General features: G+C 43.8%; 20 protein-coding genes across 40 annotated transcripts; 10 read left to right on the top strand and 10 right to left on the bottom strand.

Annotated features, from left to right (window-relative positions):
• Nucleotides 1-21,168: 21,168 nt before the first annotated feature.
• On the bottom strand, nt 21,169-50,800 carry LOC119563000 (trichohyalin). Of its 2 annotated transcripts, none has more exons than XM_037876187.1 (2): nt 50,674-50,800; nt 21,169-23,013 (listed from the first exon to the last, which is right to left on the bottom strand). In XM_037876187.1, the coding sequence occupies exon 2, from the start codon at nt 22,973-22,975 to the stop codon at nt 21,470-21,472; it is 1,506 nt and encodes a 501-aa protein (XP_037732115.1). In that variant the 5' UTR covers nt 22,976-23,013; nt 50,674-50,800; the 3' UTR covers nt 21,169-21,469. The 2 variants fall into 2 exon arrangements, with proteins under 2 accessions (XP_037732115.1, XP_037732114.1); XM_037876186.1 differs by lacking the exon at nt 50,674-50,800 and adding an exon at nt 23,259-23,374.
• LOC119563002 (peptidoglycan-recognition protein LB) lies at nt 29,667-35,221 on the top strand. Of its 2 annotated transcripts, none has more exons than XM_037876189.1 (3): nt 29,667-30,202; nt 34,276-34,644; nt 34,769-35,221. In XM_037876189.1, the coding sequence occupies exons 1-3, from the start codon at nt 30,166-30,168 to the stop codon at nt 35,050-35,052; spliced, it is 690 nt and encodes a 229-aa protein (XP_037732117.1). In that variant the 5' UTR covers nt 29,667-30,165; the 3' UTR covers nt 35,053-35,221. The 2 variants fall into 2 exon arrangements, with proteins under 2 accessions (XP_037732117.1, XP_037732119.1); XM_037876191.1 differs by lacking the exon at nt 29,667-30,202 and adding an exon at nt 33,709-33,826.
• LOC119562999 (FK506-binding protein 5) lies at nt 36,281-50,999 on the top strand. Of its 5 annotated transcripts, XM_037876182.1 has the most exons (9): nt 36,898-36,923; nt 39,849-41,103; nt 47,074-47,197; nt 47,342-47,431; nt 47,734-48,484; nt 49,893-50,000; nt 50,082-50,344; nt 50,413-50,635; nt 50,701-50,999. In XM_037876182.1, exons 2-9 carry the CDS (start codon nt 40,044-40,046, stop codon nt 50,899-50,901), a joined length of 2,820 nt encoding a protein of 939 aa, XP_037732110.1. In that variant the 5' UTR covers nt 36,898-36,923; nt 39,849-40,043; the 3' UTR covers nt 50,902-50,999. The 5 variants fall into 5 exon arrangements, with proteins under 5 accessions (XP_037732113.1, XP_037732110.1, XP_037732108.1 ...); XM_037876185.1 differs by lacking the exons at nt 36,898-36,923; nt 39,849-41,103 and adding an exon at nt 36,281-36,419; XM_037876180.1 differs by lacking the exon at nt 36,898-36,923 and having other exon boundaries at nt 39,581-41,103.
• A 360-nt stretch (nt 51,000-51,359) lies between these two features.
• Nucleotides 51,360-53,037, bottom strand: LOC119563001 (solute carrier family 35 member G1). The gene is made up of 2 exons (XM_037876188.1): nt 52,804-53,037; nt 51,360-52,742 (listed from the first exon to the last, which is right to left on the bottom strand). Exon 2 carries the CDS (start codon nt 52,689-52,691, stop codon nt 51,648-51,650), a length of 1,044 nt encoding a protein of 347 aa, XP_037732116.1. The 5' UTR covers nt 52,692-52,742; nt 52,804-53,037; the 3' UTR covers nt 51,360-51,647.
• Nucleotides 53,038-53,326: 289 nt separating this feature from the next.
• LOC119555783 (exonuclease 3'-5' domain-containing protein 2) lies at nt 53,327-55,430 on the top strand. The gene is made up of 3 exons (XM_037867424.1): nt 53,327-53,570; nt 53,629-54,744; nt 54,946-55,430. The coding sequence occupies exons 1-3, from the start codon at nt 53,356-53,358 to the stop codon at nt 55,352-55,354; spliced, it is 1,740 nt and encodes a 579-aa protein (XP_037723352.1). The 5' UTR covers nt 53,327-53,355; the 3' UTR covers nt 55,355-55,430.
• LOC119555799 (apyrase) lies at nt 55,364-57,191 on the bottom strand. 2 transcript variants are annotated; one of them, XR_005219941.1, is made up of 3 exons: nt 55,973-57,191; nt 55,558-55,918; nt 55,364-55,499 (listed from the first exon to the last, which is right to left on the bottom strand). XR_005219941.1 is itself a non-coding variant. In XM_037867425.1 (2 exons), the coding sequence occupies exons 1-2, from the start codon at nt 56,935-56,937 to the stop codon at nt 55,621-55,623; spliced, it is 1,263 nt and encodes a 420-aa protein (XP_037723353.1). In that variant the 5' UTR covers nt 56,938-57,190; the 3' UTR covers nt 55,364-55,620. The 2 variants fall into 2 exon arrangements, 1 of the variants encoding a protein (XP_037723353.1); XM_037867425.1 differs by having other exon boundaries at nt 55,364-55,918; nt 55,973-57,190.
• Nucleotides 57,192-57,440: 249 nt separating this feature from the next.
• Nucleotides 57,441-63,937, top strand: LOC119559945 (protein telomere ends associated). 4 transcript variants are annotated; one of them, XM_037873199.1, is made up of 16 exons: nt 57,441-57,581; nt 57,648-58,061; nt 58,118-58,429; nt 58,492-58,887; nt 58,954-59,082; nt 59,150-59,278; nt 59,344-59,463; nt 59,519-59,560; nt 59,621-60,151; nt 60,209-60,586; nt 60,641-60,865; nt 60,917-61,454; nt 61,514-62,039; nt 62,105-62,188; nt 62,247-63,094; nt 63,774-63,937. In XM_037873199.1, the coding sequence occupies exons 1-16, from the start codon at nt 57,544-57,546 to the stop codon at nt 63,789-63,791; spliced, it is 4,728 nt and encodes a 1,575-aa protein (XP_037729127.1). In that variant the 5' UTR covers nt 57,441-57,543; the 3' UTR covers nt 63,792-63,937. The 4 variants fall into 4 exon arrangements, with proteins under 4 accessions (XP_037729127.1, XP_037729120.1, XP_037729112.1 ...); XM_037873192.1 differs by lacking the exon at nt 63,774-63,937 and having other exon boundaries at nt 59,159-59,278; nt 62,247-63,716; XM_037873184.1 differs by lacking the exon at nt 63,774-63,937 and having other exon boundaries at nt 60,644-60,865; nt 62,247-63,716.
• Nucleotides 63,938-64,553: 616 nt separating this feature from the next.
• LOC119563366 (probable ribosome biogenesis protein RLP24) lies at nt 64,554-65,359 on the top strand. The gene is made up of 2 exons (XM_037876720.1): nt 64,554-64,715; nt 64,786-65,359. Exons 1-2 carry the CDS (start codon nt 64,635-64,637, stop codon nt 65,278-65,280), a joined length of 576 nt encoding a protein of 191 aa, XP_037732648.1. The 5' UTR covers nt 64,554-64,634; the 3' UTR covers nt 65,281-65,359.
• On the bottom strand, nt 65,356-66,108 carry LOC119563377 (D-aminoacyl-tRNA deacylase). Of its 3 annotated transcripts, none has more exons than XM_037876740.1 (4): nt 65,995-66,108; nt 65,844-65,938; nt 65,545-65,777; nt 65,356-65,492 (listed from the first exon to the last, which is right to left on the bottom strand). In XM_037876740.1, exons 2-4 carry the CDS (start codon nt 65,930-65,932, stop codon nt 65,383-65,385), a joined length of 432 nt encoding a protein of 143 aa, XP_037732668.1. In that variant the 5' UTR covers nt 65,933-65,938; nt 65,995-66,108; the 3' UTR covers nt 65,356-65,382. The 3 variants fall into 3 exon arrangements, with proteins under 3 accessions (XP_037732668.1, XP_037732660.1, XP_037732676.1); XM_037876732.1 differs by having other exon boundaries at nt 65,848-65,938; nt 65,995-66,107; XM_037876748.1 differs by lacking the exon at nt 65,356-65,492 and having other exon boundaries at nt 65,637-65,777; nt 65,995-66,107.
• A 37-nt stretch (nt 66,109-66,145) lies between these two features.
• LOC119563356 (zinc finger FYVE domain-containing protein 26 homolog) lies at nt 66,146-74,281 on the bottom strand. The gene is made up of 8 exons (XM_037876709.1): nt 73,849-74,281; nt 72,002-73,792; nt 70,464-71,742; nt 68,709-70,405; nt 68,391-68,649; nt 67,262-68,331; nt 67,073-67,200; nt 66,146-67,011 (listed from the first exon to the last, which is right to left on the bottom strand). The coding sequence occupies exons 1-8, from the start codon at nt 73,924-73,926 to the stop codon at nt 66,582-66,584; spliced, it is 6,732 nt and encodes a 2,243-aa protein (XP_037732637.1). The 5' UTR covers nt 73,927-74,281; the 3' UTR covers nt 66,146-66,581.
• A 479-nt stretch (nt 74,282-74,760) lies between these two features.
• LOC119551932 (neither inactivation nor afterpotential protein G) lies at nt 74,761-77,173 on the top strand. The gene is made up of 6 exons (XM_037861587.1): nt 74,761-74,844; nt 74,899-75,033; nt 75,148-76,415; nt 76,480-76,691; nt 76,743-76,783; nt 76,899-77,173. Exons 1-6 carry the CDS (start codon nt 74,826-74,828, stop codon nt 77,006-77,008), a joined length of 1,785 nt encoding a protein of 594 aa, XP_037717515.1. The 5' UTR covers nt 74,761-74,825; the 3' UTR covers nt 77,009-77,173.
• A 194-nt stretch (nt 77,174-77,367) lies between these two features.
• LOC119553102 lies at nt 77,368-77,558 on the bottom strand. Its single transcript, XM_037863264.1, is given in 2 exon segments — nt 77,368-77,444; nt 77,447-77,558. Coding segments are annotated over 2 exon segments (189 nt in total).
• Nucleotides 77,559-77,565: 7 nt separating this feature from the next.
• LOC119548039 (sodium-coupled monocarboxylate transporter 1) lies at nt 77,566-80,578 on the top strand. Its single transcript, XM_037855119.1, has 8 exons — nt 77,566-78,400; nt 78,458-78,523; nt 78,786-79,060; nt 79,115-79,364; nt 79,427-79,807; nt 79,915-80,099; nt 80,155-80,338; nt 80,397-80,578. The coding sequence occupies exons 1-8, from the start codon at nt 78,041-78,043 to the stop codon at nt 80,457-80,459; spliced, it is 1,764 nt and encodes a 587-aa protein (XP_037711047.1). The 5' UTR covers nt 77,566-78,040; the 3' UTR covers nt 80,460-80,578.
• Nucleotides 80,579-80,646: 68 nt separating this feature from the next.
• Nucleotides 80,647-84,279, bottom strand: LOC119548020 (importin-9). Its single transcript, XM_037855095.1, has 6 exons — nt 84,018-84,279; nt 83,292-83,936; nt 82,816-83,234; nt 82,209-82,760; nt 81,357-82,145; nt 80,647-81,284 (listed from the first exon to the last, which is right to left on the bottom strand). Exons 1-6 carry the CDS (start codon nt 84,154-84,156, stop codon nt 80,772-80,774), a joined length of 3,057 nt encoding a protein of 1,018 aa, XP_037711023.1. The 5' UTR covers nt 84,157-84,279; the 3' UTR covers nt 80,647-80,771.
• A 159-nt stretch (nt 84,280-84,438) lies between these two features.
• Nucleotides 84,439-86,897, bottom strand: LOC119548029 (ATP-dependent DNA helicase 2 subunit 1). Its single transcript, XM_037855107.1, has 2 exons — nt 86,154-86,897; nt 84,439-85,890 (listed from the first exon to the last, which is right to left on the bottom strand). The coding sequence occupies exons 1-2, from the start codon at nt 86,824-86,826 to the stop codon at nt 84,659-84,661; spliced, it is 1,905 nt and encodes a 634-aa protein (XP_037711035.1). The 5' UTR covers nt 86,827-86,897; the 3' UTR covers nt 84,439-84,658.
• A 232-nt stretch (nt 86,898-87,129) lies between these two features.
• On the top strand, nt 87,130-88,116 carry LOC119563386 (prefoldin subunit 3). The gene is made up of 3 exons (XM_037876738.1): nt 87,130-87,314; nt 87,392-87,786; nt 87,850-88,116. Exons 1-3 carry the CDS (start codon nt 87,228-87,230, stop codon nt 87,950-87,952), a joined length of 585 nt encoding a protein of 194 aa, XP_037732666.1. The 5' UTR covers nt 87,130-87,227; the 3' UTR covers nt 87,953-88,116.
• A 111-nt stretch (nt 88,117-88,227) lies between these two features.
• LOC119563385 (39S ribosomal protein L40, mitochondrial) lies at nt 88,228-89,075 on the bottom strand. Its single transcript, XM_037876737.1, has 3 exons — nt 88,971-89,075; nt 88,659-88,904; nt 88,228-88,599 (listed from the first exon to the last, which is right to left on the bottom strand). The coding sequence occupies exons 1-3, from the start codon at nt 88,994-88,996 to the stop codon at nt 88,281-88,283; spliced, it is 591 nt and encodes a 196-aa protein (XP_037732665.1). The 5' UTR covers nt 88,997-89,075; the 3' UTR covers nt 88,228-88,280.
• A 15,131-nt stretch (nt 89,076-104,206) lies between these two features.
• On the bottom strand, nt 104,207-161,666 carry LOC119550594 (homeobox protein prospero). Of its 9 annotated transcripts, none has more exons than XM_037859460.1 (8): nt 159,924-161,661; nt 149,312-149,360; nt 117,674-117,718; nt 112,047-116,679; nt 110,567-111,542; nt 109,673-109,855; nt 105,406-105,550; nt 104,207-105,167 (listed from the first exon to the last, which is right to left on the bottom strand). In XM_037859460.1, exons 4-8 carry the CDS (start codon nt 115,753-115,755, stop codon nt 104,988-104,990), a joined length of 5,193 nt encoding a protein of 1,730 aa, XP_037715388.1. In that variant the 5' UTR covers nt 115,756-116,679; nt 117,674-117,718; nt 149,312-149,360; nt 159,924-161,661; the 3' UTR covers nt 104,207-104,987. The 9 variants fall into 9 exon arrangements, with proteins under 9 accessions (XP_037715388.1, XP_037715397.1, XP_037715331.1 ...); XM_037859469.1 differs by having other exon boundaries at nt 109,673-109,827; nt 110,629-111,542; nt 159,924-161,657; XM_037859403.1 differs by having other exon boundaries at nt 110,567-116,679; nt 159,924-161,666.
• Nucleotides 138,275-140,526, top strand: LOC119550638 (MAP/microtubule affinity-regulating kinase 3-like). Its single transcript, XM_037859480.1, has one exon. The coding sequence runs from the start codon at nt 138,386-138,388 to the stop codon at nt 140,507-140,509; it is 2,124 nt and encodes a 707-aa protein (XP_037715408.1). The 5' UTR covers nt 138,275-138,385; the 3' UTR covers nt 140,510-140,526.
• On the top strand, nt 140,549-142,571 carry LOC119550647 (MAP/microtubule affinity-regulating kinase 3-like). Its single transcript, XM_037859490.1, has one exon. It carries the CDS (start codon nt 140,641-140,643, stop codon nt 142,468-142,470), a length of 1,830 nt encoding a protein of 609 aa, XP_037715418.1. The 5' UTR covers nt 140,549-140,640; the 3' UTR covers nt 142,471-142,571.
• Nucleotides 161,667-234,216: the final 72,550 nt, after the last annotated feature.

Here is a 234,216-nt window from a genome sequence, read left to right as displayed (position 1 = left end):
TAGATATGCTCGCATATTCCATATATTTTCCATATACATTTACATATTTTCCTAACCTATTTGAATGGAGCCGCACACACACACACACACTTGTGCACTGAGGTGTGTGTCTGTGTGAGCCACTGTTCATTATTTTAATTTTCTATCGCATAGATAATTGAAAGTGCCGGCAACATGTTGCTAAGTTGGTTAAATGTTGCAGGCACTTTCTCTCTCAAATGGAGAAAGGTCTGGACTTTCTCTTAACGCAACTCTCTCTTAACGCAACTCTCTCTCTCGCTCTCTTGGCCAAGTCAAGTCACTGGGCTAACACGGAACTCTGTCACCGAGTCACCGAGTCAGTGGGTCACCCAAAAACAGGCAAAGATGTTGGCTGTCTGCCTTTCGATGGTGGCTGAGCTTTCCCCATTGAAACTTTGTGGGCATAGAAAATATGGCGAGTTAATTAGCCCGAGCCACGTAAATTGCTTACAAATTGCCGAGTTGATACACGGCAACAAAGGGCATAAAGCGGCTCAGTTCAACTCAGTTCAGCTCAGCCGAGTCTCCTGGCTGACTGCCCCTGTTGCCTTGACTGCTGCTGCCTTTTGGCCACGTTAAATGCGTCGTCTGCATAATTGGCTAATGTGAGGCACACACATGCCACCCATGCCACACACCCCCCCCCCCCCCCTGCACAGCAAGAAAAGTTCCTGTTTTTAATTAATTACAGAAATAAGTAGATAAGCGTAATTGTATACCCGCCGCAGCTGCACCACAGCACAACATGTGTGTGTGTAGGAATCACCGCTGAAAAGCCATTAATACATGCATAGCATTGGTCAACCAGGAATGTTTATGCCATTTTCTAATTTCGTCGACAACTGATTTAATTAGAACAAAATGAATTCGATATGTTGAGTGTTGGCTTTGTTAAAAAACCATACATATGACCAGTAATGAGAAAATGATTTAATAAACTTTAAATTACAGAAATACCATAACTTTTTTAAGTTCACATATAAAGGTGAAAAGCTGCATTGGTGTCAAAGAGAATTCAAATCGAATTAGATCCTAGTAAGAAATTTTCTTTTCAGCTTTTGCTTTTGCTTTCCTTTCACCTTTACCTTTAATGATAAGCAGCAAGTTGAATGCCAGTGGTTTTCCTTCCTTCAAAGTCACCTGCTTAGTTTCGAATACCAAAGAGATTTCGACTGAAAAGAGAAAGATAGTTATTCCAAATTAGTAGCATTAGTACTTACTCATTTTCGCTGTGTGCAACGTTTCCATGACGAGGACCGTGTTTGTCTACTGCTAATTTTTGTTACAGTTCACAGTTGACAGGCTCCGTTCCTCTGACTTTGGCTAAGGATACGGCTTTGGCTTTGGCTTTGGCTTTGGCCGAGCGAAAACGATAACAATAACAAGAGCCGCAGCCAGAGGGAAGACCAAACAAAGCGCATGTAAATCACGCATACGCAACGTTTAACCTGCACAGAATGGCAACAAAAACAATGTGAGTGGGGCTTGCCAGGGGTGGGGTGATAGGGGGGATTTCTGAGCTCAAGTAGAGCATTTGACGCATAATTCCCAAGCACATCCGTGGCGAACGAAGGAGCGTAGCAGGTGACGAGATGAGATGAGTTGACTCGAGATGAGTTAAGTCGACTGGTTGGTCGGAGAACAAAGCCAGGGCTGGGGTTTTCTGGCAAACAAAGCATCATGGGGTTCCTTAACCCCTGAAAAGTCTGTACGAAAGGGGGAGAGGATTGGGATTGGGGAATGGATGCCTTTCTTTGGCTAGGAATGACCGAAACTGATAATCGATCGGTTTCGACTGCAAGGCGTTCCCCGACGCATTCAGCCATATAAGAAGATTGGGCTGGCTCTATTCATCCGGCTTAATGCTTAAATATTGAAAAGGCCAGTAACGTTAGAAATTGTTATCTGTTTATTAAATACGGGACTTATACGTATTTATTTACTAATACTTACATATTGAGTTAAGAGTAAAGATACATTTTAAAGCACTAACAATAGGCTGGCTAACTTTAAAGACTTTATAACGATGCTAATAAAATCCTATCTAATCATGACTGGAAATATTACTTGCTATCAAAAAGATGATGATTTATTCATAGAACACTTACAAAAACCCTTCTAATTTTATATTTATTAAACAATTCATTTAATTAAAATTAAGCTGCCCCTGGGATTGCTCTTACTGTTGAAACATTAAGAAGACCCCATCATAAAAACACCTCCATTCCTGAGCAGGATGTTCTTTTTATTGTATGGGGGACTACTGCACTTTTGCCTGCCTTGGCCCATACAAATTTCATACATTTCTTTTGAGATTGCTCCTGTCGCCCCCATTAACCGCCAAGTGCGCGCAATTACATGGAGGCTGTGGGGGATGGGTTGGGATTGGGGTTGGGGATTGGGGGGATTTCCTCCCCTTAGTGCCCCCCTTTACAGCTGATTTGCATTTTTGGCTGCGCTGCAAGGGGGACTGGAAGGCTTGGGGGGGAGAACACAAAGGAGGCGAACAGAAGCTTGGCTTCAGCTTTGCCAGCTTTTCCTCTTCACGTGCGAGCAGTGGGGCACTTGTGGCATCCGCCTGGGATTCCTCTGAAGGACCACCACCCGCCAAAACCTCCTTCAGAACCACCCATTCCTGCTCTCGAGACTCTGTCACATTGCCTTTATGCTCGAACCGTCTGCCGAGTGTTTCGCTTAATGCAGGTAAACGAGTTTTTTATGTTGCCTTCGCAGGAGTCCGCTTAATGAGGCGGCGGGAGTGCAGTTTATTGTATCGCCATCGTCGGTGGGCAGAGATGAGAGACCTTCAATTGTCCGGCGAAGGGCCATAAATCAGGCTGTGTGCGGTATTAAAATTAACCAGCTAGCAGGCCAATAAACATTATCTGCAGAAAGGATGGATGGTGGAATTGGTTGGGGGTATTCCGGGGGGTGTGTGGAATGAAAGGATGCTCTGATCCTGGGTTACCGGAATCCTGGCCAAGACGGCAATGACAGGCAAGTGATGGATTGAGCGCACGTTTGTCCCTCGAAAGAGCGGCAAAAGCTGTGCGGAGCAGCCCAAGACGGATGTTGATGGCGATGGTGATGGTCATGTGTGGATGCCACACATATATGTAGGTGCCACCTTCTCGGCAGCTCCTTGCCACCCCATCCTGTTGTTTTTGCAAAGCCTTTTGATGCAGCTACCATAACTCATCGGGCCGAAAAACACTCGAGTCGAGATGAGTCGAGTACCGGGGCCAGAGCGATAAAAACTATCATTTGCCAAAAGGTGAAGTGAGATGGACCGGGACAGCCCAGGATGTCAGTTTGGTTCAGGGATAAGAAGGAGGAGGAAAGTACGGCCTTTGCCAAATGCCTTTTCACACGTTTTTATCGCACGGCGACCTGAGACCATTTGTTTGCTGTTCGGAGGCGCCTGATGGCTAGATGACTAGATGACTTGCTAACTGCGAGGGCCCCAAGGACCTCGAGAAGAGCCAAGGACTCACATCCCCCCCATCCGCGATGACGCCATCGATGCCCCAGCCACCCACGCGGCACTTGTCACTCGTCTGTCAACTCTATTTGAATATACGCTCCTCGGCGAAACTCTTTGCATATGTTTTTGCCCATTTGTTTATTGTTTACCCCGCTGGGGGGGGGCGGTTGGGGGGTTAAGGGTTCAAGGGTACTGGGTAAAAACCCTCGGGATGCCGACGCTGTGGCGCAAATTATTCATGAAGCGAATGAGCTCAACAAATCTGGGCCCCGCCCTCGAGTGGCCGCCCCTGCCGCAGCCAAGTGGCCTAATACATATTTTTGGGGCCCACTCAAAGTGGCGTAGTTCGGGCATATTTTACATATTTTCTGCTGCTCGTTGTCTGCGGCCTTTGAGCCGGTTAAATCGTATTAACTTTTACCGCCAAAGCTCCAATTGACTGTCTGTCTGCCTGCCCCACTTGCCCCCTGTTTCCCCTTTTTTTACCCCCTTTTCCCACGCTCCGCACAGCACAATGTCGCCATCCAACTAAGTATATTAAAAATATATTGAGCCGCTTATGCTCGTACAATGCCAGCACTAAGCCGGAGTCTATTCCAATTTCAGCTTGGCAGGCAGTCAAAAAAATGGCACAGAGGTGGGGAAATGCATTCACATGTGGCATGCAACATTGGCAGCGCTTGCACCCCATTTCATTTAACCAGCATTACGCTTAGAAAAATATTGGGCTTGACGGCTTTGTAGGGATTTACAAGAGCTTAAAACATGATACTTTATAAAATATACCAATAAATAATTAAGAACTATTTATTCTATGCTCTTTATTAAAATATACATTTCTATGTGAAAAAAAGCATATCAATTTTCATAATTAAATCATTGTACTTATAAAGTAATTGAAACCTATTCCAAATAATTAAAAAAAAAAATACTTATTCCACGTTCTATATAATACAATTTGTGTGTTAAACAAAAAACATAATTTGATTCTTCTTATAATATTCAAATAACTGGTTAAAATGTTCTCTTATAACTAACCAAATAATTTAAGCAATTCAATTTAATAAGCACGTTTCCTGTATAATAATAAAATTATACGTTTCAATAGCTAATTGAATAAAAGTATCACCAACTAAAATGGTAGCCCGTTTCGGAAAATTTTCATACACGATCGAACTAAATTCGTTTGTGGTAGATGTTCCAATTAAAAATCGATTTTGTGGTATTTTTGCAGAGTGCAGGGAGTTCCCCGTGGCAGCCCGAACCCATTTCTTTTGCTGACTGTGCCCAAAAATGTTTATGGCAATCGTGGACCCGGTCTCAGTTTCCAGTTCCAGTTCCATTCTGCAGTCGAAGGGGTGGGGCCGAGCCGGCACATGCATGTAAGTAGGTTTAAACTGCAATTTATCTAACACAAGGGGACCGGGCCAAGAACCGCCCGCACTCCGTTCCCGAGAATTCCGAAAAGTGGCAGTGGAAGTGGCATACGGATCAGCATAAGTCGCACACCATTTGCCTTCGGCTTGAGTTGTGTGCGATGGTGGAATGGATTCGGAGGGCAGGAAAAACTTTGCATGTGCCTCACATCTGTGCATTTGGGTGGTGCGGTTCTAGATTCTAGATGTGGTGCGGTGCGGTGGCGGCTTCGAATCTATTATTTATGCTGGGACATATGTGTTATGGCATCGCTTCCATCAATAGAACTAATTGTTGTTGGCCTGGCTGTTTGTTATAAATTGTGTGTGTGTTTGTTTACCCAAGGGGCCAAGGGACCTTTCCTAACGAATAGCCATACCCTTGAAAAGAAGGACACCGGATGAAAATATAACAAAATGCCATGAATGCATGAATGAGGCTTTCATCGCATATTGATTATATGCATGTGTACATAGTGCATTTTCCGAACCAAAGACACTGCGAGGAGATTAAAGCTCCCAGTGAAACGGACTATATGCTGGGGAAATCTCCTTGACGTCCTCTTGAGTGGGAAACAAGATGGCTGCTACTGATTGGGTAAATCGATATGTTGGCGACACTCGAGCGAGAGAGTTGCAGTTCCCCAAGTTGCACATAGGAAGCTGATTGCCTCGACGTTATTAAATGGAACTAAGGCGAGTGAATGGCCTTTGAAAAAAATATGTTTTCCAATTGGAAATGAACTTTTACCTTTCTTATTGAGCATTTTCAGGTTCTTTATTACCTCCTGTGCCAAATGATTTTTCCGTATTTTCCAATTCCAAATGCACTTCTAACTTTCTTATTGCGAACTTTCGTATTTTTATTACAGCCTATGCAAAATGTTTGTCTTGTTCCCATGTTTTCAAATTCAAAATGAACTTCTGACATTGAGGTGCCTATATCCTAAGGTTACCCAGACTTTATAAACCCATTCATTTAGACAAAAATCAAGTAAGTGTCATGAGACCTTAACCATTTTGAGATCTGTTATTACTAGCTAAGCACATAAACCTGTTTTATTAAGCCTTCTGTTGCAATGGTAACAGAAAAGGAAATGCCAATTTAATTGAAAGACTGCTAAATTTCCTAGAGGCGTTCCCTGAATGTGGAAAATAATAGTTTCAATGCATTTAATAGGTACTGTAATTCGATAACTGATTTTCCTCCCCAAGCAACAGCGTAATTATTCATTTAATTGCACTTTCGTGGTCGTGGGTTTGAAAGCATCCAATGAGGCGCCTCGGATGTCCCGGGAGCCCCTAAGCCTCATCAATGCCACTGAACTTTTCCCGCGGGGGGTGGTCATTGTAAACAATGAAAGGACCCCCGACCACCTGGTCAATTGCCCCGCCCCCTGCCCCATTAAGAGGCACAAACATGCGTAAATTAATTTAATGTGCCTTATAAATATGTAAGCTGGTCCCGGCTCAATAAATTCTTTTTTGCCGCTGTTTGTTTTTCTGCCTTCTGCCAGGACTTGGGTCTGGGCCAGGCCAGGACCACGTGCCCGCTGGCTCCTATCCTATATTCTAGTTACTGACCCGGCCACGCCCCCACCACCCGCCGTCCGCCTTTCCCGCGGCTATTGTTGTTGTTCCCCGGCAAAGTTTGCTTTAGAATTTTTGAGCCCCAACTAATTGCTGCAAATTACAAATGATAATAGCCACAACACACGCTCAAGGTTAGATGCCGGCAATTTATTTCGTTCTCAACGAGCCTCCAGCTTTTGGGTGGTTGGGTGGTTCAGTGGTTCACTGGCTCAGTGGGTGGCATAAGTGGGTGGTTGAGTAAGGTCTGTTGGACCTTGCCTGGCTGCGTAAGAATTATTGGCTATTTATCAAGCGGCGCATTGCTGCCTTCTGACCATCCCAAGCCCCCACTTTTTCCAGTTAACCTTCTTTGAGTACTGAACGTTGACTTTGCTAATTAAATATGCATGTATGTATGAGGGTGTGTTTGCAGTGTGTGCCAGTGTGTGTGTGTGTGGGCCAACTGATTGCCGAGCTGACCAAAGTTGCCATTAAAGGCGCGTTAATTGCGCTCGATTAATGGCAGCAGGTTAAAAGTTAAGTGAAATTAAACAGGCGCCAGGGAGTCCGACGTGTTTTGTATACTTTCATACCCGGTAGGACAGGGGTCATTGGGCTTATGCCATATTTACATTGACTCATGTAACTGGCAGCGACATAACGCAATATATCACCGGTATGAATTAAACGATAGTGTTGTACATGCTCTTATGAATACCGAATTGCAGACGTTCAAATTGTGAATGGTCATGGGTCTGATGAAAATAAATGAGCTTCAAAAGATTTTAAAAAGTTTTCGCTTCAAGTAAGGGGAAATTAAAGAACAACTATACCTTCATCTGTAATAATTATTATAATTCTTATAAAACAACAAAAATGTATGCTATGAATTTTGGAAGTTGGTTATTCCTTTTTAATTTTATGTCCTACGTTTATTTAAAAAACTTTTCTAAATTGAGTTTTAATCAATGCCAAATGTTTAAAATTAAGAAGGCGTATTTTCTAAAAACATAACAATCATAAAATAGGTTATACAAATTAAATACAAGAAATAAAAAAAGTTATACAGACATTTTAAAATAATTTCTAAGATATAAGAACCACTCTTTTAATCCTTAAAATGTATACCTACCTAAAGGGTAAATCCAAGTCGAAAACCGCACTTCCTACTTTATCCACGTTTTATGCTGCTCCTTCGCTCCAATAAATCCTTGAAAAGGGAGAGGCTGGCCCAAAATGAGAGCTTTAACTTTAGTCAACTCGGCCGGGAGGGATGGTAAATTTATTTGGCTAATTAAAATATGCTGCATGCTAATGGAGCATTGTCTGCGGCAGCCAGCAGCAAGAGCCATAAGGACCCGGAACAGGACCAGGAACAGGATGTGGAACAGGACTACAGGCGGACACAGGCCCGCATGGCACGTGAACCTACAGTACAGTATAACACTGTGCAGTACAGTGAAGCTAACGAGCCGGAAATGCAGCACATTCTCAGACCCAAGAGAATACCGAATGCCGAGTGGAATGCAGCCAAGCAGCTGATGATAAAAGCGATTAAAGCCGGCTAAATGCAGCTGCCATGATGAGTTATTATGCAAGGTGCCGCGGGCTTGGGGCTGAAAGATATAAGATAGATTCTAATGAAATCATAATTCAGAGACGGCAAGTGTTTTCAACGAGCATCTGGAGAGGGGTAGCTCATCAATGAGCTCTTACCGGGATAATGGAATAGCCAGCCAGCCAACCAGCCAGCCAAGTTTCGTGTGTAATCAGCTCAGCAAACTTGTTCAACCCCAAGAACCCTGGGAACTCTGGGAACTCTGAGAACCCAGGCTGGCTAAGTGTTCTATCCATGGCCAAGGGTAACCGCTAACGCAGAACCCCACTAATTCATTAATTACGAAATCACTTGGAGCGAGCTTCCGATCGGAGTTGGCCTGGCGCTTAAATGGGGAAGTAATGGGGGAGGAGTTGGGGGCCAAGCCATCAGCAACTTCAATTAAGTTAAGTCAGTTTCCTCATTTCGAGACAGCGTTGCCCCCAAAACGGCTGTCGTTTGTTTCAGCTTTGGCAAAGCTTTTTACATCATTAGCATTTCAGTCTCTCTGAGTCAGTGACATCCTCGTCCTTAGAAGAAGCTGACTTCGATTCCATAGCCATTCCAGCCACCACCCATTTTGCCTGGCGCAAATTCGCAAATTTTCCCATCATTAGCATTCAGGGCAAATGAAACAAATACACTTAGAGAGGGGGCGACACTCGGCACTTTCCACGCCCACCCTGGGGCTGTTATATCAACCGAGAGTTGTTCCAAAGTTAACACAATATTTTTATTCATCCTTAGCACTGGCAGGCGTTTCGAGTTTCTCTGCTCTGAGAAGGATTCCAGCTCGAACCAGACAAACATTCGCACATAAGCCCTAATACGTTCACACAAGTTCAATTAGTGGCAGAGACAGAAGCGAGAACCTACCATCCCCCATCCTGTTTGTTTGGGTCTTTGGAACTCTGGGTCTGTGGGCTTCTGGGTCTCTGGAACTCTATTCCGCCCCCCCCTCGAAAATCCTATCTGTATCTTGATTTTATTATGCTTGCGCACTTCTAGCTCCAGCTGAAACCAAACCAGAAACGGAGACCAGAGCCTTGGAGCAACCGCAGCGAGGTCAGCACAGGACATCAAATAGAAATAGCCAGTGGGCACTGAATCAAATACAAACACACACAAGGACACCACCTACCGCCCCCTACCATTCAGCTAATCAGAAATGTTTTACTTACAAATCCTTTGGTATGCGAACTACGTATCTCATTTTGCTTCTCGCACAATTTACGATATAGACTCTCGTCTGGTCGCCCCCCATACCATCCCATCCATATTGGTTTGCCATTTAATGGGGCACAAAGTCGGGGAATTGCTGTTTAGCATTTGCTGTGATTCCAGCCCAGGGATAAACTTTTTCGGCTCAGCTGGGGAAACTTTTAATACCTTTTGTCAATTGATTCGGCGTGCGAAAATCCCCTTTTTTCCGGGATGCTTTTCTGGGACTGACGGAACTAATTGTTCGGGGAATTGGATTCGAAGCCCACCGATTGAAAGGGATTTTTAGCCAGGGTTTTTGGGCCAGGTCAAGGGTTCCAAAAAAAGAAGCTTGAGATTCGTTTCGTCTTCAGTTTTGGGGTTAGTTTTTATCACGGCAATCAGGCGTAGTTTTATTGTCTTATTTATGGCCAGCATTTGCTTTATATATTTAATTAGTGACTGGCCGTGGGCCCTTTGGTGGGATTTGTCACGTATGCGTTGTCAGTCGGATTTGCGCTGCTTATGTAATAAGCCATAAAAAGTTAATAACAATGACATTGACAACAAAAGCAACGACCAAACTGATATGGACAACAATGGACTGTAACTGTACTCGGGGCGGTACCAAATAAAAGAGGGGGAAAGGCTGCTCGTTTAGCTTCGATTCGGTTATGGTTAAACGTGCAGGATTTATACGTCCCCATTCACATCGCCATTCACATACGCTGGCACAGTTGGCTAACGAAGCTCGTTGCGTTGGCCAACGGCTGCTGCCACTTCCTCAGTCTTCCACGGCCACATCACGCATACGCCCGGTAGGCGTTGATGAACTGACAATTTGTGTCAACTGCCGCAGCCGCAGAGCAAAGGGCATACGAATGCCCACATCCACGCCCGTATTCACACCCCCACTCCCCTCGTAATCCCTGGCAACGCCCCCAAATAAATGTATTTTCGAACACAAACACCATTATTCGTTCGTTCCGAGCGGGGATTCCATGCGGATGCGGGTTTCTGCCCGCTGGATTTTGGATACTGAATGTTGGATGCGGGCTGCTGGACCCGGATGGTTGAAGCCCCGCCTGACGGACGAGGAAACTGGCCATCCGTGGGAGTGGGAATAATAAAAATTATTCGTTTCATGTGGCGCTTGGCCAAGGGGCAAAATATTTCAGCACCACGGTGGATGTGTGGCATATGCCACCAGGCTGGTGGCCCCCCCTCACAATCCATCCACACCTCCACCTCCACCGCCATGAATGCGTGTGCGATGCGAACATCTCGACAGATCGGCCCGGGAATTATTAACTTGTAATGTGCTCTGCATAGCGTTTTTAATAAAAGGCCGGGCGAAAACAGGACGTGACCAGCTGAGGCATTCACATATCAGGCTCAAGGGAGCTCCGCGGAGCAACCTGATGACGAGGACACCACGTGTGCGAGCCGCAGGGCAGCCAGGACAAACTTATACATTTTTATGTCGCCGATGAAGTGATGGAATAAAATTTTTTGTTTTGCATTGATTGCCTCGTCCGGTTGGGGAGGGAATCACACGAGCTGGGACACCGGAACACGAACCACGCACAAGGACACGCAAAAAAAGGGGAAACGGTTATATTACCAGATTACTAGATTACCAGATATTAGCATCATTATAAACCAGAAAGATAGCACATCTCTATACTTGAAATGTATTTATTTAATTTCTTTAAAAATATAAATAAATATTGTTTTCAGACTTTTACATAAATATCAGATATCATATATTGGCCGATTCAAAATATATGTCTCAAATATCTGTTGCTTAATGATATAATTATTATTATTATTTATTATTATTATTTAAAGAAAACCATCTCTTTAATTTAAAATGATCCTTAGAGGTACACTAAAAACAACTTTAAAATATTTTACAGTTAAAAATAGAGTTTAAATGCAATATTAGGATTGTTCAGTCAGTTTATTGTGGCAATGATAGGCCCTTTATAGACTCACAGGAAATGGTAAGTGGTTTTTTCTATCTGTACAAACACCAACATGGGCCCGGCAAGTAGTTGGCTGCGATTGAGCAAACGAGCGCCGGGGGAATCAGTACGCAGCAAGGCCAAAGGACAAACGACAGGATACACACGTAAACGCTTTAAGTTGAAGCTGAACAAACAGATTTTTTCCCAACGCAGCTGTGAGTTCGAGGTGCTTCCCCTTAACCCGCCGACGGGACAGCGTGGCTTAATGCGGCGTCATGGCACCACCGCCAGGGAAACTTTATCAATTAAACTTGGCCATTTTTTATGCAGGGCCACGCACCCACAGGCCTTGCCAAGCAAAAAGCCCAAAGCCCTGGCCCAGTGACAACTATCCTGGCTCATGAAAAACAATGACGAGAGATGCGGCTAAATGATAGAGCCACCCATCCGGCCACAGGGTTAACCTCAGGCTAACTGCTGCCATAACTTGTGCGAACTGAGCCGGATGTCTCACATGGAGATGGGGATCTGGCTTTCGCCTCGGATATGAATCTCGCAATGGAGTGGCAAGAACTGGGGAGCAGATCATCTCGCCGGTGCCAGGTGTGCTCCTCCCCTGGCGGCACTCTGTGAAATTGGGCCACCGAGACCATGGTTCTGATTTAGCAAATGCGAGATACCAGGCCAGTTGCCCCGTTTTGTTGTCGCTGTTTTTGAGTTTGACTCCCGGCTCGCCTTTTTGCAGCTGCATCTACGGCGGCCCGGCGAACCCGAACCCGCTAAGATGCCTCCAAGAACCCAGAGTCACTGGCAACCGCAACCGCATTTAGTACCCAGCTTTCTCTCCCACTTTCTCCTTGCCCAGCGCCTATTACAAAATGTAATGCACTCGAAGAAAACTTGCATTAAAAAAATAATAAGAATAATAAATATATGAAATAGTCCTGAAATGAAAGTTATTATTATAATATTTCCTTATAAATTTTATAATTAAAACAAACTTTCCTTTCTAAAAAGTTATTGTGGGGTACAAAAAAGGAAATATCTACAATATCTAGAAATAAAATATATATAAATAAGTATACCTATAGATATAAGGCAACTACACGCAAAAATGCTGTTGGATCAAACTGAACTGAATAGTCACAGCTTACTATTATATGGTAGTTTTACTATCCAAAGCAACCACAAAATACAAATTTCTGTTATGAATAGTTTTTTAGCTATCCTTATAGGCAAATGTCACACTTTAAAATTTGTTTGTGTGTAAAACCCCTTAATATACTATCTACGATTCAGATTTTTGTAAACAAGACTTTAACACAAAGAAATTCTTATGAATTGGAATGAAATGAACACAGATAATCGATTAACAAAAACAAGTAACAGCTTGTGTTGGACAAGTAAAAGTAGATAAAATGGTAAAGGATTTCGTATAAAATCGACACTGATTTTGACAGACTCTGGGGAATTTTGGCTGCTCTGCTGGATTTCCAACACTTGAAGAACGTTTTAGTTCTGAGTGTGCCGAGTGCGACCTGCCGCAACCCACTTGGCAAACGGCGAACCCAGGACCAAAAAAACCATTGTGCTCTCCTCCAAGCTTTGTTTGAGTGTGCTCGGCTTTGGCCCCTTCTGGAGTCCCTTCGGGCCAGCTGCACCCCCTTTCGCCTCGCCGTCCCTGTCCACCGCTGTGTCCTTTTGTTGGAGAGTAACTAAGAGGCAGCTGCTGGCCCCAAAAAACCCCTTCTACCGCCGCCACTGCAGCTGCAGCTTTTTGCATGAGTGCATTGTTGTCGCCGCTGCGCTGCCGCAGCTCAGCCGCTGCAGTGCGATGCTTTTAATTACAAAAGTTACGTATACGTCCTGTGCACCGCGTCCTTCGGCGCTGTCGTTTGTCTGCAGGTGTTGCAGCTGCGACTGCTCCTGCCAATGGACTGCGACTCCGACTTGGCCATAAGGGGGGGGGCGGGGGCGTTGTCCATGAAGTGACGGAGGCGTGGCACCTGTGTCAGGGCAACGCTTCAAGTCGTCGGTTCCGTTCGAGAACGTTAATTACCGTTGCAGGTGAGGTGGTTACAGGGGTTCCCCTTTGGGCCAAGTTGCAATGGGAGGCGACACTATATAGATGGCGACCTGCAGGATGCCGGGTGGCAGATAATGGCAAGCAGGAAGCGTGGCCAAAAATGTGGCAAGCCAGCGTCGCTTCAAGCCGCATATAACTGTATAACTGTATAATTAGTGCCATTTTCTGAATGCGAAATAACCGAATGAGAGGTTTTATATATGTGGGTGTGTTGCCATGTTTGCAGTCGCATTTGTTGCTGGCCAGTTTTATGTACTTTATGGTCTCTGTTTGGCTGTGTGTGTGTGTGTGTTTGCTCGCCACTTTCCCGGCCATTTCGAGTGCTGTGTCCCTGCAAATGAATTCTAATTTTTGCACAAACTTTAAAGCCGTAGTGTGGCAACAGTGGAAACAGCCTAAATGCAAACTCAGCCATGAGCGCGCAGATTAGCGCAGAGTGGCGAGCTCAACTTACAAGCCACAGTCAGTGGGCAGGGATTTAATCGGGATGACTACATTTAGTAGCTGCATCTTGCCCATTCGGTTGGGAATTTAAGTTTGAAATAGTAAATGTATTTAAATGTTTATTGTCATTATATACAGACCACACAAAGCAAATCGTGCATAATAATTGCTGTTTAATTAGGCAATTTGCACATTTGCTCAACATATTTTGTTTGCCTAGTACTTAACGAATGGCCCAGATAATTGTTTTATCTAACCTTCCATAGTTATGTAAAAAAGATTTGGGGTACTTAAAATTGTTTCATTTGAAAACAAATACATTTTAGATAATAGCTTTGTTGTCAAATATTTAAGTACAATTCCATAGAGATAACGACATTTGTGCTTTCATTTCGCTTGGTTTCCAGGGACTTTACCATAATGATTTAATCGCCCTTCGAGCCTAATCATGTGTGACTAATACGACTGCGGGTGACTTCTTCGTCAGAGGGTAACTCATTCATATTTCACTGAGAAAAATTACATAAATACAAATCAATAATATGATGAATAAATCATAAATCTTGATTCAAGACATACTTTACCGTTTCCAACTGTAGGTAATACACGAATCGCCATGGCCGAACCTGAACTTTGACATTGTTACTGTTGCATTCTCGTTGGCCTTTTGTGGCCGCGTGGAAGTTTGGCCGGCGAACAAACTTGCGACCTCTTCGCACGCGCATGAGCTGCCTTTCGAGGGCTTTTCATTTAGCTAATCTCCACTGTAGTCGCTCAGTCGGCGCTTCTGATTATCCCCACACTGCCACAGGGCTCTTCATCCTCTGTTTGTTTTGCTGTGGGCGGTTGAGTACACAGGGAAAATTGCAAAATTCAACAATATTTCGAAAGTAATAATAATATGGCCAATAGTTTGTTTAATTTTGCCTACATGTACAAAAAATGTGTATATTTTTACTGCACTTCAACATAATTTAAAATTTTAAATGTGACTTTAAACCTTGACTAAATTTACTTTTCAACTTTATAACCAATTGATTTGATTCAATATTTCATACTTAATTATTTAAGTAAATACTATCTGGATCAGTGGTTTCGTTAAACCACACAAAGTTGTATTTGATTAAATGATTAACACTGGAAATTCATTTAACCGAAACCATACGATAACCCCATGTATATATGAAAGTTTGCCCATCTAGAGAGTTGCAAATTGGATATTTAACATTTATAGCTCCATCCATAAATGTTTTTTGTACCGTGTGTTTGAGTGGGTGGTTTTATGGGTGGGTGCCTGGATCCATGGGTGGTTGGGTGGTTGACGCGAGGATTGCTTTGGTTTTGGGATCGCTCACTCAGTGGCTCACTCAGCTGTGGGACTGGTAGTTTGGGCGGTTCGGGGGCGGTGTGTACACAATTTTGTTTTATGGTTTTTTAGTTATGAAACTGAAACTGAATTACACATGTATATGTGTGTAATGGCAAGCATGTTACAACAACCAGCGATTTGAGCGTCGAAGTTGTTGCCGCTGTGGTTCACACGCCACCGCGGCTGCTGCTGCTGCTATTGTTGTGGCTGCTGCTGTTGTTTTTCTTTTTTCCCCTTTTTTTTATTTTTTTATTTTTTATTTTTTTGTTGGCATATTTACGCAGCATTTTTTGCATGCTTAAAAACAGGGAAACTGTAAAAGGGGGCGAATGGGGAGGTTTCGGGGGCCGGAGAGTAATGAAGCAAACTGTTGGCGGTTGGGATCGGGAGTGGCATTGAAGTGTGCCAGCCATGGCAACCGACCATATACCATATATGTATGTACAACCGACTCCTCGCACAGATAATACAAACGTTGTTTAAACTTTAAACGCAATCCCCCACCACGGCCATAAAGTGATACATGAAACGATGCCGGAGCTTGGCCATGGGTGAAATTGAACATTCCTGAGTTCTGAGTTCCTGAGCTGGCAGCTAAAGGCAGAAAGCCCTGCATATGTAAACGGGGGCCAGGAAAGCGCATTTTCCAACCATTTTGCCAGCTTCCCAGGCTTTTCCCCCGCCCCTACCCCACCCAATACTGCCCACTGCGAGGTCTCTTTGGTCGCTTATTTGAATGCAATTGACTGAAGGCTTAGCCAACATTATGTGTGGCCTGGCTGGGCTTAGTCTGTTGGCGACATGTTGGCTTTTGGCTCAGCCATCACTCGCACAGTGGGTCGAATAGACGGGCAGACAGACGGAATGACAGGCAGCAACTACAACAAGTTGCAGCAGCAACGGCAGCAGCAGCAACAGAGGCAACAGCAACATCACGCATACATGTATTTCCGCATCCGCTTCCGTTTCCGCTTTGTGCATTTCATAGTAGCAAAGGCAGCAGGGGTTAAGAGTGGGCGACGGCGGCGTCAGGGGCCTTTGGGTGTTAAGGACAGCGACTGCGGCAGTGACAACTGTCATGCTTTTATGGCCACATTTGCCAATTGTTTGCTGAATTGTTGACGTAAATGTCGCCCGGATGAAAAGGCCCCATACGTCTGGGTCTGAGTTTCTGAGCTTCTGAGTCTCCGGTTGTGTGGATGTGGCAGACGTGAGCACGCCTCGCCTTCATCGCATTATTGCTTGGTTCCCTGACATCGCCCAGATCCTTTTCCCCAGCCTCCGTTAATCTTGTTTAAAGGACAGTCGGCTGACAGATTATGCCACCCAAAGAGAGAAGTTGGAGGAGAAGCAGTTGGAGTGGGAGGAAGCGGTAGCCAGCCAATCCTCACCTGTTGTAATCATTCCGTAATCCGTTGACGGCAACACGTTGCCACAAATCCAGCGCACGCAAACTCTTTGATGCGGAAATTTGCCTCGAATTTCCACGCACATTTCAGCAGGGCGGGGAAATGGATGGGGCGTGGAGCCTGAAAGCCACCCAGTTCCCTAGTTGCCTAGTTCAAATACACTCGGCTGCCAAAGCAAATAACTTGATTGCACGAATTGCGATTCAGATGTAGTGGAGATGACAGGCCGGCTGACAGCGCAAATGAACAGCGACCGACAGGCGGTTTGACATCGCGACTGATGAAATTAATAAATGTCGGATTTCGGGCTTATTTATTTATGCCGACCCATACTGCGATTATTATTATGCTATGATAATTGCAGCAATGAAATAGGCCGCATTATAATCGAAACCCATTAAATTAACATGGAACATATTAAAAAGTTCGCAATTTAATTATTAATCCTCAATTAGCATCTTTTTTTTTAAGTAAGCATTTTGAGTTTTTGCTTGATTGCAAATATTATTGTTTATTTTCAGTGCTTTTCTGACATTCCTTAACTTTAATGAGGCTTTAATTGTTTGAAGGCCATAAAGAACTTCAATGGAAAATAGTTGCTTTGCATTAAATCTGATTTAAATTCGTTTCTTTTAATTAGCATTTTTGCATTACTTGAGTTATTGTATCCCGATATAGACGTGGACTACCTCTCTAAGTACATTCAAATATTTATTTTGAAAGACGTTCAAATTTTTAACCCTTTTTCGGTATTTTCCTAATTCCAAAGGACTACAGAATTGGAGCCCAAAACTGCACTTCCAAACTTCATAACTTAAGTTCTTGGATCCCGATTAAGACGAGGAATACCTCTATGAGTTTGTGGTAGAATTCTCTAATAATCTGCATTTAACTTTTTCTATTAAACGAGGGTCACAGTTTTAACCCATTTTCATTTTCGATTTTTTCGCTTAAAAAGGACTCAAGAATTGGACCCCAAAACTGGACTTCAATATTCCATAACTTGAGTTGTAGGATCCCGATTTAGACGTGGGATACCTCTATGAATTCGTGTTTAAATTCTCCAATAATCTACATTTAAATTAATCTTTTAGATGAGAGTCACATTTTTAACCCATTTTCATGTTGGATTTTTCCGTAATTCCACAGGACTTCAGAATTGGACTCCAAAACTGGACTTCTTGATTCCATAACTTGAGTTGTAGGATCCCGATTTAGACGTGGAATACTTCTATGAATTCGTGTTTAAATTCTCTAATAATCTACATTTAAATTTAGCTTTTAGATGAGGGTCACATTTTTAACCCATTTTCATGTTGGATTTTTCCTTAATTCCAAAGACCTTCAGAATTGGACCCCAAAACTGGACTTCTATATTCCATAACTTGAGTTGTAGGATCCCGATTTAGACGTGGGATACCTCTATGAATTCGGGTTTAATTCTCTAATAATCTACATTTACATTTAGCTTTTAGATGAGGGTCACATTTTTAACCCATTTTCATGTTGGATTTTTCCTTAATTCCAAAGACCTTCAGAATTGGACCCCAAAACTGGACTTCTATATTCCATAACTTGAGTTGTAGGATCCCGATTTAGAAGTGGGATACCTCTATGAATTCGTGTTTAAATTCTCTAATAATCTACATTTAAATTTAGCTTTTAGATGAGGGTCACATTTTTAACCCATTTTCATGTTGGATTTTTCCGTAATTCCAAAGAACTTCAGAATCGGACCCCAAAACTGGACTTCTATATTCCATAACTTGAGTTGTAGGATCCCGATTTAGACGTGGGATACCTCTATGAATTCGTGTTTAAATTCTCTAATAATCTACATTTAAATTTAGCTTTTAGATGAGGGTCACATTTTTAACCCATTTTCATGTTGGATTTTTCCGTAATTCCAAAGAACTTCAGAATCGGACCCCAAAACTGGACTTCTATATTCCATAACTTGAGTTGTAGGATCCCGATTTAGACGTGGAATACTTCTATGAATTCGTGTTTAAATTCTCTAATAATCTACATTTAAATTTAGCTTTTAGATGAGGGTCACATTTTTAACCCATTTTCATGTTGGATTTTTCCTTAATTCCAAAGACCTTCAGAATTGGACCCCAAAACTGGACTTCTATATTCCATAACTTGAGTTGTAGGATCCCGATTTAGACGTGGGATACCTCTATGAATTCGTGTTTAAATTCTCTAATAATCTACATTTACATTTAGCTTTTAGATGAGGGTCACATTTTTAACCCATTTTCATGTTGGATTTTTCCTTAATTCCAAAGACCTTCAGAATTGGACCCCAAAACTGGACTTCTATATTCCATAACTTGAGTTGTAGGATCCCGATTTAGACGTGGGATACCTCTATGAATTCGTGTTTAAATTCTCTAATAATCTACATTTAAATTTAGCTTTTAGATGAGGGTCACATTTTTAACCCATTTTCATGTTGGATTTTTCCTTAATTCCAAAGACCCTCAGAATTGGACCCCAAAACTGGACTTCTATATTTCATAACTTGAGTTGTAGGATCCCGACTTAGACATGGGATACCTCATTGAATTCGTGTTTAAATTCTCTAATAATCTACATTTAAATTTAGGTTTTAGTTGAGGGTCACATTTTTAAGCCATTTTCATGTTGGATTTTTCCTTAATTTCACAGGACTTTAGAATTGGACCCCAAAACTGGACTTCTAGATTCCATAACTTGAGTTGTAGGATCCTGATTTAGACGTGGGATACATCTGTGAATTTGTGGTTGAATTCTCTAGTAATCTACATTCAAATTTTTCTATTAACCGAGGGTCACATTACTAATCCATTTTCATGTTGAATTTTTTTAAAATTCCAATGGGTTTTAGAATGGAAACCCAAACTTAACCCATAACTTAAGATATTGTAGTCCGATTTTAACGTATGATACCTCTATGAGTTTGTGGATGAATTCTCTTGTATTCTACAATAAAATAATTCTTTTAAACGAGGGTCCATTTATAGCTAATTTTCATGTTCAATTTATTCGTATTTCCAGTGGCTTTCAGAATAAATATTGGATCCTAATGGAGTCTTGTGCTTTTTACTAATAAAGAATGTTTTGAATTTTTAAAGCTAAAGGTTATTCGTAGCCATTCACAACAATTTAGTTCTGAACTTTGCCATTATGATTTTTAAAGGGCTCTGCAAAAAATAATAGTTCCCGACAAACATTGTAATCTTTTGTGGGCTGCTCTCGAAGGGATGGTGGTGCAGCTGAACAAGCCTTCAAATTCCGTTTATTGCTTGAACAAACCTTGTGCAGATGGCCCAAAGAGTTGGTAATGGCCACCGTGGCAGTAACACCATTAAAGACGGATGCCAGCAGATGGGGTGGGTGGGGGTGAGGTGCTGCTGGGTTCTCCGGAGCGGCATGCAATTCTTCGCATCATGATATACCTTCCGCTTGGCCGCCGCTGGCAGCCAAGGCCCTCTTTACCACCCACTCGCTGCGCTGTTGGTTTTAATTCAATTTAACAATCTTTTTTTCGCTCGTTTTGTTGTTTTTTCGCTCTCCTTTGCAGTTTTTTGCCCAGTTTTCCTCTGCTGTGCCGCTGCATTGTTGCTGGCAGCGGAAGTGGAAATGCAGCCGGCAGAGGCAGCGACTGCGGCAGCGACGCCAGCCATTAGTGCAAATGAAATTGCATTTTGTGTGCCCCAAACACTCAAAGAAATTTAATCAAAGGCGCTGCGATGCGCTTGGCATATTTCGCTATATGTAGCGATATGTATGCTCTACCTTGCATATCATGCGCTTGCATACCTCTTTATACATGTGGCTTTATCGAGCGAATGCCTATCTGGTGTCTGCATGCTTTTATTACCACTAAATCGACTGCAACGTTTTTCAATGGTTCGACTTTCGTCCGTATAATTGCAGATAATAATTTCCAATATTTCATAAATGTTCACTGAATGGAGCAGTCTACCTGGATATCATTCCTGCTTCAGAGTCCTCGTTTCTGACTCTGATTCCGATGATGGAGAGTTCGAGTGGAGTAATTGAAACGTATTCATCATCATTTGTGAGCATTTTGGCCATTAGGAGCAGCTTACGGCTGATGGAATGAAATGGGCGTTGGAGGAGGCGGGCTGTCCGACATCCTATTCAAATAGATGATGAATAACATGCATTAAATAATATGCCTGCCAGTGTGTTGTATGTGTAACTTTATATCACTCTGGCTTCACTTGCTCATGAGCCTCATCACCGGAAACTGTCCAAAGATTTGCCAAGACTACAAATATTAATTTCGATTGAATACTAATCGCATCTGATGTCAGAGAATTGTGTCGGCCATAATTGAACAATATCAAATCCAAATACTTGACAGCCCCTCGCATATAAGTTATGTATTTACCTAAGCTGGTTGCAAGTTTGACTTGTGGTGTCCAAGGCCTATACTTTTAAAGCCACAATATTTGTACTCACCAGATACATTTATTATTTGATAACATACAAGCTGTAAAGGCTTGTAAGTAGTTTATATCACCCGCTGGCTAAAAGATCCGCTCCTGGCGCCACACTGCACTTGACAATAATTAAAGCCTTACTTCCTGCTGGCCCACAAATGGAGTGATTTATTGACCCCCTTTTGCGGGGAGCGCCTATCTATCAGCCTTATCAACTACAAGTGCACAGAGTGGTGTTCGTTAAGGTGAAGTGGAATTCATTGGAGTGGAGTGCATTGAAGTGTGGGGGGAGGGGATTTTACATATGTGTGTGTGTAGAGCGTGTTAAGGGTCACTCAAAAAGTTAAACTATGGCTAAACAGGGATTAAACTAGCCTAAGCACTAATAATACCATTCAAATTTAAGCTGGAACGACGACGATATAAGATTGTAATGTAATTGTTAGGTCCAGGCCACTCGCTTTCGGGCGAACTTTGGAGGAGCGGCTGTCTGCGATGTGACCACATTGAGGGAGCGAGATTTGTTCAGGCGCTGCAGGTCGCCTTCGCCATGAGCCGGCGGAAGATCCTGCCACACATCCAAGTTGAGATTGGAGAAGGAGTCGCTCACCTTGGGCTTGAGGTTCTCCTCCGACCTCGAATCCTCTGAAATGGCAGCTTGAGATTCCACTTCCTTGAGACTGGTGACCGATGGCACACCCATCTCCGCCTGCTCCTGGCTTAGTTGCTCCAGCTGCTTGTTGGCCTGCTCGATGCCATTCAGATGCTGGGTCCTCAACTCCACCAACGCCTGCTGCTGGCTCACATTCTCACGGAGTAAGCTGCCCAGGCAGTCCTTCTCCTGGTCGATTAACTTGCTCAACTCTCCGTAGCGCTGTAAGTGCTGTTCCCGCCAGTTCTCCTCGCAGCGCTGAAGATTGTACTTGGCCTCCGACTCGTACATGGTTTCTATTTGGGCGCAGGCCAATTCCTCGTTCTCCAGCTGGGAGCGGTACTTCTCGAGGAGGTTCTTCAGCTCCTCTGTCTTGACCACATACTTGGACATGCGCTGCAACATGTTGACGCACAGGGAGATCTGCTTGCGACTGGCTTCGCTACGTTGGCGGATGAACACTTTGATTTTCTTGAGGTTGAAAGCGTGTCCGGAGTCCACGTTCTTAAGCACCAGAGCACTGCTCTCCTCCAGCAGCTCACGTTCCTTGTCCAGCTCTCCCAGAAAGAGCTGGAAGTGCTGCTCCTCCTCCTTCAACTTGTCCGCTTCTTGCTGGCGCAGTCGAAGCTCTGACATGTGGGATTCCTGGAGGGCACGCAGTTCTCGCAACTGCTGCTCGCGTATCTGCTGGCGCTCCTTTTGGGCCTGCTCCGTGCGGCTGATCTCCTGCTGCAACAGGAGCTGCCTTTCCGCGGCCAGAGCCTGCTGTTCCTCGCGCTGCTGCTGATTCTCGATCTGGCGATCCAACCAATTGAGCTTGGCCAGCACTTCGTTGTCCGACTTGGATTGGTAGAGCAGCTTTTCATCATCGACGCCATGCCGCCAGCGACCGTAGAGCTTGGCCTCCATTTCCAGTTTGCGACGCAGCTGCTCCTGCTCCTTGAGAGATTGGTTTACTCGGCCCAGCATCTGGAGGTCACCACCACCGGGTTCCCGTGGCCGGCGACGTCGCTCCATCTCCTTGTCGTAAGCCTCGTTCTCCGAGGCCAAAAGCTGGCGAAGTCTATTCTGTCGTTCACTGAGGGCCGCCTGCTTCTCCTGGTGATCTCGGCGAGATTGGAGCTGCTGGTCCGCCTTCTCGTAGTACTCCTTGTTGGTCCAGTTCTCGAAGCGCGATGTGACCTTGCCCCAGTGGCTGTAGTAGCTGTTCACCGCCTGTGTGGCCTGCACCCGGTTGTTCTCCTGCTCCACGCGTTGCGCATACGCCGCGTGTTGCTGGTTGAGGCGCCCCGGCATCCTTGGTCCTTGGTCGATGGTCCTGCTCCTCCTTCCTCCTGTCAAAACACACAAAAAACGAGAATGATGGTGAGAGTCTGAGTGGAGGCGCCAGTTGGCTGACAAGTTCATAAACTTTTAAATTGGGGCCAAGGCAAGCCAAGGAGAATGAGAATGGATGGGTGTTCGGTGGGAACTTCCATTTGCAGTTGCCCTTCCGCAAGGGAAGAATCTCAGCTGGACACACAGACTTCATGGGGCAACTTCATTCAATTAGCTTAAGGATGTTCAACTCTGAACTTACCTCAGTAAAGCAGATATATGCAGGGAACTGTGAGATGAAAGTTTACAATACGAGTGGCATTTCCCTTTGCTGTTGACTGTCTTTTGTGTGCTACTACTGCCTACTCGGACCCTCCATTGAAAATTTGGGAAAACAGAAATTTGACATTTGGGCAAACAGCACCAAACGAATTCCATTCTTTTTGGCCAGTCAAAGGCTTTCGGTCCGAACGCAATTCTCATCCGCAGTTAGGGAATGCATGGCTGCCAACCGGACAAGCGTTATGGTTTCCCCGGCTCTCCATTTTTGGTTTTGGGCTTGGGTTTTTTACCCCCAAACTGCAGCCATCACCGCAGCTGTCACTAACTGCCAAAGCAGCAGCAGCAGCAGCAGCAAAAGCACCAGCAGCCACTGGAGCAGCCAAAACGCAGAAATATGGCAAAATCTGTTGGCAACGCCCCCTGTCCACACTCCCAACTAGCAGTCGCTGCTGACCCTGCTCCCCAGAAACAATTCCCGGCCAGAACCAGCCGCCAATCCATCACGAGGACAGCCCAGCAATCTGTCAGGGGGGCAGGCATGCAAATGACCACACTCGCCAAAAAATTACTATATACTATCAAATCCCAAAGGATTTGCGGTGCTTTAAAATATATAGCTAAAGAAATAACTGGCTGCCTCTCGGCCTACATTGGTACCAAATTAAAGGTCTGCCAAAAGATAATTTCACAAAGCTGAAATTTCAGACAGCCTCATAAGCCCTATTATCATGGTATTCTCGTTGAATTGTTATAAGACAAGTATTAGATCCTTCATAAACGCTTAGCTTTAAGCAATTGTATTTGGTCAGGCATTTTGTACGGCAGGTGAAATAGAAATTGGTATCAATTATATAACTACGTCTTTATAAATTACAATGAATCTTTAAAGCGTGTCTTTGAATTTATTGCCCCTTTTTTAAATATATTACCCACAAAACCATTAAACTTTATTTGTGCGAAACACTATCTTTTAATATTTTTAAGTGCAAAAGTTGGCGGCAAGAGGGGCGGGCTGACTGAGCTAATTTCCCAAAGATTTATGGGCAGCACGAAGCGCATTGATATATGCCAAATTGTTTACAAATTGATTGCATTATTAATAATGCCCACAGAGGAGCGACCAAAGCCTCTTTCGCCCTCATTGCGAATTCAATGGAAAATGTTAGCCGGCAAGGTGTTTGTGTGAGTGTTTCAGGGACTGGGGGGCGCGTAAAATGTAAAATATTCCAGCAAAGTACTCCTTATGTCATATGACAGACGACAAACTTTGGCAATAAATCAAACAACAGGCGACGATGCCGTTTGTAGGAGGGATGCCACCAGGATCTGTTCGGTTTGGTGCCGTTCGGTTTAAGCCCCCTCTCCTCTCGGCCAGGATATCCAAGTGGGCGGCAGCGGCAGTGGGGGCGTGGCAGTCGACGCACACGTGGAATACAGAAGCAGTGGAATGCCAAGATGCCACCGCTATATAGACTTAATACACTTTCGGCACACACAAATTCACTTCCTTAATTGAAATTTTAATTTGAATACTTTGGCAAAGTTTTGGCCGACAGCCAAGCGAGAGAGAGAGTGAGTCTCTGGCAGTTCAGGCAGCAATAGCAAACAGCCAAAAAGTCGCCGAAATCCATATATATACTATACTCCGGCACCCATTTTCCCCCTCTGGCAATCACCATCCTTTCCACAGGCAATCTCGCACAGGCTCAGCGAGTTTTCAATTTACGCGCCTCGCGAGTCGTTTGTCATTTTATGCGTCCTAATATATGGCATGTGCGTGCCGCTACAAGGATACCAGTTCCCAGGAATCGGTACCCCCCGCCTGCTGGTACTTCCCCCTCCGATATTGGGGACTCTCCCTGTCAACCAGCAGGGCGTAACTAATCAGCACAGACAATAATATGGCGACATCTGATGAATTGTTCGCCCTGCCAAAGATTTCAATTGGTGGTGCTGGCATATTTCTAAATGAGTGAAACACGCAGAAAAATCAAATGTCGATAATGTAAAAAGCTAAATTATTGATACTAATAACCGTAAATGAAAGGCATCCAAAACTATCATTTAAATTATTAAATTAAATGATATTTAATTATTCATAAGTGGGGGTCAAATTGGTGGGTTTTCCATTACTTATTAAGAGCATTTGGCATTGTAATGCTAGCTTTAGATTAAATAGACCGAAATAATAACAAACTCAAATAGTAGTAAGGTATAAAAATGATTCTTAGATTCTCAATGGAATATAAAATGTACAAACATAAAAATGATATATAAAATAGAAGTTATTATCTTATTGTGTATAAATGGTCCAAGAAATTTATTGCTCCATTGAGCTATATAAAAAAACCAAAAATTATATAAGGTCAGTTTTCTGCATGCTCGGTTAATCACTTGAAATTAAAAAACCCCCCACTATCTAGAGTGGCGCTTGTCTTTCATCGGACATTGAAAAACCCGCCCCTTGACTTCATATCAATAAATTACTACTTCACATTATTGGCTGATATTCATTTGGCCCGGGAACAATTTATAACGATTGAGATTAACCAACATTAACATTAAAATGAAATAGTGAAATCTGATATGGCCTGTAGAGTATCCAACTGAAATTATTCCGTTTTCCTCGCCGTGTAGATAGACTCTTGCATGGCTTACCCATCAAAGAGTTTTCATTGAGGCCCCGGGGAATCCCCGGCGAGTGCAATTACTTTTGTTAATTGTAATACACACAGCCGCAGAGACACCCGTTTATTTCTCTAATGTGCGAGAGTGTAGAGCTTCTGGCCCGATAATGTTTACCTTCGTGGGGTATTCACATTCAGGGGCGTCGGAGGAAGGGGGGTGAATAAAAGAAGGCCTGTGATTTTGCGTGTGATTTTTGCCCCACACTCGGCATTTTTGATCGCGAGAGCGTGCCAAGGCGTAGTTAGTGAGCGGCACTTAATACCCTGATAAGATGTACGATTATCGGGTAGCCAGTCGAATGGTAAATTATGAACAATGGTCAGCATTATTTGCCGCCGAAAGTCGAACGGGCAATGCTCTAACTGGGGGATTTGACACCAGAAATGCTTGGGGGATCCACCAAGATAATTATAACCCCCTGATGAACTCGCCTTTCCTGATTTTTATCGCATTTTAATTGCATTGTTATACCCCCGATTTGTTTGCAAATGTATTTTTAAAGCTTAATGGAAAATTTTAAAAATACAACTAAGCATTTTCATTCTACTCTATCAAAATTCTAAAAAGAAGAAAAAGAAATTGCAAACACTTTTTCTGCGTGTTTATCTGAATCGCACACCTGTGGTCATAAAATATCTTTAATTATTTGTGTTATATCCAGGTGTGGGGCAAGGAAAATACGTTTACCCCCGAACAATGGGGTAAAACAAATGTTCTCGAAAAGACAGAGACATGAGTACTTGTTCTTTTATTGCAAACGATTGGATTATGTGTCCATTAGAAGTTTCAGGGGGAGTACCCCCCAAAAAAAAAAGGAAGACCAAATCGAGATTAGAAGACCTAATCAATGGCACCTGTTGGCAGCAGCGATTCGAAATAGTTGAGTTCTGTTCGATGGTTTTGGACTTCGGTTCAGTTATCGTCAAAGACATTGGCACGAAACATGGGCGACAAGGCGTCTGGATCGGACTCCACATTCCCCGTCTCCAATCCCAATCCCCCAGCAATCCTCACGGATTCGGAGCTTTTCGAGCAACAACAGCTGGCCACAAGTTGCGGTAAGTACCGCCACAACTATTTTGCTGCTAAAACAATTCAACAATTTCGAGAAATTTCCCCTTTTTGAAGTGTAATAAATATTGGGTTTTGAGGGGGGCTGGGCAAGGGAGGAGGTGTGGTCTGCGTGTTTACCTTGCCGCAAGTATAAACAGCAAATAAAATAAAGCAGCAGAGGTAGAGAAAATGAGTCCGGTGATTTGGACTTCCTTTGGCCGAGGCGCCAGAACGCATCTGGCCACGGTGCTCCCCCTAAAATATTCGACCCGAAAAACCTGTGTGTGCACACTATCTCGCAGCCACGGAATAAAAACAAATAAAAAAAACAAATTCAGATTAAGCTCGAGATGAAGATGAGGATGGAATGTGCTCGTTCGCCATAAATCGACGACGGAAAATAAAATGCTGTTAATTTGTCTATCCATCCGATCTCGGCACTCCGACTAAAGCAATTTACTACCCACCGCATTTGCAGCGGACTTCCCCCAAAAACCAAATCGATCCCACCGAGGGGCATCCCCGATCCATAAAACAAATAATAAAATTAAATCACACGAATACAAATTAAAAAAAAGAGTATGTCCGGTGGTCAAAGAAAGCAAATGACACAGAGAACGACCAGAGGCAGAGATGCTGCCACTAAAGTCACTGCGAAAAATCACGGCTTTCAGTATAAGAACCGAATTAAGATCATATCTCAAGAATATGATGATTTTATAAGATCACACCTAATTAGAATAAGATAATAACTTTTATCAAGCGATAAGATCTCAAAATATCTAAATTATAATAAAGCATAAGACGAAAAACCAAAATTTAAGAAAGAAATTATTTAGAATTGTGATAATATGGACCAAACCACTTGTAATAATTCCTTTTGCAAATTTTGACCTTTAGTTCTCTATTTTTGAACTTAGAACCATTTCTGATTACTTACTCATGCAAAATTAAATCATAAGAAGTAGTTTTTCAAATTATTATAGTATAAGTAAAGAAAGTGGTGATGAATTCTATTACATATACAATTTCAATAGAAATTTAAATTTAACAGCTAATACTAAACATGATGAAACATCTAAAAAAATGCAAAAGCATAATAAAACGGAAGGAAAATTCAAAGACAACAATATTAGAAAATCATAAAATACGTGTCAGCTGAAACTGTAGAAATGGCTTAGTCATTTATCAAACCAAATTATTGCAGCAGCCAATTTAGTATCCAATAACGTTGACTAAATATTTTTTAAATACATCGATGACACGCGATATTTTCAATAACCAAAAATCACCTCAAGCTATAGAAATGGGCTCATTCATTTATCAAATCCATACATAAGAATAAAACCCCATCTGTGTCTTCAAAAATTGAATACAAATATTTTTGAAAGGGATGGTCAAGACAATAGATGAGTCATGGGATAGGAGTGCTTTTTTGATTCCGAAAATCTTTGGCACACGTGACAGTGTCAATAATAAATTAGCATTACAAATTTAAATCTTTGTTATTGTCTAGTGCCAAAAGCATTCTGCAACCGGCTGATCGCGAACTGTCCCACTAACAATGGTTCATACATCTATTGTTTGAAGAGATTGTCAACAAAGTTCCCCCCGGCTGATTTATGGGCTCGATAGGGAGCCCTTATCAGCGGCAACCTTCAAGACTGACCGATATTGAACTACTTGAATGTGTGGAGTGCCTCTCCAATCGAAATGATCATCCATCCGCATGAATCGTCACAAACCAAAGCAGTTATAATTGTTAATCACTCGCCCCTGTCGGAAGTTGTGATTACGAGGCGTGAATTTTGCCCTATAGCCTAGGCAACGTTTTCAATTTCAATGATTAACTCTAATTGCATATCAAAGTGATAGGGCAAAGTATACTCATTTCGTGCACGCAAAGAAAATTGCTGAATTTCAAATATATTAGTATATGAATAACAAATAGTAATTACGGATTCCAATCTACAATACAAACTAAACAAAAAGGTTTCTTAATATACCAAACCTTTTCCTTGATCAAATAAATCATTAAACTTTTGTATTAATACATTTTTATTATATTTTAATTATAAAAACCAGTTAAATGTAAATCTCATTTTAAGAAAAACTTTTGTAAATGAAGTAACAAATATTATTGTAGCTCCAAACATAGTACTGCCCTTTTCTCTCTATGTACCCATATCTATAAGGTGGAATGCCGATTCACGCTGACACGTGTGGCGGATCTCGTAATAGTAGTGTTAAAAAAAGAACCCTTCGGATGGGAAAAAGTACCGCCGATCGGAAGAGGTGAAATGCGGTTAAATGGGGCCAATGAATTCGCTATGGCCTGGGTAATTCACCGCAACAACCGATCGCTAGAGCGACGTATTAAATTTCCCTAAAGACCACAGAGTGACCTTAGCGAAACTTGCTGGCTGATAACAACTTTATCAAATTCAGCTTCGACGTCGACTGAGGCAGCGGCGGTAGTGCAGGCAGCGGCGGTAACCGAGGCAGAGGCGCCGGCAGCGACTGCGGAAAGCTCTTTCCGAGAGCGGTAGCGGTCGCAAATTTTGAAATCAAAATCGAAGAGCGAGCGGCGAGAGTGTTGGGGCCATAAGTTTCATGCGATTAACCATTTGTTTGGCATTGCTCCTACGGCAGTGGCGGCGGCAATAACAACTACCAGCGGGAGCGGAAGCAGCGACGCCAACAGCGACGCCAGCAGCGGCGGTACGAAATCGGTGTGAATTTTTCTATAAACTCGGGTCCGCCCTTATGCTGGCCAACATTCGCGATTGTGATACGGAGCATAAGGCCGCCATGCGAGCAGAAAGCTGCCAAACCAAAGTCTGACCTTCGAAATTTTGCACAACTCTTGCCACCGCCACAGTCATCCAATACCAAACACACGGCAAACAACCAACAAACAACGAAACAAACAACCAAACAAACAAGCAACGAAACAAACAACTAAAAGCGAGCAACAATCGACACAAAAGTTCCTAAATCAAAGTCACATTTTGTGCGCGCACACAAGTTCCTAAGTAGCTGAAAAGCTGAAAAGCCAGCAAAACAATTGCAACAGCAACATCAGAAGACAGCAGCAACATTAGCAAACAGCAGCAACACCAGCAACACCAGCAAACAGCAGCAACATGACAGCACTGGGATTAGTTTTGCTATCCATGATGGGTAAGTGCTGGGTGTTAGGGGATTCCTCCTTATCGACATGCCCCTGAGAACACAAAAATTAAATAGATACCAGCCGCCTTATCGCAGTAATGATTGGGTTTTTCTTTATTTTTTCAATTCTGCGCGCCCATCAACTGCAATCAGCGTCAGCTGAGCACTGATAGCACCATGATTATATATGCACCGCACTCTGATAGGTGTTCTATATATAATATATGCACAATTTGCACGCTGTCAGATATGTGATTTTTTGTTTCAATTAATTACTGACATTTAACAAAATTGTCATTTACTGCTTGACAGCCAGCGGGCGAGTGAAATGCTTTTTGATTTTAATATTCATAATTATACTCGCACCCTAACTGAAGCTCAGAGTCGCTTATCAAGTTCTCCGGCTTAAAGGCGCATTTCAGAGAGGAAATCAGCTTTCTCGCTCGCCAATAAAAATATCAATGAAACTTGATATCAGTATACGTTTTTGTATTGAATCAAAAGTAACCACAATAAAAATTACAATTCAAATGCTTTTTAACATATTAAAATAAACAAATTTAAAATATTCGAAGCGTTCTTCTTCGAAAAAGAAAAATAAGCACGTAACATGCTAATTTTTTGAGGGCGAATGCAAATAACTTAGTGCGTTTTGTGGAATATAATAATTTAGTCATAACAATGTTTGATGAACTGAATAATAGAGTAATAACAATATTCGTGGAATAGAATAATATAGACAGAAAAATTAATATTTGTGGAATTGAATAATATAATAGCGACGAGATAAATTCAAACATGACAGACAATCTCTTAAAGAAAATTATTTAAAAGATGATTTTCGGTTTTCAAGCCTAAATATGTTATCTTTCCGGTTCAGATTCAGGAAATCTTAAATTTGAAGGTCAGATGCAAAATGTGAATAGAACATGAATTTAAATTACCCAACGGTATTAAAATATATAGAGCATAGGGAATTAAATCTTCGGTTTTACGACCTTTCTTTTCTGGTTTTTTAGCTTTATCCCTCTTTTTTTGCTGATTTTATTGTGTTCTTTTTTCCGTTTGTTTGCTCCGGGTACTTTTTTGTTTTCCCGTTGTACGGGTATCGGTTGTTTTTTGCCTGTTGCCTTTTAATTTTTGTTGTAATCGAGCGTGACTTAATTTCGCACATTCCCACCGAAACAATGTACGGCTGCACGGATATTTGTTTAATGGCAGACTGACGGGGCTCTTCGGCATCGTCAACATACATAATAACATTGAAATGTCTCTATTATGTGCTTTGCCTGATTAAAAACAAACAATTACCTAAGGGACCACTCCACTATACTCTCGGTATGTGTGTGTATACTTCTGCCACTCTAATTATTCGCTGGTAATTTAAATACTTCAATTATGCGAGAATTTAATCAGCACGGCAGCTCCGGCTCGATAAACCGTCCCTGGGATTAATCGAAAATTATCAAAGAACTTTGCGCCTCTGCCTGTGAAATTACTTTTTGTAACAAAGTGTGTGCGGAGTGCAGGTGCAAAAGGTGTAAAAGCTCAGGTGAGGCGATAGTTTGGCATTCGAGGGTGTGAATTTGGGGGGGGGGGGGGGGGGGGGGTTTATGTGCGCCAATAGTCGCTCACACAAAGTTTGCAACATTGATTAGGCCGAGGGGTTTTAATGTTTACTTTATTAGGCCGCGCAATTAGGGTAACAATTAGGGGAGCGGGTTGATTTTGAGCCCTTCGTGCTTGGCTGTAAATATAAATGTAATTAACATGTAACACACACACTAGAGAAACTAAGCGGCATAAATTAAACAGCCAACGATTTGCCATTCCCCCACATCCTTTCATATCGCATATCCCTGTAGTACTCCCGCTTTTTCCTGCTCTGTTTATTATTCAAGCACGTGCCGTCCATGAAGTCCAGGATCCAGGATCCAGGATCCAGGATCCTGAATTCAGGATAGGTGCCAAACTGCGGGCGCGACACTCGCGAACAGATGGGGAGAAAGTGACAGCACTCGATATTCTTCAAAGCAGTTTCATAACATCCGAGTTTCAGTATTCAAAAGAATGCCCTATTTTCTGTTTAACCTACTATTGAAACATTTTTTTAATAGACACCATAGCACCTCAGATAAAATAGCTGGTTATATTTGGGTGTTAAAAGCTCACAAAGCATATAAAAGCATTTTTAATAGGTAACCAAATAAAAATACAAACAATACGACAATTGGGTTTTTAGCACAGTTTTTCCAGAGCTCAATTAATTTTATTGGCAATGACCTTCTGTTTTTTTTTCCATAAACAAATATAAAAAACTATTACTTTAATATCATGCCATTTGTGCAACTCAGCCGGATGTCAACACTGCTATTATGTTGACCTCGACTGTGTGCCCACGCAACTTTCGCTCTTCGCAAATTTTAATTAGAAACTGCCGCTATTAACTTAGTCAAGTGCTGCGTCTCCTGTTTCCGTCGCCCGTTTTCGCTTTTCCGGCTTTTCCATCGGCACCCGCACCAAGTTTTCCGTATGCATATAAATGCCGGGGGCGTATGCCCGCAGTGGGAGTGGCCTGTCCTGAAGTTTTTGGCAGACGCCGGCAAACATGCCAAGGCGATGAGCTCAAACTCCCCAAAACCTCACTTTCATGTTTGCCAACTCCGGCAGCATACATAAATACACAAAATTTGAATGAAATAGTTTTCGGATTGGAGTCTGAATTTGAATGTGAGTTTGCATTTGCATTTATGACTCACAGGGGAAGGAACCAGGGCCAAACGGAACTGAAACCGGGCCCCGGCCTTTTCTCCGGCCCGCAGAGTCAACGGCCAAACGCTCACGCCATTGATAGATAATACCCGACCCGTAGCACCTGTTGCGAATCGGCTTCCTCTGCCACTTGGCTTGGCTTTCAGGCATTTCGCATTGAGCACTTTAAGCTGACTCACGGTGATGTGGTCCAAGCCGAAGCGATTCGAGAATGCCCTACTGAATCAGCGAAATTGATACATCTATCTAGAGATAATCTACCAGTGGCATATCATCGATTTTCATCCCAAAAACACGAAAAACAGTGTTTTCTGTTAGCCAACGTAAATATTTACTTCCACTATAGAGGCTTTGTTAAATACTGCGCAAAAGATATAAAAACAATATACAATGCTAGCCCGAAATTGGCCAATATTTATTTTTGAAAAGTAAAAATACTTGCTTTAATGGAGAAAAGTCTGACTAATTGGTAAAAAGAGTATACAAGCTCCGTGATAAATAAAAGTATTTTATCTCTTCCTAAATATGCAACCAATAACCCTCTCTTTTACCCTGGAATATCGAATATATACATATCTGTAGTCGCGAAATCAAATAAAAATCACCCATCTCATTGGCAGTTTAACATATTTGATTCCCGCTCAGCTGGCAGCCGCTGATGACGATCGCTGTTGCCAATCGTTGCCGATCGGCAACTTGTTTCTTTCGGTTCGTAACGGGGATTTTCAGCGGAACCAGGGAGACGCGGAGTAGTCAAGTGTCAGTTGAAAATCGTGGGTCGTCGGAACCGCAGCCACCGCCGCTGAAATCCGCAGACAGCAGCGCCGCGTGGGGAACCCGGCTATCATTTATCAATGGAATGTGAGCGATGCACGGTAGCACTACCGCAGACCACACGCCCCCTTTTGCAATTAAGGCCGACATATTTTGACTGCCTTGAAAGTGCCAGAGTCTCTCGCGCCAGATATAACTCATGGCAAAAGTTAAATTTGAACTTGTTTACGCCACCTTAAATAATACACGAGAATAAATGTAAACAAACAGTTCACACCGAAAACAAAATTTGAAAACCAAACTTTCCATGTGGGGATGTACCTTAACAGTCATCGAAATACATACGATTTTGGAATATATAATAGATTTCTTTTAAGCTAGAATGCTTTAACAATGTAATATTTTATAATTATAAAGTGGTTTTATAAAGCTTATGATGATGCATAATAATTTGATAATAGCTTATTCCAACAATTTCTCATCTAGTACCATCCTAAATCCCACTAATCCAAGTTCCCTACATCTTTTTTTTGCAGGCTATAGCCAAAACATGCAGCCGGCGAATATCGGAGATGGAGTGGCCACCGCTCGACTTGTGTCCCGTTCCGACTGGGGCGCCCGCTTTCCCAAATCCGTGGAGCGCTTCGAGGGTCCCGCCCCCTACGTGATCATCCACCACTCCTATATGCCAGCGGTGTGCTACACCACTCCGGATTGCATGAAGAGCATGCGCGACATGCAGGACTTTCACCAACTGGAGCGCGGCTGGAACGATATCGGCTATAGCTTCGGGATCGGCGGCGATGGACTGATCTATACCGGAAGGGGATTCAATGTTATCGGAGCTCATGCCCCCAAATACAATGACAAGAGTGTGGGCATCGTGCTGATCGGAGATTGGAGAAGTGAGTACAAAGAATATGATTTTATAGTTTACAGAAGGATGTAGTTTTCTTAAAGATGAAATACCATTCTTCCTTAAACAAGAAAAAGCTCTTTACTAATGACCTCTTCCCCTTTTTCTTCTAGCTGAACTGCCACCCAAGCAGATGCTGGATGCGGCCAAGAACCTGATTGCCTTCGGGGTCTTCAAGGGTTACATTGACCCCGCCTACAAGCTGCTGGGTCACAGACAGGTGCGGGATACCGAGTGTCCCGGGGACAGGCTGTTCGCCGAGATCAATACTTGGTCGCACTTCACCCAACTAAACGCCACCGAGGCCAGCACTCCTGCCCCAGTTGAACCCCACGTTCACATGCCAGCCCATCCTCCGGCGGCACCAAAATCCCCGCCAGCTGCGCCCAAGGTCTAGTTAAGGTCTGGACACCCAGACCCTCATCCCTCGCAAAAGCAGTTTAAGAGAAGCCACAACGAGCTCGGCTCCCCGCACAACGCCAAGGAGTTCATTCAGTATTCATTAGATGTCTCTTCGAACATTTCACAAATAAAGCAATTTCTAGATGATAACACTTAAACATAAACCCCACACTGTGGCACTTTGTATCCAGCCACATAGTCGACTCGTATTCCCCGCCCCACATTCGCACTTGTCAAATCAAATAGCAATTAATTTGTGTCAAATTCGATTTCGATGGCACAAGTTTTTGGTCGACACGCGACGCTGAAAATGTCGGCGACCCCGCAATTCGAAAGGTTTTAGCCAACCATTTGACATTGGCTCGCCATGGGGGTCGTTGGGGGAGGGGGTTCCATAAACCCCAATCCAAACATGCGGAAAAAACGTTTCTAGGTCCCACTGATGAATTAATAAAGCCTCAGGGGATGTCGCATATTGAAATTCCAAACCAGAACGCAATCGCCTTTAAGCCGATTTTTAAATTCCACCAAACATATGCGGTGTATTTTATGAAATAAATAAATACGTAATTAATATTTGGGAAAATCTGTTAGATGGGTCGGTTGCTAGCAAAAAACATTTGACGTTGTTGGATGGCGAAAATTTCCACTGTCGTGGGGGCGTGGGAATATTTGCTGTTTAATTTGGCATGCTTTTCAGCTGATGCTGACAAGGCAAAAAAATTAGTGGCGTGCTTTCAGGCGAAGCTTTTTAAAAACATTTAAAAAACATACTATTGATAACGAACATTGCAAGTTAAACAAATATTTGTGGCAGTGACATTCGCTTTAACCATTTGTTTTCGCTCAGCTGGAGTTCATTGATTGAATTTAGCGAGATATGAGTTACTTTTTATCAGTATGTAACTCTTTGATTGATAGAGACTCCCAAAGGGTACAAACTTAATTAAGTTATGCGACCACTGGAAATTTAATCATATATTCACCTATAAATTAATATGAAACTTGTTTAATCAGTGTATTATGACAAAACACATCATATTAGGTACTCATATCTCATCTGTTGATTAACCAATCATTATGAAACTGACATGACAACTTAATCAGTCTAGCCCTAGTCCAATCGATATGCGATCATTGAGACCAATGCAGACCACGCACTGTGCGACCGATTGATCGATCGATTGCACCGCTCCCCCGAAATGTCAACCACAATTGAGTGAAACGCGGGAGCAACCACTTAGTAGACAATGTAAATATTGAAAGCGAATCGGAGAGAAGTTACGCATTGGGACCGGACAGACCGTCGAACAGAAGCACTAATGGGTTTGGACTTTCTAGACGAGTGGTTTTTATCACAGGGTAAGACGTCCCATCCACCCACTCCCCCTGAAATTAGCTGCGACGCCCACGCCGCTGGGGAAACTTGCGTAATTGTGCCCCATTAAATGTGAGGAGTCTGATAAGAGGCGCCTAATGAGCGGATAACGAGGGGGCTCTGAACAGAGGGGAAACCAAAGGGGAGCTGTATCCTTGAGGCGGGTTATTAATAATTCCATTGAACTGCACCTGTCGTAAGGTCAATCGTATCCGCTATATCACCCAACCCCATCCCCCGAGCCGCAAAATCGAAAAAAAGATGCTAAAAATATTCCTCTGTCGGTCAACAAAATTTTCATTTCACTTGATTTCGTTCTCCCCGAGATAATGAGAGGAATCCCAAGAGAGAGGTATATGTTCCGAGAGCGAGTGGGAAAATTTTAAAAATTTTCAGGCATTGCCGTGCCGTTGGAAAATGTATGAATTTAGTTTTTGAAACGCCGTCATAGGCGCTGCTGCCTCCGCTGCTGAAAATTCTATCTCTGTGTCCGCGTGTTTGTGTGTGGTGTTTGCGGTTGTGGTGGTGTGCGGGTGTTCGGGTGTCTGACCCAACCACCACACATATATATAGTTCAAATATATATAAAATATATATATATATCCAATATATAGTACAACTACGCGAACGTGCAACGCAAACTGCAGCGAGCGAATGAACCAATTAATACACATAATAAAATTCTGAAAAATCCGTGAAATATCCAAAAATACAGCACCGCCACATATTCGTGTACATTTGGTCGGCGAAATGCGCAGAACTTGCGAAAGCGCTCTTGTCACTGGCCAATCGATCTAATAAATCTCTCTGGAGGGGCGTTATAAATGGGCTATGCTGTTCCCAAAATATACCGGGCGATATTTTTAAACACTTTTGTTGACAGGCCATCTTAGGATGAAATATGGCCGGGCATTAGCTGTTAGTTGCCATTCCGAACACGATTCCTCTCAACTTTCGAGTCAAATTAGCCAGTCTCGTTAACAATTTTAATTGAAATTTCATTCTTTTTTCCTTGCCTCTGCTTTACTCTCTTCTGATGTCCTTTGCAATTTTTGGAATACAGTCTTACATACCTATACCATCTTTGTTTAGGGAGATAACCAATATTACACACTAGTCATTTGCTTAGGGTCTTTTAAAGTTTAACAAGTTAATTAATACTTAATTTAACAAAATGAAAATAGGTTTGATATAAATTCCCTAAGTTAGACAACCATTTGAAAAATTGGAAACCATGTATTTGTATTTCAATTTTATCGATTTTTAATTCGATACATATCTCTACAAACTTATAAGTGGAAACAGCTTAGAATGCATTAAAAGCAAAATTAAGGAATTCAATTTGAATTGAGTTCTGACAATACATTGTCTTATATTTCGGAAAATTCCTTTGACGGCGGTTTTTGCTACCAAAGTCTGACTGTACTTCTAAGTATAATTTTTATTTGCATGTCATGTTTAATTAACGCCTCCGTGCAGGAAAGACCGAGAAAGTGTTCGTCGCTCCGGCCAAAAAATTTGCAATCGCCCCGAACGAGAGGAATTGAAATGAATATGGGGGGTTCGGCCGGTGGGGTGGATGGTTTTTGGGACCGGCCATGGAATGGCAATGGAATGAAACGAATTTGGATATCATTCTGCCCCCTCGAGAGATCCTACACTCCAGCACCCCCTATTTTTTAGGCCTTTTTTTTTCCACCATACACCCAATTTTGTGTACGTTTTGCTGTCTACTTTGTGAAACGAGCCAGTTGAATAAAAACAAATGCAACAATAAAAACAAAACAAAATGGATGGATGGAATACAACAACAAAAAAAGGCGAAAGACGAAAGCACCAGAGATGTGTTTCCTTTCATTCTTTCGATTTGGTTCCGTTTTGTCTCTCCCACTTGGGCAGTTCTCTCGCCGCCTGTCTCTTTCACTTTTTTCCTCACTTTTTCCCCCACTTTTTTCCCACTTTTTTCCACTCTCGGCGGCACAAAGAACCTAAAATTAAATATTTTCGCCTTTTACATATCGCGCAGCCAGTGGCAGAGCAAATCGTTTCTGTTATTGTTTTTGTTGCTCTATTCCCGTACACTGGGGCATTGTTGTTGTTTGTGCTGTTTATTGGAGTGCATATGTACGGACGGACACACACATACGCAGGCGTTTAGCTGGACATTCACGCAGCACAGTTGCGGTCAAGATAGTAGTGGCCATCGTCGAGAGTCGCAGTGGTGTGCAAAGGGCATTTTCCGGCTTCCTTTTCCCCAATTAGGAAAGGAAAAGTTGCAAATTGTTTACATTTTCCTAGAAATGAGGTCTTTATAAATACGTAGCAAAAAACCGAGAAAAAGCAAATAATTGCATTTTCCTTTACTCTATTTGCATTCAAAATTAAAATCTTAGTGTTGCAGGCTACGACTAAATGAATTTAAATTTGTGTTCTATTCAAATTTAAATGTTAGCATCCACGAACTTGAATTTTTCATCTTTTTGGAGCACGCCAATTTAGTTTTTCCTTATAAAAAATCCATTAATGTTATTAAATATCTGATTTACAAAAATTATAAGTGTGTTTTCACCAGAAATAAATGCTCAAAAATTGCAAATAGGCTAGCAAATGGTACAATATGTTTGTTGAACAGTTTTCGATATTGTGTAGGATATTTATTTTCAGTAATGTAAATATTTAGTCATTAAAGTTTCTTAAATACATAAACATCTCAGCGAATGAAAATCATCTGATAGATATAGGCAGCTTTAGGTATAGAACATCGATTAATCTCGAAGATTGCTATGTAATTTGGGGTAATCTAAACCGTCCTACACATTTGACTGCAACTGTGGCTGTTTTTGCGAACGCCTGCAAAAGCATTCCACTCAGTTGGGATTTGTTGATGCATTTGTCCCGGCTTCCATTTCGAACCTCCCCGTATACCCCCTATATTCCTATATCTATCCTATTCGGTATCCATGGATGTCCCTGTCCATGACTATGACACAAAGGCCTACATTCTGTCGCTCAGTAGAAACGGCGACACAAACAGAAACAACAACAGCAGCTAGCAAAGCTAATGAGCGCATTCAGTTAAAAATAACATTGAAAATGAAACATACCCAAATATACACGAATTGAAATGAATTGAATCGGATTGAAAATATCTCAAACAGCTGTTGCTCATCGTCGGCAGCGGACCAAGAATAAAAATCCTAGCAACAAATTCGCGCAGAAAAAATACATAAAAATCTATTAGAAAAAAATACGCGTATAAAAAGAATTATCAAGGCGAGGCAACATAAAAAACAAAAAAAAAACAAATAGAAAAATAAACGAAAAAAAAACACGGAAAATCTGAATGAAAGAACTTTTTCGGACAACTTCCCTCGACGGTGCTAATGTGCAAAGTTTTGTGTTTTCATCAGCAGAAACGCCAAGAGAAACGGGAAAAACAAGCAAAGAATTCACGGCAAATTATTTAAAAAGAGTGTGCGAATAGACGGGCGACGACATCGGCCCCTGGAGAATTTAACAGCAATAACACCGGGAAAAAAATAAACCACCAGAGGAAATAGTCGAGAAAAGTCAAGAGGACCGCAAGCAGTGCCAACAGCGACGACGAAATGCCGTTTGTGACGCCCCGTGCGGGAACAAGCAGTGCAAGCAGTGCGCCCGGCGGACGCACCACATTCCGCCCACCATGGGTGAAGGACGACGGCGGAACCACTGCCACCACCAGCACCACAAAGCCCAGCACTACGCCATGGGCAAAGAAAACAGCCACGGCAACGGCCGCAACTCCGGCGACCAAGGAAAACGGGGAAAAATCCACTGCGACCAAGCCAAAGGCAGCAGCAACCACCACTGCAGCCGCGAAGAAAACCCCTGAGCCGACTAAAAAGGTTGCCGAGCCAGCCAAAAAGGTGACGGAGCCTGTGAAGAAATCTTCCCTGGCCACAACGGCGGCCAAGAAGACACCGGAACCCGTGAGCACCAAGAAAGCGCCAGAGCCTGTCAAAAAAGTGGCGCCCACCGTGGGGCTCAAAAAGCCTGTGGCCACCACCTCGGCACTAAAAAAGAAGAAGGAGCCGACACCACCACCTGAATCCTCATCCGAGGAGGAAGAGAGCGAGGAGGAGGAGGAGGAGACTGAAGAGGAATCCGAGTCCGAGGAGGAAAGCGAGGAGGAGAGCGAGTCCGAGGAGGAGGAGAGCGAGGAGGAAGAGGACACCACCGTGGACGAGAAGGTGCCCGAGCATGTGAAGAAGGCGGCCCAACTGCGCCCCACCACCGTCAACAAGAAGCCGGAACCGGAAAGTGAGTTGAGCCAACGTTTTACCATGGAGAAACCCAAGTTACGCAGCGTGGTGGTCAAGCGGGACAAGTCCTTGAAAAAGATGGCCACCGAGGACGACGACGAGGCCGAGGAGGGCGAAACGGAGGAGGAGCGCGACAAGCGGCGCCGCTTTAAAATGGAGAAGCCCAAGTTGCGGCACGTGAAGCGCGAGGAGAAGCCCCTGCCCAGCAAGAGCACCGACGATCTGGCCAAAATCCGGCCCGTGCTCAAGAAGGTACCCAAAATCGATGAGCTCCTCAAGGAGCCGAAAGAGGAGCCCAAGCCCGAGTTCACGACCAAGACCCTGCGCAAAGCGTCCATAAAGCGCGAGCCGAGCATCAAGTGCGGTAAGTCATCCGATCCGATTCGATCCGATCCGGAGCCAGCTCCTGTGATGGAACCTAACCCGATGCCCGACTGGATTAACCCGATTAACCTCTGCGAATGGATCGACTCAACAAGCGCTGTAATTTTTCGCCCCTGCTTCTTTAATGTCTAATGTCTAACCAGAAATGTTTGATTTACGTTCGGAGATGGCTGTGGGGATATACATATATTTTATATTTTATATTTTTCGCCTCTTCTGCCTCTGCGATTTTCATTGGCCCTGGCCAAAAGGCAAGGCCATTGGGAGCGCAGCAAACCAAACAAATAATGCGTCACCATGGCGTATGAGTGATATGGGCAAAAAATCTCTCATTGGGGATGGGAACGTGAGGATGGTTTTAAAGAGTTCAGATGTGTCACAGTCAATTTATTTTTGGTGAACAATTTGTTCATAAGCCTAATGTTTGTACAAGTATCGAGGGTAAACGTTTAACGGCGCGTATGAGTAATATATCATACATTTACCTTGAAAGTAGCAGGCAATTTTACTTAGATTTATTATTTCCCTACTACCTCACTCATTCGGTTTTGGTTGAGTTTATGCAACTAATAATTTGCTGAAAGTGTAATATTTCTTAATTAGGATACCATTTCAGACAGACTTCAGAACTCCTACTACTTTATGAGTGATGTGTGCAAGCTATCCATGTCCGATATAGGATTTCTGGATTGCTTAACTCGCCTCCCTTAATTTCCACTGCAAAATATATATCTTCACGCTGCCATCAATGTCTGTTACCTGTCGCTCACAGCCATCGCTGTCTGCTCATTTATAAAAACGCAGGGTGATGTGCGAAATGCAAGTGCCTGTATGCAGTGGGCACATATTCATATAGAAATATGGGAATTTATATACTTGAAATGAGTGTGTAAAAAATATTTCATCAAAATGTTTCGCCCAAACAAAAACCACAAAGCGCACACAGACATGGGATACGAGAACAACGATGGAACAGTGGGAAAAACAAGGCTATAAAGCAATATAAATATCATTTTTTATTTATTAAATTTTAGTGAGTGTTGTGCATTGAGCCGAAAGAGGCGCAAAGTGTTTTCCTGCCTGCCTGCCTGCAGTTGCGAGTGGGTTTTATTTGGGCTTCCATTTTCCGTTTCCGGGTAGGATCCATCTGCCTGCTCGAAAGGGCAAACAACGTAGCAGCACAAAGGTATATGCCGCAGCAAATGTTCTCTAATTCCGTATTTATTGCCACACACACTCGACTCGAGGAGCTTGTAATTTTGTAATGGACTTTTCTGCCGCGAGGCTGGGCTCAAAAAACAAAGAAACCTCGAGTTGCATAAGTACGCTGTCACCTGGCCTCAAAATTGAATTGCAGAATGCCGTCCGTGGGCCAGGCCTCGAGATACTTTCCCCCTGGGGGCAGGGCAGGCAACTAAAATGAAGTGAAAAGCTCGTTAGGACCTCCCGGCCAAAAAGTGGGCTGGGGATAAGGCTACGTGTGAGGCAGTTAACTTCCCTTTGTCCCCGTCCTAATCAGTGGGCAATAACGTGACCGCAAATGCCTCCTAATCTTGACCGACAAACAAAGGGATCGAAGAGGCGGAGACTGGCCAAGAGGTCACTAAATAAAATGACCAAAAAACGATGTCCGCTAAAAATAAAACAGAGCAACGTTTGTCCCTTTTAAAGCTGTCACCCTATCAAACAAAAAAAATAGAAAACAAAACAAAACAAAAAAGGGAGCAGCCGAGAAGGACACCAGGAAAGCAGGGCGAAACATTTATTTAATGTGTTCGGGTGAATTCTTGAGAGAAAGGGTCCTCAGTGGAGTGGAGTTTTCTTTTATGGCCCAAGACAAAATTCATGATTATTGCTCATTCTGTCAAAACTACAACATAAAATGGAATGTTTTAAAGCCAGATGAGGAATGGGCCGGCCAGCGTGGCCTGGTCTCTTAACTTTATTTTCCCCCGCAAAAAACTCACAACTATCGAATGATAAAAGGCCAACTCGGACTCGAATTGGAATTGAATCTTCGGGTGGAGGAGTTAAAACGAACCGAAAGCTGCCAAAGATATATGGGAATGAGCTTGATAGAGTCTAACTAAATGCGCCATTTATATTCAAATATCCGCCACTAAAAAACAAAACGAAATAAAAGACGGCGCTGGCCGCAAGTTCCCCGTCTCAAGAGGCTCGAATGTCTTCAAAGGACAAAAAGCGGCAGGACGGAAAAAAAAATATTTTCTTTTATTTAAATGAGCCTCATCTCTATGTATGCGTGTGTAGATGCGAGACATGTAACGGCTGCGCCCCAATTTTTTATTTGAGAAATTCTTTGCTTTCCTTTTTTGCCCTGTTTTCCAGGGTCAAGCGATGGGTGGTATATTGGGTAGGTCTGCCCGTCATTATAAATGTCGACTTTCAATAGGTGAGGGTGATTTTCTTTCTTGGTTTTCTCTGTGTGTGTCCCACCCAGCGGAGCATAAAAGATGATTAGGCTCTTTCAAATTTAGAAATAGCGTGGTCAAAATGACGTAAAAGGAAATGGTTCAAAGCTCACTTACACACATATACACCCTTGCTAATATTGGCCAATAGCTGTTGGCCATAATTATACTGGGCGACAATGAAATGGTTGACTGCATAATTGGATTAGTGTCTCCCGAACGATGGCAGAACAAATCCAAATTGAAATTGAATTTTCTAATTGGACTTAAGGCCCGTCACCTGAGGCACAAAGGGAATTAAATGAGGTCTACCGTCGAGCGGAAAAAGCAAAAATATTTGATAAACAAAGAGAACTTGAAGAAAACTAAGTTAGAAAGCATTTCCAACATATTTTATCCACATGGTGCCGAAAATAAGTATGTTTTAAAGCTGATATTTTGAAGAGGCCAAGTAAAAATGAACCAAAACCCTTAAGCGGATTCTGAAACCCAACAGTATTAAATATGCAATAGACAAAAATCCACTTGAAATAGTAGCTACCATAAAGGAAATTAAAATACCCTTCCGACAGTAAGGTCGTAGAGAAACGCTTACAGTTTTAGGGTGAAAGAACAACATCATTTCCGAGCTAATAGGGTTCCAAATAGTTACAAAAAGCTCCATGTAATCCCTGTTAGCCCCTTAGCACCGAATCCTGGCCAAGTCAGTAACGCTAATCATACGAAGGAGCAACGGGGGAACCCCACCACCCATTCCCCACTCGCCACGGTGAAATATATGGGCTGGCTGAGCGGTGCTTCATCATGCCCCGGCAGACAATGAATGAGCGGAGCCCCTGGAAGCTGGGAAGTCACTCATCGGGCGGCAGGCAGCAGTCCATGACCAGGACTCCCAGTAACCAGTAACCAGTACCAGTTCCCCTTTTCCCACTCCAGTTCTACCCGGGTTTCCCAGTTTTTGAAGACCCGGCACTTCATACTCCCGGTTGATTCAATGACAACGGCAACATTTGTGCATGCATAGAATATTCTGCTGATGATAACACAATGTGCCAGGAGGGTCCTCCCCCTATCCTCTTTATAGAGAGGGTGCTGCCATCACACCACCGAGAGTGAGCTCGCCAAATTTATGTTTACATACCCCGCTATTCATTCTGCGACGTCGTAAGTGCGGGCTTTGCGGTATATTAAGTGGGTAGCATCATCTCGGAGCTCCTAAAACCCCCTGCTACTGCGATTCTTCAGTCCTGGCAGTGCTTGCTTTTTATTTAAATAAGAAATAATTTTGTCGACATGAATGAATGAAGACTTTTATCTGCCCGGCCCCCTCCCTTCTTGCCATCTTTCCATCTTTCCTCATCGCCTGATGTTGTTTTGCTTTCCTTTGTTTTTCGCTCGCTTCCACTTTTGTTTGCCACTGATTTAGGATAACTGCCAGGGGGTTGGGGCCCGAAAAGGGGAAGGTTTTAGTGGTTAAAGGGAGAGCTTTTGTCCATAAATTACTAAACCGAATTAAGCGCAACTCACTAAATGCGTCCTCAATTGGCTGTCCAAAAGTTGACCACGTATTTTAATCAGAGTTCCCCGAAAGCAGTTCATTAACATGCAGACATGGGGGGATTGTATTGGGGTGGATAAAATTCATGAGCAGAACCGGTGGATCAGTAGCAATAGAGTAGTAGAGGTGGAGCACCTCTAGACAATAATCAAGTTGCTCGTTCGCTCTGATTTTATTCAACAAAGTAACACGAGTTCAGATTAGTTTCATTACCTCTATCCCACTCGCCTTGGCCATCCAGCTCAGCTCCTTTTTCAGGATCAAGTTGAGGGGCTTTTGGGGGGAGGTGTTTCGGATACTAATGCACCGCAAAAGGCAGCCAACTACTTAAAGATTAAGTGCAGATCCAGCCAGGCGCAACCGAGAAACCGAAAAACCGAAATGCGAAAAAGGAGAAGGTAGACTGAACTGGAGCTCAGACAAAGGATAAAGCCTGGGGTGGCCTTGGTTACACACCCACTTATAAGAAAGCACCCCAATTCTTCTCCCTCTCCTGTCAGCAGCGAGGGTTCCCCCAAACAAAGCTAATTAACAGATTTGTCAGCTTTTCATCACTTGGTGGTGCCTTCATTGTTGTTCTCCTCTTTTTTTCTCTTCTTGTTTGACTTTTACACTTTTTAACAACAAGCAGAAAGCAGAGAAAAGGCATAGGAAATGCAAAGTATTCGATAAGAAATTATAAAAGAAAAGAAAATTTTGATATACGCCTGTGTCTGTGAGTCTGGCAAGAATTGAAACTGGCCGACTTTTACAATTGTTAATTACGAGGCCAAGAAGGAAAGACGACCTCGAATTGCTGGGGAGCAGGACTGAAGATTGTTAGGCGAACAATTTAAGCGGAAATTTATTAGAAACAGCTGGCTGCAGGGGGCCACGAACCGAACCGAACCGAACGGAACACACTGCCAATCCTAATTGGCCTCGTTAACAGAACACCAAGACGAACACGAATAAGAAATAAAGTGGAGCCGGAAAAGGGAACCGGCCAGAAGAGTTTAAACTAACTTAAAACCCCTGCCATTGCGAGTGAGGCAGCCAGTCGGGCGAAACCCGTACAAAGTAAAAAATGCAATCAAAGTTTTGTGCCACCACTGCCCGCCCCCGCAGTCAGCCGAATTGAATGGTGTTAAGGCAATAAAACACCATCAAAGCCAGGTCCACGTTTCAGGACGAGGACGAGAACGAGGCCGCAGCGGAGGCAGGCACTAACTTTTCAATCTCTGCTGCAACTTCCGACAGAGACAGCCATGTGTCTGGCCTCCCAGGCCCCCTTAGGAACCTCTACGCTCAGCCAAACTTTAGATAAACGCACTATAAGCCTGTTCTATTCGACTTGTATTCCCCTAAATGGGAAATAACAAACTAAAATTAAAAAAAAAAAATCTTGACATTCTTCATAATAAACTTTATAACCTTGTTTTGGGAATAAGTTTATGTTTATGATCTTTTAGTTGGCAAATAAAAAGATTGCAGTCGAATTGTTAACACAAGACCACAGGTCTTATAAATAAATGTAGATACAATTTTCAAAATTGAATGAATTAAATTGTGCGCTTTTAAAGTACTGAAAGTATTTAAGGAATTCTAAAAAACATAAATAACCATTCACATTTTGAGTGTACCACCCATCTATTCCGTTCGCCCTGTATTGATATGTATGGAGCAACTTTGCCCGCAAAGCACAGCTAAATACTGGGGTGGCCTGGTCCTCTAGAGGGTGGAGTAAGGAACCCCGCGGGAGCCGAAAGAACAACAAACAACTGACACAAATTGCAAACTCATTAAATTAAAATTATATTTAATAACCGCGAGTGCACGCAGCGCCCGGCGATTTGCTCTAATGCCCAACGACCAAAACCTCGGCCCCACTTGCACCACTTGCAGCACTGAATGCTCCCCCACCATCCGGCAGAGAATAACCGCCACCCACTTGGGTGCATTCCGTATTTTATTGTTACAGTTCCCGCCCCACCGCCGTTGCCCTCGTTGGTGCCCAAGGCTCCGCCACCGCCGCCCCCGCCCCTCGCCCCCGGTGAGAAAAGAGTGCTCTCCAGCAACCAGAAGGAGACCCTCGACAAGCTCAGGTGAGTGCAAGTGACCCCTGACCTCTGGCCCCTGGCCCCTCGCCCCTGACCACCTTCATGCGCAAACCAAAATATCCAGCATACGGATAGCTTTCGCTTTTGAGGCGCAGGATGTCCATAATTTCGACTCGCTTCGATTCGCAGGACACGACCCCGAAGGCGCCCGGACTGGTCCGAGATGATGAAGGAGGTGGAGAGCGGCAAGAAGCTGCGCCATGTGGCCTGCAACGATAGGTAAGTAATGTCCGCATGCTGGGCAGTAATTACCGACTGCAACACTACCAATAATTAAAAAAAGAGATTAAAACGAAAGCAATTTAAGACAACAGCTGGGAAATCTTACTGTGACTGCGCCACTTTTAACAGTCGGTTGTTAATTCACTTCATTTAAACTTGATTAAAAATCTTCTCTATATATAAAGGTATTGTAATCATTTTAAGAATCCCAACAGAGTTGAAACGAGTGACCACAAACTGCTCCATAAAAAACCTATAAGTTGTATAATTATTATAACAATTCTCCACACCCTTTGCAGATCTCAGCCCATCCTGACGTGCAAGTCGATGACCAAAGTGGACGACAAGTTCATCTACGAGACGGAGAAGGGCAACTCGCACAACAAGCTGCTCCAGCAGATCCAGGGCGGCATAAAGTTGAAGCCCACCAAGACCAACGATCGCAGCAAGCCGGTACTAGACGGATTGCGCAAGTTCCGCCGCCAGATGACCATTGAGGAGCAGCTGCAGAAGTCCCAGTCAAAGGTCAACATGCTCAGCGAGGCGCCCAGCAGCCATGCCCTTGGACCGGGCAGTGCCACTGCCTTGGGAGCCGGCGGATCTCGGCCCAGCATCGTTTCGGCCATGTCCATTGACGAGGAGAGTCCCGATGAGCTGGACGACATCGACAAGATCCGCGACGATCTGCAGAGCACCAAGCAGATGTTGGCACTGGAGCTGCGCAACCGGGAGGCGCAGGAGCGCGAGAACAAGAAGCTGCTGGCCAAGATCCGCACCCTAGAGACCGAACTGGAGCGCGAAAAGTCGAGGGAAAAGAATCTCGAGTACGGATCCAATGTGATTGTGGCCACCATGGATCCCACGCCCACCGCCGAACAGACCTACGTCAACTCGCTAAAGCGCGAAGTGGAGGATGCACGCAAGGTGTCCAAGGAGGTGGAGCAGAACTACCAGAGCACCAGCGAGCAGCTGGTGGAGGCCAAGACGGAGATCGAGGAGCAGCGCCGCCAGATTCAGTTGCTCGAGCGCAAGCTGGCAGCGGCTCTACAGGTAAGTGAGGATAGCAGATTGGGGATCGGGTTCGGTATTATGGTTAGGGGATGTTGCTCAAAGTGTTGTCAGTTGAGACTGGGATTACAATGATTTCAATTATCTTTATAATGTAAATACTATTTCCGTATTAACTATATTTATTCTTCTCAATATAAGTAAAACTATATAACAAGGATTAAGTTGTTAAGCTATTTTAGTAAGATCACAGCTTAATTCCTCTATTTTACCCTTTTATGGTTACACACTGTATAAATTGTTATCTCCAAGGGTTTACCAAGCATTAGACCCCCAAGCTAGTCCTTCTTTCTTGTTTTTAGTCTCACCGGCGTCGCCTCGCTGCGTCCGCTAAGGGCGGCAAGTAAACGGGAGCAGCTAACGAAGCCAACGCAATTAGTAGACTCCTTCTTAGACCCTCGTTAGTCGTCCCTAGTAGCCACTGTAGCCAGAGAAACAGATCAGCTGACAACACTTGACACAAATATTAAATGGGTCTGGGAATGGATTGCCCAGGGACACCGCTTCATTTTCCCGAAACTTCCTTTTAAAGGTATAAAGCACCTGCTTATAAATTTAACTTCTGCACGCGAGACTCATGGACCAAGAAGTATATACTCTATATGTGAAGAAAAAACAGACAAGCAGAAAAATAAAATGAAATGCAAAACAAATGGAAATTCGAAACTGACCAGAAACAATTTTCCTCTTTACTTGGAAGCTTAATTTATAAAACATTTCGGAAGCCGTATATAACAAAATTAGAGAAACTGTACGTTTAGGAGTCCGGTTTCACTTTCTTCAACCACCACCTCTGTTTTCTGTTCGCTTTAACAACATTTTTGACCAACAAAATAAACTTTGTAGAAAATAAACCGAAAAAGTTAGGGACCCCAGTTGTTTTGCGTATTTAGTTGAGCATTTTAGTTAAAACAAATACTGGACACATGGCTGAATGCAAGGTAAATGTTTATGTTATCAAATTTCCATGGGCTGTCATAGTTTATCAACAGCTTAGCCATGGAATTTTGACAGGTATTCAACAAATTTTCCATAATGCGACTTTTTCATAATGAATATTTTAGTTGTGGTAAATTCGGTTTTAATGTTTTCGATATTGTACGATGTTAGTAAAAATACGTTCTTTCAACAAAATGTAGGGATCTGTAGTAAAAGTCTTGAGAATGACCCAAAGGTCTCGTGTGCAGAAGGCGTTAGACTACAACTGCTTCTTGCATGCTGCATGAAAGACTTGACCTTCCCGATTCCACCCAGACCCAAGCGGAGATATGACCCGTTGAGGAGACGTCCAGTCTCCCATCCTCAATCCTCCATACCCCGCCCCGGGACGCTTTGCTCTTGCACATCGCAGCAACTAACCGATTAACCCATTGACGCTCTCTTGCAAAAGGCGACACCAAGCACTAACAGACCGCACATTAGTAATTGCTTTGCTTACGACGACGACGACTACGACGATTGCTTCCACTACGACCACTACCATGCAGCACGGCACCAGGTAAAGCCAGGTTCTGCCAGAGGATGCCTTTTCTAATCCCTACTCTGTGTCCCTTCTTTCACATTCTCCATTCCGGATCAGGGCGGTGGTTCCCTGGACGGATCACGACGACCAAGCGATGCCAACTTCGGAAGGGACAGCTCGCCAGAACTGGAGCCCGAGGTCAGTGAAAGCGATCCCGACGAGCCGGAGGAGAAGAAGGTGGAGCGCAGGGAGCGGCGCTCTGGCAAGGAGCTGAAGATCCTGCGCAGCAAGCTCACCAAGCTAAAGGTCAAGGAGGAGGCGGCCAAGAAAGAGAAGGACGCCCTCAAGCAGGCCATGAAGAAGAACCATGTGATCTTGAAGTGAGTACGGGATTGGGACGGTTGAATATTACAATATGGATTGGTATTAACTGGGTTTTCTATTGCAGGGAGGAGAACAAGAAGTTCAAGAAGCTGGAAAAGGAGGTGCAGAAGATGGCCGCCTCGATGAAGTTGGACGAGGACGACGTAGATGGCGAGGAGAAAGACGAGGACGAAGAGGAGGCCGAGGAGGAGCATGCCAGCGAGGAGGAGGAGGAATCCGACGACGAGTCCGAGGAGTCGGATTCGGAGGAAAGTGAGGCGGAGACGGGCAGCGAGTCCGAGCCGGAGGTGAGTTATGATTATCCTTGATTTTTTTATCGACTCACCTGGACTTTCCCAATAATATCCCTCAGGACTCGCCGAACTCCGTGAAGAAGGCGAATGTGGAGCCGCGGGTGAAGAAGCACGAGAGCCGGTTTGCGGCGATGAAGAAGTGCAACGTGCTGCTCCAGGCAAACGTCGACAATTTGCAGGATCAAATTGTGCAGGTGCGGTCGCGCGCCACCAATCTGCAGGACGAACTAGACGCGGTTATCGCCGACCTGGGCTTCTAGTCCTAGTTCTAGCCTGCCTTCTGTTTCTGTTTCCGTTCCTTGCTCTGTTTTTCGAGTGTATGTGCTTCGAGAATATAATTTATTACCTATATTATAAATTTAATAATACAATCTGATTTGCAAAACAATAATAAACAAACGAAAATCTAGAGGTGGAAGTTAACTGCATACTGCAATCGATATATCGATTGTACCTTTCAGAATTTTTTTTACAAGCGGCTTCCACTGCCACATATTTCTGTGTTTCCACTGAATATCTGAAATTAAATTAAATTTTTTAAAAAGTTTTAAATGAAAAACAAAGAATAAAGTTATTTATATATTGAATTAACTGACACTTCAAGTCCATGGGTAGAAACAATGTAAAATGTAGAAGCATGTCACAGTGGACGCACGACACACGACCCGCGCGAAATTCAAAATGAATTTATTAACATGTTGCTCTATTTACTCATAAGTTGTATTTATTATCGTATTTTAAGCATGTATAACAATGTACAAAACAACAAATCGGCGAAATTGGCTAAACTAAACACGCACTACGAGTATTTACTTATGAGTGGAGTGGTTATCACGCGTCCATTCTGATTTCCTTTGATTAAACTACGATCTGAGCCTTGATATAAGTTAAGTCTACGATGAGTGAACTGGTTTGATGCCTGCCTCTGATGCTGGCAGGGATTGGGTGAGAACGATGGCAAGACGGGGGAGAAACCGCGAACTTCTTTGATTAGATTGCAATCTTTCTATTCCAGCAGGATGAGCCTGAATCGCTTCCTCAGCGAGGACTCGCGTGGCAGGGTGCCTGCCCACTTCTTGAGAGCCGTCAGGACCACGGATCCCATCACCATGACGGCACCCACCAGGGAGTAGGCAGTGGGTGCCTCGCCGAAGAAGAGCATCTGCCAGACGAAGGCGAAGACGATATCCGCGCAGCGTGCAATGGCCACCGGTCCGGCCTGCTCGATCTGCAGGGATAGCGTGAGCAGGATCTGTCCCAGGAAGCTAAACACACCGAGCACTACAACCAGCCAACGATCCCGTCCGCAGCTGGGCCAGCATACCGCTCCAATGGATCCACAAACGATCAGGGTGTAGACCAGAGCGACGGTTCCAAAGTTCGTCATGATAACGGAGAAGTGCAGGTTCTTAAGGGCACGCAGCAGGATGTACACATTGGCTCCGAACAGCGTGGATGAGATGGCTGCCACGGGTCCCCAGATGTCATACGTCTTTCCAGCGAGATCCTCCCTCTCTCCGGAGTCACCGAACACAAAGGGTGGCCGTGTGATCAGGACCACTCCAATTAGAGTCATGTTGATGGTCAGGACATTGAAGAGCGTGCACGGTTCCTTGAGGAAGGCCCGTGCGAAGATGGCCACAAAAACGGGCGTGGAAAAGATGATGACACTCGCATCGGCCAGTGGCATGTGCCGGAAGGCGTAGAAGCTGAGCATCAGACCCGTGGTGCCCATGAAGCATCGCAGCAGGAGGATCACCCTTTTGCCCTCCGGAAACACCGGCTGTCGGGTGTAAATCAGGATGGGAAGTGCCGGCAGCAGGACTCCCACGAAGCGGAACGAGGCCAGCTCCATGGGATTCACGTCCACCAGTCCCTTGACAATCACCGAGCACAGGGAGAAGAAAAGCGAAGAGAGCGTGGCCAGTAGGATGCCCAAATAGGGACAATCGGCGCCCAATCTCCGCTGCAGGCGCTCCAGCCAACGGGGGGCGGGATCTGGGGGCGGGGCGCCCTCCTGGAACTGCTGCAGCTCCAGGTTCTCCGGCATTTTGGGGGTTTCTTCTCTACAATTTCAAAGTCTATTCAGAATTTCAGCATCCTGTAAAGGGATTTTGCATAAGTGTGTGTACATGTGAGTGGGGTGTCTAACGGTGTCTCACCTGCACTGAAAAATCGATTTTCTCAACTGTCTTCCTTTATTTACGCTCTGTGTCTCTTTCTGCTGCCGTCTTTGCCGCAGTTTTCACTCGCACATCGTTTCCCCGCCGCCCGTTTCACAGGGTTTTATTCATTGTTTGTTCGTTTTACTCGCGTTTAATTAAACATTTTAAAACTTTTCGGTTAAACGGCGATTTCGGAAAAGCCTGCGGACCAGAGCTGCCACCCCGCTAACTCACAGCCCCGCCAATGCTGCCACCTTTTTTAACGGTCTTATTTTGGCTATAACAAAAATAATGCTAAAACTCATAAAGTTCTTAACTAGCTCTCAAATGCTGTCTAAAATGTATAACGTATATCAAATAATAATAATAATATATATAATATAATATATAATATATAATAATAAGTATTTATTTAACGTAATTTTAACTTTTTAAATTTCTTTACAGCAACATTTTCAAATTTCCGTTACGCCTTTCTAGCTAGTTTGTTCTGTAGAAAACCCAAGTTGGCAGTCCTTCAATCAGCTGTTTCTCTCCGAAAGGAAAACAATGAGCCAGGAATCAGGAGTCGCTAGCACCAGGAAATGGGCGATTGTGGCTGCCGGCCTGGGCCTGGTCTACGTTCTGGTGCGGCACAGGCAGAAGCTTCTAGGTCCCCTGCGTCGCGTGTGGTCCTCAAACTGCCTGGTGCCCCAGCGTCACATAGAAGTGATCAACTCCGTCCAGGATCCTGCCACGCGATGGGTTTTGAATGAACTAAAGATGTGGGTATTGCACTTAATCCTTATCCAACCAGGGATTTAATTAACCCCTACCCCTCAGCCACTGCGAGACTTTTAAAGTCCTAGGATTCGACTGCGAATGGATCACAGTGGGCGGCAGCCGGCGACCAGTGGCCCTCCTCCAGCTGAGCTCCCACCGAGGATTGTGTGCCCTTTTCCGGCTCTGTCACATGAAGCAGATACCCAAGGACCTGCGAGAGCTGCTCGAGGACGATGCCGTGATCAAAGTGGGCGTGGCACCGCAAGAAGATGCCAAGAAGCTCTCCCACGACTACGGAGTGGGCGTGGCGAGCACTCTGGATCTGCGCTTCCTGTGCGTCATGGCGAACCACAAGCCCGAGGGTCTAGGCAAGCTCTCCCAGACACATCTGAACTACAAACTGGACAAGCACTGGCGCTTGGCGTGCTCCAACTGGGAGGCCAAGCAACTGGAATCAAAGCAACTGGATTATGCTGCCAACGACGCCCTGGTGGCCGTGGCCATTTACCAGAAGTTGTGCAGGGATCTGCAGCCCAGACACTTCTGGCAGCGGTGTCCAGAGGACGACAAAAACCTGCGCACCTCATTCGAACCCTTTCTGGACGTCGACTTTACCAAGGGCTTCTCACTCAGCGGAGTTACGCGTTCAAAGGGTTTGGCACAAGGCAAAGGAAAGAATGGGCTGCACAGGAAGCAACCATACCGCCAAATGACCACCCGGTCCAAGGACTTCTACGACAACTGCCTGCTGCAGGCGCCCGATGGCGAACTCCTTTGCACCATTGACCGACGAAAGGCATCCTGGTATCTAAACCAAAATCTGGGCACCCAAATTAGCGAGGAGCCCTTCACCGTGCGCCTTAACTTCGAACCAGCGGGACGAGCTGTGGGCGATGTAGGTCGCTACTACCAAACGCCCAAGGAAAACCAGTGCGTGGTGTGCGGCGACCGGGATGCCTACATCCGGAAGAATGTGGTGCCACGGGAGTACAGAAAGCATTTTCCGATGGTCATGAAGTCGCACACCTCCCACGACGTGCTCCTCCTTTGTCCCACCTGCCACCAGCTGAGCAACATCTCCGATCTGAGGGTGCGCAACAAACTGGCTGCCCAGTGCGAAGCTCCTTTCAAGCACGAAGACGGATCCGTCAAGTACCGCGATGATCCGGAGCTTAAGTTAGTATTTATAAATTTTTGAATGTAAGGAACATTTGAGCAAGTATGATTTTGAGCTACATTTAGGGGAGTGTATATACATTCCGCGAAGTCTTATCTTTCGAGACGTATGTATGCTATCATACTTGTTCCACATTACTTCCGAAACATTATTTTTAAACTAGTTATGATAAAATACGTAATCATTTTTGTACTTTCCAGACGTGTTCAATCCGCTGGCAAGGCCCTACTCCATCATGGCGCCAAAATTCCCGCTGCCAAGGTGGCGGAAATGCAGCGAACACTCCTCGAATACTATACCGATCAAACGGAGGTCACGGAAGACCTGCTGCGCCAGGCGGCCAGCGTGGAATACCGATTGGAGAACGCTGACTACTGCCAGCACGGCGAACGGGTGGTTCAGCAGTATCGCGATAATTTCGGCGGCCTAGTGGAGCTGGAGCGGCTGTGGCGAGAGCACTTCCTGCACACCATGCAACCCCGCTTCCTTCCCGAACTCTGGAACGTCAACCACAACGCCGATCGACTAGAGGTGCGCGCCAGCGAGGGACGCGTGGATGAAGCCGATCTTCTGGTGGCCGGATTGGATGCCAAGGTTAAAGTCATGTGATCCAGGGGATTTCTGAGTTTGCCACCGGCTTTGTACGTTTTATATTTCAATTTCAATAAAAATAAACTAAATTGGATTTGTGCTATGGTACAAGACGGGATATGGAGTCACGGGTCACGAGGCAGATGAGCATCTCTGGACTAACTTAGCTGACTTTAAATATAAAGCTTACCGTATGGGACATTAATACATTATGTACACACTTAAAACTGGAGCACCTGGATCGAAGTCGAGTGGAGTGTGGTGGTATGGCGTGGGATGTCGAGCTAAATGAACTCGAATCCCTCGTACTTGTAATCCGTTTCGATCCGCACCTCGGGCAGCAGTGTCTTGCCCGTAATGTCAAAGGCTGTGATGAAGGTGGCCGTCTTGCCGTTCAGCTCCTCCGACTTGAGGGCCACTATAATGGAGTCATCGGTGCCGGGAAGGAACTTGAAGCTTGAGAAGCCGTGCGTGGGCGTTGTATTCTCAGGATCAAGGCGTACGGTTTCGATATTCGTGAAGCTTTCGTCGGCGGACACCAGGACATTGCAACCCATGTACTCGTCCTTGGTTTCGTTGTATCTGCGGGAAATAGGTGGGTTAGTATAAATTTAGCAGCCTGATAAGCATCCTTACTTTTCTTTAGAGCAGCGCCTGGGCAGGAAGAACCACCGATGCTTTTCGTCCGACCAGGTTCCACTTTCGTGGATCATGTAGCCTGGCCAGGCTATCTGTTGGGACTGCAGGCGCAGCTGCTTGAAGTTGTCCACCCAGTTGAGGGACCGCACCTCACCGGATGGCGAGATTGCCTTTACGTACATGGGGTTGTTGTTCTCAAAGTCGCCCGCACTCGTCGTCCACTCCTTGCCCATGGAGCCGACATATAGTGTTTGCTGCTTCACTGTGGCCCACTCGGACTTGAAGCCCTTGGCACTGTGCCCGTCGCCATCGAGCAGGATCACCCAGGGAATGGGCTTGTCGTTCACAATCTCGTATATCAGCCCCGTGCGATCGTCGAAGCTGAGGAGGCGCCCGTTAAATGTGACCAGCTCGGAGAGCTCCATACCTCGACCCTTCAGCGCAAATGCAGATTCCAGCGCCGTGGGCGCTCCATCATCCCAACTGATCTGGATCTCGGCCCTGGCCACCGTGTAGGTGAGGTAGCCCTTCTTCAGGTAGCTTCGCCACGTGATGCTGCCGTCGCTCTTGGTCACCTTGGAGTTGGTGTCCAGGTCGGCGATCATGGCTATCCGGTAGTTGATCACCCCGCCACGCAGCACCATGGGCGGTGTCAGCGGATATGTGGCATTGTAGACATGGACCACCGCACCATTGTCCAGACTCCGGGCATCCGTGAAGCTCCGGCGCAGCCAGTAGCCGTCCGAAGAGGAGGAAGAGTGCGAGCCCTGGCGCGAAAAGTAGAAGAGCAGGGCCAGAATGAGGGCGCAGGCGATGAGCAGGGCGAAGTGGTAGTTAAAGCGCACCGTCCGATTCCCAATCCGGTACGTGGGCGTCCGCAGGGCCGACCGCCAGTCGCGCATGTACATGGCGCGCGGCGAGTGATCTGCGTTTTCCCGGTACGCGAAGGCGGGGCTCTGCATCTGGTCGCACGTCAGCAAGATCTCGTTCGCGATCTCGGTGATGTGTCCACTTTTTGGGGGCTGCTCTGCCCTGCGGAATTGTTGTTTGGATGCTGGCGGTGTGACCAGAGCTGGCGCTGAAGAGCAGCTGGCGCAACAGCTGATGTTGTCGGTGTTATCGGAGAACAGGTGAAACCATTTTAACTAGTTGGAACATTAGAAACATACGAATTTAACACATATTAATGGGAATTGAAATTGAAATGAGGTACTTTCTGAAAGTTATAACTCAGAATTCTTATTGGACTTGGGTTTGGGGTGTAGACATTATATTTTTGAACGCTAAATTTTTTCCTAAGGTACATGTTTATTTCGTTATTTGTTATTAATTTATTTAATTATTTTTAAAATCGATTTAATCAAGAATCAGAACTCAATCCTTGTTTGCTTTGCCAGTGCTTTCGCTTAGTTATATATTGTTATCAAATACTCGATAACTATTGCTATTGGCCCATCCGGTGGTATTTTTAAGGATCATTTGCACGGTCACACAAATCCTAACTTTTGCAAATTTTACGCGGTTTAAGTTGCGTCTTTGATTTTTAATGGTTTTTGTTAATTATTGTGATGTCTGTGACAAATGAGAAGACCTCAATAGGGAAGCGGTAAGTTCATGGAAAATTCTCTCTCCACTAAACTGCAGCTTAAAAAGCGAATATATGTACTTTTAGAGATAGCAGCTTTCCCGTTTCCTTCAAGGAATTTCAGCGGTTGATTGTAAACTTGCAAGAAATAGCACTCCAGTTGAAGGCTGCCAATGATGGCAGTAAAACGCTAGACCACTGGACTCGGTGGTACTACGAAGAGTTCTACCGGAATCCCAGTATTCGGGAGCAGTATCCGTTTAAGGTCGGACCATGTCCCGGGCGGATTCGCTCGAAATTGCTCAAGATGCCCGAGCCTGCAAAGACGCCTGATAACATCATCAATGCATCACATTCCCGCCCAGAAGCTTCACCGCTCCCGCAACCAGAATCCGAGGCGATGGTTGTAGAAAGCCAGTTGCAACCCACGCCCAACGTTATAGTCAAATCAGAGAGCGATTCATCACCAGACTGCGACGGTGTTACGGTTAGAGTGGACAAGTGAGTAGCAACCTTTCTAAACTAAACGCGTTACCAACTTTCGAATCTCTCTTCAGAGCTGGCACCTTTGTCTTTCCGGTATCCTTTAAAATATTCGAAAAGAACCTCAACAAGATGGAGGTATTTAAAAGGATCGCCAAGAGCCAGGATTATCTAAAGCTTGCGGCCGATGACCATTACCGAATGCAGCTGCTTAGAAAGTTCTATAACCGCTTCTATATGCATCCGGAAAGGCGATCCTCTACGAATTTATTCAAGGAAGTTCCGGATATCCTTTTGGCTAGGTTGCTCAAATCTGGAAGACCGCATGACGCAATGGCCGTAAAGAGTATGGCAGAGTATGCTGCCAGAAAGACGCTTGAAAACAAGTGAGCATCGAAAATGTCTCACTACATGTATATCCCTAATTGTGTCTTTTAATATTCCAAAGATCCATCGTCACTTTTGTGTTGTTCAAGGAGAATTTGTCGAACTTATCTGACATTGTGGAGCAAATGAAGCAAAAGGACAATTATTATGAGAGCAAGGACTTCCAAGAGTGTGCTTTCGACTTCTACCTGGCATTTTACATAACTCCAGAGATCCGGGAGAAGTATGAGTATGAGCTGCGGCCAGGAACGTCGACCATGCAGGCTCGCATGCTAGCCGTTCTCAGCAAGAAGGTTGCCGAGGAACTAAGACAAAGCTTGCCGCAACTAGCCAATCCCTCACCAGCTCTTCAACTGCCCGTGTACAAGAGTCCCGAGAAGTCCACTGAAAAAGCTAAAGCTGGAAAAGAAAATGTAGCAAGATCTGAAGATGCCAAAAAGTCCGCTCAAGTCCCGGAGTAAGTATCAATAAATTATATTTTTTCCAAAAACTTTAAATAAATAAATTATATTTTCTCTCCAAGGATTATAAGTATGGAAGTTGCCGTCGAATTGCCGCAGTTAGCTATTCCTTTAGCAGGACTCGAACTGTCCAGGTCTAAGACTCCTGAGAGTTCCCCTGCCAAAGCTAATAATGAGGATCAATTTGTAGAGTATGTATCAATAAATTATATATTTTCCAAAATACTATAAATAAACAAATTATATTTTCTTTCCAAGCACCATTAGCAAGAAGGCTGTGGTCGAACTGCCTCAATTAGATATTCCTTCGGCAGGACTCGAACAGCTCAGGTCCAAGAGTCCCGAGAGGTCCCCAGCAAAAGCCAAAAATGTGAATCAAGTTGTAGAGTAAGTTTTTCTAAATTATGTTTTCCAAAAAATTGGAAATAAATAAAATATATATTCTTTCCAAGGATAATTAGCATGGTAAAACTGCCGCAGTTAGCTATTCCTTCGGCAGGACTCGAACAGCCCAGGTCGAAGACGCCTGAGAGGTCCCCTGCAAAAGCTAATAATGTGAATCAAATTGCAAAGTATGTATCCCTAAATTCGTCTTTCAAAAAGAAAACCTATAATCTACCATTTTAGGAGTCTTCCCTTTGAGACTGATGTTGAAGTGAGCATTGGAAAGTAAGGAAACATGAATGTAATTTTCTTGATTTTCGATTAACTGTTTCTTAATATTCCTAGGTGGGGTCGCTTTAGGTTTCCTGTTTCTTATAATACATTTCGAAACTACATTAATTACGACGAGATTATTCCTATTATTCTAAAGAAACATTACGCTCGAAATGAGGGTGTACTAAAAGAATTAATTGCTGATACGTCGAATCCACAGTGCGGAAAAATCTTTCGCCAGTCTTATAATAGATTCTATGTTCACAACGAGAAATTTCGCAAAAAAATTCCATATAAATTTAACTGCACGGATTCCAACATGCTGAACAAGTTTCTAGAAAGCGCAAAACCATTGGATGAGGCAGCCACAAAAACTATGTGTCTCTTTGCCTCAGAAGATAAGAAGGATGTTCCGAAGGCAATTGAAATCCAAGTGACTTGTCCTCCCGAGAAACCGGTAGAGCACCGACCACCGAGTGTTATGGAGGTTTGTCCAAATGAACCAGATTGCCAGGATGTTTGCACCACAAAGAACCCCTGCGAGGGAAGACGCGCCAGTCCCAACAATGTGATAGAGAAAAACGAAGATGTTACCGAGAACAGGTACTTAAAACGTGTGTTTATTTTCCGCATTTCCTTTTAACATTTTTTATATTGCAGCGGCCAAATACCTCCTCCAGTATCTTTGAAAACGTTCAAACACCATGTAAGCAATCTAAATGAAATTGCTACTGAAATGCTCTTGTGTCCCGAGTACAAAGAAAAATCCAAGGAGGATGTTATTCGGGAATATTACCAAGGCTTCTATTCCGGGCAGGAAATGCGGGAGAGATTCGTTTGCCGGTTTAAGCCGTGTCCCAGCAAAATGCTAGAAAAGTTATTATGTTTTCCGCCGAGTAATAGAGAGGTATTTCCAAAGGAACCAGATTGCCAGGATGTTTGTACCGCAGAGAAACCCAGCGAGGAAATTGAAGATAAGCCAAACAGCCAAGCGGTTTTTGCGGTACCTAGAAATGTTATACCAAAAAGAAAAGAAAGGTATATACCGTGTTTATTTTTTCATATCTCATAATAAAATGTTAATAATTGTAGCAGGCAAATAACAAAAAACGAAAAGAAAGCGACGCCTATAGCTAACCAACCGCTGTTAGAAAATCAATGCAAAACTACTTTGGTCGCCTCTGATGTTGTTACTCATCCCGAAATAAACCACTTTTTTCCAGTTGAGATAATGGAATCGCATAATGAACAAACAGTTGTAAAACCTTTGCACATTTCGGAAGATTGTAATGCAGCCAGGATGTTAGAATTAAATTGGTAAGTGAGCCAATTCCAAAATTTTCTGTAAATTGCTCATTTTTTGTTTAGCAAACCAGAGATCGATGCGGTTGAACTCGAGGCCCACAATATGTTTACCTACTTGTTTGATGGTAGCACCTGCCCGGAAATGCAAGATTCTCTTAAAATCCAATTCAATCACTACCGACTGGCTCAAAAGGAACCTTTACATTCAGATACCAATCCTGATGAAACTGCAACAACTGCATCAAAAGAAAATCAGCCGGTACCAACTTCAAATCCCATCGAGGTCGATAAAATCAGCGAAGATCATGATCCCATCAAGCTTATCACTGCCTCTAAAGAGAATGAGTTGGAGGAAAGTTCAAAGCAACCAGTAGATGAACTAGAACAGGCGAATAGAATGGAGATCCAGGTTGAAACGTCCAACAATCGAGGAACTAGTCCGAGCAGTCCAAAATGCGCATCAGAAAATATTTCCAGAGATGAAGGGGTATCGACGAAAACAGATGAAAATCCTTCAGTTGCACCGAGTTCACCCCGAAATACAGATGATGAAACACTTCTCGGCCAAGCTAAAGATATATTTTTCGCTGAAAATGACAAGGTAAAAATAATATTTTAAAAAAATATTTAAGAAAATCATTTTTATTCCACCCATAATAGGATCACAATATGAGGTACATGATCTGCACAAGCCAAGGCCTCATGAGGACCATTTGGCGTATACTATACCAACTAACTCTTCAGGAATTCTGTCAATACACGAGTATCCATGACGCGGAGGCCTTGTACAAACGCGATGAAGATTTACAGTGTTGCTTTCGCCACGTCGTGGGTCTTGGCAACTGGCCAATAAATCTATATGTCCGTTTGGGATTCTTAAAACAGCTTCTCCATAGTAAGGGAGTGCAGCTGGATAAGCTGGAACTGTCAAGTATATCGCCAAAAATACTGAGCCCTTGGGAGTTAGGTTCCTACTCGGATTTCGACAAGATCGTCGAAGAGGAGTACACCTATCACACCGGCGATATAATTGATGATGTAGTCCAGTTGTGCCAAGAGAGAGAGAAACTATATGCGGCTTGTTGGACACGTAACATGTGGATTTCACGGGTACCTCAGATCGCTGAAGAGGTACTGAATGCCGAAATTGGGGAAGTGGAGTCGTCTCTCGATGGGATTTCATTAAGTGAGCCCTATTTTGCGGAATAATTTCTGTACGGTTGGTTATTTATGTAATGATTTTATTTCTAGGGCCAATTTGTGGTGTGAAAAGCGAATATGAAAATAGTCCAACCGAAGTTGTTTCAATTGCCTCAAGTTCTGATACAGTGTGTGGTATGTAATCGACGCGAATTTGAAAAAACTTGTATTCTAATCATAACTTACCTTCCAGAGGAAACAACTTGTCCGCCCACTCAGCTCAACAGTTCAAACTTTGTAGACATAGAGTGTGTGGACCCAGCTTCCCAAGTGCCACAACTGGCAGACGATCCACTAACACCAGAGGAAACAGTTCCAGAAACTCCTCCTAATGATCATCTGCCAACGTCGTCGGTGTTGGTGACGGTCAAGAAGGAGCCTATAAGTTTGCCCAACAACCAACGTGCCACCCTTTCCAGCTCCGAAAATTGCCAATGGGAAGAAATCACGCCCCAGGAGCAAATAATAGACTTGGATGCCAGCCAAAATGAAGGATCGAGTTTGTCCTGCTTTGCCATCACAAAACCAAAAGAGATGGCAGCCGGCCAGAAGCTAAATTTGATCCTGTGTGAGAATGACAGCGAAACTGACGAGAACTTTAATATGTTGGAAGCCCCAACCTCTAAAGAATTGTCGGCTAATGTGGCTCCAACGCGCGATCAGTCCAAGCTCGCGCAGGTTCAGATTCCTGTGGTTCTGGGAAAGAGACGGTCACCATCCGTAGAATTGCCTAGTAAGCGAATTAAAGTGGTTAACGAAAAGGTGCCACAGTTGCGACATGAGTTCCAGCCGCTGCCGATTGGTATAATGGTGCGTGTTGAGTCTGGAGGGAATAATCGAAAAGATTGTCAAGCAACGGCGACGCATCAGCCAGAAGAGAAGAACATATTGGAGAAACCTCCTAATCTTCAAAATGCACCATCGCCGCAACCGGCAGAGGTCACCATCACTCCCTCGCAGGAGTTCGCCGCTGGAAACACACTTCTGGAATGCACCCAGCTGCAGCACCTGCTAGATTCCACGAACGTCAACACTCGCCAGGTAAATGAAGAACCTACTGATACTGTTTTGGTCGAGCCTCGTGCTCCAGAGCCCCTTGGTGCTTCTCCTCTTCAGCGCACCGTTGTATTCCGTGACCTGGATCGCTTCTGTTTTGTAAACCGACTAACTGTTCAGCAAATCATGAAGTATCGCATCGAACGACACCTACCCGGTGCGACTTATCAGGACGCATTGGTCAAGATCGACGAAAGGTTGTGCAACGTGCGTGGTCCTCTGCTGAGCTGCCTATTCCCCCATCTCTCATCCGAACTGCGATCTGATTTGGAGTATGTGCTCCGGGACTTGGGAGAGTTTTGGTACAAGTGGAACTGGCCAAGGCACAAAGATAGCACCGTTGATATTCGCACACGAGTTCTCACCGTGTTCGTAAATCTGAGCCCAAATTTTGGGCAATTTCGCGTACAGTTCGATAATGAATCCAGGGAATGGGGTACCTGCAGCGAAGTTGCCAAGGAGGAGCCGGATATCGTGGAGCAGGAGACAAGTTGCAACGTAGCCGAGTTCTTAAGCCCGCGCATCTTGAGTCGGATAAGGGAATTGAAGCAGCTGATAGATTGAAACTAATCCAAAAAAAATGTTTTGACTTTAACTTGTTATTTATTTATTTAATCGAATTAAAGAAATATTTATTTATGTTATCACTCTTGTATCTTTTCAGAGACTGCCGCGTTCTTAGGGCTATGCTTATATTATTAAAAGATTAATAATGTTTTTAAGAAATTTTAAGTTATTTATTTGTTGAATGAATAATTACATTTATTATTGCCTGTGATGAAATGTTTCGATTAAACAAAATACAGTTTTGTAAAATACTCCAGAACCTATGAGCATATAAAAACTAAATTATAAATTAATGGTTTGTGTTATTTCGAGCTTCTTCAAAACTCTTAAAACGTATCTATCCTGTCTAAGTCCTAAACCTTTCTACCTTTTATAGCAACATTCGTATTTTTCATGAGCCTTACACAAATCAGATGTACAAAACTGAAAAGAAAGGTGTGAAAATTTTATGAACTCAATTTTTTTTAACAATTTATCAAAAACTGAAAAGAAAGGTGTGAACATTTTATGAACTCAATATTTTTAAAAATTAATTAATCGGCAAGTTTATCAATCAGTTTTGTTTTTGAATCAAATCGCAACCACCTGATGCTGCGATTTAACTAACTAACTATAACAAATGAAGCCAGGGCCGAAGAACGATTATTTCCTGTAGCATCCACACTTGCACACTTCGCCTCAAAAACCTTTGGTAAACATTATATTTGAAAATGTAATAAGTTGGACATACTTGAGTTTGGAATCGTAGGGCGCAAAAGTACATGAAGCTACCAGATGATTTTATAAGCTAAGATAGCGTCACTTTTCAACCTCTGCAAAATAGCTAAATTGGCAGCTCTTGTCACGCTGCCCAACACCGATACCGATATACTTTCATCTCTCTTCTTCTTCAGCAGCACACGTGCTAGCTGTTGCGCTTTGTTTTTTTTTCGCAAATTATACGCCGTAATTTGCGAAAATGCGCATTGAAACGTGTTATTTTTGCTCCAGCAAGATATACCCAGGCCACGGGGTGAACTTTGTGCGAAATGACTGCAAGGTAGGATCGATTGGCTGTCCTGTTTACGTGTGCTGCGATGTTTATTTTGGTTCACTCCATTCCCTTGCAGATCTTCAAATTCTGTCGCGGCAAGTGCCACAAGGCCTTCAAGCGGAAGAAGAACCCCCGCAAGGTCGGCTGGACGAAGGCGCACCGCAAGGCCGCCGGCAAGGAGCTGGCCATCGATCCCAGCTTCGAGTTCGAGAAGCGCCGCAACGTGCCCATCAAATACAGCCGCGAGACCTGGCAGAAGGCTCTGGAGGCCATCAAGCGGGTGACGGAGATCAAGGAGAAGCGCACCAGCCAGTTCGTGATGGAGCGCCTGCGCAAGGGTCGCCAGATCGAGATCCAGATGGACGTCAAGGATGTGCAGCGCAACATGTCCCTGATCCGCTCTCCAGCCGCTGGGCTCAGGGAGCGCCGTGCCAAGGAGGCGGCGGAGGAGGCCGCCCTCATGGAGGAGGACCTGCCCGAGGAGAAGATCACCTACGTGGATGCGCGCGAGCTCGAGAAGAAGCTCGAGGAGGGCATGGGAATCGAGGATCTGGAGATGTTAGAAGCCTAAGGACTAGTACGCTGATTTTTGTAGGTTTAAGTTGCTGCTAAAAAAAATAACACTTAATAAAAACCCCGTGGTACATAAATGTGATCTTTGTATATTTGGTCTTCACTTGTCCACTTCCTCGTTGGCTTGCTTCTCCTCGGGACTCTCCAGGTTGATGGTCACGGGTCCATCGTTTTCTATGTGAACCTGCATGTAGGCTCCGAATTTGCCATCTGATGGAAGAGGGTTTTATTTATGGCCCACAGGTGCACTTCTTAGACCCACCTTTAATCTTGCTGCTATCGTAGGATTGACCTAGGCGCTCCAGGAAGTGATTGTACAGCTGTTGCGCCTCCTCGCCCTTCATGGCAGCCGAGAAATCCGGCTTGTTGCCCTTGAGCCGGTGGTATAAAGTGAACTGTGAGACGCAGAGCAGCTCTAGGTTGAGATCCTTGGCGGACTTTTGCCACCGCTTGCCGTCCTCCTCGAACAAGCGGAGGGCCAGGATTTTTCGGACCCTGAAAAGGTAATCAATATGCTCAGTGATCCTTCGCTAGGCTGGTTTTTACCTGACTGGAAATTACCTACAGGTACTCAACATCTTTCGTCGTATCGCTGGCCTTGATTCCCACCAGCACGCACAGGCCCGGTCCAATGGAGGACACCAGCTCATCCAGCACTATGAAAACAGGCTAAAGCTATATCAGGGATAGAAGCTTTTGAGTCGTAGCATACCCGTCACTTTGGCGGCCTTAACCCTCTGTATAACCGCCCGCATTGCTTGAAATTTCTATATATTTATACTATCAAAATATCATTCTGTAGTGCTGTTAAGTTCATCTTTATCAGTGTTAGCAATCCTACAAAAAATTCAAACATACGCGCCTTGGGAATAAACATATAACAGTATAATTAATATAAAAATAACATTGAGATAATACAGTACAATCAATAATAATATAATTTGGTTACTTGTTGGGAGAGTCTTTTTGAGCTCGAGGGTGGAATACTTGCTGGCCCTTTGGAAAGGTTAAAATTGATCTAAGTAAATGTTAAATTCTAAAAACAAATTCCTATTCTAGCCCAGATACAAAAAGTTAGGGTTCTCACTAGGTAAATGCTCAAATGATGATTTTAAAATGTTGTTAAATAGATACCTGATACACAATTTAATTGAGATTGAGCTTATTTGGATATGTGAAGATTCTTAAAGAATTCAACAAGGTACAAACCTTAAAAATCATCATTTTAGTATTTATCAAGCTATTGAAATCCCCTATATAAAATATTAACAAAGAGTTATTGCCCGAGGAGTAACGCTATCACACAGGCGGGGGCGGGGCGCTGAGCTGGAGCTTCATCTCGCACAGCCTCTTGATATGAACCTGGCCGGTGAGCTCCGCCTGCCGCAGGATACGCCGGATGTCACCCAATCGCTCGTGCTTGTTGGCCAGCAGATAGGCGGACTTTAGCTGCCCGATGTAGATGTAGGAGGAGACCCGCAGCTCCACGCTGCCGATGCGTTTGATCAACCGATCTAGCATCTGCCTAGTTTCCGGAGCACTGCTGTGCACGGCGGCATTGATGGCGATCGACAGGATCTCGTCGGACTCCGCGGAAATGCCCCCGCCGTTGTTGCTCGCTATGCAGTCCAGCAGACGTTCCACCTCGGCCAGGCGCTGATTCCTGGCCAGGTATTTGGCTGTGGCTCCAAACACCTTGATGGCCGCCAGCTTGTATTCCTGCATAATTCTGGTAATAAATAAAATATTAATAAGAAATAACACTTAAATTTAAATAATAATTTAATTACCCATAAGCCAGTCCGAAACCTTCGTCTATGTTTTTGCCGCACATTAGGATCAGGATGCAGATCTGGATGCGATCTGCGGCGCCTTCAAACAGAGTGGGCAGAGTTCCTCGACTAGACTCGAGTCGTATCTTCCAGAAAAGCAATTTGTAATATAAAGTAAGTTCAAATAAATGAGAATCATTTCTCTACCTGCTTCAGAATCTGCATAGTATTGAGCGGCTCCTCTGGTGCCTGTTCTCTCTCGCATTTCGCCAAAAACTTTGCCACTTCCAACTGTCGCCGGATGGTATTGATGTGCCCATTGAGAGCCCTGGCATCCATTTGCATGGCGAAGCAGGCACCTCGAACGCTGGCTCCACTGGCAACGCTGCTCCTTCTCCCCTGTTGCCGCTGCAGGTGCTCCCACTCGGAAAGATCCAGTTCCCCCTGGAGGTGCATGTGGGCCGACATCAAGTGCTGGGCGTTGGCATGCAGCTTCTGGAAGTTCTCACACTGCAGGGCGTAGAACTTCACACACGTCATGCTGGCCCGAATGGGATCCTTGAGCAGCAGCTGCAATTGGTACAGCGAACTAAGTTGCTGATTTTGCTCCAGGTGACGGCAGGTCTGCAGCAGCGGCAGGCGCCAGGCGCTGAGTTGAGCGTCATCCAGTTGTTGCAGTTCATCCATCAAAACGTTTAAACCACCGTTGGCCAGTTGCGGCTGGAAGATGTGTTGGATGAAAAGATCCGCGTCCAACTGCTGGTGCTGCCAGTAACGGAGTGCTGCCCGCAGCTCTTCACGCCACATCAGGAAGTTCAGAATGTCACTGTGGCTGCCGTAGGTAAGCACATAGTGCAGAGATTCCTCGAAGCCGCGTTCCTGCCGGCGACTCTCCTCGCTAGCCAGAATTTGGCCGCCATACTGTCCCTTTGCTATGTTCTTAAGTCCTGCCAATGCATTCATAACATTAAGAGCCGGTTCCTGAAGAGGACGCTGCTGGACGTAGGGCTCCCGACGTCGCGTGAAAAGCGATGCCAGCGAGGAATTGGAACTACGGATGAGTGACGCCCGGTGAAGGGTCTCCGGCTGGGGTTGCGACTGAGGCATTGCGGCTATCAACTGCAGGATTTCTTGAAGCAGGGCCGGACCGCGTTGTGGCCGCTTTCTTGGCAACAGAACCGCCTCTGCGGTAGCCACTCCAAACATGTTCTTGCATATGCTGCTATTTAGCTGCTCACTGGAAAGGCGGGTCATGCAATGGCCGAATTTCTCACGGGCTGAAATTAATTCGAGTTGATTATGAAAAAGTCCTGGGACTATAAAGACAGCAGCTTGCCTGCATCGTAGCAGCCGGCTCGGAGACATGCTAGTCCGTGGGCCGCCATCACACCCGTTGTGGCGAAACCGCACTTTAGATGCACTTCCAGAGCTAAGGACCAATGCTCCGCCTCCACCAAGGCGTCCGCCAGTCTGCGGAGATTGTGGTTGTTAAGAGGTCCAGTTGGGATCAGCGACTCACAGCCCTGCTGCACCACAGCCATAATGATCTCGGAGTGCTCACGAATGTTTTCCATCTCTCCTGGAGCACCGCGAACCTATAAATAGATGGGATATAATATAACTGCTAGTTTTTAGTTTTAAAAAGATAACTAACCTTTGCAGCGAAAGCTAGGCAATTAATCATCTTAGCCACCAGACCGTAGTCTACTTCTGGATTGGGCACGATCAGCTTTTCCAGCTTGCGGCAATGGAAGAGTAGCAAATCAACGCAGCTGCGCTGCTCGACATGATTGCGAAGAATGGACAAACTGAGGGCCACACTCGGGGCGTGTTCATAGGAGAACTCCTCGCGCAGTAGCTTGTCGTGGGTTATGATCCCACTCAACCGCCATTTACAGTAATCACTCTGTCCGGAAGACCTTGATCCTGATCCCGAGGTAGCACTACGCTCACTAGAGGCACCATCTCGTTGATCCCTGGCAGCCGTACTGCTGGCACAATCGTTGCAGATGCGCACCTCTAACTCGTCGTAGAGTTCCGGAATTCTTATCCGATGGGTGGAGCAGGCGTAGCACACCACTCGACCACATCGACGGCAATGGTGGCGTCGCATCAACATGGTGAAAGCTGCCCGCCGACAGCACATGCAGTGGCTAGCCTCCTCGTCTCGCGTCCACTGCTGTCGGTTTGGCGCCTGTTTTGGCATCACGAAGGCACCACAAAGGGAGTCCAGTGAGTTTTGGACATCGGTACCCAGGGAACCCGGCTCGGAGGCAGACCGTACATTTGCCACATGGTAGTCTAAAGCTTTGCTGGCATAAATTCGCAGGAGCAAGTCCAAGCACTCCTGGCCCACATAGTGATCCTGTTGGTAGGAGTTGAAGTTCAGTAGAATAAAGGCCTCTGACGTGGTTTGTCCCAGCTGAAACCGAATTTTGGCTGGCGTGCCTCCTGCTCCACTAACCGCAACTGAACTCCCGGCATCGTATACATGCCCCGTTTTCTCGAAGCAGTAAGGACACGGGCCCAGTGGTTTCTCTTTCTGCAACTTGGAGCGAGCCGCATCTAGTAGCTTTCCCAGTAGTTCGAAGCGGGCATTCATCACCAATTGCTCTACGATGAGCAGAGGATGTCGGAGTAATTTCCAAAACTGAGAACGCTCATTGGTATCCATTTGCCGTAGGAGCTCCAGGGAGAGCTGATAGTTCTTATATAGACGAGGTTCGCGAGCGTGGCCTTCAAGGTAATCAATCACCCACTGCAGCAGTGGCAATGACCTGAACTTATCCTTGTGTGTATCCAGGAAATTGACCAACGAAATGGGTGGAAACATTTCCACAATGCCCAAAAGGGATTCATCCAGCTCCTCACCATCGCGCAGTTCCAGAAGGGCATCCAATAGGGTAAGCAAGCACACCCGCTGCTGACCTGCTGATCCAGCCAGGAATACCACACGGCTCCACTCCAAGCACAAGCCAAACCTCCGACGTTGCAACAACTGCTCGAAGATCACATTCGGTGTCTGGCGTCCAAAGTCATAGGCTTGCGGCCAGCTCTCGAACTGAAGCAGAGCCGACACTCTGGCGTATATCGTAATGTCCGACAGCGTGTGTTCCAATTCAGAGCGCAAGAAAGGTGGAATAGCCTTGGCCGCTCGGCGGTGCTGTAGTGTTCGTTCTATCAGCTCCTTGGCCTGCTGACTGCTGGGAATGCGGGTGAAGTGCTCCTTCAGCAGGCGTGCACGCAGTCCGAGGTCGCTCATGTGCACCACGAGCTGTATGTTACGAGGATCCTTCTCAATGAGATCACCAATCAGCTTGTCGATGCGGGATTCTAGCCGCTTTGGAGAATCTAAGTGGAATTATTGTTTTGTGAGCCAAAAGGTCGATATAAAAAGTTATTCACTTACCTGATTGTCCACCAATTCCAAGGAGAAGAATCTGCAGTAACAGTTCCCGATCCGGCACCAAAAGGTCCAGGCTGACACTATCCAACTTGTAGGCATTCAAGGCGGCCAGCACACGATTTCCATCATGCATAGAGGTCAGGATCTCCACCTCAGGCAGATTAACCAACTGTCCCAGACAAGAGAAGTTTAAACCTGTCTCGCCATCCGGAAGGCTACCCAGCTGTATGGCCAGCAATAATTGAGCCAACAGCTGGTTGTGCTGCGAAATATAGTTGTGTATGGATTCCTGTTTTTGCGGAGCCACAATTCGTGGCAATTTTTTCGTGGGTTCCTCGCCCAACTGGGGGCAGATGTTTAGAGAAATCACGTGAACGAGATTGAGATGGAGAGCCGCTACACTAGCCTCGATTTCCAAGGGCGTTATGCCGCACTCGTAGATCAGTTCTCCAATAACTTCGTAGGGATCGTTGCGGAGGAGCTGAGTAGTGTGATACTCCAGGTTGGGATCTCTGAGCTGCAGCAGTCGGGCCAGTTGTTGGACATAGGTGCAGAAGCGGGCATAGTAGTTGTGCCGCGAGCGGAGCTGCTGGAACTGCCCTGCGTTGGAGCGCAGTTCCTGACCATGCGAGTAGTCGGATGGTTCCTTTTGATAGAGCGTCTGAAATGCAGCCTCCCGTTGGAGCTGTAAAGCCAAAACTGACGGCCTGAGTGGATAACTCTTCAGAGAGAGCAGCTCATTCAGCGCAGGCTGTTGACCAGATCGTTCCAACAGACGCATACACTCGCACAGATTCTGCAGGAGATTCATGGCCCCGAACTCACTGGAACCGGGGGAGGACGACGCCTCATCGTTGGTCATCTTCTGCTGCTGCTGGCGCCGAATGACCAATAACAAGTTGCTGGTTATCTCCCGGTTGAATCCCAGGTTCACAATAAGATCACATATGATCAAAGCATTCAGATTGCGCTCCTCGAACTGCTGAAGAAATCCCTGTTGTCCATTGGAACTGAGTCGCAAGATGAGGGCTTTTAACTCGGGGCTTTGTTGCAGACGCTGCGCCTGCGCAAAGTTGTCCACAACGCTGATGATCTTGGACAGCTCGAATCCCTTGGCCGCCACACCCTTGATCTGCTCCACGGTGGTCTCTCCACAGTTGGCCTGCTGCGCTTCTAATGCCTGATAATTGGCGTAGATGGTGGCCAGTTTCTGCTTCACCAGTTGCTGCTGCTCCATGAAGTGCAGCTCCCGGTTTAATTGGCTCTGCTCCAGATGGAAGGTCTGTGAACCGCGAAAGTGAAAAATAGTATTTTATTAGTAACAAAGTATTCTATCTTAAACTTTAAGGTATTCATTTTATTTTAAGTCTTTGTAAGCAAAATAGATTATAGTTTTTCCTGGCACTATTATCATTTTCAACAACCACTTATTCAATTGTTATTACATTTTGCATTAATGATGAATCTATAATATATAATCACTAATCTTTACTATATAAAAAACAAAGGAGACTGTTATCGGAAGATTTGTAGCCACTCACCTCAATGATCTGCTTGACATCGTTAAAATTCTTTAGGGCCAGCGCCATGATAGCCAGCTGCTCTGGCGTACTGAGCATTTTGGGGATGATGGACCTCTCACACGGAGAGGTGACGCAAGAATTTTTCCTGCTGCCACTACCACTGAGCAATTGCGCCCGTGCCCGAAGCTGCTCCATGGTGAGTCCTCCATCTATGGGTGATTTTGTAGTTACTGCTCCACTGAAGCTGGCTGCTCGTCGTTGCCTACGGGTCTTTCTCCGATTGAGGCTGGAGGCGTGGTTGCTGCGCTCCCGACTTTCGTCGTCGCTAGAGGCCTTCTCCTTGGCGGTGCTGTGGAGTTGGACCAATTGTAGTAGCTGTTCCGGCTCTAGAAGGCAGCTGATCGATGGCGCTGACTTGATGAGCGACTGTTCAATCTTCTGCAAAACTCCCAGCTTCCACAAAGCTTCGCTAATGGCGTCCACCAAGCGCTGGAATCTTTGTTGGTGCTCCGTGGCGCACTTGTAGTCTTGGGAATGCAACTTCTTGGTGACGAACGCCTTGAGGAACGTGAAAAGTGCCTGCAGCGAGGTCGAGCGGCAGATGAACCCGTAGCGAGTGCGCTGACTGTGGACAGTGGTCGGACGTGGGGCCGAGGCGACGTCATCATCGACGTACTGCTCATCATCATCTTCCTCGTCGTCCTCCTCATCTTCCCTTCTTTTCTGAGGATTCTGCTCTAGCTGCTCCCATCGAAGGAAAACCAAGAGGAATATGTCTTCCAGCAGAGAGCACAAGGTTCCCAACTGGTGCAGTTGCCTTAATTGTCCGGAAAGTTGCACCAGCTTGGCCTTGGTCGTCGTCTCGCCCTGATCCAGGATTACATTGTACACATGGCAGAGGGCAGTGTAGTAGCTCAGAATCTCTACCTCCTGCTGGTGGTGACACTTCAGCGCAGGAGTCTGCTTTTGCCACTTGTAGGTGTCCTCAAGAAGGCGCAGCAGCTCCTGGTGTTCACATCGAATTCCATTTTCGTGTATCACGGAGAGTACACCCGGCGCCCGCAGCAGGGCATCCACCTTAAGGGTTTTGCTTACCTCCCGCGGACGCAGGAAGTTGAGCAGCGTGGACAGGCGTTGAAAGTCGGCGTAGAAAAAACGATAAACTTCCTGCAAATCCTCCGGCACAGCGCTAACATCGAACTCCTCTAAGAATTTGTCCAGACAGCCGAGCTCGTCCAAAGTCTGCGCGCCCAAGGCAAACTCGTTGGCCAGTCGCAAGATAAGCAAGGTGTTCCTCAGCGTGGGGTCCTTGAAGCATTGAAAGTTCTTCAGTTGTTGGCACACACTGGCCACGAAGTGCTCTCTTTGGCTGAGGGCCAACCACAAAACCAGAAGTCTGGTGGGCGCCGACTCGCCGCATTGCGTTCGCAAGGCCACTTGCTGCTCCTGCAGCAGATCTTCCAGGAGCTGCCCCTCGCTGCGCGCCAACATGGCCAGCATTAAGTGCTCGCTGGTGACTGATTCACCCACTAGACGAGTCATTAGCTTTTGCCGAAGTGTGGGCGCCTCTATAATGCTCGCCGGAAAGTTGGCCAGCACACAAAGGGAACGCGGTGATGAGACATCGCCGTCTAGCAGCTGACGGAGTAGGGTGGCGATTATCTGGCCAATGTGCAACTTGGAGCGCTCGTGGAGCAACTGCAGAAGTTGCAGGGCGGGATAGGGCGACGCCTGGAGCACGGATTGCAGGGCGTTCTGGTGGGACTGAATGGGTCCTGAGGATTTACCATGGAGCCACTGGATGAAGGTCTGTCAAGAAGGTGAATGTGAAGGTAATTGGGACTTTACTGGATGCCAAAACCAACCTCAAAGACATGCCGCTGATCCTTGGGCAGCAAATCCAAGAGCTGCTGGATAGTCTCCTCCTCCTGCTGGTCGCCCATTGTGTGACACCTGTTGACACCTCGGCAGCCCAATGTTCTTCTGAGCTCTGCTGTTTCCTATATCGGCTAGTGCTAGTTCATTGTTCGGTCTTCTGACTTCTGAATGGGGGCTCTCCGCCGAGTGATCTTCCACTGCTGATTATCTGGATCTGGGCTATTGTTACAGCTCGCCTTTTGTTTTCGCTGCTGTCCGACTAGCAGCTGTTCTGGCCTCGCACTTCCACTGGCGAGTGATAACAGGGGCCCGCATATTATCGCGGCGAGCCTGGGAGTCGATCAAATAATGATCTTCGAGCCGAATAGCCGAATGCAATAACAAAGAATTTAGGTGGCTTACGGCTGCCAGTGATGAGTGCGCGTCGATATCGAAATAGGAATCGAAATGCAGCCAGCTGGATTTGGCGGGAAAAAGCTAAAAATAAAGCTGGGAGGAAGATTTGAACGAAGGCAGTGGGGTAAAAGCAACCCCTAACTAAAACTTTTCTAGTAATAAGGGATTAATTTAATTTTTAAAATATAGGATTGATTAATTACTTCTGAAAATGTATTAAACATAAAATTCAAGAGCCTTAAATTGGGTTGAAATAACATTTGTGACTTATTTGAGGTTGATTTTTTAATAAAGGAATAGCTTCTAAAATTAAACTTTTTATTTTAAATGTTTTTTTTTTTAATTTATTTTTAGTACACAAAATAGTAAAAAACATTCTTAGCTTTATGCATCACTAGCAAAATATCGTTCGCCAAAAGCTCATCTTCGGCCGATATGCGGTGCACTTGAATTCAAATTTAGCGCCCAATCCCACCCCTCGAAGGCTTTAATTGGATTAGACCAAGTCCACGGCAGTCAGTAGTTCTCGTATTCCAACTAGTTAGATTTCGTCATCGCACAGAACAGCATGGGCCTGAAATTTCAAAGTAAGCTCAAGAACCAAACATAAACAAATAGTTTTTAAGTCTATGTCGTTGCAGAGATCCTGGTTTTTGGTGGGATTATCATAGGATTCCTGTCTGTCATTGTGATCCTGGCAGGAACTTTGCTGAAGAATTCCATACCCAATGTTTTATCACCGGAGGAGCGACATTTTGCTTTCGACTATGTGATTGGTGAGTGGTTTAGAAAATTTTTGAATAAGTTACCTTTTATTTGTTACTATCGTGATAACATTATTCTATCCAATTAAATATACCATGATAAAAATCTTTACTTACCTTTTTTAGTCGGAGCGGGAACCGGAGGAAGCACACTCACTTCGCTGCTGGCCAAGCATAGCAATGGAAGTGTCCTGCTCGTAGAGGCTGGAGGTCAGTTTGGACTACTTAGTCGTATTCCCCTGCTGACCACTTTCCAGCAGAAGGGCATTAACGACTGGTCCTTCCTATCCGTTCCCCAGAAACACTCTTCCAAAGGTCTCATCGAACGGAGGCAGTGCCTCCCGAGAGGCAAGGGACTGGGTGGCTCCGCCAATCTTAACTATATGCTGCACTTTGATGGTCACGGACCTGACTTTGATTCCTGGCGGGATCTGCACAATCTTAGCGATTGGGGCTGGGCCCAAATGAGATCCTTTATGGCGGCTGCCAAGCCGAAGCCCCCGGATATGCTTGAAATCCCTATACGTTACTCCAAGTTAACTGAAGCCTTGAACGAGGCACAGGCTCAGTTCTCCCACAAGGATTGGATCTTTCGGCGGTCTACGTATAATATAAGGAATGGACTGCGTTATTCAGTGTTGCAGCAGTTCCTCAATCCAATGCTCCATCATTCCAATCTCCGTCTGCTGCCCGATGCTTTGGTAAAGCGGATTCAACTAGCTTCCAGTCCATTGCTCCATGCCACCTCCATTCTGGTGGGGATTAAGGATGAGGAGAACAGGGAGCAAGAATTTAGCATCGAGGTGAGGAGAGAGTTAATCCTCTGCGCTGGAGCTTACCAAACTCCTCAGCTTCTGTTGGCCTCTGGAATCGGAGACACATCCGTATTGAACAAAATGGGGATTCCCCTTCAGCATAGCCTACCTTTGGTGGGTCACAACCTGCACGATCACTTCAATGTACCACTTTTCGTTTCCATGGGAGTTACTGGTCCTACCCTAAACCAGAACACGCTCCTCAATCCCATGACCTTGATCAACTTCCTAAGCTCTGGAACCGGACCTTTGGGAAACTTCGGAGTGCTGGGAAATGTGGCTAGTTATGGAGGATCACCCTTCGGCATCACCTTCTTTGGAGCCGGTGCCATCGATGAATCTTCTCTGATGTCAATATCAAATTTTAAGGGACCAGCATTCCGGGCTCTCTTTCCACGCTATTATAACGCCTCCCAGGAGGGTTTCGTGGTTATTTCCAACTGCCTGCAGCCAAGGTCACGAGGGTCCGTGGGACTTCTTAACCGACACATGAGAAGAAATCCCCTGATAGATCCTAACTATCTCAGTAGCGAAGAGGATGTGTCCTGCACCATTGCGGCAATTCGAAGTGCAGTGGAGGTAAGTCATATATTACGACTTCCATTAGTTCGATCTAATGGTATAATGGTATCTTACATTTCAGCTGGTCACTTCGGCTGCCTTTGCTTCACTGCATCCCCGCATCCATTGGCCTCGTCTGCAGGAGTGCTCTAACTTCGGACCCTTCGAGCGGGATTTCTTGGACAACAAGCCTTCGGATCATTATCTGGAGTGTCTGATGCGGCACATTGGCTTGGGATCACATCATCCAGGAGGTACATGTGCTCTGGGCAGCGTCGTGGACACACAATTGAGGTAGAAATGTGGCCGATATCAAATGGTTTTTTCAAAAATATTTGTTTTCAGATTGCAGGGAGTGTCCAATGTGCGGGTGGTGGATGCCAGCGGTAGGCACTCTTTTTAATTCAAATCTATTTTTAACCATAATTGCATCATCAAAATATCTGCAAAAATTTGAAATATTTTGTGAACCCATTAATAATTATGACTATTTTTTCATAGTCCTGCCCCGCCCCATCTCGGGGAATCCCAACTCGGTGGTCGCGGCCATTGCGATGAGAGCGGCCTCTTGGATACTGAAGAGCGAACTGCAGGCCGGTGATTTGAAATGAATGAAATTCTCTGTGAGATTGTTGCTAATGATTTCAAGTTGAGGGACAACCTCACTGAAAAAAATTAAGTTTTGTAATGAGGTGTACCTATTTGTAAACGTTTCTTTAATTCTTTTTTATTTTTTAAACATTTTCTAAAATAAAATAAAACCTTTTCATTATGTATTTAAATTTTAAAACTTTTACAAATTGTTTTTAAAAAAGAACCATATTTAAGATCTAACTTAATATAAAAACCTTTAATGGGTTTCGGATTGTACATTATAATTATGTAACAGTCTAATTTACAATTTTATTAACATTTTTTATTCAAAATTTATAATTTTCGAAAAGAAGTTTTTGAAAATCGTTTGAATATTTTATACATTTTTTCCGAGTGCTCTGTTGATTGCTCCCGCCGATTCGCCGGTGATCTTGCACTTGATCCCACTCCTATCCCGCTGCAGTTCTCCTGGCTCTCTGCCAGGTGGTTCTGTGAATGACTATATACGTATTAAGCCTCGGGTGGCGCATGGCTCCCACTCAGTTCTTGTGCAACTACAATCGGCATCAGTAAAAATTCCGACAGCGTCAATTGGGCGTTACTTTTCGGGAAATGCCGATCCGTAGTGCAACCTCCGGGATTCGGTTGTGATTGGTGCCGAGATTAAGTTGCGGCGCCCGGCTCTTGGCGAATTTTCGAAAGATCAGTTTGCGTACTGGGTGACATAATTGCTTACAAGGGGGATCTGTGACGACCCCAGTGGGAATTGGGCCAGTGCTTGCGCTGAGGAGCGATGATCAATGGGACGTTCCCGGAACTGGAGACGGAGGTGTCGTAATTCCCCCGCCCGCCGGCTTAACTAAAGATAGACGCTACCCCGTGCCCCCGATACTAAATTACCCCACAATTGATAATTGAGCGGAATTGAATTAAATCACAGCAGCCTGGGCAGAGGCACCCAAATCTGGGCAGCTCATGGGCTCAGTGAGCCACCGACGAACGCGAGAGTCGGACATATATACCATCCAAATCCAACGTAGTTAGTCGCCATGGCGAACATCGAGGAGATTCTGGGCGAGCTGCAGCAGTTCGCCTGGCCGGACTATGTGGCCTTTGTTTCGATGTTCCTGCTCTGCATCGGGATTGGGATATACTTCGGGTTCATGAACAAGTCCGTTTCCGAGGATGACTATATGCTAGGCGGCAGAAAGATGCTGGTAATCCCCATCGCCTTCTCCTTGGTGGCCAGCTTTGTATCCGGAATCACGCTGCTCGGTCTTCCCACGGAGGTCTACTCCTATGGGATCCAGTATCTCTATGTGGCCTGCGGCGTCATCGGCATGGGTGTGGTAATGGGTGTTTTTTACCTACCCGTTTTCCACGACCTGAATATCACATCCACCTACGAGGTGAGTATTGGATATACATGTTTGGAACTATCAGAAATATATTTGATTTCCTAACAGTATCTGGAGATTCGCTTTGATCGCAGGCTACGCCTTTACGGATCAGTTATGTTTGCCATTATGAATGTGAGTATATGGGAGACCTCAAAGGCCAATTATTCACTTATCTGCTGTATTGTTCTATAATCAGAGACATCAGGGATAAAATAATTACTAACTTAAATTATTTCTTTATCCTTGAACTTAATGAGTCTTTAAGATTATAAAAACGAAAAGATATAAGGGGTTTTTATTCCTAATAGAATTTAAGATGGGATTAGTTTAATTATAATTTATAAGGTTTTCTGATAGAGGTAATAAAAAATGTATACCCTCAATCCCATCCTAGGTGGCCTATCTGCCCATAGTAATCTATGTACCTGCGTTGGCCTTCAACCAGGTGACGGGAATTGGAGTCCATACGATCACGCCGATCGTGAGCATCATCTGCGTTTTCTACACCAGCTTGGGAGGATTAAAGGCAGTGGTCTGGACGGACGTGGTGCAGGCAGTGTCCATGGTTGGAGCGCTCTCCTTGGTGGCGATAAAGGGTACGCACGACATTGGAGGAGCTGGAGTGGTACTGGAGCGAGCTTGGAACAGCGATCGGCTGGAAGCACCAGAGTAAGTATATAATATTTAAATATATAAATGGAATATGTGTACCATGTCTTGCAGTCTTCGCATCGATCCCACTGTGCGCCACACCTTCTGGTGCCTGTTCTTCGGAGGGATTGTCTACTGGACGCAGACCAATGCTGTTTCCCAGAACATGATCCAGAGGTACTTGTCCCTTCCGTCCCTCGGCGATGCCCGGAAAGCGCTCTGCATCTTCTGCGTCGGCGTGCTCATCCTGATGGCGCTCTGTGGATACAATGGGCTGCTGATCTACGCCACCTACCAGAACTGTGATCCCCTGACCACCAAGGTGGGTTTGGTCCTTGGTAATTTAGTTTATTTTCAGGATCATATATATCAATCCAATTCCAGCTGGCAAAAGCCCGAGATCAACTCCTCCCGCTCTTTGTGATGAAGACCCTGGGCGAACTGCCCGGCATGACTGGACTCTTCATTGCCGGCGTCTTCAGTGCCGCCTTAAGTTCCCTTTCCACCTGCCTCAACTCCATGTCTGCCGTGGTTCTGGAGGATTTCGTCAAGCCTTACGTGAAGAAACCGCTTACCAGCTCGGCCATCAACTGGATCATGCGCCTGGTGGTCGTCGGAGTGGGAGCCCTCTGTGTGTGCCTGGTCTACGTGGTGGAGCACATGGGCACTGTCCTTCAGCTGACCATGAGTCTGGAGGCGATTACGAACGGTCCTTTGTTTGGTATCTTTACTATAGGTCTGTTTCTACCCTGGATCAATGGAAATGTAAGTTTAAATAAATTAAACATTTTAAAATATTTCAAATCTACTTAAAGATTTTATTTATCGTTAAAATTTCAATACACTTTAAATTGTATAATACTTTATTTCAGAGCGCTTTGCTGGGCGGGATTATGGGTGTAATAGCCATGTCCTGGGTGAGTCTAAATGCCCAATGGGCCATCGCCTCTGGAGCCATTAGCTACCATACGAAACCGTTGAATGTGGAGCAGTGCGACTACAGCTACAATATGACCACCAGTCTGGCCAACTCAACGCACCTGGTGGCATCTGCTGAGTAAGTCCAAGATCTTCACTTACTAGATCATTTTTAATAATCTTTGAATTAATAGGGACATCTTTCCGCTCTACCGGATCTCTTATATGTGGTACACCACTTTTGGTGCCTCCATCACTATAATCGTAGCTCTGCTAGGAACCTTGGTATTTGGAAAGAATAATCCCAACAAAGTGGATCCAGTGCTGCTCACTCCCTGCATACGAAAGTTCTTTGCTTTCGGCTCTGAAAAGCCCATGGTGAGTTTAATGGATCTTCAAATTTGTAGTCCTGCCTTATTTTTCTGTTTTCCTACAGGATGCCTACAAGGCCGACATTCCACTACAGCACAAGCTCCGTCACGACGAGGTGGCCTTATGATCATGCGAATGCGATCCCATTTGGATATGCTGAAATCTAATGCTGGGTAAATGTTTCCATTTTAACCTAAACGATTTCGATCCCTTGTAATATTAAAAGAATTAAATATCTACATTTTATAAGTGGCTTTTTATATTTGCGTTATTTTTTTCTACTTCAAAAATCAAATCAAATCCATTTCAACTCATAACTGGCTTATTAGAAAATATATAAATGTTTATTCAATCCAAGGGTTAGCAACAATATATAAATACAATTAACACAAATCGACGTACAACACGTAAAAAAGAGGGGTTCCTCCGCTGCATCCTTCTACTTCTGCTGCACCTTGTTGAGCAGGACGAGGCGTTCGCCCTCGGTGAGGTGTTCGTAGAAGGTGGGGAAGTGCTCGTTCTGCGTAAAGGTGGTAAGGAACTTCTGCAGATTGTCGGCAATGTCGCCCTGGTAGTTGGTTTCCTTGAGCAGCTCCTGCAGCAGATGCTCATCATCGGCATTATCCTCGTCAGTTTCGAACAGATCGGAGATGTATCGCGGCTTGGCCGGATTTCCTGGTGAATCATCAGGTTCGCCGTCCTCCTCGCTGTCCGTGAGCGGCTCATCGGTCTTGCTCTCTTGGAAGTGCTGGTACTCGGAAATCAAAACCTTGAAGATCTTCACGAGCGCCGGAATGGTAACCCACTTCTGGGTTGTAGCCGCTACGGAGCGAGTACGTCTACGGGTATCTGTGGGGTCGTCCACCAGCTCCTTGAAAGTTATTGTGGTTAAGCGGTTGTCCTGTGTGGCCACTCCATACTCAAACAGCTTGCAGAGGGCCATGGTGGTGACCTGTGGAAAAACAAAGGGATTGGTTAGGAAAAAAGTTTATACCAGTAAATATGGAATATATGTAATATATACCTTTCGCTCATAGTTGCCAAAGAAGGAGTTTTGGCGCGAAAGCCAATTGGTGAGCACAAACTGCATCGCTGGCTCTCCATTTGGTCCGGGAACGGTGGACAGGAAATTGAGCACGGCATCCATTTGGGTAAGGAACAAATGGGCGAAGATTAAAACCAGATTCATGATCACTTTTAGGCACTCAAGGTTCTGCATTTTGCTAATCACAGCCTTCAGGAGCATGTCCACGTTTTGACCCAGCATGCTACCCATCTTTGTGATAATGGTAATAACAAGGCGTCCAACTTGGCCGGCCGCCGTCATTTCGCTGTTCATCGGATTTAACAGGACGGTGGCCACCACCTGCATGATGCAGTTGACTCCCTCGCCGTTCTTGTAGCTGCAAATCTGCTCTGGCGAGACATTAATGAAACTGCGCAGACACTCGCCGCCGGCTACCATGACGGCATGGTCATCCGTGTGCATGACGCAGTTGATTATGGCGGGAAAGGCAGTCTCCAGAAGAGAGTTGCTTAGGGGAGGCTCCGTGTATCGGACGATTGTGTTCAGGACATCCAGAGCAATGTCCTGCTTCTCAGTGGAGGCTGCTCCTGTCAGCCCCAGGATGCTCACGATTGTTGGAATAAACTTCTCCTGTAGCGGTCCCAGGCACTCCTTGCGCTGGCACAATGCTTTAATAAGATCCTGGACCGTTTCCAACACAAACGGATCCTCGGTGTACTTAAGGAATACAGCAATGGCCAAGGGCGTAATCTTGGCCTGGCTGGCAAAGGCGAATTCAGCATCAAACTGGAAACAACAAATAATACTTCGATTACATAAATAGACAATGAAAGCTTGACGATCACTAACCTTAACCATGATGGTCAATGCCTCCATTAGCAAGGCCAAAACTGTGGCCTTGCAGCCCGGCACCAATGCCATAATTCCTTCCAAGAAACCAGGCAGCTTGGAAACCAGCAAAGTGCGCTTCTCCCCCTCGATAGTTTCGTTCGCTTGCAAGAAACCGTTGAGGGTTCGTACTGCACTGATTCTCAGGATGTGCGACTTCTCCGGCGACAAGCTGCACAGCGTGACATCAAGGATCTCGGCCAACATCTGGGGATTGTAGAGGTCCGACTTGGAGTAGGTGCTCAGAGTCCACAGAGCGCGACCAACTAGAGGTGGCGATTCCTGGTGAACGAGCAGATTGCGAACTATGTTCAAATAGTTGAGAAGGTCAAACGTAGAGTCGCCCTCGAGAATGATGTCGCGGAACGCATGAACGGCGTCCATGCAGGCCTCCTGGATCTTCCACCAGTTTGGGTTATTGGCGGCCTTTTCCGCCTCGGCCACGCTGAAATGCCTGCCCAAAGCCTCCTGCAGTGGCTGAATGGCATTTGCTCCAAACTCGTCGTTAATGGCCTGGGGAAGTGGGTTAATCAGTTGGAAAATATATAGAAGAAGCCCTCCCACTTACCAGCAGAACATCGCGGCCGCACATGCGCACCGTCAGCTCCACGCCACCGTCATCCTCATCGTCCACGAACTTTTCCGGATCATCCTGCCAGTCCTCTAACTGCTCCTCGCTCAGCTGAATGTATACGATTGTGATGTAGATAAGATCCGCCAGCACATTCTTGATGCTGCCGCGCAGTTTGTTGCATGTCAGGATGCAGTTGATAAACTCTAGGATCTGGATGATCAGTGTTTGGAAATTGGTCTGCTCGTCATCCTCCTCGCTGTCGCCGCTGGCCAGGGGATTCGTCTCAGTCTGGTTCACCGACACCTTTACGTACGTCTCGGCAATCTGGGTGAGCAACTGCCAAACGATGGGCAAAACGCGGTCCATGAAGGGGTTTATGTACTTGGGCATCTCGTTGACCAAATGGGTAAACACTAAAGTCAGGAATAAAAGATAAGTTTACTTTTCGAGGAAGCGGAAATTCAACCCACCCTTGATGATTTCCGAGCGGAGGAGGAAACTCGATCCGGCGCCGCTGTTCATGCTAAGGTAATGCATAAGCTTGTCCATGAAGTTCGTCAGAATGGAGCTCATCATGGTGCTCTGCTCATCCTTGTTGGATATCAGTGTGGCAATGGAAGCGAACAGAGGCTTTAGAATGCGAATAGCCGATACACGGGTTTTAATGGAGTAATTCTGTTCCGAGTCGAAAATGCGATAGACCTCGGGTATGACCACCGGACCCAGTTCCTTGATCTGCTCTACATCGTAGGTGAAGTCCTGCAAGACCTGCATGGCTCCGTGAATGGAGTCCTCGTTGCCGCCCAGGCACTTGACAATGATGTCAAAGAGCTCCGCCCAACCCTGTGGGTAATCCGTGGCTGCAATGGTGGATATGGTGTGGGCGACAGAGGAGCGGATCTTGGAGTTGGGATCGTACAGTCCATTGGGCAGGATGTTCCGAATAGTGCGCTTCGCCTGCTCGCTGGCCATGCAGCCATTGGCCTTTCCGCCCGAGTCCTGGTCATCCGTCCAGTGGTTCTCCACATAGCGAGTGAGCATCACGATCGCAATCTGTCGGAGTGGCAGCTCATGAGCCTGGTTCATGATGATCTCGGACAGGTAGACGCCATAGCCTGTGAGGGATGACAAGGGTTAGCTGGAGCTACATGTGGACCCCACCCAAGCCACGCCAAGCTGGCTGCCCGCCAAATCACCTTCCGTGTACTCCAGCTGCTTTGTCCGCTTCTCCGCCAGCTGCAGGGCTCTTGTGTCCGAGCTGAGGAGGTTCTGCAGCTCCTCGATGATCGCCTGCTTCACGGAGTCTCCGCAGTCATTCTGGAATTGCAGCGACATTCTGGGGCGGCAGTTTACAATAAATTAATTCGCAATGTCCAAAATTCGCAAAAAGAAACCGGCGCGGCGCTATCACATGTAGCAAACAGGCGTTGTCCAACACTGGCCGCGCTCAGTTATTTCTATCGATGGAAATTTGGGCAATTATCGATTTTCAAACAGGATTCTTAGCTATTTTTTAAAGTGATAAGCCTACTATTTGTACTAATTCCAAAAAATGTTTATTCATACTTTTCGTATATGCCTGCAACATTAGTAAATATATAATTATAATTACAATTATATTGTTATAACTATACTCTTTAACTCCCATTTATTTTGAATATGGGTTAACAATTACATTTTCACTTTTCTCCTTATATTTTAGAATGACCGAAAATCGGCAACTTGAATATAACTTAATACAGATTTTATAGTGTCGCAAACTTAAACGACTATACAAAACAATCTTAGAAAAAAAGAATTTTAGGATTATATACAGTATTTACCAACAAATATAACATTATGCGGCGGACTCACTTGATGCTTCGATTCGCTCCACCAATTTTGCCTTAGTTGCCGACTTGGGCATCGAGATATCGAAATGGTATCGCAAAATAAACTGAAGTTGGGCTGCTGTGCAGTTTGCCAGGCTCTTGTCCTTGATTAGACCCTTTACAAAGTCCATGTTCTTAAGCTGCTCCTCGTCGACCTTTGGCATTTTCGGGGCGCTTGCACCGTCTGCGGCGGATTTAGCCGCTCTTTTCTTTGCTGGCTCCTCCTCCGGATCGAAGATCTTCTCGTAGTCGGGCACGATCTTTTCGATGCGCTTGTCTTGTTGCGTTGTGTCCAGCAGATTATCAATGCTACTGTTGTCCGTCGTGAAGTCCAAGGAAAGCGCCAAAAGATTCGACTGCAGGGCGTCCAGACTTGGGTCGTTGATCAGATTGGGCTGGTAGTCAACACGCAGCTTCTTGATGATCTTTTGGAAAAACTCGACGCCCTCGTCGGAAGCCGAATTCCCAGTATCGTTCCAATCATACATATCTATGTTCCGAATGTGCTTAGCCTCCGGCAAGTAAACAATCTTAAATCCATCGCCGCAGAGCAGCGAGCGGTAGTTCTTCTCCTCCCCTTTATCCGGTGCCTCCACTGGCACGAGTGCCACATAGCGAGGGATGGACTTGCGCCTGCTCATAAACAGGCAGATGGCTATCTTTTCCCGCGCTAAGCAGCGCTCCCACAGAGCCCGGAACAGACGCTTTGATCCGATGATACTCTGGTCGTCGGGATACATGAAATTTGAGGGCTTGCTGTAAGTCACCTCCGGCAGAGAGGACCGGTGCTTGAAGCCCAGCAGCATCATTTGAGGCTTGTGCAGGTTGCGCACCCGGTTTATCTGATCTGTGCTTATGCGCAAGTTCTTCCCACCCACGTTGCAACTGTACCAACCGCCCGTCGACTTTATCTGGTACTCGTGAAGGACTTCCTCCGACTCCTCGTCCTTTTTTTGCACCATGATCACCCGCTTGGTGCTCACCAAGCTGTTGTCCCTACGCAGGATTTGCACTTTGCGCGGATAGGCGCGTCTCTGAAAGTAGTTATAGTACTGTACGGACATGGAGAGGTTGGGTCCCAGGTAGAAGCTGAAGTGGCCCAGGCAGCGGCGCAGGAAGTCCTGCTTGAGCTTGCGGTCTGCCAGGATCTCTCGCAGCATTTGGGCATCTGGTATTTGGAAAGAGTCCATTTCAATTGCTGTAGAGAGATGATATTTATTACTTACGAGTATATAAAATATTATTGCCAGGGATAGAATTTAATAGAATTTGTTAGCATGTAAGCCAATCCAAAACCACGAACCAATTGGGCTTCACTTGGACGCGGGTGAATGATTGCTCATGTTTGATCTGCGAAGTCTTAAAACCTTCCAGGCGAAAACTCAACGCCAAGGAGGGGAACAGACTTCGCATATGTTGGTCTTAAAGAAATGGATCTTAAATACCATTTATGTGTCTTACCCCTTGAGAGAGTGATGAACTCCTTGTAGAAGGGCTCGTAGTCAAAGTCATCTACCATGGGAATAACATGAAACTCGAATTCCTTCCCCTCCAAGTCGCTGGCCTTTTGCAGGGCTGCCTGAAAGTGGTTGCTGGACGACGGATGCGGCGTGCTCACATCTGTCAAGTAAACGATCTTGGCATTGTTCAGCTTCTTGCCGCACTTCTCCAGCATTTCGATGCAAAGCCGGATCATAAGGTCAAACCTTCCGTGGCCATCGGGCTCTACTAGGCCGTACACATTGGCGAACTGTGTCTCCACCCCGCCCATGAACTCCAGATAGTGCTCCACAATGGGTTTGGTTAGCTGTCTTAGAGGTAGGAACACAGCGCAATCCTCGGGCATCACGATGTTGTCCAAGGCGGTGGCCTCCAGCGGATGTGGACTGTGCTTTGTGTTGGCAAAGATTAGTCCGATGAGGTCCTTGTCGTTGACAAGGATTCCGGATATAAAGGCTGTGCGAATGATGTTCAGTGCATCCATCAGGCGATCCACGCCGGCTGTCTGCAGATTTGCGTCCACCACGAAGAGAAGGGCCTCTCGCCCATGGTAGTCCCGCTTCATGGCCACTTCCTCCTCATCCTCGGAGCCGGACAAGATGTCCACATCGTTCTCCGGATTCCAGGTGCTCATCCTTTTGGTATTTTATTCCGGGTCGCAATAATTTCTTCGCCAATTTCACAAGCGACCGCGTTAATCGACGCAGCAGGTCAATCGATTTTTTGATCTATCGATGTGTGTTGGAGATGACAGTATCGAAAAGTTTTCAAAATGTTTTTAGTTTATTATCAAATTTTTTTTTAAATAAACAGCTGATTTTGTATGTTTAAAGTTTAAAACTTTGAATATATAACAAATAAATACTATATGTATTAATAGATTGTGCGACTTATGCCTATCGATAGTCTGAGCCTGCAGCACCCAATCAATAGTTCCGTCGCAATTTTGACTCATCTCCATCGACTTTTACAGCGGCAGGCTGACCTCCTGGAAATTAAATTGCATTTAGAGACGGCACGCATAAAGGCATCAGGATGACTGGCATTATGGACTCGGTGGAAATGCCCAAATTACCGGAAAACCAGAAGACCTTCGCCGGCATCCCGGAGGCAGTGTTCCTGGTGAGTGGTCCTAACCTACAAGCGTGCACCTGCAGCTGGCGACTGGAGGCTAATCCACGTTCCTTCGGCGATTGCAGGAGGAGATCGACTCGTTCATGGCGCAGCCGGAGAACGAGAACTGCGAGAAGGTGCTCCAGCGGCTGGACGAACAGCACGGCAAGTACCGATTCATGGCCTACAACCTGGAGGCGCGTCGGCGAAAGCTGAAGTCCCAAATCCCCGACCTGGAGCGCTCCCTGGAGATGGTGAATGTGCTGCGCAAGGAGGACGAGGAGCGCGAGACGCAGTTCCTGCTCAGCGACCAGGTGTTCATCAAAACGTTGGTGCCGCCCACGAAAACAGTTTACCTCTGGCTGGGGGCCAGCGTGATGCTGGAATACCCACTGGACGAGGCTGAGGCGCTGCTCAAGCAGAATGTCACATCGGCCGTGGGCAACCTGAAGACCGTGGAGCACGACCAGGACTTTCTGAGGTCAGTTAGGATGCCTTCTACCCTCCAGAAAGAACTTTTTCTTACAGTAATCCTTTGTTTTAGGGATCAAATCACAACCACTGAGGTGAACATGGCGCGGGTGTACAACTGGGGCGTGAAAAAGCGGCAGGCCGCTGCCAAGACCAACGCTACCACCCCCTCGTAAGAAGTCGCTCCGCAGTCCCATCCCAAGATCAACATCAGTAGCAGCTACTGCTATGTCTATCGCGTATTATTTATTTCGACAGTTCACCGAAAGGGCTCGGCAGGCATCCTCGCCTGCCCTATTCTCGTTCTCCACTGATAACAATAAAACCGCCACACAACGCATCAAGTTGAGTCCAAAAGAGGTGCTTATTCCAGAGGGTGAAATTCTGGCGGAGATTATTCCTTGAGGCATAACCAGTGGAATATATAAATCAATGATTCAAAACTCGCCAATTTGGGATTAAGGATTGCGTTTATTTTAAATCTTTGACCTCATGCACACCACCTCACTTGACCTCCCACTTCATGGACTGGTGCAGGTAATCTCCATCGGGACTGACATAGTTCTTGATGGGGGGCGTGGCCACGGGTCCTTTGACAGCGACGGGCAGCAACTGGGGATCGATTTCGATGGCCGCCTGGTACAGCTCCTCGGATTCCCGGCGGAGCTCCGCCAGAGCCTTGTTTTGTGCCTGGACCAGTCGGTCGATGATTTGGAAGTCAGCCACACGCTCCTCATGTTTATAGTGCGCCCACTGTTTTTTAAGGAGAGCACGTTCCTCCAACTCGGCGCTGCCCAGTGGGGTAAGCTTCCTCTGGCGTTTGCTAAGGGATGGGAAGGCATTACATCTCTGTATTGGAGGAAAACCCAATGAAAAACCTACTCCTTTTCATCGATGAGCTCCAGGGGAACCTCTAGTTCCTCCACGGGCTTCAGCTGCCGCGCATTCTTCTCCAGCCGGCGGATCTGCTTCTCGATCTTCTTCTTCTTGCGATCCTCGCGCTGTTTGACGATCTGGGGGTCCAGTTTCTTCTTTTTCTTGAGGGGCTCCGCGCAGAGCACAGGAGTCGTTTGGATGCAACGTGCAACGGCTACGCCGGTGAACCCTCCACTCCTCTGTAAGCCCAATCTGTGACGGAATATTTCAGCCAGGAGTTAACAGTGGTGTTCCCAGGGAGCAGCTGCATCCACTCACCTGGCAAAGGCGCCCAACAGCGACATTTTTAATAAACAAATGTGGAAAAAACCTTTGCGTAATGTACGAACAGCTGTTTTTGTTGTTGCTTTAAGATGCTTTAGCGATGGCACATTTTCGATTACCGAAACCGGTTAATCAAATATGGTATGTGCATTCGCTACGCATGGTTTGTGTATTAGACAAAAAGGTTGATGTCGCCGATATCACTACCATTGAAAAAATTACTCATACGACACGTATGCCAGTTAGCATTTTGTGGAAATTAATTAAATTAAATTTAATTAATTTTCCATTTCAATTGACGTTGTTTAAAGAGAAATTTTTAACTTCGCTTATAGAATGGTTCAAGGAAGAGCATGCATCCATAATATTTAGAGACCTCAATTTCCCTTTTAACTGCGTACCGAATTGATCTATATACACAGATAGATCTATCAAAAGTTTTAGGCGCAAGAACAAGTAAATGTTTAAGAAGACGCCTGACATGGCTCTATCCCCTCTGTGTATGAACCCACGATCAAAGCTCAATTACTTACCTCTTATTTTTCCCAGAAGAAACAACACCGACAACTCGTTTACTATTTTTATACGATTTTAAAACTTTATTTTTAAAGATGAAAATAAACAATATAGTTTTATTGTGTGTTTTTTGTATTTTTTCCTTAGTAAATTTTACATAATTTTTCAATAAAATAAGTTGTTTGTTTTTTTTCGATTAAAAATGTCATATTGTAGTTTAGTGTTTTCCTCTTGTTTTACAATTTCCTTTCCATTACACGTTTTTAGTATGATGTCTTTCGATTTTGTCGCTTGCATAAATATAAATTTGTATGTAATTATATTCGCTTATATCCCAAATACTGAATTTACCTCATACATATTTTCATTCATTTTTTGTGGTGTGATGGTGTTGTGTGGTGTGGTGTCGTTTGCTTTTGCTTTGCGCTAAATGCATTCTCTAAATGTAAATCCAAATTTCGATTTTCCGTTGTCGGGGCTTTTAATTGCAATTTTCATTTTTGGTTTGCGCTAAATGTACAATTTTGTGCGATTTTTTCCGATTTTGCGGGAACAAAACTGGTCCAAAAGGGGTATTTATTTTTCATGTAATTTGTTGGCCTGAAATGCGTTTCCGAAGTTTCCAAAAGTGTACACCAAACCAAAAGTATAAAACGGAACCGAAATCGAAACCGAAACCAAAACGTGGCTTATACATATATCGCTATGGTTCATTCGAAATGAGTTAGTTAATCATATAAAGTTAGTATATCGTACTATCGTAAGTGGATACGCGACATAGTCGATTGTGAAATTTTCTCGTTTCCCAACTTTGTATGTTTCCACCGCGTATTACATTCATATATGTTTGTTTTGCTTGATTTTACTTTTGCATTACTTTTGGTTTTCTTTTCTTTTCTTTGCTTTCGTTTCATATTGTGGTAAATAGTAATGTGTGAGTTTTGGGGACACTGGGGTATGGGTAAATCGGGAACTTGGGTGACGTTTCCTATTGATAGTACATATTCTTATAAATTTAAACTGTGTGTGAAGTGACTTGATTCAATCGTTTGTTTTTGGCCTCCAGCATCTTAGGAAGGGAAGGTCCTGCGGTCATATGTCAAGTTGGAATTTCGAAAATGTCTTCGGCTTCTGCTGGCCTTCAATTTCGCTTACTTCGCACTAATCAAATTGGAAATCAATGTGTGTTAAAATTTTAACTGAGGATAAATTAGGGTAAATCGTATATGCATTCGCGGGGTTTCCTCTCATTTGATTCTCACCTAGCTCCGGGATTTCTAGGATTTTTTTTTGGCTTCTATCCCCGCCTTTCGCATTTCCCGGAGCTCTCCCTCTACCACTTAGTTTACAATTACATTATAAAAGTTATCTCTAAAGTTGTTTGTACTATTGCTTGGAAATCATTCCGGTCTATTGTTGTATTGTAACTGAAAGTATTCATTTTTCTATATTTTTCACAATTTTCGCCTTTTGTTTTTAGTTTGCTTAATTGAACATAAATCAATTTCATGGCTTGATTTGGTTTCATTTTGGGCCAAGAAGGCCCAATAAATTTCGATCGTTTGCATCCATCAACCGAAACGATGCAGTTTCCCCTTCGCCCACTGCTCACTCTTTTTTTGGAGCCCAGTGGGCGGGGCTGTGTTCCTCAAGTCGATCTTTTGTCAATCCTAAAGGTTGGCCGAAACGGTTTAATACGTTTGAAAAGTTGTAAGCAAAGAACCCTTTACACACCTCGGTGTGTCCTTGTTTTTTTCGGTTTTAGTTTTTTGGGTTTTTTTCGTGTGTGTATGGTATCGTAATCGTTCGGTTATACAATGTTCAGCTCAAAGGAATATACATACTTATATACATGGTGTCTGGATGTTTGTGTATAGGTGAGAGGTGTGCTTCTGTGTGTGATACATAATCAATTTTAAATTTTGCTAATTTTTGCTAGTTCTTTCCCATCGTCGACTAAAGAAACGATTACGATGCTGCCAACTCAAGATCTCTTGTGTGTGTTTTCTGTCTGCAGTGTGTGTTAGGGGTAGGAAGAAGCACAAAAGTGGGAAACGGCAGGTTTCCCCCTTCGTTTCTGGAAAGTCTTATAGTTTATCTGCGATCCTGCGTCGCGCTCTTTTAGTGTCGCTAGTTCCGAGTCCTTAAATATAGTTCGCTCTATACCTAATTGCCACCTCATCAGTATGCCGTTCCTAGTTCATCTCATATCATCGGTTTCCGCTTAACTTTGAGTTGAATACTTAGTTATTCGCTTCTAAATCTAAATTATATGTAGCATAGTACATGCAAGTGTCAGTTGTCAGTGTGGCGGTGTTTTCGTGTTCTTTTTAAAGTACATTGATAGATGAGCAACTCAGCGCTATAGGCGTATGTATGTACGGGGTGTGTGGGGGGTATACTCGTGGTGTCTATATCCAAACCTTTGTTGCTGTCTTCGCTAGTCTAAATCATTAATTTTCCCACACATAATGTTTGTCTAAATCGAGTTTTATGTGAATTCCCATTCGTTTACATACTAGAACTAAATACATACATATTTTTTTCGCTTACTTAGGTAGTCAATTAAAACTTTTTGCTAGGGAAAGGGGATTCGAAAGTGGGGTCAGGGGTTTTTGAGATTTGCCATCGATTTGCCGTTGCTTGGTTAGCCCGAATCGGGTAATTCCTTCGGAGGGACAGTGTGACCAGGCCAAAGTGTAAGGCAGTTTTGGTTTTTGCTTGCTTTCCGGTCTATTTGGAGCCCTTTCTCTTCGTTTACGTTTGCGTTTCCGCTTTCGCGTTCACCATCGTTATCGCTTAGTTTTTGTTTTAAATTTTTTATACTTTTTACACGTTAAATTTCTTTATACAATTTTTATTTATAATTTCTTCCACCTCGTTTTGCTTTAGTTACATAAAAAATTAACAGCTTTTATTTTTTGGTATTTTCTTTTTGTTTTCTTTTGTTTTCATTGTTACTTGAAGGCACTTTAGATCGGACGTTGTGGCCCCATTTCAAAAATTGCTTTTCACTTGCTCAACTCGTGTATCACGTTGCCGCTTGCTGCTTGCTGTCTGCTGCTTGTGTTGTGTGTTGCATGTTGCTGTTGCATGTTGCATATTGCATGTTGCTCGAGTGCTATGGAGACGTGGTCGCAAAAAAAACAAATTAACAACAAAAGCCTAATCCAAAGTTGTTCGAAACTCTGCCGAAAGTTGCGTTCGAAATGTTACCGAAATCCTTGGTTCGAAACTTGTCCTTTGCCTTAACTTCTGCTTTCTTTTTGCTTCTCTCTCGCCGCTGGTTGCTTGTATTGCCTTGAGTGCTATGGTGCGAAACGGATCTGGATGTCCTGGAGTTGCCCGGCCAGCCGGATGCCGATGTCCTGGCCGCCGATCCGGGCAGTTTGGTTTTATTTTCGAGGCTTGAGAACTGCCCATCCTTCGGCCCGGCTCACAAATCGCCATGGAACTTGGAAATGCCAAAGAAATCACCCCCAAATAGTCGGTCTATCGTTAGCAAATCTCAAAAATAATGAAATAGGGTCTACATACACATATGTATAGCTGGTGGATAGTGGACAAGGTATAGATACATATCAAATTTTAAAACTAAACATTGGGTTAGGATTCATAGCGTTACCTTTATAGTATTCATTTTGGTTTTTTGGTTTTTTTTTACATACACATCTTAATTTGAAGTCGGTCTCAGCCCCACCAAAACCTAACTTAAGTAGTGTCCTCGACTGTTTTTTCTTTCATACATCTAAACATTTACAGAGTTTTGGGGAACATAAAGTTTACGTTTTCTTTCAATCTTCGCTTTAGCTTTTTGGATTTTTATTTTTAACATACCTTTCATACACTTCTTTTTCAATATGCTCCGAACCGCAGTTATGAATTTTGTTAATTTTGTTTGCTTTCTCTTGGTTTCTTCTTAATTTTGAATTGTGCTGCTGCAATATTTTTGAATTTTGTTGGTTGCTTATTCGGTTTCAATTGTCAGCGAGGACCGGAACTGGTTTTTAGGGCCAGTTCCTGGCACTGCCTTAGTTGTCGACTAGTCATGTTTTTAGCTTTTTCCTCTACGGTTTTTTCATAATATCCTTTCTTTGTTCGTGTCTACAATTTAAGACTGATTTTTTTTCACAAAACCCGAACTGAGGGGAAAACTAAAGGTGCTTTCTGCAGTATCCGAGTCCGAATCCGATCGGATCGAATCAAACTTAAGCTTAGATAAGGTTAACTACCTGGAGATGTATCGAAACTTTGCTCAATTTTGCCCGTATTTTCTAAATGTACAATGTTTTCGTATTAAATTTATTTTAATTTAAGTTTGTGTTTTTGTTATCGCTTTGTTTTGGTTACTTTTTTTCTCATTATGCATCGATTTATTTACGTTCTTAAAGATAAGGCGCGAAGGTGCTTAAAATAAGCTTGTACTTTTTCTGATATTTTTCCAACACGTTTTCAAAATTTCTTTCAAAGTTTTCCATTTCCCCGTTCTGGTTTTAGGCTGCTTTCTCTACTGTTTACTTCCCTGCATCGTCTACTGCTTTCCGAAATGCAACTGCCTGCTGCTTTCGCTTACAATTTAAGTTTTTTGTTACGAAATTTTGTGTTCCAAAATTCAGTAATTTTGCATATAATTTTTGGATTTTGAATTCGTATTTTCCCTTTTTTTGTTAATCCTAAAGTTTTCTTTTCTTTTTGGTTTTTGTTTTTTTTTTGGTTTTTGTAAATTTGTCCTGAATGTTTACACCGAGAGAGAATTATCCAAACATGGCCGAGAGGTTTTCAATTTTGTTCATTTCATTTATTCCATTTCGTGATTTTTATCGTACTTTCTTGATTTCTTGATGTCTTTATCCTTTTTGAGCTTTTAAACGCGTTGTGATTCAGTGAAAAGTACAGATGTTGTCGTCTTCTCAAAGGGAAATAAGATAATCTAATTGAATCGAATCGAAAGTAAACTGCAATTGTTCTCATAGAATGCTGCCTGTAAATTATTAAGCTAATTTAGTTTTACATATTTTTTTAGTTTAATTTTTAGCAAGCAGCCCAGTCGTGATAAATCCCAGTTGCATCAAATTCGCAGACCAATTTTTGTTTCCTACTTTTTGTAATCCCCTCTAATTTTATTTGCCAAACTGCTAAATGCTGAATTTTTACCGAGTGTGACCGAAACTTTAAATTTCTACGCACATATATCCCTTTTCCATATGCATATATGCGCAATGTGTGTCATATGTTTATTAGGAACATTACCGAAATACGTTTATATTTAATTTTACACTTACACCTAAACATGATTTTTTTGGGGGTCCGCGAATTCTTCAGGAAACTGGAAGCATACTGGGCCGCTTGCTTCGCGTCTTTGGTCACATTTGGTTTTTATTTTTGATGTCTCAATTTGAATTTTCGTCTGTCTGAGTTTTTTAATTCTTTTTTTCCGAAATTCACGCCAAAGTCTTAGCCGAGAGTTGGTTACTTCATTTAGTTTTTCTTTTTGATCTTGCACATTTGCAAGATATCTTTTTCTTCTTAGTTTTATTTTGCAAAATGCAGCGCTTTGCTTTTGAGCCGAAAGTTGTAATTTTTTTTCTCTACGTATATCTAAGCCGAAATATTAAAACGTTCTTCGAAATGCTACCACTTGATTGAAATGTTTCCTTAGCTCCTCCTCTGATCCTGCTCTGAAATCTGTTCCTGTGCTGCTTTTGATTATGGTCTGGAGTTCTTTATTTTTGTTTGGTTGGGTTGGGCTTGGCTATAAGTATGCTTAGAGGTGTGTATGTATCGTTATCTTTTTATTATCCTGAAAAACTATAAGTAAGCTGATGCATCTGTGAACTGAGCTTCTTCGGTTGTTGTTGTTGGCTGAACGGCATTAAGTTGTTATAGTTACTGTAGTTGTTGTTCTTCTGTCTTGGGTGGCTGATGATGAGTTCTATTTAATGTATCTTTTGGATATTCTTTGCTTCTGTATCTTGTATCTCATCTGTCGGTTGTATGTTCATAAGTATGCTGTTTGATTCTGCTTCGTGTGGCTGACAAAATATAAATCAATTACGGCGACTGCTAAACTATGAGTATAAATTTTAGTTGATTCTCGTTACGATTATACCTATGCTGACATTCAATTTCGTAGTATCTCTGTTTGGTTTTTTTTTTGGGTGTGTCTGTGTCTGCGTGTCTGAGTGCGTAAATTAAACCTAAAGGCGGCGGAGGATCACCTCCTCCAGCCGATCTGACCCAATTTTCACTTGGCTTATACTGTGTGAGTAAAAAAGCATACAAATATCATATAGTTTCTCGTACTGATTTTGGCTTGGAACAAACTGCGTATATATATTAAGGTAATATATAGGTGTGTCTGACTGATTTGCTGTTGCTTTTGCTTCTGCTTTTGCTTTGCTTCTGCTTACTGCTTTTCTGCTTTTGAATCGGTTTCTGCTGCTGCTGTTGTTGCTTAGGTTTGGCTTTTGGTTCCTGCTTAACATTTATTAGAGACTTTTGCTGCATGCGCTGAAGATCATTTTATTTCGACTGATTTTCGGTTTGTTTAGTTTTCTTTCTTTGTTTTGTTTTTATTTTTTTTTGGTATTTTTGTTGGTTTTGTAATACATATTTAAAATAGCAACTACCATTATCTTGTATTTGTATTTTATTATTATTTTGTTTTGCTTGCTTTGAGTTTATTTCCTTATATAAGTAATAAGTTATATATATTTATAAGGTTGTGGATCGTAATGTGGTTGAGTGTGTGGTTCGTGTGCTTTTGGGGGGCGGGGGTCATTTGGGGGTCACTCGGCCAGTACCAGGTAATATTCGATGTGCATTTCCCGCTCGGAAAACGCTGCGCAAACGATCTCCCTCTTTTTTACTCACTCGATTTCTCTTTATTTTTTTTTTTTGTGTTGCTTGGGTTCCGGATTTTCTTTACTCAGTGTACATTTAGAACATTTGTTAGCTATGCTGAAATACGGATTACGACGTCTAGAGTATGTATTTTATATATATGTCTATTTATATAGTTTCACTTATCGTATAAATGTTACCGGCACTATTGTTCAGAACTCAGGAGTTGTTCAATTTTCCATAATGCTTGAGTGCTTTAAACTCAGTCTGAGAATGCTGCCAAACTTTGTTGATCCAACTAAAGAACTCGACTCACTAAATGTAAATTAAACTGTTCACATATATAAGATTGCTTTATACATGTGTGCGTGTGTATTTACTGGTTACTCCATCTTAAGACTTTTTTCGATGCTGCTTCACTTTCTCCGTTTCCTTTACGGCTCCTCTACTTTCTCCTCCTCTCTCTCTCCTCCTCCCGAAAACTAAGTATAATCTTTGTATGAACTGTGAACTTAAGAACTTCGCTCTGCCCTCTTCCTTGTTGTTGTTGTACTCGAACGAACTGAGGAGATGCTCAACTGAAAACTGGCTGGAAAAACAGCGGCGCCACGCCCCCTTTTCTGGGTTTATCGAGGGGGCGTGGTCGCCGTTCTGGCTTGTCTATTTCACTATTGGTAACTTAAACGGTAAATTGTTTCTGTGAAAGGCAACTGTTGCGCGTGGAGGCCGCAGGATATCCAGGATATTTGGGAATCATTCGGGTTTATTGGGGTTAAAGGTTATGGGATAGGTTAATTTATTTTTGAGGCTGCGGCTCCCGCTCGGTTTGTTTGTCGTTTTGCTATATTTAGTTGTATATGCTATTGTAAAAAATATCATTATAAATACTTTTGTTTATCGGTTTACGCTTACGTTTACGGCTCTCGTTACGTTACGGTTACGGTAAGGGTTACGGTTAGCTAACGGTTACCTTAACGCCTACTGTGGTTGCTGTTGCTGTGTTTTGTAGCTGTAGCTCTCGCTGTTGTTCGCATTTTGATTTGATCGGTAGCATCGGCTATAGCTAGTCGATATATAGCCCGTCGATTGCTCTGTAAACTTATACATTATAAAATATCTGATCACATTTGTTTGCAGTCTCTGTATAAATATTGTTGTTTCATTTGTTCGCTTAACGCCTTCGTTTACATGGTTTACGTTTAAATTACTTTACATATTGTACACATGCCACGCCCCCTTTGCGGAGGGCGGTTGGCACGCCTTTATCTCAGATAAATTATAGGATGGGCGATCGATCGAAACCTGGATCGATGGCCGAGAAGGAAAAACTTGAAACTGAAAATCGATTATTTAGCTTTTTGTGTGGCTCGTTGGAATTGCGTTTTTCGTTTGCTCCTACAGTTGTTTTACATAAAATTTCGTGTAGAATTTTGACAAACGTCTGGCCCCGTTCCTGGTAACATTTATGGGTTATTTTGTGTCTAATTCTGAAGGACTAATGCAGCGGCTGCTTGCTTCTTGGTGGTGCCAATGGGTGCGATTTCGTTTTGGTTGTACTTCAGTTTGACGACGGCTGGTGGCGCACCTTTAATCCTCGAGGGATTACAAAGGGCGCCGAGTGGGAAATAATAATAATATTGCTGGGCTATTGTCTGGGGGCCATGAAGGACCCCCGTCTCGATTTGCGTTTTGTCAATTTTCACCTGTTTATTGCTGCTGCATCTGCAAGTGCATCTGTATCTGTAACTGTTTGCTTTATTGTGTGAGAGTAAACCAAAGGAGTTTTGCAGTTCGTTTCGCAGCGCGTTGCACGCCCCTCAGATTTATATTTTATATATATATATATGGGTAGTATATATATATTCGATTTCATACCAGGAATGGCACCAGTTAAACGCACGCAAAGTTTTGTGGCTCATTTGGGCCTGCTCTCGATTGATTGAGTTGGCTCGTAAGAGAATTGTGAAACAAAGGGTTTTTATCACTTATTCTTGTTGTCTATGTGAGTCGATCTGAGTGTGGGTCCCCGTTTGGCTGATCGACCCGATGCCAGCCGAGATATATCCCAGTTCTGGGCAGGCCAAGCACGGTTTGCTTAAAGTTTTGATTGTGGCTACTTCTCTGGTCTCTCGGTTCCCTCGGGTTCAGCAGGCAGGCATCTTCTTCGGGGCTTCGTCTTTTATATATATATTTGTATGGGCAGTTTCTTGACTGCCCCTCTATTGGCAATTTCTTTTGTGGCGTGCTCTGCTCTCTCAGATATTTAGGATATATCCCATCGGGTATCGGGTCTAATGTGGGGCACTCAGATCTTCTCAATTGCTGATTCTTAAATGAAAACATAATTGTTGCTGTTGTCGTTAATTGCTAACTGAAAATCTCGGTGAACGAACTAAAAGTTTTGGCTTATTTGGCTAATTGGCTATTGCTGCGGTTGTTGTTGATTGATTTCGTTTGAGTATAAAAATATAAATCGTTTTATAAAAAGTTATTGGTTGCTGTTGCTTATTTGTTTATTTGTTTGTTTGTTGGTTTGTTTGTTGGCTGCTTGTTGCATTGTATTGTACTATAAATTATCCCGGTTCGTGCGTGGCACGCTCGTCTATTGCAAATGAAACTGTGGCATAAAATCTGATTCTCCCTCTGTCTCCTTTCAAAATTCAACTATAAACACTTATGGATTAGTTTTGGTATTGGTTTATATGTATATATATTTATATTTGTATTCGATCATGGGTAAATATTCAGTTATATTCAGTGTAAAATTTGAACTCAGGATGGCTTAAAGACTCAACACAAAGAAATATCTCTCTCCTATCGCTCCCTATATAATATATATATAGCGTATTTATCTTTGATATGTGTAGACAACCCAAAAAAAGTTGCTGCTGGAAGTGCTTTGTGCTGTTGTTATTACCGATCTCTTTTTGTTTTCGTATTGTCGCTTCTAATTGGGCTTGTTGTTGTTTTTCAATATTTCGATTTTTTTTTAGCTTTTTCGCTTTGTATATTTGAGTAAAAATATTTATTGTGGTTGTGGAAAACTGTGAGAGATTAACTCAAAAATATCACATACGAGTTGTGTATGTTTCCCTGGCTATTGTTGGCTGTTAAAACTAAATTGCAAATTCTCCTCTTTCTATTCTTCACTGTTATCGGTTACTTAGGTAATTGTTTATCGTTATCGTTGTTTTTATTTGGTTATCGGTTTTTTGTGGGGTTTATGCAACTTTCTCTTTATATTTTTATACTTTCTCATGTGCTTTTTTTGATGTTGTTGTATATATATCAATTTGAATTTGGAATTTCCATGGGCAACGTTCATTGCGGCCGAAATGTTGGGGTTACGTCATAAGCCAAAAGTTTTAACCTCTTCTTCATAAACTTCACAAATAAGGATGCGTAAGATTGATTCCTGATTGATCAACTGAAGAATGTTAGTAATACTGGTTGCTGTTGCAGAAATTGCAATTGAATTTTGATTGTTTAACTAAGTCCTTTGGTGCAGGCGCACAGTGCATGCCGAAAGTATACGCACTGTGCGCTGCTCTATTGCAGTTTGTTCAAAAGAAAGTTGTGGCGCACATGTGTGTGTGCACCACGGCTTAATCTTCGTACTCTCCTCTTCTCCTCTCTCCTGTCTGATTCTTCCTACGCCAAATAAGTGATAAAAATTTTACTTCCAAACGGTTTGTTTTCTTTTTTCTGGTTCGATGTTTCGATTTTGGGCCAAAAGTTTTTGGGAATTTTGAGAATCGCGCTTGCTACTAAAAAAACGCAATTGTTTTTTGGAAATATTTCATCGTTTAAATAGATGTTTTTCGTTTCATTTTTTTCATTTTCATGTATACCAAAACTGCAAATTTATGTGTATTTTATTTTACTTCGTCTTTTCTGTCTTGTGATCAGATGTTTTCCAAACCAAGGATGTTTAACTAACTTATGGTTACGTTGAAGTTGAAGTTACGAATAGATTTGCTTTGATTTACCATGGAGTATGTGTACCCTACGTGTAAGTTTGACTGATTTGCTTCAGTGTTTTGTGCGTGTGTGGGCTTGCCAAAGGGGATCTGCTTGATATATATACCGATTTGGGTTTGGCACATGTTCTATCTGAGTCCCCTCATCCTCTTCTTCTTAACGGAAATCGTAATGCGCGCATTTTCAATGCAGTAAGGCTGTGAGTGAATACTTTCCTGGCCCTGGCCAGAATGTCCTTTTTCAGGGGCTCTGAGTGGGGGTCAAAGGGGTCGCTTATGCTTAGACTGTAGTAATATTTTAATTACGTGTATGTAGTTGTATTTAAATGTCGCTATGTACAAATCTGATCAATTTCTGTTATCGGTTTTGTTTTGTTTTTCATTCAGTAATCAGTAATCGGTAAGTTTGGGTATTTTTCTTTTGGTTTGCTTGGTATTCTGCGGTATTAATGCTTTTAAAATCTAGTTAAAATTGCATATGGCTGCGTCTGCTTTTATATTTGGTAATTGTTTTACGTGTAGTAGGTATATACTTATCTCGCCTTCCATCTCGCTCTCGCTTCCATCGTCTGCTTTGATCATCGATCATCGATTTGATCGATTGGTTTTCGTTATCGGTTTGCGTGCAGTGTTCATTAATGGTTTTTAAGTTTTTAGTCCTTCTGTGCTGTGAATTCAATTCTTGCTGCTGACCAACACTGGTCAAACGGGTCGCTGATTGGTTGCTTTTGGCCGGATGCTTATTTCCATATCCGTTTCCGGCGCTCGTTCTCTGTCTGGTTTCCTGCTGATGCTGCTGTACTTAATCTAAATGCTTAGGCTAACTTATTTCCTTGGTGTAAACTGTACCTGGCGAACCGCGGCGAACAGCTTGGCCAAAAAACCGAGGAAGGAACTTTCTTCTTGGCCTATGGCTGATCTGTAATTCTTTTTGGAATTTTCCAACACCGAAAGGTTACTGTGGAGGAACTAAACTCGCTTTCCGGGGGCTTCTCGAAAGGGCGGGCCAAAGATTGGTGGGCGTGGCTGAAGGCTGGCCCAGCTGCTAACCGCGGCCACCAGGTGTCGCTTTCGCTTGGTTTGCGTCGCTCGAATAAGATGAATTATGTAGAATTTAGCTTACCCTTCTCGTCTCTGCGCTCCACCGATTAGTTGAGGTTGTTTTTTTTTTTTGGGGTTAGTGAAGTGGAGTTGTGTGATAATGGTGGTGGTGTTGTGGTTGCCAATCAGTTCCAATTTTGCGGTGATAAATGCCAAAAGTGCTTCTGACGGAGGTCGGTTGGTTTGATTTGGGGGAGAGTTGAACCAAAAAATGGGTGGTTTATAAGCGGCCAAAAGGTGGGGGTTAAATTTTGGTAAAGAAAAATCCAAGCGCCGTCATTTGTGTTTTCTGTTTTCTCAATTAATTTCGCTTTTATTAACCAATTATCGATGGGGGACGGACCCTTTTGTGGCCCGCCCCCTTGACTTGTTGACTTAAGTTTAAGTATGTATGTTTATGTTTAGTATAAATGTATGAAATATGTATGTTGCATTAAATATACGCAAGTGTAAGTGTGCTCCTGTGTCATTTGTTGGTACGCAAGTATATCGGTTCATTCGCCTTCCTTAAGGTAAAGAAAGAAAGCGCTGACTAAAACTGATGGAAACTGAATAGAACAGAAAGGTTTGAGTGCTCAATTTTTCGTATTTCTCTTTTTGTATTGCTGTTAACTTCCTGAATTTCGACGGTCTAGATACGGTTGCTTCACGCTATTTTCAAATTTTGCTTAAAGATAAAATTTCGCCTAAAGTTTTGTTAGCCAAACGTTTATTGTTAATACGCCTTAAATTGCCTAAATGGTTTCGTCTCATAATTTCGCTCGTCTCGCAATTGTCAATTAACTATTTTTACATCAATCAATAATTTCGTATGGAGACCCCAATGGGAGGCCTCCATATTGGTTTTATCCGAAACAATAATGAAGTTAGTTCGATTTTTAGTTTGTTGTTAGTTACTTTTTCTATCACAAAATCAGTTACAATTGTATTTAGATCAATTTCATTTCCAAATTTTCTTTTCAAATTTCTCATTTTAAAATTTTTAACTCCATTGCCAAAAGCCGCTTCCTTCGTAAATTTTGTAAAGGCATTAACAATCAACGCGTCACTCCTGAGGCCCTATAATCGGACTTGAATTTCGACTTCTGTCTGCTGTGAAGGTGGGTGAAACTTAGGGTTAAGATAACTCAACTGGGTAATGCGATAAACGTAAACTTCAGTTCGATTAGCGAATGCCTCGTCTGCTTTGTACGATTCCCTAAATACTAATTTTTCTCATTTTCAATTATCCAAACATGAATTTCTCTTTCAATTTCGATGCGAAGAACACCAGTTTCTTCCACTCGATCTTGATCTTTTGGATTAGGAAACTCACCGTCTTATACGCGACTAATTTTGTCATAGTTACGCCAAAGTGCAATCAAATTTTGCTCAGATTCCTCTGGTTAAGCCTAAAAAACTCGCTTAGTTCGTTTCAATTTAGTTTTAGCTAAAATTCAACTATTGTTCAATAATTTCGTGATCATTGGTGTGGCCGAAAGGTTTGCTGGGGTGTGCGATCTCATCTCATCTCATCTCATCTCCTTATAGCGGTGTTCCCATCTCATCTAATCTAATCTAATCCAAACTCCCACCAGAGGGCGCTAGGGTATGGGGCTGGCTAAACTTAGTAACTGACTGACTGACTAACTGGCTGGCTGATGGAGCTCCTCGGAGCAATTGTTGGGCCGAAATGGTCGATTTCGCTTCGTTCTTTTCGTTCGAGGAATATGATTTTGTCTGTGCCAAAAATTCAAATGTTTTGCATGCAGTTGATGATGTTGTTGCTGTTGTCGCGGTGCAGTTGCAATCGAGGATGAGATATTGCAGCTGCAGGAACAACAGGGTTTGCCCGCCCCTGGCCCAAAAATAGTCGCCGGACGGAGAGCAGGCAAACATATCCCTCTAAACCCGCCCACTTTCCATGCTGTGTCTGCTGTGCTGATGAGTGAGAAGTGCATGATCGTTCTCAGCCAGCCAGAAATTGGATGTAATATATAATATATATGTTTTAAAAATTAGGGGAAAGAAAAAACCATATTTTTAATTGATATTTTTGGTGTTTCGTGTATATTTTGTTTTGTTGCAACTCAAGGCCAAGTAAAGTAAATTAATTAAACTAAACATTAACTTAACTAAACGTATAAATTATTTACATAAATAACAGACTAGTGTGTGTGTGTGTGGTTGTGTTGGTGGGGTGTTTCAGTGTATATGTTGATTATACTATAAAATTAAGATGCGTGCTCAAAGGTGGGGCACTAAAGTATAAGAATTGATTAAAAATAAACCGCACTCAAGGGATTCATGTTAACAATTAACTTTGGTCGAAGGTTCGCATAACGTATTGTAAATGATAAATTGGTAAATTTAACTACCCTAACGCCCGCTGTTCGTACAAATACATAACTCTGGCTCTCTCTTTGATTAAAAATCTAAATAGTTTTCGCATTTTCTTAACTTTTTTTTGTGATTTTTTGCTTTTACTTTCGCTTAATAGACATCGAATATATGCTTAGCGCTTAAAAGGGGGGCTATAGGGGATATAGCAACTTTAGCTTTCGGGTGACTTTTAAACTTTTAAGATTAATTACCGATTTTCGGCCGTCTGAGCTGCGCCTGCTTTTGTAAAGCAGTGTGCAACCGAGTGGGGAAAACTGCTTACCGGAAAGTCGGTCGGCCAAGCAGTGCGGTGATGTCCACTTCCTGTTTGGCTGAGCGACTTTCGCTCTCTCTCAAATGAACACACACTTTGTACCGTTGCGAGCGTGTGTGTGTGTGTGTGTGCGTGGAATGTATTGGTGTATCTTGTTTTTTTTTGTTTTTTTCTGTGGAATGTGTGTCAACTTTCGGTAGATCATTAGACGGCTCAACTATTTGTTAAATATTCATACGTATACGTAATCTGCTGTAAATATTTTCAAAAAAATTTCAACTAACAAACCAACGGCGAGTACAGTTTACACTGCCTGTAAATTACGCTCGGTGTGTACGGGGTGTTCTCAGGTGTGTGGCTCAGGTTCTCTTTCAATTTGCACTATTTCACATTATTAGATTAAGACTTGCTGCTCTATGTATAGTTTTGGTTTTGTTTAAATGTTTGCCGGGGAGATTAGGATCTCCCTGGCCCACTTTCTTCATAATCTTGTCGCTCTTCTTTCGCTGAGGTTGTGTGATGTTTTGGGTGTGTAGTTTGTGTGGTTTTTGGAAATTTTTGAAAAAATATTTTGCTCAGTGTGTTTTCTAAACGCGTTATCGACTCGTGTGTGTTTCTCACTCAGCTATGTCTAAGTTCCCTTCATTATTCTCTGTGTGTGGATACTATTTGTTCGTTTTTTCTTCTGATTTTTGTTCTTTGGCTGGGGAGTTGGTCATATCCAGTCGTGTTTCCTGCGCAGGTTTAGCCTTTTAGCTTTGGCCTGCGCCTCGCCTTCGGATGGCTGCTGCCGGCCCTGGAGTTGGTGCCCGTAGTGGTGGTGGTGCTGCTGCTGCTGCAGATGGTGGTGGAGGCCGGACTGATGGGCGGTGGCATTCCCAGCGGATGCGGCAACGGCAACGGCAGCGGCAGCGTCGGCAGCGCCAACTCCTCCACTTATTCCAGCTGCTCTAAAAAATTGGGCGACTTGAAGTACTCGGGCACGGGATCGTCCATGCGCGAGATGATCTTGTATATGGACTTCTTCCACGACTGCTCGGTGTCTTTGCCACCCTGTATTGCACGGAAGAACTCCCGCAGAGTCGATTCGACCACGAAGCGGAAATTCTGGGGTACCTGTGGACCGATTTTCTCGATTAGCGACTGGCTCCCAAAGGGGGGTTTCTCTGGATCATCTGGTTAGTGGTTCTTCGCTCGCATCCACACACACTTTTTATACATTATTTGATTTGATTTTTTTTTCTTAATAAATTTGTAGTGTGTGTGCATGTAGAGTCGGTTTACGGGGGGAATGGTTAGTGTGTTAGTGTTAGTGGGTGTGTGGGTGTGGGTGTGGGCGTGGTTATTGGCATACCTCAATGTGGTTATTGCGATTGTAGTGCAAATTGAGCACGCGATACAATTCACTATCTCCAGCAATCAACAGATCATCGGGTGTCTTGATGCCTTCGGTGACAGCTTGTCGTGCATATTTCTCCATTTGTATGTAGTAGAATTCTCTGCAGATGCGTAGATGAGGAATGTTTGGTTTGGTCAGTATTCTGTTTTATTCTATTCTATTTATATTTTTGTTGTTGTTCAGGTTCAGGTTCAGCATTCAAATTTACAAAATCGCAACGTAAATGAAAGAAAAATCAAGGTTCGAACCAAGGCGAGGGGTGGGAAATCAAAGAAGGAAAGCCGTAAAGTGGGTAAACCAAATTCAAAGGAAATCGCTAATGCTTGCTCGCTCTCTCTTTCTCTCTCGCTCTCATACAACCATACAGTCGCGCTATCTCGCTCACTCTGTTCCTAGGGGGTCCCTTAATGCATTATATTGGATAGCTGTTTGAGTATGACATTATTAATAATTCGCTGCATACTCTTAGGCGCGTCGTGTGTGTGTGTGTGTGTGTGTGTGTGAATCTGTATCGGTGTGTGAGTGCGAGTGTGTAAAGAATTTTTAATAAATCTCAAATGTGCAGCAGCAGCTCGTGGTGGTGCAATAACAATTGCAAGTCGAGGCGGCATCTTCTAGCTGCGGTTTTTTATTTCTCTCTGTTGTACTTTGTATCCTGGGAAGGACTGCCTTGGGGGTTGGGGATTTAATTAGCAAGTGCAGCGGGCTGCTGCTGCTGCGTCGCCTTGTTTAGTCAAGTGATTTGTGTGTGGGGGCTGCCATTCGCAGGGGGATACGACTGGGGGTGTGTGCTTTACTTGGCAACTGTAAGTGATTGCTTGTCTTCCGGCCTGACTGCCTCTCCTCCGCCTCCTCCGCCTCCTTCTCCAGCATTGTCTGCCGCGCGTTTTAATTGTTGTCTTTTTTTTGCCGGGAATCCTTTGGAGAACCTCCCATCCCTCCACTTCGCCCCCATCCCCCCCTTCACAACGCTCCGATAATCGCGCTAATTTCAAGATTTCCCAGTAGCAGTACGCCAAATGCATTTCTCATGTTGTGCCACACAGCGCTCGTGTTGATTTTCCAAACAATAAGCGCAGAATGCGCAAATAGAAAATCTTTTCCTTCTGCCCCCAGCCCATAGGCGCGCCACGCCCCCCCCCCCCCATTTGCGGCTCCCCGGAGGCGGCGGTGGATCGGATGGGTGGTTTTGGATGGCTTCATAATGAGGCTGATGGCTTGGCCTGGCCAAAAGAAAGGAATCGCTGTGTGACAGTTTTGTGTGACAGTTCATTGTGCCGGGTGTCCATAGTTATTAGGGATTGCCGGGATCTCAGCCCCCTCTCCGTTCGGTTGGGTTTGAATTGCAATTAGCTTTGTGGATGGCGTGAAAAGGAGCTTGAGGCGAGCCTTATGCAAGCAGAGGGAAGCACATGTGGCAGGAAAAGGAAGCCTGGCTTGGCGGTTTCAAATGCGCCACTTAATTTAGATAATAAGCCGTGCAAGTGGAACTGCAGATGTGCAGATGCAATGGCGTTGGGGCTTGACGGAAGTGCTAATTAGTTTGCATATAATATTTCGTAGCCTATTTATTTGGGCCGGGCCTCACCCACACACACACTGAAACAGAGAGAGGAGGAGGAGAGTGAGAGAGGGAGAGCCACTAAAACACTTGTTGAAAGGCAGGCAGGCGTTTCTTTGTCAAGTGCATTCATCATCTCACACCTACACCCACACACCTCTCTCTCTTCCTCTCACCCACTCTCACCGCTTGAATGTGTGCGTGTGCCAGTGTGCTTTTGTGTGTGCGTTTTTTGTTCGTGTGTGCGTGCGTGTGTTTGCATGTGTCTCCTTCTTCGCTGCACCTTCTTCTTCTTCTTCACTTCCTCCGCAATAAATTACGTATCACGGATTACGGTTACGAATACGAACGAGTAGAATGTTATTAATAAGCTCACACATACTCACCCACACATATGCAGACATCTCTACCTCATACATTAATGAAGTAATTGGCAACACTTTTGCATTGTATCTATATATAAGCATCTGTACAAGTCATATACGTCTATATACATATACAGAATGGAGCGTGTATCGTATCTGAGTGTCTGAGTGTGTGGCATGTGTGTGGCTGTGGGTGTGTATTATATAAATGTAACTGCATTTACTGTTGTTGTTGTTGTTGTTGTTGTTCTTGTCAGCAAGATCTTTTCACGCGACGAAGGAGGGGAAAAGCTAAGGGAGCGGTGGGGGGAGGGGGAGCTGCTCTAAGCGCCAAAAGGACACTTAACCTCAAAAAAAGGAAAGCGGCTCGATGAGAAACAAAACACGGAAAAAGAACAGCGGGAGATGTGAGAGTGTATATGTTTGTGTGTCGCATTTGTGGGTGTAAGTGAGTGGGCTAGCTTGTGTGTGGGCGTATCCTTGAGCGCCTTTTGCCAGTAGGGCCCTGGCCATTGTGCTCGAAACTCTCAAGTAGCTGCCGCCATGAAAAGCGGCCAAAGAAACCCACTGAATGTATCCTGGCAAACAAACTAATTAGCCCGCCAGGAGTCTGAGTGTCTATGTATATCTGCATATGTGTATGTGTGTCTCTGAATGCATGTCCTTTGCCGCTTTCTTTTCATTATTTGCATTTTGGCGAGCACAAAAAGAAGTTACTGCAGCTAATGCAATTATATAAGTGGCCTGCTTGAGGACCTCGAACAAAAGGCACTTTTGTTAATTAGCCAACAAACGTACACATACGTATGCCCTGAGAGTGGTGTGCGGGGAGGGGGTGTGGCGTGTGTGTGTGTGTGTGTGTGTGGGTGGGGCCCACTTAAGTAGGCAACACTTTTTAATATGCCAGCGCCACAAGTTTCTTGGCCTCGCTCTCCGCTATTTTCACACTTGACTCGCCAGCTCAAGTGGCCAGGCAGCTCATCATCGTAACGCTCATCCTCCGGACTCTCCAACTCATCTTCAACCGGGGCTCCTAACCCCTTGCATTTTTCTTAAGTGGCCACTTTTAGCAACATGTTATTAGAGCACTCAGCCCCAGTTTATCTCTGTGTACGGTTCTGTGTTCGCTGGTTGTGTGTCTGTACTGTGTGAGTGTGGGAAACTCATAATATTAACTAGTCGTTAAGAGAGAGCAAAAAGCGGTTACAAGTATTAATTTCATAGGTTAATTTAGGGGGAAAACGATTAAGGGAAAATGCTTTCCCTCGAGCGAACAAAGGAAACCGAAATCAAACTCAGGGAACTTAAGATGAGAAAGAAATATTAAAAAACCGTTACATCTTACAACCCTGCTAAACCTAAACCCTTAGAAAAAAAACGGAAACAAACAATCGAGAACCAGTTAGGAAATCAAAAAATATTCCCACCCATTTTAACCTCTCGCCAAAGAAGTCGAAGTCGTAAGCAAAGACAAGATGCCAACTCCCCGATTGCCGATTCCCATGCAAAGTAGGGTTCATATCGAAAAGGGATTGCAACCCCAAAGGAACTAACGAAGAAACCCCGAGCGTGCCGGGTCTTGATTTGTTGTCTTTTGTTTGCAGGTAGGGTAGGTAGAATTTCTTAGGGTGTCTCGCGAACAATTCCTTAAGACGTTGCGCATGTCTTAGACAAATCGGAGACGACGGACAGCTGCTAAGCCGATGAAAGACGATGAAAGAGGGTTGGAAGGTAAATCCAGGTGAGACCTTGTGCCACGCTCTGTTTTCTTTCGGAATTTCTGTTTTCCCTGATATTTCGGGGCGGACAGATGCGGCCTCGGATTTGGCGCGCAAATCACGGCGACTGCATGCGGGCCTACCTCACATCACTTTGGCTCTTTGGCTCTGTATTTCTGCTGTTCCATTGAGAACACCCCTCGGAACTTCTTCCCCGGAATAACCCAGAACCGGACTATCTGGCAGCTGTCGTTTTTCCGTAGTCTTTAGTCATTTTTCTGCTCTTTTTGGCAACTTCTTGCGCAATTTCATGGACTGACAGTTAGAGTCGCGGAATGACAGCCGAATGGTGTTGCATGTCCCTGGGTCTACTTCTTGAGTGCAAGTCGAGGGTTTCGACAGGTGGCAGTCTCATTTTTTGGCCAATCAATTTGTTAGGAAAACCCCCCCCATCCCAACTAAAACATTAAAGCCAAAACTTAGATGACGAAACGAAATCATAAAAATGAATGCTGCTGAATGGTTATTACTTAGTAATTAGATCTTAGGTTCTATAGATTGTTAATTGCACAACTTACCGGAAGTTCGAGAACCATTTCACCAATTGTGCTGTGTTGTTCTTGTTGAACTTGATGTCCGGGAAGTACATCTTGAGCACCGCGGAGCTGGGATAGCGCACCCAGAAGAACATCAGCTTGGCCTTGCGCAGGTGCATCGGTGTCAATGTAGAAGAGTGCAAAGGAGTCAAGGATTCGCAATGTCTGGTGGCGTTATAGATATATATGGTATATGTATGAGATATTTGTGTCGGATGGATGGTCGATTGTCTTTCCAAATTTCCATGTTCGTGTATAGCAGAGAAAGAGAGGTGTTGGGTGCAGGGGGGGGGGTTATATATATGTACGATTGGATTGGCAATGTCTAACGTGGCTGCACTTTCGAGTGCCAATAATGAATGTCTAAGGGTGCCACAGCCCCCGCTTTCGCCTCCTTCAACCCACTGATTGAAAAAGCTGAGCTGGGAATCGGAATCCGAATCGGAATCGGAATCAAAAGTAGAATGGGCACGGAAATGGGGGCTAGTAAGAGGCCAACGAGTGCAGCTCTTTCGATTGGCTGCTCGTCATTGATTTTTTTCCATTTCTGTGGCTGTTGCGAAATGCAACTCAAGCCAGGCCAAGTCGATGATGATGATGACTTGAGGGTCTTTCGGGGGCCTTTGGGGGCTTAAGTGTGCGGCGGGGCAATAAATAAGGTTTTGATTACATTTTATAAAAGAATTTAGTTGGGGAAATAAATAAACTGAAGAAGACACTTGATTGGTTTCGTTTTGTAAGCGAGGTCCGGACCGGGTGGGGTTAAGTACCTGGTCTCTAAACTACCTTACTACCATGCTACTATGCTACATATACTCGTATATCCCAACCCATCTTTCTCTGCTGCACACGGTGCTGGACTAGGTGGAAACTCACTTGGCCATCAGCGACTCCTGGTGCTGTTCTGTGTTTAGTTGCATTTGCTTGTAAAAGGATATAGTAGGAGCCATGCCATCGAACTGCATGTCGGCCGAGTTGCACTCGGACTGGCGATCCTGGGCGTCCATGACGGCCCGCAGGCAGGTCTTGTAGTCAGGCGATCCACCGTGGTGGGCGGCTGCCAGGAGGGCGGGATGGAGCATCGACGGCGGGTGGGGCAGCGGCGGCGAGTCGCGGGAGTCCATGAGGGCGCCCAGACTGCCCGGCGGACTGGAGGACAGCTGCATGGGCTGGTGGTGCGGGTGGTGCTGCTGGTGGTGCTGATGCAGTTGAGCGGCCGTGGGCTGGCCAGCGGCTGCATGGGGATTGAAGAACGGCGAGTACGGCGAGAAGACCTTGGACTCGTGCAGCGAGGGATTGGGAATGGCCACGGAGGTGGGCAAGGACACGGGCATCATGGGTGGTGGTGGTGGCGGCGGTTGTGGGTGGTATGCGGCTCCTCCCCCACTGCTCCTCGTCGGACTCTGGGCGGGCGTGGCATTGCTATTGCCGCCATTCGCTGCCTGCTGTTGCTGCTGTTGTTGCTGCTGTTGCTGTTGTTGCTGCTGCTGTTGTTGCTGCTGCTGCTGGGGCGTGGTTGGAGGTCCTCCGGTGGGCGGCACCACACCATCCTGGGCCAGAATACGGCTGACGGTGCGCGGCGTGATGCGGGTGTCGGTCACCTTGTGGCGCTTCTTCTTCGGGGTCACCACCAAGCTGAGCGCCTCGTTCTGCTCCAGCTGCTGTTGCGTCTGCTGTTGCACACTTTGCTGCTGCTGCTGCTGGGCGGACTGTTGCTGCTGTTGGGCGGTCTGCTGCTGCTGCTGCTGATCGGGCGGCAGGCAGAAGGGTCCGGTCATCGAGTTGTACAAAGCGGCGGCGGCCACCGGATTCATGCCCTGCGGCGTCTTTGGCGCCTGGAACATGGCAGCCGCTGTGGGCGAAGGACGAATGTGAGGAGGCGGTATATTAAGGGTACTTAAGCTATTGTTAGTGGGGTTCGGCCCAGCTGGCCCGTTGTTTGGGTTAGTATTCGCATTGGGATCAACCGACTGTTGCTGCTGCTGCTGCTGCTGCTGCTGGGCGGACATTGCTGCTGCTGCGGCGGCATGGTGCATCTGCAGACCCATTGCAGCGGCTGCAGCAGCGGCGGGCGAGGCGAAGGATAACTGGCTGCCATTTAGGCGGGGGGCGGAGATCAGCTGTTGGCAGTTGGGCGGCAGCAGGGGATGCGATTGCTGTTGTTGCTGCTGCTGCTGTTGCAGGTGTTGTTGCTGCTGTGGTGTCTGTTGTTGCTGCTGCTGCTGCGCACTCGCATGTTGCTGCTGGGCATTCTGTTGCTGCTGCTGCTGTTGCTGCTGCCCATTCGACCCACCACTCGACACAGGCGCTTGGGAGGGCATTTGACTATTAGCTAGGAGTAGTGAACCATTATTACCTGATTGTGTTGCGGGCGTGGGTCCGTTCTGGGGCCTGTCCGCCACCTTGGTGCGCGGCGACTTCCGGTCTAGGATCTGGGAGGCGAGCAGCAGGTCCTTGTTCAGTTGCTCGGCCGCCGCGGTCACGGAATCCGCCTGCTTGCTGAACAGTCGCCGTTGATGGACGAACCGGGTCACAATGGTGTCCACCAATGCGGACAGCGAGGTGGTGATCTCTGACTTGAGCACATCGGCGAGTCCTTCCAAGTCCGTTCCCGACATGCGCATCATCGAGCTATTGTTGTTGGCGCGCAGCATCTGGAATTTCTCGGACAGCTCCGACTTGAGGGCGGTGTGAGCCGCTGCCCCGCCCATTCGCGTGGGCAGGCGGGCGGGTGCCGGGTGGTGCATCTGCGGCCTTGGTGCCGCTGTGACCGCCACATGTTGCTGCTCCATTTGCTGCTGTTGCAATTGTTGCAGCTGCTGCTGGTGGCGCTGGATCTGCTGTTGTTGCTCCTCCTTGCGTCGCTGCTGCTCCTGTTGCTCTTGCTCGAATCGTCGCTGCTGCTCCTGTTGCTGTTGCTGCTGCTGCTGTTGTTGTTGCTGCTGCTGCTGTTGCTGCTGCTGCTGCTCGGCGGCCTCCTTGGCCATGCGCGCCTCCTGCTCGAAGAAGAACTGTTGGTACATGGCCGCCGCATGCGACATATCGCCCATGTGCTGCAGCAGCGGTGGGAATCCTTGCGGCAGGGCGGGATGGCCCACGCCTACCAGAGGATTGTGCAGCTTGCCGGACATCATCTTGCTCATCATCTGGGACAGCATATTGGCACCGGAGTCGCCGCTCTCGCCCAGCGAGGTCTTGGGTTTCAGAGGAGAAGGTGATGGCGAACTGGAACCAGGTCGCTCCTGACCGACCTCCTCCTTGTGGGCGGGACTCACGTCTCCATCTCCGGTCAGAGTGGGCGAGGGCGAAAGCTCGATGTGATCGCTGCTGCCGTTGTCCGGCTCCTGTTCCTGCTCCTGCTCCTGCTCGACATCCTGATCCTGATCGAGCTCCTGGCACTCGGATTCCTGCTCCATGCGCGAGCACAGCTGCACATACTTCTGCTGCATCTCCGCCAGCTGCTCCTGCATGGATCGCAGCTGCGACTTGAGGGCATTCTTCTCCACGCGTTTTTGCTGGATTTGCGGAGACTCCAGCTCGTTGGACTCACTGTCGTCCTGGTCGAGCATCATGCTCTGCAGATTGAGGCCGAAGTTCAGGCCAGCTGCGGCGGCCACATATCGCTCCATTGCGTGTTGCTGTGGCTGGTAGAGCTTGCGCTTCTTGCAGCCATTCACCTGGAGCTGTCCAGCCTGGACCAAGCCAGAGGACGGACTGCATCGCATTCCGGAGACAATGTTCTCCACACGGGCTCGTTTCAGATCCATGCCCGGTTTCTTGAGACTACCGCTGCCGGAGTCGCGCTTCTGTTCCACGCAATCATCGTCGTCGTCCTCGTCCAGGACATCGTCCTTGCTGTTGTCCAGCAGCATCATGTCCGAGTGACTGGGCGAGGCCAGGCTCTCCAGATCGGAGCCGCGCGAGTGCAGGCCCAGGAGTTCCACCTCGTCGAGCATGTCGTCCACGGACTCTTTTTTGGTGGGCAGCTGGGTGGGTTCCTCGGGAGCCCGGCTCTCCGAGCGATTGGCCGCCGCATCCTCCTCGTCCTGCGCCTCATCCTGTGCCCCATGGCTATCCAGGGAGTCGGAGGACTTGCGTCGCAGGCTGCCATCGCTGGCCAGGCTGCTGTGGCTACCAGTGCCACTCCCACTCCGGCTGCTGTGGCTGCTGCCATGCGGGGATTGCTGCGGTGGAGGAGCTGTCTGCGGCTCACTCTTGATCTTGATGTCCGCCATTTCCGAATCGTCGATCAGATTGATGCTCTCCATGGTGTTGTTATTGTTGTTGGCGGTGGCAGCAATATTGTTGTTATTATTATTGTTGAGCTTCGTGTGCAGTTGCTCCTTCTCCTGGAGTTGCTGCTGCTGCTGTTGCTGCTGCTGCTGCTGTTGCATGGCCGTGCGCAGCTCCTGATCGAGTTGCATCAGCTCCTTCTTGCCCTGCAGGATATTCCGCAGCATGTGATGAGCCACCAGATCGTGTTGCAGTTGCGATTGGTGTTGCTCCCCACTGCTGGCTCCTCCGTTCAGGGAACTCACTGATGCTGCCCGAGGTGGTGAACCACCAGCAACATCGGCTGCTGCCGCCTCCAAGGAGCGATCACTGCAGGCGGAGACACGGCGACTTCCTTTCGGAGAGACACCCTGATGCGAGTGACTGGAACTGTGGGCCGATCCCGGCGAGATCGAGGCATTTGTGCCATTACTCAACGGCGTACTGTTCGCGGGAGCAATGCTGTTGTTGTTGTGCTGCTGCTGCAGCAACTTGGACGTGGAATTCAGGCTTCCGATGAGCAACTCGGCACTGGTGGCCGTCTCCATGGCGGCGGCGAGCATGGCGTTGTCCAGACTCTGGGGCAGGCCACTCGTTGCGTCCTGGGCCTGCTTCATTTGGCGGCCAAACAGCTCGTTGAGCATCTTGGCCGAGGAGCCACCAAACAGGTTGCCAAAGGCGGCCGTCAACAAGGACGATGCCGAACTGGCGCCCGAAACGGGTGAGTTGCTGCTGGGCGAGTGGGTGTGCGAGTGGGTGGCTGTGGCAGCCGGAGTGCCCAAGGTGTTGTTGTTACTATTATTATTATTATTAATATTGACCGAGCTGTTGACCGATTGTGGTTGGAACAGGGCTCCTCCACCAGCGGCACCCGCAGCAGCCGCGGCAGCGCTACTCATGAAGCCAGCAGCGGTTGCCGTTGCTCCGCCGTTGTTGCTACAATTGCTGTTGCTATTACTATTACTGTTTTGTTGCTGATTGTTTAGGTTTATGTTAATGGCAATGTCTTTGCTCAAGGATCTTTGACGCGAACGACGACTATTCACTTTACTGTTCGCGTTTCCGTTTCCGTTTGAGCCACCGTTATTTACGTTCGTGTTCTTAACTGTGGTTGGCGTGGGCGCTAGTGCCTGTGTTGCTGTTGGTTTTTTAGCCGCGCACGTTGTTGTCTTGCCGACGGCCGTTGACTGACTGATTTGCCGACTATTGCGGGCGCTGCGATGACTGCGACTGCCACTGCGATTCGCGTTCGCCGCCGTCGTCGTCGTCGTCGTCGTTGTTGCTGCTGTCGTCGTCGTCGTGGTTGCTGCCTTGTGGTTGTTGCTGCTGGCGTTGCTGCTGTTGTTGCTGCTGCTGTTGCTGTTGCTGTTGCTGCTGCTGCTGGCGTTGCCTTCGCAGCCTTCGAGCACAACCACGACGTCGTCGTCGGAATCGTCGGACTCGGCGGCCTCCTCTTCGTTGGCCTTCTCCTTTGCCTTCTCTTTCTCTTGCTCCTTGTCTGCCTCTGTATGGGTGCTGCTGGTTGTATTGGTATTGGTGGTCTTGGCGCTCTCGCCGCAATTCGCCGCGCTGCCGTCGCCGTTGACTTGTTGTATGGGTATTGGTGACGTGTGACCGTTGCTGTGGTTGCTCGGCGGTGGTTGCTGTTGCTGTTGCTGTTGCAGATGTTGCTGGTGTTGCTGATGTTGCTGTTGCTTGACAATTGTCTCCGGCTCGGTTGCCTTCAGCAGCACGTTGTTCTCATCGCTGTACAAACCAAAACAGTCCGCCTCGTACTCCTCCGATGACATCATAAGATGATGCCCACCAGCAGCAGCAGCTCTCTCCCTGCTTTCGCCGCTTTCGCTGCCTTCCCTGCTTGCCTTGCTTTCCCCTCAGCAACCCTAAGTCGTCACCCTCTCCGCTTCTTCGGATTGGCTGAATTTTCTCCGGGCTTTTCCCCTTCGTTTTGGGCAACGAGAGAGAGAGAGTGCGAGAGAGAGGGAGGGAGTGCGAGCGAGAGAATTCGCCGCGGCGTATGCGTGATTTCAAGTTTAAGTCCTGGCTGAGGCTTTCTAGCTTTCTAAGCGTATCCTTGCCCGAGTCTAAGTCCGTGTAAGGGAGATGAAGAAGAAGATGAAGAGGGGCCTATCGATGTGTGCTGCGCTTTCAAAACCGCTCGCTCCTGCAATCCTGCAATCCTGGCTGCCTGGCCGCGATGTCCTTGCTGCTGCTGTGTTGTTGTTGTTGTTGCTGTTGTAGTGCGCCAAACGTTGAAATTTTGCTGTCGCCCAACTTTTTGGTCGAAATGTTCCAGTTCAAAATTCTTGCCGCTGTTGACAGTTGGTTGCCGCTCGATTTGTGTCTGCGTTTTCTACGTTTTTTCCTGCGTTTTCTAATTGTGAATTTTGTTTTGAATTTTCTTTCCACCACCACACACATGCGAATGTCCTTTGCATTTAATTTTATTTAGATTTGATTTGTATTTCCCTTCGTTTAACTCCCCTTCTCGTACTCGTTCTCTAGGTCTTTTCTGCTCCTTTCCAGTTTGTTGTGTTTTATATTTTCGCTTTGATTTTTGATTCTCAAAAGTGTGTTTTCGATGCTTTGCCCGAATTTTGAGATTTTTATTCGTTTTATTCGTATTTTGTCAATTTTTGTCGTTTTTGGGTTTTTTTTTAGTTTGGTTTGGCTTGGTTTTCGTTTTAATAATCCTTGCTTGCGCTCAAAAAATCTTTCTGTAAAATTAATGGAAGGCATAAGTTTGGGTACATCTGCTGTGTGGGAAAAATGGGTGTACTGAGAGTGGGGCGAGTGTTTAAATGGAAAGTAAAAGTGGCTGGCCAAAAGCTTCTGGTTTGGGTGGCCACTTGATTGGTGCTCGGTTTGGGGCTGTCCAGGGGATGGCTGCTCAGGTCCTGTGAGGCTGTGGGTGGGTTTCTCGGGGTGGTGTCCTTAATTCAGCACAGGCCAACCACCCTTCGGACCCTCCTCCCACCCGAGACAGGTTTTTATCTAATTTCTCCACTTGCCAGTCTGTTTGTGTGTGTGTGTGATTGGGGGTGTGAGTCAGCGTGTGTGTACCCGCCCCTTTCTGTTTTTGTACAAAATAAAGATAAGTCACTTCGTTTTCGCTGATAAACAAGTTTGACTTACTTTTCTCTGCCACAGATACAGATACAGATACATAGACAAGTAGATACTTTGCATATGGCCATGGGTCGAATGCGTAAGCACTCGAAATAATCAATATGGGGACTTTGGAACTCGCCAAATGCGTCAAAGCATCGACTATCGATCACACTTGGTGTGTGTATCTTAAATGCTCGTTTTTCGTATCGTTAGTGTCTAGGGGCCATGTGCATTTCCCAAGAATATAGAACCACGAAACAGAATCCTCCCCTTTGGCAGGCTGGGTTTTCGACTTTCGGACCCTTCGATTTCAATTGCGAGTGCAATGGAATGCAGACTGCAGCCCGTAGGCCCAAGTCAATGTCAACGGAAGCCACCCCTCCGTTCTTCGATCCCTTTTTCGGCAACTGTACCTCCTAGCAAGCCTGCAGCTTGCAAGGACAACCCGGAGGGACAAGAACGAAGGCAAAGAGGGTGAGGAGCAGGAGCAGGAACAGCCACCCCTATGCAGGACTTAGTAAGTTGGTCGGGCTTGGTCTAGAGCAGGGTAAGGGCATTCCTATGCACAGCAGATCGGGATATTGGAATTGTCAAAATTACCACAAACAAAGCATTATTTTTCTCTGTCGTCCATCATAGATCCTCCTGCAATAGAAAAAGAAATTAGGAACGTTAGTGGAAAGGCAAAAACCAATTAAAGTAAGAATGGCAAAGTCAATTTGTATTACAATCCAATACTTATAAAATTTTACAGATTTTAGTATAGTTACTTATAGTTTAACTGGCATATTTCTTGTACTGTATTTTCTATAAATTTGTAATCGATGTTATAGAAATGTTAAATTCTTAAGCCAAAAAATGTTGTATACCATCCTGTCAATGTTAAAGTAAAAGATATTTTATTTTACTTTCAAGATTGTAATTGGTCCAATCTGTTTTAGAAAAAAGTTATAGTTTCAGTTCTATACAATAAAATCTATTTCTTTGTTCCTTACAAATACCAGAGTGTAAGTCTTCGGTTTCATTATCTTATAAACCATCTGATAGGTAAATTGCGCCCACGTGCCCGTATTCTTAAGTCGAAGAAAACTACCTAATTGCCTCTTTATGTCGACAACCTTTTCTTGAGGAATGCTTTCTTTAGATACTTTTCAACTGCTCCTACGATAGACAGTTGGCATTTCCAAGTTCAATGCACTTCGGGACTTGGTCTAGGAGCGTTATCAATGGGCCTTTCTAACTTCAACCCCGCAAGGAGGGCATAGAAACCAACATATGGCACTAGCCCAGGAGAAGAAAGGAGAGCAAGGAGCGAAGAAAGTTGCCAGCTGAGGCGAACTTCCACCTACAAACGACAGCGCAGATAATTACGACCTTAACACATTTTCCGTTCATGTTCCGATGGAAAACGCTGGCTTCGGCGGATACTTTGCATGCGCTGGAAATGAGGGAGGCGACGGGTTTTTATGGAGGGGCAGTGCTAGGGACATATATGTACATACATGCATGTATCTCAAAGTGTGCTTTGGAATGTGCCTTCACAGATCGCGGCACACGGTAATGTACTCATCGCACAAACGACCGAAGTGTGGCACGGCCATGTGTTCTGTCTATATTCCTCTCCTTCTCGTGGTCGGGTGTCATCATTAAAATATGCTTTGGCTCATAAAAAGTGCCTACGAGGGGGCGAGGTGGAATTGTGTTACGGTCAAGTGACTCTAAAATCCGTTAAAACTAAAAAAAAAACTGTCCCAAAACTGAACTAGTGGCAATTAGGCATTGTGATTCCGCTTCAAAGAATCATTTTGCCAGATTAAATAGCAATCTGGCGAGCTGAGATTCGCTGGAAATGGAAAAATGAGCAAATGGTGGGGGAAATCACGAAGAGCAATGCGAAACTGGTAGGGATTCTGCAGCCCCTATGCTTATACGGATGCGGAAGGAAACGATCGCCACAGCCAACAGCTGATGATCGCAAACGACTGCTTGGAAGCAAGGGAGTTTCAATACACTGAGGATAATGGGGGTTGCTTTAGTTACTTTGATGTTTAAAAGCATCCACTTGTAGAATGATAGAAAATTTACTTAAGATATTTTATATCTTAAAAATATTAAAGCGGACTTTAATAAGAATAATATTCATAATATATTGAAAAAATATTTAATTATCTTGTCAATTTAATAACGAATTATTAATTTTAGAATTATAAACATTAATAATATTGAAAGGCAATTGATATTTTTGTGCTTATAAAAATAAAACAAATATATAAAAATAAAACTCAAACTTATCAATACATGTAAAATTATAAATCAAATCGGTTTTGTACCATTTTAAAATCGAATTTTAGAGATGATTATAGGTATTTTTAGCAGTTATTTTATTTGGGTGACAGTTTAGAAGTCAGTAGTATTTTTTCCAAGTGTGGTTATGGCACGTACTTGGCTGCCACGAGCGGCGAGCGATGATCGGAGCACACCTGGACTCACAGTCTATGCCTCAATGCGCGTGCGCACAAGCTGGCGATCGCTGGAGGAAGGAGGTGGAGGTGGAGTTAGGAGGTGGAGGATAAGGATGAGTATGAGGAGCAGGGGCAGAAGGAAGAAGCCAGGCAGACGGAACCAAGGGGCGTGCTCGGTGGTGGCATTTGACATCCATCCAGTCGGGAACCGATTTTTACCTGATCCCAATGCTGTTTGCCTAACGGGTGGTGCGGAAGTCGCCCGAAGTCGACGACATCAATAAAGTTCAGAAACACCTTTCAACTTGTGTGTTGGCATTCACTGCCAATGCAGTTGCAGCTTTCCAGCTCTCCACAGCTCTAATCCTGCCACAAACACATTAAAATTATGTTGCCGCAAAGTTGGCTGGCAGTCGTTTCCACCAGAATTGGCAGCAACTTTGTGAAGCGAATTGTGCTAAAAGAAAATGTCCTTCTCTGCCTTCTCCAGTGGCTGTCTCAAACAGGGATTTTATGCGAAAACTTTTCCGAGAACTTGCCAAAAGGTCTCTCTCTAGCGGTATAGCAATGCAGTAAACTCAAATTATTATGATGTCAGCCCAGTCTCAGTTATTGTTATGGCCATTGCTGCTTTTTCGGGAGCCCTGAGGTGGAGGAGGAGGAGGAGGAGGATGAGGTGCACGCTCCTTGGCTAATACCCCGACTGCCAGATAAGATACAGATACTCGTACATGGAAACACTCTCACAGATATCGGCGTTTGGTCGCCATATGGCGGGCCATAGATACGACATCCGTGCGATACTTTCGAGTGGAGCCAGGGAAAGGTTTTCCCGCTGCTCTTAGCCAGGGAGAGAAGTAGGTTGCCTGGAATTCTCTGTGATTTTTTATAAAGGGGTATTTGTAATTAGGGGAAAGGATGTGGCTAAGGATCATCATACCATTCTAAACAAATATTTTGTATACCAACATACCTAAAAAGGAACGATTGTTAACAATTCATTTTTAACAAGTATGAAACATCTTGTATACCCACACATAAGAAAACTGTTTAAAAAATATAAAATTAAAGTTCTTAAAGATTGTATCTGCTTATATTCTGTTCTATACATCTTAGGCTAACCAGAGTTATGCAACTGTAGACTTATTTATAACTCCAGATATCTGGATCTATCCAAATTACTGGGTATCCTGTTGGTCTCCACGTAACTTATCGGTCTTGTCCTGCTGTTGTTTTCAGACATAAGCACTTTTTGTGGTCGCTGTTTGTCGTGGCTGCGTTGTTGGCTTTTATTGTCTTTCAGCGCTTGATTAGATAGCACACACTCGTACATTCGCAGCCTGGGATACTACATACTACGGATATAGACACGAGCTTGCCGAGATACAGATACGGATATGTACTAGTATTCGGGCCAGGCACGCAATGGCAGCCAGAAAATGGCCATATGTGGCCAAGTCGGCTCCCACTGCTCATTTTTCCAGACTTTTGTTTGGACAGTGGTCGCTGGTCGCGACTGTTTCGACTTTGAGGCTTTTCCACCATCCTTTTCCTTCTGCCCTCCATCGGGCTTTTGTCCAACCTGCAAGCCTGCACCTGCACCTGCCACCCACTCCCACCCACTACCCCACATTCGTGTCTAGTGCTTATCGCGCTTTTGATATCGAACAAAAAAAAAAGAAAGAAACAGGGGGAAAATGCATGCCTAACGTGTGTCCTTTTGCTTCGCCTATCTATGCAGATATCTTTCTCTGTCTCTGTGTGGGTGTATAAAGGAGGGGGAGGGGGGAGGGGAGTGGCGGGAGGGAAAGAGGAGCTCGGGCATTAAAAACATTTTCATTGTAATCAAGCGTACTTTCTTTTATTATTATTATTTTGCCTCTCTTTCCGGCACTAACGACGCAAATTACTCAAATGTATCTGGCAGATACTTTTTGTTTTCCGCCTCGATGTCGTTCCGTTCGTGTATCTATATCTCTGCCGCTACCCGTCTCTGTCTAGAACTGCTCGTATATTATTTATTGATCGCGATAAGCGTCACGAAGCCAATTTCAAGCGTTAGCCAAATGATACTTGCCCCCTCCCCAAACTCCCGGCTCTTAATCGTAAGTGCTTTTTGCACTCGCTTCCAACTAATAATGAGTACAGTCCCGTCAAGCAATGGAAGTTCTATATAGTACTTAGAGTTCCCTTTGCCAGTCCCAGTGATTTCATATCCCCTCCCGAAAAAACATCCGCTTTGGTGCGTGGCAGTAACCCTCCTCTTCGCTTGCATTATTAACGTTGCAATCAGAGGTAGACCCGTGCAGCTGGCAGATGTCGAAAGTCTTTTCCTTATAAATAAGTCACCCCCTCGAACGTCTTGAAGACGCTCTGGGAAACCAACTGTCGTCGATCGTCGGCCGTTACATTTCCTAAGGGTTCGGGGTCTAGAATGCTATAGTGGTGTATGGTATAGTGGGGGGTATGGGTTGTCCTGGTTCTGGCGTGTGCTGTTTGAGCATAGAGCGTAAACGGAGTCTCGAAGTCACCCAGTGGAACTTTAAGGCACTCGTTGGGTTTTCCACCTTTCTGTGGGCCGGCTGCCTTTTGTAACGTATTTCTTAGCCCTATTTTTCGGCATAAGTTTCAAGGAGTGGGAGTGCCAGAGTTTAGAAGTTGGCGTAAGGGAAAAACTTTGACACGCAATGTCGTTTGGCTCCAAAAGCGACGCCTCCAAAGTCGCTTGAATAATTCAATTTTTCGTGTGTCCGGCGCGTAATGTGTCCATTTAGCCGGTGGTCATTACGAGACGCACATGGGCAGGCATAAACACTTCCTTCCTTCGCATTCCACCCACCTACTAGAAGGGGGTTATAGTTCCTATTTCCTTGACAAAACACCTTCTCCGCGGAGACCAGCTGGGCTATTTTGTAGGTTTGTAGGTGGGTGGCGCTGGTGGTTGACTTATTTTTATGACAAATGCGAGATATGTTAATGCGATAGGCTGGCTGTTATTAAGGAAATTACCCACACATGGCGAGTCCTTGAGCCGCATACAAATATTTGAAGTTTCAATTTCAGCGTGAGCGCTGGCATTAAAAAGAATACATGTACGACTGGACTGGACTGGAGAAATGACTTCATGTCATGGCTTGAGATAATTAGAGGTTGTGCACGGGACTACCTTTTAGTCTATCTTGTAGTACTGTATTTTTTTAATAACTTTTTTTGCCAGAGGATGGTGGCTTTGATTGCATGTTCAGAGCCTTGGACGGCACTTGGGTGTCGTTTGACCCGCCGGAGTGACTAACCTGGGACCCGAGACTCGGGACCCTTGGGCTCCGGACAATATACATAGCAGCTGAGTCATCCTCAGTCGCCTCGTTCGCCGCACACTCGGGCTAAATTTGTTTAAATTCATCTGCGTATCAACAAATTGATTGTATTTAATTCAATTGAACCCATGCAAAGAGCCCAGCCAAGTGGGGGGTCACTATCGAGCAAGTTTTCGAGGCATCTCCGAGGCAAATTGACTTGAATAATGAAATTTGCTGCTAATAAAGGCGTACTGCGATTCGTTTTCATAACGAAATTGGATTGGGCGGAGGATTGGGGATCTGGGGGATTCGAGCTGTCGGAGGCGTCGAGTCAAAAAGTCGCAATAAAATCTTGTAAAGCATAAAATTCAATTCCCATTGTTCATGTTGGCTCCTCCTTCACCCTTGTGTTTGGATTAAATGGAAAAGATTTTCTTGATCAAACAATGGGAATGTCTGAGGGCGACAGACAATTGTTGATTTATGCATCGGAGATGAAATTCTTGGAAAACTTTTGTGGTTCTCATCTCATCTTCCATGCAGCATTTAATTCCTTCGTAATTGCAATGAAAACTACTTCAGCTCAGGAAAGGAATGGAGAGGAGAGGAGAGGAGCCATCCTGGCTGGGCTTTGAGCCATCGTCCTGGCCATCATCCTTGGCTCCTCGACAAGTGACAGTTTCAATTAAAAATCCGTTAGGAGCCGAGCCATCGCTTAACCCTCCTCGGACCGAGTTGAGTTTGCCAGTCGGGCAAACAAAACTCAAGTAGTTGCGAGATTCATTATGATAATTTAGTTGCTGGAGAATCCTGCGAGTCCTGCCTCCGCTTGACATTTGAAGAACTTCTGAAGGGTCGCTGGAGGAGCGCCAGCGAGTGAAAGGAGATGGCTGCGACATTAATGGAATTAAATTTGTGGAAAATGGTTTTTCGCGAGGGCGAAGGAAAATCAAGGGGGAGGGGGGTGATGGTAGGTGGAGGGTAGGGTACAGCCCCTACCCATTTGAGTGGCCCCTGGTCAGATCAAAGGGTTACGGGCTGGCAGGGGAACACGTGCTGCCCGCTGATTTCCGAACCGAGCCGTGAATCAGACTTAACAACCACTTGCCGTCCAGTCGGCAGCTACCCCATTCCATTCCAACAGCCAGCCAGCCCATCGTAACCCATCCAATCCGATCCACCTCCTCCTCGGTGGATGACGATGACTCTTCTGACAGCTCGTCAGCTGGCATCATAACTCAGCTCGCATTTGCGTCCAGTTCTTTCGGGTCTGCAAGTCAAAGGCTGCAGCACTTAATGAGTGCATCCGGTGGATGCACTACCCCCTGGCCTTGCATTGCTTCATTGCACTTTACATTAAAGTCGCGACATTACACAATACGAACATTAATGTTCATTAGTGTCGTCCACCGGGTCCAGTTCCAGTTCCGTCGGCTGTCTTAGGGGGTAGTCCCTGTTTGCTGTCCACTGTCTATAGCCCACAATCCATATATCCATTTCGATGTCAATGCAATGCCGATGGCCCTGTCGAATGTCCATGTCCCTGTCATAAAGGTGTCAAAGTATTGCAGCGCTTCACGCTCAATTAAGGGAGGTCACTCATCTTGGAGCAGGGCGAAATCTTGGGACCTTGTAATTGAAACCCAGCGGCGTCTTCTGGGCTCTTTCGCCGTCTGTTTCTTACCAGGAAGTGCAGGCAACCGCCGTGACGTCTTCTCCCTTTCATTTTTGTGTGTGGGGCCCACCTTTGTTTGCCTTTGGTTTGGGCCTTCTAGGCCTTTGTTTTCGCTGACGATGATGATGGTCTTGTCTTTGACCTTTTGTCTGGCTGCGGTTCATTAAGGCAACTCGAAACCCTTTAATTGTTGTGTCTTCCTGATGTCGCCGAGCCTGAGAACTTTTCTGTCTTGGTCACAGATTTTGTTTTTTTTTTATTTTTGGGAAAGGGAGCAGGGTGCTATTTGTTTCTGCTGATGTGCTGGCCCAACGACTCCAGAATTAGTTGATTTATGAATTATGACTATGTGGACCAGGGCAGACAGGCTGTCTGGCAGTCCATAGCCTAAGCTGCCGGATATTCTAATAAAGCGGCCTCCAGCTGCAATTGCAGCGAGTGCAGATTTAACACTTCTTGTCAGAAGTTGATTGAAGCAACCCCCAGCAGACCAGTTGAGTTCTCAACTTGGACGGCCTTTCGAAGAAGGAACCGGCAATTGTCCAATGCGGAACTATGAAACTAGTCCGCCATGGGAACCATATATGTACATATATCTGAGCTCTTTGGGTGCTGCAGTCAAATTAGTGCAATCAACTTATCTTGTGCGTATCTGTACTGTTCTACAGCCACTTGCTGGCAATTGGATCTTTGCATCTAACACTTCAATTGTCCACTGCGGTGGGAATTTGTTATGGCAAAGGAAAAACTATTTAAGCAAAAGGAAATTATTAAAAATTATGACCGACCCTTGGGTCTTTTTGTTTCTTTTTTTATACTCAGAAACCGTGTGAAAAGCGCACCCTCGCCTTTTTCTCCGGGTTCCGTGATCTGCGATCGCAGATCGCCATGCAAATGGAAATGGAAATTGTTTCCTTTAGCAGCATTGGTTCTGCTTCAAGGCGCTTTCCGGCATAGCTTTACATGATTCGGCAGGTTCGGTTCCCAGCTGGCTGAAACAATTCTGGCTTTTCCTCCCCCTCGCGAGGACCTCACTTCCTCCCGACTTCCTGGCAAGCAAAGCGTGAAGTCCTTTTCCTTTTTTTTCGGCTTGGGCCTTGCAAGTAATTTTCGGAATACTTCGCCTTGACATGTCAACGCCCTAGTATTTTTGGGGGGGTGGGATGGGGGCGAATGCAGGCAAGTTCATTGTCGCCACCCTCGGGCCGAATTCATTACGCGAATGTATCTCACAGATGCAACCCCAAAAGCCGCCCCAAATGTAAGCAAGGAGGGCGGGCGAAAAAGTCTTGAAGGGCACTGCACAAGAACAAGGAGGCGGAATCGAAAGGAGCCGTGGTTGGATGGGTGGGGTCTCGAATCTCGAGCAGCAACTTGTGGCAATGCAACCAGAAGACAACCCACACTGCCGCCCAAAGAAGCCAGAAGGGTGGTTCTGCCAAGGACATTTGAGGAATGACTGCAGCAGCATTACCCAGTCCAAAAATCCTTTATGAAATACCCTATCATGGTAATGGGTACCACAAGCAGCTGCTGATTACTTCTGTTGAAACGTTTTATGATTTTTTGAAACTCATTATAAAATTGTAATTAAATTAAAATTAAGATTGCATTTAATATAAATATTTTAAAAAGTTCGAATGGGCAACTTTAAAATTATATAACTAATAAGGAAGTACTTTGAATGTTTTGATACCTAAACTCAATTATGTAAAGGTAACTTGTGTCAAGCTCATTATTTAATTGAAATTTAGACACATATATTAAAAAACAATAACATTAAAAGTAATCTTATTAGTCTTAAAAATGATTAAAAATGAATTGGAAAAGGGTATTCTTGGCTCCTCAAAGGCTAAGCATTCCCCTCCTATTTTCCGGCAAGGCAAAACGCATTTCATTTTGGGCTGTCGGTCTGGAGAGTCTCAAGCCCTGAGATGGCAGACAAAAAAAATTAAAAAGTGCATAATATGAATCTATAATACATAATAATAAAGCTTAAAAGCAGCAAGGCATCTCGAGAAGAGAGGGGCGAGCCATCAGCATCCTTGGCAGACTGGCAAATAAAAAAGGGTTGGTCCTGCCAACGTCCTGGGCGAACAACAAGAAGTGCAAACAGAAAATAAAATTTTCGTTGAAAAGAAATTAAAAATCTGCAAGATTTGCATTTTGACTCAGACCCCTCAGACCAGATGTAATATATGTATAATATTTTTGCCAGAAATCCCAAACCCCGTCGCAACAAAAAAAAATATCCCCCAGCCATGGCGCAAAAACTTTTGAGTGTTCACCTCAAAGTGCAGCGGCGTGGACAGTGAGGATTTCAGGATTCAGGATGAAGGATTTGAGATTTGGCTGGTTAGGCTGGCCGGGGCGCTAATGATGCTGCTGGCGCTTTGATGGCTGATGAACTTTCTCAGGCCCTGTTCTTGCCTCAGTTTCAGTTTCAGTCCGAGTTCAATTTTAATTAATGAGCACACAATTCGCCGCATAATTTGCATTTCATATCTGTCTTCCCCCGCCCAGTGGCCCCCTTTTCAGCTCGGCCTTGCCATTATCTAGGCATAATGCCAGCGGACTGCGACTTGGACCCGCTTAATTAAAGGCTGCCTCCGACTTCCACCTGGCTTGGAGCTCTCTTTATCTCCGCGGGCATAGAATAAACACAATATGCAAAGTTTTTCCACTGCCATTGAGGCGCGGCCCATTGAAACGGGGCGCCAGAAGAAAATTCGAGCAAAGGAAAAGTGCAATTCATTTATTTGCGTTTCCTTCTCCAGTTCTTCACTCCGGGCTCCCTGGTCGTCCTTCTATTTTTTTTTATATTTCTTATTTTGGCCAACAGTTCACGGCAAGGAGTCCATCGTCCTGCCTTCTCATTCATATTTATGCGCTTTGTGGAAGACTGCTCCTGCTCCTGCGACTTCTTCTCCTTGTCGAAGTCCTTTTCCCTGCCCTCGCATCCCCCATGCCCCCGCTGCTCCTGTGTGCAATGCACTTGTCAAAGCTTAATTGAAGGCAAGATTGCAGTCTGACTCGCTGACTCTGGCCCACTGTTCCCCTGCGAGTGTGTGCGAGTGGCCCTGTGTGTGTGAATGCGGCATATTTTCCCAGCGACTTGGCAAAAGTCGCTGCAACGTTGCTCAAACAAAGTGAAAGCCAAAGAAAAGAAATTACGTGTGCCCTGTTGAAGGTGCTGCAAGTGGGGTATATAAGCACTCCCTGAAAACTGTCCCAGTTCGGATAACTTTGCCTAACTAAAATGAAGATATTAGAATGACAATATAGAAAAAAAAAAAAGACTAACAATGGGAATAATAAAAGGCATAAATATTATGGTTTTTATGAATAATACCTTTAACCTTAAAATAAATTTAATATATGATTATTTTTATTAGAAAAACAGAAGACATAAAAAAATAGAAATTATTAAAACTTAAAAAAATATTAAGTCATGCATATTATTTTTTCAATAAAAAATAACTTATGGCTAAGAATAAATTTAAAGTTTTTTAAAAAATAGTACCATATATTAGTGGTATGGTACTGAAAAATATAAAACAACACATTATTTATGATGAAGAGAAACAGTTTTAATTATATCTAATTTTGTCAATAAACAGTTACGTTTTAAAATAATTAGTTAAAATTCTAAAAGTTAAAATCTTAAAAAACACGGTACAAAATAGTCGATCCTTTAAGTGATGTCTTGGCTTCCCTGCAAGTGCCTACCAGCTGCCGTCTGCCAACTAGCAGCGAAAGCGATCTCCAGGAACGGCCTCCTGCCCTCCACTCACCTTTCCACCCCGCAGCCCACCCTATATTCCCGCTTAGGCCGCAATTTGCAACAAAAAGAAACCAAAATTAGACAAAGACTGGGGAAGGGGAATGGGCTTGAGGATGGAAAGGAGTCTGGATTCGAGACGGGTTGCCCTACTCCGAGGAGCACTCACACACACGAGGGCAAATAAGGAAAGCCAACGACGACGACGACGACGGAGATGTCAAAAGAATGCAGTTAAGCACACAATTGACATTTGAAACGTCAACTTGGGAAACCACTCGAGCTGAAGAAGTTGCATAAAAAAGTGCCTCCGTTAGGGGTTTCCTCTGCGGCTCCCGCCCTCTTTTTTTTTCTTTCTCCTTAGGGATGAAGTGGGGCCAAGAATCCGAATACGGGGACCGACTTCTTGCAAACAGGAGGTTGCAGTTTATTTGCACGGCAAATAAATTTCCATGCAATGCGGAAAGTGCACGGGTGAGGTTCCGGGTGGCCAACGGGGCGTATGGGTTATGGTTATCTTTCTTGCCGTGCTCTCCATTCTAAGATAATCAACAAACGGCGGCTGATGCTGAAGACTAACGATGTGCGCATATCTGATTGCAGTTTACTGTTGCATGCATCATTAAAATGTGTCTGCAGCGGCAACGGTCCTCTTCTATTTCGCCCCCCTTTTGGCCCTGCAGCTGCATTTTTGCTGCATTTTCTTTTTATCCTACTTTGCTTAAGGTGGAGAAGGGCTAGGGCTGTCTATTTGCATAGGGTGGAGGTGGTGGCGGTGGAGGGGGTGCAAAAGTCACAGATTGAAAGACGCGCCCGCACTCCTTTTGAGGCTTTTGAGCGTGTCGCTGAACTGTCGCCCAAACAGCCAGATTCTTTCAGCCCGATTCCCCCAGTTGATTCGGCCTTAAAGTCCACACGGGAAAAAATCCAATGCAATCGATGTGGTTTTAATTGCTTATAGGGATGGATTGTTAAGAGCTGAAACTAACGATCCTCAAGAATTCGCGTTTTTTACAAAGATGTATTTAAAGAGATCTATGAAACATTTTAACGGTTAAAAAAACCACGTGTTGCTAAAGAATTCGCGTTTTGTTTAAACAAGTCACAATGTATACGAAAAAAAACCCTGAAGATATCTCTGAGTCACCTTTTGTATGAATTCATTTCAATTTTTTCTCCGTGCAATTACGAATGAAGTCTATTGCCCGGCCATGTGAGCTGGCAGTTGCCTATTAAGTAACCCGTGGAGACCACTTTGCTGCCAACTGCATCCACTCGCATCCATGCAGATATTTCATTAAGAGCCCTGGCAAACCCGTGAAGAAATAACTTTTGCAACATTTTCCAGCGCCCCCGAAAAAAACCGGAAAATATATACTACTACATATGATGAAAACCTGGAAAAACTGAGGAGGCCTACGGAACGAAAGCTGTAAGGGTTTTTCCAACCCCACTCACCTTGCCGAGACCAAAGTTTTTCAACTGCGCCAACTACCTCAGAAATACCCCCACACACACACACACAGATACACATGCACACGCACACACATTGCAGTTATGCCTGAAAGGAGGTGACTGCATATCCAGCCAGGCAACTCCACGCTTTTCCTTCCATTTCCCAGAAATTTTCCCCCCTCATTCTGAGTACTAACAAAAATTCATCCAGCGGCAGCTAAGAGCGCAAAAATTATGTTGCATACATTACGGCGTGCACACAAAAACAAAAGAAACTGCAGCAGCAACTTTCTGCAGCAATTTTCTTCAACCCACCAGCCGCCCACTTGAAGCCGCTTTTCCCACTGCAATTCCCTGCTACTTCTGAGTAAATTAACTGCATTTCTTCACAGCCAGCCACACGGCTGTTTCGCCGCATATTTGGAGGCGCCACACAGCAGTCAGGTGGCAAGGGATGATAGGGGGTGGCAAAGGGTGGCAAAGGGTGGCCCATGGTGGCTAAGGGTGGAGCCGAGCCCAAAAGGGTTGCCAGCGAGTTGCAAAACAAGTTTTCCTTGTAGAAATTGTACTTTGCATTCGCATTAATTAATTAAAAATAAAATATATAGAGAGGGCTGTGGGGGGGGGTTGAAGTTGGAGCTGGAGTTGTTTTCGGTTCTGGGGGGGGGGGGGGGGGGGGGGGGTTGGAAAAGTCCTCGAAGGGTGGCTCCTTCGTCTGGCAGCCACTGCAGCGAAGTGGCGAGTTGGGGCCAAGGGGAGGAAACGGGCAAGATGGACGGATGCAACGGATGCGAAGACATGCCAAAGAAGCATGGGCAGCCGGAAGCCCGCCAGCAGGGGGGGTGCCTTTTTTTCACCCCTCTCTCTCTCCAGGGAGGGGGAGGCCAAAACTTGATGACTGCAAAACTGGACTTTGAGGGGGCGTGTGCACAAAAGCAGCAGCAGAACAAAGCCAACAAAAAACTCGCGAGCAGCAGTAGCAAAAAAAAAAAAGAAGGGAGAAAAATACAAGAGACCAGGAGCGAAAAGGGGCAGACCGGCGATTTCATTTTGTTTGATTGTTTGATTTCTGCTCCGCGTCGTGACCAACGTCCAGTGCATTTTGGCGCAGTCGGTTGAAGGGTCTCCGGCGTAGCCTCAAGACTTTCAGTGCGCCACGACCTAAACGGAAATCTGGCCAAGGGGGCTGGGCAAACTGGGCTGGGAAAACTGGGCTGGGACTGGAGTGGAGTGGAGAGGAGAGAAGAGCCTGGTTGATGATGAAAAACGCACTCGAATTAAAAGGTTTTGCTGGAAACGGGGACCGGACATCAACCTGATCGGGGCAGGAGCTGCAGCGCTTTGGGGGGTTGAACCACGAGTGGTTGCAAATGAATCAAATTAAAATATTTATGGGGATAATCTGTCATTTGAACAAGTGAATATTTTGCCAAAACCAGTAAGGGGAAGTGGGGAAAAGGAGAAAATATATTTCATTCAGAGAAATCAATTGCAGCTATGGCTTTTACTTTAAGAAAAATATCTATAAAATATAAAGAAATCAAAGGAAAATAATTAAATAATAGTATTAAATTGAATTAAATTAATAAGATTAAATAAGCAACTAAAATGCCTGAAAAACCCAGAAAATAAAAATTTAAAACTATTAGAAAAAACTTTAAAAAACTGAAATACCAAGCATTTAATAAGATTGAGTTATTAAATTTCCTAAAATAAAGAAAAAACTCAATTGAATTATATATAAAAAAATTAATGTGAAGTTCAAAAAGCATTTATTAGCAATTTACCGAAATGCCCCATACAATTCCAATAAATGAATAAGAATAAAAGAAAGGAGCTGGCCCAAGCAAAGCTTATGGAGATTAACCCCGAAATAGGAATGTCCTGGCAGGAACCGGTTGCATTTGCACTGCAGTCTAACTGCAGTTATCCTGCGTGTGTTTGGAGGGGGGTGGGGGGAGGTGCAAGGAGTGGGGTCTCAGAAGGACCAGGACGAGACGACGAGCTGAGCCAGACAGCCAGCATATTGCAATTTCGCAAATCAAACAAAAGGCAGCCGCAGAAAAAAACACACAGCGCCGTGGGGATGGGGCAAAAGGCGCTCGACCAAAAGGACAATGCACAGGCCGAGGATGGCACAGGATCCAGGATTCAGGATCCAGGACTCAGAAGGCAGGACGCAGGACACAACTCGGCTAATATGCATTGCACATGCAGCGAGTCTTACGCGGAGCAGGAGAATCCGGAGTTTGGGGGCCTTAAACTTTTTTCATGACTCTTGTTTCGGCAGTTTGTTTGCCCAGCAAATGCATCCAATGCAATTTTTCGGGCCGCAATATAGACGCAAGTCCTTGCTGCAATCAACTTTGCCAGGATAACGGCAAGCCAGGATCCCTCAAATGGTGTGAGATATATGGAGCAGCAGCGTTGGTTAAGCGGACGCTTCGCAAGTCAATCACTCCACAAAAATAAAACACATACCACAAAAAAAAAAAAACAACTGGAAAACAACAAAAAAAAGTCCCAAGCCGGCTAAAGTCCTTATTATCCTTGCATGTTGCCGGAGAAAAAAATGCAATATCGAATGCATTTGGAGCTGCAGCCACGCCCCACGACCCGCCTCCCCCGCTATCAACTAAACGCACTGCAGCCGCAAAGAAATTGCGAAAATGAAAACAACAAAAAAAGGTGGAGGAAAATTGGGAAATGGGAAGAGCGCGAGAGAGAGATTTTCAATTAAAAGGAATTGCTGCTCTATGTGGATTTTTGTGCTTATTAGCCTGCCTATCCGGCCTTCAGCCCCCTCGCCCCTTGAACCCCCTTGAATTCCGAGCCTAAAACCACTCGAAAGCCGTGCACATTTGGTAATCAATTTCTGTTGTTGCTGCCGTTGTTGTTTGGCGGCTGACTGACAATCTTCGCTAAAAAGCTGCCCCCCAGGCGCCTCCTACGTAGGCTACATCTACACTGTGAAAAAACGGGGGGTGAACTATCTGAAAACAACCTAACAACTAGCTAAAAGAGTAAGCCGAAATAAAGAACTTCCTTAGTAAAGATTTGATTTCTCGAAAATCACAATGCCTAGAGACTAAGAATAGTGGAAAAAGGGATACTAAAGAAATATATATAATATCTATACCTATAGGTATAGATATAGATATATAGATATCACTATAAGAAAATTTTGTGATGTTCTAATATTTTTCTAGTTATTAATTTTAAAACAAATACTAAAATAGTACCTTTAGCTATGGTTTCTAAATATCTCTCTCTTTTGGAAATTGTTTCTAAATTATTCAGTTTGTAAAGCATTGGCATATCCCATCATACATATGAAACCCAGAAGAAATTTCTCTTTGTCTTTCTAATTTTCCAAAAAAAAATACATTTCTCTGAGTGCCTCACCATAGAGCACAGATGAGATGATGCACTTGCATTATGCAGATTTCAGCTTTCTGAATTGCGACGCCGAAATGCATTCAGTGCCTGCCTCTTTTTCTGAGCCTGTCCCTGTTGTTGCCGCCGCTTTTCAATTAGGCCAATCCAAGCCAAGCCAAGCCATCGCGATTCTGGTTAGAGGCAAAGGATTAGTTCCGTCATTATCTATTCCGTATGTGGGCAGAAGTGTCGCAGTGTTCGAAGGAGATGGGGGCAAACTGCCGCATGGGCAAAATATTATTGAGAATTCTTCGGGCAGACGACTGAACAATGGATATGTGGACGTGGAATGCAAATCCTTCAGTCAGCTAATATTGTTTATCCCTAAGCAGTCCTCTTCCCGTTCCCGGGAAGGAACAAAGCCGAAAACTATGCAAAAATATAACAAAAACCGTGGAAACGCTAGACCAAATCGAAAGAAAAACTCTTTGACAATGGCAGGTAGCCAAGTCACTGAGGGTCGGGGCTAAATGAATGGATAGATGGATGAATGAACGATATAACTGCGATGCAAAGTAAGTGCAAAGGATTTGTCCACGACCAAAGGGCTGAAGTGGTCGCCGACGAATGATTGAGGAAAATCATACCCGGTGAAAACTGTGAGAAAATCAGCCGTTTTCTTGATGAAAATCGGAGATTTTACCCCCTCCTTTGACAGCTGAAAATTTTGATTCTTCTTTTATTGTCTGGGCTATATACATATGCATTCCATTTCCCTCATTTGGATGGCCATTGTTTGGTCCTTGATCGGAGGTTAAATTTGACACTTTCCAAGAAGCCATTGTTTGAACGGGTTAATTTGTGTACTTAGCCGAGAGCCAGCTGTTATTGAATATCGACAGGGAAACGTAAACCCAATTAAAGCCCTAAGTCGCCGCACACATTTTGCGGCACGTTCGTCCTTCATTTTGCACCTTTCGCGATGCGGCAAGAAGGACGCAAAAATGCAGATCACGGCCCAAGGAGTCAATGATCCTGCAACCGAAGTCGAAATCGATATGCACCCGCATTTGTCTGTCAAGATGCTGCCCTTTTCGGGACCCCGAGATCTGGAGTCCATAACTCATCGGGGCAATGTGCAAAAGTGGCTGTATCGCATATCCTGTGGCTGCTTTGTCTGCCGGAGATCCTTTTGTCCACGCCGTCGAAGTCAGCTGCAGTTGCAATCTGTTTTTTCCGCATTCAGCACGATCAAATATTGCCGAAGAAAGAGCTCCCTATCTATAGATATAGCATTCTGATCAGGTGGCGCGTGTCCGCTGGTGGCCAACTGTGATTTGTCGGTCGGAATCGCATTATGTTCATCTATTTGTGGGGCGTCAGCTGGTGTGCGTGCCACGTGTATCTGGCAGATACTTTTGCCTGAAGGCGGCTGCCTTATCGACTGTATGCTGAATTACCCGCTTCCTCATTAACATGTCACTTTGGCCTACTTGTCTTGGCTTCTCGGGCTCGCCTAAATGCAAATTCCCCTACCAGAGTTCCCCAACACTTTCAATTCAGAATCTCAAAGTCAAAAGAATAATGTTAATCTACAACTGCCAAGCTAAGAGGGCACTGAGACAAAAGTGGTTTCTTTTTAAGAACTACAATATTTTTATGATAGTTGAAAGCAGTGTTTTTGCTTACAATCTTAAATGAAAGGTTCATTATAAGTAAATATTTCATCTCTTCCATGTTTCTTGAATATACATTCATTCTTATCTTCAAAAGAGATGCAATTTGAATGGTATACTTCTGGAAGATGGGGTTAATTTTTTTCCAAGTGGATGGCCAAAAGCTTTTTAATTAAGCCCTGCCTTCAAGGAGGGGACTGGACCACGAATCGGGAATCGAGGAGAAATCACAGAAAACTGTTATTATAATCATCGTCTACGTCTGCAATCGGACCATCGCAACCATCGCAACCATCCCAACCATCCCAACCACCCCTTCTTGTCGCCTACTTTGTCATTATAATTTTTCCTTTCAGCCGGCCAAAGCGATGCCAAATGAAAGAAATATTTTGCGGGCCAAAAGAAATGCATTTTATTATTATTATTTGTTGTGGTGACTTTTTAATCATTCCCTACCAAAAACAAAGCGGTCGAACGAGGGGAAGAGGGTGTTTGAGATGGCAATGGGGGTGGGGGGTTGTTGTTCAAGAAGTGGAACCACTGGCCGATTCTTATTGGTGCACCAATACCACTCGGACAGCTCAGACAGATATGGCCATCGGCTACTCCCACACCAACGACGACGATGACGACACAGCTGATGACGACGAATGGGGAAGTCTCGAGAGCACGACAGCCCAACCACCACCATAAGAAAACCCACACCAATAAAATAAACTCCGACGAAGACGAAGACCACTACAAAGGCCAAATTCGCCGCAAAGACGAGACGATGGGCACGAAGTACAAAAGCCGAAGACAAAGTGCCTCCCCTTCGCAGCCATGACGTCACACCTCAAGAAACGCTCAAGGAAACGACCTTCAGAGCAGCCAACAGCGAATGAGTGGGTAATGAGAGGAGGTGGAAAGTGGCGAAAGAGGCGAAGTGTGAGCGAAGGAAGAGCAGGTAATGGAGGAAGAGCAGTGAGCGAAGGAAGAGCGTAAGAAGAGCGCAAGAAGAGGCTCTTCTCTGCGCTCTTACTCTCTAGCATACTCTCAGCAGCCCGTCTCAGACGTTCAAGACCTGTCTTCAGATATTGCGCTCAATGCGTTTCAGTTATACGACGCGCCTTGTATCTGAAAGTTCGCTCTCTCTCTACGGATACGAAATACGAGATACAGATACATCTGTGGACTGGCTCTGGGATTAACGCTAATTCGTTTTTGATTGCCGCCAGGGGGGATCGCCAATGGACCGATGCGTAAGTAAAGTGTGTAATTAACCAAGCACGCTGTTTTGGGACTTCAGTTCCAGTGTTTCGTAGCCCCATAGACCCATAGATAGGCCAGATCTGATCCCTTGGGTGGCACGAGAAGCCTTATCTTGCATCGTGTGGCGTGTCTTTAAGGGGGGCGTTCTTTGGTTCTCAATAAAAGAGGCGTTTTATTAAGGTCAGCTAATGGATCAACTGTATGTATATCATCGCTTTGTGCAGTAAGTGTGTTAACGAACCAGTGCCCCCAGAACATGGGGCGCCTGAAGATCCCCAAAGTCTCCGATGATGACTCAGTGCTGGTGCGGATAAACATCTTCGGGTGAAGAAAGAACAAAAAGAACAGCCAGAGAACCAGAATCAAAATAGAAGAACCAGAAGGAGAGGCGATCGGAGAAAACAAGCTAAAGATCCCATGGGCAGGGAAAAAAACAAAGGCGAAAAAGGGGGAAAACGAGATGGGAGACGACCCGCACATGTTGTCATGTGTTGGTATCTTGGGAAAATAGAGAGAGTTGGGGGGTAACCCTAGGTGGGGTGCATTGAACTTGGTGGCGAAAGGGGAGCGATTAAAAACCCACCAAGAGATCACAGATCACAAGTTCCCAGAATTAAAACCAAGCCAAGCCAAGCCAAGTACTTGTTGTTATGGCGAATTTCCACAGATCTGTGGTGTTGTTATTGCAAAAAAGAGGAAAGAAGTAGATAGAGGGGAAAGAAAACAAGAAGAGCAGGCAAAAATAATAAATACAAAGACCCAATAGTGGCAGCTGCAATTTAAAAATTTCACAAAAACTCAAAAACACACACATGTGCAAAGTGAGAGAGAGGGATACACACACTTGGGCAGGCAAAGGAGCTGAAAAAGGAAGCGAAGAGCCGGAGGAAAAGGAGACCAGACAAAAGGCAAAGCAGGGATGACGAGGAGAGGTTGCAGGCAAAACAAGTCAGCAGGATCAAGGACACACACACACACACACATACCCACAAAGGAGCAGGCAGAGAAAACCTGAAATCGTTACTCGAAAGAGAGAAATGCAAGCGAACGAGCGAGCCAAAAGAAAAGGCAGATTAAGGACCCGTTCCTTTGTAATACATTTTTTTTCCAATACATCCATGGGTAGGTAAAACCCATTAGGGTAGTTCCCTCCTAGGTAATGTAGGTACAGATCGGCAGGACATGCAAAAAATAGGAAGAACAGAGAAGCGAAGAAAATACTTTTTGACAAAGGGAAAGATTAGTTTTTCAGGTCGATTGAAAATCCATTGTTAGGGGAGAGAGTAAATTACTTGATGCACAGTGGTGTAAGATCTATCAAATCAGTGGCAGTGTTTTCGGAATGAAAAGAAAAATACTTGGTTACTTATGACGGCTGTTTCTGTTTTTTATTTGATAAGGTTTATACAGCATGCGAACTTTCGGAAAAAACGTGTGATAAGAGAAATATTTCTTTAAAAACGTTTACTCATAGTAATTTGCTCATTTTTCATTGTTTGTTTAGGGTTTAGCTATATGGCATTTAATTGTATGTCAGGGAAATTTAATTTGTTTACATAAATACAAACAAATTATATCTTAATAAAAAATTTTTTTTTGAAATATGTTGTTTTTTAAAACAAAATGACTTGAACTTAAAGATAATATTATCAAATTGATAAATGATCTTATTATTGATACAGTAATAATAATTAAAATACGTATGTGTTCCTATTACTTTTATTACTACCTAATCAAATTGAGTCCTATTCCGATTGCAACCTCTAATCGAATCATTCTTCCCTATATCCAACAGAAGGCAGCTGCTACTCCTCGCTGACGAAGGAAACCGAACACCACCAGCTGGGGTATATCCTCACTAGTCGCAAACAAGAACAACAGGGGCACACGATCGCAGCGGAGGATCACAAAGGACTCGTGCCACAGGAATATGCACCAGGGGGTTGGTGATAGCGCCTCCTGAAAGAAGTACCGACTCATGCCCAGGCGGTCGTGCGTCGAGACAAAGTGATCCTGCCGCAAGGAGCAGGACGAGCCGCTTATCAGCCATGCATGGAAATCGGGGTGGCTGAGGGTTGCAAACACACGGTCTTATCTTAAAGCTCGGGCTGTCGGGAGGGTGACGAAATAGAGCAGATGTGCAAACAACAACACCGATGACTGATGACTGACGAAATTCCGGGCATTACAACTTGAGGGGCGGCGATACTTTCCAATCCAACGACGCGTGCTCGGCACACTTGGAGATCCAGCCCAGATCCTCAACAGGAGCAACTCTCGCCTGGGCACTCAGACTCGGATTCAGATTGGGAGCCACAAAATTAACAGTATTATAATGTCCGTGGATAACAGCCTGGGAATCCTGGACTTCACATTGGCTAAGGAGAGTGAAAAGACTGCAATGACAGCAGCAAACATATACAAAACGTCAGACAAGGAGAACGACCCTGATCCCCATTTAACGGGGACTATTGTCACTACCGGCGCCACTGCTCAGCCAGCCACGCCTACTGCCGTCCAACCGGCCACGCCTACTCTATCAGCTGGCCAGGATGTGGGCGATGGTGCTAGTGGTAGTACGGAACTCAAGTTCCAGTCGTATGTGAATGGAAATGGCAATGGAGTGTACAAGATCATTAAGACCCTGGGCAAGGGCAACTTTGCCAAGGTCAAGCTGGCGATCCATGTGCCCACTGGTCGGGAGGTGGCCATCAAGGTGATCGACAAGACCCAACTAAATACGAGTGCACGACAGAAGTTGTACCGGGAGGTGAAGATCATGAAACTGCTGAACCACCCGAACATCGTACGCCTCTTCCAGGTGATCGAGTCGGAAAGGACACTCTACTTGGTAATGGAGTACGCCAGTAGAGGAGAGCTATTTGATCATCTGGTGAAGAATGGAAGGATGCGAGAGCGGGATGCCCGGGTGCTCTTCCGGCAACTGGTATCCGCCATTCAGTATTGTCATAGCAAGTTTGTGGTTCATCGGGATTTGAAGGCGGAGAACCTGTTGCTCGATCAACACATGAACATCAAAATCGCGGACTTTGGTTTCGGCAACACCTTTGATCCCAATGCCCAACTGGAGACCTTCTGTGGAAGTCCACCCTATGCGGCGCCTGAACTCTTCATGGGCAGAAAGTACGCCGGACCTGAAGTGGATGCCTGGTCCTTGGGAGTGGTGCTCTATACCCTGGTCAGTGGATCCCTACCCTTTGATGGCGGCACCCTAAAGGAGTTGCGGGAACGAGTGCTTCGTGGCAAATACCGAGTGCCCTACTACATCTCTATGGACTGCGAGAACCTGATGAGGAAGTTCCTGGTTCTAAATCCCGCCAAGCGCACTTCGCTTTCGGCTGTCATGTCGGATAAGTGGATAAATCTGGGTCATGAGGAGGCAGATCGATTGAGACCCTTTCGGGAAAAGCCCATGGAGCTGCAGGATGCTGCTCGCTTTGATCTATTAATAAGCATGGGCCACAAGCGTCGGGATGTGGAGCAGTCGGTGAAGGGTCAGCAGTTCGACGACATATACTGCACCTATATGCTCCTGGGCGTGGCCAAGCCGCGATCCTCCAACCGCAGCGCGAAATCGGAGGCTGTGCCAACAATAGATCTCACTGCTCCTTCGGTCAGTAGTCCACTGTCCAGCATCACTACGCCCACGGTTACCATAGCTCACGTAACGCTGGCAATGGACAAGAATCCGCCCATCCAATCCTCCGCAGGTTCAGGTCGACAAATTGCTTCCCGTTTGGCGAATGTTCCCAACACGCCTACTTCCACGCCGCCTTCGGGACCACCTGCCAAACCCACAAGACGCACTCCTGCCAGGACACCAGCCCGCAAGGCCACCAACCATTCGGGCAGCCAACCCTCCAGTCTCCCGCACACCCCTCAGTCCAAGAGGGCCAGTGCCAACATGGATGTGAAACCGACGCTACTGAGTGCCCAGCGACAGTTGGCCCAGAACCAGAAGATGGCCAACACACCGCCCCGCTTCCAGTACCCGGTTTCCCAGACTCCAAGTCAAGCTCAGGGATCCGTTAGAAGACCCACGACGCTCTACGAGAAGGCAGAACCGGCAGTTAAGCCCCTTTTGGCGCCCAAGTCACCAGCCATCGGAGGACGACTTCTGGAAAGGATTCCGGGAGCGGGAGTGGGAGTTGGAGTAGAAGCAGCGGAGAAGGCCTCGGACAAACCCTTCAGCCGACACAATGTGGCACGGGCCACCTTCCATTTTGGCCAGGCACGCAGTGGAAAACGGGGAGGAGTTTCAGGATCAGGTGCTGGCGGGGAGGAGGACAGCTACCAGACGCCACCCCTATCCGCTGATGACACCAAGCCCGCCTCCCGAGTGGGTTTCTTCTCCAAGCTGACCGCTCGCTTTGGCCGAAGGGTAATCCACCTGAACGAGAAGGACGCGACCGAGCAGCGCAAGAATCTCACCAAATAGCCAGGTGTCCGGCGGTTTGGGGCATTACTATGGAGTTAGAGAAAGGTTGAGTGATACAGCAAGGGATACAGCAGGACCTGCCCGAAAATTCAATTGAACTAGAAAACTTGTAATCGGTTTGTCTTTCAAGTATGCGGCGAACGATTTGCTGGGACTTACCAGAAATGACAGCAGCTAACACAGACAAAACGTCCGACAAGGAAAACGACCCGGTAACTTTAGCCAAGATCACCACGGCCCCGCCCACCCACGCAGCTGGCCAGGATGTGGGCGACTCGCCGCTCAAGTTCCAGTCGTACGTGAATGGCAATGGCAATGGGGTGTACAAGATCATCAAGACACTGGGCAAGGGCAACTTCGCCAAGGTTAAGCTGGCGATCCATGTGCCCACTGGTCGGGAAGTGGCCATCAAGGTTATTGACAAGACGGTCCTGAATGCCAGTGCCCGTGAGAAGCTGTACCGCGAGGTGAAATCCATGAAGCTGCTGAACCACCCGAATATCGTACGCCTCTTCCAGGTGATCGAATCGGAAAGATCGCTCTACCTGGTCATGGAGTACGCCAGTGGGGGCGAGCTCTTCGATCATCTGGTAAAGAACGGAAGGATGAAGGAGCCGGATGCCCGGGTGCTCTTTCGCCAGTTGGTGTCCGCCATCCAGTACTGCCATAGCAAGTCCGTGGTGCATCGCGATCTTAAGGGGGAGAATTTATTATTGGACCAGCACATGAACATTAAGATCGCTGACTTTGGCTTCAGCAACACCTTCGACTCCAATACGCCGCTGGAGTCCTTCTGCGGGAGTCCACCCTATGCCGCCCCTGAACTCTTTATGGGTAAGAAATACTCTGGACCGGAGGCTGACACCTGGTCACTGGGAGTGGTGCTCTATTCTTTGGTTAGTGGTGCCCTACCCTTTGATGGGGGAAGCCTAAGTGAGTTGCGGGAGAGAGTGATCCGAGGCAAATACCATGTGCCCTACTACATCTCCATAGATTGCGAGCGTCTGATAAGGAAGTTCATGGTTCTGAATCCCGCCAAGCGTACTACCCTATTGGCAGCCATGTCGGACAAGTGGATTAATCAGGGTCACGAGGGCGACAGATTGAGGCCCTTTCAGGAGAAACCCATGGATCTGGAGGACTTCTATCGATTGGAGGTGCTGATGGGCATGGGTCACAAGCCTAATGAGTTGGAGAAGTCACTGAAGGGGCAGCAGTTCGATGACATCTATTGCACCTATATGCTATTGGATGATGCTAAACCGCGTTCACCGGAACGCAACGTGAAATCGGTGACTTCTTTGGGGGACGTACCTATGACTTACCCAGCAAGCAGTCGGATTCCTATTCCCACTACGACCCCCAATGTCACCATTGCCCAAGTAACCCTCGCGTTGGAAAATACTCATCTCGGCCAATCTGCCACCGCTTCCAGTCGTCCAATGGCTCCTCGTTTGGCCAATGCTCTGAATAGGCCCACTTTGACGCCGCCTTCGGTTCCTCCTAAATTTATTCGCCGCACAGCCCGCAGGGCCCCCAATCCCTTGGGTGACATTCCCAGGCGACCCGAGTTCACGAGCTACTTACAAACTCCATTGCCCAAGAAACCAGCAAGTGCCTTTGTGGATGTCAAGCCAACTCTACTCAGTGCCCAGCGAAAGTTGGTCCAAGCCCAAAAGATGGCCAGCACCTCAGCCAGCTTTCAGCATCCCGGTGCCCAGGGACTCACTAGGCCAACTACATCTCCTGTCGGGACGTCAGAGCCGGCAGCCCCGCCTCTCAAAGTACTCAAGACACCCACCAATCTCAAGACCCCAACCTCCATCGCCCCCGATATCATCAAACGCACCTCGCGAGTGGGCTTCTTCTCGAAGTTGTCTGCCCGCTTCGGTCGAAGGACGATCCACGAGGACGAGAAGGACATCGCCGAGCAGCGCAAGCATCTTTATAACCGCAAGTGATACAGCAGACCCTGCCCAAAACGGACGATCGACCTTGTGTCTAGTTGGTATTTTTAATGAAAACGACTAAAATTTAGTATTACAAATAAATGTTGATTTAATGGATATGCAAATATGTGTTACGAGCTGAGGTGATCGTTCTGAACTGATCTTGAAACTTGACTGTCGAACCAATTAAAATTAATTTAGACGATCGCTTTATCAATTTAATATTTACATTTTATATATTAGAATTAGTTAATCCAATAAATCTTAATTAGTGTAAATGTAAAAAGAGAATTGTTGTTATATTTGGCGTAAAATAATATCTATGTGCTATAAAATGAATAATGGAATGATCACCCTGAAAGAAAGGAACACTAACCAATTGCCTGGAAACTTTAAAAGGGTTCACACAAAAAACAGCAACAGCAACAATTTTAGTTTGCGTGTCGTTTCCACATTAAATGGAACGAGAGACTTGGAAGGGGTTTGGAAATGAAAATACTAGGGGGTGGAGGTCCCCGTGAGCAACACGAAACCGCAATCATTTTGCACTTTTCGAGGCAACAACCAAACTAAACAGGTTAGTTCAAGGGGTTGGGGGTGGTAGTTCGAAGGCGTCGAGCGGCGGAAGGAAAAGGCGTTCACAGCCGAACATAACAATATCCGGAAAGAAACCAATAAACGGGAAATTCCGCCGAAGGGCCGCCGACTAGATGTATTTTGGTGGGAACCGAGTTGGGAAAAAGGATCGAGTAAGGGTGGTTTAGGACTGATTGGACCCATTGGGAGCGGAAGCAGAGCGTTTAATTCGTTAACTGGCGGAAGAAGGTGACTGGAAAACAAGTAACAGGTCGCACATAAATTAGACTCCCGGCTAGTGCATTAATGTGCATGTGCCCACTCCTGGAAATTTGTCTCCCACAACACCCATACCACCCCGGCAATTAGCCCCTTTCCACTCTGGCCAACTGATAAGATTGGGCCCAAACCCGAACCCAAACCGAAATGCAAACAAAAATACTCGCGTTCTATTTGCATGGGACTAGAACGGAGCAGAGCTTCGATTGTTTGCTTTAAGGGTAAACCGCATTTCCATTTATAGATATGGTTAGAGATATATGCATATAGATGGTGCTGATAAATCGAAATAGTACTTGAAGCAAATAAAAGTGCCTATGCAAACGGGTCGAGTAAATAATTTAACTAAAAGCGCGCGAGCCATCGATTAGATATAGACGGGGCGGCAGTTGAGGTTTATCAAGGACTGTATTCGATAAGATAGCCACTCCACATACCATCCTTTAACTCCCATTTGAAATGCCCTCAAAGTATGCAGCAAAAGTTTCGCCCGGAAGTGCCAATAAGAAAGCCATCCAGGACTCATCAGCAACGTCTCGCAGAACAAAGATCCTGGCTAATTTGCGGCAACAACTCGTAACGAGCATGTAAATGAAAGTTTAACTGTAACTGCAAGTTAAAACCCATTTATACCGGGTAAATGGGGGGGCATGGGTGGTAAATTGGCCAAGTGTAAGCCAAGGCTCTTGACATCTAATTGAGGGTGGATTTGGATACGTCGTCTTCCTTTCTTGGGGGGACCTTGGACCGCCTTCAAGTGTCTGCCGGTAACGCCTTGAGTGTGACTTGGGTCCGGGGTCTTGAGTTCTGGCCCTCTGCCACCCACAATTATGTCAATAGCCAAGTTTCCAGGACCAGCCGAGATTTGGTAGTGACAAAAGGTTCGCCCTCTACCATTCCCCCCCGTCATAGCGGCTTGTATTGTTTACCCTGGTTAAATATTTTACGGCCCAAGAAGTGCCACAAGAAACTGTAACCGAGTCCTGGAAAAGGGGCTTAACCTGCTGAAATGTCAAGTGGGGCCGTCGCTTCTTTTGATTTTTCACATTTTTCCTTTCGCCTGCCTTTTGCGGTCGCTTAAGAAACATTTTCCAGGCTTTTGCATCTTTTTTTGCTCGGCTTTTTCTTTGGCTTTGTTCCCTTCGCGCTTGCCAATTAGTCCTATGCGATTTTGAATGTCCTTTTCGGTTGTCCCAGTCCAAGGATTCTTATCCAGCCAACCCTTAATTAATGGCTCGCTTATTTCTCAACTTCAGTCTTCGTCCTGAGCTCAGTTCGCCAACTATTTTGTCTCATTTTCCGGCTGACTTAAGCGCTTAATAGTTTTCAGTTTTTATGTGCCATAGTTTCGTATCCCTGCTCCTGCGATCCTTATTGGTGTGTCTTCTTTGGCTTGCACTTTTCTTGCTCAAGTCGAAACTTTTTCTTATTGGAAAGGGTTCGGAACTTTGCCTGTGTAAGCGAGTCCTTGTTTTTTGTGGTCGCCCGGTAGTTAATCAATTTTTTGTCCTTTTTTTCGTATGGATTGTGTAAAAAGTTTAGTCTACAAGTATGTTCCCAAAACGAGGGGGGCCACAAGACTTTTCTGTGGTCGGGTGCAAGGGAAAACTTTTAATTAAGAAAACCTTGAAGTGATTTATTGATTAGAACTCGGCCTGGTCAAACTTTCTGTGGTCGCAGACGAGGATGGAGCCCCTCAACTTTCCGACTTTCCTTTAGCTGGAGGAGGTTCTTCTATTTATCTCTACACCGAAGACAACCAATGAGAGTCTTTCTATGGTTTTTTTATAAGAGATAATTGAGCCGGTGTAGGGGAAACCTCTTTACTTTTACGAAATCAAGTAAGTTCAACAAATGCCAAGCGCGGCGAAATCAATTCTCCATCTCACTCTGGCTGGAGAATATAGAAAAATACCGATTCGCTGCTTACGGAAGCGCAAAGAAATACACCCACTACTACCCCTGCCCCTTCTCAAACAAGTACTATACCATACCGTACCATGCCAAGCCAAACTTGCATTCAGTCTGCTCAACTGGCAGAACGAAACTTTGGACCCAGCCCACAGAAACTTTGGGCATTATTATTACTGGCCAATACGCAGTAAGAAATAAAGTCGAGGAAACAACAAACAAAATGGTGAGCACTTCCGCCCGGCCCGAAAGTAATTACCAAAAGTCGGTAGTCGGCAGTCGGTAGTTGGTAGTCGGTAGCTCCAACTTGGTCTGTGCCGCACATTTCACGCCTCCGCCCCCCTTGAAAAGCGGTCATTGTTTTAATTGTAAACAATATGAAGATAATCAGAGGCCCGAAATCAGTGCGTGGCAGGGGAGAAACTGCAGCTCAGGTGCCCGGTTCTTGGTGACACATGCCCACCTCCAACTCCACGAGTCACCCACTGTACCTTCAAAAAAAAAAGCAGAATAAAACCCAACTGCGGAAGTGTCGCCCTGACTGTGGGCACAACAAAAAAGCGGAACTACTCTTGAAAGATTTGCGTTGGACAGGCGGGCACCTTCACCTGGCTACCTGGCTACCTGGCCGCTCTGTCTGCGGCTTTTCATCGGTTCCCGGCAACTTTCGCGGACTGAGGCTGTCATGAGTTGCTGGCCCTCGCATATTATTAACGTTTTAATACGTATTTGTGCTGGCTCGCCCCTGCTTTCTGCCACTTTGGTGCGTGCTGCCTGGCGGGGGAAATGGTAATGGTAATGGAAGTGGAAGGGGATGATGGACGGGGACAGAGGGTGTGCCTCGACCACTTGTTGTGGACCGGAGCACGTGGGAAAGTGGAAAGCGGCCATCGATGCGAATGGGACCATTGAGCTTCCGCCTGGTCTTAAGTACACTTGACACTTTGGTTATTAATTGTAAGCAACAGTACTTGCAATTAATTGGAAAACAAAGATACAAATAAGTTTAAAAATAAAAAAATATAAAAATTATACTTGATACACAAAGAGTTAAAAGTCCTCGAAGTACAATCATGCATTAAAATGGTTAAGAAGAACTTGTTCTTGAATATTTGAGAAACGATTTGATATTTTTGAATACCTACTACATGTAGGTAACTAAATCGAAAAAGGTTATAAAATCAGGTGAAATGAAATTAAGATGAAATGAAATTAAAAATGGATCAGCTTGAAATTTACTGAAATCAATAAAATATCAATATTTAAGTGAACTTTTAAGAACCCAGTATTTCCAGTGTAGCTTAGAGCCTTGGCATGACCAGTGCAGTGCAGTCGAGCGATCCAGATAGCGCCGAATAGAGCTAGATCCGACTGGAGCCCAGTGCATTTGGATGGGATGGGATGCTTGAATGATTCCCGCCATATGAGACGCGACACCAGCCCAAATCGACTCAGATCGCCTCACGCCAAGTGCTCGTGCATCCGGTCTGGTTTTTGGGGGTTGGGCCGAGGCTTGATTCGCCTGCTAGTTTATGTAAGTCTATGGCGAATGGGTGTCTGTATTGTGTGCTCCTCTCTAGATACTAAATACCAGATACTCGAACTAGATGGCATCGCACAGATGCTCTCGTACTCGCACTTGTCGTCGTGCTCGTACTCATGCATGGCGCGCACCAAATACGAAATAAATTACACTTGATTATCTTGTTGCTCGCCTGGCTGCTGCTCGACCGCTGATCTGTTGCAATAGTTTGTCCATGTCCAAAATAGGCGAACAAAAAACAAGAAAGATCGGGGGTGGCTAGCTCTACGATGTTTGGATACCCTTAGTTTTTAATAGCATTCAAGTTTCAAGATCAGTATTTGATTTTATGTGAAGAACATAATGTAGAATATAATTTAGAGGAATTACATTTTATTGTGATATTATTATAGCCAAGATTGGTTAAGTTATCATAAGTACGCACTTAATTCTATCACCTATTGTATTATCTTACTATTATATATTTACTTTTTTTCTGGAGCAACTTCAACTATCGAGCTCTGATAAAGAATAAACTAATTGCTTTTATCAACTGTGTATCTTATCAATTGTTTAGTTCTGTTCAATTAAATATATGTGTAGTTATTTATGATCTTGTGGTGTATGTTTTGTGGTATTTATTAGGAGCTAAGAACATTCTAGAATTTAGTTTATACCTTTTAAGGAATTATAACTACCCCTTTATAAAATAGAGTATCGCAGACTAACAGAAGGCCGGACAGACAGACAGACACTGGACATGTGTGGATATTCTACAAGTCATTTGCTGACTTAATTTCCAGCGCTTGAAACGGAATAGAACGGAACCGAGCAGACTGCTGTAGTTTTCAATGGGCGGGGTGGGCTGTGGGGGTGGTCAGTGGGTGGTTGGGGGGAGGTAATTTCCACAAGAGCCGCGACATTTGCTCAGCGAGGCGTGCAACTTTGGCCGCCGCTCAAGTGAGCTCTGCCATTGGCCGGCGCAAGTCAGATATTTTGCTCGGACTCGGGATCGGAATCGGAATCGAGCTATACTATATGCCCCGAGTGTGTGCTTTATTTAATTCCAGATAATCATCGCGACTTGTTGCTGGCTCTATGTCTCTGTCTCTTTCTGTTTCTGTTTCTGTGCCGCGTTTTAGGGTAATTTTCTTTTCGCAATTGAATGAATTTGCGTTTCGGTCTGCCTCTGTACTAGCCAGCCCCCTTCTATTACCTCCCCCATCCCCCCACTTTTTTTCATATTGTTCGGTCTCAATAAGAGATTATTCGAGGGCTATGTATAGATGTATATTTAGATGGTTGCGCTCAGCTGCATGGTAGAAATTTTCACTTCCGTTCTTAAAACGATTTCCGGCCGACCATCAGAGGAGTTGGCCGTGCATGGCGAAAGGTCCGATGTTTCGAAGTTTCGAAGGCCCAAAACTTTCTACATGACATTTCCACCTGGATGCTGGGCCAAAGTTCTCTTCGTTCCGTACAATGTGCTAAACATTGTGAAACTTTCTTGGTAACGAATGTACAAAACAAAACAGGCAACTTGCCTGGGTCTTGGATGGCTAATAAAAATGGGGGATGGGGTGGGGGTTATGGCCAGGCATTGTGCGCCTAAAAGTCAACTTTAATTTAGAATTTTTCATAAGTAGCCTTAGGTGCACTTACTTATGCACTGAAAAGAAAACAGGCGAGTAAGGGGGGCTGCTGCGATGGCTGCACATGAGCAACTCAAGCCGAAGGGTTAAAGTTCCGCCTCCAAGTGGATTTAAACGAGGGGAGGAGCGACGGGGGTGGGAAAAGAAAACAGAACTGAAGTTGGCAATAACAAGTAAAAACAGCAGAAAACTCATTTACACGGCATCGAGCTGGATAATAACGAGGCTGGGAAATGGGAAATGCTTAAGACTTGCTTCCTTCTATTTTGTCGCTTAAGCTGAAAATAATTGCAGCCTGCTTGTAAATCCAACAACGCAGCAACTAGCGGCGTCTGCTGTCAGCAAAAGGATAACACGGCGCCTCATTACACACACACACACACACACATGTGCAGTGTACACATATACATAGAACACACACATGCAACTTCAGCAATTTCCGTTTCCGCTGTTGCACTGCACTGTTGCCTACACTTCTTCTAGCCCAGACGCCTCTGTTTGTTTTCCTTTTTTATTTTCTCCCAGCAGGTCTGGCGGGTGGAAAGTCAAAGAAAATGTCTGCGTGAAGGGCTGACTTGGTAGGAGAAATTGAAACGGACACAGGGCAGATGTGTGTAGATGCCTCGCCCCCCCCCAACACAACCATCTCTGTCAGTTTTCTTTGCCATTTCATCTTAAGTAGCACACAAATAAACAAAGGCAAACAAGCGAGGATTGCCGAGTCCTGCATCTCACAAAGGCGCCTCTCCATATGGCAGCACTTTTCGATTAAGGATACCCTCTGTCTCTGTGTGTGTGTGTGTGTTGACTTTCTAATTAAAAAATGAAGTCCACTCGAGCACAAAGGCGTTTCATTAGTCCAAGACTGGACGCAGACTTAAAGTTAGAGGGGTATATACTGAAGTGGACTTACCAAAATTTAAGCGGCTTTCTCATTGGATAACTTCTCGATATGGTGTAACCTGCAAGTAAAAAGCAGACGATTGCACAGGGCGCAACGTAAATGTAAGATTAGTAATCTGGTCAATTTGTTCAGATGGTAAGCTGAAATAGTTGTGGAGAATTCAATGGGGGAAAAGTTCACTAGCCCTATTTCTCAAAGTTTCTTTGTCTAACTCAACTGCTTTGTCTTAAGTGCGAGCTATTTGGCGGTTTTATAGGGTTAATATTTATAAGTGATTGGATGGGTTTGCAAGTCACAAGCTGCAAGCGAAAATTAAGTAATTACAATTTTGGGAAGAGGTGGATTATATGTTATTACTGGGTTGGATACAAAATAAAATCAATACAGAATAAATTGAAACTGTTCTGAAATTAGGAAATATGTATGAAATTTTATATTCTTAAAAAAGCTTTAAAGTTTTCAACTGGTTTGTGATAATATGTATTTACAAAGAAAGTAACCCAGAAAAAATTATAAGTTTTATTGCTGCTGATATTTCATGTTTCTCAAAGCAGTTGAAAAAATGTTAACGCATTTCATTTTAAAATTTTATTTGATTAGCAATTTTTGTGTTTGATTGGCGTGTTTATAATTTGTAATATCAGTTTATGGACAAAGTAAATATTATAAAATCAATATAAATTAATGCAACGTTTAATTTTGTGCAGTTTTTTAATTCACAACAAAAAAGCTTGCAGCTTTTCTATTTTATATCTGAGCTCCTTAATTGCCTATACTTAAGTTTAATATTACTCTAATCAAAATATGATTTTCTCGAATGTTCAGTTTGATTTGGGGGGAAATGTTCTAGTTTTTGGTTTGTTTTCTTGGTTTTGTTTTTTTTTTTTTTTTGCACCAATACCATTTGCGATATTTTACCCTTAATTTAAGTTACAATGCCAGTGGCGAGTGCGAATCGAGCCGCTTCAGAGGATCGCCCCGCTTCATTGGGGCCGAGTGTTCAGCGTTGGCAGCTGGCGGCAGGAGCGGCGGCAGCGACAGTCGCTCCCGAGGAGGGTGACTGTACCGCTGCCAGGAGCAGGAGCGGGCGGGAAAAGTCCGCGGACCGCTCCGGTCGCTGGTGGTGCGGATCGAAATTCGGATGAGGGCGGCTCATTTCTCTGGACGTTTTGTTGTGCACAGATTTATTTTTGGGGGGCTTTTTCATTTGGGACTTGGGGAGGCGAACACAATTCACTCTAGCGCTGCGGTCAACGGGGGTCGGGACCGGGGTCATTAGGGGTCACAAATGGCACATTTTCTTTTCAATATTTCTAAACAAAATTATTTATATTTTTAAGGAACCGCCGCACGGCTTGCTACATTTCTTGTCACTTTATGGCGAGGCACACCGAAAATTATGCCACACTTTTAACTGTTTCAGATCATTTCCGGTTATTTAGTTGTATTACTTAGTTACTTTTGTTTAGTTATTTCTTACGGTTTCTTTCGGAAAGGTTTTCCAAAGATTTGTTGCCGCAGCGCTTTCGGTTTTACAAGTTTAATTTAGAATTTCGAGCATTTTTGCTATGTTATTTATTTTGTCAGACTTTTCGTCTTGGGGGTTATTCGTTTATTTTTATTCAAGCTAGATTTGGGATTTCTTAAAAAAAAATATGTTTTCGTTATTATTTTAATTTGAAGATTTTCAAAAATAATGTAAAATACAAAATATAAAAATATATAATGATGAACTATAAAAAACTATATACTTATAATGTATGAAAAAATTGGCACCGAAATTTTACAAATTCTAAATTCTATATTAAACACATTTCACACAAAAGTCTATAAAATTAGTTGAAAAATATAAGTAAACTTAGTTCTCAATATATATAAAACAGATAAAAAGGAAATGTATTTTATATAAAAAATATAAGAAAAATATTTAAAGGTATAAGAGGTTTTTATTCGAATTATTTTTTATTAGGTTATTTATTGTTATTTTTTGTATCACTGATTTGTTTCACAACATTTCTTTTCTAAGTTGATAAATTCTTGTGGTTTTTTCACAGTCGTAATTTGGGCTCACTTTGTCACAGTTTGGGTATATTTTATATCATTCATTAGCATTAGCATTGCATTGAACATTTTTCGATTGAGATGCTCTCATCATTCCATCCCCCAACCTGGCACGTACCATCGTCGAAGTGTGGACTTATGGGGCTAACGGGTAACTGATTACTGGCTGCTATTGCCTGGCTGTTCTGTTGCGCTGTTGTTGTTCCCTAGCTGGGTGACCAACTGACTAAGGATGAGCCTTCTAACTGGCCGCTGCTGCTGCGCTGCTGTCGCTGCAAGCCAAGACGATCAAATGTCTCCCAAGAAACGAAGCCCCAATGCTTTTATATTCGGCTCCGAATGGGCCAGTGTCTGTGTGAGAGTATTTATATAAAATTAGACACGACCCGCTGTATCTCAACTATATAAGTATAAGTACGGTCTGCTGGCGGTGTCTGTGAGTGTCTGAGTTTCTAAATGCTGCCTCAGTGTCTGTGAAAAGTTGCTGACAAAGTTGAGCGGGGCTGCGGCGAATCTGAGGCTCTGGCTGTTGCCTTGGGCGCTTTAGATAATTTCCTGCCAAGTTTTTTACCCCATCAAAGCCAAGACGCGGCGCCTGCCAATGCGCAGGCAGGATAATTGCGGGCTAACATGTCGTATGCGCAATGTGGCCACCAATGCCGCAGCAACAGCAGCAAGTGGCGCCCGATTGCTTGAGTGTGTGTGTTGGTTGTGTTCGATGGTCTTTTAGTATTAGTATTTTTTTTTTTTCGTTTTGTTGGAGTGTGTGTGTGGCCCTTTGGTTGGCTAATCGCGAAAGAAGGCAGCGAATAAAGAGGCGCCGCAAGTTGCACGTACCACAAGTCAGCGACACTTGAACTAATTGAGGAGGATCTGTGACTGGGTTCGATGGGCGAGACGATTGAGCTGGCTGAACTAGGCTTTAAATGGTTATTTCTAATTTATTTGATAATAAAATTTATTTATTTATTTTATTTTAATTTATAATTTAATATTTATTTTATTTTATTTTAATTGATTTGAAACTGATTTGAATTGATTCTTCAACTCAGACACACAGCTTAAGCACGCTAAACAATTTAGTTGTTTTTTTTTGTTAAATTTTGTTTTAATATTTTATTATTATTTTATTTTAATAATTTATTTTTGGAGTGATTTGAATTTTTACACAAGTCGAGGCGGCGTTCGTCGGCGTCGTCGATAGAAGACATACGCAAGCAAAACTTCTGCCAGCGCGCGTGACTGGAAACGTACTGAATTTTGTATTCTAGCCTGCGAAAGTAAAGTGCCAGAAGACCAAGGCGCTGCCTCAGTCGAAGTCGAAGTCGAGGATTCGGTCTCCGTTTCCGTTTCCGTCTCAGCTGCCGCTGCTGCTACTGCTACTGATGCTGATGCTGATGCTTTTGCTGCTGCTGCTTCAGTCAACGCCTGCCCACATAAGTGTGCTACACTTTCTTGCAAGCAGGCGGAGTCCTTCTACCCCTTCTACTGCCCACTACCTATACCACCCCCTTGGCATCCCTTATCCTGGCATCTGCGATAACGAGCTGCCTTTTCTATATACACGAGCGTCGTCGCTTTTAAATATATGTATATCCCATATAATAATATATATTATTTATATATGTATTAGGCGACGCCGGCAGCGGCAAAGGCAGCAGATAATTTCCTACACGCAGTAAGTGCAAGTAAGTGTGCGCCTGCTCTCACACACACACATGGCCGCACGCATACCTGCACGAAGAAGGAAACTCCAAGGAGGAGCCGACTGCCGAAACGGAACGAAGCGGCCACGAGCGGGACGAGAACGAGCGGAAGGAGCTACGAGCGGACGAGCGGGCGAGCGGGCGGGCGGGCGGTACGACGACCGTACGCGCGCGTAGCTTAAGAAGGACTAGAAGAGAAGAAGCAGGCAGGCAGCGGCCGCAGCAAGTTGAGGTCCTTGCCGAGTGGCCATCGGAGCGGATTCGGAATCGGAAGTCGGGATGCCGAAGCTGCTGCGTAGGTGTAGGTGTAGCCGCTGCCTCAGGATAATGTAATGCACTCGCACACACACACACACACTCAGACACGCACATGCACACTCAGACGCCGGCAGAGAGAGGACGCAATTAGAAAGCAGCAGGACACGAAGCAGCCGAAAATCAGGCACGAAGTCACGAAGACCCGAAGCCTGCGGCTGGCATTCTTCGTATTGCCGGCTCAGTTCGGAGACTTTCGAAAGGAGCAGTCTCTCTCTTTATATCTCTCTCCCCCTCTTTTCTCCTTCTCTGTCTCCGCCAGCGTCTTCTTCTCAAGAGAACACACTATTTGCTTACCCGTCGGAGGATTCGGAGCATCACATGAGCAATTCTGCGTATCAAAATTGAGTTTTGGACTCTGTAGTTTCGAGTTCGTATAAAAAATATATACAAATCATAATAATACGTATATATACTTATAAAAATGTTGCCAACAATCTTTTTGCTTTGTACTTTTGATTTTACATTTGAATTTTGTAACTTGTGTCTTTGTTCATCTAGTGTCTTTTTTGTTCAATTTCTTCGCGATTTTGTTCGTAATGTTTTATATTTTTTTTTTAAAGTTTTTGTTAAATATAGTTTGTTACTTTTTCGTTAAGAACTAAAACGGACTGATGATGATATTGTGTTGTGGGAGGGCAAACAAGTTCAAACAAATAACAAACTGAGAATCGTCGAGAGTTCCTGCCGGTTGAGAGTTTAATCGAGACGTTTTTGGAGAGACGGCGAAAAAACACTTGAGAATCGTTCTTTGGAAGCCGGTAAATGTGGTTCGATTCTTTTTGTTCTGAATGAGTTTCTTTTTTGGTTTTTTTTTCTTTTTTTTTTGTTATATTTTCGATGTTTGGACACACGATCTATCAACTGTTTTCTGGGTACGAATTTCCTTATGAATTTGTTCGAGTTTTAGTTGCTGATTTTGTTGCTTTTTTTGTTTGTTTTTGAGTGCACGCAAACTTAATACTTAAAAATAAATGAAAACGTAATTGAAAAATCCGAAAATAAAAATTTGTTTGTACGACGACGTTGATGTGAAGCTTTGTACTAAAAATGCGAAAAATTATTTCGCCGCGAATAGGCCGAGGACGACCGCTGACGGTGTCGTTGTCGTTGCGTTGTCGTTGTCGTTGCCGCGACTCTCTGCCCCAGCCAATACGTGACTGTGTGTGTGTGTGCGTGTGCATGGGTGTGAGTGCGCTGGTATGTGTGTGTATTGGCAGCAAAAAATGTTTGCCCGCCGCAGCCGCGAAAAAATACGCGAATGTCCGGGGGATGAGGAGGCTATATTTCCCAGGGAGGTATTGAAAAGCCAAAGGCAACAGCAAAAGCACACAGTGGGGCTTTGCAAATAAAATCAGCGGCAGCGCTGCCAGGACACCCCGAACCACCCACCCGAAACAGGATACTCTCCCACCCACCCACACACACACACACACTCACACACAGTGCTAAATTGGAGGGGAGCTCACACAGACACATAAGCTCTTTGAGCTAGAGCTAGTGCGCATTTCAAATGCCCGTGTATATGGAGGGGCAGGCAGCGCTGCCGACGTCGACGTCGCTGCCAGTTGGGGCAGCTGAAACAAAATGGAGAATGGGCAAGTGTGTGTGAGTGTGTGAGTGTGCTTCCGGTTAGGCAGTGTTAGTGTGGTGGTGTTCAGCAGCAGAAAGAGCATCCCCCAAAGGGGTGGACAAAGACTTTCTCAGGACATTCTCCTCTACTCAAGATTTCCCCCATGTTCGAATTGCATTCCACAAGATACTCCAAAATCTGAACCCTACTTTGAGATTGCTGACAAGAAACCACTCAGAGTTGCCGTCGGTACTTGCGTTGGGGAAAGGACTTTGGTCTTGTGTCTCTTAGTACAGCGACTTCCTAGAGTTTCGCCCCATTTTCCAACAGATTTGTCTTTTCGTAACCAGCTCACACGTGCCAACGTTTGAGAGGTACTCAAATGAAGCTAACAAGTAGTTTAAGTAAGAACAATGGAAAATAATTGACCGAAAAATAGGGCCTACACCTCAGTGTAAATCATAGCAAAGACTGGAAAATAAGGAACTACGTTAAAGGGAAAAGAAAAAGGAAACAAAAATTATTAAAAAATATTTTCCTCATTAAAAACTTTGAAAAATTGAATAAATACATCTGAAGAAAACTAAAAAGGAAAATATTATTTCAAATAATTTAAAGAAATATTTTTGTAAATGCTAAGATAATTTTTGTTGAAAGATAAACTTGTATTCCGAAGGAAAAAATAAAAAAAGTATTTGTTCTCTAAAAAAATAATTACTGATACTAATAAAGATTCTATTTTTTTACATGGTCGCCTTTGTACCTTCTAATATTTTTGTGAGAAGTCTTTACATGGTTTAATATATTTTATACGATATTAGAAAGATATGTTAATGAATGAATCCCAAATTTTCTAACTGTCCCAGCTTCTAGTTTAATAATTTATTAAATATAATTTTTGAAAGACTTCGATTGATGATGGACAAGTGCATTTGTGGGGTTTTAACATGGGGCATATGCGATTTTCGATATTCGATCACGTACAGGACAATTTACTGATGTTATTTATCCATGGCGGTGTTCAGTTTCTCTCTCGTGTCCACGGCAACGGCCTGGTTGATCCCAAGGATCCTGGTGAGTCCTGTGAGGCAGTTCGCCGGCCACTCTGGCATCGTTGTCTGCGTCGCCGTCGCCGGGAACGCGGAGCGGTGCGAGCGGTCCAGCTGGATGAGCTGAGCCAGCCGCTCCAGAGGATCGCGATGAGGCTCTGGCGGCTTTTCGATCGGTTGCAGTGCCTCGCAGTATCTGTCGGATTGCACCAGGATCAGAGTGTGTGCAAACATGAGAGGTCAGTCACTGGACTTTGTCGGGTTTCCCGTTTAATAGTAGCTTTTAATAGTATAATAGCATCTTGCTTATCTAAGGGTTGCCATTTCTTGAGGCTAGCATCTTAAGCATTTTGGGGGAATTAATTTTAAAAGACAGATGACAGCAGACGACGACGCAGACGAGTGGACGCCGTTGACTGGACTGTTTCTTTGGATCGAGGATGGGATCTTTGGGTTCAAGATGTCAGCAATTCGTTTTGATTCAATCGAGCGTTTTAAATTTTGGTCTTCACGGGGACAGCGGCGGATTGTTTAAAAATCAATTGGATGTGTCAAAAAAATCAGTTGATTGCATTAGAATTTCGTTGTTTGCTTTCAATCGAAGCTGTTATTGTAACACACACCCGCTGACGCACACACACGCAGGCACACACACACGAACGCACACGAAAGGACACTCGCGGCCGGATGCATATATTTAGATATATATATATATATAGATATTTGTATATATTTTATTTCATTTATTGTATATAAATAGTATTTGACGGCACTCGAACTGCAACTGAAGCCTCAGCCCCTCAGCGGTACGGGGGGCGTGGGCGTTTGACTTTGGGGGCGGCAAACGCGCGCGCACTTTGCACCCATTTATATGTGCATATATATATATATCTATATTCTATACCGTATATATATATATATATATATATGGAATATATATATTTTATATATAATAATGCGGCCTCACTCCACTCCACCGCACCGCGTGTGTGTGTGCTGGGATGGTTTGCTTTTGATTTTTTAGAAAATAAGCAAGTCCGAAACTGAACCGAACCGTCGACGACTTGGACCAACTCTGCGGCTCCTCGCTGGAGCTTCAGCTATCGTTACGTGGCGGCGTATCGCTGGCGTTGGCGTTACTTCTTTTGCTCGGTGCGGTGCGTCGAGCCGAGAATATAAAAAAGCAATGTTCTACTCAAAAGACGTCCAAAAGCCGTATGCCAACTGCGGTGCCCAGTGCCCGGCCGATGCCTTCCGATGCCGATAGATGCGTTGCGTTGCGTTGCGTTTGCGTTCAGTTCGTTCGGCGTTCCGTCATCGCGACACGGACACGGACACGGACTTTGGCAAACGACGACGCGTACATGGCCTCCACCCTGGGCACCATACCATATCCTCCAGCCACCCCCCCCATCGACAGCCGCCAAAAAAAGCTACAGACGCGCAAAATGCAGCGACACCCCCCGCCTCCGTATGTAAAAGCATCTCTGTTTAAGTTTTTTTCCTTTGGCAAAAGTTCGCGCGCGCAAAAAGCGCACACACACACATATATAAGCCGGGGTAACTCTATGTACTTTGACCACTCGATGTGCGAATGAAGCGCGGCCCAAATGGGGTGGTGGGTGTTTGGGGGGTTGGGTCAGCATCCAGGCTGCCCATCAAGAAATAGAAAAAACTTGGCTCCAACTCTACGCAATGTCTACGCGCCCACACTTGAAAGCAGAAACCCATCCCTAGCCCTTTCGACCCTTTTTCGAGCCGACCAACCACGCACGGCGATGCTGGCAAAGAAATGCAGCTGCACCACCCCCTCTATGCAGCCTCCTTTTTTGGACCCCAGATCATTACGACTGCCCCGGCCATCACCATCATCATCATCATCATCATCATCATCGTCATCGTTATCGTCATCCTGCTGGCAACGCACAAATCACGCAGCCAGGTGGGTGGTGGCTGGGTGGCTGAAGGGCAGTTGCTTGCTGCACGTGCTGGGGCTCCAGGAACAGCTGCTACTGTGGATGCAGCAAATCCCCCCCCTCCCCCCACCGCCAGCCTCGGCTGCCATGTAAATTTCCCAGGCCTGGTCAAGTAAATAAACTGCAGCCAAGAGGGGGTAGGGTGGTGAAGAAAGGGTGGCCAGGGGGAAAGGACTTCTAAAAATAAGCCGAAAAGAGACAACACAACCAAAAAAGAAGCAACCGCCTCAGTCTAGCTGCTTGTCTGCATATGTGTGTGTGTGTGTGTGTGTGTTAGAGTCCTGGAGTGCAATTGCCTTGCAGCGTTGCATCCTTTCGGCTGCACTCGCAGCTCTCGTTGCGCAGCCTTCGCGCTCTCTCTCTCTCTCTCTCTCTCACTTTCTTTCCCCCTCTCTTTCACTCTGTCTTTCTCTCTGGAGTTTTCCTTTTTTCCCATCTAAACTGTGGCAAGTTGGCGCCGACTGCGCTGCCCACGCCGGCTGCTCTGCCAACTGCTATTTACTAGTGCAGCCGCTGGTAAATGAAGCTGCCCCCAAGCCACCCCAAAATGCCACCCAGCCACCCAGCCACCCCACCACCCACTGCCCCTTCAGCCGCTGCTGCTGCTATCTTCTAGTTGGCAATTGCATTGCCTGCATTGCACTTCTCCTGTTGGGGAAGGGATGCACTGCGCATGTCCTTGTTTACATTATGTGCAAGGCTCCAAAACTTCGCCTCCTGCACTCGCATGTGTGTGTGTGTGTGAGGATGTAGAAAAGCAAAAAGTCTACAACTACAACTAAACCTGCTGCTGCTGCTGCTGCTGGGGAGAGGGGCACACGCACACCAGCAACACGATGCTGTTGCTGTTGCATGCTGCTGCTGCAGCTGAGCTCCATCTACCGACGACAGGACACGAAGTCCTTCGAAAAAGGAGCCGAGCTCAAGCGGGTAGAAGGCCAGCCTTCTGCGATCTTCAGACCCACTGAACTAAGGAACCCAAGGAAGCAATTTTTTCTAAAGAAGTAATTGCTTTAAATAAATAACAAAGACTCTGAATGGATTCAATATTCATGTCTTTTGTGGTGTTATTATAGGGAAACCATTTGACACGCACCAAAAGATATTTTTCCATTATTGGTTTTGTTAAACTTGAAAAGGTTGAAATAGTTGGGGTCTTGAAATTGTGGAGGTTTTAAATTAAGGTTTATAAAATAATATTCCAACAAATTTAAAAGATTATTTTTAGAAAAGCATTTTCAAGACATTTCAAGAAGATGATATGATTATTAAGAACTGTATTATTTTTAACAATTATTTTAGAATTATAAGGAGGAACTTTCGTCGATATTATTTACCAATTACTTCTAACCGATTCAAGGCCAATAACCCCTAGTTCTCTAGAGCGATAGGATTATACATATAACTTTTGTTCATTCTTTTAATTCTTTTCTTACAAAGGAAGTTCCCAATTAAAATGATCCCATATAAACTTAAATGTATCTATGGTAGAATATTTTATATAATTTTTGGAGGTTCGAATAGTTATTCGGCTTCAAGTTGTGTATTAGTTATCGTCAATTAGACCGTTAAAAACAAATAGCATCGGAACCCATCGTAGGTCTCTTTTACATGCTCAACTATAATATCACCATCTCAAAAACGGATTTTTTATAGTGCATAGATCTTAGATCCATTTTAGATATTGATCTGCGATCTCAAGACATACTATAAAAGCTTTGTAACGTAAGATATTATAAAAGCATTTCATTTATATTTCCTGGCAACTAAAGATTATTATTTGTTATTATCACATTATAGGATCGCTTTATAAAGATCGCTTAAAGGCAATAGGTAAATGATAAGTTAAAGATTTCAGTCTTAGTGAGATAATGTGTCAGAAACAGATATAGTAATATATTTAATAATTTAAATCTACGGCTTTTGTGAAGCCTTACTTACCCTCAAATAAAAGTACATCGAAAAAATATCACATCACAACAATTTTTGATATTCCGTTTGCGTTTAATGTTCTCTCTAAACTTTGATTAATTTCTTCACTATAGTTCCGTTTTTTTTTGTATCTTCTTTTATATAATTTTTTTTTTAATTTATTTATTCTTTTTTGATAAATTATTATAAGAAAATTTTGCACTTGTAAAATTTAGCATGTAATTTTTGTTGCATTCATAGACTTTTTGGTTGTTTTAAAAATTTTCAGGTAATTTCGTAGTTTTCGATTTCGAGTGTTGACTTCTGCTCTTCTGCTTCTTCTTCTGCGTTTTTGACTTCCCTTGGATCTTTTCCAAATAGTTGTTGTGGCCGAAATGCACAATACAAAAGGTGAACTAACTAAGGATCTACGTCTGAATTTGTAGAAACTGAGAGTGTGTCGGGACGATGACGAACCTGTGGCCGAGACTTGAAGACGGAACGGGCCAGACGATATCGAAATCAAATTCAGACGCTTTAATTTTGGCTCAAATCGGAATCGGTGCGGAACTGAAACTGGAGTTACTCAATCTTTATTACTTCCTTCTTCTGGGTTTTTCTGCTTTTCTGCTGACTTTATTGACTGGTATTGCCTGCTTATTTGGTTACTTCTTGGCTTTTGACTTTTGACTTTTGGCTTGTTGTTGCTGCTAGTTGTTGTTGTTAGTTGCTTGCTTGTTGTTGTTGTTTACGAACGAAATGCTGCGTTTGACTGGCGCTGATTATCAAGTGATTAATATTATCGATATTGGTAAAAATGTAACTTTGTCTATTTTGTTATTTGTTGTTGGCTGGCTGGTTTTGTTAGTTTAGTTTTGGGAAATGAGGAAAAAACTGCGCTACATTCTAATGCCGGCGTTTACATTGTCTTTTGGCGCAAGCCCTATGCGATTGTTTTTTGTTTTCTGGCGGTTGGCGGTGCACTCAAGACGGCATGTTGGCCAGCGAGGTGTGCTCGAGCCCCAGCCCGAGTCTTAGTTCGAATGGCTGGCGGGCCAACGGGGCGTATGAGTGCCTGGGCCGCAGCATTGCGTATACGTAGTGGGGGCCGGGCTGGGTGGTTGGGATGGGATGGGTGGTAGATTGCTAGGTGTAGGTGTCTGGTCTTGCACTTCAAGTCATTTTGCACACACTTTCACTTTCACATTTCACTTGGCACTCTTTTTTGCCCCAATCTTCGCTCTCTGTTTCTATGTCTCTGTCTCTTCGATTTCTTTGCTTTTCGTTTGGAGTTTGTTTTTTTTTTCTTGGGGTGGCAAAAACTGCAAGCTGCCTTTGCTTCTGTGTACTGCCTCTGGGTTTTTTGATTTATGCAGATGCGAAGAAGTCTGCGAGAAGTGGCGACCTGCCTGCCGACTGCCTGCCTGCCTGCCTTGCACTGCCTACTGATGTGCCTTGCCCGCTGCCTGCTGCCAGCTGCCTGATCCTGGCAGCACGGCTCAGTTCAGTTCAGTTCAGTCCAATTCAGTTTAGTTCGATTCAGGACAGGCCAGGACAGGGAGACGAGAACCCGAGGAGCAGAAAAAAGCGCCGCAACTTGTTTCGCGTTTAGCAGTTTTCTGTTGCAATGTCCTGGCAAAAATTGCTAACGATGACGGGCCCCAGAGTCACAGCAGCGGCCAGAGTCGCTGTCGATGGCGTCGTCGCTGCAGCGCGTTGATTATGAGGGACGCCCCGGCTGGAGTAGGATGATGTCGGATGTGTGGATGCCCAGGATGCAAGGATGCGGGGATGCGGGGCTACGTGGATATACGGATGAAAGTGGCCGCTGGCCGGGCGCGAAACGCGCAAAAAAAATTCCGCGGCTACGTCGCAGGCAGCGGCAGCAGCGCCAACCGAATTGTCCTCGTCCTTTTTGGTTTGGCTTTGGCGCAAAAAATTGCTGCGACTGCGACGTCAGCGCTGCTCCTGCTAATGTACATACACATGCAACACCAACACACACACTCACACACACACACACACACACTAGAACAGTGGGCGCACATATGCAATGCTGGACAAATCCAAAAACACAGAGAGAAACAGACAGCAACGCGCGCTCAGTCGCGAAAAATCAAAACAAAGCGCGACGACAGCAGCAGCAGTGGCGTCCTTACCAACACACACACAGCGAGAGAAGGACATGGACAATGCACATACCACACACTCACTCACACACACACACACACCGCCCCACACTCTCCACACTTCCAATCAAGAGCAAAACGCATTTTGCTGCGCCTAAAAATCAAACAACGCCAAAAAGTATGCAACACCCAAGCCCCCAAGCGGCTGATGAGGTGGTTTTCGGACTGGTAATGGGTGGCTCTTTTGGGTGGGTGGCGCAAAACTGCAGCTATCGAGCCTAAGTGTACCTAAAACCCAGCCTCCACTGAAAACCCCTCCCCCCTGCCAGATTGACCATACCATTCCGCAGATACAGATACAGATACATCTACATCTGCTGGGTGGGAGTGTGTGGCAGCTGTGGGAGCTGTTGCTCCTGGCTGTGCATTGTTGGTGTGCCAACCCCTTACCCCCCTTAACCACCTACCACCCACAGGACACCACCCCCCCCCACCCACCACAGGATCCGCCATGTGGCCATGTTTTGTTTTGATTTCGTGCTTCTCACACACATCCATACATTTTGCGGGGAAAATGCAATTTTTTCGTTTTCATTTGCAATGGCAAAGCTACAAAATAAAAATCGCAAAAAATAAGAGGGAAAACTGAAAGCTACAAATAAAACAAAAACCTAAGCGAAACGTAAAAGTTTTCTATGTTGCCCCTGCGCGTATGCAACACTTTTTTTATATATATTTTATTTCGCCGCCATTTATGGATGTTGGTTATTGGCACTGGTATCGGTGTATCCTCGGAGTTGGCATTAAAATATCCAGCAAAGAAAATTGCAGCTGGAAAAAATATAGAGCGTCATCGGCACTCAAACCCCGCCAAAGAGCAACAACAATAGAGCCAGCATAAATTCCCACTAACTCATGCACATTCCGGGTGCAAAAACGAAGGGGCGGGTGGTCGCGGGGGAAAAGCGCATCAAAAAAGCGGAGAAAAATTGGTGGGCGATTGCAGCGACAGCCACTGCAATTCTCTATGTATGTGCTCAAAGATATATGTGGGGGGGTATACATATATATATATATATATATATATAGGGATATATAGACGGGGAGGGACAGATCGGAACTAGGCAGAGCCAGCATTTAATCCTACGCATCGCGCTCGTTACTCATACGCCGCGTATTCCCGGAAATGGTGGCGCAGTTTAGGCCGGATAGGCACAGCACCCACAATCCCCACCCAGTACATGAAGTTTATGGCTTTATCGATGGCATTGGCTATTGACTTTGCCGCTGTGCCCGTTCTGCTTTTGCTTCGGGCTTGGTATGGTTTTGGTTTGGTTTGGTTTGGTTTGGTACGGTTCGGTTTGGCTTGTCCCGATAGCGGAGAGGAATTCGGTATGCTGCTCATAAAGAGATTGCCAGATAGCTTATGGATTCATAAGTTGTTATGCACAAATGCAAAGGTCGTGCAGGGAGTGGGTGCTGTGCCACCTGCTGCGGTCTGGTTACAGCTTCCCCTCCTCCCGACAGTCCTATATCGTCCCTTCCTGGCCTGTCCTGTGCCGACCGGTCATCATTAATTAATGAGCTCGCGGTCCGCAACAGGCAGCGGCTCATCCGTGCGATGACTATACTCGGAAATCGCATTAAAAATCGAATGGAACAGAGAATGCAAGTCCTAGGGCATTGCAATTTCAGCCCATTGAAATACTGATCTGCATATGAAAGCCGTATCAAATTATGTGCCTTTCTTCAGGGGACAACTCAAAAAATAATATATGTTTGCAAGGTGAAAAATACCAAAACCCTTAACTACTGATTGTTCTATTTTGTTTGTCTTCTTTAAAATCAAAGGTGCACTCTAGGTTCGTACTTCAAGATACAATACATGGTTATGATTTATAAAGATTCTTGATTGTACAATTTTGTACTAAGGTTCCAACGAATTAATATTTTATGAAAAAATGTGTAGGTATCAATGGTAGCCGAATGTTAAATGAAATTATTTTCGCAATTCTGACGTCAAGTTATGATCAAAATAATCTTAATTTTATGAAAATGAGAAAAGCATGCAAGTTCAATAATGAAATATTATAAAATATATAATGACCTCTGCAAGTTTATATAAATAAATTCGAACTATTTTCGTTAATCTTCATTGGGATTCATCCAAGAAAATCAATAGGACCTCTTTTATTCTAGTTCAAATAAAGTACGTTCAAAAGTTTTTCAGAAAATCACTGTTTAACAATAATGATAAGCCCAAAATGGTTTATTGGTTTGGCTTGGATGAGCTTAATAACAAAACAATTGTATGAAATCGGTTATTATCTGGTTTCTAATCAGCCACCCCCTCCACTCTTCTAAGCCAACGGCGATCTTCATTAAACTCGCATTATGCTGCTGTTCAATTAGTTGAGAGCAATTCGATAGCAAATTAATGGCCGTGCAAAGCTGGTCGCGGCCCGAAAAGCATCAATTATGCGCTAGCCTTTCGTCGAAAAGTGGGGTTAGAAGGGGGTTTGTAGGGGGGTTTTTGGGGGCCACACTCACCCACTGGGCTGGCCACACATAAAGCCTTTCTAGTTTGAGCCTTTTGTTGCTGCAGCTGCAGTTGCGCTGCTGATGGCTGATTTGCATATTCCCCAAAGCGCTGCTGCAGTTGCAGTTGCATTTGCATGCGCTGGCCGTTGCCTAAAAGCATGGGTCCCATGTCCAGGGCTTTATATAACGAAAATATTGCCTGGCAGGCAGAAAAGCACCAGAACAGCGGGATGGATAAAAAAAGACCCCCGAAAAATGACAAAAGCAGCGCGGAAAATTGCGCGAAAAACTAAACAAGCGGCGGGAAGGCGGGGAAAACAGGGAGGTCATGCATCGCGACAGCTGCATTTTGGACGACGACAACAAAAGTCCATTCGAATGCCAGGACATTGCAGCAGTGGCGGTGCAGCAGTTGCAGCGGAACCCCTTCCTGATCCCTTCCCCACGGCTAGCAAGGCAAACAAAACCAAACGAAAAATGTTGCAGCAAATGCAATCAGCGATGTCGGTGAAAGGAAGGAAGGAGCAGCCAGCAGAAGGGGCTGCCATTTAGTCCTTTGTGCGACGAAGGTCCTGCCAAGTGTCAAGCGGTACAGTTGCCTCATGTCCGCGGAGTGTGTGGAGTGTGTGAATCTGGGAATCTGGGAATCGGGTGACCAGCAGAAGCATCTACATAATTCATGCCACACACACACACACACACACTTTTTTAACCCGGCCAGCATCCGGTTATCCCCCAAGGAACTGTTGCTGGCCATAAACATATTTTGCTTTTAATTAATCAAGCGGATCCGAGGGCCAGCTCAAAGGACATGCAAACGGATGCCCTACAACCGAACTTTGAACTTTCGATGTGTAATATTTTTAACAGCGATTCCACTGGCAGAAATGTGCATCATTGGGGGTTGTGGGGTTCAGGGGGGGGGGGCAAAAACAAAATACTAAGCCAGGATAAAACTGATTCACTCGCTTTTTCTATTGCTGTCCTGCTCTAGCTTCCTCTTGCCCTCTCACTCTGGCCTGCAATTTGTGCCTGGCTGTTGCTGTTGTTGCATTAAAAATGCGCGCTTGCGTTTGAAAAACAAAAGGCAAAAAATACAAAAATGCCCCGCCTACTAAAAGGGCGGCGTATGTGTGTGTGTGTGCGTGGGGGGGGGGGGGGGCTTATACCAGTTTAGGGAGGGTGTTGGAGGGGGTTTTTGGCCATACTGCCTGACGGCTGGCGTCTGTCAGCCATCGTTGCAATGGCAAAAATTCAATGCAACTGCGACAGTCGCCGAAGCGACTCTGTTTCCTTTACGACCGACCCCCTTTTTCCTCATTTGCAACCCTTCTACGCCCCCTCCTTTTTAAAACCCCCTCTATTTTTCCCCCGATGCGTTGCTCATACGCCCCGTTCAACGTTCAACAAAATGCACTTTTCGCGACAGCAGCAGCAAAAGCATCAGCCTCAAATGCTACATTTCGCAGGAAAGGGGGTGGGGAAAAATGGGGGGCAGGGCGTTTTAACGGACAGGCAACATGGCTGGGTTTTTACGCTGCAGCTGCTTTGTCAATCCGCGGACTTGTCCATATATATCAATTTGTTGTCCCATGCCATTGTTGTTGTCGTTTCGTTGTTGTTGTTGTTGTCTATGTGGCACAGGCAGTTGCTTTTAGCCGCAATTTGCAAGCGAACTTCGTTTCCGTTGCACCACCCACCACCCACTTCCACTCGCTGATTGACAAATAATTGGCATTGACTCTGCTCTACTTAACTGGTTTCAGGCAACTCTGTTGCTTTTTTTCCCATTCTTGGCAAGAACAGCTAAATAAAGACATTAGTGGAGCAAAACTTAATTTCAGTTAAGTTCGCGAGGCTCCTTTGTACCGGCGTAATTAACAAGAATGTCCTGGCAAGGACAAGCCCGACGACGTCATTTTCGAGGGCTCTAAACTAGGCACAGACCACAGCGACGACAGCGAAGGACAAACATGCAAATAGTTAAGTTGCTCAACCGCCGTTAAGGATAAGCACACAGGAGTGCCACTCACACGAGCACACAGGCGCACAAATACACACGCATAAGGGAATATCTCAAGAGACAATGAAACCACCGAGGCAACAACAGCAGCAACATAAATAGCAGTGGGAACATGGCCAGGCCCAGAAGACCCCATATCCTGTAAAAGAAAAAATATTTCAATATTAAATCTTAAAAACATCTGCACAACTTGTACAATTTATTGGGAGTATGTCCCAATTAAATATTTGCCCTTCATTACAAAAATTCTTAATTAATGCCCATTTTTAATAACTAAAAAAATTGCTTTCATTAGTAAATTTACTTTATTTGTACACATTTTCTTTGGGAGTAGGTACATCACTTTTATAACTTAAATCGAAATTTAATCTATACTTCGAAAATGTATTGGAATTTTGGGGTGTATAGATTTTATAGGCAAACAAAACTTGTTCAAATGCAAATTCAAAGTGCACAAAGAACTTTTTACCACCGCAACTAGAAATTTACTATATTTAAACGACATCAATAGCTACATGACTAATTTGACTGTTCCTGTTTCTAATATTATATGGATGTTTGAAATATCATTTACAAAAATATCTATTAACCAAGTTCCAGACAAAAGTACCCATATAATCTGCTGGCAATCTATTATAAGATATTTCTTTGGCACCCCGTATGATTTTGGACTTAAATTTAACCAATCGAAACGGAATACAAACCTTTCTTTTCAACAAGCTTAAGTAACTTTTAGACATTTATAATTTGAAAGGTGAATTAACCGAGCCCCGAAACACGTAAGAATACTGCAAGCCATGCTACTCAGCATAATTTGAGCACACCCATTGAATACCCCGCACTGAAGGCGGCGATGTATAATTAAAGTTGAACCGGGCAGGACTTAAAGGACATTACACGACAGCAAGGCGACGTCCTGGCGTTCCAACCGACACACATACATGAATGCAAGCGTTTATCCATCGCCTTCGGGTCGCCAACGTGGCCGTAACATCTTTTGCCGCTATTGCGCTTTTGTGTGGTGCGAAAAAATTCCGCTTGTCATGTGATAAGGATAATGAAATCCTTTCGACTGAAAATATTTACTTTGCATGGACACACTGGGGCACACAGAGGGAGCACTGTTTACCCGACTGGCCACATGTGGGTAAGCAAAGGTGCGGCCAAAGTTGTCGTCGCCGTCTTCGAAGCCTTTGGGACCGGTGCTTAAAAGGGGGTGGGCGGAAGTGGGTGGTGAGCACCGGCTTTAGTGTCAATTTGTATACAAGTGTCACCAGCTCAAGAGTATCTGTGTGTATACACAGCTCGTAACTCCTAAGTCATCCGGCGCACCCCTCGTCGAAAATGACTTACTTTCGGGGTCAAGAAGTGGCGTCATGACTCGCCCACCTGGCGCCCATTCCCCCTCCCGATTACAAACTAATTCCCAACTCTTTCGCATTACTTTAATCTTAAAGGCAATTTCGGAATGCAATTTACACAAAAGTTTTGCCAAAATAACGCAGCCCGAAAACAAAGTTGCATGAAATTGCACACATGTCGGCAGAAGAAATCGGCTGCATGATGGAGTTTTGTTTGGGTAATTGCGTTGCCTGTGCGTCCCAAAAGGGGCAGGATAATAGACAAGTTGCAGGTCGGCTAACAACCCCTTGGATTGCAGACCCAAAAACGGTGCAAAGTGCATATTATGCAGGCCGAAACTGCAGTTTGCCGCCCAAAACGGAGCTCAATAGAAGTTAACAACTGAAGCAAAGGCGAAGTCGTTGGCAAGGGTTGTGCTGCAAATTAAAAACTTCCATTGATGGCAAACAAACAAAGCCCGGTGATTCTTGGTCGTAATTTTCCTGATTTAAACGTAGTGGGGGAGTATCTGATGGGGGCTAACTACCCCATAACAATTTCACTACTGCAATTTGCCTTATAAGGTTACAGCCACGTGCAGCAGACTGCAATTTCAAATGAGTTAGGGATAAAATATCCAAGACAAGTTATCAAAGAGTCTGATCTCCTTAAAATATTTAAATTTTCAAGGGTTTGATCAAAACTTAAAACAATTTATGACCAGTTTTTTTAGTATATCCTATTCAATAAAAATATTAAAAACCAAAGTGAATTTATTTTAAATTTTTGAATTACTTACAAATTTAAATCACCTTTACTTCCAATGTGTTTTATATTTGGGTAACATTTTAACTTTCCAATTTTATCATTGTATTGGGTTCGGCAGCTGTTGGATTCGATTTCCGAATTCGATTAACCGAAAAAAAAGCACGTGATAGTGCTAAAAAAAATTCATCGATGGCCGGCACGAATTTATATATATGAATAATGAGTTTGACCGGCATTATTTTGCAATTTTAAAATTTTCACGTGATTTTTACAAGCCAAGAAAAACAACCACAATAAATGCAGAATAAAACAATCGGGAGGTGAAAGGATACTCGCTCACTCACAACACTAGCCCCCCGCCCCAAAAAAAAAGGACCTGAAATAAATGCAAGTGAATGAGATGTACAGATGAAGGACGAAAGATAAAGGCAGCATCCTTTCGAACCGAACATGCAACACATGGTTGGAGGTGTTTAAGCTGATTTCCCGAGAAAAGTCGCCTTACACCCGAACTCAGGGCAGGAAACAGGTGGGAAGGACAACAGGAGCTCAACGGGAATTTTCATATAAGAGCAAAGAAGGGTGTACCCAAAATATAACCTATCATATATATGAATGGGCCATATTTAAATCACTCCTCCATATTCTCTTGGATTTCCAGCACTTTTTCTCTGCAAATTGAAGGTATTTCTATAGTGCTTTAGTGTCAGTTCTAGTCACTTCTATCTGGGAAACTCCAACTCTGATTTCCCATTCCCACAAATGTCCTTTTTATATTTTCGACACTTAGGTTCATCTTTTTTTGTACCATTTTTGACCATTTGGGCCGCTTTCTGCTGACGTTGCAACACCGCAGCAACAGTTTTACTGTTCATTGGCCGCCACACCGCCAAAAATTTGTGCACAGGGAGCCAGGACATCCACATATCCAGCCACATCCCCATCCACATCCACATCCTCGTCCATGTGGGCTCGTCCTGCTGCTGCCGCTGACCGGCGTTGTTTGGCCTGCTTTTTTGTTATTTTGCTTTCTTTTTTCGGCTGTGCTTTCTTTTTTTTCCGCCACCCATTTCGGCCACGTTGATTTCTGCTCTGTGCTGCACGTTCGCGCGCGCTTTTTTTCATAATTTTTTTGTTGCGCTTTTTATGAGAATAAAAAATAAATTAAAAAACGATCAAAAATAAATTGCAGCCAGCCGGGACAGAAGGGGGGGAAAGGGTGGCCTCTGTTAATGTGGAAATCAGGCTGTTTGCCACGCCCACGCCCATGCCGCCCACAAAAAGAGGCGCTGGCCTTTATCTGTTTGTATGCCATTGATTTTTAATTATGTTGCATACTTTCGGGTGCGCGATTTTTTTTCGCTCCTTGTTTTTGGCTTTTTATTTTTTTTGGCAATAATTTACACAATGAATGGGCGCCCGCCTGCCATGTGAAAAGGGGGGGGGGGTTGGGTAATGGAAAGGGGGTGAATTGCATTAAATGGAAATTAAAGAAAACGAGTGACAAAAACGAATGCGAGGCAAGGACGCGGTTGGCCAAAATAAAAAGAGGAGTAAAAAACCGAAAAAAGAGGAGCGAAACCGAAATCGTGGAAAAAACGAAATACGAAACAAATAATTTTCATTATCAACGATTATGGTTTGACCTTGAGCGGCCTTGGGTTACAGCTGTTTGTTGGTGTTGGTGCTGCCGTGGCCGCTTGTTGTTATTATGACATGCAGTGGTAAATTGTAATGGTGTGAGAGAGCGGAAAAGCGAAATAAAAATGCCGGCACAGGTCCTTGTCGCCGTCCGATGACCTGCAGGGGGTGGTGATGGGCGGTGGGTGGTGGGTGGTGGTTGGTGTGGGGTTTTTGTGGGCCAAAGGATATACTTATATGCGTAAACGCACGTGTGTGAGTATGCGAATGCCGGTTAATGAACACGCACCCCATTGGAATGGGGTCACGGGCAGAGGTTGTCTGCCGGCCAACCACCGCCCACCGCCCATACGAACCACCCCTCCCTCCCTCTCCTCGTCAACAATGTCCTGCCACACACACACACACATACATATACATATATACACATACGAGTAGTTTGCGTATTTTATTTTATTTTGTTTTCGGTTAATTTTAATTGATTACCCAATATGCGAAAATAATTCATTTTTCAACAGCGCTTTTTTTCGCCTTTTTTCGTTATTGTTATTATTTTTCCACACGTTTTCACTTTCAATGGGGGCTCGCTCTTTTTATTCCTTTTTTTTCGGCAACCCGGTTTACGCAATTTCATTCATGATTTCGCCATTAACGGAAAATCGTTGTAAGGTCAGTTCATTGACTGGCCGAAGTGCAGAATAACTGGTGCAACTTTGGCCCATAACTCAGCAAGAAATCAGTGCGATGTTTATCTTGAAGACACATAAGGATCGTATACAAAAGACCCCAAAATGGTATACCCCTTTTCCTCTATTTTCCCTCTATCGCGTAGCGCAAATTAAGAAACGGCCGAGAAGGTTGAACGGCCTGCGTCCTTTTGTTTCCTGGACCTCACGACTCGGGGTGGGTCATTACAACTATCCAAAGTGCTTATGAATTTAGTGCCGTAATACAGTGAAATACCGAAAAGTGAAACAACTATTTGAGCTTCCTTTGATTTGGATCTTGAAAGTTAAGGTATCAAATAAAAGTAATTGTAATATAATAATATTTTAACCGGCTACCAAATATTTATAATTAATTTGTTTTTATTTTGACAACTATTTTTTAAGAACAAGATGTTTATGGAGGTGTCTTTAGTTCACGTTGCACAAAAGTGAATTTATAATAAACTAATAAATAAATGTTATAAAATCATTTACAACTTTTTCAAAAACACTTAAAAGAGTCCCATTATATTAACTGATCCTCAATAATTTGAACTTTCAGTGCAGAAAAACTTTAATAAATTTAAGTGCGATCTATTGAGTCCCCACTGTACTTGCTTGTCCCTTGGGTTGTGTAAACTTAATGAGCAGCCGAGGAAAACGCATATTAGGCTTATCGCAACTCCTGCATCTCGCAACCCCCGAAAGGCATTCAAAGGGCTTCGATAAGCAACCGGTTTTGGAAAGGTGTGCATGTAGTTATTCCCATCGGTTTTTGGGATTTTAAGTCAACTTTTGTCTTACTTAACGCGAAGACAATGGCGGGATGGAATGGGGAATATGAATGGCGACGATAGTTTCTGGGGGATCTTGAGGGGACCAGTGCCCGAAAACTTTCGCATTGTCATCGTTAAGATTGAGATCTTTATGAAGGTCGCCGGGTTTCCCCTTTGAGTTATCGAAACTTTGTGGCCATAAACTGCGGCGGCAAAAGGACAACGTAGCACAAACGTATGAATACGTGAGACCCCGAGTTGGCCAAGCCCCAGTTCTTCGACCCACTTGCGAGATATGTAGTTATAAAGCCTCGGGTTTTATTTCGGGTTACCGCCGCCGCCCGACTTTTCTTGTCGCTTTTGCGGGCTGAATTTATGACACAAGTAATTTGCGTACGGTCAAGCAGCCAAGCGGTTGGAGTCAGTCAGCCACAGTCACAGATACAGATACAGATACGGATACGGATATATATGGGATATAGGATACAGTTACGGATACCAGTGTAGTTTCATAACCGCACATGTGTGTCTAATGTCCTGGCATGTGTCTAATTAGTTGTGCGTCTTCCGCTCGTCGAAACGAGGTCAGATCGTATGGGAAGGACATTTCATGGAATTGAAATTGTCTTGTGCTTAAGGTGCGTTCCGGGTTAATTGAAATGCCCGTAGCAGGGTCTCAATGAGGGATTAATCCGGGCGTGGCCAGGGCTTCGGCTCCCTTGGCTGACCCAATGTCAGAGTCAACTAATTGAAACTAATATGCAAAATCTTATTTAAACTCATCAAGTTGCTGACCAAGCATCATAACGAATTTTCACAGAAAAGGGCTTATGAAAGCAGCATTAGGTTCTTAATAAAATGAAGTTCATTCTAATAAAACTATTTTAAAATGAAAAAATCTCTTGAAACAGAAATAAATTCTTATTGAGTTAAAAAAATAAGGATAAACTATTTTACTACGAATATAAGTAGTTATTATTAATATTATCTAATGATATTTTATAGTCAAGACTACAAGGTAACAGAGCATAGTATTATGATAAAATAAAACGATTGACTTGCATAAACAGGGCTTAGTGTGCATTTAATCTCCTGTAAACTTAAAAAGCCCCATATCAAGAAGGTCAAAAAACTTTCGGTCCAGGAGAGAGGTTTAGTAGGGCCGCCTTGTTGACAGAAATTATGCAAATTTAAGGCAATTAAAACACTTGCTAATTGACTTGCAGGCCGCCCAGCCCACGGAATCGCATTGACAAACAGTCGAAAGGACTCGCACACATTTGCAGGACGACAAGGAGCCGCGTCGCGTGGACAGGAGGATGGGCAATGGAACTCGAATTGGGACTGGTACACACATATGTATGTGGGGGATTGGGGGCTTGGGGGCAGAAGGAGGCCGACTAATTAAATTAAACAGCGACTGGAGCGGCCATCGAAGTGGACTGGCACGGAGCAGGCGTCGAGTATTAACTTATTTTTCGTGCAATTAACTTTTTAGTGATGACGGACGGACCCGGCGCAAACAGCCGAACAAAAAATCAAACCAAAGAATTCCCATTTCCACGGGCGCACGAGAGTTATTCGCACAAAGAGGGCAAAGTAGCTGAAGCCATCCCGCTCCACCCACCGGACACCCTTTGACCTCCACCACCCAAAAACCCCACCACATATCCCATATCCCATGGCATTCATAGGGCATTATGCTCGGCCAGAGTCCGCAAGTGCATGTGGGCAAAAGTTCCTTTCTGGCGAGAGGTCGTTTTGTTCGGCTCAGCTATTTACACTGACTTCGCATGCAAATGCAAATGGGTGTGTGGATATAAATATGAATTCATCCTGCTTAGGCAGCCATCAATCATTAGCCTCATCCTGCAACTCGGATGCACCAGAACTTTTGAACGAGCTTGAAGAGAGTCTAACAGGACGAGGCTGTCAAGATTCGATTTACCCTTCATCGCGACGAGAGGATCTACTTGATTTTATGATTCTGAAAAGAAAAATATATGAATCCTTTGAGTGAAACAATAAGTTTAAAGGATAAGTTCAATCTTTCTTCACTTACCACAGACCTTCGTATTAAAGTCAAAATCGTATAATAGATAGATTCTGAGCTTAAAGATCGTAAATTTGTTCTAACATTTTTATTTAATAAGTTTAAAGAAATTTTTAAAATAAAGTTTCTTGTTTTGAATATATTCCGAGGTGTACTCACCCAATTTTTCAAGAATGGTATTATGTATAAATTTTATAGGTGCTTAGGAACTTAAAATAAAAGTATTATATTTAAAAAAGGTTCTTAAACACTATAACGCTATGGTAACCCTAAGACTTGTTCAACTGAAAGGTTATTAAAGGTCTTAAAATATAATTAAATTCACAGTCTTAACTGTCATTAAATAATATTTGTTTCGGTGTGACAGAAGTTGGGACCGCCACTCGCCAATGCAGCTCACATCTTTGGAACTGCCCCCGGGTCAAAGGTTGAATGGGCTGGTCAGCCAGCCAGCCAGCCGGTCAGCTAGCCCTAATTAAGATTTTCATTTGCCGCCACTTGGCTGGCATGGCCTGGTACTCCTCGTTCTTACAATCCAGCAATAATTTGAAATTAACACATTTTAAAGTCCCTCAGTGGATGAATAAGGGAATACGAACGGAAAACGGGATGAGTTGGCTCGATAATCAAGCGAAAGGAAGCGTAATCGCAGGGGTGGCCGCTGGTCAAGTCGAAGTTTTGAAGTTCAGTTGGTCATTGCAGGCGGTTTTATTTCCGCCGTAAGACAGGGCACAAAGGATGCCCGGATGAAGGGATATCCAGAGTCTCAAGCTCCTGGAATCGACTCTTCTCCAGAGCGCACATGTAATCAAAGAAATTAGCGTCACGTTGGTGGATGTTTAGATGGCCAGCTAGATGGATGGATGGATGGATGGATGGATGGATGAATTGCTGGATGGACAACGGGCAAGGGTTGCGATGCTATATTCGTAGCCAGCGCAGCGTGAGCCTACCCTTGTCAATCTCCGGCTGAAAGTGTGTTTGTACATTGTCTTAAACAGTTTGACTTTCAATTTGCAGCCAAGTTTAATAACAAAGCCCGAAGCAGGGACCGTTTTTTAATTACGCAACGAGTGAGTATCTTGCGGATGCCAAAGCCAGGGATCTCGGCGGGCAGCTTACGGGATCTCTCACCCCACTGAATAGCCTCCTACACGTAAACGCATCTCATCAGCATCATCATCATCTCTGCAATTAACCCCACGCGTCGAAGTGTAAAATATTTATTAATAAATAAGCACACACGCCGACTAATTGTCACAAAGGTGACAGGCGAGATGGAGTTTTTCCCGCTGCGAGACGGCAGACAGGATCTGGGGATCCTGTGAGGACCGAGGTCCTGCGGCCTAAGTTCAAAGTGAGGGCCGTCCACATGCGTGGGCCTCGCTTCGCTACTCTTAACCTTTTTCCCCGCTTTTTTCCTCCGTTCCTATTTTTTTCCTTTTTTGTTTCCTGCGCTTTGCCTGCCTCGAAGTGTTAATGGAAAATCAATAATTACGCATCTTGGAATTATTAATAGGAGGCCAGGCAGCCCGACATTATGCTAGACATAGTACTCGTCCAATGTGTGTGTAATGCCAGGCAATTGCCGGCAAGGAGGGTCTGTTTTTCTGGCCCTTTCCAATGGCACCCGGGTATGGTCAAAGGTAAAAAGGATATTCCGCTCACGAGTGTCCGCTTTCATTTGGTCCTGTGCGTTGTCTGTAATTGGCAACATAAAAAGCATTTCGCGCAATTGTTTCTGTTTTGAGCCTTTTGATTTTTTCCATTTGGCATCTTTTGTGCTCCTCTCTTTTTGAGCGGTGCGCTGCAAAATAATTGCATTCAAACACATTGCCGTGCACAGAAAGAAATATAATATTCTAATTCGGGGAATCTTAGAATTTAAATTTGTAGTGTTATACTTATGTTGGACTCAGAAATGATTAATGTACTTATTTTATTTTAGAACAGTTTTTAAAGGAACTTATAGTAATAGTTTCCAACATTATTACATTTTTTAATGGTTATCTAAATGTTCTGATGTAAGTATGGCTCTTTTAAAAATTCAATTGATGATACAATGTTTTCTATTAAGGGATTGTTTAAATATTGCACGGGTCTCATATTATTAGCTAGCTCTAGTTTGCTGAACTATCTTTTTTAGTATCTTAATTTATTTTTTTTTAATATCAAGTAATCCCAAAACCAATAGATTTTCCCTATCAGTTCCTAACTTTTTCCTGTGCAGCGGATACTTTTGTGCGTGGTTCGGCTTTGGTTAGTGCCGCCTGAATGCATCGCTGCATTTGGCATCCTGTCTGTATCCTGCGTCCTGGCTAATTGACAATTGGCCACCGCCGCACGCACTTAACGCGGCAAAGACTCTCTGCCAAAATCGCGGGCCAAGAGCTAAGTTCCGAGTGGCCGTCGCGGCCAAAGGCAAATAATTTTAATTAAATGAAAAAGAAATGCGGCGAGGAAAGGCCGGAAAAGGCGGGAAATGTGGGAAAAGTGGGGATGCAGTAGCACTTAAGCGCAGTGGTTTAATCCCACATGCCACTTGGTCGTCAGCGAACCAAGGGACGCACAAAAATGCAATGCCAGTTAGCCCCCTGACCCCTCCTCGCCCAGCTGACCCCCGCCCATGGCAATGCAGTCGAGTGAGAGTAGGCATGTAGGCATGTGCATGTGGGGTTTTTGGAGTTTGGGGCCATGTCCTTTGTAAGAATTCATTTGCACAGCGAAACTTTTTTCTCCCAATTTCTAACGCCACACACTCAAAGTCGCCAAGAGGGGGTGGAGTGGGCGGTTGGGCTGGTGGGCAATGGACAGTCTGGCGGGGCGGCGAGGGGCGTGGCATTGGGGGGCAAAGCAAACACACAACTGCCAAAGAGGTAAACTGCACTTAAAGTGCAGCGAGAAAAAATGCCAGTCGCGAGCTGCAGCTGACCAAAAATGCATTCAGCACCCCAAGGCGGGAAATTTTTCAAGGGGCTGGTTGGGGGTTGAGTTTCCAAAAGGGGTAGTAGAGGGAAGGCGGGGGGCGTGGCAGCGACGTTTATAGGCAAAAAGATAAAGAGCCAAGTGCCATACGCACTCACACAGCCGCACACTGTTTGTTTTGTGCGCTCATGTGAGCCGCGAGAGTTTGGCGAGTTTGCCAAAATGCTGCCGAGTGCAATCCCCTGAAGTTTGCAGCTCCCCAGTTGTTGTTGCCGTCAAGAGCCTGAGCGATTTTGATTGAAAACGGGCTCACACCAACGCCATCAGGAGCCATCAGGACATCGGGCTCGGACTGTTTTTTGAAAAGGATGCGTTGCCACCGCCACTGCAAATGCGACTGGCACACGGACTCTGCACTTTTTAGACGACTGCACTTGAGGCAAATAAAAAAAGCAGCTAAATCAACTTGCAATTTGTGCGTTTCGTTGTTGCTGCCACCGCATTCCCTGGCCCACCGACAACGTATCGTATGAGTGATGCACGGATTATTACCCACGACCAGTGCTGCCCATTTTCCCTGTTTTTGAATGGTTTTTGAGGAATACGTCTAACTTTCTCTGTTTCTGAAGCCTAATCATATCTATAAATTACTAAAATAATCAATGTTATTATCAAAAAGTATTCGAAAATATGAGTAAAATATGAAATGTTTAATAACGTTAGTCGACTGCCATTAAAGTATGAGTGATGCACGGATTTTTACCCACGACCAGTGCTGCCAACTTCCTCTGTTTTTGCATGGTTTTTAGGGAATACGTCTAATTTATAACTCACTACTTGTAAATTGTTATTATCAAAAACCATACGAAAATATGATTAAATTATGAAATGTTTATTCCCAGGAATGTTTATTCCCAGTTTTTAAAGACTAGTCATTTCTATACATTACTAAAATAACAATTATTATTATCAAAAGGCATACAACAAATTGAGTAAAATATGGAAAGTTAATTAACTTGAAGTCGGCCGTCATTAAAGGCAAACGCGTTTTTTCACTCAAAAAAATCAGTATTTCGGGCAAAACTAGTGAAATAATAGTTCGAATAAAAAAGGAATACCTTGATGTAATCGTAATAAAATTTACAACTCTTAGGCGTTCAAACCTAAAAATATTTTTTTTTTGACCATTTTTGCAACAATAGTTGAGCTACCCCCTATCAAAAAATAAAATTTTGCAGATTATATTTTTTATTAGTACTCTTTTGGAAAACAGTGTGGGTCGAATGTTTAAACTGTTAACTATAAAAAACAGGTTGTCTTTCGGGCGTGGGAATTCTTTTTGTCCAAGTAACAACAAATACAGACAGATTTTTCTATATTTTTATATTTTTGTATATAAACTTTAACTTTTTTTTATCCATTTTTAGGTAAAGTCTTTTAAAGGTAAATTTTATTTTCTTCCCAAATGCAGAAAACATAGATAGCATATTTCGTGTTAGGGGTAGAAAATGTAGAGATCATTAAACCGATACTTTGTAAAATGAGGTGTTTATCTACAACCCTCCACCATTTCCTTCCCAATCACAGAATTTACGGCTAACCATCAACCTACATTTCCCAACGCCTTGCATCTGTTGAAAAATAAAATCAAAGTCGCTGGCTCAGCGACAATTCTCTTTTTGATTCTTGGCCTACAGTTAAATGGCGGTCACGCCAGACCAATAAAACACAGAAACACATTAGTCATTAAATGGAAACTTGGAAGAAAACAAAATGTGAAACAAATATGAAAAAGTTTAATTGGCCAATTTACCATCATCTTTGTCATAAAAAATGGACAGCCGAAAATTGTCATTGCCCACTGCGCAAAATTTATGTAAGTGTCAACTGTTGGCCGAAACCGCGAGATTTAAGATTCCGGCTTGTAAGATCGAAAGATGAGCAAATCGACCATCAAAAAGAGGCAATTAACTGGGTTCGCGGATGAGCCATAAATCTGAGTTGTTAAAAAAATATAAGTGTGCCCAGGAGGTGGGGATAAAAACGACCCAAGCACATGCCGCAAACTTTTTTTCTTTTTTTTTGGTTTGGTGGTTGTTTTTCGCTGCAGGACAATGGAACCGGGGTCGATCCTTGGGACTCGTTGAGCAGGTCAGGAGCAACAGCCAAAATGTGGCCACTCAAAACATTAAATGTGCCAAAATGCAGCCATGAAAAATCCGATTATTACATTTCTTTTTTTTGGCCTCTCCGGGCCCAACCAGAATCAATTAATGCTGGCAATTTGCGCAGCCGAACGTAACCTCAATTATGTGCGCCAAAGTGGCCTCCATAGTCGTGGATTAATCGCATAAAACAACAGCAAATTGACTAGCAAAACCAAAGGGACACAAAAGTCCATCGGCAGGTGAACTGCGATTGTCCAAAACTCCGGCTCGACATTATACCAGGCAGACAACTGGGATGCGAATTATAACAAAAAGCAAACATATTGCCGGGGGGTTGAGGGTCTAATCGAAAAAATGTCGAAAGTCAAACACAAACACAATGACAAGGTAAATAGCAAAGCAGGATAAAAAACTGCACAAAAAGAATGGAGAGAATTGCAAAAAATTGCCAATGAAAATCAATTGAGCTGGCAAAGAGAAAGGGCAACTGGTCTGAATGCATTGATCAATAAAATGGAATTATGATATATGTATGCCTGCAAGTTTGTTGAAAGATTTAAAAATATTTTCTGTTTCCAAAAGGCTTTTAAATCAATTTTTCATAAAATAAATATTATTAAACATATTAGCAAACATGATCTACTTATTTGGGGCCTCTTTACAGTGCAAATAAAATGTGAATGTAAAATGTTAAAATGTGTTTTGAATACAAGAAATTTTTATTTATTCTTAAAATGGAAAATTTTGGTTTTGTGACCGAATATAAATATTTTGAATAAAAGTATTTCATTTCATTTTAATTGTAATAAGGCTTTAACTGCTTTTAAACAATGTAACTACAAACGAAACCAAATAATTAGTAATTTTTCATCAAAATATTTATCTTCAAACGAAATACTTTAATTTATATTCTTAGCCAAAATAATTGTTTTACATGTTTTCTTATTTATCATACTTAACTCACAATTTGTGCTGGTATGGATATAAAAATACCTCACATATGTAATCATTTAAAATTCACAAAAGGTATTTACAACCATTTATTTCCCCCGAAGATAATTTCCCAGAAAACTATAACTTCCCCTTCGCTGAGCAATTGAAAAACCAACCCTATTCTGTTTCACAGACCTCATCTAAGGATAATTTGCCCTGAGTCCTTAGAAAGGCGCCCCCTATTGCTGGGTGGCTAGAAGCTAGGACTTGAAGCTAAGAGAAATGGGTGGCGGATAACTGAAGAGAAACTAAGCATGCCAATGGATTTAAGAGCTGTCTAGGGGGTGAGAAGGACACCACCCGAAAGGGGCTGCCAACTCAGACCGAAAAGATGGGTTCGGGTGGGTGAGAGATACCATATAGTATATCGGGGCGGATTTCGGGCGGGCGTGGGTTGCAGCTGCGATGCGACTGAACGCCATGGCCGACGCGGGTTAAATGGAAACCATGGCCCAGGATGGCCGTAGCTTTGTTAGATACATAGATACATAGATACACGGCGGCGAACTGCGCATGTCCAGGCCTTAAAATCAGCAGCAAATTGAGGCTGCAGCTGCCGACGGCAGACCAACTTCTCGCCCATCATAATCATAAATTGCTAAATTTGGCTAATGGGCAGCAGGATGCACTGGATGGACAGCAGACAAAAGCTGCACCCACAGACGGAATCGATCAGTAATTAATCATTTTTATGGATTATTTATGGATTTACCCGGCTTGCGCTAATTACAATTTCAGCATATTTAGAACAGACAGTTCAAGAACCCTTAAATAATCTGAATCTAGCCACACGCCTAGGGTCCTTGAATGGGACCTAATAGAGTCCCGAGTTCGAAGCGTGTCGAGGAAAATGAAAACCTCAGAAAAGCGGAAAAGTAAGCAGGAAAATGTCTAAGCAAGGGCACAAAAAAACAGACTAGACTAAGGCCAGACGCAACCCTTCATCTTCTTGGCTTCTACTTTCCACTATTTTTTTTGTTGACTAGCCTGTTTTTGATCCATCTCCTCACTGTTTGTCTGGTTTGGCTGGCCTTGCCCCTTTCTCCCCTGCCTCTAGCATCCTTTCCCTGCTTTTCTTTTCCTTTCTTGAGTTCATTCGACCGTCTGAGGCAATATTTGCGATGCACACATTAGACCGGCAAAAGGGTTAATCCACGCAGACCAGAACGGGTTGAAGATGAAGTAGAAGAATTTTCCCAAAACTCGAAGTTAAAGTCTCAGTTTGCACAAGATCTTCAGGCAGAGGAGTTGTAGGTATCTTAACTGAGAATATTTTGATTGAGATCCAGTATAAAGGAGGTCTTTATAAACAGGATGTTAAGCAATGCATTTTGGAGATAGCCGAAATGATTTAAAATAAATTGTTTTGCGGTATCAATAATATAATCTTTATTTATATTATATTTTTAAAAGTTAGAAATTTTTAATGCCAACTAAGTTTGAAGCCGTTGTTCTTAAGCAGATACGGCGGATACTCCTAATTAAACAATATGTTGAACTGTATTTTCAGTAGTACATAATATTATCTATTTTCAAAAATCCGAAAAAGCTGTCAAAGAATTTTTTCTGTTTGGAGTAACGTCTAATTCGACATGATTATCTATTATATTTTGTATTAAACCATAAATACGTTTAAAAATATTGCCAAATTAATTAATAAAAAAATAAATCATAATATTTAGAACGCAGATAAAGGAGTGCAGTTACCGACTCCTTATCTATAATTAATAGGTAACAGGAAACATTAAATTAACTTTAAGGCACACTTGACTCTTTCACAGAATCACCAGACAGGGTGCCCCTCTCCACCGAATTTAATAACTCACTTTCAGGGCGGAGGTTTGGCCAAGACACACGAAACCCTTGACTAATTCAATAACTCATTCCCCAACCCAACGAGATCCAGACAAATATTTGTAACTAGCAGTAAAATGCAAATTGAATTCGGCCGCCCGTTCTTTGTCCTCCTGCTCCGATGGCAACTCCAATCTAATATGGCGTCTTTGGTGTGGCCAAAAAGTCGCAACTTTCTCGGGGATGGGAAGGGATTGGGATTGGATGGAGGATTGAGCACAGGACGAAGGACGAAGGATGGGAGGAGGCGGTCCCGCATGCCGACTTGGGATAGTTGTGACTTCCGTCTGCGCAGGCATCCCAGAAAGGACCAATGTGGGCTTGGCTTCTACCATACAGAAAAGAAGGGGTGGCAATAAAACTTACTTCCCCGGCTCCTTGGCCAAATTGAATTCGTTTGGGGCCCCAGGAAATTGAATAGTTTCAGATGCCAGTTGGCAAATAATTCGCAGTCAACTTTTCAATTTTCTCGCTTATGTTGATTTGTCCATGGGCCATTGTTTGCATGGCTCAAACTTCGAGCTGCTTTTGTCCGTCAAAGTAATTAGGAAAAACGGTCCGGAATCAGGAGTACTTGCCCATTTGCGAACTCCACAACTTCTCTCTCTCTGTGTGTGTGTGTTCATTATGTGAACATGCAGCTTATTTGATTTCTGCATGCAAATTAGTCGACTAAGGACATTTGCTGAATAAATTTAAGGCAGGGAATGGGCTTTGCTAGGAAGAAGCCGAAAAACTGAAAGCTATTTACAAAACGGGGGAAAACAAAGTACCCTGGGGTAAAGAGGTGGACCGGTGGCGCCCTCGAGTCCTCGAATCATCCTCGAGTCCTCCAAGCAAAGCGTGTAAAACGAGCGCATGTCCTTAAATAAACGCAACGTGGCCAAGGAGCAGGGAGGCGGAGATGGAGGCGGAGGAGCTCTGGACCAGGATGGCGCCGTGGCGCAGATTATAATTTCAAAAGAGACGAGCGGACAGGACAGAAACGGTTGAGTTGAGCTCCCCATTCGCTTAGGGGGAAGGGTTTTTGGAGAGTAACTGTGGACGAGGACGTAGGACGGCAACCTTCATTATGAAAGTTGCTGTTTTCATTATTTTCCTCGGCGTGGTGGAGGGGATGCCCAGGATGCGAGGATGTCAGGAGGCCAGCACCCACCACAACAACAACTAATCTACATTTAAAACGCGGCTGTTGGCTGATAAAGGGGAGGTTGGGGATTGCACAGAAAGGAAAAGTTAAAATCTCTGTTAAATAATATTGTAAGTTATATTTTATCAAATATTTTAATATTTTATATGACTAAAATCAACGTAATTTGGCGCTTCCATTGCTTTTTATCAATAAAACGGTCTCTGACTCCACACAGACAATCAATGGCAAAAACGTTAATCGAACCATTAAAACTCTCTATGTTTCTAGTTATGCAACAAATTTTCTGTAACATTTTTTAGGACCTCGTTGGATTTTAAAAACAGAAGCCAACCAAATATATTTGCTTATAACGAAATTCTTTCCTATTATCAAGGTTTTCGAAAAAGGTCCTTAATAAATCGTTTTCTTTGAATACCATCAAAACCAAAGCCACATTATGGTTTGTGTTTCAAGAGAGTTAAAATATTGTTACATGTTTTCTCCTTTTCTTTCAGTGTCACAATTGGAAGTGGAGTGGGCGAAGGGCTTACGGTTAGCATGTTTTATTTTTGCACCCTGAAGGCATTTGCCGAAAGGATTCATCTTACGACATTAGTGACCTCGGCAACTGCGCACAAACATGCGGAAGGATAATCAGGAGGAGAACTGGGAGTGGGTGGTGGTCCTGGGCAGGTGGAAAGGGCACAGGACTGTGACTGGGACTGGGACTTGTGCTTTGTTGTGCTCTCCTAGTGCAAATATAAGTTTACCCATAATGGCTGCCAACGGCAGCAGCAGCAGCAGAATGAACTAAGGATGTGGGGTCAGCACTTGCCTTGTACCTTGGGGTACAATCTGCCACAAATACTAGCTGGAAAACCACCCGGGCTTTCCCCTCCACCCATTTCCCATTTCCCAACGCCCTTTTGTGGGGTGTCAAAGTTGCGGGCATCTTCTGCTGACTGCGTCACGTAGCCGGGCTTCCGATGCCGTAGACTCCTCATTTATTTTACTTAATTGTCAAGTCGGAATTCTGAAAGGGTTGTCAGCACACTTGCCACCCTTGAGGTCCCCCCCAATGAACCTTACTTAAGTTTAAATTTTCGTTACGCTTTTGCTTCACTGCTCTTTGCAGGATTTTTTGAATAGTGAGGGAGTTCAACAGGAAGCATGGGAATAAGTACTTTAAAAGTACTGGAGGGCGTATCATTAGAAACTTTAATTTCTTCATCAATTTGGGCATCCTTTGTGGCGCATTCCATGCCATTTCATTTCATTTTCGAAAAACCACTCTGCGAAAGTTCGCCAACCAAAATCAGTGCACTCTCCCACTTCTGGTAGCTAGTAGCAACTCGATGTTTTTGGCCCAAAAAGCGCCGCTGGCGGACACAACCCAGCATTTTCGACAACAACAACACCAGCCCACAGCCACCGCGAACTACCATGAGAACCACTATCCACTATCTGAGTGGAGCCAAAGCCAAAGCCAAATCCAAAGCCAACACCAACCTGAACAGCCAGCATAGGGAGACAGACAAAGTTTTGGAACAGCTGCCCGATGTACAATATAAATGTGGTTTTCATATTTTTGTGGTTCACTTCAGTGGGAGCTGGCCCGCACTGGCGGCCCCTACAACGTCCATAATGAAAGCCATTCATAAAACTTTAGCTAAATACGAACATTCATTATAAAATAATTTTGCCAAAAATACGTGAAATCGGGCAGTTGGCAAAAAAGAGGGGGGAAATGGGAGGTGGGCAGTAAGGGGATCCTCCAACGTTGGCAAAACTCTGGTTTGTGGCATAAAATTTACATGCAGAGTGAAAAAGTTATGCACTGAACTAAAAGATAATAACCAATCCATGGTCTGTGTGCCGTGCTGCTTCATTAAACTTCTGTTTGTATTTCGAGCGGTTTCGCTGCCAAAAAAGGACCTCATTTCCTTGAACCCCACCCGGCATTTTGGCTGTCTATTCTAGCTTTGGAGTAGAATGAATGCACACTAGTGTTCCGGGAAAGAATTTCAATCAAAATTAATTTGGGATGCCACGGAAATTTGTTGTACTCTTAGAAATATATTAACAGAATAATATGGTGAAGGGAAGATTGGTAATTAAACTATATAATGTATTATAATAAATGAATATTTCAGTAAGAAATATATTTATATTAAAGAAAGTGTAATCTTAGAACTAAAACATTTTGAGATTTCTTGAAGGTACCTTTTGTTAAAATAACTATTAAAATATATCAAAGGTTTTCATAGATGGCTTATTAAATTTAAAAACACAAAATAAAATGTATCATAATGACTTTTAGAATATCAAGTTCCTGAAAGTCTTTTTTGCTTGGTTTTGTAGCTTACAGACCTGCCCATTATACCCTATTTTCCGAATAAATGCTACATTTGCATATCATTATTTTAAGAAACAATCTCCATAAATCTTCAGTCCCCCGAGGGAAAGAGTGATGGGTTCGGTCAGATCCTGGAGAGACTTCAGCCCCACCCTGACCTTAGAAGCACTACGTGACTGGCCGTAATGAACAGCTTCCTTTCGCCGACTCTAATCCATTACTAAATTAAACATAACACTAAATATAAATAAATAGCTAGACAGCGTGACAGCAAACAGACCGAAAGGAGGTAAAAGTGCTGGGGTCTCAGGACTCGAAGGGGATTTCCATTCTCAACAGCTGGTAATGCGGGTGCTTTGAAAAGGAGACTCCCCAGCTGCTGGAGACAGCTAAGAACCCTTTATAATTTGCCTAAAACACAAAACAGTCCTGGAACTTCTGTCTCTCAAACAATAAATCATCAGGACCTCGAGCTCAGACCCCCGGCGGATGGAGACCTTTAATTATATGCCCTGCGTAGGCTCAAGTGTGTTTTGAAACTAAATCTGCCACCCGGGCCAACCTCATTGGCGCCCAAAACAATTAAACCCTTTTCCGTTCCGTTTTCCTTTGCCAAGCCCCCTCCTCCTTTTCCCCCTTGTCCCGCTTCATTTGGTGGCGACTCCTTGATGGCCTGCCATTTTTATGTGGCCAGGGGTCAGGGCATTTGCATTCCAAGTAAGCTTAAAAAATTAATGACATTAAGAAGTTGGGTCCTTGGGGGTCTGAAATGGCCTCGCCTGAGCTGGGCTGCCATTTCATTGCCGGATCAAATTGCTAAACCAACTAAAGGGTCGAGGGCGAAGCGCCTTTCTTATTAATGTTCTTTGTTTAACTTGGCTTGTGTTAACCCCTTGACAACGCCCTGATCGATGTCGAACGGAAATTTCCTCGAATTATTTAAATTTTAAAGCATGACTAGATGGCCATGAGTTTCATGGAGTGCCTCTGCATGCGCAGTGAAAATCCCTGTGCATACAACGTTTTAAATTGCACTAATTGCAAACAAATTTTCTAGTAAATTACCTTTTGCTAAACTGCAGCCAGGGAGCCGAAAAGGATGTGGATCCGGTCCGCAAAATATATATTTTTAGAATTTTAATAACACGGTATGGAGCCAAGCTCGAGGGCAGATGGAAATGGAGTCGGTCGGGAAACTCAATCTTCTGCACATGGTAGGGACTCGGGGAGAAAAGTTGGCAGGATGGGACGATGCTCATATTAGCTCAGAGAATCATATTCATAATTATTATTTTTGAAAGCGTAAACTGAAACTTTTCTCTTGCGGTGAGTTGAGCTCCTCATGAGCCACCCATCCTACGGATGCGGATAAAGTTTGTCTTTGGAGCTGGAGCAAAGCAATTTCGAGAAAATATTTCATTAGGGAATGCATTTGCTGGTATGTAAGCTAAATATTTGAATGCAATCTAACAAATTCTAGGGGAAACAGAAATAAAGAAGGAATTTACTGATGTTACGTTACTCAGGAAAGAATTTTAAAGACAAACTTCTTTAAGTAAGATAAATGGAATAGGTTAGAGAAAATACTTTTCTACTTTATAATTATCCCAAAGAAAATTTATAAGTCATTTGTAAAGAAAAAATAAACTGAGATACTGAAATAAAAATCAAATATCAAATTAATAGTTCTAAGATCCCTTTACTCGTTTGTCAGTATACATGACTGTTAATTTTGTTGAATTATAAGATTTGATTTAATTATTGTTGGTCTCATAAAAGATATCTATAGCTTTAATATAGACCGTATTCGTTTTAAAAGACTGAAGGAGACTTTTCTAGTTGTACGGCTGGTATTCTACATTAGTTTTCCATTTTGAAAAAATAAGATGGATGATACCTAAATGACAATTGAATCTTTAACACTATTGTACTTAACCCTACTCCGAGTTCGGGTCCCATTTTGGAATGTCCAGATCGAAGGGCGCACGCGTGCTGGCCACACTTAAGGGATGATGTCTGTCCCGGACGCAGATAACCCATCCCATTTCGGGGTGGAGATCAATTAACCCTTGACTCCTGACTTCCGACGCTTGCGGCCATATCCCGTATCGGAATGGGCCACCCCAATTAGCGGGATTGCCAAATAATCTTCAAGTGTTGTATGCTTAGCACAGCTCTGAGGATCTATGAATACTATCCGTTGTCCTTGGTGTCTGAACTTTTACTTCTCATAAGCGATAGAACTAGTTTGACAGGCTTTTTAGTTCCCAGGCAAAAAGCATCCCCCTTCCCTTTTCCAGGCACCCTTGTCAAGGTTATTAACTGAAATTGTTTTGGGAAAAGGCTGAAAGGGTGAACCGGGTGAAAAAGGTGAGGCGCTGCTCGATGGTCATCGTAAGCAAACCAGTTTTAAGACAACTCGAAGATCTTCCGTCATCAATTGTTGGTCGAACAAAAGAAAAACTCTGGGCTGAAAAATGAATATTTTCACCCAAATCCGCAGAATGAAACTGGTTCTGAAAAGAGGATCGGTTTTTGGGTCCAAGCTTTTTGGCCAACCTTCGCGCAGATCAGTTGGAATTTAGCAGCGAACGCGATGTGATCGAAGCGGAACTTGGCGTAGGATTTCCTTAAAAATTGCCGTTCTGATCCTGGTGAGTTAGTTTCTCCCGGAACTTGGGGCTTCCCCTTCTATCATAAAAAATCAAAAACTATCCAATTTAATGGGGGACTGCCAGCGGAAGTCGCTTAAAGGACACACTTTCGACAGACCGCAGGAGAAAGGAGAATGAAGAGAGCGAGAAAAGGGTTACAAGGTTACTCAAACGTCCTTCGCCTTCGCCTAAAAAAAACCCAAGCTAGACCAGACCAGACCAGAACAGACCAAAACAAAACACGAAACGCAGCAGCATAGAAAAAATTGTTGCCGCTTTCCTTTTCCTTCCTGGCGCGTCCACATATCGCATATTTTTTGCCGCTTCTCCTTTTCGGCACCCGCTTTCTCTCCTTTCACCGCTCTCCACTCTCCACTGTCGTAAATTTCGCAAAAAATATATTTTCTAACAACCCAAACAAACAAATGGCAGCATGCAAAAAATACAAATCCCGACTCCCGCACAAAAGTCGCGCGAAAAAATCAGCAAAACCCGCCAGGACATGTGTGTTTATAGCTGTGTGTGTGTGTGTGTGTGTTTTACTATGGGCGAAAGGATATAGAAAAAAATATATTATAAATGAATAAGCTGAGCGAGTACTCTGTGGGCGCAGCGATGACTTTGCCCCTTTTTTTTTGTGTAACATTCTTTTTTTAGACCTCATTGTGGGTCTGACTTTGCGCCGGTCGCTTTATATTTGTTTGATTAGAATCCAGAGGTCGATTACCGGCAGGAGTTTTAATTCGTTATTAATTGACGCCGATCCGATTTGTTTCCAATGCGGTTGACTCCATTTGCCCTCGATTGTTTTGGCATTCTAGTCGGCGGATAAAGAAGGGTCTGCAAAATGGAAGGAGATTGGGGATAACAAGTCCAGTGATCTGAAAGGATTAGGAATTTGTTTGATGTGTATTTGATGAGGAAACCTCATTACACTTTACTTCTATTTCATGTTTGAACGGTGTGGTTCTCATAATAATTTGATTTTTAAAGACTTTTTTGTTCTTAAGAAATAGCCAATGCGAAGATTTAAGCTTGGATTCTTTCTTTTGGATCAGTAGACATTGTACTTTGATCTGTTGGCAATAACTCTAAGTTCGCAGGTCTTAAGGTTAAATGAATTCTGCTGTTTAAGAATGGAAAATTTTTTAATAATCATTAATAATAATATTTTCTTAACCGAAACTACCCAAAGGATTTGATCAACAATTGTATTGTTATATGATCTACTACTAAAACATCTATTGAGTACCTAAGATAATTCTCGAAACTTAACCTAGAACTAGTATTAAACTTTTTCAAATGTTTCTTACTATTCTAAATCTAAATTAAATAACAATCTCCACGAAACTACCTGAAAGCTTACACTGCCTAATTGCCAACTCTATCGGAATAAATCGTCTATTGAAAGTATATCGGATAAAATGTCTTAACGACACATTCAATTACTCAGAAATGTTTTCACATCATCGTTTGCTGATTGAAAATTATGGCTTTCAAATATTTCAGCTTGGGCGGCACTGCGGCAGGAAAGGCCAAAGTCTAAGTGGGCGGGGGAGTCTATTTCCTGAGCTCGAGGACCCCAAAAAGGGGCTTGAGTTGGAGTCGGCTTGGGTTGGGATACCCAAGGTGGGGGGGGGGGGGGGGGGGGGGGGTTGAGAAAAAGTAAGCAGCACAAAACTGCAGCGGGCACCCGATTGGCTTTGGCCACGCACACAAAATGTGCATATAGAGTGCAACTTTTAGCACCAACCGAATGCAGTTCCACACACACACACACACACGCATACGTTCGCCTGCATGTATGCATGCCTGTATGTATATACATAGAGAAAAAAGAGTGGCAAGTGGAATATTTTTGTTGTACATGGGCCAGCCGAAGCGAAGGGAAATCAAAAACAGAAACAGGGACGAAAAATAAAATGCCAAATAAAAACAGTGCAAAAATGCCCAAAAACTGTCGTAGAAAAATGCACTTTTTCTGGGTGTGGCAAAATGGAAAAATAGCAGCGACGCCGACGCAGGCAGAGGTGCATTAGAGCGGAGGAGTTTTTGGAGCTGCAGCTCCATGATGGCTGCCTAAAATGGCAGCATGCAGTTTTATAATCCCACCCACACTCAGCTACCGCCCCCCCCCCCTTTTTTTTGCCTTGCGCATTTTTAGTTGGTGCAGGCGGAATGCATTTTTACTCCCTTTTTGCACTGGTGTATATAAAGGTCCTGCGTCTGTATGGGTGCGTATCCCTATTTGGTATCCTAAAAAAGTACACAAAATTTTGGAGCGCCGACAGCGCAGTCGACAGCGACGTCGGCCGCACAAACACGCCCATGTTTTATGTACAAGGCAAAGGGGGGTCGAAGGGGGCTTGAAGGGGGGCAGAGAGCCCTTTACATGCGCAGCCTCGCCATGTGCAACTGTATGGGTGAGCTGTGGAAAAAGGAGCAAAAAAGCGAGAGGCAAAACACTAAAACTAATGCGCGAGAAAGAGAAACAGACATTAGAAAAACGCTGCGCATTGGTGTTGGTGAGCGAGCCGAACTGCCATCGTTGCGCAGCGAGAGAAAGAGCGAAAGAGAGAGGGAGAGGGAGAGGGAGAGGGAGAGAGCGAGCCAACGAGAGAGAGCGGCAGCAACAGGACGAAGGACCAAGTGGGTGGCAGCTGACTTTTTAGAGATAGTGGGTGGCCTTTGCGCCTTCATATCGATCTGAAAAATGGATTTTCAATGGATCGCAGTTTTAAAATCAAGGATATCCTTCTTCTTCTCTTATATCCTTGAGCCAGAAAGTCAAGATTCTCCGTTATATCCTTCTAACGACTTTTCTTCTTCTTACTCGGCTGCATCCTCTTTTTTCTATATACCCGAAGCTGCAATCTGAAACGGACTCGAGTCCTCGACATTAGCCACACACACACACACACAGAGAAATGCCGGAAAAGCTCTCCTTTTTCACTCGCATTTTTCCACGTCCACTGTGTGTTTTAGTGTGTGTGCGTGTGTGGTTGTATTAGCATATGCATACAAGCACACAAACGCAGGGATATAATTTAAACGGCTTTTCTCCCCTTCTTCACTGGCCAGGATGCGTGTGTTTGGTCTTGGTTTTATGTTGGGCATCCTTAGAAGTTAATGGTGCGTATGCGTGATTGAGTTGGGAGTTTAACACGATAAGATCAAGGAAAAGGGAAGAAGGGAAGAAGGGAAATCCGAATCATCTGAGAATTCCTGGGTGTCTGATGCAAAAGTAAACTGCAGATCTATTATGAACTTATAAAAATCGTACCAAATATATTATCGAAAGGAGAAACTTATATATTTCTTTGAGCAAAATATATACATTTTTTTTCTATAAGCCAATGTTTCTGAAGTGCCGACAAACATTTTTCAGATAGATAGAATACCTGTTAAGAAAATGTTCAGTTTAAGAAATCTATATAAGTTATAGACCTCCAGGAAACAGGTTGGCCTTTATGTAATGCTATGACTATGACTATTAATCGTGAGAAAATTAATAAGACTTATTTTATCATTGCAATGTTTTGGGATTTTTGAGATAACACAAGTTGTAGTTCACACTTAAAGTTTTAAGATAGGAACCCTTTTTCTTAAGCCACCCAATTTTGTTTACTTTTTTTTGGTATTTTAATGTACTTACTGAATAGACTTTAGTTACAATGAAGTTAAATTATAATGACTTTAAGTCAGCAACGCCCGAAGCTTTTTCATCCCATCATGATCTATAGACCTCGCTGAATGCGTGGCACAAGAGCGTGCAATTTAATTTCAAATAAATTAAAGACTATTCAGATGGCCAGATTAAAAGCGAACCCGTTCGCACAAAACCCAAACACAGCCGGGCCAAAATGACCGGCATTGTTTTTGCCTTGGCAACTCAACCGCGGCTCCATAATAAACGTAACTATAATACAAAATAAACACATAACCGAAACAATCTAAATATGGCGAGAATTTATGTATTGATTTTCATTAAAAATATTCGGCTGCTGTTTCGCTGTTGTTTTTGCTGGGGCTCAGTATCCTCTATATCGCTGCTCTAGTCCTGGCCGTGGCATTTTTCCAATTTGGGCTCCGCTGGACGCCGGCAAATTGAAAATTTTCCAAAAACAAAACAAAACAAAGCAGCCTGGTGTATGGCAGGAGTAGGAGATTGGTGAATGGGTGGGATGCAAGTGCATCATTTTTCATCAAAAACTTTTCGGGGACGAAATGGGCAAACAAACGAAAACCATTTCGACCATGGCCAGGGGCCAGCCAACATCGGCTGCAGCTGCAATGGCAGTAGCTCTGGGTTATGCATCATAACTATATGTTTGGCAGGGGTTCTCGACTGGCTGCTGCTGGACTAGGCTACATAAATCTATGGATTGCAGGAGGTATGTGGTATGGTCTATGTATGCACCCGCCTACTGTATTCCTGATCCTGCTCCTGATTCTGCTGCTCCTGATGCACCTTTGATATGCAATTTATGCATGTCATCTGCGCTGCGTCTGCGTCCATTGTCCTCGGGATTTTTGCAAAAAGCGGCGGGGCATGGGGCAAGTAGTCACCTAAGCACAACACCCACGCACCCAAATCCTTTTTTCCTGCCAATTTATAGGCCTCCACCCAGTGCAATGTTATTTTTGGAGCTGGATGTGTGTGTGTGTGCATGTGTGTGCATTGCGTTTTTCCGGCTTTCCTATTTGCATTGTCGACCAGGCAATGGGCGATGGGAAAGGCTGCAATGTTTGCCCTTTGGTTTTACAGTAGCGTACAGTATAGTCGTCCTCCCCCACTGCCGGGCCAGAAATCATGTTTTTGCCAAAATGCATTTTCATACGCCACGTAAGCCCGGCTCCATTCCATGTACGGCCTGCATGCGGGTCCAGGTCCTGCACATACATAGAAATTACCTCCCCAACTCCCACCCTCTCAACCATCCATCTATTCTCTATATACCCGGAGCAATGCACTCGCATCTAATCAAAGTTTGGGAAACACTGCAGGATTGGGTTGCACGCTGCACATTTCCAATGGCACGTTGCTGATGCGGCAGCTTTAATTTTAATTGATGCATTTTCCGGACCAATCACCCACCCAAAACACACTCATAATGCCGGCCGTGTAATTGCCAGAGTCCTGCTGCAAAACGTCCAGTTTCGTAATTAATCTAAGCGTTGTCCGACGGCTGATTGATTGCCATTGTGCCGGGCAGGAGGTGGCCGCAGAAGCATCACAACAATATCAGGTTCACTCGCCAATCGGATACGTAATTCAGGACTAATCCTAGTTCGTGCTCAAAAGTCGCTTTTCCAACGTACATTTTTCATAAAAAATGTTCAGATAAAAGCAATAAACAATGTAAAGCTATAGGGTTTCTTAAGCAAGAAGGTAAAACAAAACAATTAGGAAATAATTAAATTATCTAAACAATGATCCTACCAATATTCTTGTAAACAATTTAGTTCAATATTTAATTTTAAAATATTTCTACAGCCGATAAGGTACTTAACCCAATTCAATTAATTTCCACAGGTTTCTAAAGCTTGGGGATAATGATATTTTTCTCAATATCAAAAGTTGTAGAAATATATTGAAACATTTCAGTTTGAGAAGAAATTTCATTAGAATCAAAACGTTTGCGAGGATTATTAATAATCTTTTCTCGAAAAATTGAATTAAAAAAGATTAAACTTGTTTATTAAATTAAATGAATTAAAGCAATACAGTTTATCCAAACCGAAAAGGCATTTAGATAAAGCGATCAATTTCAATATGCTAAAAAGTTTGTAAGGACTATAAATAACGAAGTAAGGACTAATAACAACGAAATAAATAAATGGCAGTCCAAAATACAGAAATATAAACCGAAACATTTGCATTTTTTAAAACCAAAATTCTTTAAATAAAATTCATAGTTTGTAAATGGCCGAAAAGGATTTAAGCAATATGGTTAGCCCAAGGAAATCAGAATTCAAAAAGACCGAATCGCATACCAAATGCAGATGGGTCCTTTGAGCAGGCACAAATCCTGGCAACAGGATGTGCTGCTAACGAACTGCGAGCGGGATCGGGATCATATGCAGGTTCACATTTTTTCACAAAGCTCGCCGCGGATGCAGTTTTTGTCCTCCAGCCAGAAACTAATAAAGGCGAATGCCATGCCTGTGGGGTTGGGGGTTGGGGGTTGGAGTTTTGGGGTTGGGGGTCGGGTGGGTTGCCCCTGATGGATGAGGGGGTGGGCTTTGGTTGTAGGTGGTGCGCTCAGCTGGGAGCAGTCTTCTTCAATTTATCGATTGCAGGCGGCTTCCCTAGAGCGTGGACCCCCCTTTGGAAAAAATAAGAGCAGGAAAAGAATTCGCACAGCTAACTGCAGATGCAGATGCACCACCCCCGCCCCCACCCTATGTACAACTGCATTCCTCCCCGCGTTGCACCGGCAGTTGAAAGCAAAACAGGACAAAAACAGAGCAAAACCCAAAGAGCAAACAGCGATGGCAGCAGCCATGGCAACAAAACTGAAACATAAGCAATGCAAAGAAAAAACTCAAAATGCATGGTGGCCACCATTTTGAATAACAAGTGCGCAGGGGTGGCCCCAACCCCCCCCAGTCACAACCCCCTTCTGGAAAATAAAGAAAAGAAAGTCGCACACGGAGAAATGCATTGGACGAGTGCAGTTGTTGGCAAGGAACAAAAAAATGCAGTTTTCAGGATGGCAAGGGAAAGATGTGCAGGATGTGCAGGCCAGCGAAAAGCGACAAAATCAAATGCCGAGAAATAAAATTCCGTGCACAACAAAAGCGAAACGAGACAAGTCGAAGGTTTTTGCCGAATCATGGGTGGTTTTTTCCTTGCCGCAGTCCTGTGAACAGAAAAGAACTGGGGTACGGGGGGGGGGGGGTATGGGTATGGGGATTGGGATATCCTGCTCTCTCTGTCTGGGGCATAGGAAAAGCCTATTTCAAAAAATTGAAAATGCAAAATTTCATTTGTGCAACGTGCGGCACTCCTTTTTACCATGGATCCGCATTCGCATACGCCCCTGGCCAGAGGCAAATGCACTGGATGCTGGATGCTGGATGCTGGATACTGGATCCTGGGTCCTGGTTCCACCCACTCCAGCTGCTCATCCTTCTTTTTCCCATGGCTGTTGCTGTTGTTTTGGATGAGACCGTCGAGGACGACGACGACGATGACGACGACGTTGCTGGGCCGACAAAGCAATTCTTCAGAAATGAAATGTCCTGGGCCTGCCACCCGCTGCCACTGCCCCCCCTTTCTGGGATCGCCCACCCCCGCCCGGACTGCATTTCAAAATGGCAACGTGGATGCAGGAGAGCTGGGCAGGATCCTGTGGACCAGCAGCAATGGCGACAACTGTCAGCATCATAAGACTGCACATGAGCCTAGCAGGAGGCAAAATCAAGGGGTTGAGTATGGAGATGGGGCTGTGGAGTTCGGGTAAGGGACAAAACGTAAACAACAAGTTTGCTTTTTGGCACTGCAGTTGGGCACCAAAGTTTCCACACACACACACATTGGGGGACACAGAGCCGCAGGGTGGAAATCTGCAGGGGAGGGGGTTGCAGCGGCATGGGGCAGACAAAGCAAATGCAATCAGCAATGTGTTTTGCTTTTGCTGCCTCTGAGCCCCCGTACTGGGGCCAAAATCAGGACCTGTTCGACTGGACTAAGCCTGCAAGTGCACTAGGAATTCTGCCCTTCAGAAGGGGATTCCCCACAGCAGCAAACAGGTTCCGGAACCTTTATAACTTTTACCACTAAATTCTATTGACGCAGCATTAAGGAAATATGTGCAAGGGAAATACGAAAATTATTTTATGCTTTTCATAGAAAAGAGTTTTTAACAAAACTTACTTTGATAACTTTGAAAAAAATTCCATACCATTTACTAAAATTACATATTTTTCAAGATCCTTCTTCTAGATAATTAGACAGTTTCAAGTCTTGATACAAAATTAATTAAAGAACCTAATTTTTTATAATTTTAAAATAAATGAAATCATGATTATATTTGTGGATGCTAAGAGTAGTGCAAAATACTTACATTATTTATTTAATTACCCTCAAAAAATGTTTAAAGCCTTATATCATAAAAACTACAAATATTCGATCTCTTTAAATTAATATTCAAATGGTTGCCTATCCAAGGGCTTCATTATTTTCCTATGAAAAAGGTTTAATTACCAAAATGTTTCCTCCATTATTATTTGGCAATCCTTAAGAATTTCAAGATCCGCAACCTTTTGCCACTCAGTGTATATTCCCCCCGGTACACAATAATGCGAAAAACTCTGCAGCTGAAAAATAGAAAGACGCGAGCAAAAAATGTTGCTATTTGCCTACTGCTGCAGAACGGCATCGAAAAAAGTATGCAACGTCCACGAAAGTGTTGCATGACGCCAAAGGGGCGGGACGAGTGCCACGCCCCCCCACTGCCGAATCGAAGCTCAGTGCAGCTCAGGCCCAAGGAAAATATGAAGGGGCGGGGTTGGGTGGCCAAAAAGTGAAATCAAAAACTGCAGCACTGCCGGATGAAGGGACAATGGGTGGATAGGGATGTGGATGGGGATGGGGATATGGATGGGAATGGGAATGGGTATCTCTACTTCAGTTCAGTTCAAGTGAAGGCAGCAAGAAAAAATGCAAGCCAAAGGCTGCAGTAAAAATGGCACAAAACAAGCAAACGCGCTGCGACTCACTCCCAAAACCCAAACCCAAACCCAAACAAAGCAAACCGAATGAGGAGGACAACGACGAATCAGTGGTGGCAGGACGAGTCCAAGGACCCAGTTCCCCTCCCAGGCGGATGCACATTGTTAGGCCCAGCCAGTGGAATTGGATTGGACACGGGATATGGCCACGGTGCTGCAGCGATGCCAAATCAACGGACTCGTCGTCGAGACGCCTCAGCTGCCCCAGATGAGGGGGTTTGGGGAGCCATCGGGTGCACAGAGAGCAAAAGTTAAGGGTACTGCAGTTTTCCTACCAAAATGGATAGTTTTCTAGGTCCTCTGTTGAAATCCTAGATCTACAAGCATTACTAATACCAGTCTAATGGAAAATCTTAATCTTGCATATTGCAGATTGTTTTAAATTGATGTTTTTTCATTAAGAAGGCGTTATAATCATAATATCTTTTAAATTAAATAATTATTATATCCTACATTTTAAATAACTAATAATACCAGTTCGAGTGAAAATATAAATAATAATATATAAATAATGGATTCTAATTCAATTGTTTTTCATAAGGAAGGCAAGATTTTCGCTTCTAAAACTACTAGGTTATTTATATGATCTAAAGTGTTTATATTATATCTTATCATTATATGTTTTTCAATTTATTTTGAACATATTAATACATATTTTGAATAGTGGCTTTTTAAAATTTCAGAAAACATTTTTAAGGATAACCAGTTTCTCACTCAATGCTATAGCAAATATATAAAGGTACAGAGACAACCTGGCCAATTAATTTCTGTCCAGTTGATAATGACGTTATGATAGGCTTAACTTATAAATTGTACTTCCAAACCATATTTATTATACCAGTTTCTCGGTTCAGTGTGCTATTCGGTACTCGTTGCAAGGGTTGGCAATGCAATTCATATAGTGCAAAAAATGCGTGGGGGTAAATGGGTGAGTGGGCGCCTTGAAGATGTGCCCGACCAGGGCATTTCTGCATTTTGTATTTATTGCACTGGGGTATTGGGGATTGGGTGTTGGGGCTGAGGATTTCTGGTTGGGCTTGGACTGTATGCAAAAGGAAAGCTGCATTTGCCGGCTGTGGGCTAGTTCAGGACATTGGGACAAGGCGACTTCGGCACGTACGCGACGTTGGCAGTTTGGGGTAAATGTGGAAAAATGGAAAATCCAGAAACGCGGATTGTTAAGCTTGGCCATTTTTTCCAGCGTCTGGCGGGGAAGTGGGCGGAATGGGGGGCGTGGCACAGGCCTTAATACTGTGGCATTTGTCTTGGAGCTGAAACAACAGACGTTGCCAATGCAGACGCTGAAAAAATGCATAAAACGTTGCAACAAAAGTGAGTCCAAAGGGGTTTTCGGGGGGGCAAAAGAGGCACAGTGGCAGTGGCAGGTGCAAGGGGGGTGGGAAAATACAAGGGGTGGGGACTGCGAGACGCAGCTGCTGCAACGTTGATTTGATGAACATTTCGGTGGGGCAGCTAACGTGACGATGTCTAGTGCGTAATATGCAAAAAGTGCCCACTCAGACGTCTGCCTTGAGGGATTTGAGACTTGACCCTCTCCCTTAGCTCTCTCTTACCACCTTTTTTCTGTCTATCTCCGCCACCAGGCAATGCAATTTTTCTTCATTGTAATTTGGCCGGGACTTTGGCCAGCAAAGTTGCCACTGCCGCCTGGCTATTGCACTGATTCCCAAAGTGTTACATTCGCGAAGAAGGAGAATATTTGAGGAAGGCACTGAAGAAAAATTCGAAATATTAAATGGATAATTTAATTGTGATATTGTTTTTCCAATTGTTTTAATAAGTTTAATACAAGAAACAACCATCATACGATTTTAATTCATGGGTAAACGTATTTAACAACACTATTGAATATTTTAAGTTTACTATTTTCTGAGATATTCTTGATTTTGATGTATTAAAACATATAAATAAATTTATTATGCATCTCGTAACAAAATATCTAAAATTCTAAGGTCATATATACTTCATTTTAAGTGATTGAATCAGAATATAAGTCCTATTAAAGGCTAAGCAGATATCTCAATGTCATGTTAAAGTTCTAGTTTTTTATCTGTCAGGCAAACCTAACAGGAAGTTAAATTGTTCGGAAAGACGACTTCTTTTTCTCAATGTGTTGTTCCTTTTACATTTTACAATTGACAGGATCGACAAATTTAACTAGCAAATAAGCCTAATGACCAGGCCTTTGCAACTTATCAAGGGATTTCAGTGTCTTAAAATTTCTATGGATTTCATCATGAGAATTCTGTCGTGCCCATTGTAACTCTTTCTGTTGGAACTTTTTCTCCGTGTTTAGGTTCCAAGGGGGAAAAGGTTTCCGGAATGGGAGACAGTTATGCGGCTCGCGCATACAAATTATGCGGAAAGGGAGTGCCAGGAGGGGGCAGCAGATGAAATGTACGAATCCATGGACTCCCGATCCACGGGACCATTTCCCTTGCCCGGGTCCATTGTAAATTTGCAATTTTTGCCGAGTGCTGCTCGATGCTTTGTTTTGGGATTGGTTTTGGCAAAAAGGAAAGGGAAGTCTCGTCGCGGAACCGTTTTTGACCAAAATGCATTTTGATGTACTCGGCGGCGGGCAGAAGAAGAAAAGAAATTTGAAAAAATCGCCACATGCTTTTTGGCAACCCCATGGATTCTGATTCTGATTCAGATGGAGGCAATTGCTCGATGGGGGGCAGATCCATGGAGTATCCTTTTGCTAGGGGGGGAGAAAGGCTACCTAATCTGACTGAATGCACTCTCCGCGGAGACAGCTGGATGGGTGGAAAATGTAAGGGGAAGGGGCTGGAAAAATGGCAGGAACTCGCATGGCAAATTTTCCATTATGCTCACTCAATCAAAACTGCAACAAAACAAAAGTTATGAATAGGATTTTAGCTATGGCAAAACTTTTCCTTCTGCCCCACTCTATGGGGATTTACTTAAGCCATATTTTATCACTCTTCTCATGTGGCAGCTGCAACTTATTCAATTATTTTAATGGAATATTTCTCCACTCTGTTTGCAGATATTACGGAGCCTTCGTTGCTGGGTAAGTTTTGGGGTTTTAATTGGAATGCAAATTGAAAAAGTTTGGGGTACTTGGGATGCTGAAATGGAAGGAGGATACCCCGATCAATATCGATTGTCATTGATTGAACTGCCTTAAACGCTCCTCTGAAACTGAAATGCTCCTGGGTGTGGTTAATCGAACTAACGCCAAGGTAAACATTCCGAAATCACCCCTTTCCATTCGAAATTCAGTGTCATTAGGCAGTGCATTTGGTCTGGCGATTCGCTTTGGCCAAATGCAAAATTGTCAAATATTTACCCAGGCAATTTAGCATGCGGCAGGCGGGCAAATAATTACAAAAACGTTCGGAAAACAAATAACTAATAGAAATGGATGGATGTGCGGATACGGGACCCAGTTCCCTGGCCACTTTTCACTCAAAACAAATAGCCAGCGAAAAGGAAGTGAAAACAGAAAGGGAAAACATAGAGCGAATCGCGGAAATGGGGAAACTCTGCAATGATAAAACAATTGAAAAACCCAATCAAAATAAACCAGCCCGGAGAACAACACACAAAAAAAAAAAGAAAAACAATTCAAAAATGCAGCAATTGCAGCGGTTTTATCGTTAAGAATAAATTAAATCCCTACCACGAAAATTGATTCATTTAATTACTTAAAGGTTGCCCTTGGATACCATTAAATTAAAAATTAACCTGTGAACGGTGAGGATTTTCAAGACAAAAATTCTGCATCGGAATTCTGACAAAATCTTAAATCAAAAGGAGCATCGTTTGGATTTATTTTGGCCCAAACCAACATTCTTTGACAACTGTTTCTACGCAGACCAGATTTTGTTTTTCCAAATTCCGACGATACTGCAGAAATACTAGCATATTTTTGGGGCAGGATTCAATACGTCGACTTAAGACCACTGCTCAATTGGATGCCACCCGCAAACCACTAACAATTCCTTTAGGAGAAATCTGAGCAAAGTCATTTGCATGCCATTTTGTCTCGGGAGGTTCCACCCCTATGCCATATATTCCCTGTTTTTTTTTGGGAGGATAGTATGTTCCTACTCCCTTGGCTACCAGATGCAAAAGCAACAAACATGACTCTGAGATGCATTTGCATCAAAATGGCCGCCTGGACAAAAAGCTGGGGATTCAGTCAGAGGAGGGATTTCACCGCCATGCTCCGGCAGCCATGCGTGTCACTCACACACTCCCAGAACCAGGGGCAGTTGGACCCATCTATCGTCACAGCATCCGTTGTTCAATAGTCCTTTTTCGGGGGCCTCGACCAAAGCGAACCTACCAGAATGGAACAGCAGCAGCCCCTCTGTGCACCTTACCCCAGCCTTGCCCCCGAACCCACCTTGTCACCCGTCTATTCATCTGAAATGCAATTTCAAAATTTTTTCAACAACTCCTTCTGCAGTTCCCATCGCATTTGGCCCCTCCTGCTGGCCCCACCCGTTGCATGCCAAAAACTGCATTTTAGGCTCCGGCTGTGGCTCCGACTCCGGGCTCTGTGACTCCGGATCTGTCTGCTCGGACTCGGTCTCGACAAATGCATTGGCTCGTCCTGCTGATGGAGCCCAGGACTCAGGGCTAACACAAAAACCCACACAGGCAATATGGGGTGGACCTTAGTAATGTTCCAAAATTTACATTTTGAAAAAAATTGAACTTTGGAAAAAAAATAATAGTTTCAATGCTGTCATTTTTCTATGTTAATGATAATATTAAAAAAAAAGAAAACAAATTGATGGTTCTTCCAATAATTTAAAAAATAAGGACATTTTTTTTCCAAATTTGAAAAAATGTTGTTATAACTCGTAATTTTTAAGACTCAGGCCGAAATTTTGTTGGGTTATTAATCAAGCTTTTCGAATCTATTACATCCCCTGTTTTCACCATTTCATAAACAGTTTTCTGATCTTAAATTGAAAAACAAACCCATCTAATATGAACAATTTTCGCTTCCTAATTTGATCCTTTTCTGGTCCACCCTAAAAAACAACCATGGATGCAGGACTCGCACGTTTGATGTACAATATTTGTAGTGCTGCGTCTGGTTTCGGGATCGGGGTTTCGGGCTTTTTGCAGTTTCAATTGGGCTGCAAAAAATTGCAATCTAGGCAAAAATGCAACAAAGGCAAAGAGCTGGGCGCGCATATTCACATTTGCTCCCCTTTGCCCCCCATTGCCATCCAAACCCCACAACTCCTTCAGTGTGTGTGTGTGTGGGTTTTTTCCGAGTGCATCTATGTGCGTGCATGTGCATTCATTTGGGCCAGCTCGCTTGGGCAAAAATGCAAATTTTTTAGCCAACGCCATCTGAAAATAGGATGGCAAAAATTTCTGCATTTTGCAATTTCAAAGCCTGAAAATTTCGTTTGGGGAAAATGCATTCGGGACCGTTGGCCAGCCTGCAGACCGCCCATTTTCCTGGCAGATGGATTGGCATGGATTACAAAGGAGGCTGGCCCGATGGCTGTTTCTGGCTGGTTCTAACTCGCAATTTAAAGCTTTAAAAGGCCACCCGTAATTTCCACAATTAATTGACCGAAACAATTTCATAAAACTAAAAATTCGCAAATTCCCAAAACGATAAATTACTCCAAAAAGGACAGAGAGATGTCACGTATCCAGCTGGAACCCAAGCCAAAACCCCTTAAAAAACGTCAGAAAGGGTCGTTGAATTAGAAGTTATGGAAGGTTTTGGGCGGGGCGGCAACCAGACTGCCCAGGGGCAACGTAAATTTTCAAGTAAAATTAATGACGTTTAAGGAAAAACATTTGGGGAATGAGATGTGCAGAACTGCCGAACAACCCTTTTGGCAAAATCTTTCTAATTAAGAAATATCCCAGCCTTAGCAGCCATTTGCCAAAAGTCTGATCCCGAGAACACAGAGTGAGGCAGCTGGCAGGGCAGGCCACATCTTGTGGTCCTTGGATGTCCTTACTGGCCTCCTGCCTTTGTGTGTGCATTGAAATAAAATAATAGTAAAAAGTTAAAATTCTATTCAAATTGTTTGCCAGCTGAAAACAATGTAATTTCATTTTATTTGAATATAAAAGCACCCTCCTGCTGCACTGACCACTGGCCATGTTCTCCATCTTATGCCGTCGACTGGACAAAGTCGTCTTTTGTCCACGGGCCAGAAAGAGACGGGGCAGGACAAAGAGAAAGAGATGGAGAAGGAGAAGAAGGCTATGTGCCACAATGGTCATCTAACCAGAGCAAGGTTTGTATGATTACGTTAGCAACTTTACCGCAGTTCCTCAACAGAACCGAACCCAAACTCAGTTCAGATAGTTTGCAAACGCTGCAGGTTGACCATCCTACCATTCCGCCCACTTCTCTTCATCTCCATACTCTTAACCCTTACTCCAACCATGTTACGACTGCGGTTACTGTGGGTGTTGTGTATTGGCCATGGCCAGAACTCAGAACCCAGAACCCAGGGGTTGGCCATTCGCCTAAGCCCGCCTGTGTGTGCTTGGATTTTATTGAAACTTTTCTTTGCCGCAAACGTAGCAAGGAATATTTGAAATTTCCCCCAGATCCCCCAGCTTTTCCCTTCCCAACTCAAGGTTTTCTCTTTGCCAACTGGCATAATGCATCGAGGTCAGAGTGGGGAGAAAATTCACATACCTACGAGTATATGCAGACTTTTGTATAAGTATGTGAGCTGCTGAAATTAAATAATTGATTGCTTCAAGATTGAAAACGAGTTTCCATGGGGCATGTAAGAATTTTCTTTTTGTCGGCATTATACCACAGAAAATCGTTTTATTCTTGTAATTATATTGCCGTAATCACTTTATCTGCGTTTTCAGAAATTATACTTATAAATGCATATAATGGCAATGATTATTCAGTTTTATGATGGGTTTAAAATTACCATGAGACATGAGAAGCGTTTTTCCTTGAACTGCAAGAGAAATGTATTCGTAAGAATTAACGTGTCTTAAATACCAAAAAAAAAGTGTGTTTAAATCTGTTCAAATATTTTTACTAATTGTAAAACAAAAATCAGTAAAATATTAAAAGCACGTATAAAAGTTTGGACTTCTTTATTACCAACTCTTACAATGCCTTATAGGTTTTACACAAAGGAAAGACCATCAGAAAAAAAATCGGATGTATGTTTCTATGGATTATTTGATAACTATCTGAGTGCCTTTTTCCTAGACTTTTCATACAACTTGACATCTCCTGCTTTTTCTTTCGGGCTTTAAAGAAGCAAAGTGCCTTATATGGTTGGAAAATCATCCCTTATGGATGATCCGCCCCTTCTCTAAGCTTATTCGAAAAAGTGCGCCAACGTGCCGCAACGAACGCAAATTGCACTCCAAACATATTACGTTTAATGGACGAGAAGGCATCCACAGCGTCCATGTTATTATGCAAGAGACCGAGCCACAGACACACACGCACACTTGCACCCTGGGACGCACACGCACACACCAATGCAAGTGCACAAAGGAAGTGCACGTCCTTTGCAGAAAGGACGAAATGCCATTGGAAATGGTCAGGAAGTATGAAGTCATTTGAATTTGAATTCAAAATTTTCTAATAACATTTCAGCTGAAACAATCTAATAACACACACACACACACACACATACGCGCAAGTAGCAATGTCCAAAAAAGGACGAAAACGAAAGGAGCCACCCACAGGAGAGACGAGACAACGTCCGTGGTTGCAACTCCCAATTGCCCCAACCCTTGAAATGATGCAAAAGCAAAAGTGTTGTTGGTACTAGACGTTGCTCCTGCCTTCTCAGTCCTTTTGTCCTTCGAATCCTTCTCGTCCTGCAGTGACACATGAAAGGGTTGGGAGATGGGAGATGGGGTTGGGAAATGAGGAAAGTGGGTGGTTTCAGTGGACCGAAGTCGCAAACGCAGAGTCCCCGCTCGTATCTTGGCAATAAAATAATGACTCAACTGAACTGAAAACTAGAAATGTGAAATGTAAATGGCGCACAGGACACCATTACACCCATGCACACAAGGACATTCTGCTGCTTGTTCCTTGCACGTAGCACCGCTTCCTACGTGCCCCGTCCCGCCCACTCCGTCTTTTGTCTGCGTTTTAAATTGTGCAATTTTATATTTGCAAGTTTCTACGTGTCCACCCCCTGAATAGTCGGTATTCCCATTCCATTTTCCAGACACAACCCTTGGCTTTGTAATTGCTGCATGCCTGCGACTGGCCTTGTCCTGCCCCTTCTCCGCCCCCTTTCTCCTTTCTCCAGCTATACAGCTTTCTCCCCCATAGAAACCCATCTCCATCAGCCCCCTAACTCTGCGTAAGTTTCCCTGCCGCTTTAGTTTTAACTGCCCCAGCGGTGGCATCCATTTACTTAGTGATACATGCATATAAGTAGAACACATTCTAGGTTTCCATTTCTAATGAAAAACTATAAATGAAACCAGAAAACCTCTCTTTCTTTAAGATATCAAAAAAAATTTTACCTAAAATGATTCTATTTATATAAGGAAGTCTTAAAAAACATGAGTTGGTTCTTATATTTAAACTGTTGATTCTACTTTTCGGTCTTTCTGCCTTTTCAATAGATTTCAAAATCGAAGTACCTATAGGTATTCAAAACAAAATCCTTTTAATCCTGTATGAAAAATGGAAATATTCCGAAAATAACTCTTTTTAATCGCAAGATCAGTTTTCTTTTATGTTTTCTGTGTTTTTGGAGAAACTGTTTTAGAGAACTTCTACTTTTGAACCGGACATGAGCTACTGCAGCTACCGCAAGTACACCAGTTCTGACTACAAAATTATATATAGTGCGACTTGTCCGGCGCTGAAAAGGGAACCGGGGGGAAAGTTCTTCTTGTCAGCAAAAGGAAAGGCTGTCATATGCATTTATTATGGCTCTTGGCATAAGTTCTTAGTTTGCAGTTGGCTTGGCTCCACTTTGCTTAAATTTGGGCAAGAGATCTGTCCGTTAAATCGGTATGGGTATGGCAATTCTGAAGGATGGAGGTACGTCCATGTAGAAAAAGAAACACTGTACATACCGGCACTCACTCCTGCCTCTCGGCTCTTAATAAGCAAATTAATGAATGCGTGGAAGTGCAAATTTGTTTGTGAAAAGGATGAAAAGTACTCGTAGTCGGCGGCACAAAGCCAGCCAAAATTTTGGGGATGAGAGTTGAGGCAAAAGGCGACATCAATGGCTGACAGGAATGGGTGAAAAAAGGGGGAATGCCGGGTAAATTGCTTGTAAAATGTAAGCAGCGTCTAAATTAACTTTTGTTTGCCTTCCATAAATGCCAAGTTGCCGCCCGTGAGTGGGGTGCAAAATAATTATGTAGCGCTGTCTTATTTTAATAATTTCCAACCACGCACTGTCCAAGAGATTCCGCCCACGGAAAAAAAAATCCTCAGTCGAATATAACCCGTGTCGAGTCCTTCTAATAAATATGCAAATGGCGCATTTAAATACGCAACGAGCCAAGGGATCGAGTGGGGGCGGTGAAGAGATTTGGGTCTGCCCGGGGGCAGTGCTCGCTTTTTAATGTCATTTCTTAATAGCTTCGAATACGTTAAATCTGAGGGAGTCCTTCCCGAGAAGATGTCCTCCCGCTGATAACGCGCATACGCCACGTAAGCCGCTCCAAGCAGCGCTGGACACGCCGCCTGGGAACTGGTCACGTAGCCATTAAAACACACACAAAAAGGCCACCTGCCACGCCCCCTTGGCTCAGCTTCCTTTTTACGGCCAGTGGCCAAAACCGAATTAGATGTAGGTGCACAGAGAAAAAAAGTATAACATACCAGTAGATCTTAAAAAAGGGGAGCAGAGAAAAATATGAACAATTTAGACTTCAAAACATTTTGTAGCTGTCTAAAAATGAAAATGGTGACAAAAGCACTCACTTTAGTATACAAAGGATTTATTAAAATGTTGTTATTATTTATTTATTTATTTATTTACAAAACAGTAAGCCTAGAGTTACAAAAGAAAGCTACAGTAAGAAAAAACCTAAAAATCGACATACTTTTGCCTTCAGCAGACTTCATTGTGTAATTCATATTATTATTCTTATAATAGTTATTACATGACTTTGTTATTATCTGTTTAATGTTAAATTCGAACTTTTCCCAACTTTAGAAGACATAGACATTCTAATGCGTTTAGGTCTTAAGAAAACCTTTTTAGTGTTTGTTATTATATTGTGGTTTTTTTTTGTCAAGAATAAGAATCAAACTGCTTTTTATATTTTCTTACTGTGTTGCCTGCCATAAAATGCCCTGCAGAAGGTGCAAATCCTTGAGATCCTTGTCTGCCCCTCCAAAAATTCCCTCCCCTCCCCCACCTAAACCACCATTCCCCTCTCATTTGCGGCGCGTGTGCGTCCGTGTTGGCCCTCAGTAAATATGAAAATAAATAAATCCTAAGCGTAAGCCAAAGTTTTGATGTATGCCCCAAGCAGTTAAAATGTGGGAGGGATGGCTTTTGGAGGGGGAGTGGGCGTGGCATACTAAATCCTAGCAGCGAGTGGACGTGAGGGTTTTTGGGTGTGTGTGTGAGTGGGTGGGAGGTCAGTCAAAGTTATTTTAGGGCCACATTTTAAGCTCTTTGCCAACGTGTCCTGCGCATCCTGGCCGTCCTAAGCCAACGGGCTCCAGCTACGCCTTATCTGCAGTACCGCCGCTCCTCCAGTCACTCAGGAAAGCCCTCCCAACGGGGATTGGGATTGGGATTTCAGGGGGCGTTTTAATATTTTAGGTGCTCTAAAGTTACATAACGCGGGGGATGGACAGCGCTGGTCTAACTCCTTTCTATGTCCTGCCTTATATGTGTGTGGCGCATTATTTATCAGCAAACAGGAAATTAGCAAGCGGGCAGCCAAGCGAAAGGGGATCGCCTTTAAGATACCCCTTAGAGGATATGCTACTTATGAAGAAAGTTAATTTGGGGAGTGGTTTTAAATTTAAATACAAATAAAATATGTTTAAGTGACTAAGCTAAGGTACCTTCCTTCTGATCTAGAGATCTCTAGGGTCCCTGAGTAACCCCAAAAACTCAACCAACTTCAGTCAACCCAAAGAACCCGACACTTTTTGCTTATCTTGCTGCTTAGACAGAATTCGCTGGACGAGGCGATGTCCTCACAAAAGCGAATTTAATTAATTAGACAGACGCTGGCCAGCAGATCCGAGTAGAACAGGAGCTGAGGGTTGGCTATACTATGTAGCCCATTATCCAAACCCAACCCCTTAACCATCCCACGCTTTGGGGCCACCTCCTTTGTTGCTGCGGTCGTTTCCTAAAAAGTTCTACATGTGTTGTGTGCTGGGTGGAGGTCCCTTATCAAATCCACCGCAGCGGCAAAGTTAAAAACTATTAACTAAAATTTTCTATTAAAACTTTTCGCTGAAGTGAAAACTTTGCCATGTTGCCAATGTTGTTGCCGTTGCTTTACTGCCCACAAGCAAGTTTAATTTGTTGTAAACTCTTGCGTTGGGGCACACAGTGAAAGGAAAGCGGAGATGTCCATTCCGGGTCGTCTCCTGTGGCTTTTTTGTCTCCAGAAACAAAATGTTCAACTTGTTCACCGTTTCCCTCTCTCTATCTATCTTTGCAGATTGCCCCAAGGACCCGGCCAGAAAATTGCATTTAGCTCGAGCTTAACTAGAGGCCCACTAACCGAACTAGTTGATAAGAAACGCTTTAGTAATCCTAGCTGTACCTTTGTAATATGATTTTATGTAGTTTGGCTTTTAGTTAACCAATTATGCTTGTGCTTATTATAACTATTGTGATCGTAATATGAATAAAAATGCTTTGAGTTTATTGCCAATTTTGATTTGCGCTTTTTATAATTGAGCTAATTCAAAAATCATGAGATGGAGCAGCAGCAGAAGCAGATACCTGGATCGACTCATGGAACTTTTAAATAGCAGGTTGGTTATACTATATATCAGAACAATTGTCATGATCATGTTTCGTCTATTTTCGGAAGGCATAAGACGAAAATAGTTTTATTCTGACAGTAAATTTGACCTTACTCGCAAATTTGTTTCAAATCTATAGTTTTATAGATGGATAAACCTGTTTTATAAATTTAAAGTGCTGTTCAAAATAGGACCATTAAAAATTACTAATTACTTAGGTAGTTATGGTTTAATTAATAATAATATGAATATTGACAAAGTTACTTCAAAAAGAAGATTCTAATTCATGTCCAGAAGTTTATTACAAAATTGATTTAAAATTATATTAATATCAATCAATACAAGAAACTAAACTTTAATTGAAATCTTTAAAGATATAAATTTATCTTGCAATTCTTTATAAACATTTTTAAGTCACTTTTGTCTTGTTTATTCATTATTTTATAAGTTGGCTTTTGTCAGCACTTCAAGGACTAATCATCATAAGTTCACACACACACAACATGCCAGGCTACTAAACGCGCCATCTATAGGCGGGTGTTTGTATCTCTCATTAAAAGGGGATGGGAGTGGAACGCTTTCTAAAATTTCAAATCAGAAAGCTTTGCGCGGAGCTTTCGTCCTGTGCCATCCTGTGAATATGCAAATTAGAATATGACTTGAGGGAGGGCAGCTCTTTAAGCAATGTGAGCGGACTGTTCCAGGCTTCAATTTCGCCCGGAAACTGCTCGAACCAAAATAATTTTAATTAACTAAGGATTTCTTCTTTTAATAGGGAAATTTTTGTAACAATATTTTTTCCATAACTATTTTAAACCTATTAACGTTTTCATTTGGATAGTCGAAGGAAATATATATAATTTGGAATATATAATATTTATTATTATCCAAAGTAAATATATATGAAAATTTGAAAAATCGAAAAACATCAAACCCGTTAGGATGGACACTCAACGAAAATACAAATATGCTAAGGAATCTTCTGACCATCACTGATGGTCAAAAAAAGGTAGAAGCAGTAGACTAATTTATGAGGATAATCTTAAAGCTTAGTCGAATATTTACTTAAAAATCTGTTAGGCCCCAAATTTCTCCACGTTGGTCTAAATAGGATTCCAAGCACTTTCGCCTGAGTGAATTCAAGTGAGCATGTCCTCCCCTTCCAAAGCCATCTTGGCACCCTTTGCATAAACATTAACCATTTCCAACCATACTCACCAAAGAGCTGGCTTAAAAAAATCGGTAGACAAGCATTTTTGGACCTTATCAACGACAATGCCAGGTCGTTAGGCTTGCATTCAGAATCTGCTGCAGACGCGGCCGTGGAAGGTGGCATCCCAGTGGTTGGAACTGGATAACTGGACAGGTGAAGCCCAAGAAGCCCTGCGGCCGGGGCAAGGTGGGTCTGCTTTCAAAGGCAATGGCAATCTGGCAGGCACAGAATCAGGAACGGAACCAGGACCACCAGTCGCACCCTAAGAGTCGACGTTGGTTTTAATTTTATGACTCGCCAGGGTTAAAAACTTGTGCACATAAAATGGGGAGACATGCAAATAAAATGAAACGGCACAACAATTTTCGCAAACTCCAAGCAGTCTACACAAAAAGAAATTTGCTCTTAACCAAAAATAAATGATTTTATAAGTTTTATCACTATTTCAACAAGTTTCTTGTAAGAAATGGCAAACATTAAAAAGTTTCAGGGAATAGATTGGAAATGCTCTTCTTTCTATACATTTTGGCAACCAAACATGGATTTTGTAGTGCGAAAAAAAAGGATGCAGATTTTGCTCAAAAATACTCCTTTCCTAGCGCTTTTTCCATCGTAGTTTAGCCATCTTAAGGCGTACAGATAAAAAAACGACTGTTTTGAGCAGCTAACAACCTATGCTACTTATTTTCATCACTTTTAGGAAACTTAATTTTTTGACCGATTTTGTTATTTTTTTAATCATGTTTTTTTGATAAAAATGACAAAAATAAAAATTTTCTAGGTTTGAATGCCAAAAGATTGGAATTTTAATAACGAGCTCAACGAGGTATTACATTCCTTATTCTGACCTTTGTTTGCGTTATGGCAGCCAAAAAACTGATTTCTTAGGGCAGAAAATAGGGATTCAGATTTTGGTCAAAAATACTCCTTTTTGTACAGCTTTTTCTATCGCAGTTTAGCCAATTTAAGGCGTACAACTAAAATACCGACTGTTTTGAACAGATAACAAGGTATGCAAACTATTTTCATCACTTTTAGGAAACTTTATTTTTTGACCAATTTTCGCATTTTTTTTACATCATGTTTTCTTGATAAAAATTGCAAAAATAAAAATTTTCCAGGTTTGAAAGCTAATGGATAGGAAATTAAACAACGAGCTCATCGAGGCATAACATTCCTTATTCTGACCTTTTGTTGCATTATGGCAACCAAAACACTGATTTTTTAGGGCAGCAAATAGGGATTCAGATTTTAGTCAAAAATACTCCTTTTTGTAGCGCTTTTTCAATCGCAGTTTAGCCAATTTAAGGCGTACAGCTGAAAGACCCACTGTTTTGAAGAGCTACCAACCTAGGCAAACTATTTTCATCACTTTTAGAAAACTTTATTTTTTGACCATTTTTCGCATTTTTTAAGGGGTTACATCATGATAAAAATGGCAAAAAAAATAATTTCCTGGTTTGAATGCCAATGGATTGGAAATTAAACTACGAGCTCAACGAGGTATGACATTCTTCATTCTGACGTTTCTTTGCAATATGGCAGCCAAAACACTGGTTTCTTAGGCCGGAAAATAAGGATTCAGAATTCGGTCAAAAATAGTCATTTTTGAAGGGCTTTTTCAATCGCACTTTAGCTAAATTAAGGCGTACAGCTAAAAGACCGACTGTTTTGTGCACCTAAGCTAACTATTTTTATCACATTAAGGAAACTTTATTTTTTGGCCAAATTTAGCATTTTTTTAAGGGGTTACATCATTTTTTTTGATAAAAATGGCAAAAAATAAAAAATTTTCGGCTTGAAAGCCAATGGATTGGAAATTAAACTACGAGCTTAACGAGGTATGACATTCCTATTTCTGACCTTTCTGTGCATTATGGCAGCCAACATTCTGATTTTTCTGTGCGAAAACTAAGTATTCAAAAATATTTTTTTTTAAATTTAAAGGGGTTGAAGGTTGTACAAAAAATAAATAGTAGTATTGATCGTATTTTTTCGACAATCTTTTAAATACAATTTTGAAAAGACAATTTATCATAGGAACACTTTCAGTTGGTATTCCAATATAAATGCCTTGAATATTTATGGCTGATTAGAAGGGATTTCGAACCATTTTTTTCTGTGTAAAAATCAGAGTATGAGACGCTGTGCTTGGCATACCTTCAGGCCAAGGCAGAGACCATGATTTGTTACAGATTTCCTCTCTCGACTGGACTCGGCAATTGAACAGCTTACGGCTCACTTCTCGCAGGCAGCCGAGCTGTCAGGCCAAGTCCCTATGGCAGCGTCTCAAACAATGGGGAATGGCTGAAAAACAGACAAAAAATCGGGAAACAAAGACAGCCTGCACCTGAGGCACACATATTTGGGAGGGAATATTAATGGATCTGTGCCATAAAGACGACAGCTGGCAGACACGCAACAAGAACAAAGCAAAATGACAGTCGTAGCCCCGCATTAAGTCGAGCAGAATAAAATATGTGTGTGCAGTCGATGTGGGTTGGGGTGAAGAGGGTTATGGGGTTACGGAAATTTGTTGCCAAAAGTATGCGACAACAAAGGCAAAAGTTCATCATGACAGTTGAAAAACAATAGAAAACTTTTTGGCTTGCAACAAAAGGAAAAGGAAACATGGCAGCCATTGTGAAAAAGGCAAAAAAAAAACCCAAAAAAGGAAAACCGCCCCGAAGAAGGGTTGTTGTTTGCCTTATGAGGGTTGGTTATCTCCATGGTCCTTGCATACTTTTAGGCTTGCGCCTTGAATATTCGTGAAAACCTTTCTCCCCGCTTGGCCTTTGAAATGAATTTTAATTTCTTGTCTGCGGTGCCCGACTGCGAGCACCCAACCATTCACAACCATTCACCCATACCCCCAAAAAAGAGAAAACCCCACATGCAAACAGAAGGACCAACGAAGTGAGGGAGCAAAACAAAAAGGAAGAAAGCAAAATCAAGTTGAATTAATTTCGAAAATCATGGCCGCCATGTTCGAGCTGCTCCTGCTGCCACTGACAGCAAGGACGTGGCCAGGACCCAGGGGAATCCTGTTGGGGTGGTGAGCAACCATCATAGAGCCCCCCTTTTCGGTACGTGAACGTTAATCTGCTCGCAGACGTTCCACGCGATGCGTGTCTCCTGCTTGAGGAAGGATGGAAAGGATATGGGGAGATGGAGTCCTGGCTGGACAGGACTCATCATCATCATCATTGCCGTCGCCGGCAACAACCGCAAAAAGGGGGCAAGGACTCGTGTCACGTAGACGAAAGTAAATCCACTTTCACCCTTGCTTTCCCCAGTTCTCCCAGTTCCTTTCTTCCACCCATCCATCCATCCGAAATGGCTTCCATAATTCCTCACTTTCGCTGGCCAGCCAAAATGCTCTTTTTCATTTCCCATTTTAGACAGGATACGCCGGAAGCTTTTTACAATTTATAAAATTACATTTTGGCTCATTAATTTTACTTATTGTAGCGCTATTTTGTTTTTCCCCAATTTGTTTCGCCTCCAAAATGGTTTCTAGCGTATTTTCCACATCTCCGGCTGATATATTACCGGGGTCAGACAATAGCTGACAAATGGCTGAAAGCTGAAGCGATGTCGGGCGGGGTTTACGCTTATTAATTACCCCAGACCAGGCTCATCTCCTGGCTGCCGGGGCTAAGAAGGCGATTTCAGTTAAATTATCGACAGTTACAAATAGTCCAAAATAATGTAAGCAGCCAGCGAGGTTGGTTTAATGATATCCGCACGTCAATCACAATAATTGTTGTAGAAGGGTGGTCAATATTATTATGTTATCGCTGCCAAGTTACTTTAACTTATTAAATGCTTGTACTTCTTGTGTAAAAAATCTACTACATTACAGCACCCATAAAGCTTACCACAAAACCACAACAAAGTTGACCAACAGAAATGTTTAATATTTCAGTTGTCTGGGGATAAATTGTTAAATACTCCTTGATGGTAAGAACAAAACAATCTATTTATTTACACCTGTCTCTTCAATCATGTTGATCTGTTAAGACTATTTCCAATTTATTCTCAACAAAAAGTTTCTTGGCTAAATTGATAGTGCCCCAAGGAGTAATTGTCTTGTCAAGACTTCTATATTCAATTAGTTCAGCTCCTTTAGTTTCCCAACAAGTTAGCAAAAATACAATTTAAAATCCATTGCATGACAGGGGGTTTCAGCTCTCAACCGAAATTAAATTTATCCAACTAACCCTGCTGGACAAAGGGGAAAATAATGTAATGCTGGCCACTTATTAAATGAACAGTTTTCGGGAACCGCAGCCATAATCCCCCAGCCCCTTCCAAATAAAACCCCAAAACGAACTGCTCTGCGACGCCGGCCACTCGCACTAATTAAACAAATATTTAATTATAAAATATTTTACTGCAAAATGCAAGCAGACGCATAAAATTTATAGCTAAACTATTATGCGACACACATGCCCAAACTCATTTGCCAGCTCAGCGTAGAGCGGCCCCAAACCCCAAAGGATACCCCAGGTGCCCCCAAAAAAAACCCGCATGAACAATATTTTCCAACTAAAAGCGCGCAAAAGTTTTTAAATTTAATTAAATTAGAAGCAATTAGCGGGAAAGCTAATAAAAGTTGGCCGAAAACTGCATCAGCAGCCAGAGAATCGGGGCGGAAGTTTCGCTAAACTTTCAGATTACATTCGGAAGGGGGATATACACATATATAGATTAGAATAGTGGGGAAATCTGGGCCGGAAATCAGGAACAAGGATAAAGGCCTCGTCAAGTAATTGAGCAAGGAGCCGCAGTGATAATTGAGTATCACTAAGTGTCATTAAGTGCTCCACTCGATGTCCTTCGGTGCGTGCGGGAGGCCTTGCTTTAGTTTGCCCCCACGTCCTTTTACGGCCTTTCTGTTTGCCGGGTCGCCGCTTGGCAAATAACTAAATGTGTTTACTAAACCACTTACTAAACACTCAACCACTGCCGGCCAGAAGAGCAGAAGAGCCAGCAGAGCCAGGGTCGCATTGTTGCTGCCAGGATGCGAGTACAACGTGACCAAGCGGCTAAAGTTGGGCTACGGCAAAAGGAATAGGATCCCAAAAACACACTCAGAGAAATGATTTGCATGCATTTTTATAGGCCAATTTGATTAAACTAGCTTGAGAACCTTAAAAAAATCTTAGACTGCTTTTATTATCACAAATGCTAACCACCTCAGGATTTTATTCACCTGAATTTAACATGTTGATTTTTGTAAGATGTTATAATAATATAATTTTCTTGATTATATAGTTGATAGAATAGACATTATTCATAAACCAATTTCTGCTTTGGAACACACAAAAATCAAATATTTATATATTAAAAACTTAAAAACTTTCCAGAAATTTAGAGTACTTCTGGATTTTATTCGACTTTATATAATCTTATATCTTTTTCAGGTCTTAAGTCCTTTTGGCAATAGTTTAGTACGTTCGATAAGCTTTACGATAGTATATTTAATACATAGAATATCATATAGAAGAATCTTTGACTTTTGTTTTTTTTTGTCATTTCTGAAAGGAAAGTACAAGTTTTTATTAGGTTTTCCTTTGAAAAACGCATAGTATAAAAAGTTTGAGATACCAAAAAACATCTCTATAGATCTTATGATATCGTATACCTAATGATAATATTTTTCTTCGGTGTCATTTAGGGTTGTGGCAAAATTGAGGAGACGCACCACAGACGCGTCTAGTCGGGTGAAGGAAAAGCGCTGCAAAGGGAAATCGTTTTCATTTTTCATAATGCTGTTAACTATAGTATATATCATATCCCTCTGTGTGTGGGTGCTTACCACCCCGTCCCCTCCCACGCTTTTCTCCTTTGAAGTCTGTTCATAAAACACGCACGCAAAATATAAATGTTAAAAATAAAATGTGAAAAAGCAAACAACACAGAATCAAAGGCGGCAGGATACTATATATATATATATATGTATGTGTGAGTGTGTGTGCTTGGGGTTTTTGTGTGTGCCGAGTTAGCCTTTTTTCCCCCTTTTAGCCAGTTTTTGTTGCTGCTTTTGCTGCTGCAGCTGTGGCTGCTGCCTGGCTTTTTCTGCTTTTTCTGCTTTTCGCAGTCGACGGGAGCAGCAGCCAATGGCAGAGCAGCAAGTAGGTGGAGCTTAAAAAAAGACAAAAAATTTCCCCAGCGAAAAAAGCAAAAATTGGGGGCGTCAGGTGGGTGGCTAGGACTTTTTGCCACGTTTTTCTATACGAAGCCGAGTCGTTTGTGTGTGTGTGTGTGTGCATGTGTGTGTGTGTGTGTGTGTGTGTGGGGAGAAGCTTCCGGTGGGTGAGGGTGGGTGTTTCTTTGGCAAGGGGGTGTTGCAAGGTGGGCGGTTGTGGGGCTGGAATGGCAAGGCAGCCTTGCTTTTCTTGCTCCATGCATATTATTTGATTTTATTTTATTCAAACTCTTCTGCTCCTTCAGTCACTCTGCGAGAGAGAAGTCCTTCGGCCAGCTCTCCCACTCTCTCTTTCTCGCTCTTTCTGTCACTCACAGGACACTCGCTCTCTCGCTTTTTCGTTCGGTTTCCGTTTAGTGGGTGGCTGGGCGGAGAAAGTGCAATGGCAGATTGCGTAAATTGTTTGCATCCTGGCCACAAGGAAGACAAAGATGCAAAGACATCCGAACAAGAGAAGAGAAATCAAAAAAGAAACCAAAATAATGGGAAGAAAAGCAAAGAAAACTGTTGTTTAGCCAGGATAAGAAAGCAATAAAGAAATCTTTTTAGTAAATCACCTAATTCATTTATTAATTAAAATATATCTTTAAGATTTTAAAGGCATAAAGAAGGCTGGAAGTGAACAAAGCTTAGAGAACTTATGTCTGGAAAATAAAACATCAACTGTGGCATATGTATTGTAAATTGATCCTTCAGATCTCCTTATTATTTACTTTACTTACTCTATTTAATATTTACTTAGGAAAGCGCAATACTTTTTTAAAATCCGCAAGATGTCTGTTAATGTCTGGCCAATTTTTAATTTACAATTATTTATATTAGAATAAATTAAATAGTTAGCGATGAAAAGTTAATTACAACTACAAAAATGTTTAAATATATTAATAGTATTCATTTTATATCCCAAAAGTATAAAAAAGCAAAGACTTTTATAAGGTGTCTCTGTAATCTGTTACCTTTAAAATGGATTGTATTATGCAAAACCAATATTAATAATAATAAAATAATTTTAAAAGTTTTTTTAAAATGTTTGACCTCCATTTAATATCTTATTCAAGACTTATCCCGGATAAAAAAAGGTTCCCCAAGCAGCCTTTAGTAGGCTTAAGTAGTCAAACAATTTAACCTTGGCGTACCTCTGTACATGAATTCCAGCTTTATCCCTCATTTTCTCCAACCCAATTACAATGTGACCGAGAAGTCTCAGCAAACAACCTCAAAATGCGTAAATTCGCAGCGAACGCAAAGTAAAAATTGCATTTTGTCGCAACTGTACTGTTTTTATCCTTTTTTGTTGTGCACGCTGCTGCTTTTTCTCTTTTTTCGTTTAATTTTGTGTACACATTTCGCATCCTTTTCGCCGTACGACAGGCGAAAGCGTCAAGGGAAATGGCGAGGAGAATGGCGGCCAACTCCAAGTCGTCCTTAAATGTTAATTTTGAATTACAAAATTTTTCCCTGTCAGGTTGCCCCTTTACCCCCCTCCGAAAAACAGGAAAAGGGAAAATTGGGAGGCTGGGGAGCGTGAATAATTTAGGGTCTTTGAGCGATACCCCAAAAAAAGAAAATAAAAAACCATACACAAAAACAGATAAACAAGGAGCAGGCAGCTAAAACCCTTTCGCAAAGGACCCAAGCGAAAACCCTTAATGCCCAAATAGAGCTTAAGGTCGGACAGGGGGTGGTGTCAGTGGGTGGTGGGTGGTGGTGGGATGGGGGTGTTTGCAAAATAAATGAGCCAAGGGGGGGCATCGCATTTTCTGTATGCAGCAATTTCTGCCTTTGTATGTTGCGGCATTTTATTTTCTATATGCGAGTGAATCGGGCGAAAATGAGAAAATAAGTGGAAAAAACAAAATGGCGGCTCTTTTTTCTCTTTTTATGCGTACTAAAAAGCGCCCCAGAGTCCGTTGGCGAAAGAAGAAAAATGCGAAAAACAAAATGCAGCGTTCGAAAGAGCGAGTGAGCAACAGCAAAAAAACACTGAGAGAAAATCGAATGAGGGTGAGGGTAAGAGGCAAGTGGGCGGTGGAAAACAAAAGCATGAAAAATGCCGTGGAGGAAAAGCTCATGATTTATGATTTAAATTTCGAACGCGTGTGGTGTGAAGTCCAAGCATCCAAGCCAGCCACTCACCCACATCCCGTGCTGCCATTTCAGCACTTTTCACGTCAAATCCAGCTTTTTTGCTACTTTCAATGGAGCAAAATATTCAACCTATCTGCTTTTCGCTTGAGTTGATTTTCACACAATTTTCTACAAAGCTTTGCAAACCTTGGGTTAAAATCATAGAAAAAATACAACGATCATTTTGAAAACATTTTTTGGCATTTATTTTGAACTACATTTCAAACAAAAGTTGTACGGGTTTCATTTAGGACTTAAAAATTGTTTTTTAAAACCCTTTCAGTATTTTAAAATCAGTACTGAGGTTTAAATTAAGGGTTTTTTCTTTAATTTATAAATAACATGTTTAAAAAATGGTCAATTTTGAAGTGAATTTTGTTAGATTAGATAATAAATTTAAAAAAGCTTAAGTTTTGTTGTGAATTGATGAAAATAAATCGAACATATTTTAAAATTTTCTGTGTTCGTAGGACCGTTTTTTTTTTGCCTAAAAACCACGGAAATAAGAAGACCTTTTTTTCAGATTTTTTTTTATTTTCTAAGAAATTTTTTCTTTTTTTTTTTTAAACCTGGCAACACTGCCCTCATCCCTTGCATGGAAGAATGTCTGTGTGTGTCGCCGCTGCTTTTGATGTGTGTCGCCTGCAGACGTGGGACAAGGGCAGCCACATACTCCTTTAATTGCCGAGCGCCCAACGCCCACTGGCCCGGCCACGCCCCCACGACCCAGCCGCCATCCGGACTGTCGCGTTTCAATTGAAGCTGTTTGTTTTAATTAATTACATTAATAAGTTTTCCTTGTTTGTGCCGGCTCACATTGTCATCATTATCGCGGCTGCTTCATCAGATAATCGGCTCCACCTTGAGAGATAAGAGTGAGAGAATAATAGTTGGGGAATCGGGAAATGGAAAACTCATTAAGAGTATTAAGATGGGGTACCCAATAAAATTAAGACAATGTTTGACTTCCTGTTAAACTAAAGAATATATTTATAGCTTTTAAAATCAATAAAGATTTTCTATATCATGATGACATTAAAATTAAATCCATATCAAGATAAAGAGAGGGCAAAGATGGCGCACATTGGCTAAATTTGTATCTGTATCTAACGGATACTCCGCAGCTGCGAGAAGCGCGGCAAATGTGCTTCCTTTTTTGCCAACTTAATCGGTTGCATCTGCACACACAGTGCCTGAAACGCTTTTTATGCCAAACGAAATTGAATTGAATTTAAAGTAAAAACTGAGGTTTCACCTTTTTGCAACTTTGTGCTGTGTGGACTGGGAATCCAAAATGGCCGACCGGAGAACTTACCCTCTTTTTTGGTGGCTTAAGGGTTTGTTTAGCCCTTGCCAGCCCATTCCACCCCTTTTTTTCGGCTTTTCGAGGGTTGGGTTTATTTGACGTATAAGCAGCTGCGAGCTGCAATTATTTTGCCTTGAATAATGTAAACCGCGGATCCTCAAAGGCAGCTGCCTAACATTGGTGGGGATTTAGGGCTAAACAATAGGCAGCCCTAACCATTTTCGAACCGTTTGATTAATAGCAGTTTCTGTGGAGGCCTTCCTATCGTATCCATCAGATACTTAAACACAAAAGTTGGGGCTTTGGCACACGCACGGATTACCCATCTCTCTTTGCACATTTATCAGAGTGTGTGGCAATATATATTTTCATTTAAAATGCAGCCTGCGTACGCCAACGTCAAATTACAGACGACATTACATAAAATGCCCGCAAAACCCCTCACACACACACGCACGCACACACACACACACACACATCAGATCTCCGAGTCCTGTCAGTGTCGTTCTCCGCATCTGCAGCTGTGTGCGTGCGTCGTTAATTTAAAATTTTACCATTTTTAGTTTAAGCCGACAGGCAAAAAGTTGGGGGAAACTTCAAACTGACAGCCAAACCGAATCGAGAAAGTCCTACAGGGAGCGGATTGGCTTACAGCCCATTTCGTAGGCTTAAATGAATATAGCATTGGGGTTGCTCCAATTAAATCGCCTTTATTCAGAATAGTCCTTCTCCAAAGAACTACTTAAAGAAGATTTATTTAAACTGACTCAGGCAGGCAATATTATTCATATCTGTAAGGGTATCACCAATCCATATATTCCTCATTTAAATCACAAATTTATTGCTTATTTATTTTTACTAATTAAAGCAGGGAAGAAAAAGGAACTACAACATTAAAATAAGCCAAAAAAATGGATCGATGTAAAATACCCGGCAAAAAAGGTTTTCAGCAAAAAAGATTTCAAAGTAAAACCAACTTTAAAAGTATGATCATGTTAAAAGACTAAAAACCTTTTAGTTTAAGTTGTTCTTTAAATGTTAAGTATTCAATCTTTATAATGGTTTCGTTCCTGTATTAAACAATACAAGGTATTATTCATGCATTAATGAAATTTTTCAGATGATTGTTTCCCATGTCAACAAAAAGACTTCATCTTCTGTATGTAGGGTACGCCCGGTTCCAATAGATATCCTGAAAAATGCCCCCAAACGCACAAAGCACGCACACATGCACATACACATACACACACTGGCTAACAGCCAGGACGATAAAGGTTAGAGGGAAGGCACTTCAGCCAGAGTGTGGGCCTGGTCCCGATCCTGATCCTGGGAATGGCACTGGGACTGGGACAGATAGCCGCAGTGGAAAAAAGCGCCAACCCAAAAACCAGTTGAGTAAATTATGTACGCCAACAACAACAGGAAAGGCGGTAATGTAAGCCCGCCACGCACACATGCCACCTTATGCACATACATATGTATGTGGAAAAAAGGTCTATGTACAGTAAATTATATTATATGCGGCGATGTGTGCACTAAATAAGGTAATTTGCGTGTGAGGCCGCCCAGCGGCAACCTGAAACAGCAACAACAACTACGGCCAACAACGTCAACAACATCAGTGCGGCAACAACACAAATTCATTAAAATGAAAAATGAAATTCAACATTTTTGAAGTGTGATGGAAATTTGTTGTTTTTGTTCGAGGGGCCACACAACCCCGGGGAACTTTGCCCCTCCAGCAGCTTAAATTTTTCTCATTTTCACTCAGACGTAAAAAATGTGTATGCGCCTGACGTTTTAGTTAATTTTTGGATCACAATAACAACGCCTATCGATTCACAGAATTTTAATTTCATCAAGAGCCATAAAATGTTGCACGTAAAATTCGCGGAAGTCTATCTATATTTACAATAAATTCCATGCAAAGGTTATTATCTTTATTTTAGAAATGCTTTTAATTTAAATTCATTTAAAACCGATTTCCCTACATGCAATAATATCATCAGTACTTACAAAACCATAAAAAACCTATTCATTAATTGAATTTTTAATCCTCTTAGTATCAAGATAAGCTAAAATATTTAGCTAACTTTTACTAAAAATGACAAAATATTAAACTACTTTGCATATATTTCACATTCATTTAAAGTTTATTTATATTACCACATCTTTCCCAAATATTGGCCCAAAATTAAATGACACTCCCCCAAAAATCAGCTGCTGAAATGTATGCAGTAATCATCGATTAAACGTCAATTAAACTGCAGACAAACAGCTGATTTTCGGCCTGCCATCAGATTCCAGCCAAAAAGGACACACCACACACTCCGTGACGTCATAATGTAAACATCATAAAAGTGTCAAAAAAACAAGTAAAAAAGAACTTAAATTTCGCGGCTGCAAAAGTGGCACGCGCCAACAAAAAACAAATTGCAATTAAATAAAATAAAAATGAAAATATAAATGCGCTGCAAAAGAGAGCAAAAATAAAATTAAAAAACAAACGAAAAATGGGGGTAAAAAAGGCAAATGAGGAGAAAAAAAACGACGACAACTCAAATGGCAACAATGACATTGACAATGTCAATGAACGGCCAAAAAAAAAGGAGAAAAAATCCAGCACATATGGGAAAAACAAACAGCCGAAAAAAGAGAATCGCAGGGGGTGGGATGGGTGGTTCCAGCGAGACACGTGCCGGAGAGCCTGAAAACGCAGTGCAACCGGCAATTATCATAAGCAGCAGATGCAACAGCCTTCCATACACACACACACAGATACACACACACACACTTGCATATATATTTGCACATCGGTGTGAGTGCCAGCCGAAAAAAGAATAAACTAAAAATATCCTGGAGAGGAGAGACGAATGCCAGACTGCGGCTGGTCATTCATTTTTTTCACACCAGACGGCAAAGGGGGCGGGTTGAGGGGGCGGTTTGGGGGCTGGCGTTTAATTTAATGCCAATTACGTGTATGAGCCGCATTAACACACACACACACACCGAGACGCACACTGCTGCAGCTCACTCACACAGATACTTTCGCCGGGGCAAATTGGCCGAAAACAAAAAAAATAACCAAAAAATTCGTCGCCAGCTGAAAAGTATGCAACGGAAAATTCGAAAAGAGAAATGATGGCAATAAGGACTCGGAAATGGATAGTCCTTGATCGTTTTTCCACTTACGTTTCAGTTTATTGGTTAAGCGTGTACAATTTAATATTTAATTTAAAATTAAATTAAACAATCATTTAAAACGGTATTAGTTTATTATACATATTAATAATAGATGGTTTTCACTTATGTTCTTCATTAAATTTATATACAATCTATTTCGACTTTAAGGTTTGATTTTTGAATTTTTGACTTTTACAAGATAGTGTGGTAATTAATTTTAATCAAATATATCAAATTAACAAATTAAATACTGATTTAAGCTTTAATTTTGATTAATTCATTTAATTAAATTATATATTTCAAATGAAATCAATAAATGACTGAATGATATTAATTAAAAACGCTAATTGTTTTTTTTAACCAACGCTTTCAATCAATTAAATTTGTAACACTTTGCTTTCCAAAGACACAGTTAAGTATCAACATTAACTTACTGATCACTTGTAGTCTGAAAATCGTAACTATTTTATTAAGTCGTTTCCACTTGAAGCAGAAACGAAGTAACTGGCTGAAATCCCCACTACTGATTGAATAAATCCGGATACCTCGATATCCCCAACAAATTATTAAGTGGTTTTCGCCAAACAATTGCAGTGCCAATTGGGTCCTTGGGCGTGGGAGTTAATTTCTGTTTTCCCCAGCACAGTTTATTGCACTTAATGAGTGTGGGTGGGGGCGGTGGTTGGTCACCGAGGGGGGGGCGTGGTGTCTGCCGCTCGTCTGCCAGCTGTGATGATGCATGCGGAAACGCCAGACTCCGGTTACCCCGGCTGCACCACCACCCAAAAGTGACCCACCCATCGCTTACCATACAATGGGAATGAGGAAAAGCGAGAAAAATGAGCGAGCATCGCACATACGCCCCGTATGCCGAGGAGGAGGAGCAGAAGGATGCACCCGCCGGCTGGCCAGTGTCCTCGTCCTTCACCCAGAATTATTTTTGCACTCCTTTTTTTATTTTGCTGCTGCTGCTGCTGCCCCACCGGCAACAATAATAACAACAGCAGCAATGCCACAACATGAGCAACGCCAGCCGCCGCTCTTTACATAATATGCAATTTTTATTTGGGTTTCCCCCAAAAAAAAAAACCCAAAAAACGGAAACGGAAAAGTAAAAAAAAAAAAGGAGTGGCACCGCCTGCATTACGCATGTGTCCGTGTGTGTGGGTCAGCTGAATCGGGTGTGTGCGTATTCCATCAATGCACGCATTAATAAGCCGGACTGTCCTGGATCCTGAATCCTGTCCCGGATCTGGGCGCCGGGTGCCGATGCCGCATTGAAATGGAAAGTGCCGGGCAGCCAAAAAAAAAAATGGAAACAAGCCGAAATGAGGGAAAGGCTGGGGCAGCCGAAAAATAAATATAATTGCAGGCCAAAAAAAAAACAAAAAAATAAAAAAAGGAATGCAGTCGAGAGAGGTAAAGAGAAAGGCGAAATCGAATACGGAGAGCCGTCGACATTAATCGACTCGAAATTGGTTTAATTCATATTTAAATGGACCGACCGACCGATGCTGAATCACGGGGGTCAGAAGCAACAGTTGCGTGCCGCTCGCTCGCTTGTGTGTTCCGTTCAATAATTCAATTAAGCTTTATTTATGGCAAATCAAAATTGACCGTTCAACTGTTGCCCTCGCCACGCGACTAATTCACACCACCCATTTTACTGTTGCAGGGGCGAGTGACCCACTGCCATCAGGTGTCCTGCGTGGAAATTATTGTTCGCAATTGGCCAAATAATTGACCAGACAGGGTCAGCCCTTTGCTGCCACTCCGCGCCGCCTTATTTATGATTTACGATTTGAATATTACACTAATTGTTGCTCCATTGTCGAATGGAAATTGTTGGCTGTCATCTCTCTCTAATGTATTTTCGGTTCTATTTCGTTTCAGGTCAGTTATATTTGGAGGAATTACCTGGGGAATGGCAAGTGGTACATGCCAATACAAGGACACGGAAATTCCAGGAATATCTTTACCTCCTACCTTACATTAAAGAACATGGAAGTGAAAGATTTGATTATTTTTTAAAAAACCAATATTGCTCTGAATATTTATTAATTATCATAATGTTCATTTTGTCATGAATTAAACTGAACTTACCACCTAATAAAAACCATGTTATTTTAATCCGAAGATTTGTCAAATCAAGTTAATCTTTGACTGTCCTGATATTAAAATAAGAAAAAGGCCAGTGGGTTTATAATCTCTTAAGATTTTCATACTTAGCTCGTCCAAAGCTTTAATAATTTGTTATTTAAAACTGTATAAATATGTGTTATTTATTAGTAATAAATAACTTATAAGTAAATGGTTGATTACCGTTTTAAAAATAATTTTTAAAGTATAAGTTCTAACTGTTTTGGTCCCTAAAAATAATATTTCGTAGTACCAAGAGCATAATTATATTTTATTTAATTTATGAAGCTAACAAATGTTGCTTACCACTAATATTATGCTACCCAAGAATGGCTTTAAGCCTGAATAAATAGCAGCATTTGCTTGATTATTATTTTCACTTCCTTCGCATATTATTTCATTAAAAGCGGTCCTTGTTTTCCTTCGCCTTTTCCGCCCTTTGGTTGCTGCGCAATTTTAATCAGCAAAAGGCATTCATCTTGTTCGCGAAACTAATTTTTTATCTTGCCAGCCAGGCAGTCTGGCAGGAGCCAGTGGGTGGGTAACTCCTGCCAGTGAGGTCCTGGCACGTCTTTCAGCCAACGAGACAAGGCAATGCTCTACGTCCTGGTTCTGGTCCCCAAAGAAAAGCAGGCAAAAAAAAAGCAGCTGCCAGGACGAACAGGATGCGGCACAAGTAAATGGTGGAAACTTTTAACGCCCTCGTCCTGGGCCCTGGATGCCGAGTCCTGGATGCTGGATCCTGGGTCCTGCGGTGCCCAGCTGCTGCAGCTGCTTCGCATTCGCATTTATTTAACTAACAGTAAAAAATTACTTTTGCCCAGGACGTTTCTCTCCCAGGGAATTGCCCAACGACCAACTATGTTGGCCAAAAGTGGCAGCAAAAATGGTAGTGGGGGTGTGGTCCCTGGCCAGGACATTCGTTATGCTTAAGCAGAAGAATACGAAACTGTACTTGACAGGGCCAACAGGACCAACCCTGCAGCTCTTGCTAAACTAATAGCAAAAAGGATCCCCTTGGGTTTCTATATATACATATACATATACGAACGGAGAAATATAAAAATAAATGAAAAAGCTGGAAAAAGTAATGGCCAACACGGCGCATGGAGACCATCGTCTTGGGGGGAGAGCAGGGATGTGTGTATCCTGTGTATCCTGCAAGTCCTGGCCCTTGCTCGGTTGGTCCTCAGCTCGGGGTTGTTTGCTGAATGCTCTCGGGGCGAAAGGAAAATGGCGTCGCCTTAATTTATTTTAAGTGGTTGATGGTTTTAACTTCGAGCCAAGGACCAAGGATGCTGGACAAAGGAGCAGAGCCCTTAAAGCCACTCGTTTTCCGGTTTTAGGAGGCGAACCAAGTGGAGTGGGCGCCATATATGTGGACCACAACAAAACCGAGGAAAAATCAACCCAAGCTGGGATGCCATTGTGCCGTGTGTGTTGTCCTTTGTGCCCCAAAACCCGAGAGGCCAAACCCAAGCCCGGGCTTTGTCTTTTCTATAAACCATTATGCAAATAGCCTCAGTGGGTGCCCCATAAAGCCCCAAACTGCAAGAACAAGTCAAATTTATGGGCGACTTAACAATTTGCCGGACGAGGACGAAGACCCCAAACCGGGCCACACAAACTGCAGGGGAAAATCACGAGAAATCGCAAAAACGATTAAATATAGGCAGGCCAGGCAGGAGCAACAACAACAACAACAACAACCACATCCTGCAAACGAAAGCAAACGAATGCAAATTAAAATCTTCCCCTTAAGTCGACTGCTCCAGGATGCCCAATCCTCGACCCTTACCCTTCCTGCGCCTCCTTGTCTGCACTCGATGGCGCCATAAAAAGTATGTGCTCGTTCACACAGACGTTCCACTTGCCAGGACCTTCCAATCCTCATGCATCGGGCATTTTATGCATAGGGGAGTCATTATATTGAATTGAACGTTAAAGCGCTGATAAAATGTGCAACAAAAGGACCAAAGGACGATGGGCCAAGGCGAGTAACGTGAACGAGTTGGAGTCCATTGACTCACCGCCTTGGTTGCATAACCCAGCCATCGCCCCTCGCCCTTCGCCCATCGCCCATCGGCCATCAGCCAACCTCTTTCCCCCAGACTTTCGGCCATCATCGTCGTCATCATCATCGCCATCGTTTCTCTGGACAGTCGAAAAGCCAGTAAAGCAATTGAGGCCTCAGACACTTAAAATGTAAGCCAAAGGCCGACCGTCTGCATCTGTGGCGGTGTGTGGAGTCTGTGTGTCTACACCGAGAAAAATCCTAAGATAATACCAATAATTGCAATACACTTATGTCACTTTTCTTTATATCTTTATATTAAAATAATTAATTTAGATAAAATAAACAACGAATATCATAGTAAAATACCTATAGTATTCATAGTAACACTTTATTTTACATCATTTTATCTCGTAAATAGATTTTGATTTTCAATATTAACATTTTTGAAGGCGTTACTTAAAATAAAGACAAATTTCTTATAATTTTTTTTATTTATTTTGTATTTTTCCAGTGGCTATGTGATTGTTGTCCCACGGAGTTCGTAGCTGTCAGCCATAAGATATTTCCATAGACAGGACGAAGGAGCAGGAGGAGCAGGATACCCGTATAGCAGCAGCCACGATTGAGTTGCTAGGCTTGCCAGACACCAGACCAGACTTCAAATGGGATGAGGAGGAAAAAAGACACTGGCTCGGGGAACTCAAAAGTAGGCTGTTTTGCATCAGGGTGTCTCAAGAACAAACGAAGTTTTCTATTTTAAACAATGCTGCTTGATAAAACTATAAAAACTATGTATGAAATGCTGTCTTATTGGACCAGAAACATGGGTTTCTTATTCCAAATAAACAACAAATATTTAAATATTAAATGTTAATATAAGACACCAATTTTTTGGTACATCCATATTAGGCTTATAAATATTATACCAAGAAACGTTTTACACAAAATAATACCATCTTTGTAAGGTTGAAACTCTGCAAGCACTTAAAATTATTTAACTAATTTTAGCAAAAACCATCTGAGTATAGATACCGAACCCTTATCTTTTTAAAAGTTTTTAAAGTTCCCTTTTCTTATATGATTACTTCCTATTGGCTAAACCTTTTGAACCACCCTATCACTTCCAGATTGTTTCTTTCCCGCTCCAGTCGTATCGAAGTAACTGCCTACTTCCTCGATGTCCTCGAATGCCTTCCAGCGGGCCACAGCGGCCCCTCGTCCTTCGTCCTTCATATCCTGTCAGGAGCTGACTTTTTCCTGTTGCCGCTGCTTCCTTCCTTCCTTCCTTTCTTCTGGCTCTTATCTTCGTTTAACTTTCTACCATGTTATGGCCCGTTATCTGTCTGCCTGTGTACGTGAACGTGTCCTTCGTGTCTGTGTTTTGGTTAGTGTATGTGTGCTTCCTCGTCTCTGTTTGCATTTTTGAGCAAATCAAGTGAAATTACATTTTTCTATGCGATGCTCTTAATGTTATTTGCATACGTATCCTGCAGGCTACAACATTTACAAATGAATGCAGTCCGGTGCCGGGCGTCCAGGTCCTTGGTCCTTGGTCCTTGGTGCTTGCTGCTTGGTCCTCGAGGGCTTGGTCCTTTCGAGAATCAGACAAGCGGCTGTTGAACCACCCCAACTACCCAACCGCCCAACCGAACTAACTACGTTTGCGAAAATTCTTTCATATCCTTTTCAACCATCGTTACGTGCCCTCAAAGTGCCATTTTGTCACTGGGTCCTTTTTCTGCTACTTCTCGTACTCCCATTCCACCAGCTGTCACTTGCATTTGCCTGTTTCCCCCTCATCCCCACCCCTTCTGCCTGGCATTAATATTTGTTTTCGTTTGATAATTTTCTTTTGCTGCCTTTTATACTTTTAAGTGCACATCCTGCCATTTCCAGGACCCTTACTTTTACCCCCTGAAACCCGTTCACCGATTTTCCCAGTTAGTTTCTATCTGCGTCTCTGTCGCTCGCCTCCTTGCCTTCGCCTCGTCTTATTGGACTGCAGAGAGTAAGTGGCAGCAGCCAAGTGAAAAGGACGACAAGGACGAAGAAGAAGGGTAGGGCCAAAACAAAAAAAAAACCAAGCCACATTTAAATGTGCTCCGCCCCTTTTCTATTTAAAAAATGCAAAGCATTTGCTTGGCTTTCCTCTGCTTTGCTTCTACTTGTTTTCCTTGCAAAGGTCCTTTTCTCCTCTTCGTCCTGGCTTCGTCCTGCTGCTGGCTCTTTCTTTTAATTTATTTTATATCGCTGCCTCCTTTTCCTGCGCCACGGCGAATGCGAGGTCCAAACCGAATGCGATTGAAAAAAAGGTGGAAAGGAAGGACTTGGCTTGAGGTCGCCTTGAATCTCCTTCACCAATAAGATTTCCGCTAGGTAACAGCTAAAAAAGGATATAGGGGAATGGTTGGGTTATATGAGCGGAAACGGATAGGTCAGACAGTCGCTGGGTAGTTTTAATTAATTGTTGCTAAGCAATTTTATCTACAGCAAAATGGTTACACATATTGGATTTCTTTTATGTGTATATGTTTTATAAGAAACAAAATCTATAAGGAATATAATATTTTATGAATCATTTTTTTATTACTTAGTATTCAACTTTGTTTTTATTTTTTTATGATTTTTAATTACTCCTTGAGTTTGATAAATCTTAAAACTTACTTCATCTGTTTTCTTTAAATTTAAAAAAAATTAATTTAAGCCTAATGACTAAATATTTTAGCTTATCTTATGATAATTTATTATTAATAATCGTTAAAACGTTCTAAGAGAATACCTACGATTTAACATATTATTAATTATTTCTAAGCTTATTAATTTGTTCTTAAATTATTATCATGAAAAATAAAAACAATTTATTAAAGAAAGTAATTACCTATTGTATTTGTATTTCCTTAAGAGAGAGAGAGTCAAATTCTCCTATTTACGGATAATTTACTTATCCGGAAAGAGCGCCGCATGGTGGTTAAAGGCCAAACCTTTTCAGATTTATCCGAAGTACAAAGGGGTTGCAGTTGCTTGGGAATCCAAACAACAGAGGGCGGCACTATGAAAACCAAAGAGACGGAGAACATAAAAATCTTCAAGTTGGAGGGAAATAATATTATTATTAAAAATAAATTATAAGTCCCATAACAAGTTTCTGATCCTTACTTATCAATTTAATGGTGGGGATAAGGAAAATAAAAATTAAGGAACACTTGACACTAGGGTATTTCAAAATGAAACTAGGATACAAAGCTCTTCCATTTTGTATATTACTTACCACTATAGCTATCTACATATAACTTTCCCAATCAATGTTGATATAATATGAACTTTGATCAAATTGGGAATTGAAAAATTAGAATTGTTTACCAACAAATTTCTTTCTGTATCCATAAGCAGTCTCGTGACACGAAAGTAAAGATACCTCCGACCAACCGCCAGTTAAAACCACCCTTAGATACCCAGCGCCGACAATCCTTTGACCCATCCGATGCCTGCCGCTGACCAGTTTCAGGCGAAGAAAATCATGAGAAAACCTGAGAAATCTGCGCAGCATCTTCGGGGGTTTTTACCCTTTTTTTCGATGCTGAACTTGCAGTTGGGCCAAAGGTTAGTGACCATCAGGACCAGTCCTGGTCGGTCCAGCGGTGGCAGGACCTGTTTCCCCGGCAGTTGCAAGAGGCTGAGCCTGGGAAACTTCCCGGATGAGGACCGGGATGTGCTGGTCCAAAGTCTCGACAGGAACAACTCGTAGACCAATTAAATGGAATGCCAACAAAGAATGGTTTTTTTCTCGACTCACTCGTTTTACTTTGGCGCTATAAATAAATGCATGCATTGCCTCCTCACTAGCCCCATTCAATTGCTTTCCATCTCTTTTGTCCTTTTCGATGCTGTCTCTCCAGCTGGAGGAAAGTTTTTGGCCAGCCAGCAGGCCCAACTTCTGCAGAAAATATTCTAATGAGCTACAAAGTTCCACCTCCCAAATAAATCTGTGGGTCGACAGAGACATGGCCAAGCTTCCTGACGGGACTGAGACTGCTTCCGCTGGAAAATCAAATAAAATTTCAAGTGGAATTTGGTATTCAGGCTGAAACGTAGAATTTTGGAAAATTAACCAATTTATGGTTGAATTTGATTTGATACATCATACATGGCATAGAATTTTGCAGGCCTAATATACCATTTTAGAAATCAAAAACTTTACATCTCAGAAATGAAACAATAAGCATAGTTGTTATGTAAGTATTCCACATATATCATAGTTGAGGAAAGGTATAACATAATGATCTATATATTTGCAAGCTAAGGTGTAAGATATTACCGTCTTCAATCAAATTATACGATTATTTTTGTTTACATTCAAAAGACAACATTTTATTTTTTATACCTTCTATTAATTTTTTTTTTATTGCTTAAAAGTGGTCGATATCTGGACTCCAATTTCCGCAGCAGGCAAAGACAAGTTGGCCGCTATTAGCCATTAATATTAAAATAAGTTGCACGACTCGAGCCAGAACTAAAACAACATCAGCAGCTCACGTGTCTTTGCTCGAGGACCTCGTTCCTTTGGCCATTACAGGACACCAGGCGACGCGACTAATTAGTTTTGGGGCTCCGCTCCGGATAGCCCCTTACCATCCCATACCATCCCATTCCCAATCCCATACCATCGCAGTCCCAGTCAAAGTTTGTTATGCAAAATACGGCGCGTATCTGGGCAAGCAAATGAAGCTCATTCAGCCACTCTTTGAACATCCTGCAAGGATGTGGCCAAGGCAGCGCTGGAGATGATGGCCAATTGCCAGCCAGGAATATTTGATAAGTTGCAGCAGCAGGTCCAGTGCATAAAGTATCATATTTAATATTTATGGCTGTCCAACCGTCCCGCGACCCCCTCGTCCTGCTCGTCCTTTGGCAGGAAGGCGTTTGCCTAACTGCAAAATTTGTTGAGAGCCCTGACCACTAATATCGAACTCGGCGCCAGCCAAGCCAATAAATCGAGCTGGCAAACCCGAAACGATCCTCCAACCTGAACTAACTTCACACTGGAAAAATGTTTCAGGTTATAAGATGGATAGAAAAATAATTAGAAAATAAACAAGCAATTGTATAACTTACCAACCCCAAAACATATATTCATATTTTATTTTCATTCAAAACAGTATTTATTCAAAAATGTATGACAATAATAAATTATTATTTTAACAATTGATTTTTTTAGGTCCTTGTAAAGGTTCCTTAAATGTTTGGTCTATTTTTTCCCAGTTCACTATCCCAAAATGGACCACTAGCCGTTGTTGCTTGGTGGCTTGGCTGGTAATTATAATTCGTCCAACTCGTGAGCAAAATAAATTAAGAAAAGCAAAGTTCTGCATCAGAGTTTTGGCCAGGACTCTGTTTTGCTTTGGTGCACAAGAGGCAAGCGGCATGCTCTACTTTTATGCAATTTGCCAGAGGGGGGCCAAAATTCTTGCCTTAGGTGCAGCCAACACCAAGGAGGCTGAAAACGGGAAAAGCCATGTCCTGAAAATTGCATTTTCGCCAGCCAGCAAATAAAATTGCAACAAGGACGAGAGCGTCGAAACTTTTATTGAACTTGTGAGTTGAAAATTCGAGCTGCTCCTGCAAGTCCTCCTAATGCCCCCCTCCACCATCCTCAATTTTTGCCAAGGCAGAACATTTTTCCATGCTGGTAAAAGTTAACTATGAAAACCAAAGGAAGTTAACTGTTGAAATTAGTAAAAATGCAGAAAAGTTGATGAATTTTCTGGGGGACATGGAGCGGATTTGTTGGGCGACAGGATTTTGAATAATAAGATCTTTTAAAAATTGGTAGTTTATATTAATACTGACTATTATATCATATCATATTTTAAACATTCATCACCCATTTGGAGTAAGTGTACGAATCTTTTATTTTTATTTAATTAACAAGTTATGAGCCACTAAAAATATACATATTAAAATATTATTTTATTTTTATATTTTGTCTTGTAGATCTGCAGAATATTCCGAGAATTCACTCCTGCTCCAAACTGGCCACAAAATGCTGCCGGGCATGGATGGAATGGGTGTTGGGTTTGAGTTCTGAAACTGTGGAGAAGCTGGCCAAGGCGAGGCACCCCATTGACATTTTGGCCAAACTTGATGTTGATGTTGAAAATTTTCATCAAGTTGCATAAAAATAACAACGAAAAACAAAATGTTCCATCTTGCTGGTTTTTTTTTTGTTGTTGTTGCAAACAAACTGTGAGGAAAACTCATCTAAAATGCATAAAATTTGAGTTGATGAACTGGCCGAGGAGAGTGTGGTGAAGCTGCAGAGGAGGAGCTGTGGAGGCGATGGAGCAATCAACGGCAGGCTGCTGCCAACGGAAAGAAGGAGGCAGCTTCCGATGACTTATGGCCAGGACATGCCAGGATGTGCAGGATGTGGGGCCAAAGTTATTGGCTAATGCGAGGCTGCCAATTGAGGCGAAACGGAGGAAGGACTGGCACAAATTTGTGAATAATTCAGAAATCAATTTCAAATGGGCCGCCCCGTCAGACAAAAGCGATGAACAAGAATCATTGGCATCGGCGGACAATAGAGTAAGGATAAGATGGAGTTGGAGATGGAGATGGGACTACAAATGGAACTGGAGATGTCCAGACAATGGCCAAGAATGGCAAACAATTGAACAGAACATGGCAGCTACATGGCAGCCCAACAAGAAGCAGTTAGATTCAGAAACCCAGAGCAGCTTCGAGCCGTTGGCTTTATAAATAAATAAAAGCGTTGGAAATAAATGCAAAAGGATCTGGCTGACAGGCAGAAGGACATGTGCATATATTTGAACAATGCAGCAGCAGAGGATGAAAGGAAAGAAACAAGAAATCAAGAGCAAGAAATAAGGATGCACAAGGACCGAGGCGTGCGAAGGACATCATCCAGCAGACACACACACAGCCAGGAGGAGTGATGCTGTCTGGCCATAAGTAAATACACTCTCGCACACCGAGCTGAATTTCTTGTTTTATTTCGGCATTTTATTGTCGGCAAATTCCTGCCCAGCCCCAGATCCTTTGCTCCTTTGCACAAGACGTAGCCAAGGGCAATGACAACGACAAAATAAACCTATACCTATACCTAAACCTCAACCAAGATGCAGACTGGAGACTACAGACTGCAGACTTCCTCCCCCCGAGGAGCCCTGGCTTTTCCAGGCAAACTTCGTTGTGTTGCCAAATTAAAGTTTTCAATTAAAATTTGGCCATTGTTGTCATTTGGTTGCCAGCCCTCCTCAATCTTCCCAGCTTCTTGTTGTCATAGGATAGAGATAAAGCCCAAAAATGCCAAATGGGGAGTGAGTTGAGCCAGAGGACTGACCATCT

The sequence above is a fragment of the Drosophila subpulchrella genome, chromosome 3R (genome assembly GCF_014743375.2).
Source record: "Drosophila subpulchrella strain 33 F10 #4 breed RU33 chromosome 3R, RU_Dsub_v1.1 Primary Assembly, whole genome shotgun sequence".
In the NCBI taxonomy this organism is placed as follows: Eukaryota; Metazoa; Arthropoda; class Insecta; order Diptera; family Drosophilidae; genus Drosophila; species Drosophila subpulchrella.
The sequence above is the reverse complement of the archived record's forward strand: the minus strand, read 5'-3'. Positions and strand labels throughout refer to the sequence as shown.

Bases quoted from the DNA above. Each gene is read 5' to 3' on its own strand.
- LOC119548039 (XM_037855119.1), top strand. From the start codon at position 78,041: ATGGCGAACATCGAGGAGATTCTGGGCGAGCTGCAGCAGTTCGCCTGG. The intron at 80,100-80,154 runs GTAAGTCCAAGA...TTGAATTAATAG, and splicing joins CACCTGGTGGCATCTGCTGA to GGACATCTTTCCGCTCTACC. The intron at 80,339-80,396 runs GTGAGTTTAATG...GTTTTCCTACAG, and splicing joins TCGGCTCTGAAAAGCCCATG to GATGCCTACAAGGCCGACAT.
- LOC119563356 (XM_037876709.1), bottom strand. From the start codon at position 73,926: ATGGGCGACCAGCAGGAGGAGGAGACTATCCAGCAGCTCTTGGATTTG. The intron at 71,743-72,001 runs GTGAGTGGCTAC...CGCGGTTCACAG, and splicing joins ATGTCAAGCAGATCATTGAG to ACCTTCCATCTGGAGCAGAG. The intron at 68,650-68,708 runs GTTAGTTATCTT...ATCTATTTATAG, and splicing joins GCCTAGCTTTCGCTGCAAAG to GTTCGCGGTGCTCCAGGAGA.
- LOC119563386 (XM_037876738.1), top strand. From the start codon at position 87,228: ATGACTGGCATTATGGACTCGGTGGAAATGCCCAAATTACCGGAAAAC. The intron at 87,315-87,391 runs GTGAGTGGTCCT...CGGCGATTGCAG, and splicing joins TCCCGGAGGCAGTGTTCCTG to GAGGAGATCGACTCGTTCAT. The intron at 87,787-87,849 runs GTCAGTTAGGAT...CCTTTGTTTTAG, and splicing joins CACGACCAGGACTTTCTGAG to GGATCAAATCACAACCACTG.
- LOC119563001 (XM_037876188.1), bottom strand. From the start codon at position 52,691: ATGCCGGAGAACCTGGAGCTGCAGCAGTTCCAGGAGGGCGCCCCGCCC.
- LOC119563000 (XM_037876187.1), bottom strand. From the start codon at position 22,975: ATGCCGGGGCGCCTCAACCAGCAACACGCGGCGTATGCGCAACGCGTG.
- LOC119559945 (XM_037873175.1), top strand. From the start codon at position 57,544: ATGTCTGTGACAAATGAGAAGACCTCAATAGGGAAGCG. The intron at 57,582-57,647 runs GTAAGTTCATGG...ATGTACTTTTAG, and splicing joins AAGACCTCAATAGGGAAGCG to AGATAGCAGCTTTCCCGTTT. The intron at 60,152-60,208 runs GTACTTAAAACG...TTTATATTGCAG, and splicing joins GAAGATGTTACCGAGAACAG to CGGCCAAATACCTCCTCCAG.
- LOC119551932 (XM_037861587.1), top strand. The intron at 75,034-75,147 runs GTGAGTGGTTTA...TACCTTTTTTAG, and splicing joins TGCTTTCGACTATGTGATTG to TCGGAGCGGGAACCGGAGGA. The intron at 76,416-76,479 runs GTAAGTCATATA...CTTACATTTCAG, and splicing joins CAATTCGAAGTGCAGTGGAG to CTGGTCACTTCGGCTGCCTT.
- LOC119563385 (XM_037876737.1), bottom strand. From the start codon at position 88,996: ATGTCGCTGTTGGGCGCCTTTGCCAG. The intron at 88,905-88,970 runs GTGAGTGGATGC...ATTCCGTCACAG, and splicing joins CTGTTGGGCGCCTTTGCCAG to ATTGGGCTTACAGAGGAGTG. The intron at 88,600-88,658 runs GTAGGTTTTTCA...CCCATCCCTTAG, and splicing joins GAGCTCATCGATGAAAAGGA to CAAACGCCAGAGGAAGCTTA.
- LOC119548020 (XM_037855095.1), bottom strand. From the start codon at position 84,156: ATGTCGCTGCAATTCCAGAATGACTGCGGAGACTCCGTGAAGCAGGCG. The intron at 83,235-83,291 runs GTGGGTTGAATT...TCCTGACTTTAG, and splicing joins CCGCTCGGAAATCATCAAGG to TGTTTACCCATTTGGTCAAC. The intron at 82,146-82,208 runs GTTAGTGATCGT...TGTTGTTTCCAG, and splicing joins CATTGACCATCATGGTTAAG to TTTGATGCTGAATTCGCCTT.
- LOC119563377 (XM_037876732.1), bottom strand. From the start codon at position 66,037: ATGCGGGCGGTTATACAGAGGGTTAAGGCCGCCAAAGTGACGG. The intron at 65,778-65,847 runs GTAGGTAATTTC...TTACCTTTTCAG, and splicing joins ACGAAAGATGTTGAGTACCT to GGTCCGAAAAATCCTGGCCC. The intron at 65,493-65,544 runs GTGGGTCTAAGA...CTCTTCCATCAG, and splicing joins CGATAGCAGCAAGATTAAAG to ATGGCAAATTCGGAGCCTAC.
- LOC119550638 (XM_037859480.1), top strand. From the start codon at position 138,386: ATGTCCGTGGATAACAGCCTGGGAATCCTGGACTTCACATTGGCTAAG.
- LOC119548029 (XM_037855107.1), bottom strand. From the start codon at position 86,826: ATGAGCACCTGGAATCCGGAGAACGATGTGGACATCTTGTCCGGCTCC. The intron at 85,891-86,153 runs GTAAGACACATA...ATCTCTCTACAG, and splicing joins GTTCATCACTCTCTCAAGGG to CAATTGAAATGGACTCTTTC.
- LOC119562999 (XM_037876182.1), top strand. From the start codon at position 40,044: ATGCCGTTTGTGACGCCCCGTGCGGGAACAAGCAGTGCAAGCAGTGCG. The intron at 47,432-47,733 runs GTAAGTAATGTC...CACCCTTTGCAG, and splicing joins CATGTGGCCTGCAACGATAG to ATCTCAGCCCATCCTGACGT. The intron at 48,485-49,892 runs GTAAGTGAGGAT...CTCTTGCAAAAG, and splicing joins AGCTGGCAGCGGCTCTACAG to GCGACACCAAGCACTAACAG.
- LOC119550594 (XM_037859403.1), bottom strand. From the start codon at position 115,755: ATGATGTCATCGGAGGAGTACGAGGCGGACTGTTTTGGTTTGTACAGC. The intron at 109,856-110,566 runs GTGAGTTTCCAC...TAACGCCACCAG, and splicing joins CAGGAGTCGCTGATGGCCAA to ACATTGCGAATCCTTGACTC. The intron at 105,168-105,405 runs GTATGCCAATAA...ATCGGTCCACAG, and splicing joins ATCGCAATAACCACATTGAG to GTACCCCAGAATTTCCGCTT.
- LOC119550647 (XM_037859490.1), top strand. From the start codon at position 140,641: ATGCGGCGAACGATTTGCTGGGACTTACCAGAAATGACAGCAGCTAAC.
- LOC119555783 (XM_037867424.1), top strand. From the start codon at position 53,356: ATGAGCCAGGAATCAGGAGTCGCTAGCACCAGGAAATGGGCGATTGTG. The intron at 53,571-53,628 runs GTGGGTATTGCA...CCTACCCCTCAG, and splicing joins GTTTTGAATGAACTAAAGAT to CCACTGCGAGACTTTTAAAG. The intron at 54,745-54,945 runs GTTAGTATTTAT...TGTACTTTCCAG, and splicing joins CGCGATGATCCGGAGCTTAA to ACGTGTTCAATCCGCTGGCA.
- LOC119563366 (XM_037876720.1), top strand. From the start codon at position 64,635: ATGCGCATTGAAACGTGTTATTTTTGCTCCAGCAAGATATACCCAGGC. The intron at 64,716-64,785 runs GTAGGATCGATT...ATTCCCTTGCAG, and splicing joins TTGTGCGAAATGACTGCAAG to ATCTTCAAATTCTGTCGCGG.
- LOC119555799 (XM_037867425.1), bottom strand. From the start codon at position 56,937: ATGCAGAGCCCCGCCTTCGCGTACCGGGAAAACGCAGATCACTCGCCG. The intron at 55,919-55,972 runs GTAAGGATGCTT...TATTTCCCGCAG, and splicing joins AGGCGCTGCTCTAAAGAAAA to ATACAACGAAACCAAGGACG.
- LOC119563002 (XM_037876189.1), top strand. From the start codon at position 30,166: ATGACAGCACTGGGATTAGTTTTGCTATCCATGATGG. The intron at 30,203-34,275 runs GTAAGTGCTGGG...TTTTTTTTGCAG, and splicing joins AGTTTTGCTATCCATGATGG to GCTATAGCCAAAACATGCAG. The intron at 34,645-34,768 runs GTGAGTACAAAG...TTTTTCTTCTAG, and splicing joins GCTGATCGGAGATTGGAGAA to CTGAACTGCCACCCAAGCAG.